The 288358-nt window shown below is 31.8% G+C and overlaps 15 protein-coding genes and 12 long non-coding RNA genes across 42 annotated transcripts; 14 read left to right on the top strand and 13 right to left on the bottom strand.

Moving 5' to 3' along the window:
• The first annotated feature begins 12960 nt into the window (after positions 1 to 12960).
• Positions 12961 to 71574, top strand: LOC121119903 (uncharacterized). Of its 2 annotated transcripts, XM_040714727.2 has the most exons (6): positions 12961 to 13270; positions 34646 to 34745; positions 39754 to 40010; positions 41102 to 41266; positions 64547 to 64846; positions 71264 to 71574. In XM_040714727.2, the coding sequence occupies exons 1-6, from the start codon at positions 13124 to 13126 to the stop codon at positions 71372 to 71374; spliced, it is 1080 nt and encodes a 359-aa protein (XP_040570661.1). In that variant the 5' UTR covers positions 12961 to 13123; the 3' UTR covers positions 71375 to 71574. The 2 variants fall into 2 exon arrangements, with proteins under 2 accessions (XP_040570661.1, XP_071745634.1); XM_071889533.1 differs by lacking the exons at positions 12961 to 13270; positions 34646 to 34745 and adding an exon at positions 34844 to 36635.
• Positions 33342 to 43733, bottom strand: LOC121119904 (uncharacterized). 3 transcript variants are annotated; one of them, XR_011780871.1, is made up of 4 exons: positions 43239 to 43733; positions 37038 to 38457; positions 34198 to 34848; positions 33342 to 34146 (listed from the first exon to the last, which is right to left on the bottom strand). It is a non-coding gene; the product is annotated as an uncharacterized lncRNA (long non-coding RNA). The 3 variants fall into 3 exon arrangements; XR_005864884.2 differs by having other exon boundaries at positions 33342 to 34128; positions 43239 to 43732; XR_011780870.1 differs by having other exon boundaries at positions 33342 to 34128; positions 34198 to 34280; positions 43239 to 43728.
• Positions 71575 to 74411: 2837 nt separating the features above from the next.
• LOC121119600 (lysophosphatidylcholine acyltransferase 1) lies at positions 74412 to 76936 on the bottom strand. Its single transcript, XM_040714306.2, has 2 exons — positions 75924 to 76936; positions 74412 to 75853 (listed from the first exon to the last, which is right to left on the bottom strand). Exons 1-2 carry the CDS (start codon positions 76475 to 76477, stop codon positions 75352 to 75354), a joined length of 1056 nt encoding a protein of 351 aa, XP_040570240.1. The 5' UTR covers positions 76478 to 76936; the 3' UTR covers positions 74412 to 75351.
• Positions 76937 to 79868: 2932 nt separating this feature from the next.
• LOC139905807 (uncharacterized) lies at positions 79869 to 82252 on the bottom strand. The gene is made up of 2 exons (XR_011780872.1): positions 81854 to 82252; positions 79869 to 80835 (listed from the first exon to the last, which is right to left on the bottom strand). It is a non-coding gene; the product is annotated as an uncharacterized lncRNA (long non-coding RNA).
• Positions 82253 to 99370: 17118 nt separating this feature from the next.
• On the top strand, positions 99371 to 102107 carry LOC121119255 (uncharacterized). Of its 2 annotated transcripts, none has more exons than XM_071889379.1 (4): positions 99371 to 99517; positions 99609 to 100014; positions 100087 to 100803; positions 100957 to 102107. In XM_071889379.1, exons 2-4 carry the CDS (start codon positions 99727 to 99729, stop codon positions 101017 to 101019), a joined length of 1068 nt encoding a protein of 355 aa, XP_071745480.1. In that variant the 5' UTR covers positions 99371 to 99517; positions 99609 to 99726; the 3' UTR covers positions 101020 to 102107. The 2 variants fall into 2 exon arrangements, with proteins under 2 accessions (XP_071745480.1, XP_040569812.1); XM_040713878.2 differs by lacking the exon at positions 99371 to 99517 and having other exon boundaries at positions 99597 to 99787; positions 99893 to 100014; positions 100957 to 101708.
• Positions 102108 to 108236: 6129 nt separating this feature from the next.
• On the top strand, positions 108237 to 108801 carry LOC139905723 (uncharacterized). Its single transcript, XR_011780740.1, has 2 exons — positions 108237 to 108364; positions 108427 to 108801. It is a non-coding gene; the product is annotated as an uncharacterized lncRNA (long non-coding RNA).
• Positions 108802 to 108961: 160 nt separating this feature from the next.
• On the bottom strand, positions 108962 to 110140 carry LOC121119256 (C-signal). Its single transcript, XM_040713879.2, has 2 exons — positions 109749 to 110140; positions 108962 to 109696 (listed from the first exon to the last, which is right to left on the bottom strand). The coding sequence occupies exons 1-2, from the start codon at positions 109987 to 109989 to the stop codon at positions 109194 to 109196; spliced, it is 744 nt and encodes a 247-aa protein (XP_040569813.1). The 5' UTR covers positions 109990 to 110140; the 3' UTR covers positions 108962 to 109193.
• Positions 110141 to 110492: 352 nt separating this feature from the next.
• Positions 110493 to 111421, bottom strand: LOC139905724 (uncharacterized). The gene is made up of 2 exons (XR_011780741.1): positions 111284 to 111421; positions 110493 to 110782 (listed from the first exon to the last, which is right to left on the bottom strand). It is a non-coding gene; the product is annotated as an uncharacterized lncRNA (long non-coding RNA).
• An 8532-nt stretch (positions 111422 to 119953) lies between these two features.
• LOC121119257 (uncharacterized) lies at positions 119954 to 122020 on the bottom strand. Its single transcript, XM_040713880.2, has 2 exons — positions 121662 to 122020; positions 119954 to 121579 (listed from the first exon to the last, which is right to left on the bottom strand). Exons 1-2 carry the CDS (start codon positions 122013 to 122015, stop codon positions 120383 to 120385), a joined length of 1551 nt encoding a protein of 516 aa, XP_040569814.2. The 5' UTR covers positions 122016 to 122020; the 3' UTR covers positions 119954 to 120382.
• Positions 122021 to 122946: 926 nt separating this feature from the next.
• Positions 122947 to 126583, bottom strand: LOC121119974 (uncharacterized). Its single transcript, XM_040714829.2, has 3 exons — positions 126361 to 126583; positions 125053 to 125507; positions 122947 to 124980 (listed from the first exon to the last, which is right to left on the bottom strand). Exons 2-3 carry the CDS (start codon positions 125338 to 125340, stop codon positions 123586 to 123588), a joined length of 1683 nt encoding a protein of 560 aa, XP_040570763.1. The 5' UTR covers positions 125341 to 125507; positions 126361 to 126583; the 3' UTR covers positions 122947 to 123585.
• Positions 125637 to 128937, bottom strand: LOC121119975 (uncharacterized). Of its 3 annotated transcripts, XR_011780743.1 has the most exons (4): positions 128650 to 128937; positions 127398 to 128577; positions 126185 to 126686; positions 125637 to 126020 (listed from the first exon to the last, which is right to left on the bottom strand). XR_011780743.1 is itself a non-coding variant. In XM_071889385.1 (3 exons), the coding sequence occupies exons 1-3, from the start codon at positions 128935 to 128937 to the stop codon at positions 126673 to 126675; spliced, it is 1482 nt and encodes a 493-aa protein (XP_071745486.1). In that variant the 3' UTR covers positions 125637 to 126672. The 3 variants fall into 3 exon arrangements, 2 of the variants coding, with proteins under 2 accessions (XP_071745486.1, XP_071745485.1); XM_071889385.1 differs by having other exon boundaries at positions 125637 to 126686; XM_071889384.1 differs by having other exon boundaries at positions 125637 to 128577.
• A 194-nt stretch (positions 128938 to 129131) lies between these two features.
• Positions 129132 to 146780, top strand: Arfrp1 (ADP-ribosylation factor related protein 1). The gene is made up of 3 exons (XM_040714835.2): positions 129132 to 129515; positions 129585 to 129793; positions 145916 to 146780. The coding sequence occupies exons 1-3, from the start codon at positions 129292 to 129294 to the stop codon at positions 146101 to 146103; spliced, it is 621 nt and encodes a 206-aa protein (XP_040570769.1). The 5' UTR covers positions 129132 to 129291; the 3' UTR covers positions 146104 to 146780.
• On the top strand, positions 129800 to 144320 carry LOC139905726 (uncharacterized). Its single transcript, XR_011780748.1, has 2 exons — positions 129800 to 142563; positions 142614 to 144320. It is a non-coding gene; the product is annotated as an uncharacterized lncRNA (long non-coding RNA).
• Positions 146781 to 162462: 15682 nt separating the features above from the next.
• On the top strand, positions 162463 to 166688 carry LOC121119980 (uncharacterized). The gene is made up of 2 exons (XR_005864896.2): positions 162463 to 165251; positions 165311 to 166688. It is a non-coding gene; the product is annotated as an uncharacterized lncRNA (long non-coding RNA).
• A 1769-nt stretch (positions 166689 to 168457) lies between these two features.
• LOC139905725 (uncharacterized) lies at positions 168458 to 169324 on the bottom strand. Its single transcript, XR_011780747.1, has 2 exons — positions 169123 to 169324; positions 168458 to 169054 (listed from the first exon to the last, which is right to left on the bottom strand). It is a non-coding gene; the product is annotated as an uncharacterized lncRNA (long non-coding RNA).
• A 1062-nt stretch (positions 169325 to 170386) lies between these two features.
• LOC121119973 (BBSome complex member BBS7) lies at positions 170387 to 173753 on the bottom strand. Its single transcript, XM_040714828.2, has 7 exons — positions 172721 to 173753; positions 172237 to 172638; positions 171982 to 172172; positions 171592 to 171910; positions 171189 to 171520; positions 171003 to 171112; positions 170387 to 170931 (listed from the first exon to the last, which is right to left on the bottom strand). The coding sequence occupies exons 1-7, from the start codon at positions 173198 to 173200 to the stop codon at positions 170570 to 170572; spliced, it is 2196 nt and encodes a 731-aa protein (XP_040570762.1). The 5' UTR covers positions 173201 to 173753; the 3' UTR covers positions 170387 to 170569.
• Positions 173754 to 174334: 581 nt separating this feature from the next.
• Positions 174335 to 177324, top strand: LOC121119976 (zinc finger protein 277). Its single transcript, XM_040714832.2, has 2 exons — positions 174335 to 174476; positions 175827 to 177324. Exons 1-2 carry the CDS (start codon positions 174447 to 174449, stop codon positions 177198 to 177200), a joined length of 1404 nt encoding a protein of 467 aa, XP_040570766.1. The 5' UTR covers positions 174335 to 174446; the 3' UTR covers positions 177201 to 177324.
• Positions 177272 to 181737, bottom strand: RhoGAP15B (RhoGAP_ARAP and RA_ARAPs domain-containing protein RhoGAP15B). 4 transcript variants are annotated; one of them, XM_071889381.1, is made up of 4 exons: positions 181694 to 181737; positions 178841 to 181631; positions 178366 to 178712; positions 177272 to 178180 (listed from the first exon to the last, which is right to left on the bottom strand). In XM_071889381.1, exons 2-4 carry the CDS (start codon positions 181063 to 181065, stop codon positions 177468 to 177470), a joined length of 3285 nt encoding a protein of 1094 aa, XP_071745482.1. In that variant the 5' UTR covers positions 181066 to 181631; positions 181694 to 181737; the 3' UTR covers positions 177272 to 177467. The 4 variants fall into 4 exon arrangements, with proteins under 4 accessions (XP_071745482.1, XP_071745481.1, XP_040570761.1 ...); XM_071889380.1 differs by having other exon boundaries at positions 178324 to 178712; XM_040714827.2 differs by having other exon boundaries at positions 178841 to 181737.
• Positions 181738 to 182517: 780 nt separating this feature from the next.
• LOC121119480 (uncharacterized) lies at positions 182518 to 186165 on the bottom strand. The gene is made up of 5 exons (XM_040714149.2): positions 186138 to 186165; positions 185572 to 185814; positions 185432 to 185499; positions 185187 to 185363; positions 182518 to 185119 (listed from the first exon to the last, which is right to left on the bottom strand). The coding sequence occupies exons 1-5, from the start codon at positions 186163 to 186165 to the stop codon at positions 184856 to 184858; spliced, it is 780 nt and encodes a 259-aa protein (XP_040570083.1). The 3' UTR covers positions 182518 to 184855.
• A 20-nt stretch (positions 186166 to 186185) lies between these two features.
• LOC121119979 (uncharacterized) lies at positions 186186 to 188481 on the top strand. 2 transcript variants are annotated; one of them, XR_011780744.1, is made up of 5 exons: positions 186186 to 186200; positions 186267 to 186375; positions 186431 to 186511; positions 187926 to 188049; positions 188236 to 188481. It is a non-coding gene; the product is annotated as an uncharacterized lncRNA (long non-coding RNA). The 2 variants fall into 2 exon arrangements; XR_005864895.2 differs by having other exon boundaries at positions 186267 to 186511.
• A 2457-nt stretch (positions 188482 to 190938) lies between these two features.
• LOC121119981 (uncharacterized) lies at positions 190939 to 193722 on the bottom strand. 2 transcript variants are annotated; one of them, XR_011780745.1, is made up of 3 exons: positions 193275 to 193722; positions 191578 to 193213; positions 190939 to 191519 (listed from the first exon to the last, which is right to left on the bottom strand). It is a non-coding gene; the product is annotated as an uncharacterized lncRNA (long non-coding RNA). The 2 variants fall into 2 exon arrangements; XR_011780746.1 differs by having other exon boundaries at positions 190939 to 191858; positions 191911 to 193213; positions 193275 to 193712.
• On the top strand, positions 193100 to 195185 carry Vps2 (vacuolar protein sorting 2). Its single transcript, XM_040714834.2, has 4 exons — positions 193100 to 193233; positions 193860 to 194225; positions 194279 to 194528; positions 194635 to 195185. The coding sequence occupies exons 2-4, from the start codon at positions 194034 to 194036 to the stop codon at positions 194859 to 194861; spliced, it is 669 nt and encodes a 222-aa protein (XP_040570768.1). The 5' UTR covers positions 193100 to 193233; positions 193860 to 194033; the 3' UTR covers positions 194862 to 195185.
• A 2517-nt stretch (positions 195186 to 197702) lies between these two features.
• LOC121119368 (RNA-binding protein 28) lies at positions 197703 to 203901 on the top strand. 2 transcript variants are annotated; one of them, XM_071889382.1, is made up of 2 exons: positions 197703 to 198687; positions 198803 to 203901. In XM_071889382.1, exon 2 carries the CDS (start codon positions 201701 to 201703, stop codon positions 203744 to 203746), a length of 2046 nt encoding a protein of 681 aa, XP_071745483.1. In that variant the 5' UTR covers positions 197703 to 198687; positions 198803 to 201700; the 3' UTR covers positions 203747 to 203901. The 2 variants fall into 2 exon arrangements, with proteins under 2 accessions (XP_071745483.1, XP_071745484.1); XM_071889383.1 differs by having other exon boundaries at positions 198110 to 198673.
• A 1413-nt stretch (positions 203902 to 205314) lies between these two features.
• LOC121120743 (uncharacterized) lies at positions 205315 to 209741 on the top strand. 2 transcript variants are annotated; one of them, XR_005865189.2, is made up of 4 exons: positions 205315 to 206190; positions 206594 to 208019; positions 208075 to 208352; positions 208425 to 209741. It is a non-coding gene; the product is annotated as an uncharacterized lncRNA (long non-coding RNA). The 2 variants fall into 2 exon arrangements; XR_005865190.2 differs by having other exon boundaries at positions 208075 to 208321.
• A 7058-nt stretch (positions 209742 to 216799) lies between these two features.
• Ars2 (arsenic resistance protein 2) lies at positions 216800 to 222378 on the top strand. 3 transcript variants are annotated; one of them, XR_005865334.2, is made up of 8 exons: positions 216816 to 217316; positions 217381 to 217683; positions 217756 to 217966; positions 218033 to 219720; positions 219776 to 219931; positions 220268 to 220306; positions 221595 to 221742; positions 222112 to 222378. XR_005865334.2 is itself a non-coding variant. In XM_040715960.2 (8 exons), exons 1-7 carry the CDS (start codon positions 217006 to 217008, stop codon positions 221668 to 221670), a joined length of 2784 nt encoding a protein of 927 aa, XP_040571894.1. In that variant the 5' UTR covers positions 216816 to 217005; the 3' UTR covers positions 221671 to 221694; positions 222112 to 222378. The 3 variants fall into 3 exon arrangements, 2 of the variants coding, with proteins under 2 accessions (XP_040571893.1, XP_040571894.1); XM_040715960.2 differs by having other exon boundaries at positions 221595 to 221694; XM_040715959.2 differs by lacking the exon at positions 221595 to 221742 and having other exon boundaries at positions 216800 to 217316.
• A 25486-nt stretch (positions 222379 to 247864) lies between these two features.
• Positions 247865 to 250751, top strand: LOC121121014 (uncharacterized). The gene is made up of 2 exons (XR_005865311.2): positions 247865 to 248024; positions 248693 to 250751. It is a non-coding gene; the product is annotated as an uncharacterized lncRNA (long non-coding RNA).
• Positions 250752 to 258973: 8222 nt separating this feature from the next.
• Positions 258974 to 261358, top strand: LOC121120628 (uncharacterized). The gene is made up of 3 exons (XR_005865125.2): positions 258974 to 259154; positions 259745 to 259837; positions 259909 to 261358. It is a non-coding gene; the product is annotated as an uncharacterized lncRNA (long non-coding RNA).
• Positions 261359 to 288358: the final 27000 nt, after the last annotated feature.

Below are 288358 nucleotides of genomic sequence, written 5' to 3' on the forward strand. Positions count from 1 at the left end.
AAAAGGATGATTATGGATTCAAATCTTACCTCAATATCTAAATCAGTTAAAAAAAACTAAAATTATATGTTAATTAAATTTTTTATTTGTGATTATATAAAAAAGTACCTAACCAAACTGCGGTAAAATCCATTATTGTACAAGCCCTATACATCATGATACACTCTGTAAATTTCTAAACAATATTTATTCGTCAACAAACTATTGCCTGGAAACATTTTTGCCGAACGGAAATTTTGTAGAAGGACCATTTCGTACATCTGGCTGAAAAATGATATTTAATATATTGATTATATACATCAATTAATTTGAAATTAAAGTATGGTAAATAGTATTATTCTTTACTTCATAAAGTAGTTTAATTAGTGCTATTTTTCAGAAAGATATTTTTTTAGGGTGTTATTACATTGCATCTCTCTCGAGACAGTTTGTACCATTTTGACTGAAAATTTGGACATGAGACGTGTTGCTGCACGGCTTGTTCCAAAAGAGCTGAATTTTCTACAGAAATAGGACCGTGAGCAAGTCTCTTCAGACATGCTTTAGTCCAAATTCCGTCCCAACCTTCATGGAACACTTCATAATTAGTGATGAGACGAGTGTCTACGAGTATAACATCCAAACAAACCACTAATCATCCCAATGGAAGGAGAGAAAAATTCATTAACTCCTTGCCAAAAACAATCTTTTTCATCTAGCAAACAAATTTGAAACCTATTCACAAAGTTACATGTATATATTACAACCTTACGTGTTGTAAACACAATTTTAACTACACGGCACTGCGTTATTATGATTATAGTTATAGTATTACTTAACACAAAAATACTTATTAATTTGCTATATGACAAAAAAAAAATATTTTGCTCCTTAATAAATACATTAAATGTCATTAAAATAGGCAAATATCTATTATTATCATTAACCCATTAACGTCAATGAATATTTTTTTAAATATTCTGAAATGGTCTTAAGATTAAAAAAAGTACTTTTTGTTAAATTTAGGGGGCTACATCCACTCCAGCCCATCCACTGTGGGAACCCCTGATACTAAATAGTTTCAGAATGTTTAAAACCAGATACTGATAACTTTTCGATTGTATGAGAGTATCCTTTCTTAGTTTATCCCCGATATATACATATTGGAATATGCTATAAACATACGGACATACAAGTTTACAGACCACGTTTGATGTTTCACCTAATTTAATATTATCGTTTTCTTGACGTGAATGAATGCATATGATACAAGAATTGTTCGTGTCATGTTCCACTTGGTCCATCGAGTGTGTTTATCAACCTGTTGCCTAATGACGCTTTTAGGAGTAGGTAGTACTCGAATATTAGCTGTAATTAATGTTGTTCAAAAAGTGGCCAAAAAGCTTCTTTTTTTATGTTTAAAGTGCTAAAATAGTGACTTTGTACAAAGAAGGGTATTCTGAGTACCAAATTGCTTTAATGAGCTGTTGTATCAAGAATACTGTTTACACTGCCATCAATGATTTTTCAAAATTTGGGATAAAACGGACAAAAGAGAACAGGTCACCAAAGGAAAAAGTCCACGAGAGATGATACCATGATGAAGTTGACTGTTTCAAGATCTCCCACTAGTTCCCGCAAAAAAAAAATCTGTCTAATAGGGTTCGAAAACGGTGCAAAGTACGTGTCACCATTGTTCACGCCGTTGGACTAAAATGGGCATATTTTGTTTCCTTTCTGAATTACATTTCTTTCTGCTAAAAATATGAAAATATCCCAGGTGTTTTTAAACTTTTGCATATGACTGTATATCTATAAGTCTGTTTTTGATATTATCTCATATGGAGTCCAAAATGATCGAAGAGATCAGTCTGAAATTGAACTAATAGATGTATTAAATAACCAATCATGTTCCTATGATATTTTGTTGGGCTCTCGAGGTCATTAAGAACCTGTTTTGAACAAAATCAAACCTCATTTTCCTTTTCTATGTCCCTTTCCTCTACTCATCTATTTCAGTTTTTTTTTTCTCCCTCTTTTTGTTTCTTTTCTTCTACCTCCATTCTTTGTTTCTATTCTCCTTTATTCAGCCCTACAACGCAGGCACCTTCTGCTATTATATACACTTGTCCTCAAAATTACTCATCCCCCTGTTAATTTTCCTGATTCAACTAATACATTTTCCTCAAGTTTGTTTATGAACAATATGTACCAACAAGTGAAAGATCCCAGCCTTTGGTCAACCGTCTTGTGGTCTGATGAGACAAAGTTAGAGCTATTTGGTCTTATGGATGTCCAATATGTCTGGAAGAAGTAAGGAAAAGCATACAAGCAGAGGAACATTGTCCCAATCATGAAGCAAAGGAGTATTGGCATAATGTTATGGGGATTGCTTCACTTCCAGTGGTACAGTGAGCCTCAACAAGGTCCAAGGAATCATGATGAAGGAGGATTACATCAAGAAACTTGAAGGAGTCTACTGAGAAACTCCAGATTTGCCACAACTGGACTTACCAGCATTGCTAAAGTAGTGAAGAAATGGTTGAAGGATAACAATGTCAACATTATAGTCCAGACTTGAAAAAAGTAATGTCTCGGAACAACCTAACCCAGCTTGATGCCTTTGGCAACTGGAATGTTCCAGTGAACACATGCAAGGAGCTTGTGGAATTGTAGAAAATTGTGGCCAATGAATCAGAAGTTTCTTGAATTTTGTATAGTTGTCATTTACTCACTTCTTGGCGCATAAAATTCATAAACAAACTTGACAAAAATACATTAGCTCCACCACGAAAATTAACAAGGGTATGAATAATTTTGAGGACATATAAGTCTATATATATATAAAATAAACCTATTTATATAAGTAATTATATAACGGTCTTGATAATTTTGACGTCTAAGCTCCCCAAATAGAAGCTTATACATTATAATTGGCATAGTGTTGGCAACAAATTAACTATAACATTAGCAAGAAACATATATTTTTCTCTAGTAATCCTACCATTCCCACCCACCCCTTATCCATTCAATATAAGTTAGTATAAAAGTCTAGTCCTTTTATTGGGGACTTTCAGTACCTACAAATTACAAGATGTGGGGACTTGGACTCGAATTCACATTTTGATGAATTGTAACTCAACTTGATCCATGATATAAGACTCCAGACTTGACTTGGATTCGTAAATCATTTAATCAGTTTTCACTAGATATGAAGTACTCTTTAAAAACTTGGGTTTGTGAGATATCTGACTTGGACTTATGGTATAGTCAGGGGCGTTTTCACGGAGGGAAAGAATTGGAAAAATTTCAAGCTTTAAAAACTGGAACAAAACCCCTAAAAACGGCCCACTCTACTCTCTAGAATAATGATATAACAATGTCATTTCGTTTTGGTGAATTAAGAACATATTTTTGTTTTTTGTATTTATTGTTTATATCGCATGTTCAACCACTGTACATAATATGTCGTAGGTATACGTTATATTATATACAAAAATAATGGAGAACTACAATAAAATATATGTTAAGTATAAGAAAATAACACAAAATTAGCTAAATATACTTATATAAACATATATACCTTAGTGTAGATTATATAAGTTTTTTTTGCAAGCTTCTGTCTGCAAAATAAACAAACACAAAACAACGAACAATTATTGAAAAATAAGAAGTGAATTGTTTCAATTCACTTGGAGTAATTTTACCAAAAGTGAAAGAAAGTCTTCATGTTGGAAGTCCAAGTCGATTATAACCAGTGATGGAAATCGGTTGTATTTTGGGCATGTAAAAAAACAAAAATCAACATGGTCACCCTAACTATTTATAAAAAAAGTCTGAAGACAAGTCAAGTCTTGAATCTTAACTTTCGGATCCAAGTCCAGTCTGGAGTCTTTGATTGTGATATTAATTCAAGTCCAAGTTGATTTACAAGTCTCGAGTCCAATTCCCTTTCTTTAATCCCTGCAAAAGTCAAATGGTACATTTTTTGGCACTGAAGAGTTTTCTATATAAAAACTGCTTTTCACTAATTTTTTATTTAATGTTTTACTCTTTTTATAGGCTTGACCCAACATGAAAGTATGACAGAAATACGTAAGCCACATTAAAACATACTTATTAAATTAAAAATATTATGCTTATTTCAAATATGGTTTTATATTTTATGAGAAATCATTCAATTCTGAGAAAAAGCAATTTAAAGTTAACATGAAGTTATCTTTGAAGGACTTTGTTTGGAAAGGAATCATGCCTCTCAGGTTTATTTGCATTAGAGGCAAAAGAGTTCCTTTACCACGACGTTACTTCATAAAGATACATAAAGATATACTGTATAATTGGTAGTCAGCTGAAGCTTTGGATACTTTATTCCACTTGTTAATGTATTGAATATTGTTCCACCGTTGCCATCGAATTTGCTCATGTGAACGATTTCCAACAATTATTTAATAAAAGTATATTTGTTGGAAAAATTTGGCTAACTACCAACTGATTTTCGGACTTTTTTCTGATTCTTTTAAGTTTGAAATGTAATTTTTGAACCTTCATTTCCCATAAAGTATTTTATTCTAAAATGTATACGGAATGGGATCTCAAAACTCGAAGTAGTATTTAATTACCCTCGTTGTTTTTAATTATGATGTTTGATTATGCAATCAAATGATAGCTTAAACACAAATAAACAAGTTTTGTTGTTATTCCTAAGTGTAAAAATGTCAGATTGACAACAAAAAAGGCATCTTGTGTGCAATAACTTTTGCACCTATGTTATTGCCGAGAAGGCCCCAGAGAGCATTGGTATCTTCATTCGGACTGCCTTGACCATTGGGAAGTCTATTATAGCCCTATGCAGCGAAAAAGAACAACAATACTGTGACTGACTTCTGGCTGGCATCCATGTGGCCTTCCTCCAGCCAGACTTCAACCTCTTGGACTTTTGTAGTTTGAGACTTCTTAGAAAAGAATGGTACTCCGCACCTCAAGTTTTTTTTTTTGTTTTTTTTTGTGAACATATTGATTTTTTCATAAGACAAGATCGATTCCCCGTGTCTCAAAGTTTTTTTTAAAGTGTAGGTTGTCTATTCGAAAATGCACCAAAAGAAATTAATAATCCAAACAACGAACTATTGCAATAACAGAAAAAGGGAGAAAGTATATTAAATACGAATTAAAAAAGGGAATTTGGAAGAGGACTAGATAGTTTGTCTTAGGATCCTACATTGTATTAAAATAATTTATTTGTGTGTGACGTATGCCCCGCTTAGACAAACAATTATAAAAACGCATTTATTTCAAAAACATAGACGACTACAGACTTTAAACATAATATAAAAGTTGTTCAGAATTTTGAGTTACGTAGATAAGGCCCTGTTTAATTCTGATCAGACTAGATTCCTGGGCATTGGAGGGCACGTTTGATTTTTCGCAAATAAGTTGATTTTTTTAATAAAACAAGATCGATTCCCGGTGTCTCAAAGTTTTTATAAGGTATGGGTTGTCGTTTCGAAATTGCACAAATAAAAAAATATAAAAAGAAAAGAATTATTGTACTAGCGTAAAAGGGGATAACGTATACAAAATTTGACATAAAAAACAGGTAGAAAAGGATTAGCGAGTTAGTCATAGCATGTATCTTCACTATGGTTGAAGAAGGAATATCTTTTATAATAATTGTATTTATTGCAAGAATCACCCTTACTTTTCGTAGTAATGAGTTTTCATTTTCATTCATAAGCAAACAGTTCCTAATTAAGTTAGCAACTGCAATGACCCTAAATAAATCACGAGGTCAAACATTTAAAAGAAATGCTTTATATTTACAAAAAGCAGTATTTTCACATGATCATACATATATTTTTTTTTTAATGTTCCTTTAATTGGTTGGATGGATTTGCAGTGATTAAGTATAAGTAAACATTATGGTATTACATTTACTCCATCTAACATAGGAATCCTTTGGTGAAATCTATATACAAAGCATATTTATTTATCTAGGAATTGCCTGGGGGCGAACACACATTGAATTCGAGAGAATAACTTCTCCCAAGCGCGTTGTCGATGAACTACGGTGATTATATGTGGATTTTCAAGAGTGTCAAAAGGGGGTGCAGGTTTGATTATATTCGCATCAAATGGACAAAAACAACAAAAAATGTTTTATATAGTGAGGTTTTACAATAGAGATTTACCTAGTATATAATTATGGTGTTTAGTATATCGTTTCAGTTTAGAATTATAACATAAATATGTAAGCTAAATATAAATAAAATATTTTTTAATATTTAATTTGCTTTAAGATAGCATGTTCGTGCTATTTTATAAATAAAATACAATAAAAAAAGAATCAAACTGATTTTAAATGAGGTTCGGCATAGCGTGTATAGCAAATGCTCCCCCAGGGAGCGCTCTAGAGACTGAAGTAATCCAGGACTTAACACGTCATATTAAAAACCAAAATAAAAGAGAAGTGCATATATTTACGGTAGTAAATACCAAGCATTATTTAGCGTGCGTATTTTTTGCTCTTGGTAAACTGAACAACTTTATGTATTTTCTGAAGCAGTCATTTTCATTCTTGAGGAGAGAACACCTAAGTATTGAGTAACTACGTGTGAGTGTGCTTGTCAAAAACGGAGAGTAACACTAATGATTTATTGCAGAGTTATCTTATATATTATACAAACAAAGTGTGCCCCTTTGTCCGATGCCTAATTCCACCGGACAAATACCGTTTACAACCGCTATTATAAATAAATTTTTAAGATATTTATGAGTTTAACTTTAACACCCAAGTTGTGGAAAATGAGTACCCCCCCCCTTATATGTACAAAGGGGCCCCAAAACTTACAGTAAGATTTCATTATGCAACCAAACGACAGCTGCAAAATAAAAAGTTTTGTTTATATCCCATGTCTCTAATTATAAAAAGGCCAGAGTAACAAAAAAAAAAAAAAAGACAATGTTTGTGCAATCTTCTCTGTGCCGGTGCCATTGCCAAGAAGGCTGCAAAGACCCTTGGCTTCTCCATCTTCTCAGACTATCTACAACACCAAAATCTAGTGGATCCCGATACAACCAAGAAAAACAAATAAAACTTCTGCAGCAACAATATGGTTTACCTCTGACATTCCTCCATGTGGCCTCCTTCCGTCCAGATCTCAAATCTCTGGACTTTGCAGTTTAGAGTATCTTGGAGAAGAATGTTTGCTAACCTTCTCATTCAAAAGTTGAATTGGTGGTACACACCCTTTATCGTTGAAAGCAGTCAATCTGTTTGCCGGAGTTGTTTGTGAAGGAGGACATATTGAGTAAAAATATAGCTAAAAATAACATAAATTTGTTTTAAGTGCCCTACTCTTGATTCCATATAAATCCTGCGTTTCGTAATTTAGCCATACTACTGCAAAGTTTTGGGTCCCCCTCTGTAGATATCATAAAGAGATATTCTATGATTAGGTATTTATCAGGTAGAGTTTCATTGATAAATATTTGTTGGTTCGATGAGATACTTCAATAATATTATATTCATTTAATATCAATGAAGGTGTTGAAAACGGCACCTTGATCATTAAGTATTAACGATCAAAGTGGAGGTCTGTGATGATTAGCGATGTTCAAATTTATGTACATAAATAAGTTTGTTTTTGTCTTTTGCCATTTTGAATTTATTTGCATTTTTAGGTAGATAATGCATGTTAGAACAATCGTTTTTACCGTTAAGAATTATACTCTGCAAATGCCTGACGACGAGGACAGAGGCATAAAGGAGTCCAGAAAGCTTTTTACGGATGCCTCTCTTGCGCAAGACCTCCCCTAATGAAGTAATCATTACCCTAATGAAGTTAACCTTCAAGGACCTGAAGGAGAACATCAACCAACTCGAGGAATAATTGACTCTTGTCCATCATTGAGAAGGTCATTAAGAGCCTGACCCTCCCCAAGTTTGCCCAAGATTCTTAAAAAGAACACACCATTTGACAATACGAGTCATATTGGTTTAGTGCTCTCTGGTGAGAATGGTTCTGGCGTGAAGGAGAATCTCAACATCATAGCGAGCTTCAACTACGCCCCATGACATCCTTGAACTATGAAAGAGCAATTAACATTTTAAAGGACCTTCTCACTAAGAGGAACAGGTTAGCGGAAGACCAAATGAGGGATCAAATGATTATTAAGTGGATAAGGGCTGACTTGAATAAATAAATCTAATTTGACGGAAATATTCAAAACCATAATTAACCCTTTTTTACTGGATTTATTTGCATTTTTGCCTTTTTTATGCTTTTTATTTGTATTTTGTGTTGTTTTTTTCTGCATTTGTGTCCATTATTTGGACATCATTGGTGATAATTATAATATTAGACCAATTATTAGCACATTAAATAAACATCTTTGCAGTAAAACCAAAAAAAAACTGAAGCCCTATTTTTTTTAAACAATTTCCTTTACCAAAGTAGTTTTTTTTCCCCCTTTCATTACAAAGATTTATTTTAAAAGAAAATGTTGTTGACTATTTTTTATTAATATACATGAAATATATTTAGCTTTTTCTTTAATCATAAAACTATCAGAGGACACCTTGACCTCCACATTCTCTATGAAAGAAAGTTCTTCTACAAATAGTAATAATATTATTATTGCTGCCTTGATATACATTATATTATATTGATTCAAGAATTAGGAAACAAACTTTTACCATGAGTTAAAAAAAGTGTTGGATTTGACTTTATTTGTTGTTTTTGATCCATAAGATTTATGAGAATTTTCTTGTACTTACTTGTGTTTTTTCAAGGTCATTCATGGTTATAGAAGGTTCAATTTGGTTGTCCATTCAAACCTGAACACTGAATTTTAAACTTCAACAAGATATAATTTATTAATTAACAATAGAATATCAACAAAATTTATACTATAAATAGATGTGTGTTTGTTTGGAGGATGGAATCTGCAGGTCTTCCCCTCTACATTCGCCGAAAAGGTGTAGTCGAAGGGTTTGGCATCAGAGCTGTAGGGGGCCAAAAGTGTCAAAAAAGAGTTCAAAAGAACTCAAAAGAATCATTTGAAAGAGTATTGGAACAGAGGAGATGGGTTTCTTTCCTTGCTGATGTCAAAAGTGACCTCTCTACCCTTGATAGTTCTCTGGAGAGTCTGGTGATCTCTTGCATGAGCCCTAATAGGGCCAGCCTGTTTTCTTTAACTCATCCATGTCCCGTTTGGCCTTTATGACAGAGCCCTTCTTCCTCTCCAATGTTTCGGACCTGCCTAGACAACCAACTGCTTGGAGTACGCGAATGGAAATTCGTTGATCACTTTCAAGTGTCATTTTCCCGACTTGTACGTAAACCAGAGAGCTCAGGTTTGTTTTGTTTTGAAACAAATTATTTATAATTTGATATATCGAAATATGAATTAATTTTTGAATTTGTAAGCGTTCAGATTTCATTGGCTACAGGGTGGGGATTTTAAATCTAAAAATTTAAGGAGAATATATATTATAAATTATTTCCAAAAATTGATTTAGGCATTCACAAATCTTTTGGATTTTACGTCATGTGGTCCATCTAACTGAAGTCAATCCCTCAAACCAACCACATCCAGCTTCAACCCCAGTCTCCAACCTGGCTCTGAACCATGAAAAGTTCTTGATGAGGAACTCATTGTCCATGTTGGCCACTGCCTCGAGAATGGAAAACCGCAAGGAGTGATCAGTTTTATATGCGTATTTATTGGACTTTCTCTTCTCTCCAAGACACCCCACACATAGTAGTTCAAGGGGTTCAGATTCATTCGTCCAAAAATATGTCAGAAAGTCTTGACAACGTTGTTTTTTTACTCTCAAAACGATCATTGTTATTCTTTGGAGGAGTTCCGGCCCATTGCTCATTGAAAGCTTTGGCAACTTCGTCAACAGTTGATTTGGATAGCTTCATCATCTATATTATCTCATTGATTATGCAACAGGCACGGTAGCGCACAATATTAGCCTCCTTGCGTTCGTTTCAAGCCACTGACGACGACAAAAATATCAATATAAGTTAGAATAGATTGTTTGATCGTAAGTTTTCTACTCACATCTGAATCAATATAAACTACTTATGACACAAAAAGAAACATTGCTGTGATCTCTTCATTCAATAAACTTCCGTCTCCGGAACTGGGTTGAAATAGTACAGAGGAGAAAATGACTAATATCTGGTGTTTGAGTTAGTAGCGCATTTCCCCATTCAGAGTAAAAATCAGGGAATTTTTAGTGACACATTTGATCGGTGACCGTTCAACTTTTTTTTTTAAATAAAAATATGAATCACCATAAATATAGAAAAGTTATATTATTATTTCGAAAGGCCTTCATTTTTTTTTTGTAAGTCATCGAATAAATAATCAGAAATTTCAACTGACAACCCAATTATTCCAACTCTAATAGTCCAAAGGAAGGTATCACACCCTTCACAACCTCTCGTAGCTCCGGCTCTGGTTTTACACCTATAGAAAATCTGGATTTAATTATTTATAATACAAGTTTCATTTAATTATATAACTTCCACCGAAAATTAGCTTAAATAAACAATAACTCCTCCGATGTCCATTCTTAACTCTACAAAAAGGACTTACAATTATAACTCCGCAACTAATCCTCAGGGTTACTCTCTGTCTTTTATGAGCAAACGGAAATATTCAAATGTTTTGTATATATAAATGATAGCTTGTATGTTGTAGAAAAAGAAGTTCCCTTCCCTGGAATTAAATGATAATGATTGTAACTTAGAAAAAGACCTACCTCTACAGGTTACTAACTCCAAGAGCTAAAAGTTACAACCGTTTAGATAAGCTAAACATGATAATATCCGGGTAAACAAGGGATTTGTCTTAAGAAATTTTTTGGTTAATCGATTACAAAAGTAACAGCGGTTGATGCATTCTTATTTTTGTTCATTATTTAATCAGTCGTGGGGTTTGTTAACATCTCCATCTGAAATAAGCATTATTACCTATCTTTGGTGTGAATTCATTTATAAATTTAAATATAATAATAATATTTTCCTTGTACAGATGCTGTCTTAAATGTAGAATGTTCTCTTTTTTATGGCAGTAATTCATTTTCGCTTACAAAATCATTATGAGCAGCTGATATTAAGACGGGCATTCATTCAGTAATACCATATCTCTTGCTCCTACCTTCTCGTTGGACTCTTGACAAATCCCACTTCTATGTGTGGCTAAGGATAGTAGGTAGTTTTACCTTAAACTATTGTGACTCAAGACATTTTCCCGTAAACTTTAACCATTTCGCATTAATGTCATTTTGCCTCAAGGTTATTTCGCCTTAAAAAAATATAAATAATGATAATCTTATGTCCAACATTTCAATACATACATACTATCAAAAGTTTACTATCTAATGAGTTCAAACTAGAGAAAAAATAGGTAATACAATTTATATAATAAGAAAATGAAAACAGGACAATTGCTAGTAACTATAGTAAACATTAACTAAGTCTATTAATGACATATTTTATTAAAAGTGTGGCTATATATTCGTAATTATGGACTATTCACATTAGAAAAGACTCATGGATTGACAAGCAAGCATAATACGAGGAAAGAGCCTATCTCCATCATTATTCCTACAGAAAGGAAACATTTAACATATTTTATAGTAATAAATATTAGATATTTTGATTTTGAAAATTCAAAGTGAGCATCAATTAGCAGCCAAAAAAAAGTAATAACGAGGTATAAGGCTAATTATGTATATGTATAACGAAATATCTATGAGGCAAAATGGTTTTAAGGCGAAATTTTCTGTGGCATATAGTTTAAGGCAAAAGTATCAGGCACTATGGGTAAGACTTCCTTAAAATGTAGAAAAAAATACTTAAATATCATAGTATTTAATATTTTTTAACTGGATCCGGTAATTTAAAAATGTAATTTTCGAGATTCCACTCAAAGGCAATGTCCCCCGGGAAAAGGGGAAAACTTATGTGTACACTTACTTAAAAAATCTCCTTTTGGAGAAAGGAACTAGGCGTTTTGGACCACCAACTCCTTCTTTCATAGCTTCGGAGTCAATAAAAAATAAACGAATAAAAACGGAACGATTAGGTTCGGGAGGAAACCTCAGCAGAATAAGCTAGAAAACAAACTGTTGGACAGACTAGGTCTCCCGACAGTTGACATCGATACAAAAAAAACTATTTAAAAACCTTTTACTTCATCAAAGCAAAAATGGCTCCGCTACAGAATTGCTACCTCATCAATTTATACGAACAAGTCGAATAACGAGGATGAGAGTATGAATTGCAGAATTGCACTTTCTGTAGCGAGAGAATAGAAACGTCAGCATATATTTTATACGCGTATAATAGGCTAAGTCCTTTGGTAAGAATGTGTGAAGTAAGATTAAAAGAAATACTAAAATACTCGACGTCAAAAACTGATTGGGAAGTGGCTACAGCTCTCAATCTTCCCAGGGCTTTTAAGGTGAAGGTCATCATCAGTTCAGTGCTGGTGGTAATATATTTTTGTAGATGTAACAAGAAAACCCATACCAACAAATTTGGAAGGCGCAATCGAGAAAGAACTCGACGTTTTAGCAAATTTCTCCGGCTATGGTCGTTAATTCGACTTTTAGATGCTTGTATAAGAATTATTATTATTTTTTTTTTAAAGCTGTGATTTTTATTCTTATTATTGTTTTTTTTTTTACCATATAAGATATTTGTAGGGATTGTGTTATATTAAGTTAGAATGTTTGTTTTTGTTTGTTATAATTATAAATAAAGGTATGCCTATTGGGCTTTTAAAAAAATAACCTAGTTGTGTGCCATAAAAAAGGTATTAAATGAATTGCTAAATAATGGTTAAATTCCACATTAATGGAATAGTTATACAACATAGATGACTCTCAAGGTTGTAAAAGTATAAGAAAGGCCTTTGATGTCTGAAAGTGTCTCTCCATGGTGTGTGAGTTCCTCCTCCAGTTATTTGGTTCCCTTCAAAGCAAAAAGGGAACAGACGGACAGAATAAAGTAGAAAGGCACATAAAAAAAAGGGGGGAGGACATTTATTATTATTTTTTTCTACTGACTTAATTTCCTATTTTTTTCAAGTAAATTATTTTCAGTCCTTCTCCGGATTAATAATGAAACGCTATTATCTTTGGTTCCTACTCTTACTCAGTGGTGATATTGAACTTAATCCCGGGCCTCCAAGACGTGCTCCGTCCACGGCAAATTCAGCTCCAAAGGGTCCTTCAAAGGAAGAACAAGTTGAGCAATTTTTGGCAAAGGTGAGTTTTGAATAATGATATATTTTTGATCTGTATTGACGGCTCATATTGATGGGCGTCTGCAGAGGGGAAGATCAAGGCGTCTTAGTTCTTCCTTCCCAAAAAATTGTTGTTCTAAACAGAGTTGTCCATTAAAATTGAACACTGAATTTTAAACTTCAACAAGATATAATTTAATATATAACACTAGAATTTCAACAAAATTAATATTATAAATAGATGTGTCTCTGATCTCTCTTACTAATTAATGGAGCTGCCCTTAGCGGCAATTATGGCTTTCAGGTGGTGTGGAAGGCCTCCTATACACTGCAGATGTATTCCTCTATCATGGCGTCCCAGTGCTGGCTGACAGTGGCTGTGAGGGTCTCGGATGACGGACACTGCAGTCCTTTCTCTCGACATTTATCCAAAAAGTGTAGTCAAAAGGGTTGGCATAAGCGTTGTAGGGGGCATAAAAGGTTCAAAAAAGAGTTCAAACGCCTCATTCATAGGAGTCTTGCAACGGAGGGGATGGGTTTATTTCTTTGCTGGTGTCAAAAGGGCCTCTCCATCCTCGCTTGGTTCTTTCCACATACTTTTTTGGTAGTTCTATGACAAGCCTCTGATTAAGGATGTGCAACTTTGGGGCTATCTTCTGAGTATTTACGCAAGTAAGAGACGCAGAGGGGTTTTTGAAATAGCATATACATCCTATGGATATATATGGAGGTGGGGTTTAATGAATTGGGAACCATTTTGGAGAAAAAATTGCGGTGATATATTCTGCCTGATCCATTTTTGGTTTGCCCTTTATTACGAAAGCCGTTGGCAAGAAATACATATAAACACAAAATCTTCAGAGATCATACCAGTGGCACAGTTGGTAGAGGGGATGTCCACTCATATTTATGTAAGCACAATATGTTCCGTTCCCCTTCAATTATTTACAACATTGTGTGTATTTATGCCCGTGAATGGTTCCCTACTGCCCATAATAAAGAAATCATATAGACGCCGCTGATTTTAGCAAAGTAGAGATATAAAAACTGCTGGAATCCTGGCAAGCATTTATATATATTGTTTTTGTTAAACCTATATCGGCGGGTCCTGTAAAACCTTTCTGATTTTATTGATTACTCCTCCTTATATTAAAAAATCGAACTTTATAAACAGGCAAGAAACACAATTGTCCAGTAATAGTTTCGTCAGCTATGACTAAACTAAATTTATTCATCAACGAATGAATTCTATAAATGTTTCGCCTGAAAATCTCAAAATATTTTCTTATCTCGACAAAATTTCGAGAAGACTATCCATATTTTTCCGTTTTGGGATTGCATCCACACGAGACCGTTGTTTCATTTAACCTAAAATGATATTTTCTTAAAACGGCTTCTAGAGTGGAAGAATCTGAAAACGCCGTTTACGCGAAAATTAACTTAACAAACTTGTAATTGTTATAAGCTAACTGTACAAATTAAAAATGGAAGTAAATTTTTAAACACCGAATATACTCATTTTCTCTTCTTCAATAATAATTAATAAGATTCAGAGGAGATTCTTTAACATTTTCAATTGGTTTGGATTAAGCAGATTTCTTCCTCCTGTGGACACAAAACTTTTCGAATCCTATAACAATAATTAAAACTTGTTTTGAAAACGATGCCGTGTGAACAAGGCCTAAAAGATTCAACGAAATGTAGTATTAAATTAACACTTCCGTAGTCATCTTTTTCATTAGATATGTCGTTTTTTATACTTTATATGATATATGATCAGGGCTATGGACTCGTTGAAATTTCAGTGATCGACCTAGTCCCAAGTCCAACTTGTACTTCAAGGCCGAGTTCAACTAAATATTCAAGATTAAGTCCTGATTCTAACGGGAATTACAAGTCCGAGTACCGAATCTGGCCATTCACACACTTGGATAGATATCTGAATACGTATATTGCAATCTGCCTGGATCAATCTTGATGCACAATACGAGAAAAAAATGACATAACACTCTCATACTTTACAAAGTGGTCCATGTAGAAAAATATGTGAGTCATAGAAACTTAATTAGGTATAATATATGGCTTTGATTTTCATAAGAAAGAAAAGTAACTATTAATTATCTTCAAAACTAGACATTTTCGTTTCGATTATTTACATAGGTATATGTATATACAAATACTATATAAGAAAAAACAATAAACAAAGTTAAAAAACTTTTATGAATAATACAAAAGAATACTCATTCTGAGTTCGATTATGCTATAAAAATGCCAAACTTACCACAAATTGCACCTGGCAACACATGGTGTGGCCTAGGCTATAAATATATATAGAAGCCAACGTACTATTTTATTTAGGTTTAAACTTCGAGTAAAATGCTTAGATAATTCGAGGCAAGTATTTGTCTATTTTTTGTTTCTGATCTGAATCAGAAAGTTTGGGTATTTACACGAGTATTTAGGTATAAATATACAAACCGACCCGTATCCAAGTAAATGAGGATTTCTGGTTTTTTATTCGGGACTTGCACTAAATTTAGAGAAATAATAGTTTTATTCCTGAGAAAACATTGGAAACCCGAAGTTCCACAGCCCTAATTTTGATCAGGGTTGCTTTTTACATTTTCTGGGATTTCAGCAGTTTTCAAATATTTATTAAGCAAATAGCTCTATAGTTTCCTTGATTAATTTATTCCATTAGTTATTGTATGGATGTTAAACAAAATAAACATTGTCTACATTCGTAACAAAGTCATAAGACATTGATTCAACGCCAATTATTACCCTTTTGCTTAATTATTAAATATCGAGGCCATTTATGACCGGAACTGTCCAATTTTATTTCAAGAGTCCACCTCAACGTTCACACGTCTTCATTAAGGTAAATAATAAGTATTTATGTACAAAGAAGGTGGTGAGTGCCGTCTCAATGGAGGCAAGACACAAACAGATACACTCAGGGAAGGAAGAAAGGAAATAGACACTCCCTTCTGAAAAACAATCAGTTCCAAGAATTGAAGCTTTATTATATATTAAGATTATACAGAAATTATGTGTTTGTCTACAATTTATTCTACTCACATGAAGTAATTTTTGTGTGAACTAAGGTCCCACGAATAGATTGGCTTATTTTAGGGAGTTTTAAATTCATTTTTGAATACTTCAATTCACGAAATTAACCAAAATTAAGGGATTAAAAGTCTTTGATTACTTATTCATCGAAAACCAGTGCTGCCATTTTGAAACTTCGTTCAAATTTAACCCTCCGTTAGTGGGATGGGATATAATACATCCCAAAATTAATATAATTACTTTTTTTTCAGTCTGTATTTTATCACCAATACATTTTAGCATACTCTTGAAACATTCGATCAGTTTATAGCACATGCCCTTCAAAGTCAAGGGCTTCACAAAGCCCTGAATGTTATTTTGTCCAAAATTGGCTATTTCTAAAGTATATTTTTTCATGGAATAGAGGCCATATAACACTTTTCAAGCCATTCCTTAGCTTGAACAATATTTTTCCCCATCAAGAAGCAGTCTAAAATTAAAAAACGAAATTGTTTTTGATCCATCGTTTTGGAAATAGCAAAAGTTACTAGAATAATTTTGAAAACTGTCTTTTTTAGTATTAACTGAAAATGAAGTAAAATCAATAATAGCGCCATCCATGTGTGAATCCCCGTACTTTTCAGCCCATGGATTATGTATTTCTTAAATTTTCATGATTATCCCCTGTTTAGGATTTATTTGTCTTTCCTTATTTGATTTCTTTGATTTTTCACTTTGCCAATGCGAGGACAGCCTCATACAACCCAAGAGAACCAAAACTTATGGGGTAACAATATGGGTGAATTCTGACCTACCTCCAGCCTTGACCTCAAGCTCTTAGACTTTGTAGTTTGGGGAGTGTTGGAGAAAAATGTTTGGTAAACCTCTCATCCCAATTTGGATTTGTTCTGAGCTGCTATAGCAGCAGTGTCCGCAAGGGTGGGCTGGATTGGCTGTAGCCCCCCTCCTAAATTAAGGAATGTTGGCTTTGTAATAGAAAATTTAATATTTGGAAAAAATAACATTTGCAATTTAACTAAATTTTTTTTACAAAAAATATTATTTTTCAAAAAATTTCAAAAAAATTTATTTTCTATGGAAAGTTAAGGATTTTTTAAATTTTTCTCCAAAAATTTATTTAATATTTGAAATTAATATTTCAGATTTTTTACCTAACAATTTTTTTTTTTTATAAACAGCTTTGGATTTTTGTATTTTTTTTTTTTTTTTTTTTGAGCAGCTACGGATTTTTGAATATTTTCATGTAAAAAATTAATATATGAAATTTAATTTTAATTTTTTTTCAAAAAATATATATGTATATATAATCCTGCGAAAGCCCCTGCATCATGACAGCATGGAACGCTATAGATACGGTCTTTATTGTCAAGAGCGGATGTTTGGCGTGTGTTAGATTTTATTCATTATGAAGGAGTTGTCTTTTCTTGATTCCACTGCAATCACGTTTTTCGTAAAGTTGCCAAGTTTTCTGACCCCCTCAGTAACAAATGTCAGAAAGAGAGCAAATGATTTATTTGGGTGTAAATTGTACAGGATACTTTATCAAAGGGTTAGCCCCAAACGACTTTTTTATGATCATTTGAGTTAATGTTGTTTTATTTTTTTTGTTTTTTCCCTTATTTTTTAACCACAACCAACACTACCTACAAAAACGCAAGGCTTATAATCAATGCAAACATTCAAATCTGAAAGTAGGTAGGTGTGCATGGGGGCTTCCCTTCACTCTTTTTAAGCTCTCCTTGTCATGCAATATTTCATGCTAATATAAAAAACCCTTGAAAATGTTGTTCCATAAAGATATCAAAATCAAATCATGTTTAATTAAATGAAACAAAAGCATATCTCTCAAAATAATACATTAGTGCCAAAGTAAAGCTTTTGTACCAATGTATGTATGTAGACATAATAAAGTGGTAAAAGGCACTAGACAATATGTCAGCCGTCAATAAAAAAGCAACCTAGAATTTTGTAGAAGGGAGAATGAGTTATGCTTGTATTATTTGACAAACAAATTATACGTCATTTTCTAGTGAAATTAAAGTGATTACTTGATGGGAGTCTCTTTAAATTGCATCACCTAAAGAATCAAAAATTCCTCGTCACAATGAAAGAGTTATAAATTAATAGTTTTGATGATTGAAAGGGATCATTTAAGCACAAAGTAAATATTATAAATCAAATGAAAGTTATAAACTATAGTCAACATTTTTGGATATATCAACCCATCCTAGAAGTTTGAATACATAGTCTTTCATTAACGGAAATAGGCTTATGAAATATTGGGAATTATATATGGTGTAAAAAATTATATGGAGTATTTCAAATATTTTTGATTTTTTGCTGTATAATTTTTTTTGTGTTTACTCACTACATACCGTAATTGGTATTTGAGTCATTCAGGCTAGATATGTATGTAGATGCTGACTTTCTTTGGGTTTTTCATGAGCTAGTTCAGTATGATATTGAACCTTTCAATTTTTTTCCATCAATGTCTTGGAGTTCTTTTATACGCATTAAGTCCAATATCTTTTTTCTTACAAGACGGTCCATTATGGTGATGCTTCTCAAATCAAACTCCGTGATAAGGTGATTGACTGTCACCTTTCTTTTTCTTTTATCGATAACCTCCTTGACTGTGGTCACTGTCTCCTGTAACCTTAATGGTTTCACCCGGACTCTTGTGGGTGACTTAGGACTCTTAAACTTAATTGTCAATTGTATAGATGTACAATTGCCTCAGAACGGCCCAAATCATAAGACGTGTCTGCAAGATTGTTTTTACACGCGAAAAGTGCGTCCATGTTGACATTGTGAGGATCGTACAGAGGAACAAAAAATAATAACTTATCAACAGCTAGCATCTAAGTCTCTTATTTTGGTGATCTTCAAGTTAGGCAATGATCAAACAAAAGAAAAAAAACCGGCAAATTCAAATATATATTTAATCAGTAATTCAGTCAGGGCTCCTCAGAGCCTCTGTATATCATTAATGGCTTAGGTGAATTATATTGAAAGTAAAAAAATAATTTAGCCAAGCATATTGTATATGCTGCGATATATGATCCAATGATATGAGGCCCCGTTTTAATCAAAAGGTTGGGAGTCACAAGAGTTGGACTCGAGACTTACATTTTGATCACTCTATCAAAGTCTTGCGTCTTTACTTGGACTCAAAAGTCATTTCGATTTGTTCCTGAATATAAACGAATCTTAAAGTATCTTTTATTTTCTCCGGACCGGACTCAATGAGTTATGAGCCAAGACTTTAAACTTCCCTTGGATTTGAAGTATAAGGACTTTTTCCTAACTCCAAGAATCAATGCATGAACAAACAGGGCTGTATATTGCATCAAAACATTAAATCATTAATCCTAAGAATTGACACCTGTCTCGTTATAACTGACAGTTTATAGTACCCATGTGCTTGAGATATCGTTGACAGAGTGTGAAAACAAACTAACTAGCTAAACATAAAAAAATAAGTTTAACAAATATTTGGGAGTAGTCATAGATTGAGATTTTTTTTTTTTTTTTTGCCAAGTCAGTATTTTTCCGTATTTCAGAAGACGACAATGTGCCTTGAATTTATTAAGTGAGAAACCATGCTATGTTGCAATCTATCTATTTGTAATGTAATACAATGTAGCATTCTTTCAGATAAATTATGAATATTTTACAGCAACTATTAGCTGCAGGAGTGCGCAATCTTGCTTTTAACAAATTTAATTATAAGAAGATTTATCTTTAATAGCTCCATGAACTAATATACACAACAGTTTCAGTAAGCAGTATTCTTAGTTTAATGAAATAGTTATATATCAGGGGCACCTGCAACATTTTTGCAAAATGCTTGGTTTTAGGATTTTTTTTTTTTTAAACCAAAAATTGAAATTTTCGAAAAAAATGTTGAAAATTAAATTTTATTTATTAATTTTTTTATTAAAAAATTTCAAATATTAAATTTTTAAAAGAAATTTTCAAAAATGCACAGCAATTCACAAAAAATTTAATTTTATGAAAAAAGTTTGGAAAATTATATTTCAAATAATAAATTTTATATTTTTTAACAGCCACTTACATATAATTAAATTTTCCGAAAATAATTTAAACTATTGAAATATTTTGGAAAAAAAACTAAAAAATCCACAGCTATTCAGCAAAAAATTTTTTGGAAAAGAAATGCAACAAGGAAAAAAAATTTTATATTTTAAATTTTTTGAAAAAAAGTGTTAAATATTAAATTTTGTAGTAAAAAGCAAGAATTATTTAATTGGGGGATGGGGCTACAGCCCCTCCAACCCTCCTCCTGCGGGCGCCCCTTAAATATATATATTATGTAAAATACTAGCTGGGATTTTGTACAAGTTATACCTTGTACAAAATTCAAAAGAAAAAAATATTTGTAGAATATAACATTTATTCTACAGTTTAAAGCAGGGATGTCCAGCTTTTAAATACAATAAGCCACATTGCCACTTTAAATATTTTAATGGTATCATAAAACAAAGCCTTTTAATACATAATTATTTCAAAACTAATTTTTCAAAGTTAAACTATTTGAAAAATTAAAATTTTTACCCCATTGCATAATCTGATTAATCGACCTTTTTTAGAAAAGATATCCTTATAAATATTTCTTTTTTTTCCTGTTTCTTCTCATTAAAATTTTCCGAAAGCGATAATTTTTCAGAAAAAAATTATTTAAAGGGAACACCACACCTGCTGTTAGAGTGTCAGAAAATAAGAAATGACGTCATATATTTTTTAAATGTCTGTACGTATGATACGCGTTCTACACATTTTGATGATATTCTAACAATTTTTGCCCAAAAATACAACTTGAAGTGAGAATGATTAGTGGGGCGCACTTGAACATTGAACAAGCGTAAAGACGTACTGAAGTGCTGGCATTAGGGACATCACAGCCTATTTTAAGCACAATCACCATTTAAGCCCGATACTGGCTGATGAAAAAGCTCATTTTACACACACTCGTGCCAGTAGACACAATGTAAGGCTAAGGCCTAATAGAAATTTGTTTCATATAAGCATCTATATCATATGATCTCTACTTTCACTGTCTCTCTTTCTGTCTGTGCAAATCTCTCTCTCTCTTTTTCTGCTTTTTTCTTCGGTTTTTTTTCTTTCTTCCTTTCCCGCCTCCCCCCTTATTTCCTTTTTGAAAATAAGATCGACGCCAGGGATGCCAAATGAGGTCTCTTACGTACCTTCCATAAGATATTTGAGTAGCCTACAATGCAGCCCGCGGGTCATGGGCTGGACATTCCTGGTTTAAACCTTAACTTAGATCCACGGTTTCAAACTGTGACCTTGACCAAGTTTTGTATCGATCCTTATTTATTCCGTCAAAAATTGGACAGGTCCAAGGTTATAGCAAAACGCTTTTCCGAGTGATGTTTGACTTCCGCCACGCTTTTTAATAGTGATGTCAAGGATAATATACTATTACTATTAATCATATAATTTTTAATATTATATGGAGTTAATATACCATTGTTATTCTCTACGACGTCAAAATCTGTATGCCTTGCCCAGCAGTCGTTACGGTACATCATATTGAAAATTCTAGCAAGCCCAATTACATTGTGGTTTAACCTTTTATTTCAATTAATCTTGGACTGGTCCTATTGCTCCTTCGGAATATCAATCCTTGGGATAGTTTCTTATCTCTCGGTTCTTGGATTAATATTTAATGTCAATGGATATTAAGGCAAATAGATAAGTGGTTTAAGAGCATTGCATATATCTCGCGAAAAATTATAGCAAATTCAATGTTTCAAACAACGACATTGATTAAAAAGATTATTTGAATGAAGAGTATCGAGAAAATGAAGAGGAATTATGAAGAAATATGCTACTTTTAGTTACAATAGCAATATTGTTGTACTAAAAACTGTAAAAAATATATCTGTATACGTGTTTTATTCTTTTCAATACTTTTTAAAAAAAATATATTAACAAAAAAAGTTTTTAAAAAATGCATATTTGTAGGCAAAAGAACACAGTACCTTCGACGAAATATCCGTTCTGCAAATTGTCCTTTGGCAAAATTTTATTTAGCAAATTGTCCTTCGGTAAAAATATTTTAGGCCAAAAGTCAACTCACAAAAAATAAATATTAGTATGATTTGGCACACTCAAGATATTACTCTATCTTCGTTTCTACTCTTTGCCATAGCTGATGTTCGTTGTTGCAGACTGAAAGTTATAATCTATTGAGTCTTAATATGCCTTACGACCAATCGAAATCCCATTGTCATTTTTTTGTATTTCTTTTTCTATGGTCCTGCGAAACTTTTTTTGTGTGATATTAGTGTTGCAACTTGATTCAAGAACGATTTTTTCCGGTTTGTTCACAAGTGATTTTTGGGGGATACTAAAAATGGAGATTGTTTTGTCGAAAGTAAATATTATTCTACATTCCAGAAACGACAATATGGTATCTTCAATGTGCTATATCTTTTTATTCAGTGCGAAACCATCATGGTATGTGGCTTTAACAATCCTAACAGCAATCCAGTGTTGCATTCCTTCAGAGACATTTGTACATTCCATTAGTTGCTGTTTTGTGCAATCCACTGTTTGTATATTTGGATTTCTGAAAAAGGAAATGTTGCCCAATTTGTGTGTGGTTTCCAATTCGGTTACCAAAAAATCGGTGTAATTCCCAATTCTGTCTATAGCGAATTTACAAATATATGGTTTATGAAGGCATATCTGTTTTCAAATGATGACCACGTTTCAATAACAACATATGAAGTTTAAACCGAGATAGCTGGGAGGATTTTTCATCTTGTCGTTCCTCTTGGAATACAGAACTCCAAATTCGAGTATTTTTTGATATGGATGATAAGATTAAAAGTATAATCCTTTGTTTCCACTGTATTTCTGTTTGGTTCTAACTCTTATAGAACACAGAAGTCCCCTTAATCTGGTCTTCATTAATTAATAATAATCATAGGCTGGAGCAATTGTTAAATTAAATGAATATATAAATTTCGAATGCATATATATTTTATTTTGATGGTCATCATTTCATTTTATTATATATTGATGGATAGGTTCTGAATTATTCTGGATGCTATTTGTATGATCTTTGTTTAATGAAAACATCAGTGAGGTTTCATCAAGAGTAAAAATAAATTTGATCTAGGTATTATAATCTATGGGAGACCGAAAAAATTGGTGAATAAAATGAGATATAAAAAAATTCGGTGTCGCATCAAGTCTCAACAATAATAATTACCCCTGATGAAAATCCAGTTTAGAAGGGGAGTGTTAAAAAAAAGAAACCAAAAATCAACATGGTAACCCTGACAATTTGAAGCATGTTTTGGAGGAAAGCAATGCACTTTTGGCCCCCTACAGCCCTGATACCAAACCACACGACTACACTTTTTGGGTACATGTCAATGGGAAGGCCTGCAGTGTCCGTCATAGTAAAACCATGGCTCTCATACCCAATGTCGACCAGCACTAGGACGCCATGCCAGAAGACTACATCCGTAGCGGGTACCAGGCCTTCTGCCACCGCCTGGATGCCATCATTGGCACTAAGGTCGGCTACATTAATGATTAAGAGAGCCCAAACACACAAGTTTTTATAGTATTAATGTCGTTAAAATTATAATGGATTTTTTGGTACATTCTGTCACACTTTAAAATAACAATAAGGTATCTTTAATAGTTTTGAGATATTTATGCTTAACCTCACTTTTTATTCTTTGCGTGGGATCAATAATAAAACATACGATTAATCTTAAGATCTGTATTTAAGTTGAAGCAGGCTATCTAGGGCAGATGCAAGTGTTTAGAAGCTTCTATATCAATGAGATGGTTCTATAACTCATTCTCTCCATAATCATATCACCTATTAGAGTATTTGTGTTTTCTCTACAGTTCTATAACAAATAAAGTATTGCTAGTATTTGAACCACTCTGTTGAAATAAAGAATTACGTTATGGAGCTTAAATTGGATGGTCTGTCATTGGGAAAGATTGCCAAGCAACTTTTGTTGATCAAAGCCTCCATAAAAACAATAGTTTCGAAGTATAATAAATTTGTAAAAGTGGAAAACATTTCTAAGTCTAAGAAAAAAAGGTTTTTTTTTTACCCAATTCCATGATAATCATATGTACAAAGGTAGCTAACCCAAAACCAAAGAGGATAAGGAAGGTCTTCATTAATAATAATTTGGAAATAGTAGATGTCTATGTTTCAAAAATAATTTGTACGTTCAATATTGCATCGCTCTGGTTTCCGTAGTAGACATCCAAGAAAGGTACCTTTTTAAAAGTAAAATCAAAATCATTTGGAGTTTGCCAGTTAACATTTGATAACAGTTACTGGTTTTGGAAGTTAATTTTATTGTCTGATGTAACAAAAATCGAACTTAATTGTGCTGATTACCAACGTAAGATTTTTAGAAGGAAAAATATGGAAAATAATCTAAAGAATACCGCTCACACCGTGAAAACTTACTGGATGAAATATCAAACTTATGGTTGCTTTTCGTCCAAAGTTTATCTTTAGTCCATATATAAGCCATCATGAAAACAAGAGATTATATTGAGATATTATATGGTAATATTATTGTATGAAATGAGACGTAAGTGGACGTCAGAGAAGTATTCATATTTTAAGAACATTTCAAACCTAGAATATCTAGATTATAGATAACTATTAGAAATAAGATTATCCAATTGTAAATCACTTCCGTGAATCCAAGTCTAGAGTCCATAACAGTCTTTCCTCTTATGAAAAGGAATTAATCGAAATTTTCAAATAGGAATGGAAAGATATTCAAGCAAATATTTGGTTAATTAATACGTTCTGAGCGTTTTTCTCTAGATCTCTTTAGTGAGCTATATTTCACGATTAATACATTGTGTTAAAAAAGTTTGAAGGTATGCTTAAAAGTTAAGGGCACACTTAAATGAAGTTCATTTCAGTTTTGTATTTGGTGAAGCCAGTTGTGAGTTACAGCGTTTCAAAGTGAAGGTAAATAATGAGAAAATTCGATAAATTCTTCAGGATCACTACAACCAAGGTGAAAAAGGTAGAGCAGGCAGCCAAAAAAAAGGGATATTTAAGGACCCAATACAGTACTCAATGCAACAGCAAAGTGGTGGGTCTTATGATTTCGTTCTGGTAATATGGATGTCGAAAATGTAGGCCAATCATCGAAAATGTTGATAAAATAATGGAAGTTTTTCAGTTGGAACGGCATGTGAGCACTTACTACATTGCCCAGGAACTAAAGATTAGCCGGAAACCCCTTTGAAACTATAATAATGGGATAATTCTAACTATGTCAAAATAAAGAGAAAAAATGGTGAGAATATTATACTTCACCTATTATGTGACAAGACTTTATAAGAGGATATATAAGACGACTTATGGTAGTTATTAAGGCCAAAGGCAATGGCAGATAGAATGAATTCCATTATAAGATTTACTGTTGTCGGTTGATTTAAAAAAAAGTTAAATATTTTGGTTAATTCATCAAATGAAATTTTTTTTTTTGCTGATCTTCAGTGTTTGATTATATTTTTTGATAATTATTAAATAAAACAATATATAATTTATTTGTCTTATAATTACAGTGTTTTGGTTTAAAGAGCTTTACGAGAACCATACGTTTGTCCCTGAACTAGATATGAGCCAGTATGTCGTAAAAAATTTATAGAATAATTATAGAGAGGGGCACATTACAATAATTACAAGGAGGGGTATTTGATTAATTATACAGGGGGTAGCTTCTTGTAAGAGGGGAACATGTCCCCCTCCGTCTCTCGGGATTTCCACCTCTGGCTCTACAATGTATGTATCTAAATATTTTTAGATATCAATATATTTTCAAATAAAATGGTATCTTCAAGTTCGATGAGGTGTATTAGAAATGTCAAAGAATAGTGGTTCTCAACCCTTTTTACACTTCTTACCACCTGAGATATTCTACACATTGAACTATTATTTAAGTTTTTAAAATTCAACAAATTGTCACACAATGATATGGAAAAATTTAAATGACATTTTTTTTAATAATATAAGTAAAGATAAGTTCGAGTAAGTAAAACACTTTTAAGAACCACTATCCTTGGAAGAGGTAAGAATTACTTCAATTCCAGTTATAAGTCTTTGTGAACCAGTCAAATTCCTTCAATATTTTCATTGTGTTCAGTTTCAGTCCTTGAATATTTTTATATATCCAGTTGGAGTCCTCAGATTTCTTTTAAACTCATTTAAAGTTCATAATTATAATAAAGGTTGGTGTTCCTAGTTTAAGGTTTTTCTTAAGTTTACTATAAAAAAAGCTTTCAAGCCCAAGTAGAATAGCCAGTCTAAAGGTGGGTTAATGTACACGCATTTTATTTCTAAGAACTTTGCATATTATAATCTTCAAACCTTAACAACTGACCCTTTCAAAAAATTAAGAGATTCTACGATTTAAAATCTTTCTTGTTTGGGAAATAGAAAATGCACGTTAGTAATTTTGATGCTTCTAAAATATAATTTATCAAAGCATATTAGCTCTTACAAACAAGGAACATTTAAAATCACAGAACTTCTTTATTTTGATAAGGATAGTTGTAGAGGTTTGAAGATGATAATATTCAAAAAAATTCGAAATATATTATATATTGGGCCACTTAAAAATTATACACATGTTCAGGGCCGGTGCAATAATTTGTATTTGGGCGGGGATAAAAAATTATTTTTTTCCAAATTTTGTAGCTGATAGCCCACTTATATGGCCTTTTAGAGGGCTCTTAATGAATCGTTTGCTAATATTTCTCCAATAACTATTTTTTAGTAAATATTGATTTATCCGATTCTTAAATTACTTTTTTCTTTTTTTGTAAATATTGATCTAATTGATTCTTAAATGACATTTTTAAAAGGTCAGGCCTTTACAAGGCTTTTTTAATAAACTTTATCCATATTTCATTTAATGATGTTTATTGACCTCTGCAAAAGAAGTTGAATTTGTATTTTTTGATTTTGTTTGTTTATCAAAAGGACTAACACAAAAGTTACAGATGGATTTTGATCCCCCTTGGTACAAAGATTATATGTGGTCTCAGTCAGAGGTCATTAAATTTTGAGATGTCCAGGTAGCACAAAACGTTCAAAATGCATAATCGACCATAACTTTCGAACCTATTGAGGTGCAGACCTCAAATTGGTGTCTTTATATATCTTTAATATAGATAATTGATGTAACCAAAAATACCATTAATGAAAAATGACCGTAGATGGAGGTCTGCACTCGACCGAGTGCCCATTCTACTTATTTATATTTTTAATAAGTGGTTTGAATACATGGTGATCAATCGAAAACTGAAAACTTACTAATTCAATAATTAATAAAGGTTGAGTGATTGAAATTAATTCATATTTCGATATATTAAAGCAAACAAACCTTCCCTACTCCAAACTGGATCCGGAGGAGTTAAAGAAACCCGCCAAGGTCAATACCCATAGCGGGTGCCAGGCCTTCCAAGGCCGCTTGGAAGCTATCATTACCACTAATGGCGGCTACATTAATGATTAAGAGATATCAGACACACATGTTTTTATAGTACTAATTATGTTGAAATTCTATTATTAATTAACAAATTTTATATTATTGACGTTTAACATTCAAAGTGTTAAATTTTAATGGACCATTTGGTATTTCAATTAATAATTATCCATGTGTTGGGAGTCGAGTCTTAAGTCTTCAAAATATGGACTCAAGTCCATGACGAGTCTTGAGTGCTCAATCTGCATAATATTATACAAAACACAGATGAAAAGACATTGTGACCCACTATAAGGGAGTTTGTGAAATTTTCCTATTTTTGAGAACCTTTCTCTCATGCAAGGTTAATTGAAATACAAGGCTAGACCATTGTGTAATCAGACTTGCTAGACAATTTCATGCATCGTGTGGACTGCTGGGTAAGAAAGACAGATTTTGACTAAACATGCAACCACTCATATACTATGACGTCAATATTAAAAAGCGTGGTGGAAGTCAACAACAGTCGTAATCGCGTTATGATATAACCTTGTATTTCTATTAACCTAGGTCTCTTGTAATGTCCAAAAATGTACATTTGGTATCTCTCATTTGTACAAAAATATAATCTTGTTCAACTTATGTGTAGAAACACATAAAACTTCATAAATTAGCAATAAAATGCAAAATATTGGAGCATAATACGTATAGTAGCAAAATGGGAAAGAAAATTGATAGGTCTATATTTTGATTTATGTTTTGTATTTTTTTTTTAAATATATAATGACTTGAATGCATTAGAAATTATTATCATAATTATTTTCAGTCATACATACATTAGGGTGAGCTAATGAGGCCTGAGCTTTATTCAAATAAGCTTAAACTTCTATGGGTACTGTGAATAGGCCCAAGAGCGTCAAAATAGTGTGGCTAAAGGAGTTATAACCCTCCTCAAATTAAGAATTTTTTTTTCTTTTCCAAGAAAAAAATATTTGAATTTTTTTTTCAAAAAATTTAGTATCTGCAATTTAGATTTTTGTAAATAAATCAAGAATTTTGAATTTTTATTTCAAAAAATTTAATATTTGGAATCTATTTCTTGATTTTTTTTCAAAAAATTTAATTTTTTGAGAATAGCTGTAGATATTTAATTATTTTTTTTCAAAAAATTTAATAAATGAAACCTAATTTTTAAATATTTCTTTGAAAAAAATTTTAATATCTCAAATTTTTTTAGCAAAATTAGATTTTTTAAATTTTTCCACAAAAAGTTTGAATTTTTTTTTTTCAGAAAAAAATAGTGTCCTCAGCCCAAAAATCCTAAAATCAAGCCCCTCCCCCAAAAAAAAAAGAAATATATATAATCCTCTGGACGCCCCTGAGGCCTAATAAACAAATGTAGGGGACATTCACAAACCCCATGGCCCCTTAGGGAGGAAGGGGATCCTGTCTAAGACCACATCTATCTAAAGATAGTACCGATCCACCGGGTTGGTTAAGGTCCTCAGACCTTAAATTTTTGGTTTAATTTTGGGTACCCAAACTTTCGGATCCAGATTCGCAACAAAAATTATACAGACACATGCTTGAATTTTATACGTATTTTACCTAACGTTTGGACCTAAAAAAAAAATAGTATTCTTATGTCAGTCCTTATTTATTCGGTCCAATCCAGTCTTAGGACCATTCCTATTCAGCCAAATAAGACATATTAGATATGTTGTAAGACCATACATGTTAAAAAATAACTATTAGATATTGTTATAATAACATTGGAATAACCATGCGATGCAACTGTTTATGTAGATGTCGCTCCAGGCACTAATCAAGAGAAATATAGGTACTACGATAATATTATTTTTCTATCAAGGATTAAGTGTTAAGCAATACTTTTTATGATCCGAAAGATTCCTCGAATCTTTTTAAGATTTGTAAAAGTTTGAGTATCCAAAACCTTTTCGGATCTAGGATACTACAAATTTACCTTAAGCATACAGGACTATTTCGGATTATAATCCAAGACCTATCCTATCTTTATTGAGCAATACTATATAAACTTTTTCAATAAACGGATAATCCCTCAAATTTTTTTAAGGTTCGTAAAAGTTCGAGATCCCAAGGCCGGTTTGGATATTTTCAGATAATATAAGCTTACTTATACCGTACTCAGATACTTCTGATTGGAGTCCAAGGGCCGTCTTATCTCTAGGGATATTCTTGTTGGGGAGGTAGGGGTGTCATTTTAAAAACCCCTAGACTGCAGTGACGGTTAACAGTTGAACCAAATAGTTTATTAAATTTAGAATGAAGGAGAGAATAAAAACCAATCAATTCCACAAAACTTTCAATTATCCAAATAAGTTTTGGTATCTCTGTTGTATTAATATTTAAATTATTTACCATGAGTAAAAAGACGATGAAAAAGTGACAAAAACTAATTTAAAATATTTTTAATATTCCTATAATTGGTTTGCCGGAGTTGAATTGATTAAATATAAATAAACATAAATATCACAATTACTTCGTCTGGCATAGGAATTGTCTTTGATGACATTAAGTATATTTCCGTCACTAGGAGTCACCGAGTATCGAACCTACGCACGTTGAGTTCAAAAGACTAATTACTTCTGGTTGTGTTTTCTATTTTAGGCTTTTGAAGAGTTTTTTTGGGCAACAGCCTTTTTATATGTTTTATGTGCTCTTCAAGGAAAAACAGCTATTTCGGTTGATCTACTTTAAATTTACATAAAATAGTTTTTTTTAAGGATGTATTCAAAAAACGAATACTAAGTAGGAGATACAATCATTGAAAATATATCTCACTCAATAACGGCCTCAATTCGGATCCCTAGCCGTATGTAGATCCTCGAAACTAGAACCCGATCTAAATTATTTCATTCCAGGGCGAAGGAGTTGTTTAGGCACTTCTTAATGATGTGAGGACCTCTGTTCATGTTTGAATCAAATTAGTTCCAAACAAAATTATCTATCAGATTTTAGATCGTGGTAGATAGAAGGCCAAATATATTTGGACACCCTGTGGTAAAAGGGATCCTGGTGGCTCATTCTGAGCTACCAGTGCCTTTCTTACCTCCGCAACTCTTCTCCTGTCGATTCATGTCATCTTTGAGACATCAGCTTTGGTAATTTCCAGATATTGGTTCATAGTGCTACCTCAGTCCTTATTTATTGAGTCCAGTCTAGTCTTAGGACGGCTCCTTGAGACCGGTCATTACGACTGTCAGTCCTATGGTCTGAAAGTACTACAACTGATTAAAAAAAAAAAAAGTTGAGGGACGTCATTAATGACTGAATTTTATAAGTTTTATGGCATATCAGAGCTGGACTAGGCTGAGACTGAATTGAACGACAATGGAGTCTTCAATCCTAAATAAGTATCGACGCAATAATAGTTGTTCACAAAAATCATAGCAACAGCACACCTGCGTGTTGCCTCTAAAAAAATATAACGGACTCTTTTGTTGTTGAATTGGCTTTGAATTCGCTCACAATCGTGGTCTTTTGGATGGTGTGTTATTGTTGTGTAAAATCCACGAGTTGTTCTTCAATATTTCTCGCCATTTTTGACTGGTTTTGTTTGTGATAACTCCGTCAAGCTGGTATGACGATTTTTCAACACCATTTTTTTCACAGCATCGATGTTAAGTTCGGTGGTAGAGGATGAAGGTCGTCCAGAACGTGACATCTCTTCCACGATCGAACAGGACTCCTTAAACGCTTTGCAACACTCATATGCACGTGTTATTGATCAAAATGATTCACCAAAAGCTTTTTCTAACATTTTTAAATCGTTAGCACATGAAATTTCCTTCGCAACACAAAATTTAAGGCAAATTCTTTGCTAATAATTTTGTTTATTGTAAAAACCGTGGAGCACTAGTGAGGTAGACTGACTTATCCAGCTTTTGCAAGAAAACTGGTATACAGATTGCGCTCAAACATGGTACCATAATGAGAGACAATGCTGCGACCTAGAAAAAAAAATTACTTCCCTTATGTACGGGTAATTAAATTAACAATTCCCGGTACTTTTTTCACATAATCTATATAAGGATTTCCCAATTTTGTCAGCGTATCTTGCAAGAAAAATCCAGGCATTTGAAGTACCGGATTTTGTTGTTACACCCTGTATAAGTATATGCTTAAAAGTATTAAAAGTTCCATATATGAGAAGTCAACATGAATTAACAAAATGCTACCTTTTAAAAAAACATTTTTCTCATTTTATTTAAGGAGAAGGCGGATTATATTCCAATTTGTCCATTATATCACCCATGACTTACTATAATGAATAGTTTATAAATATAGTCCTTGCAATAAATTATAACTAAAAGTCGATCATAAAAAACCAAAGAAAAAGAGCAAAGACTTATTTTAGAAAGGGAGGGAATAAGGCAGTTTCAAGTAGGGCGATATTACTAAGTGCAATCAATCAAAGCATTCATACTTTCATAAAAGCAATTTATAGATTATACATTCATGTTTACCTTTTAAAAAACAACTTCAAACGTTATTATGTGGGTTATTATTTTGTTAGATTCAAGTTGGAACAATTAGTCACAAGGTTTTTCCTTCCATTGTAGGACCAAAAACTATTTTGAGGGGTGTTCTATAAAATAAAGAATAAAAACTTAATAGATTGACAAACCATTCTCTCTTCCCACTAAAATGTTCTCTATTTACGTAATGTCCTTCTGAGGAATTTTTATTATATAATCATGATATATCCAAGGAGTAATTAATAGTTGAAGATTGACTTAAATTACCAAAGAAAATTGGACATAAATTGTTGGGATCGAGGATAAAATCCGTGTTCTTTTTGGGTCGCCATGGAATCAAATCTTGTCTGCATATCATTTTTTTTTAATCCTTCGTAGTATACAGACAAAAAAAACTACTCCTCACGTTTAAGGCCTTCATGATGTCCGAAAGGGTCCTCCCGGCACGGATAGAATTACCTATGATGACTCGTCTCGCCTCCATCGCGATATATACAGAATTTTAATTTACAACAAATACATGAATCAAAGGCTTAGAATTTAAGCTATTCAAAAATAATCGGAACTTTAAGATTTAATCTACAAAACCTATTTGAAACTGTTCTAGAATGTCTCATTACTTTTTTCTACACCCAGTACATAAATTATATTTTATTCTCAAGGAACGACCGGGGCATGAACCTACACACATTCTGCTCAAGAAAGTAATTTATCCCGTGAGCGTTGTCCAATAAGCTTTGTCGTTCTATTCCTGAAGTTATTTTTTTTTCAGAGGTCCTCAAGATCGGCGCAGGCATATACCTGGAGGCCATAACATTTCTCTGGTTGAATATAAAGTATACGTAAATTCTCATTGTCTGACTAGTTATACTTTTTGAGAATCTTGATAAAGTTGAGCAGGTACACGCAGTACATATTAATTCAAATACATTAACATAAATAAATATAAATACATAAAGCTGATATGGTTAAATGAGTTGTAACCTGTAAGTTTGTATAAAAGAAAATTGTATTAATTACATATTATATATCAACATACATGTTCATTACAATGATAATTAATTAATTCAAACGCTACCTTCCAGTTACTTTTTTGTCTTCATATGTGGTGCATGGACATGTCGCATATAAAATTATATAGTTCAAGGTTTGAAGGCATTCATTTTATCTTATTTTTTTACTTATATTATAGTGTACATGTAATTACTGTAAGAAAAGGTTTTATTGTTGCAGTTTATTATATAATTAATGTTCGACAATAGCGATTACATTTTCGCAATATATATGGAGTGGAGTCCCAAAACTTGCATAGCATTTAATTACGATTTTATTTCGGCTATATTTCACTACGAGGGTTCATTGTGAAACCAAACGATAGCTTAAACAAGTTTTTTTGGAGCAACAAACAAAAAAGTCAACGCGTGTGCAATTTCCTTGGCGCTAGTCTCAGGGCCGAGAAACCTACAGACACCGTTGGCATATCCATCCGGAATACCTACAACAGCAGGGAGTCCATTACAACTCCATAGAGCCAAGAGTAATAAAAAAGAAGTCAGCTAAATATAGCTGACTTCTGGCCTGCCTCTATGTGGTCTTTCTTCAGCCCTGATTGTAACACCATGAACTTTGCTATATGGAGTGTCTTGAAGAAGAATGTCAGCTGCACCTCTCATCCAAATTTGGACTCGCTCCGACCTGCCATCATGACAGTATCTGTTTGCCGGTGTGTGTAGGCCGATATTAGTTGTGAAAGAGAAGTTCTGGAATAAAAAAGTTAGCTATATCACAAATTGATTTTGATTTATTTTATCTGTATTCAATAAAAATACCGTTTTTCGTAGTTTAGTTAGTTTAGTGTTGCAAGTTTTGGGTACCCTTCTGTATGTGGCGCGTCAATACACAACCTCAATTTCTATAAACAAACGATTATACTTGCCAATCCTTTAGAAATTGCACTTAAAGTAGCCAAAATTGATCATTACAATAAAAAAGGATAGATATAATTTGAAATGAATCATATCGGGTCTTAAATCAAATAAAGGTTTGTAAACTATAATTAAAATTATTGAGTACCTTGACTCATCCTACAACTTTGAATAGGAAAACTATAATTGACTCAAATATGTATAAGAAATATTGGGGTGTTTGGATATAAAGTAAAAAAATTAATTGGGATTTTCATTTTCAATTTTTGTTCAAGTGTGTTTTATGTTGGCACACCACGCTTGTATTATGTCACAAATGAATAAATATTAATTAAAAATGTACGTATTTCAGGCCAAAGAATATGAAGAAAAATTTGAAAGGTTTGAGGGGGAACTCTCCCAATCCAGAAATGAAATTGAGCAACTTCGTAAACGCTTGGAGGAACAAACAGGTATGTATTATATGTAAATAATCTTATTCAGTAGACCATTAAATAGATGATGAGCAGTGTACATATCACATCGGTACCTTTATAGTATTTCGCAACCTTCTCTCTTAAAAGAAACAAAGAAAAAGATACCCAAAATTAGTTGGTAGCAGTTAGCCGATATATCTACAAAACTATGAAATTATTCATGACCGGTAACTTTGCATCCAAAATGTCTTCCAGTAGTAATTTTGGCACAATAATAATTTGCCGCATGAAATATTCACAGTCTTTTTTTCCATGAATGTGACCAAATTAAATTATAGCCCAGTTTTTGGATGCAAAATTATCTTCTAGGCACTCTGGAAACAAAAAAATACGACCAAAACTTTAAAATTGAAACGTCTGAATCCCTTTACAAATAGAAAATATTGTTTAAAAAAAGTCATTTTTTAATGGCTATAGAGGTCAAAAAACGGCTTTTGAGGACTGAAACTGTATAGACATATTTTTTTCATTAAAATACAACAGAAGATTGAACTAACAGGTCACCCTATAAATTGGACACCCTAGTACAAACACTAAATTAAAAATTTAGAAGTTGAGTTTTTTGTGACTTTTGACCTTTTAAATGACCTTAAAACTATACTATGTATACTTAAAAGGTTATATAACCATTGCTTTAAGCATAAAAAGCCTTTAATGATCATGACATTTGCGATTTCTTCTTTTTTACTTTGAAAATAGATTTTAAAAATACACATTCAAAGGTAAAAAAAAAGTAATTTAGGGGGTAAGTGGTTGGGTAGATTTTTTTTTTTTTCTCCCAAGGTGCTAACACAAAAGTACCCTATGTATTTTTTGTGAGCTGTCGATTGCCTCTTCTCGCTCGGTACGTCATGGCTATTTCATAATGTATTTTTTTTTGACAAATAAACATTGTATTAGGTTATTCTATACTAATGCTACGTTTCTAAAAGGACAGGAATACAATTTCTTGTTAATCCCTCGTCATTTATATAATATATATATTGGCCAGTGTATTATGTCTATGTGGCTATGATACACAAATACAAATGTATAACTAATTGTTTATTTAAATATAACTAAGCAATATTGTCAAAAAGTATCGAATAAAATATTATGTAGATTTTAATGAGATGTAATTCATTTTAAAATTGACAATTTGAAAAATGTTTGGGAAAGGAGTAGGTTAAATATCATGAGTAAAAATAATCTAGCGATGATAAAGACAGGAATTACTCCGGCGCCAATCCTCCATTCTACTCCTAGTAACATATAATCCTCCAAGAAATCCTTAGGGTTACCCATCCTCATTCATGGATTAGTCATTACTGTATACTTATAAGTTATATTTACCCTCTTCAAGAATAATTACATCAGCATTGGAAAATATGAAACACATACTCAGAAAAACAACATAAATTATCTTTCATTATAATATTATTTTCATCTAACATTGAAGTCAATTATGAAAATGTTTTATAGAATGGGCATGCTAAAAAAATTGAACCTGAAAGTCAACATGGTAACCCTGAAAATTTGAAGAATGTTTTTGAAGGAGAGAAAGAATAATGATCATGGCGTTTCATTAGATCAGCTATAATCAGATATGACAATAGAGGAAGGCAAAAGGATATAAACAATGACATTTGCTAGTATTACTCCAATGTCGAACCCCAATTCTACTCTGAGTTCAATAAGGACTTAGAATTATAAATCCGTAACAAATCATCAGGGAATTACGCTCAGTCTTTTTTGGCGTTTTTTCCCCCCATTTCTCGACCTTCAATATGCAAAACAATTAGCTCTTCTCAAGGGCCACAGTTGTATATACTAGTTCCTCCATGAGAACTTCTCCTACAAGGCCAAACTTGGGGCTTCCCCCAAAAGGTATCAATTAATACTCGTGATTAATATTCTTATAAAAGCCTTTCTTAACAAAATCTAACAAAGAATAACAGGTTTGGGTGTAGATACTTCTGTTCAAGAGATTGTGAAAGACCTGAGGAATCCTCCGCTCGATCATTTACAATTTTAAACACAATATAAAATATCTACCGACACCTTCACTCTGGGTACTGTGTATAGGAATACCAATGAATAACGAATTTGTTTCTTTTGTAAGACATCGAAGAAAACGACTAGTCATGTTATATTTGAAATTGAGCATATAAGAAATGTCTGGGATCACTTAAGGTCTGTTTTTTATTTGAATTTTAAAATATTTTTATAAAATAAGGATTTTCCATATTTATTTATTGGGGTTAATCAAAAAGAAATTATTTGAATTACCTCAGAACATCCTATACAAATTAAGATACACAAGAACGCCATTGCCGTATAATTATGTCTAAGTTATAGATGGCTGCATAAAATGTAAAGACTAGGTGATTCATATACACAGTCTTATTAATAACGGAAGATTGTATTTGTACGTATACACGCAACCTTTCTTATCATGCGGAATTTAAATACTCTTTTTCCATATTCACCCACGATTTAGAATAATATGTACATGTTTTAACGGCTTAATTGCTTTAAAATTTTTGAAGAAGTTAAATAAATAATACGCATAAAACTTTTCAAATTATTACGACATTTGTTTGTTGTTGAAATTCTACTATGTTGCTGCGTACTTTGTTTGTTTATTACAAAATGCGTGACGTTGGCATTGTTGAAGTCGGGCGTAGGCACATTTTGGGCACCTAAACAACCAAGACGTGTTATAACAATGAAACACATTTTTTCATTAATATTATATAACAGAAACTATTGAGCTATTGGAAGTCAAGATGGAATCAATTAATAAAAGGACTTAAACCTTACTGTCTATCAAATTTATATTTTCTCAATTGCCTTGTCTATATATTTGTTAGTTAATTGAATATTTATTACTGCTTGGCATAGATACATAAAATAAAACGAACACAGCCAAACAACAGAGTATTTCTGTTACTACAGCAAATTCTAAATCCTAGTGTACATTAAAATTTTGTTGGAACAATATATTTTTTATTTTTTTACATTTCATAAATTTTAAAATACGAAAGTCTTATTTTTCCTCATTCATTGCTTGATGTCTTTCGTAAGATGAGATTGTCTTCACTTTGCAGTTCTTCCATACAGACATTGCACGTTGAGTTTATGGCTTTTCACTTGCTTAGGGGGGCTAAAAAAGGGTCATGTCCAGTGTAGGCATGTACAATAAGTCACAATTTTTCTCTTCCGAGCTTGATACACTTCGACTTCGGCTTATTAAGAATAGTATGCATATGGTTCATACTTTGATCTTTTTTAATTCGGTCAAACCAATATTGATAGAAACAGTCATGAATTACCTTCTTTATGTAGCTTGGAGGTGTCCCAATAGTAAACTGGTTTTTGCTCTCAGTACTCCTACTCGCAAGATGGTCTGCAAATTCATTTCCTGTAATATCAGAATGTCCTTTGCACCATAATAGATCTATATTTTTCTCATTCATTCCTTTGATGATGATTTATTTACATTTTTAAACTTCTTTACAAGTAGTAAGTGGATTAAAGATTGCAGCAATTGCTGATTGGGAGTCCGATCTGATTATTAGATGTTCAGTGTTTTTTCGTACTTGAGAAGAGCTTCTACACCTTGTGTTATGGCAAAAATCGCTGCTTGAAACACAGAAGCCTCTTTATTCAATGAAGCCATCTTTGTTTATATATATGACCCTAATATCTATAAGGAATATATAACATCGTTAAACAATTTTCTTTCCGTATTGTAAATAGAAATTAAACGATTACAATAGAAATAATAGCATATTTTTCTCTTATTATCTTACTTTTTTAGACCCTGATCGATTAATAATGTACAAATATACCCATTTTGATGGATTTTTAGTACATATGACTTAAATTATATAAAAAATATCAGCTATGAACCCCCAATTACGATGCAATTTATGACGTCAGAGAAAATACTCTATATTTTGTATAGTGGTTTCATGGGAAGTCAGTATTGTTGTTAATGTCGGGCATTTTGAATCAGTTATAAGCAACAATGTTTATAATAGAAAAGGGGTTCTTTCATTAATATTGAAATAGTGAATTATTGGATGTCAAAATGAAACCAACAAATAGAAGGACTAAATTCTTACTGTCTATAAAATCATATTGTTCAATTACCAGGGGCGTCTACAGAATTATAATTGGGGGGAAGGGCTTAGTTTTTTGGAATTTTGTCCAAAAAAAATCAAAAAATTATAAGTTTTAAGTAAATAATTTGAAAAATTAACTTTTTTCTTAAAATTTTTTAAAAATCCAGAACTATACATAAAAAAAAGTTATTTTTGGCCATGTATATTGAGCCTTACTCGATATAGGGCATAGCCTCGATCCCTGCCTCAATACGAAGAACTGGGGGAAGGTATTAAATCTTGAGCTTTTTAACATAAAAATTTAATATTTCAGATCTTATTAATATTTTTGTGAATAACTATGGATTTTTAATTTTTTTATTCCAAAAAGTTTTATAAATGAAAAATTAAATTGTTTGTGAACAGCTGTGGATTTTTAATTGTTTTTCAAAAAACTTAATTATTTGAGAATATATATGAATTTTTGAAATTTTTTGTGAACAGCTAAGGATTTTTAAATTTTTTTTTTTTTTTTTTTTATATTTTGAAAAAAAATTCAAAAACTTTTAACTTATGGATTTCTTTTCAGAAAACATTCCAAAAATCATGCTTTCTCCCCACCAAATATAATCATGTGGACCCCCTTATCACTTAAGCTTAAAATACTTTGTGTGGTAAGGGGGTACTTAGGTTAAATAAATATTTTAAAAGTGGTACATCACTAAAAAAATGGTGGCAAATCCCTGCACTAGAGAGTATCATTGGTTACAATAAGATTCATTGAGTATGTGGCTGGGAACATAATAGTAACATACAATTTACATAAGATTGAACTCTAATGACTATTTAAATATTTCATATATCATAGCAAATATACAATTTATTATAATTTACAGGGCTTGAAAGCAAGATATCCGGGATGAAATCCCAGATGGATGCAATCACAGAGACCTACGATGAACTACATGAAAAAATGCATGAAATTGATAAAACTCGGAAGAATAATCTAATATTTTATGGAGTCAAGCCGGATTTCTACCCTGAGATACCCGGACAATTGGAGAAACAGATCCACGATATTTTTAGATTTAATTTGGGGATATCAAGGGATATTCCATTTATAAAGCTCTCTCGAATGATTACAGGACCAGAGGTGGGAGTGCACTTTTCAACTGTTGAATTTGGCAGAATTTGATTCCCTGACTCCAAATATGTTTTTCCTTATCAATCTCTGATTATTCATATAATGCCATAAACTTTGTATCTTTCGCTATTTTCAATATGCAAAGCTTATTTAAACACTTGGTGTTGATAGGGGAGTCTGCAGGATTATATTTGGGGGGGAACTGGTATTTTAGAGAAAAAAATGAAATTTTTTTAAATTTTTCACAGAAAATTACATATTTTGGAAGAAATAGTTTAAAGATTAAATTTTTTGAAAAAAAAATTGAAAAATCAAATTTCAATTTTACATTTTGAAAAATAAAACTTCCAAAATCTATAGCTATTGAAAGAAAATTAAGTTTTTGGAAAAAAAAAAATTAATTGTTAGGAAAAAGATTTCAAAAATTAAATTGTTCGGAAAAAAATTCCAAAAATTAAATTCTTTCGTGAAAAATTTCAAAAATTAAATTTAAAATATTACATTTTTTATAAAATATACAATTTTTTTGAAAAAATTACAAATTTTTTGTAAAAAAATCAATATTTTACTTTGCTGCGTAATTTGTATGAACGACGATATAAAAATTATGGAGAAAAACAAAAATTCCTTTTGGGGGGCTATACCCCCCTCAAGCCCCTCGATATATGATATTAATATGTTTCAAATCCTAATCTTGAAATATTCAAAAAACATCATGAAAATCTTTAGAACTCAATTCATCTTTGTTTAATGTTGATAAATGGCGCTTTTTCTTCTAATGTTCATAGCTCTACGATAAATCATGAAAGTAGCGGAATATCCTATTTGATAGCTGAAAGTCATAAATGTAAGTTAAAGGAAACATACTTCAAAAAAGCTTTCGATTTTAAAAATATACAGTGATAAATACCAAAAACTTTTATGTCATTTTCTGAAGAATTAGAGATTGTTAGACATAACATAAGATCACATTTGGAATCAAAAGATCCAACTCTATTAAGTTCAACGTTTTCCGATCTTAGGATACTTAGATACCTAATATTGTGACTTTGTTGGAAAGTGGTATTATGTTTACTCTAAATTAAGCTTTATTTATTTAGGTTAGAGGATGTAAACCTGTTCTTGTCAACTTCCTTCATTGGAAGGATAGGGAAGAAATTCTGCGACTATCTAAATTGCTCAAAGGGACCAATATTTATGTAACTGAGGATCTATCTCGAAAGATGAGGGAACAAAGAAATGAGCTGAACAAATATATGCGAACAGTAAGTGGAACCTTTGTTTTTAAAGGCAAGACAGGCCAGTGATTACCTCCCCTAAAATTTTGATTCTCAAATTTTAAATATTTTTTTGTATAAAAGTTTTTGTCAAAGCATGAAAAATTATGCTGTCAAAATGTTTTTGACAAAAAAGGACTTTTTTGTCACTATCATAAATTATTATTAATTGTTGTCAACAACAAAATGTAATTACGAAAAAATTGTCTAATATTTAATAAAAATTGTGAAAAAGTTTTTCTTTAACATTCGATCAAAAATTGTCAAAATTTTACCAAAAAGTTACCCCCTTTCCAAAGAAAACTAATAGTCACTACTCTGGGCATGGATGGTTGAGAACCCTTCATTTGTATTATTAAACTATATGGTTATTAAAGAAATTGAACACTATAGACGCAATTTAGCTTTTTCCAAATAAGTCATCTTTTTTACTATTTACAATAATAAGGTGTGTTAAAAAGAAATCCATTATTTTTAATGGATTTTTTCCCCGTTAGTATTTATTTCGTTAGCAACTAGAGCAGTGGTTACATAACGGACAGACCCATAATTTCATTCACATTTTTGACAATTGGCCTTGGATATTTTACATCAAAATTATAGGAACGGAATCAACAAAACCAAAATGGTGTGTAATTAGCTATTACAGTATCAGGACTATAAACACTATTCACATATTCAGCCACCTGACTTGCATTTTCGCCATGTTCAAAGAAAAAAAAATCTCTTACACTCAGTATTGTGGCTTTGATCAGTTCCCTATTTCTCTAAGAAATGGTCTGACAAATATTTTATTTACTAAATATTTATCACATTTAGTAAATAATGAGCAAAACATCTCTTTGCATCTCCTGAACAGCTTTGAACTGTTCAAAGAGTACATTTTTATTATAAATATTTATTTTCGATTGCAAATGTACGTTCCTCACTAGCCCAGCCCATGATAGTGCGACTGACTTTATTTTCTTGAAAACTTTAGAATCTTGCCTCTTGAATAAAATTACGTCCACCCTGTTACACACTAAGTGGAGATATAAGCGTTAATTTTTTTTAAATATACATGTATACAAATTCATATATTTACTCCCACTGAACCCCAAGTGTCATGATCCTGGCCGAAACTAACGTGGGGGACATTAGCGCTCTCTGTGGCTAACCATCTGTCGTTCTGGATGTTGTTGGATCTTTCGATATTCTATTGTTACTTATCCGAATAAAAGGTGATTCGGTTACCATAGGATTTCAAATCGTTCTGCAATTTTCTCCCATCGCAGCCCGTGTGGCCTTCATTTTGTCTGTAAGGATATGTCTTGTACAAGCGGTATAGCTTCAGCCTCCGGTCAGTTTTTATGACACTGGAGAATGTTGCATGGCTTAGTTGGCGCTTATTGGCAAGAACGTTAATCGGAGTCCCAGGAGATGACTTCAAAGAACTTTTTATGCCTACCATGAACATGGGAGTGCGCTTTTCTTCACGTTGGGACTTATGGGCTTTTCTCTTATATCCCCATACTCCTTCTTTCGATATTTGAGCATCTTCTTGATGTAATGTAGGCTGTATCCCACCAATTCGATGGGGATCTTTCAGGACTTCTCCATCGTAAATACTTTTTTAATTAAAAGTTGCGCAATTATCTTAACCCCATCACTCAACTTCTCACTTAAACATGACAATAGTCGAGTTAAATACTTTTCTTATTGTTCAGGATGTAGTTAAAGATAATTTGAATTTACTTGAACGACCGTATAGTTCAGAAAATTTAATCGTATGACATGACTAAACATTCTGCATCAAAATGGGAATGAAATATACTTAGATAAATTTACTGTATTCATAGAATGATTTTTAGCATTTTAATTGATATTTACAAGTAAAAATGGATTGAACAGTTCAAACAATTTTACAGAATTTATATGACGTAATTATTATAAACGTGTTATTAAAATAATGCTTAATAACGTAGGGTTAATCATGTAAAATGGTCCACTTCCACGCGGATTACGTCACTTGAATACACTCAATCACAGTTGTTCACAAAGACATATTTTGTGGATGATCATATTTTATGAGTGAAATATAGTTGGCTTGCAGATGTATGTTATATAAATACACAAGTTTTTCTCCGTATCAAATAAGGAATTTTCTTTGTAAGACTACGACGTTATTAATTTCAATTGTTATACCTTAAGTTGTTGCTAGTTCAAATAATTTATTACTTATTCATTTTTAAAGCTGTTTTTGAATATCAATAAAGTGTGACTTCCCAACGTAAAAGCAAACTACAATGATTTTTCACAAAAGGGAGTCTCGTTTATATAAGGTGTGAAAGCATCACTTCAGGGGAGTCTGCAGGATTATATTTTTAGTAAATAGAAAATTTAGTAATAGAAATAGTGTTCCATAATTTACAATTTTTCGGGGAAAAAATTCTAAAATTTAATCTCAAATCTACAATTTTTTAAAGAAAATTTTTAAATATTTAGTCTTTCGGAATTTTTTTTTAAAAATCCAAAACTATTCACAAAAAAAAAAAAAAATTGGGAAATATATGATAAAAATTACTTTTTATTTAATTCAAAAATCTCAATTTGTTCACAAAAAAATATAAATTTTTGCTTAAAAATACTAAAATCCACAGTTGTTCTCATAAATTAAATTTTTTGTAAAAAAAATTCAAAAGTTAAAGTTTGAATATAAATTTTTTGACAAATTATCGTAAATTTATCTTAATTAGTTATATGGAGGCCTTTTAATAATATGTCAAGTAAAAAGTTTGACAAAAAACGGGTTTTTTGGCTAATTTTCAGTTCCTGGACAATTGGATAAGTGCTCACTTGCCGGTCCAACTCGACGATTTCCATTTTTTTATCCACATTTTCGACGTCTATATTAACTGAACAGAATCGTTGGAGCCACTGTATTGCTGTTGCATTTTATACTGATCAGATCCCTAAACAAAACAAATTTTTTTAGCCACCTACCCCGTTTTTTTCACCTTGGTCGTAGTGATACTGAAGAATGTAGCGATTTTTTTCTTTTTTTTTCTTCCATTTTGGAACGCTAAAACACACCACTGAATTCCCAACTACGTTTTTATCACGCAACCTTCATTCAAAAAGATGCAGGAAAAGGCCCTAAATCATCCGGTAGCTAGCCAAATAAGTCAATCATACCAACAGCAATTTATGTCTTAATAACTCCCAGACAATCATTTTATAAAATGTATTACATTTATATATACCATATTTCATAATATTTAAATCCTCATAGATCCTTGATAGTAATGGCTGACAGCACCTCCCTGAATAATGAAACAAAATGATGGTGCACTTCGAGCTCATGATGTCGACGTTAGAGGCTCAACAACACGTTTAAGAAAAGAAATTGTTTAACAACAAACTCAAATGGAGGTTGTGCCAATCATATGCAACAAACAGAATTAAAATATCTCCAGTAAAAGTATTAAAAGGAAATTACTGCCCTGAGACTTATGGGTCACCTTGTATATACAGGGTGATGCCTCAAAAGTTAGACTCCTCTTTGATGCCATCTAGCCTCAGTTCTAAAAGTCTGACAGTTTTGTAATTGGTACCATTCGAAAGAACCAACAAAACCTACAATTTGAGGTTGGTTATGTTTTGTGTGATGAAAAATGTCCGAGCAATATTCAAAACGGTAGACGGGGGTCGATCCCCTCCCCCACACAAGTCAATCGCCTACAAGAAGATCTTCAGAGTTGACGCTGTTCTGAATCGGAGAAATGATCGCTATTTGGCGGAATCAAGAGCTCAGGTCGAAGGAACCTTCAGGACTAAACATCCAGCTTAGGTCAAGGCCCTCATGGTTGAAGACACGTTCCCCTTAGACAACAATGTGTTTACCCAAGACGGAGCCCCGGCATACATGTCCAAGAAGGTATAACATTTCTAAATGGAGAACATGGCTCCCTTCTGGCTGGTAAACTTATGTCCTTCGTTCTCATCCGACGTGAACCCCCTGGACTTTGCTGTTTGGTGCGTCTTAGAGAGAAAGACAAACAAGATTTCTCACTCAAATGTCGATGCCCTGAAGGCCGTGATCACTGAGGAGTGGAAGTACTTGTCTTTGGAGGTCATTAAGGCCAGCTGTGCTTCTTTTCGTCTCTGTATTGAAGCCATCATTCAGAATGGAGGGGGACATATTGAATAAAAAGTGAAGAAAATTGTTGAATTACTAACTTTTGCGTCAAAAGGTTGCCATAAAAATGGCATAAAAGAATATATGTAGAAGTGAAAACAGCTTTTAAAATTTTCTAATTTTTGAGCCCTCACCTTTTATAAGGGAGAAGGGATCAACAAGAAATTGTACTCCTGTCCTTTTGGAAACGGAACAAATGTAATCATTAATTAATAACTTTTTACTTCGTTTATTAATCAAAAAGAATACATTGTGAAATAGCCATGATGTATTAATTGAAACGGGGGAATGGACAGCTGACAGCAAAGTCAGAGAGCCTTGAGAAGTTAAAAAAAAGTTGTTACTTTTTTCTCTTAATTTCTTCTTTTTATATCCTAGTCTTTTTTCTTTTAATGTTCCTTTTTTTTGTCAGATGGATTTTCATTTGAACTAAGAATCTTCTTGTTAGTCCATTTATTATGTATGATATATATTTCCTTCTCTACAAAGGACCGAGATGCAACCCCGCACACATTGAGTTTAAGAGAATATTTTTTCCCTGAGTGGGTTTTCCATTAAGCTACGTAGTTCCATCAGGAACCATTTATCAACCTTTTGCAACAAAAGGTACAAATGTTACCTATTAAAGGAAAATAGACAAACAATATGAGCAAAACATTACTTGGTGTAATTATATGTCTCAAGAAGATATTGATTTATACACCCTAAATTGTATATTTAGAAGTTGGAAGGAAGTATACAATATGGAATTAAATATTTTTTCAATAAAAATAAGTAATTAACAATTATAGCAAATATGATTTTTTTTCAATTATAGGTCTGAATGAAGATGATTTCATTGAGATCCCAGTCTATTTTTCTTGAATACTCATGAGGTATGAATAAATTCAAGCTCTCACAAAATATTGGTGAAATCCAACTTGCTGGGGGCCATTTTTAATACTCCACAAATATGTTTTCATGGTATTTTTTGAACAAAGGTTATTTTTTTAAAAAAAGTTAAATTAAAGAACTTGCTCTTGTGGGTATTTTGAAGAAACATTTTTGAAATTATTTGAGTCTAAGGGGAGTGAGGCCCCACAGAAGTTCGAGGATCCTTCAAAAAGTGCCAAACTTTGATGTAATCCGAAACTAAGCCTCGTACTCGTATAAGTCTATAATCTCAGACACAGTGTTCTTTTGTCTAACATAAATAGATGGTAGTGAAAGGTAATAGGAATTTGATTACCCGTTTTGAAAGAGAAGGGGATTGATAGCCCTTAGTTTTGAGGCAGCTGGCATCTTATCTCATTGTGATTTTACTTTTACTTTGCTAACTAAAAAATAAAACTATCTCATACAATGTCTTCCGTAGCACACTGGTGAGACTGGTTGAGAACCCATGGTTTAATGTCTTTATTTGATTTGTTATACCTTATTTGGCCCCAATACGATCTTTCAGATATTATCTATGAATTCTTAAAGTAATGGTTCTCAACCAAGGCACACATGGGATTGTCAAAACATTTACGAGCCACACTTTCACAAATAAATGACTAAAAACCCTATATATATTTATACAACAAATAATAAACTTGACTGTTGATATGCATTGTACTTCTGTCAGCTGTCATGATCAAAATATATATTCTGCATACCGTGATTGAGACACTTGGGCTTCCCTTTGAGAAATAATTGGAGCAAGCCGTAGTTGGATCGGTGAGAATCTGGCACGTAGAATAGAATTCAAAATTGCCTTTAATTTTGTTCCTTGCCATATATTCTGTGAAATTCACGATGCGAGTCCTGACTTACATAAACAGATGAAGGTGACATGCATAAATAAAGAAAATACAATATATATTATAACATATTAGCTTTAATCAAAAAGTCAATTTTCGGAGTTTTTTTTTGGTTTTTTTGTACAGTATCAGCGTTTTCCAATGATTTTTTACGTCGGCTGGGTGATACAGTTGTATCTGAGCTGACGACTTCTTATGAATATGGAAAAGAAGTTTTAGGAACGAGACAGTTTAAATAAAAGGATCCAAGTCCACTACTAAACTTGTCGGGCCCTATAATATTTCGTAAGCCATTGTTTCCCAAACTTTACTATGCCAAGATCCCTTTACACTAATACGTGCTTAGTTGAGGACCCCTTTAAACGAAACCTTGTTTACTATTACTAATATTAAAAGTTCATTGTCCCATTAAAAAAGACAGATTATATTATAAATTAGTAATAGCTAATAGCAGGGTCAAATTAAGTTTTACAGATCAAATGAAAGCCATATATATGGATACCAAATAATCCCAGATATTTGAATACAAGGCCTAAAATTGGAGTGAATGATATGTTTATGAATTATTGGGCTGCATGTTGGTTATGTCATGTTAAAAATTAAATTGTACATTTGTGGCCTGTCAACACAAAAGCTAGAATGATTTTGCTTAAAATTGAGTGTGGATTACATCGTTATTCTTCAATGAGTTATCTTGAATTTCTATCTACAAATTATTCTTAATCTGATATTGAGTGAGTCGCAAATCGCAATTAAAGTAGCCAAAATTCATCGTTTCATTAAAAGTATGAAAAATTGATATATTTTATTTGAAAGACGATATTAGGCCGAATATAAGTCACTTAAATTAAATAAAAGTTTTAAACTATAAGTAGATGACTTTGAGTATCCAAAGTCCTCCCACAAATTTGAATAATCAGCCCATATTTGACTCAAATATGTATATAAAATATTGGGCATGTCTTCTTTTCCTCTCAATTTTAGTTCAATATTTCTTTGATGTTAACTCACCATACATATTGTACATACACCTGCACTATTTTTAAAAGAAAATCATGATAATCTTTGCACATCTGTTTAATGCAAAATACACATTTAGGGGAAAAAATGTACTGACGCTCTTGCATATTTTTTTTTTTTTTTATAAACAAAATAATCATATATATCGTGTTTATTAGTTGAATATTTTGAACACAGAATCAAGAGTAACATTTTTTTCCTATTTTGTACAACTCACATAATAAGTCTTTGTCAACATAAAAATGATCTTGACCGAAAATAGAAAATCCCAATTTATTGCTCTATTTCATATATACATGGTTTTAAAGTTAAATATCACGGGCATATATGAAGATTTATAAAGGTCGTTGACACCATTGAATTTTTGAGAATCTCGGCTTTCAAATGATATTTCACATATTTGCAATCGATGTGTAAAGATATCGATGTATACACGGGTAGTTGGCTGGATATTAGAGCAATGGTCACATAAAAGTAAAAAAACTTTGTACGGAATGCCAGGGGACATTAAAGAGTGTCTAACGATGTCCATGAGTAGAAAAAGGAAAGTTTCGATCACAAAAATTTCATAAAGACTCAATTAGTTTGGTTTGAGGTCGTATATACAGGTTTTGAGGGGGGAAATGTTTACAAAAACTCTTATGCAGAAACGACCTACATGAAGCAAGACCATTGTTCACTTTTTTTTAAATATGGACAGAAATATCTTTAGATGAGCAAAATAAAAAAATATACATTATCCGTGAGGTCGTGTTTTAAAATTTTTTAAATATAATTTCAACTTTAAAAAATACGACAATAAATAGGTGTACCCTTCATACAATATTTCATAGAAATATTTGAGTAAATTATGGGCTTTGTATTCAAATTCATGATATGAGTTAATATAGTTGATAGAGCATTTGTATTTGTACATTAATTTGTATTGTTCAGTATGCATATCTCTTCATCTGATGTTCAGCTGATAATTGTAAGAAATTTTCAAAACAGCTTATTTGTAAAAAAACACATAGAGAAATAGATTTGTAAAATACTGTTCTTATTTTTCTGACTTTTGGAGCTAAGAAATGTGAACGGCAACTCTTCTCTATATATGAATGTAAAGAACTTACTTAAGCATACAATCCGTTATAGTTGGGCACACCTACCATAGCAAACTTGACCAGGTAAAAGCCAGAATCATGCTTGCATAGAACAACTTCCCCGAGGACATCATTTGTGCGGATTACGATGCTGTCCTTAAAGCGATAAGATTAAGTAAAACAATAAGCGTCGTAAAAGGAAACTTATGGTGTGGAATAATTACGAGCACAACGTTACATCGCTAGCACAAAGTGTATTTTTTGTCAACAGTATTCTAATTCTCTGGATATCAGTCTCATGAACGGTGATGAATTTTATTTGTAAAGAAAAAAATCAACCAGATAATGCCGAATTTAGCTAAATGTAGCCGGAAATGTGATAATTTATAACACTGCTTGGAGGAAGAACAAACCAAAATAAAACAGAAGCCATATATCTTCAATACTGGTTCATATGTTGTGTTGAGATACCTAGGGAACTCTTACATTGAGTGTCATAGTAGGCAACTGTCTAAGTATTAATGATAGGACGATTAATCAGAATCCGAAACTCGGGTGTTTCTTCTGGAATCGGAATCAGGAAAATAATGATTTTTTGCAAATCTGATTCTTATTTATTACAGGAATATAACTATTTATTACTTTTCTAAGTTATGACCCCCCCTCCCCCTCAAAAAAAAAAATTAGGGAATTAATTAGACATTTAATTTAATTTTTACATTTTTTGTGAATGACTATATATTTTGAAATTTTTCTCCAAATACTTTAAATTTTGATTTTTTTGCACAAAATATCATATTGTTTTTTGTGAACGGCAATGGATTTTGGAAATTTATTGCAGAAAAGATTAATTTCTTGAAAATAACCATGTGTTTTTGAAATTTTTCAAAAAATTTAACTTTTTGTGAATAGTTGTTGATTTCTAAAAATTAAATATCAAATTGTATTTTTGAACTTTTATTTTTTTTAATTAAATATGGGAATTTTTTTTTCAAAAAAAATCCTAAAACCAACCCCCAAGCATATATATATAATCATGTGGAAGCCCCTGATAGCAAAATAGTATATTTTAACTTTTTTTTTAAATATTAAAGAATCGACATTGGGAATTTTTACTGGACTCGCATTGGGATTTTTTTGGAATCGTCCCATCACTACTAAATATGTTCTTTACCATGTTTTATAAAATCTATTAACGACCCCATGACATTGATGTCAAGGCCCACAAGTTAGGAACCCCTGCTTAAGAAAATCAAATAAATGTATCATCCATTAATTTAAGGAAAATTTTATGTCATTATGATACTGATCAATAATTATACGATCAATATATATGATCATTAAGTATGAAGATCAATAACAGAAAAATAATGCGATAAGGAGATTAAAAAACAAATGAATATTTTACATAGGTTTATGACATTTTGTATGTATTTAGTATATGTATACTGATTCCTTCACTAATGATTAGTCATCAGAGTAGATTTATGACAGTATTCAATCAGATTGAATATTGTCTAAATATCAATGTCATAAGTATATGACAAATGGACTGATCCTTAGAATTTATATGCATTACTACAGTGGAGGAAGTCATTTTAGATATATACCTAGAATTGTAAGAAATATGAACTGCCGGTATAGATGAAAAAAAGAGCACGAAAAAATGTCTGTGAAATATTGTAATTTTTAGTGTTGTTTATTTTCTAAAGGATTTACATATTCTTTAATTGGTACTTTTTTGAAAAACAATAAAAGATGGACTACTCATCTTGAAAACATTTGCCGAAAAATATAATATATTGATATCTGCAATATCATATTTAAATTTAATTTTAAATGATAGAATGGAAAGTAGGTATTGTTCTTACGATATACCGGGCTGTCAAAAAGTTTTGGAACATAACTTTAATTGTGTGTTGGTTAATTTTATTCAAAAGTTGCGATAAAGAAAAAGAACAGCTGATGGTTTACCTTTTGAACGCCTTATTTATCAAGTTTCTTGGATAAATATAAGAGAAAATGGAGCAAATAAGGCACAAAGTGGCTCGTTTAGTCCGCTCCAGATTTAGCAATTCTAATATTGTAAAGAACCTTAACGTCTGCAAATCCACCGTTTGGTGGGTCAAGATAAAGGTCGACAATCAGGGAGGCATCAGTGATCGTCATAGAAGCGGAAGGCCGATCAAATTAAAGTGGCGAACGGCAACAAAATATTTTTTGAAAAATCCGAAGATGACTTTGCGAAGAAGTGGTCGATGAGCCATTCCATAGTGTCCAATGCCGTAAAAAGCTAATGGGAAGTATCTTCGACATATTGAACGACCCTTGTTCACTCTGCAACAACAACAATTATATTTTGATTTCTGCAAAAAGCTATAAAATGACTTGAGGTATCACAGAAATCGAATTTTGTTCTTCTCGGACAAGGCATGTACATGTACATATGTTTTTGAGAAGTCAAATACAACCTCCGTAAAGTGACCACTACCAAACATCTAACCTGAGTAATAATGCTCTACATTGTTTAATCTGAAAGACACAAAATGAAGCCAAGTTGGATACAGATTGACTAGCAGGGATGAATTGATGATTTTGCAAAGAAAAGTGCTTCCCTAGGTTCTCAAAATCACAGTATAAAGGCCTTTGAGGAAAGAAATAATGCAATTTGAAGCTTTTTTTTAAAAAGAAATTAGAGTCAAAAATGGCTAAAATGACCATATTTTTTCTAATAAATCCAAATTTCGTTATTTAGCAATTAAAGATAGCCGATTATTGCTTTCAACAGGAGAGGGCTCCTGCATATACGGCAAAATTGTGTAGGATTGGATGACCAAAAAAAGGAAATTCTGGCCTAAGGACTTTTGGTCACCGCAGAGCCCCGACCTAAATCCCCTCAACTCACATCATCTGATGGTAAATTGAAAACAAAGCCTTAAGACAACGTCACAGCTGTATTGAGTCCCAAAATTTCGGTTGATATAGAGTAGCGATCAATGTCGAAGCACTTTGATCTCTTGAATCCACTTATTTCCTGTTTGCCCAAAAATATACAATTATCTGACCACATTTGAAATAGATTTAGTGAGTATGAATATATGGTTTGATTCAGGAGATGAGTTAAATACATGATCATTAGTAGATTGAAAGGGATTATTATTTTTCTTAAACCCAATATTTTTACAAAAGCTATACTAATACGTTAAAATTGTTGAGCCGTATTGCGTAACATACCATGTTTTCAATTGTTTTCTTCAACTAACTCTTTTTTTTATCGTCTGCTGTTCCATCATCAAAGAATTTCCCTTCCTATTGGGCAGTATCATCCCCAGTGATGAGAATCTGGTGTATTTTTTAGCTGTCCCGTTAATTTGTAATATAAAGAAGGAATTTTCTTTTCCTTAGCAGTTGTCTTTATTATTTAATTCATTCCTGAGTAGTGAACGTCCTTTCCTAAATAGATTCAGTTATATTCAAAGCCTGTTTGAACGTTCATTTGTGCTCATAAATGACGAAGCGTAACCCAGAGGATTTGTTACAGAGCTATAATTGACAGTCATTGATGGGCTCAAAGTAGAATTGGGATCGACAACGGACATAGTTCTAGCAAATGGCCTTATTTATATCCTTCCCTCATTCCTCCCTGACTGTAGCTGATCTAATGAAATGTCATGAATAGTATTATTTCTCTCCTCCAAAATATTATTTTCTGATTTCCAGCCTTTGTTTTCTTTGTTTCTTTTTGGATGAAAGGTTGCGTGATACAATAAAGGAAACGATGCACTCCATGTATTTTATCTTTATGCAACCAAGTCATTTTCGTGTTCTTATCTAAACTGTGACGTCATTGTACACACTATTGTTACTAATGAATAATATTTAATTGCATAGACTGCTTAGCTGCGTACAAATTAAAAAAGCTTACGTCATCACTTCTCCGACATATTACATTACAACTAATATACGTTACATTAGTTTATTAGAAATATTATATTTGATTAATTATAATCTATTTAAAATACGCTAAAGGCAATATGTGGCCGTAATTCGAAGTAGAAGTGTTGTTAATCGATAGCTGACCTTTAAAAAAGAATGATAAGTTATTTAAGCCATAACGTCGGTGAATGTATTTTAATTTTCTTTAGGCATGATCCATATATAGATGTTTCAAATTAATTGACCCATAATAATAGATACAGTTTGTAACTTGTGTTGGGGAAATAATCAGTGTTGCATTAAGTATGTCTCGGTGGGTTGGCGGGTTGTAAAAATAAAGGAGAATGAATATGATAATTAGACTTTGGATTAGGAAATGAGCACTCAAAATATCAAATTTGAGCAATTTGTTTTAAGCAAAAATACAGTTATGTTATAGCAAATGTACTTTGATGCAAGATTCAAGGGGGATTATTCAACAGTCCATTTTGGGTCCAACATTTCCTTTCTTTAATTAGTTGTTGTCAAAATCTGGCTTCCTCACACACCAAATCATTTAATAATAATGCTGATTGCATCATATACATAGTTTTACCTCCAAAAAGAGACCCTAGTCTAAAAGAAGTTTTTTTACAGGTGGATTTTCCCTCAAAATAATATAGTCAAAAGTTGTTTTGTTTTTTTAGTACAATCAAAATTTTCACTATATATTTGATAATACCCTCACTTTTATGATAATTCTGACAGGTTGAAGATAGTTTGAGAGAGGAGCAGCTAATATGTAATGACCTCATTGCTACTCTTCGTCTTTCGTCCCCACAGGCTCTAGTTACCACTGTATACTTCGATGTTCCTTTTCGAAGGATTAAATAATAATGATCAGAGCTTTAGAAAATAAAAAATCTTGTTCTGGTTGGAACTAAAAAAATTCGCTCCCACATATTTTATTCTGTCACCGGTCATTTTACCGTGAATGTATTCGCTGTCGCGTTATTGCATACATTACTGCCTCTGGGAACTTTGCTTCTTGGAGATTTTGCCGCATAACACATCGCCTTTATATTATTTATATTATAGATTCGAACTTTAGTTATAGTCTTTACTCTTATATATCAGCTGTATATTTATTTGTAGAGGAAGAAATATAGAAAATAGTCAAGAAATAAAGGAAGAATTGTGTTTATAAAAACAAATGAGCCACAAATCCAGATTTAAGAGTCTAAATTGAGATTCTTGTTGATTAAGATTTAATAATATCACTCAGTCTAACATTGTATCAACAATAAAAGAGTTATTGGAGGAGGCAGTATATCATCAAGACTTTAATTCAAAAATTTACACCAGCTTAAAATAATACACAGGAATAAATTAGCTTATCTTTTTCTTTTCTTCAACCCTTTTTCTTCTCATCTCTGATCCTTTATTTTTTTTCTTCTTATTCATAACTTCAATCCTCTGCTACATACTCATTGATTAGTGATACTTTATTCATAGTCATGGTCTTAGTTGCTGCTTGAAGGAATGTATGAAACTTCATAGATAGACTGAAAGGAATGCTTCAACAGTAAGAACTAAAGGGAAACTACTTACCTATTATACAAAAAAATAAAAAGGAGACGAATATGTCATGCGGCAAAATCTCCAAGAGGCAGAAAAGTACACGGCAAAATTACTATTAATGAAAATATTCGCAGTAAATTACCTAGAACCATTTTATTAGAACGAGGTAGCTCAATGGAATACGCACTCGGGAGAAATTATTCTCTTCAATATGCGTAGCTTCACTCCATGGCTTTTCCTAGAGAAGAAAATATACTGCATGTATATGGGCTTGAAAAAGAATTCATAGGTCATATGGAGGAAATGTAATACTATAGTTTGTTTACGTATGCTTAATCAGTGAAACTCCATCTGACTTTTAAAAGGAAGATTTAAAAAAAACAGCTTTGCTGATAACTGTACCCTTTGACTTTTACGCAGAACAAGAATTTTTAAAAAATACTCGCATATTTACACCATTATTCGGATCTTAATTGATTGTCCGGCACCCATTCTTACCCAGTTGAATAATTATTCATTCAAGATTGATTAATACAATCTATTTAAATTGTATGTTAAACAATATTTATTTACAATCTTTTAAAGCTATTATTAAATAAATATGTTTAGAGAGGGCGTTCTAATTTACGCAATATGTCTTAATTAAATAATGATGTTTACTCATTGATTTTAATTTCAAGCAGAAGATATACCAAAAAAGATTCAATTGTGTTATCATTAATATTTGATTATCATAGAAACGAGTTTTTCAAATCTTCTTTGATTTTGAAGCTTTCTTGCGGAACCCCAAATATAAATAATTTTATATGTAGTGACGAAAATTTTGTATATTCCGAGCATTTAAAAAAATGACCTCTTATGGGAAGATGGTAACCCCGAATGTTGAAGAATATTTTAGAGGAAAGCAGCTTAGCCGTCCTGACGTTTCATTAGATCAACTACAATCTGCCATGACAAGGGAGAAGAAGGAATTAAACAAGGGGATTGACAAGGTCTTAGACTAATAACTTTACAAGAAATGTTCAAGACTATCCTCCGTCTTTTATGAGTAAACACGAATCAGGTATAGAATATAATTGAATCTATTTAGAAAAATATGTTCACACTCAGGAGTTAAATAATGATGATGACAGCTGAGGAATAGATCATTCATTCTTTAGATCACCAATTCCAAAAAAGCAGGCCAGCTAAAAAATAAAAACGATAATCATCCTTACTCATACGTTTATAAGTATACATCACTTTAAAAATGATCTCTATTTATAATTAATAATAGTAAGACTTGGATATTGAGCGGAAAATGTTCACCTTTTATGCTTAGATTTGATTTTTGAGCAGTTGAGCACCTGAACAGAAAAAAAGAAGCAATTCATGGGATAGATCTTTGAGTGGTTTTCATTTTTTCCACTCCTTTTTTATTGCTCTCAAAAGACATATTTGGGTCCAGAACCGAAGGTAAAACAAAGTAGCGAAACGCTAGGCACATGATCTAATTTTTTTTCAAATATAATTGAATACAATAATACGTTTTTTCTAGAGTCCAAATTTTGAGGGCCTGTATTAACTTTAACTCGCCCTGCAAGGACTGTGGAAATATTTTTAACTCAATCATCCATGCATTTACAAGATGCCCAGCATTATCCGCTGTTCAATACTTCTTCGAGTTGAATATTGATATTTTCAATTTGAGTACTCGTTCAGTAAATTATAATGTTTTGTTAAAGTTTAAAATTTAATGTTTTCAGAGTTTTCCTGGGCCGCTTGTTATAAATATTAAATATAAGTCAACCTTTATAGGCTTTGATTAATCAAAATGAAATGATAAAATCAGATGACATGATTGTATCAATTATTCTCGTGACGCATGTAATTTAATTCAATATGCTACCTAGTCGTTGTTCAGTTTAAAAAAAAAAAACAGCATGTATGGAATTTTTTGTATAATGATTACTTGTATGGATTTTTTTTTTTTTTTTTAATGAACGGGTCTAGGCATAATATTATCTCTCCTTGTGGTTTTATGTCCCTATAAAGAATAAATGAATTACATTGCCATTAAAGGACGTATAATCAAACCTTTCAACATACGAGTATGCATTCATATAAGTCTTCAGCATTGATAAATAATAATTTAACTTTAAATAAGGCTTAAGTATGCAGTGTGTAAAGGGAAGTTGAGATAAGAATATTGAAGCTGAATGATTTATGACTTCTAAAGAAACTGAAAGTTTTTTTTATGAGAAAGTAGTACTGGAATCAGGTATTGCACGGATTAATCAGCCGTCGATAAACAAACATTTAGAGCTTTAATAATATTGAAGATAACGGCAATAAGAAATCCTCTTTATTTTTTATGATCACACGTAACTATGTAATTCAGATGACGTGTTTTGTCCTCAAGAATGAAAGAATAATAATAAGAGGTTGCTAAAAATGAATTAATATTAAGGGAGTGACTAATAAGTCATTTAGTCTGTAGAGTGTTGACTAACATAAACAAACAAACCAGCGCTCCCCATATTTTAAATACAAAATATAATAAAAATCAAGGTTAATAGAAATACAAGTTTAGACCATTATGTAGTCGGGCTCGCTAGAATTTTCAATTTGATGTACCGTACCGACTGCTGGACAAGACAGACATATTTTGACGTCATAGAGAATAACAACGGGTTAATTAAAAGCCCTAGAGACATATCTGGATAAAGATTTGGTTGAGATATGAATACAATAGAAATTATTTGATTAATAGTAATAGTATATACTCTTTGACCTCACTACTAAAAAGCGTGGTGGAAGTCAAATCTCAGGGTGAAAAGTATTATGGTATAACCTTGTATTTCTATTAACCTTGATTAACATAAATTTGCAGTATGTGTTAAGATTTGAATAAAATTTAAAAGCTTGCATGTAAAAACGAATTAACAACACTCGCAGACATTTTGTATTTAGAATATGGGGATTACTGGTTCGTTTGTTTTTGTTATTGAGCACTCTAGGGATTAAAGTATTCATCATTCATGTTATAATCGCAACATTGTCTCTTCTGGTACGGATTGCTACAAGGACACTTTGCCTTTTCCACGATTGTGGAATACCAAGTGTCCAATTGAAATCTGAAACACTTACTAATTCAATAATTAGTTCGTTTGAGTGATTGAAATTTAAAAAAAGGCCAAACTGGAGCCATACCGTTAAAGAAAACAGTCCAGGCCAATTTCCTCAAGTCCATGCGGGTCCATGCCAGAGATCTCGGATTTTCACAGCAGACTGTCCAGAGAGCGGCGATCAAAAAAGTGAGTGGAAAGAGCCCTGTGCGAGTGAAGAAGCCCTTTTTTACATCAGCAATTAAAGAACCCCATATCCACCGTTGCAAGACTCTTGTGAACGGGTTCTTTTGAACTCTTTTTTGAGTCCTTCGGCCCCTCTATAGCCCTGATGTCAACCCCCTCGACTAAAGTTTTTGCGTGCATTTTGATGAAAAGGGCTGCAGTTTCCGTCAACCAAACGCCGATCCCCTCAAAGCCACTGTCAGCCAGAACTCGGACACCATGATAGAGTACTACATCCTCAGTGGGTACCAGGCCTTCCGCCACCCATGGAAGTAATGATTGCCAATAAGGGATGCTACATAAATGATTAAGACAGCTCAGACACACATCTATTTATCGTATGTGTGTTGTCAAAATTCTAATGTTAATTAATAAATTATATCTTGTTGAATTTTAAAATTCAAAATGTTCAGATTTTAATGGACCACTTTCTAAATACTAAGTTGATCGATGCCATTTTTTAAATGAACTCAAACACTTATTGCCTGCCACCAAAATAATAAATAACGTCTTAACTGCATACACGCACATACGGCCGTACGCTCTACTAATTTCAGGATTAAAATATACTTATAAGATCGTTATTGGATTCCCCTCCCTTTCTTCCTTTCGTTATAAACCTTATACATCTTAAACCTTCAAAAATGATTTGAAGAGGTGAAAAATAAGATATATAATTCCATCTTTTTATTTTTATAAAATAAATATTGATTTATTTTTTATGCCTTGAATCGTTACTTATTTTGTTCAATTAACAATTTATATATGTAAAAGTAAGATCTATTTCTTTTTATATTAAGTTTTACAAATAACAGAAATGTTATATGGAAAATGAATGAAATCTTGAAGGTATTTAGGTAAACTCATATTTCATACTATACCAGGTGCTCCATTTAAATCTGAACACTTAGTAATTTTATAATTAATTTATAGTGAGTGATTGAAATTAATTCATATTTCAACATAATAGAACATAAGCAATTAGTTACAAAACAAAACAAAACTGGGCTCTCTAGCTTACGTCCAAGTCAAGAAAAGGAGCCTTGAACGGAATCAACGAATTTCCATTTGCATTGCGGAAGCAGTTGCGTGTCTCCATTACCACCGTCTACGGAGTCAGTTAGTTCGAAATGTTGGAGAGGAAGAAGGGCTCTATCAAGAAGGTCAAACTGTACCCGAAGGTGTTAAAGAAAACAGCTCTGGCCAATCCTTTCAAATCCATGAGGACCTAGCAAGAGATTTTGGGGTTTCATAACAAATTGTGCAGAGTTTTTAAAAAATGGCTGGAAAAATACTTTTGACACCAGCCATGAAAGAAACCTAAATTCTCCGTTGCAAAACTCTTTTGAATGAGTCTTTTAAACACATTTTGACACTTTTGGTAACCTTTCAACCTTTGTACTTTCCGTGCACTAATGTTATTTTAAATGTAGACGGATTCCCCTTTATAGCAGTATTTCATTTTGTCCCCACGGAATACTATAATTGCCAGCTTATATTTCTTAATATAAGTGTACCATATGTCTAAAGAGGGGGGATATATGTAAAGAAAAAACTAAGTATAGCAATTAGTAAAGGAAAAACAGATGATGAATATGCGTTTTGTTCTTTTGTATTTATTATTTAATTATTCGTGTGTGTGTGTTTACATCTCCGTCTGAAAGAAGTATTCTCGCCTGTCTTTCATGTAAATTGATGCAAAAATTCATAATAAAACAAATATATATGAATTTAAATATGATCGTAATATTTTTACTGACCAATGTTAAGTTTAAGGTAGAAAATTCTCCTCATTATAGCAGCAATTTATAATTCCCCCCCCCCTCTAAAAAATAATATTAATCAGAATACACGCAGTTGATATTCATAAGGATCGTAATTCAGTTATACCATATGCCTTGCTCCCGCCTTCTCCTCGCCCTCTTACAAAAAAAAAAAACATTTCCAAATCTCGCTTACTCCTCGCTCTCTTTTTTTGCACAACAAACTACCTAACTCTACTTTTAAGCTAATATCTTTTAACTTTTTTTATAAAAACATCGTATATGTCAAGTCTCTCTCTCAAAGATTAGAATAAGCTAATTAAAAATTGTGACTGATTAGACAATTACTTAAAGACAGCAGTCCCAATAAACTGGACTCAATCTAATATTTTAAAACCTACTTGCGTTTTTTTTTTCGAATTTGAAAATCGCCTCAATACGACACTATTTAAGACTATTCAAGAATACATAAAAAGTATATTTGTTTTAAATACAATGGATATATATCAATATTGACACATAAAGGACCTTATCTTCTTTATTAATAACGCAAAGTTTGTATGATTTTTTATTTAGTTCAATATTTGCTTTCTGTAAGTCATTTTTAAAAAATCGAGTGTGTGCGTCCTATTCAAAAAAAAAAGAGACCAAACCTTATAGAATGTGGTGCAGAATTATTCTAGTCGGGATTAGTGGGGGATCGGGCTAGAAAATATCGAGCTATGGTCTAAATTGGATTACAATGTGTCAGTTTTGAGCCAGTTGGCAGGCTTTCGGCCCAAAATATGAGAATCTATACAATAAAAGTATTTTACTCATGACAGATAAATATATTTTTAAAAATCAGAATGTAATAAATAATTGATTAAGTCACATAGTTTAATAATTAATATTTTTGGAATAAATTTAATATTTGAAATTTATTTTCTGAAATGTTTTTCAAAATATTTGATTTTCTAAGCATAACTATGTATTTTTGAAATATTTTTCAAAAAATGTAATGTTGTATGAATAGCTGTTTCAAAAAAATTTAATTTTTAAAATTTTAATTATTGGATTTTTTTCAAAAATATTCTATCTCAAAATATCATCCTGCGCACGCCCTTGATTTTTATGATTTATGTACTTATTAAAAAAAAAGATGCAATAGACAATTTGCCTCTTTAGCCATTTCAAAGGGTAAAAAATCCAAAATACACTTTATTCATTATCAAGGTTTGTCAAGTTTGTTTTTCAAACAAATTGCTCTCCTTTTTGAATTAGTCATATTGGTAACATTACTAAACAGCGATAAAATTGATAAAAATGAATTTCATGGCTTTAATATACTTTAATTCAAATTAATTTGTTTATCACGAATCAGACTTTCCTATCAAGTGAAGCATTAACCAACAAGCGCTATAACAAGATCGATGAACAACATTATCTTAAATTATTAGAACTCAAAAATGACCAATCAGATTCCTGAACCTTATAAAAATGTGAGGTAAGGATACGAATACATATAATCATTTAAAAAATATCGGATCGACAAATATTTGTATATCTGCCAATGTCCATAGCTAATACTGCAAAGGATTGCATTCAATATATAAAAAAAACATAAAAGTGCCTGGATTATTATTACTTTATTGATCATCAAATTATAATCTAATAACAGAGCTGTAGTTATAAAATCACTTGAGTTCAAAACCAGACTGAAGTCTTATGAAATCTAGTTTGACTCAGAATCGTAAAGACGCAAATTCAGAACAACTTATAAGCCTCTATGAAGCCCATTTGATTTTGTGTTTAAATGAGATAAAAACCCCATTTGATATCAAGTTCAAATGAGATAAAAACCCAATTTGGTTTTGAGTCTAAATCAGGTCAAAACCTAATTGTTTCCTAAATAACTACTAGAGTCTGATGTCTGACTTCCACCACATTTTTAAATATTGACGTCATAGTGTATTAGTGATTGTGACTTTTGTCAAAATCTGTTTGTCTTGCCCTGCAGTCAGTACAATACAAAAATATTGTCACCTTGGTACGATATATCAAATTTAAAATTCTAGCAAAAGTGACATCTTAGACTATGATTGCGTGTATTGTCTAATCCGTGTGTCTTGCTCAGCAAGGCGTTCTACGTCTTCCAGCAGGATGGGGCACACACCCATCCGTTTTGGACACGTGGCGGATGGCTTCAGAAGTGTCTTCAAATAAATGTTTTTCATCTGAGAAGAAGATCACACGGTTGCCATGATGCTTCAGATAGTTTAGGAGCCATTTGGCCCACTCCAAACGGACATCTTGCTACTGTCAAGTCATTATTGGTCTTTCGAAGTACCTCTTGGACTTTCCCCCCGGCGGCATTGATCCCCCTCGACACCGTGGAGGGAATCACTGACTTCTTTTTGACAAATTTGGCCATGTACATGACGGGCTTAACCTCAGTTTGGTCGACCTTCCACTACTGGGTCTGATTTTAAGGTTTTTCCCCTCTTTCATGAGCTCTCTGACCCTGTAGAAGGTGTGCCGTGCCGTTCAATCCCAACAATCTTGATAGTTTCAGCTATTCTGTGGCAGGCGCAAATCAAAGCAGCAATTTGATATCTTTTTGCTTCCGTTTTTGTTTAAAGAAATGATAGAGGCAATAGCTCATTCAAGAGCTTAAAAAGTCAGCTGTCGCGTAAAACATCGAAAATTTACGAATTAAGATCACTATACCTCGAATAATTAATCTATAGTAGTAGAATATCCCTTTCACACGACCTACTAGACTTAGAAATTATGAGGAATCACTCAATCGCTCAAAAAGTTGCTCACTTTAACTTTTTTGAGAAAAATTTCTTATTGTGCTTTTTTTTGTTTGTAAAAATTACTCATTTTCCCTAACTGGTAAGAAACAAATAGAGAAAATTTGGATTCTAGTTAGGTTACAGTACAATTTTTTGATTATTCTTTGATGGTATTTTCTAGGAAATATCAACTTACAAAAGCCTTCCCTCAAAAAGGCTCTCAAAAACGGTAATTAAGGGATCCAGATTCTGACAACAGCCAATTAGAGGAAGGGAGAAATAAAGACAAAAATTGACTGTTGAATAATCCCCCTTGAATATTGCAACAAAGGAGAAATACCTTTGCACCAAATTGCAAAGTAAGGCAATTTTCAGTGGTGGTGACGATTAAATGCCTCTATTTAACAAGATTCCTGAGTATCTCGCCAACTTAAAGCTTGCTCCAACTACTAATGAGGGAGTTGAACGGTATTTAGGTACTTTTACGAATAGATTAAGATAAATACAAAGCAACCCTAATTCCTTTCAATCATCCTTATGAAACTGTATCTCTCTTTAAATAAAAATACCTCAATTTTGATATTCTGGATGCTCATTTATCAAAATTATAGTCCACTTTTTTCTTCATTTCGGCCAAACAAATCACTCGAAAATCATTCAACATTATTCAACAATATTATACTCGCTTTTTCGGAACGTCCACAATTACATATTCTGAGATCATTTATTAGTTTTAGGCTGAGGGGTCTGCAGGACAATAACGTTAATATAATTACAGCGATAATTATATTCGGCTGTCATCAAAAATAAAGAAAGTACTCCTCTAGTTAGGTCGATAGGGAATGCTTTATCAAATGTTAAGGATTACCCAAGATTAATAGAAATACAAGATTATACCATAAGGCGTGCACGACTGATGCTAGACTTCCACCCTCCTTTAAATATTAACTTCATAGTAGATGAATGGTTGTGTGTTTTGTCAAAATCTATTTTTCTTGCCCAGCAGTCGCTACGATACACTAAATTGAGAATTCGAGTAATAGTGACGTCATATACTATGAGTGGTTGCGTGTTTTGTCAAAATCTGCCTGTTTTACCCAGCAGTCGGACCAATACATCTGATTGATTATTCTAGCAAGCTGGATTACATGATGGTCTAACCTTGTATTTCTATTAACCTTGGGGCTACATAGCAAAGAATATAACTATTGGAGAACCCGTAATTGTGGAGGATATTCATGCTATTTTAATTTCGCCGGTGGCAAGATATGGAGCGTTGGAATTGAAGATCCCTAGGGCGATCGTAGGTGCTTGGAACTTGGCCTCTGATTTCATTAGATATCATTGATCTAACGCATCAGGACATTTTTGGACTTTGCAGAATATACTCAAACTTTTTAGAAAAGCAAAAAAAACAAAAAACGAGCTAGTTGTTAGTTTTAAACCAAATTTGCTCTTAATGTTATATTTTAGTATTTTATTGATTTTATGATGCCGATGTTTGTAGTTTAGATATATAAATGTTTTATCTTTGTAGGCCTTAATCTGGTGAAGAAATAATTTTTGTAAATGTTTATTTACCAGAACCTTTTAGATAATTCTAAGTTTTATGAGTTATTTGTTGTCTATATAAAGGTTTTAAAATATATACATATATATATATTAATGACCTCTTCTTAGAAACCAATATATATTGATGATCCTTTTTTGTAAAAGTCATTTCAAATATTCCAACAAATAATTTAATCATTTATAAATCCCTTGCAGTCCCATCCTTTCTATAATTAAGTGCAGAAATCAAGACTAATGCTAATGATTATGATTTTTCAATATTTAGGTTCGAAGTCGATCCCCCCAGAAGAAATGTGTACTCCGTCAAGACAAGCTTTACATTGACAACGATGTATTTATATTCGATGATGAAAAGAACTCCGTTGTTCCTCTTATATCACAGCGCTACAGTGGTCCGAACCGTCTCTACTATAACAATATGACTCAACAAGTTCAATCTGGAATGTCAATGATACGCTCTGCATCTGTTCATTCCGTAGGATCACATGCTGATGACAAAGAACATGTATCTGCAGGACAGAGATATGCGTCGACGGAGAGTCTCGACTTTAGAACAGATAAAGTTGTAAGATTTTTTTTTTAGTAATATTATATGATTAGCAGGGAGTACCCACATTTTTTGAGATATTAGGCAACAGACGACATACAAACTTTGCTTTATTAATATATATACGAACTATATGGAAAGAGGACACCTACCCCTGTTCTTTTACCTCTAGTATTTCACTCCCTGAACCATCTACCCCCGAGTCCTTTAATTCTTATCCTTTTTTATCATTATTATTGAAAAGTACAGATTGTAAAGGATAGAGCGCCATAGTTATAGATGTATGTTATGGATGTTAGGAGCAGTTGTTACACAATGTTACTTTTGAGTTCGAATCAGAGAGTAATTAGGAGACGGGAAATAGGAAATATGCTAGTAATGGCATCCATTACTATTTATCAGCAAACATTATCATTAAATACTTCATGTAAAATCTTTCTACTCCAGATCTGAGGCAATATATGTATATAAAGAAACTTGAATCCTTGAGCGTTCTGGAAATACTTTTACACTAAGGTGAATGCAAAGATAGATAGTGGACCTTTCTACTAACTTAAGTTATCAACGGCTGAGGCTTAGGGAACCAATAAAATTGTGTGTCAAGGCCTCTTTACTGCATATTTATCAAAAATGATATATGTGAGCCTTACCGTAGTCTTTGCACTCAGGATAGCCTGCGCCCTGCTTGTAACACTTGCTTCTACAGAGCCGAGCTTTTCCATACTCCAATAGATTAAGATATATTGAAGATCATCAATGACTTGGTGGACTTGCTTTTATAAGCATTAATGGGCAATTAATACTGTAAAATGATGTCATTGGTGACTTTAAACCCGAAAAAGCTATAAAGTAATTTTTTGAGAACAGTTAAAGTATTATGGACGGTATTGAGACAGATTTCAACAATAATTGAGAAGCAGAATCTCCTCAAGGAGTTTCTCCTGTGCAGCCTACACAATTTCTGGAATTAAGACAAGCCCAATTTTTAATAAGTCTTATCTAATGAGGCCTAAAGGGAGTGTTGAGGACCAGGAACTTCTTTTTCCTCTTAGTTAAATACATATTGCTCGTAGTATGATTTGGATTGAAGGGTTTCCATATCCCAAATGAAATTGGTTTTTGGTAATTTAAAAAATTCAAAAATATATAGATATTCACAAAAAAATAAATTTTTGGAAAAAAAAAGTCAAAAATTAAATTTCATATGTTTAATTATTTTTACTTGCGTTCAATGAAATAATTTTCTTGTGTTAGGTACAATTCCATTTTATTTATTGCCTAGTCCATATCATCGACTTACAGGGGCGCTGTTTGATTTAGGTGGGAAGGGTGTCTTAAAATTGAAAAAAAAAATCCAGAGCTATTCACAAAAAAAAAAAATATTTTGGAATAAAAACTCAAAAGTTCATAGCTACTTCCCAAAAATTTAATTTTTTAGACAAAAAAAAACAAAAATTTAATTTCAAATATTAAATCTTGCAAAAACAATAATTCCAATATTATTTTTTTTGGAAAAAAAATTTATATATTAAATGTTTTGGAATAAAAGTTCAAAATGCATAAAAAAAAATTTTTTTTTGGAAAACAAATTGAAAAATTCAATTTCAAATATTAAATTTTTAGTACAAAAAGCACAAAATATAATTATTTAGAAAAAATTAAATTTTAATTTTAAAATTTTATTGAAAAAACTTTAAGAAATCCATAGCTATTCAATGAATATTTCAAATATTGTTTTTTTTTCTTTTTTTGCTTTATTCAGAATTTGACCGAATGAGGAAAATATGTGTCTGGTAAAAGACAAACATTCCTTAATTTGGGGGGCTACAGTCCCTTTAACACGCCCCTGTTTTAAGACAGGTCGAACGAGACGATCATTTTTCGAGTCGACACAACACTATTAAATTATATCTTTTAATTATTTTATTTTAACATTAAATAACAATTATATCTCCCAGGAATAAGTAATTGAGATATCTATTAATATGTTGTATTTATGACAGACAATCTCTCATGGCATCATCAAAAGCGATAAGGATAATTTTTGGTCGGGGTGTTTATTCCAACAAAAGAACACTAAAAATAAAATTTTAGACATATTTTAGGAACGAGGACCCGTTTGGGAGTCTGTCAAAGCGTGGCCCCTTTTGAATGATCCCTGAACTTCAGTAGGACATAATAAAACTCCGCTCAGAGTCATCTAATTTCAAAAATATATTGTTTTAAAATACTTATAAGAGTAAATGCTTAAGTATAACTTTGATTTTTTTTAAATGGTATTAAAATATTGCTAGGAATTATACAAAATGGTTGCAGAGCGAAGCTGCAACTTCGATTTTTCTTAGAAAAAAAAAATCATATTATCCGCTGTTTGTTTTTATTACTCTGGAACAACTCTTCCAGTTGTTCACACACTAGTGTATTTAGCCATGATATAGGGGTGATATATTTGGAGTGTCTAGTTGAGGGGGGAACCGACTTAAATATATTTTAGATGAAGGGAGGTAAGGGGTATGGGACATTTCAAAGTCCGGCTCATTGAGAACGGATCACTGTTTCACTTATAAGCAAAACCTTTTCAACATAAAGTATATGTGCAGGGGCGTCCGCAGGGTGGCTCGAGGGACTGTAGTACCTCCAAAACGAAGGAATTTGGGGCGGTAGAAAGATTTATTAGAAAATATGGCGTTTTTGGTTTTTTTTGGGGGAAATTTTTGCAAACAAATTCCAAAAACCAAGTTCCCTCCTCCCCAAATAGAATGAGTCGGACGCCCTGTTCAGTGGTTTTTAAGATAATTAACATATTCTATTTACAAATGCATACAGGGGGGAGGGGGGGACGTAGATCTAAAAATTAAGGAAAAATCTTGATCAGTCAACAAAGCTACAAAATCGACTAGGAATCAAATACTTGTCTTGTCTACTCTATTAAATATTGATAGGCAACAAACTTAATGCGCAAATCATGACACATAACTCAAATATACATATATACCACGTTTTCACTGAAATTGTATCAGAATTGAAGGAAACGCCATATTATGGGCTCAAATTTCCAATAAGTCTGGGTGAATCTTTCTCAAATGGCGATGAACATAAAAAAAGATTTTATGCCTACTACATTGAGTACTACTAAATGCCAATGACAAAGAGTCATATTTCAATTAAATCATAGTAATATCTAATATTATATAAGTATTACATATATATTTTTTTTATCAGAGACAAGATAAGTATTCTTTTCATTATAATAGTTAATTTATTGTAAATACTATGGAAATAAGATTGTAGAACGATGTAATAACATACTTTTAATGCATATTAGTGACTGATAGGTACTTTTTTTTTATAATTAAGTACAACTATACCTTGTGACGAAAACGTGTGTATATTTTAGCTAGCCCCTTTTTTGTAATTTTTAATCTGAAGAATTAATTTGTTTTTCCATAGCAGTTGTCATTATTATTTAATTCCTGAGTAGTGAACATCCTTTCCTAAATAGATTCAATTATTTTCCAACCCTGATTGAAAATACATGTATGCTCATAAAAGACGGCGAGTAACCTTAATAATTTGTGGCAGAGTTACTATTGTAAGCCATTGTTGGATTCGGAGTAGAATTGGAGACAAACATCGGAGTAATTCTTGACAATGCCCTTGTTTATTTCATTCCTCCCCCCCCCCTCATTACAGCTGCTTGTAGATGATCTATTGAAACGTCATGACACCTAAGCTTCTCTCCTCCAAAAGATTCTTCAAATTGTCAGGATTAACATATTAATTTTCTGTTTCTTTGTAGTACTTAACATCCCCAAAATACAGACGATTTTCATCACTAACCATATTTCAATGCATATAATGGATATTTCCATTTTCGATCCGGTTATATTAGCCAACGTCTTGTGTGTATCACCAAGTACCGCCATTAGGACTAAAGATAGGACTACATTTTCTCGGATCTGGGTTAGTTTGGACCTTAAGTACTAAATATTCGAATAAATTTCGGATACCCAGCTTTTCGGATACAACACGAAAATTAGACGGATACTTGTCTTGAATTTTATGAGGATTTTATACAAAGTTAGGATCTGGATAAAGGTTATATTTTTACTGATTACAGATGCCTAAGCAATGAGTCATCCAATATTACTAATGTTAGAATTATTTTTATAATAACATTGAAATCACCTCCCGATGCAACTGTTCATTTGGATGTGGCTACAAGCCCTTATCAAGATAAATAGAGATGCTACATTCGATATAGAGAATATATGTTCTTTAAACTAGGATTGAGCAATAATATAGGTTTTTTAAGATCCAAAAAAAATCCTTTGGATCTTTTTAAGATACCCAAAGCCTATTCGGATTCCAGATAATACAAATTTATGTATAATGTACCCGAGTATTTTGGATCCGGATTCAAGACCCGGCTAATCTTAATTAAGCAATACTATAATCTTTTTCAGATCCAGCAATTTCCTAGGATCTTTTTTAAGATCTATAAAAGTTTGAGTACCATAAGCCAGTTGGAGTCAAGGATATTTTCAGCTAATATAAGTATACTTATACCTAAAAGCGTCCACAGGGGGACTCTGGTGGGCTGTTGTCCCCCCCATATGAAAAATAAAAAATTACTAAAATGAAAATTCATGTTCTAAAAAAACGGGTAATTCTATCAAATTATGCAGCAGAACATTTTTTTTTTTAATTAAAAAAAATTGAATCCCTCCCTTCCCCCAAATATAATCCTGGTGAGCACACCTGATACTGTGCCCTGGTTCTTCGTTTCCGAGTCCACGATCCGTACCATCTCTAATTTGAACCAAACAGAATATATTTACATTAACGGAGTCTTAACTTAATTATAACGTTCCTCCATATACCAAAGCGTATCAAGCGTACGAAGCGTTTGAGAACCACTGCAAGACATAAAGTTTTCTCCAATACTTTTTTTTGTGGAAATTTGTATATTTTGTGTAATACTAACTAAATATTTGCAAAAATGGTGTATTGTTCGGTTTATTTTAGAATATGTGACGTCAAATATAGTTCTAAAACAAAGTTGAGAAGCGCAAGTGTTGGCTTCTGCAGATTCCTTTGTCTTACTAGTATCCATTTTCAAAGCAAAACATCACTTTATAATATTTCTGTCATTATATTACAACTAATAAGAGGAGGAGTCAAATTTTTACTCCTCAAATGCGCTCATTTTCCCCTCTTTACTCATGACATGCAAGTTTTTTGTTTTATTTTTCCTTGTGTAGAATTCACCTTGTTAATTCACTTTAAAAGGGGGAACTCATAGAAGTTTCATTGTTAATAATATAGTAAAATTCATGTATACTCGAAGCCCCTAGTGGTAAAAAAATAGATATCGATGCCCTATAAATTCGAGGCCATTAAAAACACTCTATTAATTCATGAAACAAAAAACGTAGCATCGTTCATACATTGATTAAAAAAAAACTCATTTAGCCTGTCTTATTTTATTAATGGCTGTAGTTTCTTTTCTATAATAATATAGAAGATAATTCCCCTAAAAACATAAGTGCTCACTCGCAGTTGCCCAATATTTAGATGTTCTCTCTTCAGGAATGAACGAATAATAATAGCAGGTTAATAATCATTTTTTTAATATAATGTGATGAGCCACCTGTGAGTACCTGTGTCTCTAGAGACTGAAGTACTATATATATCCAAAAGGTTGTTTGAATAGTACGTGCAATCTCGAGATATGGAACAACTGGTGCATAATGTTGAGGTTATGTTTAGTTAGTAGAATCTCTTGGGAAAACACACACCAACTTTCAGCCAGATTGGTCTATTTCTCTCTGTTTGGAATTCGTTTGAATCAAGGAATCGGCTGTAAAGATTATAGTGACTGTCTTTTGGATTCACAAAGAATAATCCTCCTCGACAATCTGGAAAAGGGTGGTAAAACTATTAGAGGTGTATATTTTGTTATCGTTATTGGATCGTTTGAAAACCATTCAGCAAGAAAAAGGCCTACGGTTGGACAACAAAAAAGTCATTTCCCATCACGACAATGTACCAGCTTACACATCAGCAGATGTGGTATCATAATTAAAGGAAAAAGATTTTCAACTCCAGATGCCAACAGCACTATAAATCTTACACACTTTCACTCCTTTGTCTTCCATCACCATATCATGGATTTCATCAATGATTTCTGGAGTAGTAACATTCAGCTTCACTTGTGAACATATAGCCACTCTAAAAAATTTGAAACGACTTATAAACTGTTATAATTGAAGGTGCAGAGTCCCCATAATGTTTATCAAGCTTCTCTTTAAAAATTATTTAAGGGCCCATCTTAGTAGTTAAAAATTATCTTAAAATATCGTTAATATATATATTACTTTATATATAAAAAAATGATTTTTTAACACTAATCAATTCAATTATTATTTTAAGGATCTCCCACGAGAGAAGCCGGATCTCAAAGTGAATGGAAGAGCCACTTCGCCAGCAGTAGAGAGTCCGAGTAAAGACAGCATGCCAACGATTGACGAAAATATAAAATAATAATCCAGACTTCAAAATACAACATTTATACATTAATTAATTTCTTGTCAAGCACAGCACTATTTCTTTCATGAATTATTTATTATCTTACAATTTTGAATGTTTACCTCTCAAACTCAGTCTATAATTATTATTATATTGTATAAAAAGCTAATTATATTCGGAATAGAAACGAGAAACTTCTTCTTACCTAACTGTTACTTCCCTGGGATTCTTACAACTCCAGAGACTAAATATCCTTATAATCTTAATCAAGGGCAGAGACTACGGGAAGGATCACATAAAGTTGATGTCAAATTTGTGGAAAATAAACCGTTTTTGTCCAAAAAAAAAATACACTTACAAACTTAAGCTATAAAATTTTTAATTTTCTATAATAAAATTTTTTTTTGTCCAAACAAATAAAATTTTGATTGAAAATAAATTTGAAAAATGAAATTTCAAATATTAAATTTTTTCGAAAAAATTTCCAAATATTTGGTAAAAAAATTTTAAGTCCACAGTTGTTTACAAAAAATTAAATTTTCTGGAAAAAAATTTCATAACTTGAATGGCAAATATATATTTTTTTTTAAACATTTCGAATATTTATTTTTTTGTAAAAAATTTCAAAAATTAAATTTTTGATCAAAAAAATTATAATATTAAATTTTTGAAAAACAAATTCAAATATTAAATTTTCTAGTAAGAAGCCAAAATCCCTTAATTTGGGGGGCTATAGCTCCTCCAACCAACCCCTTGCAGACGTCCCTGAATTTTTTAAAGCAGACATATTTTTTTTTCTAAATTTGATAAAAACAAAAAAAAAATCTAATAAAATACAATCTTTAAACATATCTCACAGTGTTAAAGAATAATAGCAAAATCTAGAAAAAACGACAATAATTTTTCCTACAAATATTTAAATGTCCGAATTAACGACCATAGTCGAAGAAATTAGCCGCTAAAACGGTCTAGTTCTTTAACGATTACAACTTTCGAATTTGTTGGGGAATGGGATTTCAAAAAGTAAAAAAATATTTTTATTTGTCTTTTTTGAAAAAAAACCGTTCTGATCTTGCCTCTTACAAAAAAAAAATAACTTTTAAAATCTTACAAAAAAGTTATTTGTCAAAAATGGGGATACGCGTATTATAAAATCAAGGATTGTTGAAACAGACATGAATTAAATAGGTTGATATCAGACCAAATATTACAGCTGTATTAAAATTTTCAAGATCCGAATATTTTTTCTATGTCTGCCTAACTAAACCAAGCTGCCAATTAAAAATCCTTGTGACGTTTATTTTAGGGTTTCTTTATTATCCCTGCCAACACTACAAATAAAGTGCAAAGACAATTTTAAGTACTTTTGCCTTCCTTCTTCATCCGGTCTTAACTCCTTTACTTTTCAATGTAAGTTATGATTTATGGTCAAGGGAGAGGCCAATGCAGTTTCCAGGCTCAGTAAGAGCTTTCTTATGTTAGCCAGGGTGGCAAAATGTTCCAGAAGATATTGTGCCCATTAGCTTTAAGTCAGTGATGAGGTGTCTTCGCCAAATTGTTCAAAACAAGAGCAAGCACATTGAATGAGATATTGGTGGACAATATTAAACCTCTAAAAAGTATTAATACATATTCTAATAAGTATCATAATATATTAGTAATTTATATTCGTGTGATGGGACTCAGATTCTAGACCAGTGTTAATTTCATCTGGTTCTGTCCCATCTTCGGAACACTTAGGCACCTTCCACATGGAAGTTTAAGTTTAAACTGCTGCTAGAGTGGAAGAATTTGAAAATGCCATTTATGTCTAAAATAACTTGTAGAAGTTGTAATATGTATAAATAAACTTTACTAATAAAGACGAAGAGTTAATTTTTACTCATTTTCCCTTCTCTAATTATTAGGACTGGGCATATTGGTGAGTACGAGGAGAGGGCAGGAGCATGACATAAACTAGTATTGAGTCAAGGTTAATAGAAATACATAACACTTTTCCAACTTATGTTTTGACTTCCAACACGCTTTTTATAGTGACGTCAAAGAGTATAACTGTTATCCAAAGTTGTATTACCTTCCTTAACTGTTGTTATTATAATAGCGCTGAATACTCTATGACGTCAAAACATGTCTGTCTTGCCCAACAGTAGGTATGGTACATCAAATTGAAAATTCTGGCAAGGCCAATTACATGATGGAATAACATTGTATAATTATATTAACCTTCTTATTGAGTAGATATTTTATTAATCAGGTGCCTATTACGCTATGATTTTGGTGGATAGAATATGACGTGTTTCTACTACAAAAATGCAAATCTTCTATATTTCGAATAGCACTGGAGGAGAGTTTATATTAAATTAGATTAGGCTATTCACTAATAAAATTAATTGTATTATTATACAAAGGTAGGCGGTAAACTATATATTTTAATAGAGGGGGATGTTATCACCACAATGATTGAGCAAAGAATGAACAAGAAAAGAAAAAAGAGCAACAATCATTTTTTCCTTTCTTTCTCAAAACAGTTATTTATCTATACTTTATTCTCAGCTTCACTAATAATAAGATTCCCATTTGCATTCTCGCCTATATTTACTGTTCATTGTTCTAAAATGTATAAATAAATAGAACAGAGTTTAACTATATTTATAATAGTTTTTCTTCTCTAATGCTAATTTAAATTTAGAAGGTTCTCCTTTTTATAACAGTAACTAATTTCTCCCTACATTCCAAAAGTATTGTCATCGCGCTCTTTTTTTTTTCAATACAAAAAGGGCATCCTTAGTCATCAACATTATTAACAGTGCAGATTTTTTCCTCTTGTGCATGCAACGAAACATTATAAATAATATTTCTTTTGGGTCTTCGTCTCGTAATCATACAAAAAAAAAAAAAAAAAAAAAAAGCATTGAACCATACTTTTTGTCTAGGATCACTGGTTAGAACCCCCAGAGAAGTACTCACGTTAGCATTTTAAGGAAAGTAATAGAGTTCGAACACATAAGCTAAAATAATTATTTAGCAAATATAATAAATCGTACAAACCAAATTTTATTAAAAAAATTATATATTCATTAACCTTACCAAAAAATATTTGACAAAATATTAAGTAAATTTCTATTCTTTTAGTAATAGAATAACATATAATTATATATGTAACAATAATTTTCTATAACTCAGATTAACATTTTTACTTTTAGATTCATTTATGTGTGTTGACAATATTAATAAAAATTCATTAATATAATATATAGTTATATAAGGTACTTCACAAATTAAGGAGCCAGAGAGTAAAATAACAGCAAAATAAAAAATAGTAAGTTAAGGCATGATGGATTGAGGAGACTACGAGGAAAGACAGCTATCTAAACTTTTTGAAAACTTCGTTAGAAGGGAAGATTTTTCATTGTCTATCACATATCTTTATTATATCATAGACAGCATTTCGTCAGTGTATATCTCATCAAAATCATTACTATTGATTAAATATATTATTTTTCCGCCTTAAGTAGTATCATAAAATTATAATTAAAAAAAACCTTATGCGTTAACTGGCTTGTGAGAGGAATTAATTAGAAATGGGAATTTCGGAAGGAAAAACAAAATATGTTATAATAATAATGACAACGGGGGAAAAAATGAACAACATTGTAAATGAAAGTCAGGGCGCAATTCCAGGGGATTTTGATAAAATAATACAGTAGTACAACTTTAAAAAAAAAAAAAAAAAAACAGAGAAAGGATAATTATAATTAATTAAATATTTATATAACTATATATAAATATATACGTAAGTATTAAAATATATGTAGAGAATATCTGAGAATTCTTATAATAATTGTATAGTTTGAATATACATTTGTTAATGGAGGCATTTCTATTCGTAACATGTATTTCCTTTTGCTTAACCAGAAGTGGAGGAGATTGAGGTTGTTGTTCTTTGACACAATAGGATGAGGAGAAGGATTATAAAGGGCATGAGGGTTATATTAGATTTCTTTTTTCATGGATGAAGAATTGTTATTCGTACTATTTTGCAGTTCATAGCCGTTAACATACTCCTCATAATATTTTGAATACGTAATATCCGTGGCCCTGATCCCAAGCTTATTAGCCATGATCTTTTGCACATTCTTGGCATAGAGCTCAGCAGAGTCTTTTTCATCCTGAGAGGGATGATAAACGGGAAGAAATTCAACTTCCACCCGATTGATGGGTCTAGCCAATAGTAACCAGACTGAATAAGCATAAGAGTGAGATTGATTATAGGTCCACGTGATTGCATCTATCCTATCATAGCCTGGATATCGTATTAGAACAGGCTGAACAGGTACACCAGGCGCAAAAGCCCCCACTTTGAATCGAATAAGAACCTTTCGATTGGTATTCGTGCCTTCTGGGCATAAGAAGAGTTGAGTGTAGTCGTTGTCGGGATCCAGAGAGCGCTTTCGAATCATTTCCATCGTTTCTTTGCGAGAATCACTTTTCCGTCTGGAAATAAGGAATGGGTTTATTAATTATGATTTATGATTAAGAAGTAGACCTATTTATTTTGACGAACCTGTCTACGAAAATAGTTTGAAAGAAGAGTTGAATGGAAGAGATGAGTATGGCATGTCTATTCTCATGCCTTGAAACTGGTGAACTTCCACACATGACGATAATAACCCCCTCTAGAAAGGAGGAGTGAGGAGCACCAACCAGGATAGGAGCCTCAGAGCGTGATGCCTGCTCTCCCTTAACACTTATCTGGAACCCGGCAGACCAAAACACCATTTTGGCAATTATCCCGTAATAGGAGAGTAGAGTTCTACGCCAACCTTTGCGGGCTCGACCTTCGATATCCTCGCCAGTGAGTCCATAAAGCCCTATTTTCGCAACAAGCCATCCTAGACCGAGAGAGGCTAAGACGAGTAGTCCTCGAATTGGCACAAGGAACAGAGTTCCCAGTGCCAGCGCGATTTTGTCCATGAGCTTCAAGTGGATTTCATTGGAGAAGGGACTTCCCTGCTCCACGCCCACACGCTCAGGACCATTGCTGAGAGTCGAGGAGCAGTGCCCTCCAATTTCATTGCTTTCCATGCTTCGCCCTTCGGAGGCGGAATTCGGAGACATTCTCCCTTCCTCACACCAACGCACAGCTTCAAGTCGATCCTTCTCAGAGATTCAAGAGCTTAAGATACATCAATCACGAATCAAAGAGTAGGGATCCACGTAACTAAGACCACCCTTCTGGGATTCAAATATACTTTTCCGAGCAACTTTCAATGTGTGTAAGTAAATACTTAATATTCAATTAGAAAATAGGGAAATAAAAAATTCGCAGCTTGTTCCTGTTCTGGTACTCCTCTTAGGTGAACATAGTGGATGACGATGTATTGGCGGTCGTTGTTACCGTCGCACTTAGGAGATTCCCTCAGTTTTTCCCACTCACTCTAAATATTTACACAACGGGGAAGAAGAAGAGAAAGAGAGAGAGAATGAGAAAAAGAAAAAGGAAGAAAGAAAGAGAAAAGTATAGAAGTACGACGACACTCACATACGTACAGGGAGCTGATGATGAAGCACCAGGAGATACTACTCAGAAAAAGAAGAAAAGAGAAAATAAGAAAAGGAAAACGAGGGATCGCATCGCATAATATCACATAATAATAGACGCACGCCTACTTTATTCGTCCTTCGTGCCAAAAGACACACTCTCACAAACACTACACCAGATACACACTCAATCTATACATACGAGCCAGGAACAAGCCAAAGTTGTATAACTACTAACAACATATTATCCTTTAAAAAAAAAAGAGTCCAAGTTTCCTACATACTGTACATATTTTAAATAAACCGGATATGTACAGGACTACTACTGTAGTAGTCCAAGTACGCTTCTGAGAAATCGTACGATTTTTTTTCTATCTTTCTAGCTCTTCTACAGGGTTCTAATAACCTTTATACATTCCTTCTGTTGTGGCGATGACTCAATCACGTCCATGAATTATTATTATAACTTATATCCACGATGCAGTTGAACGGTACTTCTGTTGCTGTAGGAGAAGATGAGCTGTGAACACGGAAATGGTTCATTTATATATTATATTGTGTCATAAGAACCAAGGTTTAAATAAGAACAATTATTTAATCAGAAAGAAGTTTTATAGTACAACTATAAAAGAAAGGGAAATGCTAGGTTGAGTGATTTGCGTTGACTAATGTTCCAAAAATATTGTTGTAATTTGAACGTCCCATAATTTAATTATACAAGTGATTGTTGCTATTATTTGATCATGGTCTACTAAATACTAATGTGACTCATTTATCACTTCCTTGCGCGTGATGGAACAGCTGTTACGTCTCTAATTACATTATATGCCACAGAATCCGTCATTAACCCCATGGATTTCAATCCTTTTATTATCACAAGCACTGTAAATCATTCATTTTAAAATCATTCATCTCGTTTTTTTTTACTTCTACAATTTACAAATATATATATATGTCGTAACTTGTACCAACAAATTGTACAAGATGCAAACAATAAATGAGATGAATTATTTTAAATGAAGAATTTACAGTTCTTAGAATGAGGATATTTCTATCATAGATGATCAATAAACTAATTTTCATAGAAAAAACTAAAATATAAGTTTTCTTTGGCACATTATAAATTTCAAATGACAACAGTTATATGACTCATAAGTACATGTTAATCCAGGGGTGTCCGCTGATTATATTTCTTTTCTTTTTTTTGTTTCCATATCTATTTACAAAAAATTTCAAATATTAATTTTTTTTCCGTATTTTGGCGTAATTTTTTGCATCTTGACCAAAAAAAACCCTGTGGACACCCCTGTAACCATATAATTTTAATAGATCAAAATAATATAAAAAAATGAATAAATGGTTCCTTATTAGATTGACCGTTGTTTAAATAAAATAATACATTGTAATAAGAATAAATTTCAACTTGAACAATTTGCTTATACAAGCTAAAATTTCTTTATATTAAATGGCATTATTTAACTACATCAATGCGCATTCTAATTTACCAACTATACATTAATGATGCAGGGTGTGGGTTGGAGGGGATGTAGCCCCCCTTCCCCCTAATTAATTAATTTTATTTTTTACTATAATATTTAAAATTTGATTTTTTTTTTTATTTAATCTTTGATGATTGTAGTCTGGTGTTGTCTTGATGGAATACAACACCCTTTCTATTGCCCAATTCTGACCACTTCAGGTCGATCGCTTGCTTCAATCTGGTCAGTTGTTGATAATATAAGTCCGAATTGAGTATTTTTCCTCCGAGTGAAACAGCTCATAGAGGATGATTTCTTTCGAATCCCACCAAACACAAAGTATAGCCTTCTACACAATCGTTTGAGCAGCTTTACCATGAATTGACCACGATCTTTTTCGGTTGTTGCTCTCGTATGTGACCTATTATTTATCACCAGTGACCATACACTTCAAAAAATGGATCGATTGCATTTCATTTCAGAAAAGAGTCGCAATTATCAATTTGATCCAAAAGGTTATTTTGTGTCAATTCGAGTTTCTTTTTAAGACTAATCTTATGCAAATTATTCCAAACGGTTTTCTTGCTAATTTTCAGTTCTTGGCAATTGAATACCAGTCCAAATCGACGATTTCCATTATTTTATCGACATTTTCGATGATTGGCCTACCAGAGCGTCCCTCATCTTCGACGTCCATATTAGCAGAACGGAATCCTTGGAACCACCGCTTTTTGTTTCATTTGACACTGTATTGAGTCCTTAAACAGCACAAAAAAAAATTGCCCGGCTGCTCCGCCTTTGCACCTTGGTCGTAGTGATACCGATTAATGTATCGAATTTTCTCTTTTTTTAGTACCATTTTGGAACCTAGTAACACACAAATGGCTTCACCAAACACAAAACTGTACATCAACTTTTTTTTTAAGTGTACACTTAACCTTTGACCATACTTTAATCTTTTTTTATGAAATATATTAAGCGTGAGATATAGCTCACTAAAGAAATCTAGATAAAAACGCTTAAAACTTTTTACTTAACCTAATATATATCTATTCTATTGTGTGCAAGTTACAAATTCTACGTCTCATAATATCCTTTTTATTTACATCATCAGTCGTATTAATTGCCAACTATTTAACAAATGATGGCATCATTTCATTTTGATCTTTTAAAACTTCGATATTATTAGGTCCTTGGGTAGTGCCTAGCATAGCCCGGAGTAATTAGGCACCGGCCAACATCCCGATTGATCTTTAATAATATAGAAGATAACTTCCCAAAAAATCCTCAGGGTTACTCTCCAGTTTTGATGAACACTCCCCCCACGTAAGTACTCAGTACAATAATACTTATATAAAGTAGTATGACGTGTTCCCCCTCAAAATGGAAGAATAATAATAATATTTTGAGACAAAAAGTCATTATGTTGGGATGACTGATGAGTACTTTAGGCCTAAGGGCGCTCACTAATAAAAACAAACAAAATTAACTTTAACATAGCATCATTCATTTTTTATTCATATGTAAACATATTCACTAATGAATTAAGACATAAATATAAGAGCAAAAACAAAGAAATACATGCACACCCCTGCCAGATGTCATTAATATGGCTACATTATTATTTCTTAGATCAGAAATATATCAGGGTGTACTATAGGTTTATAAAAATACAAGGTAATAATCAAATGTGAAAATCCAGTGAGGAATGGGCATGTAAAAAAAAAAAAAAAAAAAAAAAAAAAAAAAATCAACATGGTAACCCTAACAATTTGAAGAATGTTTTAGAGGATAGAAAGAATAATACTCATGACGTTTCATTAGATTAGCAACAATCAGCTGTGACAAGAGAGGAAGGAGAAAAGGATATAAACAATCATATTTGCTAGAATTACTCCAATGTCGATCCCCAATTCTACTCTAAGTCCAACAAGGACTTGCAATTATAACTCCCCAAAAAATCCTCAGGGTTACGCTCTGTCTTTACGAGCACACAGGAACGTTCAATCAGGTTTTGAATATATTTAGAAAAGGATGTTTACTACTCAGGAATTAAATAATAATTACAACTGTTAAGGAAAATAACATTCGTTCTTTATACTACCAATTACAAATTAATGGGCCAGCTAAAAAACCCACCGGATTTACGATGAGGTACATCATGGAACACTATCTCATTTTCCCATATTCCTACAGACAGACTTTGTTGTATTAATTTTATTATATATTTACGAGTAATAGGTTCGGGTACCGTTTTTGAAAGTATCTGTAATTTTATAAAAAAGTTATATTCTGCTGTTACATATTGGATGACCAACCTTTCTCATTTCCCCAAATATATCCTCTTTTCATATCCTGGCCAGAGTGTCAGAGGACTTTTTTTATAAGTAAATGAAATGTCCGGTTTTTATGGGCTCAGTCGATTTTCAGGGTATAACAAGAGGACGGCTAGTCTCCCTAATTTAATATACAATATGAATTTTCTAGTAATAATAAGAAGTATAAAATAAAAGTCATTTTAGAATAAAGAAAGATCCTCCCCATGGGCGTCCGAAGGATTATACTTATTGACAAAAAAAAATCCAAGAATTAACATTTTTTGAACAAAATTGATAAAATCTATAGCGATGAATGAAATTTTTTAGATAAAAATTTAATTTCATGTGTCATTTTCTCGACTTGTACATGAGCTAGAGAGCTCAAATTGGTTCTGTTTTCCAACTAATTGCTTAACCTTATATATATATTGCAATATAAATAAATTTCAATCCCTCAACCTTAATAAATTCTTGAATTAGTCATAGTTCAGATTTCAACGGACCAGCCAGTAACAGACAGACGTATGTATGTTGATTTAAATTTTAGTATGTCCAAGTTAAACCAAGTTAAGGGTAAATCAGTCAAAAGTGTTAGAACTGTCCCTGGTCTACCCTACTAATTCCTCTAATTATTTGGTTTTAAGCTGATTAAAGGTGGAGCCAGCAAAATATATAATGATAAGAACATTAATACCTTAATGACGTTGGGATTATTTACTATTTGTTTGATATGTTAGTTTAAGCTTAAAATTATGATTAATTTGAATATTCTCTTTAAAGCAATGGATCCGACCCAAGTTCATTAAAAATCTGAAGAGCAAACTATTGTGAATTTAAACATACAAGAACATATCCCTAAGGATAATTTGAATTGCTTCACTACATTTGTTCTAGAGGCTCAACACACAATAAATAAAAAAAGCTCAATCAGAATCTTTATTTGTTTAAAAAAATAAATTACATTGTAAGTGCTATTAACAGAACTTGGTAAATAACTATTTTGTTTAATATTTTACCAATCCCTAAAGACAAGTTCTATAAGTCCTATAAGAAAGTGCACCTTTTGAAAAATAACTTATAAATGATGTCAAACACCCCTTTTGTCGTCCATTACTTGACACATTTAATAGAGTTCTAAATTCTAATCATTTACTCACTCGTGAATTTTTTTGTAGTTTTGTAGTTTTCTCCAAATTAGGTTGAGAGGTACACTCAAGGTGACTATATATAAAAGTGAGGCAGCAAGGAAATTCTACGCTTGTTTTTTTCATTATCAAGAAAAGAAGGAAAATTCACTGACGTCACTGTCGAGGCAAATAGCACTTTGTCTTATATTGTAATTGTAAAGTAACAATTTTAAAATTTATTTATAGTACAAAATGGTAAACTTAGGACCATACCAAAATGTATAAAAAGCAAAAATATTTAACTTATATTGATATTAGTATCTATAAAAGTAAATCCTTTCGATTTTTATAAAACTTGACGATATCCTTGCTTGATACTTTATAGAATAATAAAATCAATTTCAGAACTAACTATTTAAAAAGACGAACATTAATTTGCATATTAATAATAATGAACTATCTGTATGTAAGCTTATATTAATATGATTTATGTATATTATCTAATTTGCCATTTTATTACATAATATAAGAGTGGTGAATAAAAGAATAGCAATAAGTAAAAATTACAGACTAAACATTTTATTACATACATATATTAATAATAAATATTGATTTATAAATTGACCAATCTGTCCTTTAAGTTTTCTCAGATAAGCACTTGTGTTCTTCAGTTTGAGCTTTTTATTAAGGTTATTTATTCTCATTCTTGTTTTCACAAAGGATATGATGACTTCTTTAGGCCAGTTAGGATATAATTCATTTAGATGATTTTGCAGCCTTTCAATACGTTTGGGTTTTTGTCAATTGCATATTCATGGTTATAATGAAAAACATTAAAAGGTTTTTTGAGACAATGACATAATTTTAAAAACTCACACGAGGGGATCGTAAGGCCTCCCTTAGAGACCAATTCAATATATATATTGGTTGCTTCCACGCATGAAAAAGCTCTCTCATCATTGCAACCTGCATTTTTTCCAAGGTCCAAATATTTCCTTAAGTTTAAAGGAAATTTCTTCCTGGCCTTTAATTCAAGAAGCTCAGCCTGGAGATTCCACTCAAAATCATTGGATGTAAAATGCCTATCACAAATCTTAGCATTCTTAATATGAATTGGATCTTTTCTCCTGCAGACCGGGATCCAAAGACGCTGGAGCATCAAATTTTTCGGAGGAAATACAAAATACTGGGCATCATCCCGTGGATTGGAACAGCAAGGCATGGTAAAAACACGCTTTGAATCTCGGGATGTGGCTTTTTTGCTTAACAGATCCAAATTAGTGCACTTCACTTCAATGAAATTATCTGAACTGCCGCAACAAGGACGTCACTATGTCATCTGAGTCAGCTAACGCCAATCAGACTTCCTTAGAAGTTCCTTGTTGCCTCTCCTTTATATATAGTCACCTTGGGCACATTGTACCAGCTTGCCCGCACGTCATTCTTTCTCCAAATTAGAGACACCGACTGACAGCGGAAAGTTGAAATTAAATTATCCCAAACTTTTCATACTTGACCATGTGAAGTAAATAATATATTATTTACTTCACTCGAGTAGTAGGAGAGGGACTATGACTTTTTCGAGATATTCGGACAGTTTGCACTTAGGTCGATAATGAAAGTAGATGGAAAGTCTCATTTCACAGAAGGAGTATTTTGGAGGAGAAAAGTAACTGGGAGTATATCCGTGAGCTGAAGGATGAGGATGGAGGAGATCCGAAATCATTATGTAAGGCACTACAACTGTTTCTTCCACTTGGCGTCATCCATCAGTCCAAAGATCGACTCCGAGTGGTTTTAATCCCTCCCCCAATACTCTCCATTAGAGACAAACTCACAATCTCTTCCACATAAATAGACCTTCTATCCAGGGCTGCAGAGTAGATACATAAACTTCTCCACATCGAATTCAGTATTTTGAATGTCACAGACTCCAACATATGAATTTTAAATAATATATTTTATAACCTATATAATTACTATTGAGTAATTTGAGTCTAGAGAAAATTAATGTTCGTCTTGGGTTTCGGTCTGGAAATCCTAGACCAGTCTGAGACCGTTACATTTTTGGTTGGACCGAATTAGTTCACCGAAGCTCAGTCTGAACCGGTCTCATAGAAAGATTCGGTTTAGTTCTGTTCTAAAAAAAATCGGTCTAGACCGATTTTAAAGATATATTGTTTATAACATGTAATATATAGATGGATGATCTTCCTTAAATTTTCTCAATCTTCCTTTGATTTTAACTCATGGAGAAAATTGCAGTTCGTTATTTTTCGACGCAAAAAAATGGATTTCCAATGAAATATTTGATTCGTAGATTTAAAAAAATTTGGAGAAATTTTACTGGAGATTTGTTAGCATATAAGTTTGCACATAAAATTTGATATTCAAATAAGAAATAATTTTAAAATGAAACATTTGTCAAAATCTGAATAATTTTTTTTCGTCGATTTTGTCGAACGTTAATTTTCAATTTTTAAGAAGAAATACTACGAAACGAGGAATTCTGTACATAAAATTTTAATCTCTAACATTATTATACAAGCTATATTTTATTTTCAGTTTCCGGAATATTTTATTACATAATTTTTGCAAATATTTGAAAAATGAACCAATTATCGAGGGTTATTTTTCAATAACATTATTTTCCATAACTTTTTTGTTTTTGCAAATAGGAAAAAAATCTTGGTAGGCTAGTAGTCATTTTAAGAATTGTAATAAATTCTATTTTTTTCCAATTTTATCTGCAAATTTCAATTTGACAGTTTTTTGAAAAAATGAAGGATGGAGTTCTCATCTACAGAAATAACTTCATGCAATTATGTTGGTATGTTTTTCGAAGTTTATCAACCAAATTTTTTTTAATTCATACTAACACATGTAATGTAATGATACCCTGCACGAAAGGTCTAAACATTCAGAATAAATAACATAGACCATTGTCAATGTGATTTCCCGCTCACTCTCTGGCCCAAGCAACACCGGATAAGCCTTTCCTAGTAAGTCTACATATAATATGAAGTATTTAGTCTTATTCACCGGATCCAGAATGTATTTGCAAGAGGGGAGGTCAAATTATATAATAGTTTGTCTGTTTGTTAACGGATGGTCCATTAAAATCTGAACATTTACTAATTAAAAAATTAATGGAGGGTGAGGGATTGAAATTAATTCATATTACGACACATTAAAGCATACTCAATTAGTTAGAAAACAAAATGAAACTTGAGCTCTCTATTTTACGTACAAGTCGAGAAAATAACAATTGAACGTGATCAACGAATTTCCATTCGTGCACTCCAAAACTGTTGGGCATATCCAGAATCACTGTCTACGCCGTCAGCCTGTTCAAAAGGTTGGAGAAGAAGAAAAGATCCGTCAAAAAGGCCAAACTGGTTAAAGAAAACACTCCATACCAATATCCTCAAGTCCATGAGGGGCCATACAAGATAGATCTGGGTTTCACATTTGACCTTCTAGCGAACTGCCAAAGAAGTGGGTGAAAAGATCCTTGTGAGGGTGGAGAGGCCATTTTTGACACCATTGTTTGAAAAATCCCAAATGCGTATTTTGAATGAGTATTTATATTTCTTTTGAACTCTTTTTGACACTTTTGGTCTCCCTACCCCCCTGATGCAAACCCCCTCGACTACATCTTTTGGGACCATGTTAAGGGAAGGGGGTGCAATATCCTTGATCCAAACACCGGGCCCTCAAAGATACTATCACCCAGCACTGGGAAGCCATGGCAGGGTACTACATTCGCAGCGGGTGCTAGGCCATCCTCCACCACCTGTAAGCCATCATTGCCACTATGGAATGCTTAATTAATGATTAAAAGAGCTCAGGGACATATTGATATCTATTTATAGTATTATTTTTATTGAAATTATAATGTTGATTAATAAATTAGAACTTGTTGAAGTTCAAAATTTAAAGCGTTCATATTTTAATGTACCACTCTGTAGAATAGTTAGGACTTGACAATAGGTAAAGTTCTCTATTCCCAATGTTCATTGTATACGCTTGATAGATGTTTGCATTTAACTTACCTTTATCATTCCTTTTCAAGAACTTTGGACTACTTTAAAAAGTTGATGCGTTACTAACAATTGAACGCTTTATAGAGTGCATAAGTATCACACATTATTATATGAGACTTTGCCATGCAACTTGATTTCAAGTATATGTGAATATAATGACTAGATACCTATGTATTATAGATAGGTATGTTAGGTAGGCCTATTAAAAAAAGTTATATGACTGTGCATGAAGCGTTGTGAGTCATTTACATTCACTTCAAATTCACAAAGTCTAGGTAAAAATCCTTTTTTCTTTAATAAAAGACTAGAAAATGACACTTTAACGTGATTGGCATATATCTATGTATTCATGCACTCCAAGCAGTTAAGCGTCTCCATGACCGCCGTCTACGCCGTCAGCAAGTCCGAAACATTGGAGAGGAAGAAAGGCTAGGCCAAAGAGGCCAAACTAGACCAGGAGGAGTAAAAAAAAACAGCCCTGGTCAATCCCCTTTAACCAGTAGGACCCATGCAATATATATCTTAGTTTCACATCAGACCGTCCAGAAAGATATAAAAAAAGTGTGAGGGTTTGACAGCAGCAATGAAAGAAACCCATCTCCTCCGTTGCAATACTCTTTTGAGTATTTTTGTACTACTTTTTGACAATTTTGGCTACCCTTAAGGCCTGATGTCAACCTTCTTGACTACATCTTTTGGGTGCATGTCGAGAGGAAGCCCTGTATTATCCTTCATCCAAACCCCAAGATCCTCAAGGTCTGTGACGCTGTGACAATGGACTACATCTGCTGAAAGTGAGGGGGCTTCTGCCACCTCCTGGAAGCCATCATTGCCACTAAAGGCGGTAATATTAATTATTAAGAGAGTTCAGATTTAAACAACTCCCAACATCATCACCGAGGCTGAGAACTTAGTCTGGTTGACCAGCGGAACCTCATTGACGACGTAGGCGAGGTAGTTGTCTTTCTTACAGTTTCTCGACAAGTCTGCTGCAAGTTTTTTCTATCTTAATCTTAATGGGCTCGAATAATATCGGGTACACTTTGTCTTTAGGCCTACATCTCAACAATGAAGCAACTGATTTTAGTCAGTTGTAGCTTGTTTGAACGCTAATATTTACCGAATTATTATATTAAAAAATCTTGAAACCTAGTTATAAAATGAGGTATCACTGACACTATCAAATTGGTAGTCACTATTTGCTATTGTATTAAATGGTACTACCTTATTATTGTGACGTGGAATAGAACAGAAATTATGGCTGAACGATGATCAAAGAAAAAAAAATTGAACGGAACGCTTACAAGCCTCCTGAATAGTATTGACGATCCTATGTAAATTCATAGCAGTAAAAATTTGTTTTATAAATCTTGAGGTGTATAATATTCCGGTTTGACAATTTTTTGGCTCAAAAATATCATAGATGATGTTGCAAATATACAACCAATAGATCATAAAACAGGTTGCAAACGTATTACATCATTGAAGAAGCCTAGAACTTTTTTTCTTTTTATAAATAACTAATCTAATTTTATGGGTGTTATATGGAGAAAATCATTATTTTATTAATAGTGATATGTCACGAGCAAAACTTGTCAATTCATACTCGAGATTAATGGATTAAGTAACGAAAACTCCGTTCGTGTACCTAAAATGAGAGTATTTACTCGTAACTCGTCAAAACTTGGGATTCCTTCTTTTTTCTATTTGAAAACATTATAGCTAAAAATCTTCTTAAACCAATTTCCTTTCTCTGTGAATGAAGGAAAGTATGTTTTCTCAAAGGCAACACTATCAGGTGCGTCTGCAGGATAATATTTTGGAAGAGGCTTGATTTTTGGATTTTTTTTATCCAAAAATTTACCGAATTTACCCTGCAGACACTCCTGACTATGTAGAAGTATATTGATTGATATAAAATGTTGTTCTTTTAGGAGCCTGTAAGGGCTAGCGGGATTCCACGCACCCAAAAAAAATCCTGCAGACGCCCCTGTGTTAGACCTTGTCCAAACGTAGCAAAAACGCTTGTAAATTTCTTTTATTCGGATTCAAAAAGTTTCGTGTCTATATGAAGAAGAAATCTACTCAATCCAAGCCAGAGGAATGCTGTATCTAATGTGAATCTTATAATAACTTATTGGAATTGCATAAGGGGAAAAAAATAAATTCTTTAAAAAATATAATTTTTTGACAGACGAGTTTGATAGCGATCAAAAAATTTAACGATCCTTCAGGTGAGTAACGAGTATTCAAACGAGTAACGAATATTCAGACAAGTAACGAGTATTGGGACTAGTAACAAATAAAGCTCGTAATTCCTCGAGAGTTTTTTTTTAAACTGGAAGATAATCGAGCAGCAAAATTAAACTCGCGGCAAATCACTAATTTTTTATAAACATAGAAAAAAAAACCCGTCCGTCAGTCACTTTGAGTAAATTAAAAAAATCATTTTCTTACAAAGAACTCGTTGGGGGGGGTATGGGGGGGATTTTCAAAACGAATCTAAATCTTTGATTTTGAGCAATGTTCACAAAAAAACACATATTTGCTATTAGAAATGGACAAGGATATTCAGAAAGTTAATGAACACGCATTCGTCCATTAAGTGTTTTAGGATTAAGGATATGAGTATCAATGCCGAAGAGGCAATATAGATATTAGAAGTGAAACTATGGGGTGCAGCTTTATACATAGTGATGAAAATCTTGTGTTTTTGGGCCTTTAAAAAAATAACAATTAAATGTTAAGCCACACAATTTTAAGAAGGTTTTGGTGGAGAACAGCTTAGCTGCCATGACTTTTAATTAAATCAGGTACAATCAGTGTGACAAATGGAGGGGGGGGGGAGATTAAATAAAGAAGGTCATTTGTAAGAATTACTCTGATGTCGATCCTCAACAAGGACTTACAATGTTAACTCCTCTACAAATCTTTTAGGCTAGTCTCCTTCTTTTATCAGGAAGCTTTAATGTTGAATCATGTTTTAATATAATTGAATGCTGGGGATAGGATGCTCACAACTCAGGAATGAAATAATAATGACAACTGATTTTACAGATCACTACAAGCCAACATTTATCTCAAAATATAACGATCAAGTCACCAAGAGTCGACTAGACTACTTGTATGTTTCAGATAAGGTACTTTCGTCAGATTTTTTTCAAATTCTCAAGAATTTCATCAAATGGGTATGTCGTATCACTTCTTTTTGCTGGGAACCATATGCTCAACAAAATCTTCATATAGGACAACAGGATGGAAACTAAATAATAAACTACTCAAGCACACAGAAGTGATGGAAGCATTGAGGGAGGGCATAGATGGGATCGAAAGGGATATAAATGGTGGTTATCAAATAAAAGAGGCAATGGATATGTTTTACCAGAGGGCCAAGAAAATACTAATTGTAGTCAGAAGACGTGAGGCGGAGAAAAGAAGGCGAAAGGAGAGGGAAATTAAGATAGAACTGGTTGTGAAAGAAGATACCGCGTTGAATAATGAGTTGGAAGAGCTCAAATAAGCACACGATGTCATTTACGTAAGTTAATCATTCAAAAAAATATAACTTACTTAGATACCTGGGGAAAAAAATAGGAATAAAGAAAATTAGATCATTGGAGGTGGATAGGAAGGAGGAATACTGCCAAAAAGAAATTGCAAAATACGTGCAGTAATATTTTTAGGAATTAGATACATCGAAGACATCATCTTTTAAAAGAAAGTAGAGAAAACCCATATTTATCTCAAAGATAGAAAAACGCTTACAAAATTCTTCAATGCGAACTAAGAAGTATGGGAGTAAGTTAAAAGTTTAAAACAAAAATTTCTTTGGAAAAGGGTTAAACGAAGCTCAAACGAGGGGAAGAATATCGTTGTATCCAAATAAAAATAAGAATATTAGGAATATTAAAAACTGGAGACCTGGAAGTAGAATACAAAATATACTTTAGGATCCTAACAGAACAACTAAGGCTAGTCCTAGATAAAATTCTTCCTGAAACATAATTTGGGTTCAGACACGGTAGGAGAACGGATGATGTCCTTATGTCCCTTAAAACCGTAATACGGGAAGCAAATGCATTAGGAAAGTCCCTGACCATTGTTTTATTGGATTTCCAAAAATCATTCAATTCTTTCCAGCATAAGGTATTGTGGAGAGAAATTAAATTTTGGGTTTTCCTCTTGTATTTATAGAGGCAATCAGGAATTCCTAACAGGAGCGAAATTAGTGATAGATTTTGATGGTGAACCGTTAATATATATTACGAAAGGCACGTGCCAAGAGGATCCTAACTGTCCATCTCTCTTCTCCAAAGCGATCAGCCCCCCATAAAAGGGAGCATATATACATTTAGTGGGGGGGAAAATTGTAGGAAAAAAGGTTACAAATCTCAAATTTGCAGTTGATGTGACTATCTTGATGAGTGAAGAGTCACTTGAGTCAGACTGGAAATACCTCAGCAGAGTTCTTGAATCATTAGTAGAAAGATTGGACTACTTGAAAATAAATGAAGAAAAGACTCAAGTCATGATGAATATGGAAGCGCCAGAGAAACTATTCGAGGAGTACTGTCTAGTAAAAGAGGCAACAATACTAGAAAATATCATCGCTATAGAAAATGACACACTAAAAAATGCTAATAAAAAACACAATAAAAAAAATGAATGATTTTATCAATTAGAAAACATAAGCTAGAAGTACTTGACATAATCAAATATTGGAATACAAGGATAGTTCTAAGCATAACCAATATTATGAGATGTCTACCAATTAACAAGGAGTGCGCAAAAAAAAGGAATAAGATTGGCATTGATTACGTGCTTGTTCCAAAATACATAGGGCATAGAAGATTACAAATAGAGAAATGGGAGGTAGTTTGTGTATGATAGATATGATGCTTCATTGGAAATTTCTTCTCTTCTCCTGGTATAAGAAAGCATTTCAGATCAATTTTCCCTACAAAAAGTCATATCTCAAGAAAAATGGCCCAGGTTGCAGTGGGTAAATTTAATTTTAAAGAAGTCCTTATCCCGGGAAAAATAATGAGTTGATTTATTAGTCACTTGTGTGATATTATAATGTTAATTTATGCAATTTATTTTTTACAAATTCTCTTTGAGATTTAATTCTTTATATAAAGTATCATTGTACTACTTTATGATAATCTTGATGAAGTTGAGCTTTGGAAAATTCTTTCACGATTTACAGGGAGACTGTAAACTTAATTTGTAAATTATCTTTTTGTAATTTTTTAAACACACTACTAAAGCCTTAATTAAAGTAGCATTGAAATGAACAGATTACCTTGAGAATCTCTCTAAAGGTTTAGATAATACAACGAAGCCGAACGACTCTAACTGAGGCCGATAATACTGAACCGAGGCTGAGACCGAAAGTTTGAAAATGAAAGAACCCAGACCAATAGAACCACTGAGCCGGGCACAACCTTAACTGGTGATGACTTCATATTTAGACTGGCGGGAGTACCTGGCATTGCTGGGAATCTTATTAGTAGTTAGAATAATTATTATGTGTCCATATTTCAAAAATTCAAGAATAAAACACAAATAAAATTTATATTAATATTTGAAATGATATTTTGAATCTTGATGATTTTTTTTCTACTTTTTGAATTATTATTATTGAACTTTCTATGTTTACTTTTAACTAGCGGTAGAATGGATGAGATCTAAATAATTATTACAAATAAAGTAAATGTCAAAATCATAAAATTACAAAATAAATATACTAATAAAAAAAATGTTAGACATAAATCCATCTTAAAGATTTAGAGCAAAAGCTAATTATGTAGTAATGTCCGGCGATATTACTCCTTATTAAGAGCATCAAAAAAGATTTTTTCCCTGTTATTTATGCTTGTATAACAACATACCATTATCATGAAGGATATCTACAATTGCGAATTATATTGCTACACCCAATGCAACTACCCCCCGTTGTTTTGACCATTTAAGCAGTTGTTTTTGCTTTTTATGAGTTTTCTGAACACCATTTCTTGGAGACTATCAACCATAGCTAATCCTCAAGTTATAAAAAAGTAATATTTATTGACTATATAATATTGGAAAACCTAATGATCATATCCAAGTCTTTAATTGAAGAAACTAGTCTCAGACAAACTAGTTGCGAACCATCCAAAGCTACTACCCCCGTTGTTGTGACCATTTAAGCAGTTGTTTTTGCCATCATAATTCTTGATAATTTTAGCTAAAATAGAATCATATTTTATGATTAGATTTTTTTTTTAAATGAATACTTACTTTTAGATGGTACAAAATTATTAAATATTTTATACTTTTTACTGATAACTTGATCGTAATTTGGTGTATATGGCTCAAGATATGCTGAAAATTATCTCAACTTCACAATTTACAATGGGGGGTATTTCTATAATTTTTTTGAACGTAGGATGATTAGCAATGGATAAGGGTTATTACATGTAATAAGCATCTTTGTGAGATCCAAGTTAAAGTCTGACTTGATGTATTCATCATTAACTTGATTTTTTAGATGAATATCCATGCTCTTGATATGGGATGAGGATAATGAGCTGCGTGGAATTCTAGACAGGGGACTAAAGGCACATTTATATCGACAAATCCGACAAGCCATCTGTTTCTCATCCGGTAGGTATTTTCCAAATTCCTGGGCCTCCATTTTCATCAATCCAGACAGAAGTCGACGTTATTTTAGGCATTTTATTCAGTTGTCTATCGACTATCAGTGAATATTATACTAATATTGAATAATATGGGCGGGAATGACAACGTTCTTGATAAAAAAAGATGTATATTATTTAATCAATGATGCCATGCTTATTTGTTCTTTTCTCCTTGCACGCTTTTCTATTCTTACCAAAATTATCACCCTTAACCATAAGACATAACTTATGACTCATACGTGACGCGTGTACGACTGATGTTTGACTTCCACCACGCTTTTTTAATATTGACGTCATAGTATATGAGTGATTGAAAGTTTGGTAAAATTTGTCTTTCTTGCCCAGGACTCGGTACGATACTTTAAATTGAAAATTCTAGCAATAGTTATATCATAGACCATTGGTTGTTTGTTTTGTCAAAATCTGTCTGTTTTGCCCAGCAGTTGATACGATACATCAAATTGAAAATTCTAGCAAGCCCGATTACATGATGGGCTAACCATGTATTTCTATTAATCTTGCATTTTATTACATAAAAATGGAAAGGTTGCATTAAATATAACAAAAATCAGTCAAGGAAAAACTATACTCAATAAAAAGCGGAGCGGCACAAACTTCTTTGCCCCCATTAGTGAACCGACATTTAGAAAATAAAAATACTGGTTCATAAAAGCATTAAAAATTATACGTTATAAATGTATAGTATTTACAAATATTTATAAATGTTGAAGATTTTACTGATGGATCAGTAATTTATATAGTTTTCATTAGATTTATAAAAAATATGATGTGCCGATAAGTAAAAAAAAACAGGAACAAAATCCGAAGAACTCAACTGGAAATAAAAACTTTCTTCCGGTGTGGTTCCATATTTTTGGTTTGAAATGCAAAAGAAACTACACTTTTGAAGACTATACCACCAAGTTGTATCTGATTTTTTCCATTTTATTAACTAAAAGTAACGAAGACAGAGAATAACAATGATGATTACTTAGGTAGTTAGTTTCAACATATTTTTAGAAAATGTTTGTCTGTCCGACGACGCCTAATAACTCCAAGTAATAACGAGTACTTCTACTAGTATTATGATAAAGTCATGAAAATATTTGATATTTCACCAATAGATTGGATTCTTTATAATTAAAAAAGGGATTTGTGTAAAGAAAAAACTAAATTTAGATATTCGAAAAGGAAAAACGGTTGTTGTGTATCCTCTTTCTTTTTGTTCGTTGTTTAATATATTGTCGAGGTGCTATCTTCTCCCTTTGAAGTAAAATTATCACCTATCTGGGTTTTAAGTTGCTTAAAAAATACATAATGAAATAAATATATATGCATTAAAATAAAATTTTAATATTTTTCCCATATGGCGGCTAAAAATAAAAAAATATTTTGAATTTCATTAATTTTTTACTATTGAAAATATATGTATCAATATAAACAAAAAAAAACAGATTATATATATAAGAATCACGAATCAGGGATTCAATTTAATGACATAACTGATATTGTGAATCACGACATATAGAAAAAAAGTATGTTTCGCTTAAACCATAGAGCTATTACCAAAACCTATAAAGCCATAAAAATTCGAATGAATTTTAATTTTCTTAGAATTTTGATTAATTTTTTAATATTGAAAATATATTTCAGTAATACAAAAACAGATTATATGTATAATAATGACGAATTTAGGATTAAAATTAAAGACATAAAGCGAATCACGACATATAGAAAAAAAATACGATTCGATTAAACACTAGAGCTATTATCAAAGCTAGATTGTATTATCTATGGATTAACCCCTTACAGATTGTTTCAATAATAAAAGTATCAGTATTTGATATTTTAGTATAGAACACACAATTTTTGCAATGCTATTTTCTCCTTAACAATTTCTTCGCAGGATCCTAACTTTTGCAATTTGTGACAAATAATGAAAGAATAATAAAAGATTATCCTTTGGCTGCAACTTGAGAGACTCTAAGTAAGGAAAAAGGTGAAAAACATATCATAGGGGAAATTAAAAATTAAACTAATGAATATTATCAATAATCATGTCGCTGTTCACATGTACAAACTTCATATAGCTACCATAAGTTTTTGTCAAATTTTTTCCTTTTCATCTAAAAACAAAATGTTGCAATTGAATAAAAAACAACTCGTCTTGAGTACGTAATTCCTGATGAAAACAAATTACATGCACAATATTATAAATACAGAGCCCATATAATAAGAATTGTGACAATAGACTTGAGCCCCACCTTATGTAACTACAATTGAAGCCTTAAACAACTTAAATTCATTACATTGAAAGTAGATAAAACCTAATAAAATCATTGTTAAATGATAACATTATTTTTTTAAAACATAATACGTTGATTTTAATTTAAACAACTAATTCAAATTACATAATATTACGAGTACGACATAAGATCAGACAACTTTTTCTATAATACACATACTCAATAAATAAGAAACCCAACATTTGCAGAAAATATTTGCTTGCAATTATAAATCCCCAAAAATATAAATTAAATGAAGGTGTTACGGCGATAAGAAATTACCTTTATTATTAAATATTTATTCATATGGACTTCCAATTTTCAATTAGATTCGACAATTATTTTATACAATATTTTTAAATTTATGTTGCTTTATAAACTTTTTGTTCTAAATTTAATTTTAGTTATTGATTTCTTCTGTCAGAGGAGCAACTAAAATTTATATTATATTCTAGTCTTAAATTTTTATTAATTTTCAGAAGAAGTTAAAGAAAATGAAGCAATTGCTTGTAGTTAAAAAAAATGACAACACATACTAATATTTTCAATCTAAAATAATCTGAATAATGCTTTAGCTTCAAGAATCCCAAAAAACTTACTTTTATAAACTTACAATGTCAAAAAAATCGATTTTTATAAGGAAACAGATTATACTAAAATATTAATTAATGTTTCTCTCATGAACATACTATGACTACTGAAACTATATATAACTTTTTCACTCTCTTTTATAAATTTGGTTTGTTCTCGTAAATGTATGTGAAGCCGAATTATAATTTAGCAAATAATAAGAAAATGAACTATGTCATTGCATTTAGAAATTTCTGTAGACAATTTTATCATTCCAATAGTCATTTAGGTAATAGATTTTTCAATTTTTGTCATCTTTTTTAAATCTTTGATCACTGATCTAAAATTATTTCCACGTTCGAAAATTGCTCCAAAAAAAATTTAGAGCCGTAAACTATTCATTTTGAAGACTTATAATTTATCTTGTCTCTCTTTGTACAATAAACTTTGCGTGGCTGAATATGGGAGGAATAGCCCCAAAACAAAGCTTTCTTATCCGTTTGGAGTGGTATAATCTTTGCAATTGGCTTCTTTCGAAGTGCTTTCAGCACAACCGATAATGAGTGGAACGCTTTCAATTAGGCCTCTTCATTCGTAGTATCAATTTCTTTAATATACTCTTATCCTTTGGAAAGTAAAAAGGCGTGGCATCTTTATCTCTAGATTTGCTCGAACATTTAACAACGCTACACAAAGGCATTTCTATCCCAATTTTGAGATTTCAGGTAGATTTATTGGAAAATTACTTTGTGTTCACAGTTAGTAAGATTTGAATAAGGCCATAAAATTTATTTCAGCTGACTGTGAGCTGACGTCAGACAGTTTGCTTGGTGTCATAACTCTTCTTATACGGTACTGATATAATAATCACAGCCATATAAGTAGAGTTACGCCACCAGTCTATCTGCGTTGACGCTGACTTTCTCATGTGTATAGTTGATAATATTGTAGAGAAAAAACGCGTGCAAGGAGGAGGGGGGAAAAAAGACATATGGTATCATTGTTTAAAATACTGATTTGATTATCATCTGCCTGCTTTATTACGATTTTTGAGGGTATAACGAATGTATTTATTAGCAAAATGTTTAATGAAGATATACTACGTATAATTGACTTCGACGTTTTTTTATCTGTTACAGTAGATTTGAAAACGTCACACTCCATGAAATTGTAATTCATTATGAACCTTATTCTCAGAATAATAACTAATGAAACGACAAAGTAGAGTATTTCGAAATATATTTGAAGTTCGAAGTTTAAAAAAGAAGGCTTTAATTAAATATAATCTACATAATAAAAAATATAGCATCATACATTTATGTTAAATATACAAAATTAAACAATTGGAATCATATAACTAGTAGCAATAAATTATATATACAGAATATTGAAATAATAGATTGATCCAGATAATTTTTTCTTGTTCTAACATCGGAATTCAGTTAAATATGTCATAACTTTAGAATGCAATACACAAGCGAGACGTGGAGTTTAATTAAAAAGATAATCACCCCTCTTCTTCATGTGGAAGTTGCTATATACAATTGTGCACAGGATAGATCATCTCTACCAATGAGATCTAACTAATTATTAATAATAAAGTAAATGTCAAAATCATAAAATTAGACAATAAATATATTAATAAAAAGTTGTTATAAATAAATTCATCGTAAAGATTTAGAGCAAAAGCTAATTATGTAGTAATGTCCGGCGATATTACTCCCTAATAAGAGCGTCAAAAAAAGATTTTCCCCCGTTATTTAGGTATGCTTATATAACAACATACTATTATCATGAAGGATATACACAATTGTTAATTATAATGCAACACCCAATGTAACTACCCTCGTTGTTGTGACCATTTAAACAGTTGTTTTTGCCTTTAATGAGTTTTCTGAACACCACTTCTTGGAGCCCATCAACCATAGCTAAGTCTTTAGTGATAAAAAAGTAATATTGATTGACTATGTAATATTGGAAAGCCTAATTATCATACCCAAGTCTTAAAGCGAAGTAAGTAGTCTCAGACAAACTAGTTGCAAACCATCCAAAGCTACTTCCCCCGTTGTTGTGACCATTTAAGCAGTTGTTTTTACCCTTTACTGAGTTGTGTATCATAATTCTTGATATGTTTAGCTAAAATAGAATCATATTTTATGGTTAGATTTTAAAAAAAAAGAATACTTACTGTGAGATAGTACAAAATTCAGAGTTACATTTCGATATTCGTAAATACTTTTTACTGATAACTTGATCGTCATTTGGTGTGGATGACTCAAAACATTTTTATATGTATTTCTATAAATGACATCAGTAACAACATCCTCCATTAATTTAATGATGATTCCTCGGGAAGGGATAGGTTTACCCGTGTATTTCTCCATTAATTTTTTGAACGTAGATAATTAGCAATGGATAAGGTTATATTACATGCAATAAGTATCGTTGTGAGATCAAAGTTGAAGTCTGACTTGATGTATTCATCGTCAAATTGATTTTATAGATGAATATCCATACTCTTATTATGAGATGAGGATAATGAGTGGCGTGTAATTCTAGACAGGGGACTAAAGGCACATTTATATCGACAAACCCAACAAACCATCTGTTTCTCATCCGGTAAGTATTTTCCAAATTCCTACGCCTCCATTTTCAGAAATCCAGACAGAAGGCGACGTTATTTTTTGCATTTTATTCAGTTCTCTATCGACTATCCCCATCTAATATTATTATATTAATATTGAATAATGAAGGCGGGAATGATAACGTTCATGATTGATAGAAGAAGATGTATATTATTTAATCAATGATGCCATAAGTATTTCTTCTCTTCTCCTCGCACGCTTTTCTATTCTTACCAAAATTATCACCCTTACTCATGAGTTTGAGTCACGGCCCAAAACATTCAAAATTTAATACTATATTTTAGGTGAAGAACTCTAGAAAGGCGATAATATTAATTTTCAATACCCCAAGTATGCACTCTTGTCGTATGCCGTGGATTGCAGAAATCGTTCGTGAGCTGAGGGGATGACACTTTTTTCATTTCCAAGAGACAAATTCCTTGGAAGACAATGGGTCCTAAAAATGAAACGAAATCGTTGGAAACCTCGATTGTGTTCTAAACATTTTGAAGAAATAAGAATTCCAACTCTCAAGCCATTCCAACATTATTTAAACATCTAAAATCTCAAGTTCCAAGGCTCACCAAAAACTCCAACAATCCCATTTTCATTCGGGAGAACAATGCTGATGCTAAAAAAATTTAATAATTAAGGAAATCTCAAGCAACTTTTTTATTTAGAATTTCAGGTAAAAAAAGATCTCCACAATTTCAGGATAATACATACTTCATTCCTTATTTGGAACCTCCTACTTCCGAAAATAGAGAAATAGACTAAGTGGACATGAATCTAATTTCATCAACAATAGAAAGATTAAACTTCTTATAATGTTATATATATATTTTTTTGTATTAGTTACTTTATCCTAAGAAAATAATAATTTTATGTATTACAGATATTTTTCCCTGAGGTAAAACATCTAAAGGAAATAAATACCAACTTACAAATCCAACTTGGAGTCTATAAAACAGAAATAAAGGATTGAAAGAAGTTGAAGGAGAAAGATGTCAAAATTTGGGACGCATAATCTAAGTTTAAGTCATTAAAAATTGGCCTCTCTTCGGTATTTAATTCAAATCATATAAGCTTTTTAAGTTGCAAGTCTTCACATTCCAAAAATTGGTCTAACAAAACCATCGATAATTCACTTCCGTTAAGATTCGTTGTAAACTGCGCCAAGAACTGTTTGGATCAATTTGCAAAAATTGGGGCTTTAATCAAAATTTATATACATCAATGCAAAAAAAGGAAAACAATTGTAAACTCAATAACTGAAGTAGCGGTTCCGCTAATTAAGTCGTCTGCTAATGTTGCAAAATGTCATAAAATTTTATTTTTTACTGTGTCTAAGTATGTTAATATAAGAATACACAAACATTTAAGAATACAAACAGCGATTATCAAAGAAATAGAATAGCTTCTTCTACTTTAGGAAGACGAAGAATGTGTATGCAAAATTAAGTAATTTAAAGAAATTATTATTAAAGTAACTATTCCATTTTTTCATAATAATTAAGCTCAATAAAATTATTTTTTTGTATTATGTTATTTTTAGGCAATTTGATATCTGTCACAAGAGGTCGCTGAAATCTCGTGACGTATTTCTTTGTATAGGGCTCTGATAATAAATGAACACCAATCAACAATAACAAACAGTGATTGTCGTATAATTCACCTCATCTGGGAGTAAGTGGAATGGGATCTTTATTGGATATTCGTGACAATCTTGTATCTCGCTACTCATCTTTAGGATCCTGTGAGTATATTCAAAAGAATGATGGGTCATCTTTCCTTCTTATACGTCCCTCTATTAACGAATTGAGCGGATATTTGCCCAAGTTATATGTTGTGGTTGAATTAGGGACTGTCAAACTTCTCTCATATCATGGAAATGTCTTGAAAGAGGAGAAATTAGATGGAGGACAGATTCTGGATTGCCTAAATGAAGGAAAATTATTTATGTGTCTTGGAATTGGGAATCAGGTGTGATCTTTAAGACTTAAGTAGTTGAGACATGAGATCCAAAAAAGTTCTTATTAATTAATCTAATTTCAGACTTTGAATGATTCTCTACTTAAGGATGTGTATTCAGAACCATCTAAAGGGGAAGGAGAGATCGCATTTAGGAGTAGACAATGTTCATTCTTTTTGGAAAACACTCCGGGACTCTGCAACGAATGTCAATCCCTACTTACAACACTTTACAGTATTGAATATAATTTTGATAATGATACGCTGGACAATGACTGGAGCTTTTCTGAACTTAAAGAGGAAGATGAGTCATTCGACGACAACACTATGACTCTCAACGAATGCTCAAAATGCCTTAAAACTTTTAATAATACTTCATCACTTAACCGTCATAAGCGAAGGTGTCTAAATGACACTGTAGATAATGAGGAGAAATCAGGGTTTAAAGAAGAAGACAAAGTTTTATTTGAAGAAAATATCAGTCTCAATGAATGTTCGAAATGCCTTAAAATATTTAATAATACTTCCTCACTTAATCGTCATGAGCGAAGTTGTTTAAAAGACCCTGACTTTGCCAAAAATAATAAAATATGTAAATCTGCGACTCGTTCCATTGAGTGCTCCATTTGTCTAAAAAAATTAACCCATAAAGGTCATCTTCGCCATTCTAACCTTCATGTTGAGCGTATGAATCTTAATGAAGGGATTCATTGTCCTCTTTGTGGACATTCTTTAGATAATCGTAGGCTTTTGAATGCACATATCCATGAATCTCATGATGCCTCAAAAGGTTGTTGCGGGGTTTGTTTTAAAATAGTTTCAAATGAACTTTTATCTAGACATTTTGAAAAGCGACATAATTGTAATTCTAAAAAAAATTTGTGCTCAGAGTGTGGCAAAAATTCAAATTGTCTAGTGATCTTCAAAATCATATTGCTTATGTTCATGATGTAGGAGTTGAAAAATCCGTTGTTTGTGAACAGTGTGGTAAAGTTCTCCCCAACCTTACAGCATTAAAAAGGCATATTAGAAGACTTCACAACAGGACTTACACATGTCACAAATGTAATAAAGTTTTTTTCGAAAATTATCGTCTCAAAAACCACCTTAAAATTCACGCAGGATTGAAACCTTATAAATGTTCTCGTTGTGAATACTGCTGTCTCAAGAAGAGTAACCTCTATATCCACTTGCGTCGTGTTCACAAAATGACACCTACCTCAAATGACGTCATTACTATTGCAGAGCAAATTAAATTAAGTGAGTCTATAATCTCTCAAAAGACAGAAAGTGCGGTCTTATAGTTACATTTTGGCATCTTTATACTTTTATATAAATATTTACTATTCATTAATTTTTGCCAATAATATCTTTGTTTTTCATTTATTGTATTTTCGAACAAATTTACTATGTAATGTAGATTATTAGTCTTGAATTTCATTCTTTAGTGCAATTAAGTCCTCATTTTTAGATATATAAATTAATATGTATGCATATTATTAATACGCAGGTTGGATTTTTTGATTCTGAAGATCCCGTATCTTTTTAAAATTTGTAACATCACCCGCATTATTTTATCTAATTTAACTACTATAAATAATCTAGTATTTTATTATACAAAATTACTCATAAACCTTTTCACCCATATTTAAATTACCTTCTAAATTATTTATTTCTCCCATAAATCCAATAAAAAGCAAGTTTTATTTTCTTTTTGTAATTTAATTCCTGAGTTATGTAGATCTTATGAGTCATTATGAGTTCTATTCCAGTATTTTTTTAAATCTTGCAGCCCCATCCTGGATGCAATGTTTTGTATAATTCTTCAGTAAATGATCCAAGGTTTTAATTAGCTAGATGTGCCAATTTATTTGTATCTGTATATTTAAAAATCTTATTTATAAGGATTTAATTTTGCCTGACCACTCTAGACGAAATTGGTTCTTCAACAAATGTTTTTTTCATAACTAAAACGAAACAATTTTATTTTTCTGTTTTGTCTAACACTAAAAAATATGTTTCCTTTTCTTGACGAAATAAACTGCTGTCATATCTTTGTCTCGTTATATGTAGAGGTGGAGGAGGCTAAAGGATCGTTTAAAATATTTTTTTAAATTTTATTAAAAGAGTTTTATATAGTTCTACTTTCTTGTAAAATTTATAGGATATTAGTATCCTGGTGCCCCAAAGTTATCTTACAGGTTACGTTCTTGAGGCTTGGACAATTTTGTCGGCCATAAACTAAAAATGTTATCCCTTCTTGAGGCAAAGTATGGACATGACGAAATGTCACTAAACGAGAAGAGACGAATTAAAAAATTGGTAAAATAAGTAACCCAACTCAAGACTGCCGAACCGAAAATAAATAGAGCTACAGTTTTTACCGAAAAAAAAACACCTGAATTAAAACTTTTTAAATTAAATCGTTATGATTTTTTTTAATTTCAAAAAGGTAAAAATTGTTCGGATCAGATAATTAGATCTGGATGATTTGACCAACACAAAAACACAAACACAACTCAAAAAATCCAAAATTAAATTCGAAAAAATTAAATCCCATATAACTCATCTAAATACTAACATTTTTCAAATTTTAAAACGTGTTCTACCGTAATTGGAACTGGTCTACAATACTTATTTTGCTAAATTACCTCTTCTGATTACTACCCCTAAATTCAAAATCTTGAAACGACATTGAACCTAAATAACTTTTGTAATTTTTAAGCTAATACAAATTAACTTGCTCAACATGTAGGTCTATACTCATGCTATCTATGACTCGAAATATATTAATCTACAAATTCAAATACAAAAGTTATACTAGTTTGAAAATTAACCAAAATTTCAATGATTAACAGAGAACTATGCATGATATGGAAAAGCTTATGAAGTTCAAAGAAGTTATGAATTGCTTTTTGTACTAAAATTGAAACCAACAACACTCTTTAAAACCTTTTTTTTAAAAAAATATTAATAATATTCGACCCCAATTTACATCTTAATTGTTGTTTTATAAGAATTTGTTATATAATAAATCGATTTCAGTAACATTAAAACAGAAGCAGTTGACTGATTTTCAAAAATAGGCCTAATTAAAACTCAACAATGATTTTGCAATTATTTTTATTATATAGATAATTCTGTGAAACCATTTTTACACCCACATTTGGGCATATAATATGTGAAAAATATATTTTTCTATTTTCCCAACCGGACCATAATCAGAGAACTAGGCATGATATGGAAAAGCTTATGAAGTTAAAAGAAGTTCTTAATTCCTTTTTGTACTAATGTCTAGATTTATTAATGATTCCCAACCCGACCATAATCAGAGAACTAGGCATGATATGGAAAAGCTTATGAAGTTAAAAGAAGTTCTTAATTCCTTTTTGTACTAATGTTAAAACCAACAATACTCTCTAGAACCTTTTTTTTTTTAAATATATTTAATTTTAGATTTTTTTTTACCAAAGTTGTGAAATTGATAATACGACAGTGCAAAAGAAATTACACAATGAAGAGACAAAGTCCCGGGAAAGATGAACGGATTACTTGAATGACCTGAAATTTTATGGTCAAGCTCAAGAAAATCTGTGGAATATTTCATTATAGCTAGCGCTAAAGCTAAGATACAAGCCAACAAAGTTATATTTAAATAACAATGAACAAAAATAATAAATGTGATAATACAATCAGTAATATAATTACGATAGTAATAATATAAAAAAAATCCCGGAAGATGTGATCCGGTCTACTGAGTCGCTTTAAAGTTTGAATGCGAGTGCAATATAATCCAGTGAGCAATTAATTATTGCTCGAATAAGTCAGAAAACAACAAACATAAAAGTTTTATTTAAAAAAAAAAACCGTCAGGCCTTAAAAGAATTTATACTTATAAGCCCCGGAGTCCAATGAAGATGATCTAGCTTTTTGCAACCACATTTGGGCATATAATATGTGAAAAAAATATTTTTCTAGATAAACCATTTATTAATGATTCCCAACCCGACTATAATCAGAGAACTAGGCATGAAGTTGAAAGAAGTTCTAAATTGCTTTTTATACTAATATTGAAAACAACAATACTCTTTAAAACCTTTTTTTTTTAAATAATAATAATATTCGACCCCAATTTACATCTTAATTGTTGTTTTATAATAAATCGATTTTTAGTACCATTAAAACAGAAGCAGTTGACTGATTTTCAAAAATAGCACCAATTAAAACTCAACAATAAATTTGCAATTATTTTTATTATGTGGATAATTCTGTGAAATCATTTTTTACAACCACATTTTGGCATATAATATGTGAAAAAATTATTTGTAAAATTGTACCATACTACAACTAATACAGTTTTGAAATTTTAAATTTCGTAATGTTAGTGCCGATTCAAAATTTTCTGAAAACTGGTTATATAATGTAAAATTACTCTAAATTACTAAAGCTATTTTTTAAAAGTTGAAGACAATCAGATTTAAGGGAATTATTGCTTTTGTGATTTGTCTCTAAAAATCATTGTTATGTTATAGAAACTGACTAATCACTCATTTATATGTGTTTTTTTAATTTTGAAATTTCCAAAAATAAGTAAATGCATATAACTCCGGCACTAGATAAGTTAGAGAGCTCAGATTGAATTCATTTGATCTCCCGTCATAGGAGCACTTCAAATTGGTGCCATTTGTGCCGATTTGGTAATTGGAACCGGAGTTATTCCGGGGGAAAAATCCTATTTTTTAACTTATACGAAAATGCATTTATAAGGCTGGAATGTCTGCACTTATAAATATAATATCTAGCCAAATAAATTTTGCATCTTTCTGTATAAAATAGTTTTATTTAAAAAGTCCCTTAAAAGAGCCTTTTTTTTAAATTTCGAAAAAAATATATAAAAAAATAACAGGCATATATATGCAAATATATTATACTTCATAGATAATATTTAATTGAAATATCAGTAGTATCGGATCCGGACTACTGACTCGAGTCCTGATTCGATTTTTTCATGGACTCAGAAGCATTTGGATGACTAGGAAAGGGTGTCTTTGACTTCGCTATTGGCTTTTACTCATAATGCAAAAATATTTTATAAGTTTCTCAAGCTCTTGAAGATCTCTTTATATAATGGGCATTATATCTTCCTCTACACTTCTGTCCACATTAATTTGGTTTATTGGAGAATGAGACCCTCCCATTAAATTTGATCAAGAGGTCTACAGTGATTCCTATTTTATAGTAGTGTCAGATACCTCATATGATAAATGTTAAGAGACAATTCTATCTTAATAAAATGGGGCATTCGTAATATAGTGATAAACATAATAAGGACTTAATTACCTCGATGAATATTTAAAGATAAATATTTGAAGTATGGAAGGGGGAGGGCGGTGCTAATGAATGAAAATGAGCAAATTTAATTTTAGTCAAACTTTTCTAATGACGTATGTTTGTTTAAAAAAAATGAAAAACGGCCACTTAAACCTACCCCCTATCCCGAAAATTACTTTTTCAACCATGAATGAGTTTTTTTAATCGATTTACCAAAAAATATACTAATAAAAAAAAACTCACGAATATCCTTATTATGAAAGTCCTTTAATGCTTAAAGCAATAGTTATATAATATTTTAAGTTAATAAAGTATAGTTTTAAGGGCAGAGGTCACAGAAAAAGTAAACTGCTTCTACAGAAATTAATTTTGAAAGGTTCAAGCGTATTATCTTGGCATATATTTTCTACAATAGCTACACTAGGGAGTAGCGATAATATCTCTATCATAGCTTTATCAGTTACCTGGATTGGATTTAAATTCTGTTGAATAAACATTATATCATACAAAAGTGGATCATTCTTCAAAACATCTTTTGTTTTATAGATTACATCATAGTTTCCATACATAACATTCATATACTCTTTGACTGAATTGAAGTGCTTGGTTTTGTAGTCAATTGTTTTAGATCACTTGAATTTAAAAAAATATATATATTCACTTCAGAGATGATAGTGTTTGTATTTTAAAAGAAATCAGGTCAGAGCGTTGCTATTCTGTTCAGCCTATGAGCAAGACAAGTGATATGCAAGAAAATTGGAAAATGTTGTTTAAGGTTTTTGGTTGCTTTAATACCATATGAAGCTCAGTTGGTAATGAAAACCTTCAGTCTTTCGCCTCTTAAATAAAAGACAAGAACGTTGCTGATACTTTTTACGGCAACACATGTAATCATCGGATACCTTCCAAATTAATGAGATAAGGACGACCCAAAAATTAACCAATAAAGGACCAACTAATACTGCAGTCATGGATCGCTGTCGAGTGTCAGTAGTTTCGTCCAATGCAAGAAATATATCCTTCCCCTCAAGTTTTTTAAAATCTTGGTCAACACGACTTTACTTTGAGACTCCATTGACTTGGTGATGGAGAAGCGAGAGGGAATTACTTTTCCAGTGTAAATTTCCATAAACTTAACAAAATTTGGATGATTAACGATGTGGAGTGGAATATTTCAGGAGACAAGCATTTTGGTTATATCTTCTTTAAAATTGGAATGTTTATTATTGGAATTAATTATATGACTTGTATACATTTTCAAATTCCTTACGTGAATTTGGATTTTACTGTGTTCTACTTTGAACATCATTTGGACTATAGTTCCATAATTACAAAGATGGCATGCCAAAAATCTAGAATCCTTGTCCATATATTTTTACATAAATTATCAGCGATCAAATAATATTTATCAATTAATTTACTCTTTAAAAACTATTATATAAACATTAAATAATTTTGAAATACAATATTGTTAATTAATTTTATATTTATCTTTATTTTAAACAAATTATACAATCTTCAATGGAACATTAACTAATATTGGACTTGTAAGTATTAGTGGCATTATATGATACCATTTTTTTTATTTTAACATATGTAAAGGCAATGTTAATATAAATACATGATTTCTATTAACCTTGGCGTAAACTATCAAATTAACATATAAGATCTATTTTTAAACTAGTACAGTATACAATTTTATTTATGTTTATATAAAACTCGAGTAAATATGTGACATGAATACAAATTTCAATAACGTTTTTATAATCTTGTTTTTCTCAACGATGACAATGGAAATTATTTATAATAATATTGAATCTGATTCTTGGCAATAACAATCAGGAACTGATTTCTTTACTTTTTACGAGTCACGTACAGGTAATTAATAGCATTATTAAAAGTCCTAAGTATCACAACAGTAATAGCATTATCGTTTGAATAACTCGCTGAAAAGGTGAGCTTCAGAGGTTGCATCATACGGACTAGGATTTGAGTTTTCCTTTTTTCTTTCCATCTCTCTCAGAACTGATCATAACTAATCTAATAAAACAGCTAAGCTGTTCTAATATACCCGTGGGACATAGAATATTCATCATCGCCTATGAGACGGTGTCAGGAAAGCTCGCCATAGGAAAATTTGCCTTGAAGAAGTTTGCTCTGGAAAAATTTGCATTAGATATAGCTCACCAGGCAGAGGAATCGCCTTCCTTCTTCTTCTTTTTAGTGTATAAGTCTAAGGGTGATAATTTTGGTAAGAATAGAAAAGCGTGCGAGGATAAGAGAAGAAATACTTATGGCATCATTGATTAAATAATATACATCTTCTTCTATCAATCAAGAACGTTATCATTCCCGCCTTCATTATTCAATATTAAAATATTATTAGATGCAGATAGTCGATAGACAACTGAATAAAATGCCTAAAATAACGTCGACTTCTGTCTGGATTGATGAAAATGGAGGCCCAGGAATTTGGAAAATACCTACCGGATGAGAAACAGATGGCTTGTCGGATTTGTCGATATAAATGTGCCTTTAGTCCCCTCTCTAGAATTCCACGCAGCTCATTATCCTCATCCCATATCAAGAGCATGGATATTCATCTAAAAAATCAAGTTAATGATGAATACATCAAGTCAGACTTTAACTTGGATCTCACAAAGATGCTTATTACATGTAATAACCCTTATCCATTGCTAATCATCCTACGTTCAAAAAAATTATAGAAATACCCCCCATTGTAAATTGTGAAGTTGAGATAATTTTCAGCATATCTTGAGCCATATACACCAAATTACGATCAAGTTATCAGTAAAAAGTATAAAATATTTAATAATTTTGTACCATCTAAAAGTAAGTATTCATTTTAAAAAAAAAATCTAATCATAAAATATGATTCTATTTTAGCTAAAATTATCAAGAATTATGATGGCAAAAACAACTGCTTAAATGGTCACAACAACGGGGGTAGTAGCTTTGGATGGTTCGCAACTAGTTTGTCTGAGACTAGTTTCTTCAATTAAAGACTTGGGTATGATCATTAGGTTTTCCAATATTATATAGTCAATAAATATTACTTTTTTATAACTTGAGGATTAGCTATGGTTGATAGTCTCCAAGAAATGGTGTTCAGAAAACTCATAAAAAGCAAAAACAACTGCTTAAATGGTCAAAACAACGGGGGGTAGTTGCATTGGGTGTAGCAATATAATTCGCAATTGTAGATATCCTTCATGATAATGGTATGTTGTTATACAAGCATAAATAACAGGGAAAAAATCTTTTTTGATGCTCTTAATAAGGAGTAATATCGCCGGACATTACTACATAATTAGCTTTGCTCTAAATCTTTAAGATGGATTTATTTCTAACAATTTTTTTTATTAGTATATTTATTTTGTAATTTTATGATTTTGACATTTACTTTATTTGTAATAATTATTTAGATCTCATCCATTGAGATATATCTATCATGTGCACAATTGTATATAGCAACTTCCACATGAAGAAAAAAGGGGGATTATATTTTGATTAAACTCCAGGTCTGGCTTGTATTTTGAAACCTAAAGTTATGTCATATTTCGCTGATTTCCGATGTAAGACCAAGAAAATATTATTTGGATCAATCTATTATTTCATTATTCTGTATTTATTATTCATTGTTACTATTAGTTATATGATTGTAATTGTACATTTTTTAGTATGTAGATTATATTTAATTAAAGCCTTCTTTTTTAAACTTTGAACTTCAAATATATTTTGAAATACTCTACTCTGTCGTTCATTGTTTAAAATAGACAATTAATTCAATAATCAGACACATATTTCTCATGGTTTTGGTTTCTAAGGATAGTGTTGAATTACCAAGCCACTGGAGTATTATTATATCGAATGAATGCTCCATGATCCTTGTCACTCAACTGACACAGGGTTCTGACCATTGCAGAAACACATTCTTCAACAGTTATTTGAGCATTTGAACCTCCCATGTCTGTTTTAACCCAACCAGGATGCAATGAAAGAACTAGAATTCCATCTTTCTTCAATTCCAAAGAGACATTCTTCATTGCCATATTCAATGCTGTTTTACTACAACGATATGGATACATACCTCCAAAGCCATTTTCAGCAATAGATGCAACTGATGTACTCATTTGGATAATTGCAGCATTGTCACAACCAAAACCTGCATCAGGCTTCGCTACTTTTTTAAGAAGTGGGAGTAAGGCTCTGGCAAGAATAGTTGGAGCAATACAATTAACTTTATAAGTTTCTATCATGGCCTCTGACGTCAAATCACCAAGGGACTGTATTTCTCCGATAATGCCGGCATTATTGATAAGTAAGTTAAGGCCATCTGAGCCTAAGGTTAGAAATAACTAATTTTATAAACATTAAAGGATCTTGTATCATACCTAACTCTTCAGAGACTTGAGCTACAAAATCCTTATAGTCATCTTCATATTTGGCTACATCTAGCTCTAGCACTTTTAAACGGGAGTTGGATTCTAAGCTTACCAATTCCTCTGCCTTTGCCTTGTTTCTGCATGTTGCAATTATTTTGTTGACTTTATCCACTTTTAGGAATTCTTTAACGAGGCCTAATCCAATTCCTCTATTGCAACCAGTAATCAAAACAGTTTTGGGAGGCCCCATAATTTATGTTACGTGTTTGAAAATGATTTTCACTCTAAATAATGTTACCTGTGTGACTAAGTATTTGTATTAAGGTATTCCTGGAATAAAAAGATAAGAAAACATTTCTATATAGACTATATAATATAGTCTATAGGCCGGCTTGAAAGGAAAAACACGTGTTGAAGATAAAAGTGTACCTTGAAGTAATGAAATAAGTTGATAATCCTGTAGAGAAAAACGCGTGCAAGGAGAAAGTGGGGGCGGGGAGAAAGACTTATAGACTATAACCTATAAGTCTCATATTTTAAAATAATGATGTAATTATCAGCTGCCTGCTTGATTATGGTGTTTGAGGTTATAACGAAAGTATTTATTAGCAAAATGTTTAATGAAGATATACTAAGTATAATTGACTTAGACCTTTTTTATCTGTTACAGTAGATTTGAAAACGTTACACTCCATGAAATTGTAATTTATTATGAACCATATTCTCAGAACAATAACTAATGAAACAACAAAATAGAGTATTTCGAAATATATTTGAAGTTCCAAGTTTAAAAAAGAAGGCTTAAATTAAATATAATCTACAAGGGTAAAAAACATCTTACATTTAAGTTAAATATACAAAATTAAACAATTAGAATCATATAACTAATAATAACAATAAATTATAAATACAGAATAATGAAATAATAGATTGATCCAAATAATATTTTCTTGGTCTGACATCGGAATTCTGTGAAATATGAAGTTTAAGAAGTTGTTTTTGCCCTTTAATGCGTTGTGTATCATAATTCTTGATATATTTAGCTAAAAAAGAATCGTATCTTATGATTAGATTTAAAATAATGAATACTTATTGTTAGATGGTACAAAATTCAGAGTTCCAATTCGAAATTAGTAAATAGTTTATACTTTTTACAGATAACTTTGATCGTAATTTGGTATGGATGACTCAAAATATGCTGAAAAATATATAAACTTCATAATTTAAAATGGGGTATTTCTATAAATGACATCATTATCAACATCCTCCATTAATTTAATGATGGTTCCTCGGGAAGGGACGGCTTTACCCGTGTATTTCTCCATAAATTTTTTGAACGTAGGATGATAAGCAATGGATAAGGATATATTAAATGCAATAAGCATCTTTGTGAGATCAAAGTTAAAGTCTGACTTGATGTATTCATCGTTAACTTGATTTTATAGATGAATATCCATACTCTTGTTATGAAATGAGGACAATGAGTGGCGTGTAATTCTAAACAGGGGACTAAAGGCACATCTATATCAAAAAATCCGACAAACCATTTGTTTCTCATCCGGTAAGTATTTTCCAAATTCTTGGGTCTCCATTTTCAGAACTCCAGACAGAAGGCGACGTTATTTTAGGCATTTTATTCAGTTCTCTATCGACTATTAGCATCTAATATTATATTAATATTGAATAATAAAGGCGGATATGATAACGTTCTTGATAGAAGAAGATGTATATAATTTATTCAATGATGCCATAAGTATTTTTTCTCTTCTACTCACACGCTTTTGTATTCTTACCAAAATTTTCAAATTTGTATACAAAAATATTGTGAATTGTGATTGCGATAGAGTCTTTAGTATGATGAATATCATCAATACGAAAAGAAGGAATCCCCAACTAAGTACTAAGAAATTGAGGGAATTATTGATCACCAAATGGAATGAATGTTTTGTTATCATTTAATTGTCAACGCGTAAATATTAACAATATTTTTTAAATAATTTGTTACTTTATTGCCTCATTTCTACTCTTTAGATTTCGTGCCAAAATTATATATTCATCCTTTTTTGGTCACTAAGAAGTTATAAGTACAATTCCTGTAATGATGGGTTTGATGTTCTCTAACTAATAATATATTTTGTCTTGCGTAAATTTACTGAATATAATATACATTTATAAAGTTATTTATAGGGATGTTATATATTAATTATATACAACAATCTCTCTTCCTTCATCTGTAAATAAATAAATAATTTATGTTAAAGATATATTCTAAACGATACTCTTTTAATTGGGTTGGTCCAAAGAGTCAATCAAAATTGCAGTCATTGACCTCCCTTGATGATCTCTCGTCTCATCTAGTGAAACGAAAATATCTTTTTCTTCCACCTCTTCTTTTATTCTTTTCAAAACTCCTTGACATACTTCCCCAACCAAGTTGTTAACGACCCATCGACCTGGAGAAGTTTTTCCAGTATATTTTCAATAAACTTGGAGAAATTGGGATGATCCAGATCATTTAAAGGGATGTTACACGACACAAATAACTGTGCTACGTCCAAATTGTATGATGACCCGTTTAATTCTCCTTTGTCTCCTTGAGTCTTTTGTTTATTGAAGACTTTTAAGTTGTTGATGTGATGGGAGGTCTTGGAGTGGCGGATTACTTGCCATAAAGAACAAGATGGGCACAAAAACTGCAAAACGGCAAGATATACTTTTATTTTCCAAATCATAACTCCACACATCAGTACTTCCGTTGTTAGAAACCCATGAAAAAAGGCAAGTTTTCTTCGGCATGATGATGTACGTGAGAGAGTAATGAGGGGCAGTTACATTGCAGATGAATAGACATACGTAAAGTTGATAATTCTGTAGAGAAAAACACAAATAGGTAAGAGTGATATAGGTACAACCTTGGGCATATTAGAATGAGAATTGAGGAAGACAAATTCTGACTCGAAAGAGCAATAATTCTGTTTCACACAAAAGAAAAAATCATATTTCTCAATTACTACAGTTATTCAGGTCTCTTCGATGAAAATAAATTCCAGCAATATTACTATTATAAAAACTAATTTTTGGGAAACTATACTGCAGCCCTCACAACACATGAGAGCAGAATTTATTATTTTTAATGACCTATTTGCTTACATTCACGATTAGCCTCGCCCCATGATTCAGAATTTTTGAACTGGTCAAGTTCTTATGTTCGAGTTAAGGTTGAGTACTATAAATTTTCATGTTAAATAAGAGGCTTCAAAAAGAGCTCCCTCAGTCCTCAGAGTTTTCAAAATATAAAGTCTGCTATAGCTAACTCACCTGTTCTCACTCATTATGACCCGTCTCTGCCGTTGTCGACCGATGCCTCGCCTATTGGTATTGGGGCCGTTCTAGCACAATTGGATAATGGTATGGAGCGCCCGGTGGTGTTTGCTTCAAGAAAGTTATCAAAGAGCGAAGCTAACTACTAGCAAATTGACAAAGAAGCAACGGCAATTATTTATGGGTTGAAGAAGTTTGAAAGATATTTGCTTGGTCGTCATTTCAAGATCAAGATGGATCACAAACCACTCCAAATATTCTCAACCCATGTAAAGACTTGCCAAGTATCTTCTCCGCCCGTGTCGTTAGATTTTCAATGTTGTTGTCGACGTTTGATTATATAATAAAACATGTGAGAGGCATCGACCATTCCCACCCGGATGTTTTTTCCTGCGTACTAGGCGACGATCCTCCGTGTCTGGATGACCCCACAGAATTACTACAATGTTGAGCTATCTCTAGCTCATGCTCTTCTTAATCTTCTCTCCTGTCCGCGTTACAGGAGGATCAAGAGCTTCACAGCGCTGTGGAGGCTGCTGGAACGGGTGTATGGGGCAGTGCCACCCTCAGGGCCTACTCCCAAAGAAAGAATGGGTTGCCCCTCAAGAATGGCTTGTTGTTTTGTGGTGTCCGCCTCATTGTCCTTCTCTTGAGAAGAAAGTTTATGGGAGAGTTGCATTTGACGCATCGAGGCGTGGTAAAGATGAAGTCTGTGGCTCGAAGTATCATTTGGTAGCCCGGCTTCCATAATGATGTTGAAGATTTTGTATCGGCGTGTTGCATAGGCCAGGAGAGTGCTCCGGCCCCGGCGTCACAATTCACTCCCTTCTGGAACTAAATCATATCAGATGATGTATTTTAGGAATCGGGCTTATGTGTTTGTGGACCATAGGACATACCCTTCCGAACTACATGATAAGTTGTACCAAATCTTAAAATGTATTGCAGATATTTATGCAGTGAAATAGTTTGAAATTAAATTTGATAATAAATTTCATAATCAGTAACTTCACATCTTCAACTCTAAAAAGAGGACAAAACTTCAGTCAAAAGAAGTTGTTTTTAATAGTCTAAAGTATAATGCTTTTGCATTGCTTCCAGAAAATATACTTTATTCAATGATGAAATCTGACTCGACAGAAATCCTACTTACTACAATGATAATTTATTTTTCGATAAGGTGTGTTTTTACTAGATTTATCTATACACACTGTAACTTTGTTTAAGATTTATTCTTACATACTGATTTTTGAATACCTGCTCTGTTATTTTATGTTTTGTTTTCATTACCGAAATAAATACAAAGGTTGAACATTGGTCAGATCTAATTGATTTCTCACAACACGGTATTTGTGAATCAGCTCTTACTGAGTTTTTATCTGATAAAGCAATTAGAGCAGCTAATTTAGAATTCTCAATACTTAAACTTTTGACATGCCCACACATTCTCGGTTGGTTGAAATGAAAAGTTAAACATCACATTCGATGTATGGGCTAGAAACTAGACATAAAAACATATTTGTCAAACAACTTAGCTGTCAGATGATAAATTATTATACTCCGAAGGACAAGTACAAAGAAAATTATAATGAAATAGAGTTATACTATTAATAAAAAATAAACACAAAATGTAAACCTTGTAGCTGTTTTACGTGAAAATTTTATTACTAAATAAATATTGTCAAAGTATTAAAACTAATTCTGAAATTATTTAAAATCTTGGTACAAGTTTTGTCAAAAAAAAAAAAAAAAAAGAAGATTTTTAATACTGTGTACTATAAATGTTTAAATAAATACATTATTTTATACACATATTCTTCAAGTTTTTACAAATAGATGGACGCGCAAATTACCTTTTGAGTTGGTGAAATAAATTTAAATTTCTCCCCTTTTTATATATTTCGGCAATACATTTGTCTTTGATTAAGCGATGAATATAGTAAATCTGTAAGTCAATTTCCTCAAAAACTATTTGAGTTACGGATTAAAAAATGACTTTTTCGTTAATATATGAACAAACCCTAACGATCAAGACCTGTTAAAAATCATAATTCGCAAAAAAATTAAAAAACAATAATAATCGACCTACCCTACTGAACAGTGAACACCAGAATCTGATGAAGATATAGAATTTCCAGAACATTTCTGAAGAATATACCAAATGTTTGAAAGAGTTTTGACTCTATAATTCTCAAGGTGTATTAGTCATTGGAGTAGAATCAAACTTAACTACACAACAAGGAGGACAAGTCCCTTCAATAACCAATACAAAAAATATTCCCCTAAGAAATCTTTCGAAATAATTAAAATCGTTTTTGGGATTGAAAACTATTTTATTGATCCTGAATCTTGTTCTGAATTCGATATATTTCTATTTTTAGGCTGAAAAATGATGAAAACCAAAACTCTTCTTTAGACCCCAATAACTTTATTCATAATAAATAGTGATGAGGAATATCATAGCTTATATTATAAAAAAATATTAAATGGGGGGTATACTAGCAAATAATCAACATTATCATAATATTTTCCCCAATTTCAATGGCAATTTTATGACGGCATGCCTCAGAAAAGAAAATTGAGGCAATTGAAAGAAGATATTTCTAACTTGATCATTCCTCTCAAGAGATATTCCAATTGGGGTTCCGAATTCCACAAGGGACGACGGGCGGAGAATTAATCAGATGAAAACTACCAGACCTGATAGAGAGTAAAGTAGACTCCTTCCTTGGTAATGAGATACCAGGATTGAAACAATAAAGCGATCAGTTCACGATGAGCAGATAATTTTAATATTTTAAAATGGGATCACTTAAAAAATACAAAATGAAACAAAAATACTTGGACATGCATATTTTTTAAATTATAAATGGAATATTTTTCTATAATAAAGGGTGATTCAAAACGAGTGATTTTTTCCAGTCTGTCAAATTCATACGTCATTTTTACTCAATATTGTTTTACAATCCTTCATGGAAAGATATATGCCACAACAACGTGTACAAATGGTTCAATTGTACTATGAAAATCAGCGTTCTGTGGAAGAAGTTTTTCGCAAATTACGCCCAACTTATGGTCCACATAATCGACCTTCAGAATCTACAATTCGCAGAATAATCAAAAATTTTGAAGGGGTAGCAACTTGCTGGGATGTCCCGTGGTCTGGTAGGCCACGTACAGCTCGCATCGTAGAAAATATTGCAGCCGTAGCCGAAGATCGTGACAAAACGTTACCGTCAACCGTTCTCTACAATATTATCAACTATACTTATGGACCATAAGTTATGGTTATAGTTGATAATATTGTAGAGAAAAACGCGTGCAAGGAGAAGGGGGGAAATACATATGGTATCATTGTTTAAAATACTGATGTGATTGTCATCTGCCTGCTTTATTATGATTTTTGAGGGTATAACGAAAGTATTTATTAGCAAAATGTTTAATGAAGATATACCACGTATAATTGACTTCGACGTTTTTTATCCGTCACAGTAGATTTTATAACGTCACACTCCACGAAATTGTAATTAATTATGAACCTTATTCTCGGAATAATAGCTAATGAAACGACAAAGTAGAGTATTTCGAAATATATTTGAAGTTCAAAGTTTAAAAAAGAAGGCTTTAATTAAATATAATCTACATAATAAAAAATATAGCATCATACATTTATGTTAAATATACAAAATTAAACAATTGGAATCATATAACTAGTAGCAATAAATTATATATACAGAATATTGAAATAATAGATTGATCCAAATAATATTTTCTTGTTCTAACATCGGAATCCAGTTAAATATGTCATAACTTTAGGTTGCAATACATAAGCGAGACGTGGAGTTTAATCAAAAAGATAATCACCCCTCTTCTTCATGTGGAAGTTGCTATATACAATTGTGCACAGGATAGATATATCTCTACCGATGAGATCTAACTAATTATTAATAATAAAGTAAATGTCAAAATCATAAAATTAGACAATAAATATACTAATCAAAAAATGTTAGAAATAAATCCATCTTAAAGATTTAGAGCAAAAGCTAATTATGTAGTAATGTCGGAGGATATTACTCTTTATTAAGAGCATCAAAAAAAGATATTTCCCCCGTTATTTATGCTTGTATAACAACATACTATTACCATGAAGGATATACACAATTGCTAATTATAATGCTACACCCAATGTAACTACCCCCGTTGTTGTGACCATTTAAGCAGTTGTTTTTGCCTTTTATGAGTTTTCTGTACACCATTTCTTGGAGCTTATTAGCCATAGCTAAGCCTTAAGTGATAAAAAAGTAATATTTATTGACTATGTAATATTGGAAAACCTAATGATCATACCCAAGTCTTTCAGTGAGGAATCTAGTCTCAGACAAACTAGTTGCGAACCATCCAAAGCTACTACCCCCGTCGTTGTAACCATTTAAGCAGTTTTTTTTTGCTATTTAATGAGTTGTGTATCATAATTCTTGATATGTTTAGATAAAATAGAATCATATTTTAGGGTTAGATTTCAAAAAAGTTAATGTTAGATTGTACAAAATTCAGAGTTCCATTTCGAAATTAGTAAATATTTTATACTTTTTACTGATAATTTGATCGTCATTTGGTGTGGAGGACTCAAAACATTTTTATATGTATTTCTATAAATGACTTCAGTACCAACATCCTCCATTAATTTAATGATGGTTCCTAGGGAAGGAATAGGCTTGCCCGTGTATTTCTCCATAAATTTTTTGAACGTAGATGATTAGCAATGGATAAGGTTATATTACATGCAATAATCATCTTTGTGAGATCAGAGTTTTAAGTTTGACTTGATGTATTCATCATTAACTTGATTTTTTAGATGAATATCCATGCTCTTGATATGAGATGAGGATAATGAGTGTCGTGTAATTCTAGACAGGGGACTTAAGGCCCATTTATATCGACAAATCCGACAAACCATCTGTTTCTCATCCGGTAAGTATTTTCCAAATTCCTGGGCCTCAATTTTCAGAAATCCAGGCAGAAGGCGAAGTTATTTTAGGCATTTTATTCAGTTCTCTATCGACTATCACCATTTAATATAATATTGATATTGAATTATAAAGGCGGAAATGATAACGTGCTTGATTGATAGAAGAAGATGTATATTATTTAATCAATGATACCATAAGTATTTCTTCTCTTCTCCTCGCACGCTTTTCTATTCTTACCGAAATTATCACCCTTAGGTATGATATTCATCATCACTATGTATTATTAATCATAAACAGATTTGACCCCACCTTACCATTATTCTTTCATTTAGAGGAGAGAACATCTATGTATTGAGTAATTACGCGTGAGTACGAATATTAAAAACAAAGAGTAACGCTGATGATTTCATGAGGATTTATCATCTATACTATCAAAGCAAAGTTTGTCTGTTTGTCGACACCCTATAGTACAATAATAATAATAACTTGTGATTTTTTTAAAAACATGATCTGATGAGCATAGACAGATATGAATATTAAATGTGCTCAAAAGCGGGAGGGGTTTTTGCAGTTGGTAATCCTTATAATACTAGAAGCTGTCATCATTATTTTCTCATTCTTGAGGAGAAAATATATCAAAATTCATGATCATTAATCATACATAATTAAGTAACCTGTAACTACGAACTACGTATTGATTATTTTTATAACTTTTAGAAATGTGTAAAGTTGCTTCGTGATGAAGTTTGAGATAAAGTATTTACTTGAGATTTGGTTTTGTAAGTAAAATAATTCATTACGTTTCTTGTGTTGTGTTGGTTGGTCCTTTAGATGGTTATTTTTTGGGTTGTCCTTATCTTATTAATTTGGAAAATGTTACCAAAGCCGACAATAAAACTATTACAAGAGTTGCCGTAAAAAGTATCAGCAACGTTCTTGGCTCAGATTACAGAAGCGAAAGACTGAAGGTATTCATTACCGGCAGAGCTTCATATTTTATTAAAGCAGCCGAAAACCTTAAACAACATTTTCCAATGATATTTCATGTCACTTGTCTAACTCATGGTCTAAACAGAATAGCAACACACTCTGTCCTAATTGTTTCGAAAATACAAACACTCTCATCTCTGAAGAAAGTATTTTTTAATTCAGGTGATAGAAAACGTAAATTTACTACTTAATGCCAAGTTCCCCTCCCAACCAGCACCTATCCTCACGCGTTAGGGATCTTGGCTTGACGCAGTGGAATACTATGCCAAGCACTTCAATTCAGTCAAACAGTATATTAATGGTATGGATGAAAATAATGATGCAATAAAAAAAGTAAAAGATGTTCTGAAGAATGAGTCCCTTTCGTCAGAAATAGTGTTTATTCAAACAATTTGAATCCAATAAAAGTAGCAATTAACGCATTGGAAAAGAGTTTGCCGCTACTCACAAGTGTAACTATCGTTGAAAATATATGCCAGAATATTAGACTTGAACCTTTTAAAACTAAATGTCTGGAGGTGATAGAGAAAGACAAAGGATACATCGAATTGAGAGAATTGGCACCTGAAACCATCAATCACGATAGCGATATTTTTAAATACAAAAACACTCCTATTGTTAACTGTGATTCTGAGAGTTTTCAGTGTGACGTCAGACATAGATATACCACAAAAGGTCCAAAGTAACAATTTTAATTATTTATTAATATTGTTATATTTAGAAATTATGTTGTTGATTCTTTGTCTGTCTGCTCTTTCCCTTGAGTTTTTTAGTACCAGCTAATTAAAAACTTGGATCAGTTGCTCTTGGTATTACTGATGAATGATGCAAAATATTTCATCCAGAATGGGGCCAGATGATTTCAAAAAATAATGAAATAGAACTCATAATAGGATCTAGAACCACATAACTCAGGAATGAAATTACAAAAACTAAATGAAACTTGCTTTTTATTGGATTTGTGGAAGAAATAAATAATTTAGAAGGTGATTAAGTCATGAGTGAATAGGTTTATGCGTAATTTTGTATAATAAAATACTAAATTATTTATGGTAGTCAAATTAGATAAAATATTGATGGTCATGTTACATATTTCAAAAGATACAGGACCCTCAGAATCAAAAAATCCAACTTGCGTATTAATAATAAGCATGCATATTAATTTATGTATCTAAAAATGAGGACCTAATAACACTAAAGAACAAAATTCAAGACTAATAATCTACATTACATAATAAATTTGTTTGAAAATATAAATTATGAAAAACTAAAATAATATCAGCAAATATGAAGGAATAGGAACTATTTATATATAAGTATGAAGATGCCAAAATGTAACTATAAGACCGCACTTTCTGACTTTTAAGAGATAATGGACTCACTTAATTTAATTTGTTCTGCAATAGTGATAACATCATTTGAGGTAGGTATTATTTTGTGAACCCGGCGTAAGTGAATAAATACGTTATCCTTCCTCACACAACAGTAGTTACAACGGGAACATTTATAAGGTTTTACCCCGGCGTGAATTTTAAGGTGTTTTTTGAGACGATAATTTTCAAAAAAAACTTTGTTACATTTGTGACATGTATAAGTTTTCTTATGAAGTCTTCTAATATGCCCTTTTAATACTGTAAGGTCGGGAAGAACTTCACCACACTGTTCACAAACAACGTATTTTTCACCTTTTACATCATGAACATAAGCAATGTGATTTTGAAGATCACTTGGCAATTTGAATTTCTTGCCACATTCGGAGCACAAATTTTTTTTAGGATTGCAATTATGATGTTTTTCAAAATGTCTAGATAAATACTCATTTGAAACTATTTCAAAACAAACTCCGCAACATCCTTTTGAGGCATCATGAGAATCATGGATATGAGCATTTAAAAGCCTACGATTATCTATAGAATGTCCACAAAGAGGACAATGAATTACTTCATTAAGATTCATACGCTTGTCATGTAGTTTAGAATGGTGAAGATGACCTTTATGTGTTAATTTTTTTAGACAAATAGAGCACTCAATGGAAGGGATCGCAGATTTACATATTATTTTATTTTTGGCAAAGTCAGGGTCTTTTAAACATCTTCGCTTATGACGATTAAGTGAGGAAGTATTATTAAATGTTTTAAGGCATTTCGAACATTCGTTGATAATCTTATTATCTTCAAAGAAAACTTCGTCTTCTTGTATAAGATCTGATTTATCCTCATTATCCCCAGAGTCATTTAGACACTTTAACTTATGACGGTTGAGTGAGGAAATATTATTAAAAGCTTTCAAGCAGTTCGAGCATTCGTTGAGAGTAATAATGTTGTCATTGAATGCTTCCTCTTCTTGTTTAAATTCAGATAAGGTCCAGTCATTGTCCAGTTTATCATTATCAAAATTATCCTTTATATTGTAAAGAGTTGTAAGTAGGGATTGACATTCACTGCAGAGTCCAGGAGTGTTTTCCAAAAAGAATGAACATTTCCGACTCCTAAATGCAATCTCTCCTTCCCCTTTGGATGGCTCTGAATATACATGTTTTACTAAAGAGTCATTCAAAGTCTGAAATGAGATTAATCAACAATAATTAATAAGAACTTTTTTGGATCTCATGTCTCAGGTACTTAAGTCTTAAAGATCACACCTGATTCCCAATTCCAAGACACATAAATAATTTTCCTTCATTTAGGCAATCCAGAATCTGTCCTCCATCTAATTTCTCCTCTTTCAAGACATTTCCATGATATGAGAGAAGTTTGACAGTCCCTAATTCAACCACAACATATAACTTGGGCAAATATCCGCTCAATTCGTTAATAGAGGGACGTATAAGAAGGAAAGATGACCCATCATTCTTTTGAATATACTCACAAGATCCCAAAGATGAGTAGCGAGATACAAGATTGTCACGAATATCCAATAAAGATCCCATTCCACTTACTCCCAGATGAGGTGAATTATACGACGATAAATGTTTGTTATTGTTAATTGTTTTCATATATAATACTGGACATGTAATTTGTTTTCATCAAAAAGTGGTGTACTCAAGACGAGTTATTTTTTATTCACTCGCAACCTTTTTTTAAATGAAAGAGAAAAAATTTGACAAAAACTTAAGGTTTAATTAGTTTGTACCTTTGAACACCTACATGATTATTGATAATATTCATTAGTTTAATTTCCCCTATGATATGTTTTTCACCTTTCGCCTTACTTAGAGTCTCTTAAGTTGCAGGCATAGGATAATCTTTTGCTATTCTTTCATTATTTGCCACAAATGGTAAAAGTTAGGATCCTACGAAAAAATCGTTAAGAAGAAAAGAGCATAGCAAAAATTGTGTGTTCCATGCAAATATCCAATTATCAAATACTGATACTTTTATTATTGAAACAATCTGTACCCATAGATAATACAGACTAGCTTTTTTTTAATAGCTCTATGGTTTAACCGAATCGTATTTTTCTTTCTATATGTTGTGATTCGCTTTATGTCTTTAATTTCAATCCTAAATTCGTCATTTTTATACATATATTATTACTGAAATATATTTTCAATATTAAAAAATTGAGTAAAATTCTAAGTAAATTAAAATTCATACGAACTTTTATGGCTTACAAAAAAATAACAGAAAATAAAAAAATCAAGAAAAATGCGAAGTCGTGGTTCATAATCACTATTTAGTCAAGTATTACTTCGCTTTTGGATTTTTTTAAACTTTTCATAAAAGATTTCGTCTTATTTTCGGATAGATAAAGACTTTATTGTTGTTGATGGATTAGCAATCCATCTCTACCACGTAAGTAACCCGATTATCTACTAACATAACACAACATAATATCAGAAATCAAAATAAAGGAGTTATTGGCAGTTCGGGATTGTAGAAGAAGCTCACACTTGAAACTAAATAAGAGTAAAGAAAGAATGACTATTAGCAGAATAAATAAAGATTTATTATTGAAGTAGTTCATATTAAAATATTTTTGACATGTTTCGTTTTATTAGCTTAATAATGTATATAAAAAATATTTAGGTATTCGTTGAATTGTGCAGAGCATAACATCTACGATAGAAACACAGGGTTTCAAACACCAAAATATAACTCATAATAGGATCTGGATCCACATTACTCAGGAATAAAATTATTTAAAAGGAAAAAAAAATTACTAACAATATTTCTGTTGAATTTGTCGAACAAAGAAATACATACTGGAGAGCCGCTTTACGTGGAATAAATATAATGGCATATCCCATATCTCAAAATAAAATAAAAAACTTTAATATAAATATTTTTTTAGCAAATGTGCAGGTTTCTAATACTGATCCATATATATGCATGCATAATAAATTACAAATCTTAAAATGAAGACTTAATTACACGGAAGGAAGAAATTTAAAACAAATCATCGACGTTAAAAAGTACATATTTTGTTCGAATATATAATTAATTAAAATTAAAATAGCCTCGAAAAATAAACAAATAGGAACTATTTATATAAAAGTATAAAGACGCTATACAAACTATCAAGACGCATTTAATATCTTTCGAGTGATAATGTAGGGAACATATTCATTTCATGGTTCCCTGGATAATCGACTCACTTGATTTTATTTGATCTGCAATAGTAACGACGTCATTTGAGGTAGGTGTAATTTTATGAACCCGGCGCAAGTGAATAAATACGTTATCCTTCCTCACACAACAATATTCACAACGGGAACATTTAAAAGGTTTAATTCCTGTGTGAATGCGAAGGTGGTTTTTGAGGCGAAAATGTTCAAAGAAGACTTTATCACATTTGTGACATGTATAAGTCTTGGTTTTGTTATGAAATCTTCTTATGTGTCTTGTTAATGATTTACGGTGAACCAAAACCTTACCACACTGATCACAAACAACAGATTTTTCACCTCCTACATCATGAGCATAGGCAATGTGATTTTGAAGATCACTAGGAAATCTGAATTTTTGACCACATTCAGAGCATAAATGTTTTTTCTGAATTAAACTGTGACGTTTATCAAAATGTCTAGATAATTGGTCGTTTGAAATTATTTCAAAACAAATTCCACAGCAGCCTTTTGAGGCGTCATGTGATTTATGGATATGTGCATTTAAAAGTTTACGATTCTCTAAAGAATGTCCACAAAGAGGACAGTTAATGACTTCATTAAGATTCATACGCTTTACATGTAGATTTGAATGGCGCATGAAAGAGCTTTTAGTGGTAAACTTTTGGAGACAAATAGGGCAATCGATTGAACGAGTTTCAGGTTGATGTTGAGATTCCGATTGAGATATTTCATCTTCTTCATCAAAGTCAGGATCCTTTAGACATCTTCGCTCATGACGATTGAATGAGGAAATATCATTGAATGTTTTGAGGCATTTCGAGCATTCGTTAAAAGTCATGTTGTCTTCATTAAAGGTTTCCTCTTCCTGTTTAAGCTCAGATTTCTGCTCATTAATACCAGGGTCATTTGGGCACCTTCGCTTATGACGATTGAGTGAGGAAGTATTTTTAAATGTTTTGAGGCATTTCGAACAGACGTTGACTGTTATAGTGTTATCATTGAAGGCTTCCTCTTTAAGCTTTGATTTCTCTTCATTAACTCCAGGCTCATTTAGACACCTTCGCTTGTGACGATTGAGTGAAGAAGCACTTTTGAATGTTTTGAGACATTTTGAGCATTCGTTGAGAGTCATAGTGTAAGTGCTGTCATTAAAGGCTTCATGATCATCATCTTCTTCCTTAAGCTCTGATAATGTCCAGTCATAGTCCATTGTATCATTTTCATAACTATCTTCCATATTGTTGAGTGTTGTAAGTAGGGTTTGACATTCATTGCAGAGTCCAGGAGTGTTTTCCAAAAAGAATGAACATTTCCGACTCCTAAATGCAATCTCTCCTTCCCCTTTGGATGGTTCTGAATACACATCCTTTAGTAGAGAATCATTTAAAGTCTGAAATGAGAATAATTAATAAGAAATGTTCAATATCTCAAGTCTCAACTACTTAAGTCTTAAATATCACACCTGATGCCCAATTCCAAGACACATAAATAATTTTCCTTCATTTAGGCAATCCAGAATCTCCCCTCCATCCAATTTCTCCTCTTTCAATATCTTTCCATGGTATGAGAGAAGTTTGACAGTCCCTAATTCTACTACAACATATAATTTGGGCAAATATCCACTCAATTCGTAAGTAGATGGACGTATAAGAAGAAAAGTGGATCCATCATTCTTTTGAATAGAGTCACAGGATCCTAAAGATGAGTAGCGAGATACAAGATTGTCACGAATATCCGATAAAGATCCCATTCTTGATTCTACTACTCTGACTCTCAGATGAGCTGAATACCACAACACAATCAATATTTGTTTATTGTTGTTTAAAAGGTGAAGTTTTCACAAAAAAACATAGAGTGATGATGCGCAGGAAGTCTCCCTGGATGATGTACACGAAGAAAAATTTGAAGCCTCAACAGCTGCCGAAAAAAAAAGAAGTAAAGGTCCAAAAAAAAAAAAAAAAGTATTTAATTTTAATTATGATATCTGAGTATTTTGGTAGTTTTTCGAAGAAGTATGGAAATAAAATAAAATATTGGACAACAATGTGCATATAGAGTGTTGTTTATTTTATTAAAATACAGAATTATTTGAATTGGGAGACGTCAATGTTTAAATTTTAAATAATTATTTTATTATGAATATATCGTTAAATTATTAGATTTATTCATACTTTAGGTTTTTCGAAATATTAATGACCATTTGGGTACCTTATTCAAATGATTGATCATTGAATTGAATAAGATTCGTGAATATATCTTTTCTGAAGAATATAATTAGCTGGAACTGTTTGTAATATAGACACATGAATTCTTGACAACCATGAGTTGAAAGGAATTTGAAACTTCTCCTTGCTTGATACAGTCAAAATGATGAAACCGCCTTTATGATGTCAACATTAATGTCGAAGGAATCAATGGGATTGATAAACACTAATGGAGAGTAGATAAGTAGGGAGTTTGAATTTTGCAGAATATGTATCTATATTTTTCTAAATGGTTTATTTTGAAGATAATTATATACTCATTAGTCAACCGCTCTTAATGAATGAGTCGATAAACCAGATGTAACAAAAATGAAATAGAAAAATATGTACCTAGCTGATGTACTCTTTCACACAAACTTGATTAAAAAAATAGAATAGCATTGACTAATGATGGGATATTAATAGAGTACGAGTAGAGTAAAAATTGTAATGACAAAAAAATAATATCCCTAATAATGATACAAGCCGAAAGATAGTTAAGTTTAGTGGAGTAAATTTTTTCAAACCTATCAGAATTCAAGGTGATAATTTTTTTCTCATTATTATGGCTGTCAACACATTCCGCCGAGTATCTTTTATTAATTAAGTGTAGACTTGGACCGTTTTCACTTTTTCCCCCATTTTAGTAAAACAAAAATCCGTGAAAAGTCGCGGATAGGTACCATAGTTGACGTTACTTCATCCAATATACTTACGAGACAAGGACAAGGTAGGTCAGTCTAATGCATTAAAAGAAAGTGGCGTATCAAAGACTATTTCGTCATGATTTTTTATTATTTGAGTGGAAACGAGATGTATTTTTTCCCACTAGGGTGCGTTCATGAAGCAACAGCTGAGTAGATAAATAATAAATAATTTTTTAATACTAATTTTTCAAATTTAAAAGTAATAGGCTAATTGAGTAATAGTAATTCTAATAAGTTAAATTTCTAAGACTGGGACTATATAATGGAGGGATTACGACTTCTTTTTTACTCGCACAACTCGCTACACTAGGAGCTACAGCTTGGAGTTATAGCGACTAAAATTTTTACATTGCAGGATGTGACCCAAAGATTTAAAAAAAAAAAAAAAAAAAAACCGAAAAAAACAACCGCGGGAATAAGATTATGGGATCAGGAATTAAATTATAAAAAAGGAATAAAACTTATTTACGATATTCCTGTTGAATCTGTGGAAGAAGAACATGCTTGCTATGGTCTATGGAACCACTTTATGTGGAATATATTGAATGGGCTTACCTAATTTCTCATGATAATAAACATATATATAATAATATAGTTGAAGCAAATTTGCAGGTTTCTAATACTGATCAATATATCTGCATGCATAATAAATTACAAATATTAAAATGAGGACTTAATTGCACTGAAGGACGGAAGTTAAGCCATTATAAAGTATGTTTGTTCGAAAATATAATTAATAAAAAACTGAAATAGCCTCGAAAATTAAAACAATAGGAACTATTTATATCAAGGTATAAGGATGCTAAATTGTAACTATCAAGCCACACTTTCTGTCTTTTGAGAGATAATAGACTCACTTGATATAATTTGATCTGTAATAATAATGACATCATTGGAGGTAGGTAATATTTTATGAACCCGGCGTAAGTGGATAAATACATTATCCTTCCTGACACAGCAGTATTCACAACGTGAACACTTAAAGGGTTTTAACCCTGTGTGAATACTAAGGTGTTTTTTGAGACGATAATTTTCAAAAAAGACTCTATCACATTTTTGACATGCATAAGTCCTGGTTTTGTCATGAGATCTTCTAATATGTTTTGTTAACGCTTTACGGTGAGGTAGAACTTTACCACACTGATCACAAACAACGGATTTTTCACCTCCTAGGTCATGAGCATAGGCAGTATGACATTGAAGCTCACCTGGAAATTTGAATTTCTGACCACATTCTGGGCACAAGTGTTTTTTAGGATTATAGTTGTGACGTTTTTCAAAATGTCTTGATAAATGCTCGTTTGAAATTATTTCAAAACAAATTCCACAACACCCTGTAGAGGCATCATGTGATTCATGGATATGCGCATTCAAAAGTCTACGATTATCTAGAGATTGCCCACAAAGAGGACAGTGAATGACTTCATTTAGATTCATACGCTCTACATGAAGATTAGAATGGCGAATAAAGGAGCCTTTACGGGTAAACTTTTGGAGACAAATGGTGCATTCGATGGAACAAGTTGCAGATAGTGATATTTCATACTTTTCTATAAACTCAGTGTCCTTTAGACAATGTTGCTCATGACTATTGAGCAAAGAAATATTATTAAATGTTTCGAGGCACTTAAAGCATTTGTTAAAAGTCATATTGTCTTTATTGAAGGGCTTCTCTTGAAGCTCTGATTTCGTCTCATTATCCTCAGTGTCATTTAGACACCTTCGCTTATGACGATTGAGTGATGAAGTATTATTAAATATTTTGAGGCAGTTTGAACATTCGTTGGGAGTCATAGAGTTGTCATTGAACGTATCCTCTTCTTCTTTAAGTTCAGATAAGCTCCAGTCGTAGTCCAGTGTGTCATTATCAAAATTATCTTCGATACTGTAAAGTGTTGTAAGAAGGGATTGACATTCGTTGCAAAGTCCCGGAGTGTTTTCCAAAAAGAATGAACATTGTCGACTCCTAAATGCGATCTCTCCTTCCCTTTTGGATGGTTCTGAATACACATCCTTAAGTAGAGAATCATTCAAAGTCTGAAATTAGATTAATTAATAAGAACTTTTTTGGATCTCATGTCTCAACTACTTAAGTCTTAAAGATCACACCTGATTCCCAATTCCAAGACACATAAATAATTTTCCTTCGTTTATGCGATCCAGAATGTGCCCTCCATCTAATTTTTCCTCTTTCAAGACCTTTCCATGATATGAAAGAAGTTTGACAGTCTCTAATTCCACTACCACATATAACTTTGGCAAATATCCGCTCAATTCGTTAATAGAGGGACGTATAAGAAGGAAAGACGACCCATCATTCTTTTGAATAGACTCACAGGATTCTAAAGATGAGTAGCGAGATACTAGACTGTCATGAATATCCGATAAAGACCCCATTCTACTATCAAAGTCAGATGAGAGGAATTATATCGAACACGGCAACCGACGATCAATATATGTTTATTGTTGTTATAATACTTTGACTTACAAGACGGAGAGAAACGTTAGTGAGGCAGCTAGTAAAGTGAACCAATGGGATTTCAAGAAATGGATATCGAATGAGAAATAAATCACGTGACTTTAATTCTCATGTTGCTGTTGTCATTCTATTTTTTAATTATTAGATATTATTTTTTGACGTCTCTGATTAAACTTCATGCCTTTTGGACAGCTAGATCGAAAGTTATCACCCATATCTGATGTGTTTGTTTCTTTGCCGTTGATTAAGGCATAAAGAGGAGAATCCTGGATATGTACTCCCTCATTAATGGAGCTTATAAATATCTCACTGAGAAGGATGAGTATTATGTATTGATTCTGGGGCTAGACAACGCGGGGAAAACAACGTTTTTGGAGTCTGCTAAGGCCAAATTCTCTCTGGATCGCAAGAAGAAATCCGTCTTCAAAATAAATCCAGCTAAAATAACGACCACTGTGGGTCTCAACATTGGAAGAATTGAAGTGAACAGCGTTAGGTAACAAATTCCCTTCTCGATAAAATATAATTGTAATTACTGTTATAACATATTTTATTTACATTGCAGATTGAATTTTTGGGATTTAGGAGGTCAGAGTGAGCTTCAGTCCCTCTGGGACAAATACTACGCTGAATGCCATGCAATCATTTATACGATAGATTCCAATGATCGAGAGAGAATTTCTGAGTCCAAAGTTTCCTTTGATAGTATGATTTCTAATGAAAATTTGAAAGGAGTTCCATTACTGGTACTTGCAAATAAACAAGACCTTCCCGGTAGGTCAATAAAACTGAGCCTATATTAGAATATTTACTTAATTTTATGAATTTTTAAATAAATGTTCTTATTTGTATATGTGGCCCCTCAAAAAAAGCAAGTTAGAATAAGTTTGTTCAAAGTTGGGTGAAGTACAATTGTATTCTTCGACAAATTATCGTCAATTTATATCAATAACTTATTCTGTTTAGTACTTTGGAAGTGCCTCAAATCACACTTTAAGTAGCCAAAATTAATCATCACAATAAAGGAATGAGAAATTGATAAATTTTATTTGAAAGGCCATAATGGGGCCAATTTACGTCTTTTAATAAATAAAAAAAAAATATGACACTGGCCTCTCAGGTGATTTGAGTTTAAAAAAAGGGGATTTTTAAGCCCTTGTACCGTCTCTCATATGACGCCGAGTAAAAAATTGTATGCATTTTATATATTCTTTAGTATTTGATATATCAGTAAAATATTGTTAAATTGTTTTTTAATAATTTAAGGGGCCTTAGATATGCATTATTCTACAATTTTTTAATCATAGCCATCATATTTGCGAGTCAACATAAGGGTTAACAACTATTTAAACTATTATATCAAACGTAAATAATTTTACTTATGAACGTACGTTCTGATTATGTAAAATACAATACCATTTGTAAATATATGTATAGTTTGCCATTCTTTTAGGAGTTGAAGTTCATTTTTAGTTACGTGTCTAATTAAAAGTCGTGTTAATTATGATTGCAAAGGATTTTTATAAAATATTTTCTATTATTATAAGAAGCTGTTTAATAATAATGTTTTTACTTGACTTCAGCATTGTAGATGCCGGTCATTTTACAGGGGCGTCAGCAGGGGGTTGGCTGGAGGTACTGTAGCACTCCCTACAAAACTAAGGAGCATTTGCTTTTTACTAGAATTTTATGGTCAGTATGAAAAAATTTTACGCGAAAATTGGTAATTTTTTTTTTGAAAAATTTCCTTTATTAAAAAAAAAAGGACATTCGGGGAAATTATGCAGCAGAGCAAAAATGTTAATTTTTGTTTTTTTTTTCGAGAAAATTTAATATTTGAAATTTCAGTTTTGAATTTTTTTTAAATAACTCTGTATTTTTGATATTTTTTCAAAAAATTTAATATTTGAAATTTCCTTTTTCAATGTTTTTTCCAAAAAAATTAATTTTCTTTGAACAGTTATGGATTTTTAAATTTAATATTTGATTTTTTTTTTTAAATTTTCTCAGAACAGCTGTAGATTTTAAATGAATTTTTTCTAAATAGCTATGAATTTTAAATTTTTTTCAGAAAAAATCCAGAAACAAAGTCCCCCTAACCTGCAAAAAAAGAATTATATTTATATATAATCCTGCGGACCCCACGGTTTTAGGAGTATAGAACATAAATATTATAAAAATAAAAACCCCTTTTCCATTAAGATTAATGCAAATGGTCAACTACATTAATTGTATTTGGATTTAAAATGGGACTGATAAAAATAAAAAAGGATTTAAATCTGTTTTGGTCATCAAAAATCTAGCTTTATTATACATCCGATCTGATTATATGATAAAAATATTAAATTATATTATTATAATTTGATATTTATATATAAAAAATAAGCTATTTACTACATTTGCAAGGATTATTTATTTTTCTCTATTAGTTATCCTACTTTTGTCATCTCTAATCGATCCAAAACAAAATTAATTGTAAAAACCTAGTTATTTCATAGGAATTTTTACCATATACTAATACTTTTTTGTTCAAATATCAATAGTTTTATTCGATGAGAAGGGTACATCACTTCCATCCCATCACCTTAAACTTAACAGTGACGATCGGAATCCATAAGCTTTAAGAATAGACAATAGTATATTTGACTACTGAAAACAATGAAATTAATTTAAAAAATAAGCCGTGTCTTTGAGTCGGGCGCATTTTTAATCATCTGCATGTAGTCCAGATAGCTAGAGATATCTATGGTTCAAGTGTACCATATTTTTCGATCTCGCTTTCTCTTCGCGTTCTTTTTTTCATTACAAACTACTCAACTCTAGGGATAACTACTACCAAAGCAACTAGATTAACAAATTTCCCTTTAGATATATATTTTCTCTCTCAAAATCTTGTTAACGGATTAAATTATCTTAAAACCAACACTACATACATCCTTACTTCATATACAATAGTTTACTCAGACAATGTACATCTTTTGAGCCTATTTTTATATGTATTTGCTATCAACAACTTTATCAACCTAAAAAAATGCTAATGTATAAAGGAAACTATTTTATTTTTTTATTCTCCTTATAGATATCCCTGACTTCTCAGGGATATAAATCCTCTATTAAATCTACTCTTTTTTTTTTTTTTTTTTTTAATAGAGTATGTAGCACATGATTGAAATTTTTAAGAGTCAATTGTTTCGAATCGTTGCCTGTATTTGATATTATCTATTTGTAGAATAAAGCCTTAAAACAAAGATGTGAAACGTGCCTGTTAGTTTGAGTAGATTACGGATATATTTAGAATGCTCACAAATTTTTCATGGTCATAAATTGAATTAACTTCATCTTATCTAGTTTTGTGAATATTTTTTTATAAGAGAGCTGATCAAAAGTTACTGTTTAGGAGTCATATACACCCATACGACCTCTTATTTTTTGGAAGGGAACCAATACTATTAGAGTAAGGTTAGGCTACAATAAATTCGTGGGACAAATACTGCAGATTTATTAATAAACTCTTTCTAATGACGTCATTGGGTACATTTGTTTGACTAAATGTAATACATACAAAGTATAAAATGGAGTAATTCAAATTTATTTCTTCTATTGATTCCTCATTTATACACGCTATATTTAGGTTATTCTCCATCGTTATTTTCTTATATTTGGAGTCCAATGATGTCATCCATTATATCCGTTAGTGATAACTGAAAATCGTTGCTGACTAACCTTGTTATAATTACATTGAGAGGAACAATCCATGTCAGTCCATATGGGAAGATGAGTAGTATTAAGTGAAGAAGAGCCACGTAGTTTAAATACATATGCCCCTTATTCAATTTTCAGAGTTGACAGGCCTTTTAAAACAAAAATAAGTACAAAATGCTCCCCCCCAAAAAAATCGCTTGCATTATATTAGCTTGCCCGCTTCCCATATTTTCTCTTTCTATATCGAAATTGGAGACAGCAAGAGCAGATAGCTGAAATTCAACTACCCAAACCATTTTATCAATAAGCAAATTATATTATAAGTAAATATGAGATGTCTGTAAAGAAAAAAGAAAATTTAGAGATTTGAGAAGGAAAGTCAGTTGATGCGTGTGCTCTTTCTTCTTTTTTTCGTTAATTATTTAATCAGTCGTGTGTGTGTTAACATCTCCCTCTAAAAGAAGGATTCTTGCCTATCTTTGGTGTCAATTGATTTAAAAATGTATAATAGAATAAATATATAAGAACTTAGATATAATTACAATATTCTCCCCGTTTATAGTAGTAATTAATTCACCCCCCCCCCTAAAAAAATGATATAAGAGGCAGCTGATATTAACAATGGTCTTAATTCAGTAATACCGCCTTCTCCTCACACTCTTACAGAAATCCTATATCCAATTATATGGAATATATTATTGGAGTAGGAAGAGAGGGACTTTTTCGAGATACTCGGAAATTAGCACTTTCGAGGATTATGAAAATAAATGTCTCATAAAGTGGAAGAAGAGGTAATTCTTATTCAATCAATCTATGTTCAGAACACTGATAAGGGGAAAATAAGTTGAAAATCGATAGCCTATGACAAAATACATTTTAAATTTTTATGTTAATGATGTAACACCTTTTTAGAAGCGTTGAATATTACTCCATAAATAACTATGTAGCCTCCATGAATTCACATTTTTCATTGTATTAGCAAGGTAAATTCTGTTAGCTATGCAAATTTCATTATAATAAAAAAATGTAATCTTGCTAAGTAAAAAAATATACCAAGTAGCTAAGAAATGTACTTAAGCTGACAAGTTTTGCAGCTTTCGGTTTAATAAGATTCGACATAATGTAACAATTACTTTTTATATAAATTTGAGCCGATATATGATTTTTTAGGAGGCTGATACTCAGACCAGGGTCATTTTTTCAACAAACAATTCCTGAAACAAAGATAAAATGCAAAGTATTTAATGGGATGTGACTAGGATTGTTCTTAGGGGATTGACTAGGTCGGATTTTTTTTTTCAAGAGAAATTATTTCTTCTTGTTTTACTAAAAAAATGGACACTTTTTGTTTTAATAAAAAATTAGACTTTTTGTTTAAATTAAAAGTTCATACTTTGTTGTTTTTACTTTTTTACAAATCTAGTCACCGAGGCCGTGACTTCTGCCTTAACAATGTTTGGTAGTTTTTGGCAGCCTTGCATATGATTTTTACCGATTTGAAGGACCAACATAATCAAAATAATATGTGCTCTACCCAATGGGACGTGAGTAAACTAGAAATGGTATATTATGCCTAAGGTGGTGTGTTGGGCGGAGCTTATTTTTTTAATTTGAGAAATGATGAGCTTTGAGAGTTTTAAATTTTTTCTTTTAGGCTAAAGACATCGTATATAAATTTTGAACGGGTTTGAAAAATATTTAGAGGTAGCTCAATGGCTCTAAAGTTTTGAAATTATATGATTTTTGTCAAAAAAAGTGTTTTGACCTGAATATCAAATAAGCCCTTCGTGATACAACAAACCTTATAAATCAAGAAATTTAGTTTAATCAATTTGCAATTGAAAATATTCAATTATTTTTTTACTAGCGGTTCGTACTAGTTGGGCAAAAATTGCAAAGACTGCCATAAATTGCATTTTTTTGACAATATGTCCATCTGTCTGATCGTAAAATAAATGATATCTATATTTACAATTTATGTGTCCCAAATTATTAGAAATGGTGAATTTATTACTTGAAGTAGATAGAACAGGTTATGTTAGGATAAATTTTACCTTTTTTATACCTTTTTACTGACCTTTTTTTTTAATAAAGATACTTTATAAGCTAAATCCATTTAATAAATCGTAGTTGAGGTATTAAGAAATACTCATTGTGAAGACATTGATCTTTTTCTGGCCTTTAAGTGATACAAAAAATCTTCATATTCAAATTTTGAACAATAAATAAAGTAATTGAACCTTATTTTATTTTAGACTGAGATAACATTTCTGAGAATTGCTTTTTAGTTCAAATTTTTGATGACGTTTGTCGATCCATTATTCGTAACAACGATTGTTTTAATGCATTTGTAGAGCTAATCTTGAAATGCTTAACCAGCTCTATCTACTTCAAGTAATAAATTCACCATTGCTACTAATTTGGGACTCATAAATTGTAAATATGGATATCATTTCTTTTACGATCAGATAGATGGACATATAGCAAAAAAACCAAGTTATGGCAGTCTTTGCACTCAGAGCTCAACATTTCTCAAATTGAAAAAATAAGCTCCACATATGTGGTGTGGTAGTATTTAGTTTGGGGGTGCAACATAAATAAATTAAAATCGTATTCATTATTAATTTATATAACTTGCGCCCATAAAACGACTTAGAAATTTGAATTTAGAAAAATTAAATTTATTAATGTATTAAGTTACTAAAGCAAAGTTTGTTTGATAAGAAGGATCATTTTTACAGAGAGTGTGTGTAGTTATAGCTCAGCAAAGAAACGGGGAATGCATATGCATTAATTATAAAGTACAGTGAATATAACTTTAGATGAGCTTTAGAAAACAAGTGTGTGTAGCTATTGATCAGCTCGTCATATTAAAAAAGAAAAAAAAAAGGGAGGGGGTACATATATTAACAGGATGAGGACTCAAAAATTAGAAAATATTGAAAGCCCTTTTCACTTCTCCATATTATTATTTTATGCAATTTTTATGGCAAACTTTTGAGGCAAATTTTCTACAATTTTCTACAATTTTTATTTGATATTTCCCCCTCCATTTTGTATGATGGTTTCAATATGGAGACGAACAGAAGCACAGTTGCCTTTATGAAGTCTGAGGACAAGTTGTGATCACATCCTTCAGGGCATCGACATTGGCTGAGAAGTTTTGACCGTCTTGCCCTCCAAAACACACCAAACAGCGAAGTCCTGGGGGTTCACGTCAGTTGAGGATGAAAACAAGAAGTCTGCCGTCCAGAAGGCAGCCATGTTCTCTTTGCAGAAATGCTGCACCTTCTTGGGTAAACACATAGTTTTTCCGGGTAACATGCTCTTCAACCATGGGAAGACATGGCACCTGAGGACCTTGTAGTAGACGTCCATGTTGCCCTTCTTGTTGGTGTTTAAGGACTAGGGAGGCATCTTGCTGTCATCGTACGCCACGGCGCCAAGGCCCATTCAAGATCCCATTGAGATCCATGAGAGGTATGAAATTCCAGTTCTGGATATGAAACTTTGAGTGCCTCCTCGAATCCTCTCAGTGCTTTGGCTCACCATATCCAACCACCTCTTCTACTGATAGATCCTGGCTCATTACGAAGAGGAAATCACTTAATTTCCCTAATCTGATGTTATGCTTGTTCGTCCCACTATGAGCCTTTTCCAATATGAATAATCCATCATCTCTATTGATAATTTACTATTAAGTGAATAGCACTTCTTCCATTCGAATTACTGTCGTGTTTGTTTATTTTTCTTTAATCATATAATTATTAATATTACTTATTTTGTCTTTGGTTCGAACACATTAGTCATTCATTAAATTACATTTGTGGGATTATTATTTACATTAAATAAAAGAAGGCGAGTCTTCCGCCGGGTGAGCTTTATCCTATACGAATTTTCCTAATGCAAGTAATCCCAGTACAAACTTTCCCTATTCAAATTTTCCGTAGGCGAACTTTCCTAGATCGAAATATTATTATAACTAAAGGAATTTTAATTTTTTTACCGCAAGATGGCCATTGTTTTGTAAACAACGCCCATGCCCCATTGGCATAATATATAAAAAAACAACTCATGATAAGTGTATTTTTTTGTAAGTATTGGAACAACTTTCTACTCATAAATCCTTGTTCAAAAATATACATAAAATATCTCAAAACAATTCATTTGGTCTCTCTAATTACCTTTTTTTATGATGGGAAAAATACTATTGACTAATTAAAAAAAGAAAGAAAAAAGAGTAGACTTTGTGGTTGTGAATAAGTTTTTCTTAACTTTAAATTTTTTTTTTACATAGAAGGAAGGTTGCAAGTGTATTTGAGTGCTTGAGATTAAAAGTATATATATATATATATTTTTTGTTATCTTTCTTGTATTTGCTATTTTTCTCTCCCTCTTTCTTTTTACAAAAAAAAATTTAAAAAAAAACTTTATGCAATGCGTTTGTAGCGAAATAGTTTTTTTGTCCTTCCACATGGATACTGCAATTGACAACCTTTCTCAAGCATTTTCTTCTTCCAATTACAAGAAAGTGATCATCTATTCCATTTTTTATTGAAGGCTGAACTCCATCCTTGAAATGCATATACTTGTAGAAATAAATATCTTCTTTCATTATGTAAACTAGTAAATAAATTAAGGCAGGGGTTTTTACCTTTTGCAACTGAACGCACATCTTTCCCAAAAATTGATTAAAATACCTAACATGTTTATAAAAAAAATAATGAACTGGGCTGTATTTATGTGTCATGCCGCTGTCAGCTGTAATTATCAAAATACATATTCTGTTTACCTTCAGGGAGACACTTGGGCTCGCTTCCGGAAAAATAATGAGAGCATGCTGTGATGAAGTGGGTGAGTAGCATACAAAGTTGCTTCCAGTTTGTTCCTTGCCTTTGATTTTGTGAGAGTCAAAATAGGAAACCTGGCTCATATAAATAGGTGTTGGGTGAAAGGATCTTAAATGATTGTCCGCTTTGAAAGAGAGGAATATTGACTAAGAACATGTATCCATAATGAAGCAAGGTGTACTTTTGTAAGCCGATGCTATAGGATGTTTTCTGCTGTTAGTTCTTTCATTTTCTAAAACAGTTGAGAGAACTATGGCATCTGAATAAGAATCCACAAAGTAAGGGTCCAAAATCCAAATATTTCCATCTTTTGCATCTTCTGCGATGTAGTCTGTAAAATTTCCTTACAACTAAGTCAAATGATGGGCTATGATACTGGATATGTTAACATGAGGAGTGGCTTTCAAAGTTTCACTTAGGAGTGAATACACGTCAAATTGCCCATCCAGATTTTACCTGTTCACTTTGCTAAATAATTTTCCCAAAATAATCTAGTACCACTGCTTCACCACAAAATTGATGGTGCACTAGTGCACACTGGTTGAGAATACCTACATTAAGGCGAAGCTAAGCTATAAACCAGTGACGAAACGAATACCACGGTATCCATATTATACTCGACTACTTTTTGTCTGTTAGGGGCGTCCAGTATAGTTGAGTATTACTCTATATAACTAACTATGCAACATTAATAAATTCACACATTTAACTGAATTAACACGGTGAATTCTGTAAAGGAAATAAAAAATTGCATCCGTCATGAGTATAAACGATAAAAAAGTAATGAGACATGGACAGTCACGTTCACACTTTTTCCGTTCATCCGTTCATTTCTAAAAAAAAATTTCGTTGAGGCACTCATTTTTTAAGTTCTTTCCGTTCATTCGTTCAACTTTTTATAAAGCAAAATAGTAGTAATTTATTTGTCTACAAAAAAGAACAAAAAAAAAAACACGGTTTCCTCCTAAGATGTCAGTTTTAAGAAGGTATACTTAATTTTTAATGTAGATCCGGGCCTATTATAATAGTTTCAGTATATATATATCCATAATTTTTTTATTAGATGGCTTTAGCAATGTGCATTTAGGTGTTGTTTAACTGCAATAGAATATGAATACCCTTCGTAGATTATTATTGTTATTTATTTTTGTCGTATAATAACTTATAATTTTTTAGAGCATAATTATAATTCAGATGCTATGAACTATCTTTTATTTAATAGTTTATATTTCTGGTTTATTATAAAGAAAAATACATAACCCTGTCTCAAAAATTTTAAACTAATAAGAATTAGAGATAAGAAGAAAACATTCTTGATTGATATACATGATGCCTCTTTCATTATAAGTTATAGTCTTTAGGTGTGACTAGCTTTATTTAAAATTGCTGTAATCTTCAACTTGAGGTCGGAAACTTTTCAAACCATCCTCATAATACAACTAGAGGGTCCATTTTTTTTATGCATGATAAGTCTTAAGTCCTTTTATTTATCGGACCGATCCCATTTTGATATTCTAATACACAGTACATGGTTCACCCTTTACCTTAATCATTCATAATGAAAAATGGTCTTTTATTCCTACAAGATTTGATTGTAACGAGGGGCGACAACAACAATCCTGACGTCACGTGAAAAATACTCTATAAACGCTCACCAAAATGAAGGGAAATGTAGGTAACCCAGATAATATGTAACACTTCGAAATGTTTTTCCTTTTTTTCCCTCTCCTTTCCCCCCTCTTCTCTTTCTCTCTCCTATCCTCCCTCTCAGGTGACTGAGTGGGAAAGACAAGGGAGTATAATTAATTAATTGAAATCGGATAATTAATAAGGAAAGTTAAACTTGTTTTCCCCAAAGAGTGTATGTGTTAGAGAATGAAAGGGGGGAAGGGATAAAGTGTACATAAAATACAGTATAATCATACCCATTATATAACCCAAAGCTGGCTCAGTAGTGTTTGTCTCGAGTCATAGGACTGATTTCCTAATCAGTCTTCCTAGCTCCCCCGTCAGTCTTTTTTTTTTGTCTGTCCCATCTTTTTTACGATTCAACGGTCCTAAGGAACGATTATTCTGCCCTTCAGTCCTATCTATCCTTTTATTTTCTTCACTTCTAGCTAGAATTGAAGAATATATAAACGAAGAAAATAATGAACGATGGGGTGAACGTATGATACTAACTAATGGACGTACAGGGCGCAACTTCAATTACACAACCAACACGATTCTTTTTTATAATAGATTTTTTCTTAAACTAACCATATGATTTTATAAAAAACAATTTTAAATAAAAGCTGAATCCCTTTTTTCAATTATTACTCAATATTCTCTCTTTAATTACGACCTCAATTTGACCTTGAGAACGGGAGCACGTCTTGATGACAGTCTTATCCACCCGGATCTCGGACATCAACTCAGGTTTTGTGCTGCAAGCATATATACCGAGGGGTTCATTAAAATCTGAGCATTTTGATTTTTTACTTCAAAAAGATATAATTTCTTTATTAACAATAGAATTTTAAGAAAAAATACTATAAATAGATGTATGTCTGAGCTCTCTTAAGCATTAATGTAGCTGCCTTAGTGGCAATGATGGTTCCAAACGGATGCAGAAGGCATGGAACCCGCTGCAGATGCAGTCCTCTGTCATGACGTCCCTGTTGGGACCGACAGTGGCTTTGAGGGCATCGGTGTTTGGATAAGGGACACTGCAGGCCCTCCCCTCGACAAGCACCCAAAAGGTGTAGTCGAGATTTTTGGCCTTTTAGACAGAGCTTTTCTTCCTCTCTGACGTTTCCGAATAGCGTACGACATACAGTTGAGCCTAAAAGTATTATTACCCTTTCAATATTTGCCATATTTATATCGGAAATCTTTAACAATTGTTTTTAATTTTCTTTTTAGTAATTTTTTTGGTAATAATTACTATTCATTATATAAAAATATCAACTTCCCATGATAAATATTTTTCATGACTTGAAAACTGTTATTGCTTGTTTCAAAAGTATTCATACACCTCCAAAAAAGTAAAAATACAAACACATTTTCTGTTTTTTTTTTAAACATGTAGAAGTTTGGAATGATAAAGAGACTTCTATAAAGTACTCGAGAGATCAATAATTTCCTTGAACTATCTTCTGCATATCTCATCTTCAATTACTTTTATGGAAATTTTTAGTGGAAAAAAATCGTTTTTCCGTGCATTTTTCAACTACTTTTTCCTTTAATTTTTTTTTATTTTCTTAACAAATAATTTTTTTATCCTTTCAATGTTTCGTAGGACATTTTATATAAAAAAACGGATTTGCATTGATGATTTTTACAGGCCTACGTGAATGAATATAAATGTATGTATATTTTACATATACTGAAGGTAAAGTTTAAGTCGATATTACGCATTTATTTCTATTTTTTCTCTCGATCCCCCCACCCCCTTCCCTAGGAAAACCATTATCCAAAATGGTCTTTTTCCATTTTGGTATACATTGTTACATATTATATCGATCTTTTATAAGGATCAATATTAATTATTCTGAGTAAAAACATACGGACTTAACGATTTTGTGGCAATTTGTGGAATACAAACTAGTGATAGGACGACGATTAATTGGAATGATAAATTGCAGAATTGGGTGTTCTTTCTAGAATCTGGATCGGTATCCGCAAAATAATGTATAATTTGCGATTCCCATTCTTATTTATTACTGTTGTTCAACTACCTATTTATTACTTTCCTAAGTTATAAAAAAAATGCCCCCCCCAAATTAAGGAATTTTTGTTTTTTTCTAGAAAATGTAATATTTCCAATTTATTGTTAAAGAATTTAATTTTCGGTGAATGACTATGTATTTTTGAAATTTTTCTCGAAAAAATTTAATATTTGAATATATTTTTTTCAAGAAATTTTGTATTAGAAATTTAATTTTTGAAACTTTTTTCCATTTTTTTTCTGTGAATAGCTGTGGATTTTTGAATTTTTTTGAGAAATATATACAAGTGTACAATGTATTTTGTTGTCAGTTGTTGATGTTTCTACTTTTTTTTTATAATCAATTTTCTATAAGTTTCTATGGGTTAAGTTATAGTTGTGGGTAGAGGTGGATTCGGCCTAGGCCCAAGCCCGAAAGCACTTTGTCCGAACCTTATTTTTTTAACCCCGAAAAGCCCGTAGCCCAAACCTTCCAGCCTGACATTTATATATAATATCTATATAAATCAAATAATTCATTTACCACTAATAGATTACGTCATTTTCGATTTAACCCAAAAATGAAGAAATTTCTCTTTTGTACTTGAATATTCTTTCGTTTGGAAGAAAAAATTGAAAGATAAATGAGTAGTAAAAAAGTTTTTCAAGGATTTCTTTTCTAAGAAAAAAAGGTAATTCCACCAAATTATGTAGCGGAGCAAGAAAATTTAACTTTAAAAAAAGCAAGCCCCCTCTCCCTAATTATAATCATGCGGAAGCTCCTGTTGTGTCATATTTTACATAATCAATGAGTAATTACATTCTCAGGTTTTAAATATATTTCGCTCCCATGAGTATATATGAGAAACCCGACACCTCGTAGCCCAACCTAGTCCTATCCACCTCTAGTGGTGGGTATTAAAATTAGGAGATGTTTAAAAATTACAACCCTAATGTATGACTGAATCTCTTCACCCTTCTTCTTCTACTTTTATGTTCTTTCTTTCTACGACCTCTGACTACATGTACTAGTTCGAGAAACATGTTAAAAAAGTTTAATTAAACTTAATAATATCCTTATCATCAACTTTCTGGTCATTTTCATGTAATGAACAAAATAAAAATGGTGATGATGGTTATATTAAAATTATTCCATGCGTATAAAGTACTGTACGTATATACAGTATTATGGTGATGAGGAAGACGATGTAATCGTGACATCAAAAAATGAATTTGATGTATCCACCAACGCCAACTAAAGATGCTGTTCTGGATGAAGCAGCTTTAAATGTCAATAATAACAAGTTGTTTATATAATTATTTCATATCTTATTTTTAAACATTTACCCCTCAGTAGGTATGCGCATGCTTTCTTGAAGGTGGAACATTAATTCTTGACGTAGTTGTCCTCCTTGGTGATGTACACCTTGGAGAAATCAGCCTTAAGATAATGAATAGTGTTGTGGACAGGCTTGGTCTCCCCGGTTTGCAAGATCGAGAAATCCAAGGAGTTCAGGTTTGACGATGATCCTATGACCAGACCCCCCAAATAAGAGTTGGCACTCAAGATATTTTTGAATGACCATGATGGTGTGAGCTGGAGCACCATCTTGGGTCAAGATGTACCCATTAGTCCTGTAAGTGGCTTCAAGAACCGGTATAACATTCCTCATGATGGCATTCTTGTATATAATGGTGTACATGGTCCCCTCGAACAAGATGGGTGGTAACACTTTACCATCTGAGCCCAGATAGCACAGGGGGGTCATCATCCTTGACAGAGGGGCTAATGTACCCTTCATTGCCTCTATTCAAGTGTTTGCCTATACAGGGGTCATCAATTTTTTTTAAACTGTTGGCCTGATATCCGAAAAAAATGACGAGCGCAGGCCGCTTAATCATTTTTATTTGTAACTTGTAACAGTGACCTACGCATTTTCAGAAAACTTTCTCGGGAAGAAGTTTCTTTGAGTTTCTAAACCACATTTCATGAACTCATTATTCTCGGTGTGTAACTTTCCAGCAAACTTTTAACTGTTGATGGATGTTTTGCTTCATAGTGAGGCTGAAGATTGTACTCTTTCAAAACTGTAATACTTTTGCTAGCTTTCTGTTGTCTACTCGGTTTCCACTTTTCTTTTTTTATTAGCCATAATGACGGGCGAAGAAAACGATATCTAAGAATGAAAGAACGGGAAAGATACGTAATTGTGTGATACCCAAATGGAGATGGTGGAAATGAATGTGGCTCCCGCTAGTGTTAGATGTGCATTGAATATATATTTTTGAAATGCATGAAACAGAACCAAAGTACTCTATAGTTAATTATAATATAAGATGGTTAAAATACACTACAACAATAATACATTTAAGGCACATAGAATTCAAAATCTTTAAGTTGTTTAAATAACATTTTCAAATTTAAATTTGATCACAAAGCTTCGAATTGCATACGTTTTATTAAGCAAATGGAATTATTGTTGGTGGGCCGGATCTGAAATAACGGAGTTCATTTTACTTCACCTTTATAAGGAATTACTCAATCAAAATGTAGAAATGAGATTTATCCAATATTTCTCGAGTTCTCTTTAACTAGTAGTATAATTATAAAATGAAGGGAGCAATGAGAAGAAAATGTAAAAAATATATCAAATAAATTTACAAGAATATAATATTTGTTTACAGACATTCAAATTGCTGTGAAAGAAAAAGGGATTTGGCATATATACATAGAAGACAGATGAGAGCAAATAATTCATCGAAGAATAGGGCCTAATGATGCCATAAATTAAAAGTGAATAATTAAAATATTAAAAAAAGTAACTATTATGAATAGTCATAAAATATTCCTTGCATTTACAACGTGGCATAGTAGTAGTATCAATGACACTAAAATATATTGATTTATAACTGTATATGTACGAACACGCAAAAATACTGGAATCAACAATTAAAACTATCAAAATGACTCTTTGAACCAGACATGGTAATATGATTAACGGTCTTTCTTCATCCGTTGCCTTTTCCCTTCCATTCTCGTTGCGTGTCCACAAGCTTACAATTTATATCTAAAAAAGTGGGAAATCCTTATGGAGAATCTTCATTCCCGTGAATTCTATGATACCCAAAAAGGGAAGAAAGAGATTACTTTATGCCGATTTTTTACTTCATGTTTCTCCTATACGAATTATTTAATATAATAAAAATTGTTATCTAAGAAAATGTTGACAATAAGGAAGGGTGAAAATCCATGGGCATGTTAAAAAAAATCAACCGAAAATCAACATGGTAACCCTGACAATTTGAAGAATGTTTAGGAGGAGGGAAAGAATAATGCTCATGACGTTTCATTAGATCAGCTACAATCAGCTGTGATAAGGAAGGAAGGAAGGAGAAAAGGATATTAACAAAGACATTTGCTAGAATTACATCGATGTCAATCCCTAATTCTACTTTGAGTCCAACAAGGACTTACAATTATAACTCCACAAAAAATCTTCAGTGTTACGCTCTTTTATGGACAAAAATCCATGTTTAATCAGGTTTGGAATCTATTTCGGAAAGGATGTTTGCTACTCAGAAATTATATAATAATGAAAAAAAAAAACTCTTCAGATACCAATTCCCCCCCACCTCAACAAAAACAACAAAATACAACGGACCAGCTGAAAAATACACGAGTTTTCGTTACTGCTGTAATTTTATTTTTCTGATATTTGGATTTGAGAAGCCTACTTTTTGGAGTACCAGGCATTAATCGGAGTTTTATTTCTTTATTTTTAAATATCATCTTTTTTGTTAATGTATTTTTCTGGATGAAGTAGTTAAGGAGTTCTAAGATAGGGTACATTGCATAAGTTTGCTCTCACGTCATAGTTTATCTGTGTATCTCAAAATTAGAGACATCGACAGGGGATAGCTCAAATTCAATTATCCCAAGCTTTTAATAATAAGAGATATCTTCGCAAAGCAAATAATGGTTTATTGGATTAGAAGGAGAGGATCTTGAATTTTTCGAGATATTCGGACATTTAGCACTGTTGAGGATCATGAAAGTTAAAAGAAAGTCTCATTATGTGAAGGAGGTTGTGAGTTTGTATTTTTAAAGTATTCCAGGGGACGGATCTTGTAGTTGATCCATGGACTGAGGCCGGAGGATATCACATCTTATTAAGTGAAGCACTGATTCTTTTTCTTGTATCTACAAAAACCCATTTGAGTATAATACCATATTGAACGTAATAAGTATCATGGGGAGGGACTTCAACCTCATCAGATACATTAACCCCTGAAACAGAAAATTACTATAAACATACATAAATAGAACTATACAGTACAAAGGATTGTCTAATCTTACGTAGAAACATATTCAAGTAATGGAGATGGATTGAGACGAGATACTTCTCCAATTAAATATTCTTCGCATTGCAAAGTTTATTTTTTAAAATGTTGTGATAATTGAATTTCAACTATCCGCTGTCGCTGTCTCCAATTTTGAGATAGAAAGCGAAAGTAATTCATTCGGACAAACTTATAGAACGTACCCATAAGATATTCAGTGCACATTCCACAATGAGTTCTCCCCAGACAAATAAACAAACATATATACAGAGAAACTTTGCTTTATTAGTATAAATACCTTTATTTTGTTTTTAGAATGTATGGGCGTTCGAGAGGTCAAACCCATTTTTCATGAGAACGATGAGTCCATAGGATCTCGAGAAACCATGGTGCTACCTACGTCAGGTCTTACAGGAGATGGTATTTCTGAAGGGATTGAATGGTTGGTTCAATGTATTGAACGAAACTCGGTGGATCGACCGCCTGATGGAAAAAGAGACTAAAGAGATCAATAGTCGAAAATTGTTTTTTGTTTGTTTTTAATGAAAAGAAAACGTTCTTTATTCCATTTTTTAAGCGTGATATTTTTTTTTCTTAAATTTATAAATAATTATTTCTAAAATTCCTGTTATTTTTTAATTATTAATATTATAATCTATGAATTGTTCCCTCATGTTCTAAATATTATGCCTTTTTTTTTTATTCGTTTTTTTTTTACTTTAAATGTTTTATATTCAATAATAGTTGTTTTCTTAGAAATAACAATGTCTTATAAGATAATACACAAAGATTTTTTAAATTAAAAAAAATATAAATTTTTTGTTACCTAAATTTTATCTACAATAAACGTAACAATTAATCACGGAAATAATTGGATAATTTTTGATATTTTGATATTTTTGATTTGTGGGCTATCAACACAAAAGCAAGCTAGAATGATTTTATCAGAATTGATTGTGGATTACATTTGTATTTTTTGATGAATTATCGTTAATTTCAATCAACAAATGATTCTGATAAATCCTTTGGGTGTGTTGCAAATTGCACTTAAATTAGCCAAAAATCTTAGTCAAAATAAAAGAATGATAAATTAACAGATTTTATTTGAAAGGCCGTATCGGGGGGCAATATAAGTCTCTTAAATCAAATTGATAGCAAATATAGTTATAAATTATTATTAGCATCTAGTATTTATTTATCTAAAAAAAAAGTTAATTATAACTTTTTTTAAATGTTACTTTACTCTTATTAACTTGTATGTTAAAAACATAAGGTATTGAGTTTCTGGAAAGTTGTTTTTGATGCAAGTAACGAATAAAAGTCGGGAATACTTGAGCTCAAAGTTTATGCTCAAGAAATATCATTAATAAAATCCCAATTTTCAGGCAGCTGTCGATGGTAGTGTACAGCGTGCGCATTTGTTTAACAACGTACTTTGAGCGATTGACACAGATGCGCATGTTTAGGTAGGAACTTGGTTGCTATTTCGGCGGCTAACCAGAAGTGTTGGAGTCAGTTTAAAAAAAATGGCATCGATCAACACAGTATTTAGTGCACAATTGAGGGAAAGGGAGTGTGCCCTCATTACAAACCGCGCCAAATGATACAATGTTGAGATGGCAAGCTTCTTAAACCTGAAAAAGTCCTTTTTCTGGAGAGTCTGGAAATGAACAAGACTTTGCTCCTTCCCACACTATAAAGAAAACGTTGACTTGATTTTTTTATGACTTTATTTATTCAGAGAAGTTGCATATAAAAAAATATATAAATAAACATTTTAGTTTAAAATTAATTCCCTAAACTAAAGTCAAACATCTTGAAAAATTGCTGTATTTAATCTTAGTAATCAATCCATTTTCAACAAAACGTTCTTTCTATAAAATTTGACAATAAATAAACATACAAAACTAAGCCTCAAAATAGCTAAAAATTCATTAAAAAAGGAGCAGTAGTTACATAGTATTTAAATAAAAGGATAAAACAATCATTATTCTGAAGATCCCGATTAGTTTTTAAGTTTCTTATAATTGTGTATTAAACGGAACAAGAATTTTAAGTTTTTATCTGACAATGGTAGTATTGTAATATGTCACCAGGATATTTCCATGAAGACTGATACGCCCTCGGAATCGTTACGGAGAAGGCACAATATTGGGCTGCGGCCGCGATCGGAATTGCTCTGATTTCTTCGGCTCTGATAAAATCCATTACTGCCAACTTATCTGCAATCATGATTTTACAGCTTGATAAGGAAAACTCTATTGATGTTGTTTTTGTAGGATCACTTTTGATTATTATGGAGAGACCAAATAAAATTAAAGGCGTTATAAATTTTTCTATAATTCCAGCTATGTTATGTGAGATGAAATTTCTCAAAATCTGAAGTGCCAGGCAAATTGCAAGTGGATGCATAACTGTGTTGAACATATTGCCGCAGTCCTTAGAGGGAGTATTTAAAAATAAACAACCGGAGGATATTTGAAGTGCTTAAATAAATCGCTTTCCATCCCTGATTTTATATATGGACCTCTTGATCCTCTTCTTCTATGTTTTAGATAAGTTCAAACAATTTAATTATACATGGCAGAATTTATCCAACTGTTCTTCAGAGTCGGACGGAAAATTCATTCTTAAGTGCCAAGGAATTAAAGTCAGATGGATGATTGTAGCTCTTTTCAGTAGGTAGAAAAATTTTCCACTATTGAAGAAAGAATTATGGTGAAGATCATGAACCGTGATTATATTCTTAGATAACGCTGTACATTCCAACTTTTTTGGCTCTATGAGGTTTTTAAAGAAATTTTTTTATTACTATTCTGGCGCACAATGTCGATAGTAGAAGAGGATAAAAAGACTGGCGCCCCTTTCCAAATTACCCTCTGAAAAACTGCCCATGAATGAGAGAATTTATCCATTTTTTCATTAATAAAATCAGAACCTTGTATTAACCGATTGTAGACATAATGGAACGAAATCGATGCACGCCACTCAGACTCCGAGTTTTTGAAATGTCAATTAGAATCTTTCGATAAATTTATTTTCTGAATATTTCTAGAGAGCAAAATGACATTTGGTTATTTTTATGGAATCTATGTAGCTTCGATGAAAAAGCTTATAGAGCCAGCAAGTTTCTTCGTCGATGACCTTTTCTGCTAACCTATGGAATAGATGTTGCCTTATAAAGAATAGCAGGAACAATTTGGTAATTAAAGAGGTCAATACTTTTTTGGAGATTAAATTTCTTCCATTTGTGAATCAAAAAATTAATAAATAAGTTTAGATCAGTCCTGTATGTATACGAGGCTCTTTTACTTTCCAACTTAATTCCTAAAATATCGACACTCTTTTTTGATAGTGGAATCAGTATTCTAAGTCCTTAAAAGGGATCCCAAGTACCCAGAGGGAGAATAACAGTCTATTTCTTGTTAATCTTCAAACCAAACCTTTTTTCCTATATCTTGAAGTAGTTCATTAAAACTTCTATCCTCCTTGTTAATTGGTTTTCTGACTTTGCCTCCTAATTTAAAGTGATATCGTCAGCAAGCATATCAACAATATGTTTTGAAGATCCAAAATAAACTTAAAAACTCCCAAACTTATTTCTAATGGTATCCCCAAGATCTTTAATCCCTGCAACGAAAAGTAGAGGAGGTGAAGGACAAAACTGGTGAGAACTTTTTTTAAAACTATTGGATCATTTTCCATATCACCTAATGCAATAGTTTACGTACCATTGAATAGTTGAAAATCTTCTAGGAAGGAGTTTCTTTATTGCTCTCAAAATATTTCCATGTAAAATGGTATCAAATGCCTTGCAGAAGTAAATAGCAATTATTGAACCAAAGTTCCCCTTATTTTGTACACTTTCAATTCCTGTTTGAATATTTCTTGACATGTCGGAAATCATCCTCCCCTTCAGGAATCCTTTCGGTTCCAGATCAAACTCTTAATTTAAAATTGGCTCAATTTTGGCTGCAAGAATACCAGAAAGGATTCAATAGCTTTCATTTAGAACAGTAATTGGTCTCCAATTATTTTCATCTGCAGGCGAACCTTTCTCGGGAATAAGGGCTATCCTGCCTTTTGTCAATGACTTTGGAAGATGTCCATATATTTCCATATATCTCAACCAGGTATGAAACAACACTATCAATGCACCGATTGAAAATTGAAAAACCACCATCTAGAGAATTTTTTTCCTTCTCATTCCTAATCGAATAAAAATTGTCAGCTGCTGTATATTTATATTTGAAAGGTCTTAGAGTAGAAATAGGACGGGTCTTGAATTTGTTTTTTTGACTGCTACTATGGCCTCTAATCGGGCCCTAAAAGCAAGCAGGACTTCTTGATAAAGACCTTGGATATGGATGCCCACTGCTTCTTGTTGGATGCCTTTAGATCATACAAATTTAGGTGAGGGGTAACATAGGCTCTCTTTTCGACTGCTCCCAAATCTCATAGTCGAGGGGGAACAGTCTAGCGAGGAGATGCAGAATTTTCGCCAATTATGCTTTAACCAAGTCAATAATTTCTGGCCTGTATTGACCCAATTGGCCTTGGTTGCTGCTGAAAGCAGTTGCGATTTCGCCATACATAAGAGACCTTCCCCAAATCCTTCAAATACCTCCTCACAGTCCAATCACTGACATTTACAATTAGGAACGAGAAGGAAAAAAAATTATCTCCTTCTACTGAGTGTCTACTCTTTCATTTGAGTCCTTGATAGTTTTTATATTTTCACTAGCTCAGAACTCTATTACTTAAGTCTATTCTAAATTTCGCTTTTAGAAATCTCCTGATTAGTTTGTCATAATAATTCATCAAATGACGTGTTAACCTCGTTTTTCCTCTCGTTAAAGTTTGTATCCCTGATTTATTCTCCTGAGAAGAGATAAAATTGGGGGAGTAAATGAAGTAAATGGCCACTCATTATATTATTTTCTAAAGATTAATCATGGTTCGTTTTTTCTTTTTCAAATATTTTATTTTGTGTATATGACCTCTTTTCATTATTGTGCAATTACCACCAAAAGGAAGTGAGGAATTTTTTTACTTATGCAATGTAATGAAAATACAAGAACATTAGGGTACCGAGTTTTTGACTTTTAAATGAAAAATATTTTTCCTTTAAATCCAATAGATCAAATTTTACTTTCAAATTACACCAATTGGCAATATTTGATTAAAATTATAAAAAAAATACGCACAAATTATTCTAAGTCTAATTGTTATCATTTTTTATCTATAACATTAATGTCGTTTTTCATATTTTTTGAACTACGAAGTTTTAATAGAAAATTTGATGTTAATTTTTTTTGTAAATTTAATATCTGAAATTAAATTCAGAATTTTTTTTTCAAAAAATTTAATTTAATTTTGAACAATTGTTGATTTCTGATATTTCTCCAAAAAAGTTAATTTTTTAAGAATAGGTATGGATTTTGACTATTTTTTTTCCAAAAAATTAATATTTCAAATTAGATTTTTTAATTCTGTGAGAATAGCTATGGAGTTTTGAAATTTTTATCTATGATTTTTTTTTTCCAAAAATGTAATATTTGAAAATTAATTTTATTATTTGTTTTTCCAAATAAGTTTAATTTTTGGATTTTTTTCAAGAAATTTCAAAAACTTACCCCCAGTACCATAAAATATATACATATATATATAATATAAATATTTTGTATTGATGTGTTTTTAAGTTTATATTATAATATCATCTGTACATTTAAACTATATATAGGTACGTCAACACAAAAGCAAGCTAGAATAATTTTTCTCAAAATGAAGTGTGGATTACATTTATATTGTTCGATGAATCCATTGACTATTTCTTTCTTCAAAAAATGCATCGACAATTAAACTTTTTTTGAAGAAATTTCGACAATTCGCAGCTGTTTACCAAAAATTAAATTGTTTGGAAAAACAGGTTAAATTATTTTTCCTAAAAATTAGGAAAAGAAAATAATTTGGGATTTTCTTTTTTTCTCTTCAATATTGTTTTTGTGTTGACAAACCACATATATACATTCACGCTAGACTTTTTCATTTTTGGGTTCATATGTGTTTCCCTTCAAATATGTATATGAAATATAGGCCAGCATGTAGACATGATGTAAAAAAACTAATTGCAATTTTCCCCTTTTCTTGATTTTTGTTCAAGATTTCTTTTATGTTGATAAACCACATGTATTAGTGAATAACATACATTAAAAACCATTGTATGCGTAACAGTTTTAGATCAAATTACATTTAAAATCAAGTTATATTTAAATGTTATATAAAAACATCCAACAATATCTCAGGCGTAAAAAAGGAATTTCCTTAATGCACATGGATGATAATGATATGCATATGGAATTAAATTATAGACATAAAACTCTCTTAAAAATATATTAAACATATCAAAATTACAGTCAATAATGTGTTTAATAAGACAGATATACATACACTCATATCTATATATGCAGAAATAATGGCATGGAATTATGACAAAACTCTCCTCTAAAATTTTATTACATAATTATATATTATTATGTAATAATTATAATTAGAAATGTGAATGTTGTCAAAATTTTGTGAGCATTTATTCAAAAATAAGTATATTTTAATAAGTAGGATTGATCTCCCCCTCCCCCTCCGTATTTTTATCATGTATAATAGGGTTTGTAAAAATAAATCAATTAATTCTCCAATAGATAGCATTACTAAAATGTATTCTGGGTCGTATATGTGCAATGGTTGTTAGTAATGTAAGATTTCCTGTAAAAAAAACTTTTTCTTGACAGTTTTGTGATTGCTTTACTCAGTATTGTTTGAGCCCGCGTCAAAGATGTGCATTATCAAAGCGGAAACACCCTATATCATGCAGTTTTTCTTAAAGAAGGCGAAAACACAAGTCAGGCGGCTGAAAATCTAAAAAGGTTTTATGGTCCTGAAACTGTAATTTCCAGTCTCGTGAAATTTTAGCAGCCGGTAATTTTGAAAAAGAATTTTTTTTTAAAAAGAATTTCTTTTTGAATTTTTTTTTCCAAATTCCATAGCCATTCACCAAATTTTCAATTTTTTGCTGTACCGCATATTTTGCCCGAATGAGGAATTTTTTTTTCTAGTAAAAAGCAAAAATTCATTAATTTGGGAGGGGCTACAGGCTTGCAACTAATTTAATGAATGAAATGTTTTGAAGACTAAGCTGCTCTTCTCCAAAAGATTCTTCAAATTGTCAGGTTTAGCATGTTGATTTTCATATTTTTTTTGCCATACCTGCCGTGTCATTTTTCTTACAACTCCAGCGATAACTCAGATCTATCTCTCCCTTTATGAAATATTTCGTAACAAAAAAGTATGGTCAATGATAATAAAAATAGTCGCTCATTAAAATTCGCAATGAATATTTATGTTCACTACTATCCAAGACTTATAATAGCTAATAAAAATGTTGATGATAAATATAGATTGCATTTATAGCTCTTTTTTTATAGCATCGGTTGGTTATATCTTCACATTTGATTAGACTAATAAATATTCATATCAAATTAATGTACATTACATTAATAAAATAGCAGGGCTTTTATCAGCTTGTTTATATGCGTACACATACATATATAGAGAAATGGGTATTGAATAAGCATATACCTGCATACATCTATCATATGTATTAGAGCAGTGGGTTTCAAACTATAGGACACAAAGTAAGGACATTTTTTTAGGGGGGATGGGGTTTGATTTTTAAAAATTCCATTAATTAATGTAAATAATATTTATAGTTATGTGCTCCGGGATGAATTTGGCTGCATGAGTATTTTTGAGTTTCTAAAAAAACAAACACTCAAGGAATTACATGCTTTACTCGTTACTCGTCGTCATGATCAAGTTATTCATTAAATATTCGTTACTCCCCTGAATAATCATCCTAATACGTTTGCTCGCTAAAAAACTTGTCAGACAAAAATCATATTTTAATGAACTATTGAAACTTGTAATTTGAAAATTGTTTTGTAAGTAATTTTCAAGATTAACTTAAAAATTAGTATAACTCATTTGAATCAGGGGTATAAGTGTAAATCTATGGTAGTAGGTCAAAACGTCGACCGACAATATGTCGAATGGGCAAAAAGTTGAATGCACAAAACGTCGAATGAACAAAACGTTGAATGTAGAATATAAAATAAGGGGCTCCTCCAAATGGTGTTGCGATATATCCTCATTTATATAGTCTACACATCAATATTTGACTATAGTCTGGTTATAATTTATAACCAATATATTTTTAGTGGTACTTTTGCTTATTAATATGAATGCATATGATAATACGTATGTAGAAAAATAAATGTTTTTAGACGGCTAATATTTGTTTTTTTCATATTCATCCTTAAAGAGGGAAAATGAATTTAAAAAAATATATATATCAAATGCATATTAAAATTTCAATAAGTAAATTGCCTTCAAGCTGCTTCTACAAAGAAAGAAGATAATGATAGTTACTAAAAGTCTGGGAGCCTACCACGGAAGATTTCACCCCATAAGGTGCAGAAGGTTTGACCCTGAAATTTCTTATGTCATCTATAACATTGATTTTTTTTCTATCAGTCTGACCCCCCTACTGGGTCTAGCCTCCAAAACCCCCTGAAAATAGCCTTTGAACGGTTTTTTTGTACCTTAAGGTACATGGAATAAAACTTGCACCAATGTAAAGTAGGGTGTCCCGTGAATGTATTTTTTTGAGTTATACAAACACAAGAGGTATCAAAATTTGCATAATTTTACACAAATTACAAAATATTAAAAAAAAAACACCCCTCGTGAATTCATTTTTTTATTATTTTAGAAATGCAGTTTAAGTTTGTGAAGATGTAAATTTTTTGCATAATTTTGAAGAGCGGTAGAGCCCTCCAAATGATGCACAATTTTATTTTATTTACTATTTTCGTAGTTTGTTTAAAATGATGCAAATTTTGATACCTCTTGTATTTACATGGTGAAATAAAATAAAATAAACAGATTAACAGGGCACCCTAATGTATAGTACTATATAAGGCATTATAAAAACCATGACTTATAGAAAAAATCAGTCGGAAACTTGAGTTCAGACACCGAAAAACCGTAAAATTCACATTTTCTCAGTCCATAAAGTTACATCGACAAAATTTGCATCAATGTATAGTACTATGTCAGAACATCATAAAAAATGAAAATTGACAAAAAATTTCTATCCTAATTTCTAATTTATTTCGTATATCTCTTGGTAGATCCGTGTCATTACTTTGCTTATCTTTATCATAGTCCGAAGTATGGTCCCTTTGCCTTTTTTGTAGATCAATGAGTTTTTCTAATCAGGATTTCAAAACCTATAACATTAATCTTAAACATAAGACCAGTAGATATTTGTTCATACTTTATTGGAAGAGAGAGATTGGATAATTTACACACTATATTTATTGGGATTTTAGCGTCAATATTGGCATGGCCAGGTCCCATTTCTGCACTAATGTTGTATAGATGGAAAGCAGGAATACCTTATTTATTGATGGCAACTTCTACCACATCATAGTCAATGAAGGCGTCTTCCTCTAGGAGACTGTCATTGCAATTAATTATTTGGATTTTGAAGAGGACCATAGGGCAGTGTTCCGCCCCATCGCTTGTAAAGGGTCGTTGGCTCCATCTTCTTTCAGATTAAAATCCTTTATGACCGAAGAGTCTGCTCTGGCCAGGTTCTTTTTGGCGATAGAGGAAAAGGTAGGAGGAGGATTCGGTGAGGCCATCAAGAGTTGGATATAGTATTTCAATGGGGATCAAGTATAAGACACAAGTGATTAAATTTGATTATTTATAAACTTGAAAAGTTCAATTAATTATAGGAACATTATTGTTTATTTTAGCCATTTATAAGGGGAATTTTGCACACTTTTTCAGTTTCTAAAACTTTCAGTTCTTTCTTGAAAATTTTTGTACCTACCAAATTTTGTTAGGCAAGCATGCAAATCTTAACTTACCTTCTGCACTACCTTCTTAGAAAAGATCTGCCTATGTATAAGCAATGTCTAATGATTTTGGGAAGAATCGCCCTCAAACTACACCAAATAAGTATTACCAACCATTTATATTCTTCCATCCATACTTCTGGGGAGATAATTATGCTTGGTTCGATCTAGTTGCAGTAAGCCACCGTCTTGCAGCTACATGAGTACGATATATCTTTTGACGTAGTGATCTTGAACATGGTGCTAAAGAAATACAATCCAACTTCTGTACACCTGTGATTTGTTCTTCAACTTTCTTTTGTTTGTCCTTGTTAAAAAACAACTGGAACCGAAATTCATTTACAGATACCATTTTCTTCTTGGCGTATATTGAACACAAACTTTCAACAGAGGCAATAGTAGATGTGTTGATTTCAGATGCAAGTCCAAACTGGCTAAAAGCTGACTGTGCTTCTTCTTTTTTCTGGAGGAGCTTTAGTGGATTTATTTTTTCCTTTCCATTGAATGGGGATGTATAGTCATAACCCGTACATGCATGATGTCCAGCTAGTGATTTTCTGAAAGTTTCACAAAGTGCTGAATGCGTCAGAGTTTGCTCATAAATTGCTGAGTATTCTTTGTTTGTAATGCAGCTTCTATCCATATCTTCAATGAAGGGTCGTTAGAGGAACAGAATCGTAGTCCAATTACAATATAATCGGTGCTGGATGTGCGTTTAAAAAAGTTTTTTTGGAGATATTATGTTTGTAATATGGTAAAGCATACGACTATCAACTTCTTCATGATCGCTACAGATATATTTTACTATTTTTTTGGTGGTTTTATCCATTTTTTATTGAATATAATCAAGATAACGCAGTAAATAAGTCATTTTTTAAATGCTGAAATGCTTTTATCAATTTATTAGTTACGTTGATTTTCATATATATCGCTTTTTCATGTCGAAATATGGCACTGAATCTTAGTTTTACCTTAAAAACTTGATTTAAAAAAAAAGAAGATTTTAAAGGCCAAACCTTCATAAATTGAAAGCTTTAATGGTCATATTCGTGTTCTACGGCTTAAATACCAATGTGGGTTTCAGCCTGCAGGCAAAATTGCTGTTGCATTGTGTAATTATTATACATTGCATTTTTAAAAGTATGTGCACCAGAGATAGGCGAGAATTCTTCTTCAGAGGGAGTGCAAGACGACAACCGAATAAATAATAATCAAAAATGAAGAAAAAACATACGCAATAACATTTTTTACCTTTTTAATTTTTACAAACATCGGCTATAGTTATAACTAAGGAACGCTAGAAACATGGAATAGTCTTAATTTTTTTACCTTTTTATGGATCTACAATTGCAGTAGCCAAAAAAGAAAGAATTTTTATTTTTATTTTTCTTAATACTTGATTCTAACCAGCGTGCATCCTCAGTTTGATTAAATTTTTCCCGAGTCCCTCTACACGTACGTATTAGTGTATTATAATTATGCCTTACGCATGTATTGCTCCTGGTTGCGTCATTGGCCAACCGGGACGGATAAAACCATCCGACGTTTCTACTCATTGGCTCCTGTCTGATCCGACTGGGTGAAGCCAATGGCTCCATGCCATTAGAAAAGTGCAAGAAAATTAGGATTTTTTTTCTTTTGGATGAAGTTTATTGTGCTTAAGAGTGAAGTTTTGAGGAGGGAAAATATCCGAGTTGAGTGATAGTGGCAAAGGGACTTAGACAGTTCTTTGTGGAATGATATGCTCTCTTGCGAGCTCCTTTTACAACACTTGTTATGTACAAGAGAGTTACAATTTGAATAGTGATAAAATAAAAGAAGTAATCGATACACTAACCCAAGAACTTGAAAAATTGTTTTTTATGCTGTGGCTTCTGGGTAACCATGTCACAAATCAAAGTTATGTAAAAAAATAATGCATCTCAGAGATAGTATATTCTAATCCTCTCAGCACCGAACGAAATTTATTTAGAGAACCAACACACCTCTTTAAGTCTATATATAACAATTGGATAATGTCTGAATCTCTTCTTTTACTTCAGTTTCGCTATCAATACATTGGATAGCCCCAATTCAGTCATATATGAGAACTTTACCACATCGAAATTAGAAAAGGAACAAAAATTGTTCACTTATTAACGGAAAAATGTCTTGCACCCAAAAGCTTAAAGAGAACATCAGTCCAAGTAGCAAATTCAGTATTTCACGAAAGTACAATCGCCGGATTGGAATAATATTCCAATCATGTGTTCCCTCATTGCAGTCTCACCATCCCTTTTCTATGTTTAATTAGGGAATGGGGAAACCGTCTAAATGCTAAAGAATTAAGCGTCGCTAAGAGACTCTGTGATACTTCAAGAGAAGCATATATCACCATGACTCCTCTACAATAACTTTTCCTTGAGATTTTTCTATATTTTTCTGGAAGAATGGGAATAAAGGGCATCGGAAAAGAATAAAAGAAAAATACTCGTATTCGTTGACACCTGAAACCTTCTCCTCTTTGAGCCATACATGCCAAGAAATTCCTGCACTTACTCTTCATCTTATCGATGTTTGGGACTTTGATTTGGTATTAAGAGGAAAGTATCAATCAGACAGCATAGAAAATAGATTTGGTCTATATCGTATGATGGCAGGTTGTAACTACTATATCTCTATGAGACAACTCATCCAGGCAGAAAAAGCTTTAAGCTTAAGAGCTTTTTTAAAATATACATAAGTCCCGATTAATGAATTATCTGGAATCTTTGACGAATCAAATGAGTTTGAATCTGAAAGGGACTTCAATTCTGGATTAAAAATGTGTGATGTACTGTGTTCTACAGAAGTTGACTTTGACAATGAAGACACTGCACTCAATACTGGTCTTCTTTACATTGGAGGCTTCATTGATCGATTTGAAAAAATTACTTGTCCTAATTGTAGAAAACTGCTAGTTGACGAGAGCTCGTTTGGTGTAAGTAAGAATCAATGCTCTAAGGATGAAGAAGGAGATAAAGTAAGGCTAATGAAAATGAGAAATAGAGGAGGAATGATTGCTCCTTCGAATCTACTTAACAATTTCATATGTCAACAACTTTTTGTTGTGCATAATGAAAAACTCTGATCTCTGGGGATAATTTTTCTTCGGTCGGCATATTTGGTACTGCTATATGTCTGAGAATCAAGTCCGATGAAAGAGCAATCTTATCCATGATGATTAATTGATCTGGTCACAAATTCAACAAATTAATATTTTTTATCGCGACTAAAGGGTTTAATGTGAATATAAATTTTTTGTTAAGTCGAAAAATGATGAAGTTCCTCTAAATTCTAGGAATAAAAATCGCAGAAGAGCGGCAAAATTATCATTTCAACCATATAATTAGTAATATATTTTTTAAATTTCTTGATAATTCTTAAATTGAAATATATAGTTGTATAAAAAACATTTTTCTCTATATTTTATGGACATATCTTGGGTGACATACGTTCATAAAGAAAAATGTTCAATAGTTCATATCAAGTAATATTCCCGTTCTCACTTTTTACTACTACAAGTCTAGGAAGGAAAAACTCATGACTATTCCATGTATCTAGCCTTCCTTGGTTATAACATGTATTGTATATACATGGGCAAAACGTAGATAAAAATAAGAGTTTTAAAATTAAAAAAAGGAACTAAGGTTCTTTTTTGTTCATTCTTGAATAGATCGTCTTGGTGTTTTCATTTCTCTCTGAATGATGAATTCCTGTCTACTTTTGGTGCAATTGAAAAAACAAGCATAATAAACTTTAAAATTCGTTTAAATATCATTTTATAATATTTTTTCTAGAATAATGCTATTTTAAGTGTTGAAGTTTCTCCTCTCTATAGTAGTAGTATATTTTATCCCTCCAAAATCATATAGCGGGTTGTCTATTCAAATACAAACACTTAACAATTCAATAATTAACAATGGTTGAGCTATTGAAATTAATTCATATTCCAATATATCAAAGCATTAGTTAAAAAGCTAAACAAACCTGAGATGTGTAGGTCACGTACAAGTCAAGAAAAATGACACTTGAACGTGATCATCGATTTCCCATTCGTGCACTTCAAGCAGTTGGTGTCTCCTAGACGACCGTCAACACCGTCCGCAAGTCCCCAACGTTAGAGAGAAGAAGGTATATGCCAAAAAGGCCAACTGGACCTGGATTAGTTAAAGAAAACAGTCCAGACCAACCCTCTTAAGTCTATGAGAGCCAATGCAAGAGATCTCGGTGTTTCACACCAGATTGTACAGAGAGCTAAGCAAAAAGTGAGTGGAAAGAGCCTTGTTAGGGTGGAGAGGCCACTTTTGACACCGGTAATGAACGATCCCCATCTCTTCTGTTGTAAGGCTCTTTTGAACGACTCTTTCGAATTCTTTTGAACTCTTCTTTGACACTTTAGGCTCGCTTACAGTTCTGATCCCAAACCCTCGACTACATCTTTTGAGTCCATGTCGATGGGAAGGCCTCTAGTGTTCTTTATCTAAACACCAGACCCTCAAAGCATCTGTCAGTCAGCACTAGGACACATTGATAGATTAATTCATTTGCAATGGGGCCAACCTTTCGCCACCGGCTGGAAGCCATCATGGCCACTACATTAATGATTAAGAGAGCTCAGACACATATGTACTTTTAGTATTAATTTTGTTGAAATTGTATTGCTAATTAAACATTATATCTCGTTGAGGTTTAAAATTCAAAGTGTTCAGATTTTAATGGACCAATTGTTACAATACATCTGATATTGTAAAGGGTCTTAATGCAATAGTACAGAAAGTCTGATTCCCATCTGCTCCTTGAGCAATACAAAATGCCCATCCGTACTCATATCTACTATTAATATTATCAAAGACTAAATCTGAATTAAAGTCTAGGAAAATTACCATTTCTTATAATAAACATAACATTGATAATTTGGAATATATATATATATATCAATTGGTGATTGAGATACAAAAATTAAATGAAAGTGCCCTTAAGGAGGAATTAAAATTATCTCAATCTAAATTAAAGCGTATCAGGAATACGCATTGTAAATGATTGTCTTATAACAGCATACAAATTTTAAAAAAAATTAATCAATATGTTTCCAAGAGTTAGTTTAAATAATGTAATGGCTGGATTGAAGAAGAAAGAAGTAGACAGATAAGGCTACAACAATAAATCCAATTTGGTATAGTGCCTTGCATGATGACTGTATATTGACTAGAGATGAATCGGCATTCAAATTTGCCACGGGGATAAGAGATACAACATCCATTTATTTTCCCCCATTAGACTTTATCATAAAGGTGATGACAGTTTTAGTGGTTTGATTGTTCTCAGTTCCCAGCAACTTGCCTCTCACAAACTCCACTCTTTGAGCAGAGTAGACCTCATCAATTATGAGATTCACATTTCGTTCTTTCTGTTCAGGTACTTAAATATTGTATGTTTGAAACTATAAACTATAAATTTGGTCCTAGAGGCAAGTACTCATATTTTGCCACAAAAGACAAACAGAAAGAAGAGTAGTGTCAACTGCTCTATTAAAAATTCCAACTTTGATGTTTGGGGTGTCTCCAAGTCTTGGGATTCTTTCAATCTATATAACAACCACATAATGACTTCACACGTGTCATATTGAGTCAGTGCTCCTTTGACCCAAGATATGCAGCAATATTGATAGCTTCAGTCACAGAATTGACCTTATTCGATTTTAATCCAAGACAGTGAGAGACTGATCCTCTGATGTCGTAGGAAAACTTTGAAGGTGAGGTTGCCCTCGATTTACAAACTTGCTTTGATTTCTAGGCCCTTGTCTTAGTAGCTTCAAGTTTTACGAGTGACAATTTGGGTGCTTTTATAAGAAGAAATCCTAATGACAATATCAGTTGACGTGTGCACTTCTTCCTCATTGAACATTTCAGACACTTGACTCTTGACGTTGGTGTTCAAGTTAAGAGTCTTTGACTACAAGTGGAAGCTCGAGTCGGCCTTGGTGGTGGACAGCATCCTTTTTCAAGCGTCTGCAGGTCATAAATTAATAAATAATACATCAATTACGAGAAATTTGAGCTGCTTTACCGACTACGAAGTTGCCTTCTATACTCCCGGCCTTTTCCATGTCACTTGTCAGCGGAATTAGTAATGAAGTCTTCCTCTTTAAAATGTAGGTAACATATCTTTGAATTTTCTGTTATTGTCTAAATGGTTGTTTTGGTTTTAAGATCCGTGATTTATCTTGGTATTGCCCTTTCCCAGCATGACTGAAAATGAGGATTAGGGGGTACATGTAAACCAGGAAATTTGTGATAACTAATGTCAGGGTTCTTGGAGGTACTATCATACCCCTGTCTACATCCTGGGGTACAGAATTTCCAATCCATTCTTTTCCAAGAAGAAGCAATTAAATAATTAAAAATCACTATATAATTTATTTAATACAATAACGTCGTCACACCAAAACTAAGTACTTCTTCTTCTAAACAGTGAATAGTTTTAATAATTCGCGGCAAAACATCCAGTCGGCGTGCGTCTCTTCTTCTGTAGAGTGCAGTCCAGAAGCTTAGAGGTGTCCATGGACATATCACTGTCTCAGAGCGTTAGATCAAGAAATCCGGAGCGCACTCCCGCTCCCGCTCAGTTACTAATTTTGTGAGCACGTTCCCGCTTCCTTTCGTTTTATAAAGTAATGAGCGCGCTCGCGCTCAATGAAAAATGAGCGACGTTCATTTTTTCGCTCGTATTTGAACTTGACAATTCTTTATGTATGTATGTTACAAAAAAAAATCCAGTTCATTATTTTCCCTTTTTAAACCTGTTTTATCTAATAGATAATGGTAAAAAATACATTTTTATACCAAAATCCTGTCTCTAGCTTCAATATTAAGGATGTTATGACCAATTTATCATCGGAATTTCAAGACATTTTTTCGTAGTGTTAAATCTGTTAATGTAACCTACAACAAAATTTGTGATATATTAGAATATTATATTTCAATACAACAACACAACTTTCTTAAACATGAAGAAAATTGAATGACATTTTCATGAATTACAGAATATAGTACTGTGCAAAAGAAGATATTTTTAAATACCTGCAATTGAATTATATAATATGAAATTCGAGTATATGAATACCACGCTCTCCATAAAATTAATGATAGTTATTGAGAAAAAAAAAGAGAGGCTAAAAATTAAGACAAATTACTTTCATATTGCGCAGTAATAAAGATTGAAGGTGCTAATGTCGTGTTAAAATTGATGTACGTCGCATAACCAAATTTTTAGGAAACTTTACCACATTCTAGAAAAATAAATTTTTTTAAATTCATTTTTAGCTTTTATTGAATCCATTACACTTTCTTTGTAATTTAGAAAGTTCTCCTGAAATGAATCATTTTATATAGAATAGTATGATTAAACGAAGGAACGGATTGAAAAAAAAAAAAAAACTGATGAAAGATTATGAATTTATCTACATTAAATATAAATGACATCAAATTAATTTCCCAAATTTGAGTAATAAACATCCAGTATTTATATAAATGAGGGAAAATTCGAGCGATTTTTTTCGCTCGTCTAAAATGGCGAGCGCACTCCCGCTCGTTATTCAAAACAATGAGCGCACTCCCGCTCTCGCTTAAGAATTTAGAGCGGCGCTTATTAATGCTTTGCACTGTGTTGCCAATAAAGTTCCGACACCAAACACTGAAGCATTACTATTTCATAATTGGGTACTGATGATGACATTAATATACCTAAAAAGAGCTGTGTAGAAACAATGGCAAGAGAGCTGGGGAACATATGAAGTCTATAATCAGCGGAATTTCTTTTTAGTAATAGTAATGTTTTATTGGGATTTGATGCCACGACCCAGGAAGATGTTCACGTAAACTCTATTCATTTTACTAGTAGGGACAAATGTTTTTCCGTTGCTGTGGATGAACTACCTGGTGGTACAGCAGATACCTAACATATTTGTTCCACTATCAATGAATTATGTGAAGTATACTGCCACTTCAATGAAGATTCAATGAATTTTAATGAAATAAGGAATACCATTATAAGCAATATTAAAAATACCTTAACGGATAGATGTCCAACAAACTTATCTACAATTCGAAAAATTAAAAGTCTTTAACTGAACTGCATTGTCAATTATTTCCCCTAGATACAATTGCTACAAGTGTCAAGGCAGCTTTAAAGAATTTAGAAGAAACGAAGGGCAAAGTTTTTGGTAATGATTGAATGGCTGGAAACTTGATTTACGACATAAACAAATTTAGGTATAAAAATGGTAAGGGAGATCCAAAGGGATTTGTAATTTTTCTCAACCAAAATGACATTCTCAAAACTTTATTGCCGAGGTATAGAGGCAACCATGTTAATATTATCTTCCATATTGCTGGAAATTTAGTAGAATATGAGCAAGAATTCAGGTCATATTTTAGTAGTGGGACTTCCTGTAGAGGATTACGAAGCGCTATATATGAAGATTTCAATAATCCTCATTGTTTAAAACAACTTTATGATGGATATATTAGGGAAGCATTTGACGGATAAATGGATGAAATTTTTTTACACTTCCTATGATAACCAGCTCAACTATATAGATGCTATCCAAGCTATCAAAGATTTAGTAGTTAGATTGAAGGGGGCTTTAGCAGATCTTCAATCCTTACTCAGATTGATTTCTTCGGAGAGTTTATATTAATGGACCCACTTTCCGTAAAATTCCCCAAACTAAAATTGATCCATCCGTTCATAAAATGATTGAGGTTTCACTGTCATCGATAATAACTGTGTTAGAGATACAGTACAAGAAATATTTTGAATTAAGTGAAATAGTCACAAATATTAATAATTATCTATCAAAAGTTATAATTTATTGGAACTATAAAAGTTACTGTAACTAAAATTGTAAAAGTTATAAATTGGATTGTTAAATTGCTCAAATACGGTGAGTCCTAGCTTCATGAAATTTTGTCAGGGGATAGATGAGAATTTCAATTGAATTGATTTAAAATGGAAAAATGGATTGAAAGTATCACTTTGGAAAAGTAAATGATTATCCGTGACTTGAATTAATATTACATAAAAATTCGGAATTTATTCCTATCTCCTTATTTGTGTGTTTGAAGCGCCCTCTACAACGTTTATAAGATACCCAAGGTATATTGTTATATATCAACTAAAGCGGTAATGCTTAAATATGAACATACTTAAAGCGTTAAAAGATCTTTTAAAACTTTAAACATACCTAAATCAAGGAAGACTATAAACACATGGAAGTGCAACTTAAAAAGTATACGCTTTTTTACTGTCATTCAGAGGTGATGTTTTAATTCAAATATGAATTAGTTTACCTTTCTAAGTTGATTAAGTTGTTAGTTGTTGATCACACTTCAGCAAATTTGCCTCCACATGGTTTATACGTGTTTTGGATGTAGTTCAAGCGCATGTAAGGATTCTAAAGTGAGCATTCATTACTTACCAATGACGGACTCGAGCATGTTGGCAAAGTGACTAATGGTCATTTTGAGAGACACAAGTTATTGCTTATTAGACGCCATCAGCTAGTTGAAGATTGTGTTTCAATCATTTTAAGTACAATGATTTCGTCGCTGTATATGTGGACACAAGACGTGAGAAAGGGAACTCAGGTAAAGAGTTTATATTATTAAAATTGGACGTGTATATTTTGAATAATTTAATCTTTCAGATGTTTGAAAGAGAATGACATTCCATCACAATGGCCTAATCTTCCTACCTACCTATAATCACCACCACCCACTCCTAGACCAACCAGAGCCTTAACTATCAACCGAAAACTCCAGTTACAAAACAAACGGTTCAAAGCAGAAGTGGATGAGAGTATCAACAAACGATCATCATCTTTAAGTCTCCCAAGGCCAGAAGATACTCTACTTCACTCCTCTCCATTCCTTGATGTGAAAAAATGCCATTCCAGCACTTATTGAGAAAATTTTTACTTCCCAACATTATTTCAGTTCTATGGGCAAGATATTTTAAGTCAATATTCAGTGTTTTGACAATTGAAACGGGGCTTCCCAGTTCTACTGTCAAGTATCTAAAAGTAAGGATCTAAAGCTCGGAAAGTCGTGATAAACACGTAACCCTCATCATTGATAAAATTCATTCGGTCCAAAGGATTGAATTTTTATGGGGATTTTTTTTTTTTTTTTTTTTTTGACAGGAAAACAACCAAGCAACTAAAAAAGTCTTCGCTTTCATGATCAAGTCTGCAGGAGGCAGTGCATATTTTAAAAATGTATATAACTGCTTTCAACTAAATGACTATTTTGTTGTTCCCAATCTTCCCAAAACCTTCTTGGATCTTATTTTCTATGTCCAAACTTTGAAAAGGCTGGAATACAAAGGTTCATTGAAATTGGAAATCGAGGAAGTGGACATGTTATTCTTCTCATGCTTTTATGCATATTCGCTTTTCAATTTTATTTACAAATATGACGTGGAGAAGTATTGCCTCTTTAACGCCCCAAATCCAAGAGTCTCTACGTTTATCGGGAGGATGCTTAATAGTTTGGAAACAGCTATTGATGTCGAAGTGTGAAGAAGAACATGAATGGACTAATATTTTACAAAAAGCTTGTGTCATTTCTCTATAATGTCATGTGCAAAAATACTTTTGCAAGTATAGTAAAAGAAGAACTTCAGGAAGACCCACCGAAACACAAAGAAAAGTAGTTAAACTGTATCGTCTTATGTGTGAAACAACATTTATTTTACATACAGTTTAACTGTATCATGCCTTTATTTAATATTTACGTAAGATAATTACGATTTTGAACTGTCTAATGGCGTCTCATAAGTTATGAGACGCATAAGTAAAGAGACACTATGTTATGAGTCATAACATAGTGTCTCTTTATAAAAATATGTATTAATTTTTGTTTAACTTATCATTTCCTAATTAGTCATTTTTATTTAAAAAACTATATACTAGTAGATTATAAATTTTCAGTATTTAGGGTAGAAGTTCTTCGCCGAGCACGCTTTTTCTTTCACCTCCATGTGTTTCTAGTCTTCTTTGCCTAAATATACCTAATTAATAGTTATCTTATTTGAATTTGTGCTAAGTGCGGTATTATGTTATGAATTATGATATTTATATTATTATTAGGGGCTTTGACGTCATTATGAGGACATTGATATCGTAAACAATATTAAGATAATTTTGTCGATTTGCCAATTGACCCCCCCTAAAAAAATGGGGTCACTCAAAAATACCAAATCGAACTTAAGTCCTTGGAGATCCTTATTTTTTAAATAAAAGATGGAACATTTTTCTATAAATTGAGCTGTGTTACTCCTTATTACTATGAATGATGAATAAGTTATAAAGATCTCAAAAACAGTGTCGTTTTTTATCCTTTTTCCGCATAAAAATGGAAATAAGTCAAGTTCAGAAGGATACAGAATGAATAAAACCACTTTAATAATCATAAAAGACCTTTTTAAATCTGTTGGATTAATTTTGCTTTAATTTCATGATTGTCTTAGTGATAAAAAATGTCAGAACGATAATAGTCTCGAATTACTATGATCTCAAATGTTTCTGGAACCTGACGACGCAGAGAAAAACTGAGATTAGTTTTGGATTATGCGGTCGAAGATAGATTATATTCTTAGCTTAATTTCATTGGTGAAAATTTATATTCCCTGAGTTATTCTAGTTTTTTGTGTACTTAGAGATGATAGTGAGGAAGAAATTGTTCCTTTACCTATTGTCGAAGTTAATCATATATGTTAATCAAAGAGACTGAGCCGTTATTCTGATATCAATAACATTTTAGTATATTTAAAAAATAAACAGAATTAACCCAAACTAGCCTCAAGCATAAAATACGCCATTGTGATATTGGAAAAAGTAGTACATCATCAAGAATTTAATTCGAAAAATCATATCAGCTTTATTATAGAACAACTTCACCTTCACTCTGTAAGTGTAATATATAAGTAATAATATAAGGACGAAGATACTTTCCTGAATTATTAGGAATTTCAATACTTTACCACTATACAAGCCTAGCTTTTTATAATCAAATTAGATAATCTGGAATTATTTACTTATCATCGAAATAACGTATAAGAAGTGTGTTCACAGTTCAAGGAGGAGTGCCAGTCTCAACAATTTAAAATCTAGAGTTAAATTATAATAATTTACGAAGTCTATTCTTCACAGAGAGTTGAGGTTAGTAGTGGCAATATTTTTGGATGTGATATGAATGGAAACTATTCTAAAACCATACTTTGTTTTGTGGTGAAGATTGTACTTGGGAAATACAGTGACATGGTACCAATCACAAACATTAAATTTTCCATTATAAAACAATATTAAATAAAAGTTTTGAAGTAGCTACCAAAGTTGGCCTAGAACCCTTTGCATCCATTACGGATGCACATGCCTCAAACAGAAAATTCTATGTGAATGAACTTGGAAATATAATTTTTCTTATATATATACTAAATCTTTTTTCTACGAAGATTTTTTACTTCTTAGCAGCACTTTCTTTAATCAAATTGCATCCAAAAATGTTTAATACGTTTGCAAAAAAATTTGTGTCTGAAGCCAACACCCATCTTCATGTAAATAAAAAAAGGAAAAGGGCTTAAAAAACTCTTGTAATACTAAAAAAATTTCAAAGCTGAAATCAGATTTAATAGTGAAATAGCTCCTTCTTTTCTTCAATGTCATTTGTATATTGTACATAATATATTTGTTTCATTATAAAATTAAGTTCAATTAAAATGATTTGTTTTCAATAAAGAAATTTAATTCTTAGTAGTTAAAAAAGATAAGTTATGACTTGTGAACTGCTAAAGATTCAATTTACTGCATTTACTTTATTCATATGATAATAATTATAAATCTATTTGCATTCTAGTAAAAAAAGTTGCGCGCCAAAAAGAAGATATCCTATAATTACTTAACTGTTCCAAATAACACTATCATCTGTAATGAGTTTATCTGTGTGAAGATCCTAGTTCTTCACTAGAGTAATATTCATATAAGGTGACACATAATTTAGTTGTTTAGAAAAGGATCCCGACTGAATACATATGAGAATTGCCAACATATTCAGATATTTTCAGGCTTTTTGATCGAAGTTTTTTCTGATCGGTGATCAATTGCGATATAATATATCACTGATCGTAGTATCGTAATTGGTCCTGATCTTTATATCGCAACAGAAATAGAAAAAAATGCGATACAAACAATTTGTATAATAGTGATGTGGTTCTCGAGACCGGTCTGTCTTGATACTGCTCTCGAGACTGTTGTTTTATGGTTTTGATCTCGTCTCGGTCTCTACACATTAAAGTCTTGGTATTGAGTCTAATACACTCCGTCTTGATTTTCGTCTCGAACTTAACAACCTCGGGCATGACTTAGTCTCGATCCTTATATACGTCGTGGGAACTGATTTCGGTCAAAATTTATAAATAGGAATTTTTGTTACTGCAAATACTGAAGAGTAATTTCTTTACCAAACGTCCTAAAAAGATGTATACGGCAAAGCAGGAAGTGAAAAGATACCTAGGTGATGTCTTTGAAGGTCTGGAAATGATGTTGGCCTACCGGAGGCCCAAAAAGGTAATTGAAAGATACAATGTCGTGCTTTTTAGTAGTGTCAGGCATCGAGCGTTTGTTCTCCAAGGACAAACAGATCCTGAGGAGGACTAAGTTGAGGTTTAGAGATAGCAACTTTGAGAAGCAGCTCCTGTTAATGTCAAATAATGAGCCAGAAGAGAAATAATTTATGTAGATATTTTATTAGACTATATTTTAGCTTTTTTCTATATATATTATATTTTATAATTATAATAAAATTTTGTAAATAAATACATTTGAAAAAGGTTTATAAATCAATAATTTAAGTTAAAAAGTTTTAGTTATAGCTTTAAAGAAATTGTATATTTGAATTTGATCACAATTAAATTGATCGGATCACTGATCGCAAATATCCCTGATCGTTATATCGCAGTGAATTTCTGATCACAATTTTTGATCGGATCCCAATATTTTTCCTGACTGGTCACAAGTCCGGATATTTTGATATAAGTCTACATAACTTAAGAGGTCTCATATTAATTTGAAACAACCACTTAACAGTTGCAAATAATTATTTATATCTAATAGCAGAAATATAATATACTTTACAGCCAAAATATCAAGAAAAGAGAAGCAAATTATCTTTATGAATCTATAATTATCTTACACTTGTTTTCTAATCAAAAAAAAAAAACTCCGTAGTAATCAAGAAATCAGGCGTGAACTTGAAGTGTCCAGGTTATACGATTATCCGTATAGACTGTATTCACTAAGTTCAACTAAAAGTGGAATTGATATAAATGTGATTATCTATATATCGTTTGGTGTATACAGTTAACATAACATACTGCATACACCAAATTCATCCCTCCAGCTTGTTTCCCAAAATATCTAACTAGCTTCGTACTCTTTGTACCGAGTGAATTATCCTGCTGAATGATATTGATATCAAATTGTATGAAATCTTTTACCCAATATTTAATATATATTTGTGTATTAATGATGTAACGAATATTCCCCTTGGCATCCGCGAATTGTATGCATTTTATAAATATTTATAGAACTCTGAAAATTTCAAATGTCAATATCTGCCATAGATAGTTTCTATATTTAGATGTCCGATACATCAATATTTTTAATATATGTACGTACGTCGTACTTCCTATATCTAAGACAATTATGGAGTAATTCAAGAATATATCCCTTATATTAAGGTTAAGACAAATCTATTTCTATTAACCTTGCCTTATATATTTTCTAAATATTATCAAACTTTAATTATTAATTATACATTATAATTTGGAGTGGAAAATTGATTATTGTTCATGTTGCTTGTCATTAATAACTTAATATTCAATTAAATAATGTTCAACATGCAATAAATTAGCTCTCCTTAAAAAATTCTATAAGGGACTCCAGGCTGTACTTATCGAGAACTTCTAGAAGGTTAGACACTTTTGACTTTACGTTATTTCCTTTAAATTTATGTTGATCAATGAACAAGTCTGTAATCATTCCATAGAGTCTCTCCAAATGAGCGGGCTGTTTCTTGAATTGGTTCCTCAGGGTTTCTGAATTTTCTAAAATAAATTTGTATTCTGGAGATAGAAAATTAGTATCTGGCTCGTTTGCTGCCAAATCTCGTAGAGGTTCGATCAATGCAACTTGTTTAGCTAGTAAGAGCTGAGCCTCAAGTTTTGGGTGAATAAGATTGAGAGTATGATACACTGACTCTTCATTTACATCTACCCAAATAATTAATATAAATATAGAAAAAATTAAATGAGTTTAATAATCATAATAAATTATATATTACCACATTCAATATCCAAGGGGGTTCGTTTTTGCGTCGCTTCCTTTGTCAGCACATCCTTCAAAATGGATATGGTTGAAATGTTGTCTGACTGAAAAACTGCAGTTCCTTTACTGCAAAAGAAATCATTACCTCGAGATCTCAATGAATATGTTTTTCATATAAAAAAATTATATTTGAATAAATTACCCATATTCAATTTTCAGAATGGTGCCTAAAAATGTAGACTCGAAGCAAAGTTGAGCCATATCCTCAGATGGAGACTTTTCAGGTACTTCTGGAAGACAGAAATGTATCCAAAAATGCATTTCTGCCAGCGTAAATGGTCCTGTAAGTCTAAGGATATTTCGTGGTCTAGCATCATTATAAAATCTTTTTCGCATATGCAATGAAAGCGGTTTTACTTTATACTCTTGGACTTGACAACACTTTGGCTGGAGCCTGGGAGTAATATAAGCTCTCAAAGTACCATATTGTCCCTCAATAGTTCGTATTTTAATTTCAAGTCTAGTTGTATTGGCCTTTTATTAAATTGCGTTATTTATGGCACATAACATACAAATATAAGAGACATGTACAATAGTAAAAATACCTGGCATCTGTATGTTGTTAATAAGACATTTCCAGACTCAGGATCGCAAGTGCTATAACTTACGACAGCCGAATTCTTCTCAACATCAAGTAAATCGAGAGGAACCTCACTTTGGAGAAGAACATTATCAATGGAGGTTTGAATTTCTAAGCTTAAGACATATGAAGCGTCAGCTTGGCTCAAAACCAAATGGTCATTTACTTTCAGTGATGGAATAGCAGATATAGCATCGTTATTTGATTGAGTTGATGCTTGTGCAAATTTTTGATATTTGTCCCGTTCAACGTTGACTTTATTTTGAAGTTGTTCTACTTCTTGTCTATGGGTTCAAAAAATGTTGTTATACTAGTTATACCTATGCCATTGTTGTACATCAAATAAAGGCAATACCGTAATTTTGTAAGCTTTTGTCTTGTTTCTGAGTCCAATTCTGCTTTTTCTGATTCAATTTTAATTTTTGAGTCCTTAGTTTCTGTAGTAAGACCAAATATCCAGCCTGAATATGTCGATATGATTATTTCGTCATAGCCACTCGTTCCAACAGTCCCTCCAACGACACTTGTTATACTCTCTCCTGTGTTCTAATGATTAAAATCTATAAGTATTATCTCTAAACTTAAATGACGGGCGTCAATTCATAATTACGTGTGTAAATTTAAGAACGGGTGGAGATTCATCATCCTCATAAGAGTACAATTCTACGTTCCCATCAGTTCTGCCAATGATAAGATCTTTAATTCCATTTCCAGTGATGTCGTAATTTTCTATACATTGTACAGATCCTCTTGCCATTCCGTCTTGATCGTCAAGGATCCATCTTTTACCATTGTCAGATCCCCTATTGATTAATTCAATCAAACCAAGTTTTCCATCAGTTGTGCCATAAAGAACTTCATTGCCATGCTCACCGCCATCATTATAAAACAAATGTAAAACACTTGGAGGTCCAGGTAAATCTGCTGTCAACCATATCTGTGAGGATGAACCATCTCTTAAAACTTTTAAAGTACGATCTCCACTGGCCAAGACAGAGGTTAAATGGGATACCTGAATAAATGTTTTTTAAATGTTGATCAAAATTTACAATAGAACGTAAACATCAATTTTGATATAATTGCTAAGCACATACTTTTTCTCCAGGAAGTATAAGAGCATCATTGATTTCATCAGGACATAAATAGTGGTTCACGTCCCGACAGTCTCTATAGTGATTATAAACGTGTTTCCCACAAACAATCAAATCACTTCCAGAAATAGACATGGAAGCAATTTTTTCTGTCAGATTAGTTTCAAAATCTAAAAACAGCTTTCCTTTCTTTGAATAGCCTTTGACTTCATTTCCAATTGCTATAAAAATTTTATCCTTAATTGTTCCGAGAGCTCCGCCGAGCTCTAGAGATGTAATAGGATGGCACTCTGGAAGAGTTTTGAACAAGAAGGATATCTCCTTTTTTTTTAGAGAAAAAAGCTGAAGAACTCCATCAGCATCACCTATGGCTACTTTTTGCTGAGATTTTCCTGATTCTGGTAATTGAGGTAAAAGTTTTAGACATTTTGGATTCGTTAAGCCCACACGAATATAGTCCACTCTATTTAGTTCTATTTCCATTTTTTTTTAAAGTACAATTGCTTGTATTTGAATTATATACTGAACTCATCTGCTAAATTCCACTGGTGTAAGGTAGGGATAGAAAGCTCCCGTTATATACCTTAGATCGTATTTTAACATTGATTGCGAATTATTACTATGATTGCTCCATTAATAGAATGAAGGGAAATTATTTTTAATTAAGTGTTTAATTAATAATTAATAAAGTACTTTGTAGCTAATATAATTATCAAATTATGTTTATGAGATGATTAGACTATATAAGTACTGATAGGAGTATTTATAATTATAATGTCCTTAATGATTTGGTGCAAGATAGCTATCTTATCCTGACAGATGGAAATTACCTTATCAGTACTCATAAGTCATAACTAAGTCCTCAGTATCACTAATGCTGCCTAATGCATAAATTATACAGCATAATACATAAAACATATCCTGCCGGTATGTAAAAATTAAAAAAACCAAAAATTAAAAAATAATTCTGACAATTTGAAGAATGTTTCGGAAGAGAGTAGCTCAGCTGTCATGACTTTTTTTTAGATCAGAATCAATCAGCTGTGAGAGAAAGGAAATAAACATTGCATAAACATGTATATATAAGTAACAAGGACATAACTTGAATTACTCCAATGTCGCTCCTAAATTCTACTCCGATTCCAACAAGGACTTACACTTATAACTTCCGAGCTCTCCGTTTTACATGAGCTCACACATTAGTTATTACATTATAATAATTAAATGTTCAGCCTGCAAGAATTAAATAATAATGATAACAGCTTTGGAAAATAAAAAAGTATGTTCAGATTGCCAACTAGAAAAAGCCCCTCCCCCTTTCCAGCACATATTTTATACACCTACGGAACCGACAGTCAATATTAAATGAAATGACTGAGAGGTGAAAAGAAGTGGAAAGCTGAGGAGGGTTCAAAAATAGCAGAGCAAGCTAGCTATGAAGGGTATTTTATCTATATTATACAGACTTTAGCATACCCTGCACTTATACACTAGGTAGGGGCTGTGTTAGCTGTTCGTTAGGTGTAGTAGGGAAGCTGCTGAAAGAAAGAAAGAAAAAGGAGACTTCAAAAAGTGACATCGGTTTTTTTAGTTTTTATTTACTTGATTTTCCTTTTGGCTCAGAGTCACCGCGCAAGGTGAAGACTGAAGGAGCAGCTCGCGTGTGTAATTCCTTGGGGTGGTGGGCGGTGCAGGAGAAGTAGGTAAAGGAAGGAAGGGAAGAGGAAGGATGGCCGTGACGTCTCATGCGAAGTTATGGGTAAGAATAATACGCACGTTACAGATCTCCCCATTGAAATTCAGGAAAGAATTCTGGCTTATCTTGATGGAGAGTCTCTTGAAAGTGCATCCAGTGTTACTTTTTTATGGAAGGAAATCTCGAAAGGACTATGGAGGCAACTCTGTATCATTCCACACAATTTTCCAGTGTCATTAGGAAGCCACTCCCACGTGGACTGGAGATCCTTTTATTTCCAGCTCCAATCCCTCCCTTCCGCCTGGGAAAAAGGATCTCCATCATTTAGACTCATAGATTGCAAACCTAATTCCAATATGGAGTCTTGGCTCACGCGACACAACTATAGCGGTATCTATGATATGGTCTTGAATGGGTCCAAGCTTGTTGTGAGTGTGTACAATACAATTCAGGTCTTGGATCTAGATGGAAATATTTTGAATGTGTTGTCTGAGGAGACTTTGAATGGGGATGGGGGAAAGACCTTTTGCTATTACTCCAATTCAGACTTTATTCTTTGTGGTACTGAAACTGGAAACGTACAGGTCTTTGATGCCTTGAGTGGAAATGTATTAGGGGTATATCGCAGAGATGGATATTCCATTTCCGATATTCGAATAAAAGATGAGCTTGTCCTTACTGTTGATACATTCGGCGCATTTAAGGAATGGATATTGATAGGATCACAATTAAAGTTTAAGAAGGAATTGAATTTTGAGGGGATTTCACCATCATACACCGAGTATAATAGAGAAAGACTACTTGATACGGACGGACGCATAGTGGCCACTTCCGTTGACTCCTCACTATACATTGCTAGGATTCAAAGTGATGACAGTGTCTTAAAAAACGTATGGGTATTTTCCAAGATGGATTCGATTTTATGTATAGTCGTATTTGGCTCCAGGAGTTCAGTGGCAGTTGGGACACGCAAGGGCTTGGTCTTTATCTACATTCCTTCTCTCGACAGTTCTCATTATTTTAAAGTGGGTTCATACCAAACACCCTTTAAAGATAGCATTACTTCAATTTGTGCATACGGAAACTCGAGACTCGTTTTCGGCGATGTTAATGCTGAGATCCATTGTTGTAAATTAAGAGAGGATAATGATGGGAATGTTGTCTTTGATCAAGACTCTAATGTCTTCACTCTGGAGTCCGGACATCTGTATGGTTCATACGTTTGGGCAGTCAAAATGGACGCAACACGAATATATTCTGGAGACTCTAATTCTAATCTCGTCATTCACGATTTTTGGAGTTGAAGTTAGAGGAATAAATATATTTAGAACTGTCCTTAAAATAAATTAAAACATTTCTATCTATTAAGTGTGTCTTAAATAAACTCTGTTTTTTTTTATCTTTTTTTTTCAGTCTAAACAGTACTTCGACGATAGTAATTTTCCAGAGTGGACTAAAAGTAATATTGGCATTACAGTTCCACTTATGTTTCCCGAGCAAAAAATATCTCCTTTTGGAGTGGATAAGAAAAGTGCATGTATTTTCTGTGAAGAAGTATGGTTGCTTCCAAAAGATCAACAGAGCTTTTTTCGTCACTTATTAGAAGTTCATAGTTTTGTTGTTGGGGATGTTAATCTCATTGCGGATATACCTGCTTATGTTGGATACTGGAAAGGCAAATTTTGTACTCCTAACGGATTAAAAGATCATGCCTTTCAAATGAAGGCACCTGTTACAGGTCCAGATGGAAAAACCAAAATTCAAAAGAATTTCTTTTTCCTTAATGATACCAACCCTGAGGATCGTGAACTACGAGTACAATTGCAAATGAAAAGATTGGAACAAGTCTTAGAAATAAGAGAAAAAGAAAGGAGAAATACGGATTTTAATCGCGGATGCCTTTTTTGTCGATTATCTTTTTCTGAAGATCCAAAAAATCTATTTGATCATATGACTTTGGATCATAATTTTTCAGTTGGGCAGACTGACAATTTGGTCTTTTTTGAAGAATTATTGGATATTTTGGAGAAAAAGCTCATTGACATGACATGCATCTATTGTGAGAAAGTGTTTAAATCACGAGAGGTTCTGAAGGAGCATATGAGAAAAAAAAGTCATAAAAAGATTAACCCAAAGAATAGTGCTTATGATAAGTACTATTTGGTCAACTATCTTGAGTTTGGAAAAACTTGGTCGGAGAATTCAAAGAGAGACATTTATGATCCATTGGATGATGATGAATTACCCACAGGCTTCGAGTCTGACAACGAAAATGAAAATGACTGGAGTGATTGGAAGGGGGATTTAAGTGGTGCAGTTTGTCTATTCTGTGACGCTTCTTACGATGAAGTGAAGGAATTGGTTAATCACATGTCACTTGTTCACGAATTTGACTTTGAGAGTGTTCGCAAAGATAGTAAACTCTCGTTTTATCAACAAGTGAAGTGTATTAATTTCATACGACGTCAAATACACCTTAAGACCTGCATTAATTGTCTCGATAAGTTCCAATCCAGAGAAGAGTTAATGCTTCATATGGAAGAAAACGGCCACTTCAAACTCCCTGACGACAAAGATGAATGGGATCAGTCTCAGTACTTTTTCCCCACCTATGAAAATGACAACTTTCTTTCTTGCCTTGAAGAAAACGAGGAGTCTACTGAGGGAAACGGAGAGATTCCACCAGTTATTGGGGAGGATTGTCCCGTTAAGGAATCAATTCTATCAGAAGAAGACTTTCGTGAATCCCTCTTGCCTAAAAGTCGTCGAAAAAAACAGGAGGCTTAGTTTAGTCTGGGCCATATTATATTACAATAGTAAATCCTTATTATGTTTAACGTGAGATTGAAATGCAAAAATTTCCTTCAGATATGATATATTTTTAGGGTAAAATAAAGAATACATTTTAATAGATCTTTGTAACATAAAAATAACTTTAGTATGCCATTATATAATAATGCTTAAGCATTAAGTCAAAACGAAAACAGTATGAATTTTTCATAATAGTTATTTCATTAGGTTCATGAAATTTGTTTAATATGACACTAGATTTGTTCAATCAATTTTTCTTTCATTGTTATTCAATACTATAAGAGAAGCGGGAACGGATACATTATTAGGATGTTCCGCAACGAGCATGGCTGCAATCCAAGAAATAAAGTCTTCAGTATGTTCAAAAGAGATTGTATGGCCAAAATAAGGATGATCCTTTGTTCGACACACGGGAACGTCCTTCTCAATGAAGGTTATATTAAGCCGGAAGGGAGCCTTCCGTTTTTCCTCAGCACCAATATACCATTTTATATCTTCAATTGGCCATGTTCCTAATTCCATTGAATCCCCTCCTGTCTTATAGTAAGTAACCTTAGCATTATTCATGGAAAATAAATGTTTCGAGAATTTTGATCGAGCCTTATTCTCTCCAAAGTAAGCTTTAGCATAAAAATTAAGAGGGGGAATGGCTCGAGGTAGAGCTTGCTCATAAAGAGTATTCCTTTTGAGTAGAAGGCAATTATTTTTTCTGTCTTCTGTACTCCAAGAACCCCAACGAAGATTTACATCTAACATAACCTCTGAATGATGAAGAGGTCTTTCTAAAGCACCCTCCATAACGACTTCATGCAAGAACAAGTTATTAACTCCTTCCCGTTGTGTTTTCTGCAAGACTCTTTGTGTCATTTCCAAAGCTTTCATTGAAGGCTGAACAACTAAACCAACACAATTTTCACTTGTTTTAGTATCAATATACACCCAAATTCGTAAATCACCTGTTATTAACAAAGGGGAAAAAATAACAATTAATTATGGAAGAAACTAAGGAAGTATTCGTTACTTAGTTGTTAACTCTGTAAATAAGGTGAAGACAGACAAAACACAAAACAAATAATCAAACCAAGCAACGAACACTTACGAAAATGGCTAGATGATTCCTCAGAATTGTCCATTGCCTCACCAGATCTCTTTAGATGTCCATGTTGTCCCGCATCATGATTGGTACTAATTTGTGTGAGAACCTCTGTAAAGAGCCTTTCTCTTTTAAGTTCTTCTGGCTTAACATCAAAGAGTTCTGAATAGTGCTCTATTAAATCTCGACAAACATCGCTCTCTCCTGACGTCCGAGCAAAGTCATTGGCTTTTTGTCCATCGACAGTTAATAGAGTTGGACCCCAAATTGAGGCAAGATTGCAGTTAGTCATTAGATTTTTATCACATTGAGATGCAATAGCACTTAAATGACTTATTAATCTACGAAGAGTATTGTAATTGATAACTGGAAGCTTCCTTAGGAGTGCTCTGTATCTAAAAAATAAAACAGTTTTCGTTTGTAAATGTGTGCATATTAATAACTACAAAAGATAGAAATAACTAGATTTATACGAAGATAATTGCTCTAATTCTAAAAAAAAAAATCCACTTGGATTGCTTACCCCTTTTTCTTATCTATAATATCTTTGGTACAAGAATTTTTCATCCAGTTACCCCTGAGACCCTCCGTCAATAAAGGTTCTTCCAGAGTTCGCATAAATCGCTTAAGTGTGTTCGCAACGTCATGTTCAGAGTAGTCATTCTTAGATATTTGAACCGTCCATGCATTTCTTTTAAATTCATTCAAAAGCCTATCAATTTTGGTTTTTACTCCTGACTGTCGATAGATCCCTTCTGACAAACATCCATGTGAAAAAATGTGTTTGGTACACTTATCCACGATCACTGGAATTTCTTCTAAAGTCATTTGCTGATCTACTAGAGTGTTTCCATTGGTAAATGCTTTACTTTGCACCTCAAGCCACCAATTATTACACTCTATTTTGCTGTTCACAGCTATATATAAAGAGCGATCCACAAAATCAATGACCAGAACTGGGTAAGAAGTGAAAGGCGGTTCTAAATATTCTGCTCCTTCTTTTAATGAAATATTTTTAGTTTTTCTAAGGTCCATTACTTCCCACATACCCTCATGTAAAGAGAAATAGCTTAAACTTCGATTAGCTAAAGATATCCAAGTAGAATTCCAGGTTCCTGCAAATCCTATTTTAAGATAGGCCCATCCTAGACGTGTTGACTGTGTCATAGAATGATTACTAAGTTTATAGTTAAGAGATTGAACTATTCTCTCTAACCAGACTTCACGTTCATGATACGTTCTAGCTCCAAAAGTTTTCGTGGAGTATTTTCCAGATAACAAGCTACAATATGACATATCAAAACAGTAAAAACCATCAGAATCGGAATCCTTTTTAATTTTGTTAAGACACAAAAGAGAGCTTAGGGTGATTAATTCCTTAGGTATCACTAAAGAATCCTCGTCATTAAAGTATTGAAAATTTCCATTACCAAGGACACACCACTTAGGTTGATAAGCCTTTTTATTTCCTGACCATAATGAAAGTACACCACTGTGCGATTTAGCACCTGTTGTGGTTGAATTTTCCGATTCTATCAAGGGACTACGACGCCATGAATCTGACTTTCGCATGAAAACTCGATCACTCATCTTACGCTTCAAATGTGAGGCCATTTTGGTGAGGTTCAAATTTGCAGCAGAAAAAGATCTCTGGGGAGGCAAATGTGATGCTGATTCACTTGATACCTTAAGAGCACTCTCATAGTCTATAGAGGAAGTGGTTGACGATGAGGTTGTAGATATTTTATCCTCACTCTTAAAGAGCCTCCTTAACTTCGACTCGACTTCTTCCTCTTCCGTTAAAATGTCAGTAGAGCTTTCTGACGTTTTAGGCTTATTTGGAGGTAAAGGAGGAGGCTCTAACTCAGGTAATGGTGGAGGAGGAATTAAGGGTGCTGGTAAGTCTAACGATTCGGATGAAGCGATTCGTCTGGGACAAGCCACATATATATTTTCAGACTCATTATGGATTATCTCTATTTCACTCTTTAAAGGGTCCTTCATAATGTCTACGAGAGAATTACTGGATAAACTATTATTAACAGACTCCACTTCCTCAAGAACAGGGTCAAAATCCCTGAGCAATGTTGGAGCAGGATTTTTTTTTGACATTCCCCTCTCCTGATCTAAAACAGAGAGATCAATAGATAAATCTCTCTCTAGTTCCTCTTCAGCTTCTTCATACCATTGTTCTACGGCATTTCTAATATCAATTGTTTTGAGCTTTGAGATATGATTGTGCTTGGGCTTAGCCCCTGAAAGATCATCTGGAATTGTTGAGTTGAATAGATGAGGTTGTTCTGGAATGAGTATAGTGTTACGAGGAGGCGGAGAAGGTGGAGATCGATGAGGAAAATCAATGTCTTCATAAATTTCTTCCCTTCTTGGAATCCTTTTACTTAAGAGTTCTTGATTTTGCAAGAGTATTTCGACATTTTCATAGATTTCATTTGACTGCTGCGTGAGCTTCGAAGGTCGGGGAGCAGGAACTGGAGGCATGATCCCCTGACGAACTGCTTCACGAGAAGCTGGAGAAAGATCCTCGATAGGTGACTGAAAAGTGACAGAATCAAAGATACAATCCGAGGTACTCTCACTCTTGGAGCCATGAATCACTGGTTTTCCAAAGTTAACTGACACCTCATCATAAGATGACTTTAAGGAGAGTCGATCGTCTTTTGAATGACCTTTAGGCTTATCTATGACAATATCCTCATATTGTCTGGATTTCATTCTTGAGATATCCATTTTTTTTCTTTATTTTTTTTTTAAAGATACGTTACTCTTTAAAAGCCTGTAACTTCGATCCTTTGAGTTGAAATCTGGTACTCCATTCCTTCCACTTAAGTTTTTCTCCTTACTAGTGATGAATTATAACACAAAGGTAAAGTAAGTAATAACTTAAAAGTTATAGTAGTTTTCCAGATTGAGTCATTCTATATTAGTATCAACTATTATCGCATAATTCGGAAATGATCCTCCTTTTCGCACTTTTGTCTTCCCTACTTGTCTACTTGGGCATATACCATGTCAATGTGCAACGACGTTTCGATCTTTAGTCCTCAAATCCAGGGTTTTTTTTTTCATTATTATTATATTGTTACTTATTAGTTATTACATGTCTTCAAACAAAAGGCGCACTCATCAGGTAGCTACAACAAGACTCGTCAGTCAGCACTGGTAAATGGTAACTAGTAGCACTACGCTCGCCGCTCGACTCCGTGGAAGTCCCTTCTTCAAACTGCCACCTCTATCCTATCCTGCCTTCTTCTCTTTCTCCTTCTTTGGTAAACGTACGCCCCTTTTTCACCAGTCTGTAAAAAAAAACAAAAAAAAACAAATAAAAAACGAAGCTGTCGTTCCATTATCTAATTACTAGAGTTTCTTATTATTCAGTCTTTAGGATAAGGAAATCGAATTACACTAAGTGTAGAGAAATATTAGACGCTGTATCATCGCGATTTTTGTTTTGTAAAGTTGCCTATTCAGATGTTATTATTTAGTTACTTCGTACCCTAGATATTCATATGAATATCTTGTTGTTATCTTGAGTAAATATTAGATCCAGTTCTCATCATCGTCATTGAAATTTAGTCACTATTTAAAAATATATATGAACATTTTTGTCATTCAAAGGTCACATTTATCACCAATCTCCATTTGTCTACATATACACACTCACATTGAAAGGGCTGAGTTCCCTTCTATAATATTATGTATTTGTATTATTTTAAATTTATAGACTTAACTTAAATACGAACAATCATGAAGGAAGTAAGACGCCGATGAATGATTCATGATATTAAACATATTTTATATATTATATTATTTATATATATGATAGTCTTTTCACATTGAATAATTAATAGAGGTAGCATTGTGAGAGATGTTATTATTACATGATGCATCAATGTCAGATAGATCTTGAATTTCCTAATCCTTAATTCCTTTAATTTCTCAAGGTTTTTTTTATATAGGTATATCATTTTATTATTATATGATGCGAAAAGTGCAATCAATAGTGGGGACTGGAATCTTTTTTAAATGCTGCAGTTTCATTCCCACTTCCTGAAGATTAATTTCTCCGAATTCTCCTTTTTCTTAGTTTTTATCAAGAAAATGTATACCTTTTCAAACACTTAATAGACCTTGCATCTATAATAATTGAATGTAAATAATCAAAGAATGAATAAGAACACGTTAGATACTATATTATCACTTGTATTTCGCATTTTAAAGTTTTATAATATGTAAAATCAGTACCAAAATATGTTTCCATTTAAAAATTATGCATCAGTTGTGGAAAATATTTAATTTAAAATATAATATTATGTATTATCATTCAGCAATGTAATGATTTACATACACATACAGGATGGTCCAGTTAAATTAGGAAAATCTTCAAGGCTTTTAACGAGCGAATAATATTTTTTTTATTAATTGAACGCTACAATTAATGAAACTCAATTATTTATAATGAAATCCCCCTCTCTTGATAACCTCGGTCACACGACACTGAAAGCATTGGCAGCCCCGGGCGACCTCGAGCGGATACAGCTTTGCCATTGTACGGGTAATGGACTTTTTCAGGACCTCCACAGAAGAATGATACTTTGTATAGGTATCATGTTGTACCCTTCTCCAGAGATAGAAATCGTATGGGTCCGGGCTGTTTGCAGGCCAAAAATTCGTGCTCCAAAAGTGAGGACATTTTGTGCCCAAGACATCTTTCACTTTTTTGACGTTGAGGTTGGAAGGTGTAATTTCTTCTATGGGCTACTCCATCCATCCAGGGAATGTAATTAAGTCCAAAACCAGAACCAGTAGAATTACAAAAGTGGATCTGCACAAGGTCGCCCGAGCCTCCCAAAACTTCTGACACCATATGGCCAAGGTTATCAAGAAAGGCGGATTTCATTATGAATAATTGAATTACATTAAATGTATCTTTCAAATAATAAAAAGAATATGGTTCTACCACATCTAGTTCGTTCATTATAAGCCTTTAAAGATTTTCCCAATTTATCTGGGCCACCCTGTACATTGGGTATTATATAATTCCAATAAGATAAAAAACCTACCCATACACTTTCTAATTAATTTGCTTATTTGAATGCAATCTTATTACAAAAATTGAATATCCTTTATATTATATATAAATAGCGCATACTAAAGCACTTTACATTTGCTTAGAAAGTTACAATGTTCATATATTATTTCACACGCGACTTTTCATTTTATTATCAAATATGCACACTTTTCAAATGACGATAGTATCTACTAAACACAATCGATGCACTTCAATACAAAAAATAATAGGGTGGTCATTTTTTACCGCATACATACAATTTGAATAGATAAAATTCATTTGTCCACATTTGCATTTTAAAACAAAGAAACACATTAAAAAAAATGTAAAATATAAAATTAATACCATTACATATAAGGATAATATTAATAGATCAAGCAAGTTTCAAGTTATGGCAAAAATCTCGTTTCGATTGAAAAACAGAATAACAATTCCTAAAAAAGATAAATGTTGTTGATAGATTTACACTATTATTTTAGGTAAACTAAAGAGTATAACCAAGCCGAGTACTTATTTCATATATAGGTAGCTAATATTATAATTAAATAGGAACAATTATTCAGCATAATCTGCTAGTCTTTGGAGAAAAAGGAAAGGCTACATTCCTATGAAAGAAACTCTGTTTGTTGAGTCAATATTTCGTCAAAATATGATGAATCTTTATGAAAAAATTTTCTTAGAAAAACGTGGGCGGAAAGGTGAAAAAATGCATGTCTCCCTTCACTAGTGGTAGTAATTTCTTTATTTCTAGAATTGGCCCCACTAGTCTTAATATATAATTAGTTACTCTGATTAGAGAGTATAAACCCACAAAAATAGATAATTGAGAAGTTCAAAAGGCATTTCAGTCGTAGAAAAATTTAATTAGTAAATCGAAGATTAAGTTAAGTTGCACAACTTGAATTTTAAGTTGGTAATGAAATTAAATTTGGAATATCATAATAATCTTACTTCAACAGTTGAACAATAAGGGAGTTAACGTTCAAAATTCGTCATTTTAATTTTCTTATTTAATAATTCAAAGTATTGAATTTCTAAAATAAGAAAAAAATACAAGTAAAAGAGGACATATTAGTTATATACCCCAATTATGAAAGCGTTGTTTTACACCTTGTAAAATAATATAATAGGTTTTTAATCATTATTAATGGCAAATGAAACTTATACAAAATGTTATTTCAAATGAGTTTTTAATGAAATTATGCATATAATAATTAAAAATTGTTCTATAAGTTTTCATAACGATAAAAACAAAAGAAGAGGCCTCTAATCTAAAACTTTGAAATGAAGAAAATGACATTAAGGGAATTAGTTATAAAGAAATAAAACATATATTTCTTAGGTCTAAAAATAAATTACAATATAAAATGACATTAAAAAAATATATAACTTTCTTGACGTGTTTCTTTATATAAAAATATTTAATGGGTATCTTCAAAAACAAAAAAATTAAGATTTGCATACTTTCAGGAGTGTATGCTTTTTCAAGTCCAAAATTCTAAAAAAGGCTCTTCGACAAGTCTGGCAAATAAAAGGTCTCTCCCCTGTATGTTGTCGTTCATGTTCTATTAAAGTGTTACGATTATTATATGACTTGGGACAGCCTCCCCAAGAACAATTGTATTTCCCTCGTTTCTTATTCTTATGGGATGATTTATTCTCATTAGATAATAAAGAAGATGATAGAATATCTTCATTTCTCTCAAGGGTATCCTAAAATTAGAAAGCGATTAATTATATCCTTGACATGTAATAATTAATTAATCTATAAGACAATTACATCAGAAGAAAAACTAGTTTGATCCTTAATTGGTTTGGGTAAAATCCTCCTTAGTTTGGAAACTCCTTCAGATTCCATGGAAACTATAGTAGTAGATGAATCAAAGACATCCATCTTACCAAAATCCTCTCCATAAATGTCATCAGGGCCCAATTCGACAACTAAAGTATCTACATCCTGTGTACAACAAGCAAGTTAGACACAAAGCTTATAATTAATTAATGAATAAATATCATTATTATTACTTCGATATCAACAGATGGAAGCTGAAAGGGAGAAAGAAGAGGAGATTCGGTGAGATAATGATCCGTACCTATAAATAATTAGCCATTTATTAATAAATAATAATAGTCATTTAATTAATAAATCCCGGTTTAATTCATACCTATACAATCATAACTGCTCTTAGGACCTTTTTTCTCAACTTTACGAATATGTGCTATGAATGCAGCAGCTTCCTTGGCTCGAAGTGAACAATCGGAACATATATGAGTGGAGCCTTTGACATTAAATGATATTTGAAATACAGAAGCATATTTTGGAATATCGACCGAGGTGCCTCCATGAGGCAAATGAACTCCACACCATCGACAATCCAGGTTGATTTCCTTAGTTTGGGGATTTATTACTTATTATTATTACAAATGATTATTTTATCATTTTTAGTAGTTACGACACGTACTGCACTGTCTAATTATTATTATTTATGATACGTAATGTTGAAATGTCCCTGTTCTCAGCTAGTGAAGCTTCACTAGCGCTATCTTGTTACCTAGAAGAGTGTTCTCGCGTGACGTCACTCGTCTTCATGATTGATATCGGACATTTTGGGGGTCTAAACAACCAAGTTTCATAACAATGATAAACCTTTTTTCCATAATATTAAGAAAAATAGTCAACTATTGCTATGTATTTGGACTTCAAAATGGAACTATCATTCAAATGACTTACGGTTCACGGTGTCGTCAAACCTTGTCATAATATTCCTCTTACTTGAAATGTGCTTGTCATTTTGTAGGTCAATGGTTATAGAACGACATTCAATATTATACAACTAATTTGTTTTTATATCAATACTAGCTAAAGATTATCCGGCGTTGCTCGGGCTAAGGAGGGAGAGGGAATTCACATTGTAAATGGCCAAATTAATTGAGAAAATTAAAAAATATTCAGAAAATAGTTCTATATAGTAATAATTATCAAAAGAAGGTTTTGTTTTTGTCATATCTCTATAATTATTATAGGGCTATGGTTGTTGTCGAAAAAGATCATGATAATTATAATTCTCTTTGATTGTTCACACTAAATCAATCCGCTTAAGTAAGGTAATCAACAAAGTAATACTCTTATTATTGCCTTTTGTATCCTTAGTATTATTATCATTTATGAATATAAAAAAATGCGTTATAAACTTGGAATAACATAACAACATACATTCATCTAAAAAATTGCCTAGAATAGAAGTACATTTTTTATTTACTTGAAAAAATTCCCAAATCGAAATTCGCGAAGATAATTTTTGAACTAATTTAGCAAAAAAACAACAACATTTATTGGAATTGTAAAAGAAACACAAACCTAGCAATATTTTTTTCGTACTTGCAAAAAATAAAAAAGTTTTGGAGGATAATGTTGTCGAAAAAATAACACACGAAACTGGTTCATTTTCGCAAATATTGCAAAAATTATGTAATAAAATGTTCTGGAAATTGTAAATACTTCATGTATGAAGTAGCGTTGGCATTTTTTACGCAAAAGGTATTGTTTTGTGTTATTTTTTCTAAAAAAAACTGAAAATTGACGTTTAATGAAAAAATAAATATATAAGAGAGAAAAAATTGAAAAAAATATTTAGAAAATGACAGATATTTCAGTTAAACATCAATTTTTATTTAGCAAATTTATATGCAAACGAATTTCCAGACAATTTTTATAAACTTTATTTAATTTACTAATCCCATATTCCATTGGAAGTTCATTTTTTTGCACCTGAAATAAACGAAGTTGTAATTTTCAGCGATTTATTTTTAGCCCATAACTTCGTTGATTTTGAATAAATTTAGAAAACGTAGGAATTTGTATAGTTGCTTTCGGAACGATAATCACTTATTGATATATAACTCAACACCCTATTTAGTCTCCTTGAGCTATAAAAAAACGTTTTTTGGGTTTTGGGTATAGCATAAGCCCCCCTTATATGACCTCCCCAAAAATCGACACCCCCGTCTTAGCTTGTCCAAGCTTAATGAGGCACCCATGCAATATTTCAGCCTCCTAGGTTCAATAGTGTGGGAATGTATACTAAAGTAATATAGGATATCTACACACGCACATTTGTAATGTTTATAAATTTGTTTTGTGATCCTATAACTATAACAATAAGGATAATTTTTTTTTAATATTACATTCGTACAGTAATAAAAATATCTATTTCTAGGATCGTAATAATTATTTCTACTGTGGAGAGTGAGGAAGGAGACATGCTACTCTGACAATAATTAAGGATTTTTATCCTCATTCTCCCCTATTAATTTATTCTAAATTTAAAAATACTTTATCCATTTTCATCATTCATATTCATGCTAGCCATAACATTTTAAATACGTAGCCCAGCTACCCATAATAGCTATAAGCTAACATATCATTTTAGATCGCGTCGTAGAATTTTTTTAAATATAATAACGTTAGATGGCGTTAATTCCTTTTTCTTTTTCCTTCCGTTCTTTTCAACTGCTGTAGGCCGCCGGCAAGCCAAATTTAACCGGACATGCTTAATTTTTCTTCTTTCTCTCTTTCTCTAATTCCTCTTCCTTTCTGATCATTCTTTCATTTGGCGTGGAGTTAGAAGCACTAATTCGCACAGGTAATTATTCTTTTTTAGATAATTTAACATTTAAAAGTATTCATACGTTCTTAGCTCTAGCATAAATCTCTTTCTATGCTTATTGAAGGAAAGTACTTTCTTGTTTACGTTTCATACGGCCCTCTGTATTAATATTTCCGTTGAACATACGATTAGTGTGATATTAATGGATTTTGTCTATTTTAGCCCTGAACCATGAGAGCGAAGTGGCGTAAGAAGAGGATGCGCAGGCTTAAGCGTAAGCGCAGGAAGATGCGTGCAAGATCGAAGTAAACTCCAAGTGGAATACCTCGTCTCTCATCCCGTTTGTTAACATCTTGAGAGTTTACCCTTTCATTGCGTTGTATACGTAGAAAGTGTATTTGGATGAAATATTAACCGATTCTAACAATTATGTTTGATTCCTGTGCGAAATAAATACGTTTAAGTTAGCATTAGCTTTTTATTCCTGAATTGGCAGAGTGGGACTTTTTTCTTTTCAGCTCTTACTTCGAAGTATGACTTTACACGGGGCTCCCTAGATATATTGATAGAAGTTTGTATCCATTACTATTGGTCTGGCCGAATGATTATAATTTACTGTACTCTACATTTATCTGTTTGGGTCATGATTGTGTTACTTTATTTGGCAAAATCTTTAGATCACTTAAATGTTTTGAAGCACATACTGTGTCATTCTACATAGTGTTGTTTTGAAACGAGACACTTATTTTATACTAGGTCGTTAAAAGAAAACCCGTAACTTGACGAATTTTTGGTTCGGGATTAGGTAAAGAAATATTGGGATTTTTTTCATATCCATTATGTTGGTACAAGTCGTTCGCATTATGGAGTATGAAGAGAAGTTCTCCTGGAAGCACACGTATCCACATAGGAGGTCGCTAAACAGCACTAGTTCCACCACAAGACTGTTAACAATGTTTAAAAGGACATAGAAGCTGGCCAGAACCGTTAGCGACGTTGTGGAAGTGGGAAAAAGCAAAAAGTGGAACAGGCAGTGTACATGAAGGCCACGAACTCCACATTCACATCCCCTGCTTAGGATATCTAGGGGGGAAGGTCGAAATCATCTCACGGGCTAAAAAAAAATCTTTGGCAAATCCCTCAGAAGAGTTGCAAGGCTCTGATTGTCGCGAAATCTAGCCGACATCGTATTTTCAAATGAATCTGGATTCGCTGTTTAACCAGCTAAATGACTGGGTACTGGCATTCCCTGACGTACCCATTGATGACTCCGCTAGGTATGTGACCACCACAAAGCATGTCGCGTACATGATTTTGATGGGCCTCGTCGCAACCAATGGTAAAAACATGAAACCAATCTGGTTCCCAACCGGATGTCACCTTAAAGCTGACGAATTCGTCGACATACTCAAGAAGGTAGTCTCGTGGCTTCGGAAATTGTCCATGGATGGGTCTGTCGTATTCCAACAGGATCTGCACACAGCCAAAGCCGTACAAAACTTCCTCGGCACGAATCTGTCCAAGAATATTGCTTACTTTTGGCCCACCCAGAATAATGACCTCAACCCACTTATCTAGGCGCTTATAGAAGCCAATGCCTCTAAAGATCGCCACTCTAACGTGAACTCCCTCATGGCCGCTGTGGACAATACCTGGGCCTCAATAGCCGCCAAGTACCTTCAGAGAACCTGTACCGCCTTCCGACCTTATTAGTAAAAATAAATAAAAATTCACGACCCGGTTGGATGGTTATAAAGGATTTAGTTTCAGTTTTAATTATTTGTTCATTAAGTCAGATGGCTGTCGTTCTTTCGTGATACAATGGTGAATCATTGCTAACTGGGTGTTGGATACACTTGGAGGGGATGAATTAAAACCTTTATTACATTGTTTTCTAAAGAATCAGCATGGATGTCTAGATCTGGTTTATTGCTCGAAAAAATTGGAGACCAACTAAACATTTAAGGGTTTACTCCATTTTAGATCGGATGATTTCACTATTAAGAGAAATTGATTGCATTTAACCCCTCTTGTATCATCTTAAAGTATTTCCTAATGCAAAAGGAGACGATGAAGAAGAGTCATTTGATATTATTTCAAACATTGAATTAATGTGTCATGAATGATCTAGCACATAAATTTTATGACGAGTACAAGTTTGATTTGAAGCAACTGAAACTATAAATGGTGATGGGATATAAATGCTATTCTCCTTACTTAATGAAAGTTGCTCTCTATAGTTGACCACCAGTCCAGATTTCTATCGCTAGATTCAGGAGAGTGGTGATCTCTACAATCTATCAGATACTAAAGTTATTTATACTTTAATAATATATGTATATAATCTAATTATTTATATTCATTTTTTAAGACACTTATGGAGATTTTCATTAAGTTTAACATTTGAAGAAGGATTTACTGATCATACAAAAGTTTATCTAAAGAAGATAATTAAGAATCTGTGTTATAAATCTCATATTCGATGGAGTATATAGTTCTCGTTACTGTGAGTATTCTGGAAAGTTTTCATGGTTACTGGAATAGCTTCTAGTAATCGGGATATAGGGTTCCCCTAATAAAGATTTCCTTATCTATTATTATGAACAAGTGGTCTTGGATTTGTATTGAAAATGTCACTCAACTTTTTTTTTTTTTTTTTTGTAACATCATTTTTTGATGGTTATGCGTCTAATAGAAAGTTTTTGGAGGAGCTATAAATGAATTAAGGAAAAAAACTTAATATAAAGGAACTAAAATGCCCAGATTGTGATGCAAAACAGTTTTAAGTAATTGAATTGTTATACAAGAAAAAATTGTCATCTTCATTTCGTTATGCTTATCAACTAAATCATAAAGTTATCAACACAAAACCCATGGAGAGATTCTGTTTTAATAAGCTTTTGAATAAATTGTTGTTGTCTCATCTTTAAAATATTTAATTTTTATTGTTAAAATATATGAGGAATAAATATTTCATTATAGTTGTTAGTTTGATGGTTTCAGTTCAATTTTAGTTCATTCGTCGAAAATATGTGTAATGATCTCACATTCGTAACTTAATCTTGTGTTATTCATTAACATAAAGACTAAATTTTGTTAAAATATACCGAGAGTGAATGATGATTCGGGGACATCTCTACTCCAGAGAGGTGAATAGCTTAGAGACGTCTATGGAGGAATGATGATCCTCTTGACTTAATACACATAAATCTTTAGGTGACCAAAGCATTTATAACAGAAACCTGCTTCTTTGAATATATTATCCTTTACTGTAGTCAATTCCACCTTGTTCCAGTTTTGTTAACGATTCCGAGTTTGCACGATGTCCCAATACCTCCGTGTCCTTCTGCTGTCTTTTCTGAGTTGAAGTCTATGATAAAATAGATCTCGTACCACAGTTGTATTAATAGAGACTATTCTATCACTTTACAAACGAAAAATACTACTCATTACATATTTACGCATATCATCAAAGGACAAATACGAATGAAATGTCTGTTATATAGCTATGAGATCATAATAATTTCTTTATTCCCTTATTAAACGTACAAAAATATTTTATACCTCATTCTTGCGATCGAAAAGAGATCTTTATATGGTCATAGCACATTTTCTGAGTCCAAGTTATGATACCTCTGAGGCCTAAGCTAAGTCGTCACCGAATTCAATATAAGTTCAAGTCCTCATGCTCCGAGATAAGTCAATGAAAATATGAATTGGGAGACGCTATCTGTCACTGAATTCACAAATATTCTATTTAACTTAGGTGATCATGACTCATGAGATATACCATGAACGGAATGATTACTCCATGCTCCTCCATCAATGAAACAAATGACATTGATCTGAAAATGGTGACTTATATCAAATAATTCTCTCTGTTTCTGAGTCACATACGGCCATTAATTACGCCTTTTTATGGAGCTCCCTTTTTTTTGTTTCATAATGAGTTCGTAGATCTGCAGGAAATGATGTATTCTTGAAGATAGAGACAATGAGTCAAGAGGTGAGATCTGACACAGATCGCAGATCTTGATGTAAAGAGCATCTGTCCACTGAAGGATCCTTCTCTACAAAAAAGTAATATCTGATCCAGGGAGTGAGGAAGGAAGAGGGAAGATCCCTTGAGTGGAACCTTAGGTTGCAGAGAGGAGATGAAGGCGTTTGACTAGGACATCCCAAGGAAACCATTGGGCGAATTTTGATCCATAGGCTATATTGAATGCTTGTCAGGAATATCCACTATTATTATATTATTCCTACATATAAATAGTTAGGCTTGTGAACGGAACACATGACTGAACGGTGTTCCATGGAACGTGCTTTCAATGAACAGAACGGATTTTTTTTTTTGAACAATGAACACTAAAAAAGAGATTTCACGTTCCATTACAATAATTCATAGTAATTTCAGAGGGGGTGTATTTGTTCACGCGATAAGTATCCTAGAAATATAACTATACAAATTCAGGGGCAATTTTTGAAATTATGGAGTGACCTAAAGCCTCCTCCCCTGCAGACACCCTGATATTAATATTCGTGTAAATGTGAATAAACCACTCTAAAAAGTACCTACTTATTATTTTCCCTTTTACGCAATAATATTTTAATTTCTCTTGTACTCAATGTGAATGAAAAACATAGTCACATTTATTTCAAAAAAACTATTTATTTTTATGAAAAATACAACAATTATATATCCAATGACAATGGTTCAATCGAAGAGAAGGGAAGAATATCATAAGGCTGAGTAAGAGAAGCCGCGAAGTGAAGCGGGAGGATCTCGACTTTTCCGAGTTTATCGGTTAATTAGCACTTCGAAGGGTCACAAGAATAGATGGAAGGTCTCAATGTGTTGAAGAAGTTGTGAACTTGGCTCTTATGGAGTATTCGGAGGAGGGGGTAAGTTCTCTCGAAGTCTATCCGTTGACTGAGAGAGGAGGCCGGTGGAGATTATATCTAATTATGTAAGGCATTACGACTTTTTCTTATATCTACCATGATCATGAGAATAGAATTAATTTCAGGAATACTTGCACGGAGTCGTAGTGTGCAAATTTGTACTGGCGTTTTTCTTCTTGAACATCGATGAACTCGGATAGGAGTGAATTCAAATCATAATTGAATTATTTATTGATAAATAATCACGGTCCTTATTGATTTTTATCGATTAATTTTGCGATGATTTTATCGATCCTAACTGTTGGAATAAGATTACAGGTAGGATTATACAATCATAGTAGTTTGTACTGTAATATTACAATAATAGTAAATAACCAATAACTAAAAAATAAACACGTCTAATATTAATAATGTAATTTAAATTAAGTAATAACTCGGAAAAGTCGAGATCCTTCCGCTTCATCTCATCCTCACCCAATTATACTTTTCACTTCCCGTACCAAATTTATTTCTATTAAAATGTTGCGAGAGTTGCATTTCAACTATCCTCTGTCTCTTTCTTCAATTTCGAGATAGAAAGAGAAAGTATGAGGTGTGGGGCAACTTATACCAGATACCCAAGATATTTACGTTCATGTGCACATATCATCACTAATTTTAATATAAGTAATTTATAAAAGTGAAGAGGAGAAAATAAATAAAATGAGTCAAGATGATTTCAATTCTGACGAAGGAAGCTAGGAACATAAGAGCGGAGTCACTGAACCTCGACTCGAGAACGTTAAAAAACTTGTTTATTTTTATAAACTCGTTGTAGTGATAGATAAGATACATGATTATTCATTATTAATTAAAAAATAATTATTATTCATAAATTACTCACATTACCCATTACTAGCAAGCTCAGCTGCAATTAATAATTATCGACTCTATTCATCACTTAGGGATTCGTATTTCAGATTTTTGTATGGGGTATCTATACACTCAATAGACTATATGGTATCCACGTAACTGACGCCCTCTTTTATTTTAAATTAATTCTTGTTACTTGTTCCTGTCAAGTTTATCCATTCACATTACATTTGTTTATTATAACAAATTAAAACAGAGCAGTGATCATGGAGTGGTTATTTGGTCGTAAAATGAGTCCGGATGAAATGCTCCGTAAGAACCAACGAGCACTTAACAAAGCCATGAGGGAATTGGATCGAGAACGTACTAAAATGGAGCAACAAGAAAAGAAAATCATTGGAGATATTAAGAAAATGGCAAAACAGGGACAAATGGACGCAGTTAGGATCATGGCTAAAGTATGTATTAATAAATAATTCCTACATTGATTTTCCAATCTCCGCTTATTCAGGATCTAGTGAGGACACGACGCTACGTTAAGAAATTCATGCTTATGAGAGCAAATATTCAAGCTGTTTCCCTTAAAATCCAAACTCTCAAGTCGCAAAATTCAATGGCTGAAGCCATGAAAGGGGTTACAAGAGCCATGCAAAATATGAATCGGCAAATGAAGCTACCTCAAATACAAAAAATTATGCAGGAATTCGAAAAGCAATCAGAGATCATGGATATGAAGGAAGAAATGATGTCAGATTGTATAGGTAATTACTAATTAATAAACTATAGTTCATATCGAATCTATTTTGTGTTTTAAATAATTGGCCTCACTTTTGAATCATTGATGTAAATGTACTTTTCTCTTTGCAGACGATGCTCTTGGGGATGATGAAGATGAGGATGAGAGTGACGCAATTGTGAGTCAAGTACTTGATGAACTAGGACTGCAATTAAACGATCAGCTGAAGGATGTTCCTGCTGGAACGTCTACTCTTGCAGCACCAGGTGCAAAGGAAAAAAAAGCTGTTGCTGCCGGTGGAGTCGAAGATGCCGATGCGGATCTTCAAGAACGATTAGATGCTTTAAGGAGAGAATAATAAAAATTAATTATTCAATTGTACTTCTTGAAAATTTCTTCTTTCATCCTGCAAGTAATCTTTAGGAAAAAAATGTATATTATATTACCAGTCAAGAAAAACACGATTGAAACGAATTTTTTTCTAAATGAAATTTTTTGCCTTTGTGATGTTCCCTTAAAGAAACAGTTTCAAATTTATTTTCAATAATAATGATGAAATAGATTTATTTGTAGAAAATTGTACTAATACTCTTTCTAAGTAATTTTTACATAATATGTATGTATTATAATAAAAGTATATTTAATTGTTGAAAATGTTACAAATTAAAATCCTTAAAAAGTTTCTTATTTCATCATCAGTAATTTTGTTTTATATTCAATTATTGTAAATGGCTTTCAAGATTTTATTACTGATAATATGGTATTGTTAATTTATAGGGATGGCTTATGAAAATATTTTTTCGTTGGAAATTCTACAACTGAGTCACTTTAATACATTTTTTATCTAAATAATTGTCCAACATTGCTTTGTCTTAGTATTATCTAAATTACATTATCATAATCAAACAAAGTAGTATAAACAGATCATTCTGGTCTACAATTATATCATATTCGTTTTTAATAACAGCAAGTCTTTTTCTTGGGTAAAATCTGATGGAAATAAACATTTTCTTTGGAACTCTTAAAAATAGATCAATATTATTTGTTATTTTTTAAACTATAATAATTTTCCAAAAAATTAGATTTTCGACACTAAATTAAAGCCATTACAATCAATGGAGGCTTCAAATTGAGAAATTTATGTCTTATATGGGGGACAATATTTACACTCCTCTCCTATGAAAGTTGATTAAGGCCGCCACTTATTACTAGTGATTTCGATAGAAAATAAATTGATTGTGAAGCACGATCACTTAATATGACGTGTACAAGCTAATTCAATTTTCAAAATGAAATTTTTTGTAGATATATAATTTCAAACTTAATTGAACACACCTACATTAGTACAATGAAATGCAAAAAACAACACCTCGGTTCCAAAGAAAATGTTACTTATATCCGAAGTGCATCTAAAACTTAATTTTTATTTTGTACAGAAAAAATAAGATAATCAATAATCTGAAGGTAGATATGCTATTAATTAATATCATATCTACATTTTAGGTACATTAAGTCTATACAATCAGAAATATTGAAGTTGGATTATAATACATTTTTTCATTCAATATCACTATTCACTAACCAGAAAATAGTCTGTCAATACAGTTAACTAAATTGAGTTCAATATTAACTGCAAGACTAATTACAATCTGGATTGATTTTTTCAGATGTGTAAATATTTTATATCACTACACCTTTGCAATTTTTCATATATATATATATATTTTTTTTAATTTGCCCTGAAATATTCAACCTAGAAGGTGGCTTGAGTCCCTAAAGGACCCTTAAGGGGAAGGACTATTATTATAACTTTATTGAATGCAGATCTTGAGACTAGTTTTTGAAGATTTTAGTCTCGTTGTCAAGGCAAAAACAATTAGATTAAAAAAAATCAACATGTCTTAGATCTGGGGTCACTCATCATACATTGTTTATTTTCTTCATTCCCACATAGAACCATGTTTTTATTTTGTTGTTTTACCCCTAAAATGTAAGTTTAATTAAAATACAAGGCCTTTTTGATCGTTGTTTTTAGAAAATTTGTTTTTTCAAGTGGCCTTTTTTATTAAATTGTTCTGCAATATTTGACGAAGTCCAACTCTAGAAATTCCGATTCTAGAAAATAATGCATTGTTTTATATTTACTAACATAAATAAATTGTTCCATATTTATTTAATTACGTTAGAAAACAATATTTATGTTTCTAAAATTACATTTTTTAGAAAAGATTAGGATGTTGCTGTATTTTAAATTGAACGAAACAAAGTTATTCGTTAAAATTTAGGTTCTTCAAAGAAATTTCAATCTATTTTTTTTTAAGTTATAAGTCTCTCCAAAAAAAAATTAATTTGGCATTTATAAAATAAGCTTTAATTTCAAAATTACCCAATAGATACTCCCCCCTCTAAATGTTTGTAATTTTTTTTTTTTTTGTAGTTTGTCTTTTTGGTCTCATTTGCATAGCTAGTCTTAGTTTTGAATGCAACACTCGCTGAGTCATAGCTCATGAGTTATGGTCTCTTTAATATTTCATCTTTTGTTTATCAGTCATTGTAAACACAATTTTGCAAATCCAATAATGTCTATGTCATTCGATCGATTTATTTTTTATGCTATTTGATCAATATATATATATAATCAGCTAGTATTTGATAGACAAAGTACTAGGGTTTACCGGATCATACCCTTATTTTACCAGATGACCGGAAGTTGACAAAAAAATTTTTTTTTTTTCAAAGACGAATTAAAAAAACAAAACTTAATTGAAATGTATTTAGGGGTTAAACTCAATTTTAGCTTTTAGTTGTAGCTGACAAATAAAATATTCGTAGCCTTAGAGAAATTAGTTATTTATGCATCTTAGCTCACTAAATTTGTGACATAGAAAACACAATTTTGAAAGTTCAATTATATCTGTCAGTTGATCGATTAAAAAAAATGTTACTTGAGAAAGAATTTACGTAATTTAAAGAACATGTTTGAAGGATGAGTTTATGGCAATATTACGATAAAATCCTTTGCTGTAGAAGCTTATGGAAATAATAAAAAAGAAGGATGAACTATTTAAGAACATTGCAGATTAGATCTAAAGTTGGACAATATGATACCAAATATATTTAGACAATCGAAAATTTTCTATTTGATTTAGGCAAAATGAAACAACACCTTGATCTTCTAAAACTTTTCATTACAGACAAAATCTGCAACATAATCGTTGAGGAGACGAAAAAAATTGCTATGCTAAATAATTTCACTTTTCTGTAGACGTAAATATGATCAGGGCTAGTCATGCCTGCGCTTTTTTGAGTGTCTATATGACTGCCTTTTGCAAAAAGAAGATACGGCCAATAAATTGGTAAAAGGATGGATCTCCAGATCCAACCATGAAAAACTTATGAAATATACCCACTTCGAGAGCGATCCAGACACTGAAATCTCTTTTGGAAAGAATAACCCTTGATGGACAGTATAAATGAAACGGCAAAAAATATTTAGAGCGATCTGAAAATATATCGGTTGATGAGTCAATGGGGAATTATTTTTGAACTAATCAAATAATTTTTTGGAGGAAAGCCTATGCGTTTTGATTTTAAAATCTGGTGTGCATGTATTCCTACCGGAGAGCTCCTCCATTGTTTGCCTTACGGACGTCTAAAAAAAAAAGTAAAAGAGATAGGACTTAGACATGGTCCAGATGTGATAACTAAAATGACTGAGCAACTTTATCTGAAAGCAGGCCACAAGATAGTTTCTGATAATCTCTTTACTTTACTGGATCTAATGGATTATTTAGGATTATTCAAGTTCCTCCAGCTGACTTGATCATAAAGGTGAGAACTGTTTTTGTGGCCTGATTGTTTTCAAGTCCAAAAAAATTGCTTTTCACGAATTCCACCCTTTGAGCCGAGTAAATTTTGTCTATGATCAAAGTCAAATATTTCTTCTGACTTTCCCGGCTGCAATTATGGTAGTCTTAGTGCTTGTAAGGACTGATGCGAGTCTTCATACATTTCCAGAGAGATCCTATGAAGATGGCCAAGTGGCTTAGGGCCATTCCAAGAGATACAAAATATTAGACATCGACATAAAGTTGAAGTTTATGAATTCAACACTTCACAGCAAATGACTTCATTACCATATCTGTTGATAGAAGACGCTACCAAAAGAAGGTACACAAGCTAAGGTAGTTCATTTTTCACTAAAATCATTACTATACTCTTGTTTAGTATGTTCTTTTTATTAAATATTTTATTTTATAATAGTATCAGTATTTTAATATATATTTTTTAATCTTTCAGACGCCCAAAAGGGATACTATACCATCTAAATGGCCAAATCTCCCAAATTATCTTTCATCAACCTCCAAATCAACGATAGCATCTACTAGCAGCCTGAGATTACAGCTTCAAAATATTAGTTATGAAGCATTGGAGAAGGAAATGTTTTATGAAGAGATTGTTATGTCCGCTAAACATGTCTATGAGGAACTCTTTTAATTTGTCAACTTAGCGAAGATAAATGAATCTCAGGCTTCCAAGTTGTCATTTATTGTACAACAAATGAATCTCTTCTCCAAATTCCCCAAACAGAGGCGATATGCTCCTATGATCCACTTTATAGCTATAATCTGGCAAAATATCAACCTTGACAATGAAATTTTTGCTTCTAACGTCTTCACACCTTCATCGCCAAGATAACTGAAGGCTACTTCCTGCGCTTTGAATATGGAAACCGGGCTACCCCATTCTGCTATTAGCTACCTCAAGTCAAGAATAAATACGAAAACCATGATGAATATTCACTTCAAAACGGAATAAAAGCTCCATTATTCAATTGCTCCAGATATTCGATTAATATTTAATACACTATTCCTTTTAATTCAAAATTTATTAATAAGAATGAAACAAATTATTATTTATTCATTCAACTCTGTTTGCCATAAAAATACTGGCCGTTTTAAAACGCACTTACAGAAATTCTAGTATTCCTGGATTCTTATCTTCATGTTTTGAAGGAGTTCGTTCGTATGAGGAGGCCCCTGAGGAAGATGAATACTATGAAGTTGAGGAAGGAGGTCTTTTGGTAGCCTCTATAGTCTATTCCTTCGAAGTCGTCTATTGTACGACCAAAAAGAAGTGGGGGAAGCTTTCCACCAGCTTAGAAGAAAATACTTTCACATCAGGTCACATCGAACTCCTTCAAAACATGAAGACAAGAATGTTCAACTAGCTCTCCGATAGTCGGCAGTAAAGCCTTACAATACTTGCAGGGGAAATGACTGTAAGAGATTGACGAAGCTTATGAGGAGTAATCGTTGCATTCAAAATGAGTCTTAGCGTGAGCAAAAGCTCGTGTACTCCCTATATGGACAGGCTGCAGACCTTAAAGATTAAACCGAAGACTCTGATAGATAAATCTTAATATCTTACATAATTAATTATTGAGTTAAACCTTGATGAGTAAATATTTTATGTTAAGTAATCCATGTATATAGTCACCTTGACCAGGGACAAAATAAGTAATATTAATAAATATAGGATTAAAGAAAAATAAACAAACACGACAACAATTCGAATGGAAAGTACTCATGGATAGACGAACAAGCATAACATCGGGTTATGCAAGAGAAGTGATTTCCTCTTCGTTACGAGCCAGGATGTCGTTTTATGGAACTCCTTAGTTTTTACATGTATAAGTTTATGATGATTCTATGGAGTATCCGGAGAAATTTATGTATAGGGCCAATGATACACGAGATCCGAAGTCACTATAACAGACCTTGACATGAAGAGGCACTTGCACAATCAACGATTGCTCCATTAAAGGAGACGAGCTCCCCCGAGTGAAGCACTTGTTCAAGGAATCTCGCCTTAAGAGTAAAGATTCCTTAAATATATTTGGCATTGAAGAGAGTATCAGAAAGTGTGTGAATTGGATATCCCTAGGCACAGGAAGGATGGATGGATGCAGATCCATATATCCCATCTCTACGTAGGAGAGATCAATCTAAATGTCTTTCAACGCAGTTCCAAACTCATCACCTCCCTCCTTGTGCTAACTGTTGAGTAATGGAATTCAATGTCGTACCTACTGGCCCAGTAGTACTGGGGTCTATAGGTTTTGAGAGTCAAAAAGAAGTAGTAAGACCCTTTTCATATTGCCCAAGTATACAGATTATCTTCGTAGTTAAGTATTTATTAATATTCTCTGCTATATTTATCGGTGTGCTAATATTCAAATGTCATTGTATCATACTAGAAAAATACACATAAAAATTCGTAGAAAGAACCTATAAATCACTTGTTATGGTACTCATAACTGGGCTTGATACATTGGAAGTAATCTTTAGGTAATTAGTTACGTAATGCAGCCTGTTTCGTTCTCTTTGGACAAGAAATAAGGTTTATGAAGAGACGAAGACCATTGCTCAATTGGAATTTCAGATTGCTCCAACTGTAATGAGCTTTACAGTTTTCCTAGCACTCTATCGACTCGCCCTTTGACTATCTGCCAGAATCCTCTCAGTAGTTCGTTGGGCCACAACCAACCACCTCTTCTTCTGACATATCCTGGATTATAACGAAGTGGAAATGACTGCTTTTGCCTAGTATTATGCAAATGCTTGTCCGTCAATCCTTATCAGTCTTGTCGAATATGAATAATCCATCATGTCCTATGATATTATAATTGATAACGTAGAAGTGATTAGCACTTTTGGGATTGGAATCGCTGTCGTTTTTGTTTATTTTTCTTTTATCATAAATCCTATAATATATTATATTGGTGATAGTAATTATATCAGTTCAAAATAACCTTATCATTTTTTTTCACTTATACACTTTTCCTTTTGCTTCTCCTGCCATTTTTTCCTAAAAATATATTATCAGTTTGAAACGAAACACGTGGGGCAAGTTAAATTGCGTCATGTCACATGTGATTTGTTTTTTTGACTAAAATGTACAGTTTGTCAGTAGTTTTTTATGACTATAAGAAATTACTAATAGTAATTATAGAGATACATTTATCCAAAATGTTTTTTTTATGTTAAGATACATAACTTGTAATTTGATTTAATGACTGTTAATAAATGATCTGAGCTATTAGCATAATAGATAGCTACTTTTTTTATAGCCAAAATAATTTCCTTTTTTTTTTTAAATAAACAATATTTATATTTCCAATGTTTATATTTTGAAATGTCGGATTCAAAGGAACACGCTTATACACTTTTTGTGTCTAAAATTCCCAATTATACTAAGGAGGAAGACTTCCAGGCCTTGTTTCCGGAGTCTTATCGATGTTTTATCACAAAGAGTTCTTTTTCCAAAAAATTTCGTGTTGGGTATGTGTATTATTCGTCGTCAGAACTCTATCAAAAGGCTCTTCAATCCAAGTACCAACTCCCAAATGGACCTGTCCTGACTGTTAAACCCGCTCATGATAAGGCTTCATCTCTTTCAAACAAGAAGGAGGCCCTCAAACGTACTTCTCAGATTCGATTCGATCGAAAGGTAGCCAAAGAAAAGCAATCTCGAATAATCCTTCGTAATTTGTCATTTAAAGCCTCTGAAGAGGACATTAAAACAGTATTTTCAAAGCATGGGGCTTTAAAACATATCAACATCCTTACTAAGCCAGATGGAAAACGGGTTGGATGTGCTTTTCTTCAGTATGAAAATAGACCACAAGCAGCAAAAGCTATCAAAGCTGCTAATGGGTCCAATTTCATGGGTCGCCCCGTGGCTCTTGATTGGGCTGTTCCAAAGAAGGATTTTCAAGCAACTAATAGTAAAACTGAGGTAGAAGTTAAAAACAAAGATGTTGATCATTTAATGTCAGCAGAAGAGGATAATGGCTTTGGAAAGGACGATAAGAACGGATCTGAAGACGATGAGGATGGATTTGATGGTGAAGACGAAAATATGTCAGTTGATGGAGAAGAAAAGTATGAGGATGATTCTGAACGGGACTCAGAGGATGATGATAAAGACTCTCGTCCTAAGTGGGAGTCTGGGCATGATGTAGATGAAGGAAGAACCGTGTTTATAAGGAATTTAAGTTTTGACTCGTTAGAAGAGGATTTAGCTAGTCTTATTGAAGAACGCTACGGAGAAGTTGTTTTCGCTAAATTTGTCATGGACAAAATCAAAGAACATCCCAAAGGAACGGCTTTCGTTAAGTTTGTCCAGACTAAATCTGCTGAGCGCGCCGTTAACGATAAGGAACCTTTAATTCTTGATGATCGAACAATTTACTTATGTATGGCTATGAAGAAGTCAGATGCAGATTCCATTAATAAGAAGAAAGAAATGGACAAGAAGCTGGGTAAAGATAAGAGAAATCTTCATTTAGCTAGGGAGGGTCTGATTCGTGAGGGTACTAGAGCCGCCGTTGATGTGTCCAAGACAGATCTTCATCTCAGAACTAAAATTCAAAAGTGGAAAACAAATATGCTGAAAGATTTGAGTTGTTTTGTATCTCCAGTCAGACTCTGTGTTCGTAATATACCAGAGGATTTTAATGATAAAAGGCTAAGAAATCTGTTTTCAAAGTATGGTGTTCTTTCTGAAGCTAAAGTAATTCGTGATGAAAAGATGAATCCTGCCAAAGGAAATGCGGAACTAGGATTTGTTACTTTCAAAGAACATGAACACGCTCTCAATGCTTTGAGGGCTGTTAACAACAATCCCACTATTTTTAGGAAGGATTGTAGGCCCATTGTTGAATTCTCTATTGAAAATTTAAAAGCAATTAAGGCTAGGGAAAAAAGATTGCAGAAGAGTAGAGAAAATAATCCTAACTTCAAGAAGATAAATACTTCTACTCAAAAAACTAAACCGGCTCAAACATTAAATAAAAAGATGGAGGACTCAGGAGAAACTGTGCATGGCTTTATGGGTAGTAAGAATGATCCCAAACAAAAGAATCTTCCGAGCCATATAGGCCCAAAAGTACGATCTGCTCGTCCTAAGATATCTCGCAAAGACTTAAAGAAAGGTGCTAAGCGAAAGGTACTTGAAAAGAAAATTCGGACTGTCCCCATTCAACACAAAAAGGACAAGACTGATCATGAGGAAAACAATCCTGAAAAGAAGAAGAAAAATAAGAAGAAAGTGAAGCCAGAAACATTAAAAGAACTAAAAGAGGAAAAAAGTTTTAATTCTTTAGTACAAAACTATAAAACAAAACTTCTAGATAATTATGAGCCTATGGCTAAAAGAAGAAAGTGGTTCGCTGAATGATGTTGGATTGAAGTTGTACCTAAAAAGTTCATTGTTCGTATTTCATATTGTTTGTTGCAGCTTTGGTTTTTTCACTATGACATGCAATTTATGATAAATTATCACGCTTGTTTTCAATTTTATAAATAAAACATTCATTCTCGTCTTTAATTGAATATTATGACTTATAGAACTGACACTTAGTACGCCTGGATAACATTCATAATTACATAGTACATATTTAATGAAAATAAAGGTTATATCATTTTGCCTAGCCGACTACTACAGAATTTGATCACATTTAGTATACGTGTATATTTTTGACCAGCAAGCTCCAATTTATTTTTATTTTTTGGCAATCAGTTGATTAGTTCTTTAGATATGTAGTCATATATTTTGCAACTATAGGTAAAACTGACGTGTAAACCAAATTTTAAATAGTCGTATCTTCTGAACTTATGATTCAATTTCTACAAACAAACCATTTCTAAAAAGTAAGAGAATATGAAAAATATTTTATTCAAATCTTTTTTTATCTCGTTTTTATAACTATTCTACTCTATAAGGAACTAGCTCGTAGGTTATGAAAAAAGATCGAACGTTCTATGACTTTGTATAGAAATGTTCCTAGATCTATCTATAAAATAATAATCTTACTGATCAGTGCTCTTGATTATTGAACTATGTATAGCCTGGAGGCCTGTTCAGTTTTTGAACCAAAAAATAGTATTTAATATTGTTTTGGAAACTGAAAACTTCGTGGTCTATATTTAACATCCCTATGCACCTCCCACTTCTTGAAAAACAATAGCTATCAAAAGTTGCGTGATTAGGGGATAATCTATATGCATGGTTTATGAAAGATAATAATATTCTTTGGGTTCTTGTCTATCACTATAAGTTAATATAAATTTGTGAGAATGCTAGATTTTTGTATTGCCCCAGGATGTAAAACCGGTCATTCGAGTTATGAAAAAAAGGAAAAAATAATATGTTCACATAAGTTTCCATCGAATTTCATGGAGAGAAAAATTAAAAAAGGCTATCAAAAAAGTAAGGGGTAATTAGATTTATCTTTCAAATACCGATACACCTCTTATGGTGAATTCCTTAAAATATGTAATAGAAGTATCTCTGCAATATTACTAATCAATCAGAAATATTATATACCTACAGTAGTAAGGAATTTCTATGAAGAAATTTGTAAAAATTATATCCTCTGAAAATTAATAACAAATTTAGACAGCAATCATCTTAATTTCCTACCGTCACTACTCAGGTAATAGAGCATAGAGATAAAAAACTTTATATCTCTATGTAATAGAGGTGGAATACTTAGTAAATATAATTAAAAAAAAGAATGCAGATTTGGCCATTTTTTCCGTAACAAAAAAACATCATTGCTGGGAAAATGCTTTCTGTATTCATGATAAATTTTGTTTCAAAAATAAGCAATAATATCTGGCAATATAATAAGTGGAACAACTTTGATAAGAAAGATTGTAATATTGATCAAAGAAACATTTAGAATGATACATTATAAATATTTTTTAGTATATTAAAGATAACTTTAATATCTATATTAATATTCCAAAATTCGCTATAGTTTTTTTTAAACTAATAAATAACTATATAGCAACGAGTGTGTTAGCGAATGCTCAGCATGTCCTATTAAAAAAACCAAGCAGTATATTAAAGTTCAGCACTTCATATCAAAAAAAGAAAAGGGGAGTACATATACATCCTATTAAAAAAAATTTAATGGACTTTTAATAACTCCGAGCAATGCTGTGTACTCCTCCTAGTTATTTAATAAATACTTTCTATTAAATCACTCAAGGGACTCCTATGATATTTTCTGATATCAATTTTGATATTTCTAATTTTACTACTTATATAACCAAGATAATAGTCTCCTGCATCGAGAGTCATCCAAATTTTGTTATTGATATTTACAGTGGAAAAGTGATTCACTCTCGCCTCTCCATTACATAATTAATGAAGTCTCAAGGTAAAGAAGTTTTATCCATTATAAATAAAGTATTTGAGGATAAAGATATGTTCATTGCATTGGAAGAAACTACAGACTCGACAGCGATCCATGATTCTAGTTTTGGTTGCTCCTTTAGATGGTCATTTTTTCGGTCGTTCTTATTTCATTAATTTGGAAAGTATACAAAGATTACAAGCGTTGCTTTAATAAGTATAAAAACTAATTAGTGTAAACTTTTCATGTGTAAATTTTCATGAATTTAGCAAAATTTGGATGATCTTGTTATATCAGTAATAAAATTGGAATAGTCAGAATTGTGACTTGTATACAATACTAAATTTATTTAATTAATTTCAGTTCTACTGTGTTGTTTACTTTGAACGTCTACAGGAATATAGTTCCATAATTACAAAAAACCTCAAATCTTCTTCGTAACCCCATACATTTTTACCACTATTATCAGCAATCTAGGGTTTAATATCAATAGTGAATAATGTATCTCAAACTTCATCATGATACTACTTTACACGTATCTAAAACTTATTTAAATAATAATTTTTAGTATTTATAGCATTTAGTATATATTTACTTATTTTTATATAATTAATTATTATTAGACTTCGGATTTTTGAGTAGTTTTTTGGCCAAAATGAGCAAAAATTTAAAATTAAAATTTTGAAAATGAGCACCGAAAATATCAAAATTGAACAATTTGAATTTAAAGAAAAATGCAGTTTTATAAGAACAATTTCAAGTGTTATTTTATATTTATTAATATCTATTAAAAAATTTTACAATATTAAATCGAAAAATCAAGATTATGTTCCATGAGATTTTTTATTCGTTCAGTATTGATAGTTTTAAACATATTTAAGACTTTAAACGTCCACATTAGTAGTTGAAGCGAATTTGAAGTTGATGAGATCTTTAGGAGTCTTGTTAGGCGGAGGTCATCACCACCACCACTGATTATGCGTCTAACCCTTTGCATAAATAGAAGATCAGGATGTCTGTGAATAAATGAAGTTATTTTATTCTAAAGTATTTCCCCCTTTTCTCCTAGAAATTGTTTTCATCTTTTTTTTGGCTTTTCAGAGAATCATAAATGTAGGAGGGTTTATGCATGAGTAAATAAATTATTTTTGTAGGGAAAAATATGTATATGATACAATCAAATTTATGACTAGATGATATGATATGTTAGGTTGTAAGACTCCAACAACAGATAATTAGTGGAAGGGGAAATTTGGCCACAAAAAAATTACAGTTCAATAATCCACCTTGAATCTTGCACCGAAAAAGAAATAGTTTGTGCCAAATTTTTCCTTACTCTGATTGGATGTTATGCCATTTATTTTGAATCTGATATGTGCCAGAGGTACTTGTACTACTCAATTGGTTCTCAAATGTGGAGGGGGGTACCCGTACTCCTTGGGGTACTTGGAGGTACTCCAGGGGGAACTTCAGATTAAAAAAAATATATAAGCATAATTTAAAAAGTAATTATAAATATAACAATAAAATATAAGTATTTATGCAAAAAAATCAGAAGGCGCCACACCTACAAAAAATAAAATTTCGCCAGTATTTAGAAGAATACATCGTAATGGGATTCACTTCCACAAGCTCTAGTCTTCCCATGGTGATTTGTTTTTTCTGTGAGGAGAAGTTGGCTAACAGTAGAATGAAACCAACTAATCTCAAGCATAATCTGCAGGTAATGCATCAATCTCATGTTGGTAGGGAATATAAGACTTTCAAAAGAAAAATGTAAGACTCTAGATCATCTCAAGACACAATCTGGAAAGCCTCCACACCATCAGTTAAAGCTAAAATTCAATTTGTATCTATTTATTTGATACAAGACAAGAAAAATGAGCAATTTGCACACAAAAAAGGACAATAGGTTTAATTTCCAGCAAAAATGTCAAAATGAGTAATTTTGTGGGCAATTGCTTTTTAATATTGTCGTCATAGTGTATGAGTGGTTACATGTTTTGTCAAATTCTGCCTTTCTTGCCCAGCAGTCGGTACGATACATCAAATTGGAAATTATAGCAATAGTAAAATCATGGACTATGATTGGTTGTGTGGTTTGTCAAAATCTGTCTATCTTAGTGAGCAATCGGTACGATACATCAAATAGAAAATTCCAGTAGGCCCTATTACATGATGGTCTAACCATGTATTACTATTAACCTTGATCAAGGACTCCTGTAAGTAGGACAGGGCACGCGCAAACATGAATTCAAATTCGTGTGCAACATGGGTCTATCGAAAAGAAACAATACAACGTGTTTGGTAAGACAAAGAGTAATAAGTTATTACTTATTAATAACTAAGTGTTGTGCTCCAGGGTGTAGAACGGGCTATGACAACAAGCCACAACAGTCTGGTGTTACGATCCCTCTGTGGCCAAACAAAGAGAGAAACTCCGGACTTCATACCACCTGGCTGAGACCCATTCCAAAAGAAACAGATCTAAAGAAGACAGATTCGGCACCATCCAAAAGTACAAAGCTGTGTTCCCTGCATTTCAACGACTCTGATTTCATCTGTGAGTCTAAAAGAAGTTCGACCCTTGGCAAGGCTCTAAAGAAGAGGTAAGACAGCTCCTCACTTTCGATGCCTTCTGTACGTATCTGTTTCTGTATTTGTATAAAATGTTGGAAAGATAGTATGCTTATAACTGTCCTTCTTTTACAGGTACCTCAAACAGATGTAGTACCATCTCTTTGGTCAAACTGCCCCAACTATCTCTCAACTCATAAAGCGTCATCAAGGCCAACTCAAGTTGCAACTACATCACGTAGGGCTCAACAGTTCAATGACTTACAACAGCATCTGGAATTTGAACTCTTGATTGAGGAGTCAGTCCTCTCTGTAGAAGAACTTGCTGACAAATTGGCCAAGGAGACACTCCCATCAGACTTCATCCTCATCACAAAACCAAGTGTTGCTCTTTTGAAGCTATCCCATGATGAGAAATTGGGCCCCAAGTAGTAGCTAGCATCCAGTTTGAGACAGATATGTCATTCAAAATGTACCACTCTGGCGTGTTGATTGACAAAAAGGCAGTGTCACACATCACCTCAGAAGGCAAGGCCAACACTGCGATTCAAGCCATTAATTTGGCTTCCTTTCTGGGAGCAAAAGAAGAATGGAATAAATAGCCTGGGAAGACATTTTCAACAAGTTAGTGAAGTTTCTCAACTCCTCAAAGATTGAACCTATAGAAGCTTCTAAGCTCTCTTTCATTCGTGAGCCAATGGCTCTCCTCTTCACCAACCCAACAGTTAGAAAATATTTACCTTGTCTTCTTTCAACCGCACTCATGTGGGAGAATTGGAGCTCAAGACTTATCTGCAGATCTGCTCATCTAATTTGGTGATCCTGCTAACCCCAAGACACCTGAAAAGAGTTGCTGCTCCAGTCAGTGTTGAGTCATCAGAGACACACCTCTGGTCTCAATAACCTTCGATAACCCAACCAATCAGCATGTAGACCTGAAATAGTTCATCGACATAATGAGCAGAGGAAGAATGTCGACTCCATCCAACCTTCTCTACCTCTCCTGTCTTTATGCTCACTCCATGTTCTCTTAAACCACAGCTACTCCTGAAGAGAAAGACAGTTTACTTGGCACCCCAAATCCTAGAGCTTCATTTGTTGCCACATTCATTGACAGGATGTAGGACAGTTTAAACTCTGACATTATCGCCGTAGTGGGAGTAAAGTACGAGGAAGGACACTCCTGGTCAGCTTTTCTTCAAAGAATTTCATTCGCTTTGTTTAATGTCATGGGTAAACATTTAAGTGCTAAACTGAATGATAACATCCGATTTTTAACAAAAAAGAGAATGTCAGCTAAGAATTCAGAAGCTAATAGAAAAAAAAAGCTAAATTTCAATCAAAAACTTCTGAATTGTAGACTTGGACCAACTTTTTGCCTTTTCTTTTTTATATGTTTTTAATGTTTATTTTGATTAAAGTACTAATAAAATACCACTTCTATTAGAAATATATAGCCTCATTTTTATAATTTTGATGATTTTCCCTAGCAAAATACTTTTAAAAACTCTTTATTTTGTAGCAAAACACTTTAAGAGAGACATTCAATATAGCAAAATGTTTAATAAAGCTATACTACGTATAATTGACTTAGACGGTTTTTATCAGTTACAGTAGATTTGAAAACGTCACACTCCATGAAATTGTAATTAATTATAAACCATATTCTCAGAATAATAACTAATAAAACGACAAAGTAAGAGTATTTCGAAATATATTTGAAGTTCCAAGTTTAAAATAGAAGGCTTAAATTAAATATAATCTACATACTAAAAAATAAACAATCATACATTTAAGTTAAATATACAAAATTAAACAATTAGAATCATATAACTAATAATAACAATGAATTATAAATATAGAATATTGAAATAATAGATTGATCCAAATAATATTTTCTTGTTCTAACATTGGAATTCGGTTCAATATGTCATAACTTAAGGTTACAAAACACAAGCCAGACGTGAAGTTTAATCAAAAATATCATTTCTGTTTTTTCCTCATGTGCAAGTTGCATATAAATTTTGCACAGGATAGATATATCTCTACCGATGAGATCCTAATAATTATTAATGATAAAGTAAATGTCAAAATCATAAAATAATGTTAGATTTAAATCCATATTTTCTTCCAATCTTACTACGAATAGCTTTTAGAATCCCACTTTCATTTATTTCATGCTTATCTAAAAAAAGAAAAGTTAATCCATGTAGTCAAATTTTAAACCTTAATTACTTATCTTAGATATAAAAATAAGACTTCTTTATAACTGATAAGACAATTCAGGCAACCATTCTTGACTTAATGTAGTTTTCTAACATGACATCGTAAAGATTTAGAGCAAAAGCTAATTATGTAGTAATGCCCGGCGATATTACTCCTTATTAAGAGCATCAAAAAAATATTTTCCCCCGGTAATTTATGCTTGTATAACAACATACTATTATCATGAAGGATACACACAATTGCTAATTTTAATGCTACACCCAATGCAACTACCCCCCCCCCCTGTTGTGACCATTTAAGCAGTTGTTTTTGCCTTTTTATGAGTTTTCTGAACACCATTTCTTGGAGCTTATGAACCATAGCTAGTCCTTGAGTGACAAAAAAAGTAATATTTATTCACTATGCAATATTGGAAAGGTCCTCTTTTAATCTCCGCATTATTTAAGCCTAATGATAATATCCAAGTCTTTAAGTGAAGAAAGTAGTGTCAGACAAACTAGTTGCGAACCATCCAAAGCTACTACCCCCGTTGTTGTGACCATTTAAGCAGTTGTTTTGCCTTATATGATTCTTTATATTTCTAGCTAAAATAGAATCATATTTTATGATTAGATTTAAAAAATGAATACTTACTGTTACATGGTACAAAATTCAGAGTTCCATTTCGAAATCAGTAAATATTTTATACTTTTTACTCATAACTTTGATCGTAATTTGGTGTGGATGACTCTAAACATGCTGAAAATTCTCTGAACTTCACAATTTACTATAAATGGAATCTTCAACACAGGTTAGGTCTCGCAATTCATTGTAAGCTGGATTTTCTGATAGGAAATTGGTTAATTTAGATCGGAATAGCTCTAGCTTAGTATCTTTTCGTTGCAGCTCAACGATGGTAATAATGACAAGTAAGGGTAATCGTCCTTCTAAAGCTGTGATGGGCCCAGAAATTTGATTGAGATTAGTATGAATAGTGGTCAACTCTTCAAATATATATTCGTCAGTAATAATCTCCTTTGCTTTAATTATAGAAGCCATTTTTTCATGGAGGCTACATAAATATTCCCTGATTACTATGAAGTGCTTGAAATAGTAAGCTGCTGCTTTAACCAAGTTCCCTAACGTGTAGTGACTGGAGCTGTGGGTAAGGGAATTTGGTAAGAAGCAGCGAATCTACGTTTTCTTAGTCCAGCGTTCAAAAATATTTTTTTGATTTCGGATATTAATTCATTTGTTCTAGGGAACACTTTACGAGTAAGTTCAGCAACGTTATGGAACCCATGAGCCACACAGGTAATATATTTCAACTGAGGGTAGTATCTTTTTAGGTCTTCGCCAGCTTTTTTGCAATAAGAAGCTCCATCCGTCATAAACACCTTCAGGCGAGTAGCATTAAAGTCGGTTCCAAGAGTAACTTGAATACTCTCGACAACAAAATTTATTATGTTCTTGGCATTAGCACGTTTAATGTCTATCACTTTGATGAGATATGGACGACCCAAGAAATAGCCGTCCAAAGGACCAATCAATAAAGCAGTGATTGATCGCTCCTGATTATCTTTTGTCTCATCGACAGCAACAAAAATATCATTCTCTTCGACTTTTTCTTTGATTTTGGAGATGACATCGTTACCAACATCCTCCATTAATTTAATGATGGTTCCTCGGGAAGGAACGACCCGTGTATTTCTCCATAAATTTTTTGAACTTCGGATGATTAGCAATGGATAAGGGTATACTACATGCAATAAACATATTTGTCAGATCAGAGTTAAAGTCTGACTTGATGTATTCATCATTAACTTGATTTTTTAGATGAATATACATGGTCTTGATATGAGATGAGGATAATGAGTGGCGTATAATTCTAGACGGGGGACTAAAATCACATTTATATCGACAAATCCGACAAGCAATCTGTTTCTAGGCCGGTAAGTATTTCCAAATTCCTGGGCCTCCATTTTCAGAAATCCAGACAGAAGGCGACGTTATTTTAGGCATTTTATTCAGTTCTCTATCGACTATCAGCATCTAATATTATATTAATATTGAATAATATAGGCGGGAATGATAACGTTCTTGATAGAAGATGTATACTATTTAAACAATGATGCCGTAAGTATTTATTCCTTCCTCCTCGCACGCTTTTTCTATTCTTACCAAAATTATAACCCTTAGACATAAAATAAAAGTTGTTCAAAATTTCGGAGTTACGTACCTATAGCTATGTTTAATTCTGATCAGACCAGATTCCTGGCCTCTGGAGGGCAAGTTTTTTTTTTTGTTAATATTTGATTTTTTTATATGTATGGGTCGTTGATTCGAAAATGCTCCAACAAAATTCAAAAAACAAATTACTTCACAAATGAAAAACTGGAGGATGTATAATGAATACAAATCTAAAAAAAATGAATTTGGAAGAGGATTAGCGAATTTGTATTAGTATGTATCTTCTCTATAGTTGAAAGAGGAACATATTATTTCTAATTATTATGTTGTTTATCGACAAGTTTTACTAGATTCTGTAATTATTATAAGCATTAATATAAGAATTAGAAATAAAATATATAATACGGGTACGTAATAGTAAATTATAATATTTTATTATTAATAATTCATAATATATGTCCTGGCGGTATGTAAAAATGCTACTCTTCTCCTTGACAATTTGAATAATGCTGGAGAGGAGAGTAGCATAGCTGTCGTAACATTTCATTAAAGTATTTGCGAGCAGTTATGAGATAAAGGAAATAAACTAAGGAATACTAAAACTTGTTTTGTTTCATCTAAACCTCTGATGAAGAATGCAAAGTGCAAGTTTTGTGGCACATCCCACGTCCTTCGATGCTTTCTCTGCCCTGCTGTTGGGAAAACATGTCGCAAATGCAGTAGCATGTTGATGACATACTACATGTCTGGTTCTAACTACTCTCTCCTGGAGAAAGTTGCTGCGCTCTCTCTCTCAAGGAACGCTGCACGTCCTTTCGGGCATATCCACGTGGGTGGTGAAACTATATATTTCCTGTTGGATTTGTGAACTTATGTTTATAATCAATGGAGTCCAAAAGTAAATTACTATTAGTATTTTAAAAGATTAAAGAATAACTTGTGGGAAAGGATATCTTGCCTTAGACTAGACTACTGGCAGATCCATACATGACTTACTCCCTCATAGACCCAGAACATGAAGACTCGGACTTGACCTGAACAATGAAAAGGTGGACTCAAATACAGTTCTGAATATTTGATGTAATGAATCTTTACTCTTTTCTTTAATTATATTTGGTATTTACTATATACAATAATTAATTAATAATTATTTACGGAATATGAAGAGGATCTATAATGAAGATGCAAAATAATTAATGAGAATTACGAATATAGGTAGATACGAGTATAATAATAAAAATATATCTTATAATTTGGTTTTTTATATTGGTTGTACTATGTAGGTTTTATGCATGATAATTGATAACCTCGACGAAAACGAGTTGTGGTCTCATTCATCAGTACACATTTAAATTGTGTGTACAAATTTCCAGGCTTGTTGAACGAAGTTTTTTCTGATCGGCGATCAATTGTGATATGGTGATATTATATCGCTGATCGCGGAATCGTAATTGGTAATAGGAAAAAATTGCGATCCAATGAATTTGTATCTTGTAATAGTGCTGTGGTTCTTAAGACCGGTCTAAGTCTTTAGACTGCTCTCGAGACTGTCTTTTTATGGTTTTGGTCTCGTCTCGATCAAAATCTTGGTCATGAGTCTAATACACTCGGTCTTGATTTTTGTTTCGAACTTTATAACCTCGGGCTTGACTTGGTCTCGATCCTTAAATATGTCGTGGGAACTGATGTCGGCCGCAATTGATAAAATTTGGCACTGCAAATACTGAGTAGTAATTTCTTCACCAAACGTCCCAAAAAGATGGATACTGCCAAGCAGGAAATAGAAAGATACCTAGCTGATGACTTTGAAGTTCTGCAAATGATCTTGGCCAACAGAAGTGCAAAAAATGTATTTCAAAGATAGAATATCGTGCTTCCCAGTAGTGCCAGGAGCGAGCGTTTGTTCTCCAAGGCCAAACAGATCCTGATGAGGACTAAGCAGAGGCTGAGAGACAGCAACTTTGAGAAACAGCTCCTGTTAATGTCAAATAAAGAGCTAGAAGAGAAATAATTTATATAGATATTTTATTATTCGCCGCCAGACTATATTTTAGCTTTTTTCTACATATATTTTAGTTTTTTTACATTTATGAGTGGCACACTCGAAAGAGTCGAATCCCTTGATTGGGATTCTCCTATTGTCACTGGCTTGTCCTCTATGCTTGCTATCGTTCAAACGGCTCAAGAAAGATTGTTAGATAGTTAACCCAATATAAAGGTCTAAGTTCAAAAACGAACATCTAGCCACACTCAAGTCTTTTTATGAACGTATACCATCTACTGGAGCTCCTTTGAAGCAAAGCAAGTATATTTTTGCAAACAAGGACCTTGTATACCTGGGCTTAAAGGTATCTCAAAACAGTCGATCACTGGATCCTGAGCTGATGCAACGCCTATTTCTGCAACTGAAGTGAAGTTGTCACTTGGTATTGTCCAATTTTACCGTCACTTCTTCATGGATCTCTATGTCGTCGCGGCTCCTCTCCATGAACTTACAAGGAAAAGTGTCGAATTCTACTGTTCTAATGAGACAAAGGTAAGCTTTAGTAACTTTAACGAAACTGTTACTAATACTCCTTGTCTTATGCACAATGACCCCGCCTAACTGTACTGTTATCATTATGCTCGTTCTTTTTTATCAGCTAATCAGTCGAATCTAGACAGGCCCTCCAACTCTCCCGATTGCAATCTGTTGGATAACTTCTTCTATGGAAAGTTGGAGAGGGAGGTCTTCTCAAAGCATCATATCAGTTTTGACAGTCTGTATGCAAATATGAAGAAGGAGTGGGCGTGGATCTCGACTGCAGATGTGAAGAATGCATGCATGAGCTGAGGGTAGTCACATTGAATAAAATAATAAATAAATGTTAAACAAATAATTGTTGTTTTATTGCTTACATCTCAATCTTGTAAAAAAAGTCTTGTCCGAATTTATCTCGGCAATCCTGTAGAAAAGAATCTTTATTGTCCCCGAAGCAAGGTATACCTTCGACTGACTAGATGATATAAAAGAATGAACATAATGATAACAGTACAGTTAAGCGGAGTTATTTTGCATAAGGCAAGGAGAATTAGTAACAGTTTGGTTAATGTTACTAAAGCTTACCTTTGTCTCATTAGAACAGCAGAATTCGACACCTGTCCTTGTAAGTTCATGGATAGGAGTCGCCACGACATAGAGATCCATGAAGAAGTGACGGTAAAATTGGACAAGACCAAGTAATATAATTTTTTTTTTTATATTTCATCTGATTTCATAAAGTAATACACGCTTTTAATTCAAACATAATTGAAAATAATAATAAAAAAATTGAAAAAAATAAAAATGTTATACATGTAAAATAATCAAAACTTTGATACTTTAGTGGAGTAGTTATTGTCTATTGACGTGTTTGAAGTTATTGAATTATTAATTATTATTAATCGAAAATATAATAGCTTTGAGAAACACAAGATCCAAATCATCACTAATGAGATGGTAGTTATCTAATAAATGCATATTGTTAGTATTAAAGGAGATGTATTCATTTTGATTGGCTTATTGAACCTGTCATATGCGAGGAACACGTTATTTATTTTTGTCAATGATATAAGTTGGAAAACCTTTGGACAAAATCATTGAGAGCTGTTCAACAAACCATAGATTTTTTTAACGAATATAATTCAAAAAGGATAGATATAATCTGAAATCGTTAAAAATGAAACTAAATAGGATAATTTTAAAACCCTTGGAGATAACATATGTTTATTTCATTTACGATCTAATAATACTTAATAATATAACAATTGTTTGAGATTGAAAAGTCAAACAATTTTATGATCTACGTAGCTACATAAATCTTTAATTAAAATAACCTAGCATAACTATAGTAACGATTTATATGACAGGGAGCTCAATTCACTTGAGATTAAATGATGGCGTAAAGTTTGAAGAACAAAGTAAAAAAATACCTAATAAGTACAACTAAGTTAATAACTTAAGAAATAACTCAGTTAAGTCTGTTATAAGCGTTATTGCTTTATGAGATGAGTTTGTAGATGTCGCTAGTGATGCTCAACATACTCGATCCTATTTATTTCTTTGCGTCTTTTGAATGCTTTTCACCTTTTATTTCAATTCAAAGCCGGGTAAAAAGAAGAAAAGATTGAGGAAAGAGAGTGAGGGAAAGGGAGGAGAAGAGAGAAAGAGAGAGTGAGAGAAGTAGAAGGTTGATCTGAGTGAGAGAAGAAGAGTGTAGAAAAAGAGGAAGAGACGCCATTTTCTGGTCCCTAGTCTTTGATCGGAAGAGATTGTTTAGAATTTCTTTGGGAGTGAGCCGTGATGGGAGATTCCGATGACGATGTAGACTACAAAAGAAGTCGAGACAAGTTCCGGACAGAGCGCCGTGGGTATGAGGGTAGTGATAGGAGCAGTCCTCCTGCGAATCTGAGAAGAAGTGCTGGTGGAGGTGGAGATTGGGCTCGAGGAGGCGGAGGAAGCAGTGGCTCTTGGGATCGACGGCGACCCTATACAGACTATCGACGCTACTCACCTACTCGAGGTGGAGGAGGAGGAGGAGGAGGAGGAGGAGGAGGTGGTGGACGCTATGAGGGAGGGAGTCCACCTCATGCCAAAAGGATGCGAACAGATTGGTAAGAAAGGAGGTTGAAGAGTCCTGAGCCTCAAGGACTTGTTGTAACTCAGCTTTTCTTTCAGGGAGGATCGAGGCGGAGGAGCATACTATGATTCGCATGAAAGGGAGGATGTGCATTACGTTCGTAGCGGCCCGGCCTCACGGAACTATGTCGGAGGAGGAGGAGGACGTCCCTCATCCACCCATCAAGCCTCGAGTGAGAATGATGTTGTACAACCTCCCATGATGAGCTTTAAGAGCTTCTTAGCTACACAGGATGACTCCATATCGGATGATGATGCAGTTAAGAAATTTGCTGAGTACAAATTAGAGTTTCGGAGACAACAGCTCAACGAATTCTTTGTCCATCACAAAGATGAGGAATGGTAAGAGAGCTTGAATAAAATTAAATGGATACACTTGTCATCTTATATTCATCTCATCTCAATATGTCTTAGGTTCAAATTGAAGTATCATCCCGAAGAATCCGTAAAGCGTAAAGATGAACAAAGAAAAAATCTGATGAAAAGAATAGAAGTGTTCAACAAGCTCTACGACGAAAAGAAATTTGAGGGAAAAAGTCTTGACGGAGACCAGTGTGATCAATTGGTTTATCTTTTAGATTCTGTTGTCATTCTATTGGAAGGAGGAACTGACAATGATCTCAAAGTAATAACTTTTGTTAAGCGTTAAACGTTGAGTTGGAATCGCTTCATTTATTTCTTTTTCTTATAGATTTTGGATAAAACTGAGGAAGAACTAAACGGAGAAAAGAATAAGGACGACGAAAAGTCAATCGAAGGAGATAAACCTGAAGAAGAAGAAGAACAAAAGGATCCTAAAGCAACAGCACAAGATGAAATAGGAAATGATAATGTAAACGGAAATGTCAATGAAGAAGCATCAGATTCGATAAAAAAACCTGAAGAGTTTTTGAATAATTCTGAAGAAACAAATAATGAAGAGAATGGTGAAGAAACTAGAAAAGGACGAAAAAGGAAAAGAAATAAAGAATTTGATGAAAGTACGGGGTCTTCTTCGTCTGAGGAAGAAGAGGAAGAACTACCTCCAGGAATGTCTAAAAAACCTGATGAAGAGAAAAAGAAAGAGGATACTCCGGAAGAAGAAATGAAAGTTGAAGAAGTTCCCCCAGAAAAACCAACTGAAGTAGAAGAAGAAGAAGAAGAAAAAACCCCCAAAGTGGAAGAAGAAGAAGGGGAGAAGAAAGTGGACGATGATGGTGACGAACCTAGAGCTCTTCATCGTACAGCTTCAATATTTTTACGTAATCTCGCTCCTACCATTACCAAACAAGAGGTTGAGGCCATGTGCAAGCGATATCCAGGTTTCTTACGTGCTGCTATCGCAGATCCACAGCCCGATCGTCGTTGGTTTCGACGTGGTTGGGTAACTTTCGAAAGAGGAGTAAAAATTAAAGAAATATGCTTTAATTTGAATAATATTCGACTTAGAGACTGTGAATTGGGTCCTATTGTCAATCGAGACCTTTCTCGACGCATTCGAACAGTAAATGGTATAACAGTTGACAAGAAGATAGTTCGCAATGACATTCGGATTGCTGCAAAAGTAATAACGAACTTGGACAAAAAATGGGGTCTTTGGACCACTGCTAAAGACAATTTCACTAATGGTGAATACGAACCTATAACTGATACTATTGAAAACAAAAATGACGATGATAATTTGGGTCTTGCATCAAATAATCCCCTTTTGAAAAATATAACCGATTACTTGATAGAAGAGGCGTCTGCTGAAGAAGAGGAGTTACTTGGTAAAAATAATGATCTTGAGGATGGGGAAGAAGGTGAAGAGGGCAATTCTATCGTCAGAGATCAAGAGCTTGTTAAAGTTTTAGACAGGCTTTTATTTTATCTCAGAATCGTCCATTCAGTTGATTATTATAATCATTCAGAATATCCGAATGAGGACGAAATGCCAAATCGATGTGGTATAATGCATGCCAGGGGAATTCCTCCGACCTCTAATGTTACTCCCGCTGAGATGGATGACTATTGCAATGTTTTTGAGAAGAAAATGGGCTCCTTTCTTGTTCCAAAAACCGACTTGGAGGCGACTGAAGCCGCCAAGTTAGGAATGAAAAGTGAAGACGATGAGGTTGAAAAGTTTGTTCAAGCAAATACTCAGGAGCTTGGTAAAGACAAATGGTTATGCCCCTTATCTGGAAAAAAATTCAAGGGTCCTGATTTCGTCAGGAAGCACATTTTTAACAAACATTCCGAAAAGGTAGAAGAAGTTAAGAAAGAAGTCAAATACTACAATAGCTATCTTAAAGACCCCAAACGACCTATGCTTCCTGAACATCCTTTTAATAAACCGAACAACAGAGGCTCTCATAGTTCCTCTTCGAATAGTACTCGGGCGAACTATCATCAGCCAGATCCGTAAGTGCATCTTATCTTTGATTTAATTTTTTGATTATTACATAATTAATTTCAGATATCACTATAGTGGGCAACCTCGTGAAGCCACAAGTTACCCAGTATATGACGACCGTCGTGATCCTCCTTATGGTAGAGAACGCTATGGAATGTCTGATCGAGGGTACCGAGGCGGTGGTGGACCACGGCCTAGACAAGATTACGGGCGCGGAAGGTAACACCTAACTTTAATTTTCATATTTTATGGCTTGTAAAATTTTAATATGACATAGATGTAATTTATACTTTTTAAAAGAGTTGTTTAAATGTACTGCTATTCAGTAATTATTAAATCATTTAAATATTTTGTTATGGGTCATTAATATAAATTCTTACATAAGAATACAAAATGATTATTGTTTCTGTGAGGAATTGAGTAAGTCATTCTTTTAGTAGATTCATTTCACTGTATCTATTAATTGTGATATGTATTTGTCTAAAATAATTTTTATGAAATCAAGTTTAATTCGAATATGTTGGAAGGATGTTGAATAACTTCATTTATTTTCAGAGTTCGAGATAGAATTGGCGTTCATCCTGGGTCAGCTAGGTGAGAAAATTTATTTTTTATTCCTAGAGGAATATTTTGTTGAAATGATATTAATGAATGATGATAGAAGTTTGTTTTTCTCGAAATAAGTAAAAAAATTAATCTGTTATTTACTTAAATTCAAATTCTTTTATTACTATGATTTCAACCTTTTTATGTTTAATGTACACTTTCTTGACAAATATATTCTTGATTTCATTTAATCACTACTTAAAATTTGAAATGATATCTTTAATTTTACTGAATAGAAATGTAGCAGCTCATTTCGTGCAAATAAAATTAAATATACACTTAAATAATGCAAAAAAAAAAAAAAAAAAAAAAAAGTGATTTTCAACTACACTGAATGAATTTAATAAATATATTTTCAATAATTGTTATTGTTTTTTGGAAATATTATTAAAAGTAATGTTTATATTTTTTCATATTTTCTTCTGATGTGTCCATTTCATTTATAATTAATTTTCATTCAAAATTATATATGTACATTTATATATTAGTGGAAAAAAAGTTCCTATACCTCTATGAAAAAATAGTGCATTTTCGGTATAAACATGGATTTATTCAAATATAATTCCATATTAGTTGGATCAAATCAATATTAGAATAAAATAATAATTAAAATAAAATTACTATTATGTATATTGATACATAAATAGGAATACGTCATCTCAAGACTTAAACTGTTTTGTTGAGAGTACTTTTACATATATAGTAGAGCTCGGTTAAGGTGAACAACATTTTTTGTCGTCCTCTTGAGATTTGGCTTATGTGGGTTTTACTATACATACTTTTTTTTCAATTTAAAAAAAAAAAAATCTCGCAAGAAAATTTTTCCTTAATATTTATCGATATTTTCCATTTTAATAATGTATTGCTGTTTGCTCCAATTGTGAATTCTTTTGAAAAAATCCGTCTGTTTACATGATAAATATACGTTTTCACCTTAGGGGTATGGGATTCTTTTCTGTTCCACTATATGTATGATATAATATGTACATTAATGTAAACATGTTATCAAAACATTGTAGTGTCTATATTGTATAAGGATGATGACAAATCTTTTTAAACGTCATGAAATCAGTAGCTATTTTTTTTTTTTTTTTTTTGTTTATTTACGATGATGAATTTAATTAGTATGCTATACTTTGATTTAGATTTAAGTTTTAAATGAGTTGTTTGTTCATTATTATTAGTACTTTTAGTAAAAAATTGAAGGGGAATCAGATTATAAAAGTTGAGAAACATATTAATTGCAACAAAACATTTTCTGCATCCTTTTTCGCAGATATTATGAGACTGATCCTCGCGGTGTAATTGATTACAGCGATGTGGACTTCAATCATGATACGGAATACTTTTAAATTTAACCTCCAGGCTAAAAAACAGTACATTGTACTTTTATGATATATAAGTTATTGATTCTCTCAAACCAGGTGTGTACTACATCCTTCGTTCTTGTGTATTCAATCATTTATATGTCTCTTTAAAAAAATATTATTAAAATATAAATCTTAATGAGTAGAAGAGGTGATGACATCAGAGACACATTTTGATAACCTATTGCTCTTTGGGTATTTTATTTTTTTAAATATTATGGAAAGGTTGTATTGTACTGATATCTCACTTCTTCTTATACCTACGTAACGGATAAATTATAATATTAATGTGATAAAGTGCTGCTGCTTCTGATTGCATCACACTTATTATTTTAAATGAATGCTCTGACTTGAGATTATATACTTACCTGGTTTGTAGAACAGTGGGAATTTAGTTAACATTATTTTATAATTTCTATTTTATAGATACGATAATTACGGACACGTGGGCGGAGCCAGCGGAGGTAGACCCATTATTACATACAGAGATTTGGACGCTCCACGAGAAGAGGATTATTTCTAATTCTAAAGAATATTTATATTTATTTTAAGTGTATTTCTTATTATTTTTTCAGTACCTTAGTAATATCACTAATTTTCTCACCTCAGTCTCCTACTATTATTCTTTGTCTTTGTTCCTTTAGAGCTAAAAGGAAATAAATGAATTTATTATTTGATAAATTATTACTCTCATTATGGTTGTTGCTTTCTTAATAGTTCATACATTGACGTACATATATTGTATGTATTATGGATTTGGTTACCATTATGGTCAGGGAGAAATAAATAAGGAAAAGTTTTCTCTCCTCCTTTTGGTCCAAGAATTTCCGTAAACGGAAATATTTTTAGCATTTTCATTTTATATACATAACATAATACATAAGACTTCACCTACACATGTAAGTTTTTATGTAAAGCGTTTATTCTCGTCCTCTCTCAAAATAATACATATAATATTCTCGAACACGTGGATTATTCACATCCCCTTTTTCATGCCCCAGGTATTCCAAGGCAAAGAGCAAGTCATTAATCATTAGTTTGGATACAATTCCATGTCTCTCAAGTTTTAATTTCCCTCTAAGAGCCATGGATTCTCTCCTAAGTCCCTCATTGTCACCATACAGTGCCTCTTTTATTTTACTAAAAGGGGGGAAAGTTTTTTATCTATTCCCACGCAGGTCGATTGTTAGTGAGGGCTCTGATACGCGTAGTAGTAGTAAGGAGAAGAAAATCCCACATACAAATCTGTCGCGAGACTATTCAATGTATGTACAATCTGGTTGTCTGTATTCATGAAAGTGTGCGTATGGAGGTGTCATGATAAGTCTTCAGTCTAATACAAATAGATAACTTCAGACCATCTGAGATAGAAAACAGATTGGACTCCTTCTTGAGTTGACACATCATTGCAGCAATTATAAATGCTAGAATTATAGATGCATATCTGGAAGTATATTAGGGATAATTTACTATCCTCAACATCAGTGTTTCTCAAATTGTGGGTTACAGAAATTAGGCAAGTGTGCCGCAAATAATCAAAAATAAAGTAAAATTTTATGATGAAGGTTTGGCTCATCTCATGAATGCGCTCTGGGATGTAGCGGTTGGAGTAGCATTGCTCCACATAGTTAAAATTCATTCATACATACGAGGTGTAGGTGTGAAAAGTCTTAACTATAATACATTCAGGATGATATTACATATGTTGATTAACTTTGTCTAAATTCTCCCATGTGGACCCCCTCAGTCTTCTTTGGTATCAGAACTTATTAATTAGAAGTACTAAGGTACCGGCATTATGGACACTTGATTTGGCGCACACGGATAAGTAATACGTATTATTATTAGTAGGTACAGGGAGTGATGCGTCATTTAAGTATTGCATCATATAATACTATATACATATGGGGAGTGTTTCAAAATGTAGATGGGGTGTTCTTTCTATTGGGATACAGTACCGGTAATATTCTGTCTTTTACATATTAAGAAGTAGGATTTGCATGATATCTGATATTGAATCATTTCAGCTCTACCTAGCTGCGCACTTGCTGATCCAACTTCAACGTTTTTTATTTTATTTCATTTTTGTGTACATCTAGTAATCATTTATGTAACTAAATTCCCTCCTAATTTATCTTCAATTCAGAGGCAAGTGTAGCTACTAAGGTAGAAGTTGTTTTACCATGAATAATATATAAAATATGGTTTGTCTATTTTATTAAATTTTTGTTTGTAAAGAGATCAATATTATTATTCAGAGAGGGATACTGCAAAATGGTTCCGTTTTGAATATACATAATACAATAAAAAGAATGTATGTACATATAAATATTTAAGAATGAATTTGAGAATTAGTTAAGAAGGAAGAATGCAAGGAGTTAAACATTATAATATTCTGCTCTCTCTAAGAAGATGAACTCTTCTTCATTAGGGGTTCTTCCTTGCGAAGCTTTTAATGGCCCTCGATATATCATCATTAGAGTCATTGGCGGTGGATCTTCCTGCATGTGACTTGAGTTTATCAGGAAATCCGTGAGTACGGATTTGGCATACCAAATGGGAGTGAAGCTTTTCAATGTATCGATTCGCCTCTTCTATCACCTCCACCTATAATTATGAATGGAAATCAAGCGTTATAATCCTTTTTAGTGCGGCATATAACAATATCATATATTGGAAAAAAAGTAAATCTTACGTGTGAAACGTCTTTTCCTGAAGTGTTCATTCCTGGAATCAACTGTTTTAATTTAGATAAATCCTTGTCAAAAGCACTTTGAAACTTTAACTCTTTACGACTCATGTTGTTTGTTTCTGTCAAATAAAGTAATAATTAATGAGTTGATGACTACAGGCCGGCTTATAGAAGGAGACTAACGCAAACTGTTAATATTTTTTCGTTTAAACTTTTTTTTTTCGGATGTTAAAAAAAAGAAAAGGAAAAATCTATGGGAGGGTACGGTACGGGCATGCGAATAGCCAGTTGAAGGTTCTACTTCTTGTTTCGAAAGGTTTCTTTTAATAACCGTCGTTTGAGGAACAAGTTCCAGATGAACTGTTAGTAGGATTTCTCACTGACTGCTTTCGAAAAAAATGCTTTTGGTAACATACAACATTGGTTGCAATGGTAACATTGATTAAGGAAAAACGTGCACTAATTGCATAATTTTGTGTACAGTGCACATATGTTGTGAATTAACCCTAAAACAATCTTTAACAAAAATTGAGAAATTCTCAATATCGTATATACATGCAGTCCAATATTTCATATACATATTTCGGTTGATTATAGTCTTTGTATGCAATATTCTGAGATGTGTTAAGATATCCAATACCTAATAGTATTAACCATAGTTTAAATATTTTCATTAATTAGATTTTTCAATAAGATATATTTCTAATAGTTTCATTGTGAAAATGAATTTTTACAACTTATTCTTAAAATAATAGTGGGAATTGTACATAGGCTAACGAGAGGTAATTCGATTTCAGCCAATTAACGTTGTTCAAAACACCAATTAGAGGCAAGAGTACTAGGAAATCGAGAGTTGACAAAAATATACAATGTACATTTTATGTCAGTGATATAAAAAAATTGACATAATAAATAAATATATAATAGAGTTTGTGTCTGTCTGTGTGTGTCCTTAATAGGTGCCCACACTGTTGGACATAGGAGGTTCAAATTTTGCATTGGTACTTCTTTCAAACATGGTCAGGCTAAGGCGCGGTTTCCCATTTTCAGGGGGGTCATATAAAAGGGGGATTATTCTATACCCGAAACACAAAAATTGTTGTTTTTTTAAGTTCAAGGAGACTAGATAGGGAGTTGAGGTATAAATCACAAAGTGACTGACGTCTTAAAAAGAAACTATACGAATAAAGACATTTTCTAAAACAAAAAAGTTATGGACAAGAAAATAAATCCCTGAAAATTATTGTTTCGTAATTTTCAGGTACAAAAAAATGGATTCTCGATGGAATCTTAGATTCGAAGATCAAATAAAGTTTGTAGTAATTTGTCTGGAGAATCTTTTGTGTATAAATATGACACATATTAAATTGTCGTTTAACTGATATAACTGTAATAATTTTTCATTTTTTGACTTTTTTCGTAAATGTCAATTTTTTATTTTTAAGAAGAAATGGCACAAAAAATGCATTTTGGACAAAAAAATTTAATTCTACCTTATTACGTTGTATTTTTAATTTCCATAACATTTTATTAAATAATTTTTGGAATATTTGCAAAAATTAACCAGTTATCGTCAGTTATTTTTCTGAAAAACATTATTCTCCTTTTTTTTTTACAAGGACAAAAAAGATATTGTTAGGCTCGTATTTCTCTTTACAATGGCAATAAATGATTTTACTTTTTTTTTGTAAAGTTAGTACAAAATTTTTTTAATTTATTCGCCAATTTTGATTTTGCAATTTTTTGACAAAAATAAAAAATGGACTTCTCATCTAGATAAATTTTTTCATACGTATATGTGGTATGTTATTTGAAGTTTATAACACAATTTTTTTTTCAAATTCATAGGAACAAATTTCATATTAAGTTATTTTAAGCCTGATCTTTATAAAACAACATATATGTATGTACATTAGGGGTTATCATGTGATCCCAAAATTGATCTATCAGGCATTGTAACCCCTCAAAAGATGCAAATGGTAAATATAAATCAGTTTTACTAAAAAAATCCCGGAGAAAAAATTTATTTTCCCCTTTTTGTCTGGAAAGGTTTATGTATGAAGTAAAGATAAAAATTACTTATGAAAAGGAGAAAATTCTGTCAATATCTTTTTTAAAAAAATTCTATATAAGTTAGTATATAACAAAATGGATAGCATAAATGCTAAATTTTTGTAAAGTAAATTTGCTTTGTACATTTGGAACAAAGAAATCAAAATTTAACATTATTATTACCTCTTTGTATTTTGAAAAATAGACTTGTTAGGATGTTTCTTTTATACAAAAACTTGCAATTGAACCATTGTTCAAGAGTACTTAATTATTAATGGAATGCAATTAATTTTTCACAAGGTAGTATTCAAACAGAAACAACAATGGTTACAAGAAGTTTAACTCTGCATTTCCTTTTTGGTCAGCCCAGTGATCTAAATCTATCAAGGCTCCCATATAATGGATATCTATAAATCCCTTTTTATTGTAAAGTAAGACTTAAATCAAACTTGTACTGGTAAATGATTTAAAAGAGAGGCTTATTTAACAACTGCTGATTTAGTTTTGTCAATATGGGAACAATTTCAGCATTCCTGCAATGAAAAAATACTTTGTTGCTGGTAAAATTAAGAAAATAGACGAAAAAGTTGATAGAATTTCTAAAAATGGGTTGAAAACTGATAATCCTTTGATCAAAAAGTTCGTTAATGAATATGAGGAGGAAATGTTTGATATAGCTTCATGTCAATCCCATGCCAATCAAATTCCAGAAATAAATGCAAATTTCAAAGGAAGATCCTCCTTCAAGAGTGGCAGGCATAAATTGATTAAAAAAATAGGGTAGGGGTGTTAGGACCTATTGACTGTGTTACTACCTGAAAGAATTTGGATACTGCCAGCAGGAGAGAATGTCAAATTGAGCGTGAAAATATCGAAGAGAAACGGCTAATGGACCAAAATTCTTATAATCAGCCCTTAACAAATTTTTCAGATGTGGAAGATTTCCCTATGCCTGAAAATGCTGATGAGAACTTGGACTTTGAAGAAGAATCTGTGAGGCAATTAAAAAAATCTGACCACAATAAGTGGAGTTACCTTAATCTTACAATAATTATGCAAAGAATTTCGGTTGTCAGATACAGCAGTAGCTGCTATATGTAATTCTCTTTTAGAATATATAGAATTAATTACACCTTTAAATATACTAGATAGGCAAAAATTTAAAAGGGAAAGACAGAAGTACAGGAAAATTCATGCAAAATCTTCAAAAGAAGAATCAATGAAAATCAAATGCATTGGTTTTGATAGCAAGATCGATCTACCAAAATGATTAAAAGTGTTGAACATCAAGAGAGAAGTGATGGCAGCTTCCTACCAAAAAATATATTTTGCAAAGAAATAGAGGAGCATATAGTAATTATTAAAGGTACTCTAACATGAAATTGTTTTAATTTTTATTCGTATAAAATATATAGGGGTGGACAATTGTAACTTTCATGATTTGTAACTAAACATTTAAATTAACAAGAATAAACTTTCTTATTCTTTTTTGAATTTTAAACAGATAGTAAAACGGATTTCTATTTACCATTCGCAACTTTTGAGGGGTCAGAATGCGTGATAGCTCAATTTTGGGCTCCCGTGATACCCCCTAATGTACATACTTTGATACCAATTTCAATGAGTAGACCTATGTATAAATCCTGTTTTATTGTGACAGGGCCCTACAGAAAAGATAACTCTGCTGGCTCCTTTCTTTTTTAAATTAGCATTTAATTTTCAAATTTGTTTGTTTTAGAAAATAAATCTCAAATCTTTTTTTTAAAAGAAAATTATAACGAATCCTTGTTTTTTTAATCCTACTTTTTATAATCAAGTGTGTGAAGGGGCAAATGACACAAATGGTCCCCCTAAAATCCCAATTGCCAATGTATCATCTAAAAATACGGCCTTTGAAATGTTTATTTGATGTGTATGTATTGTATTTGATTTGGCCTAGATGACAAACGAATAATGGGTCATTCGAGGAATACATCCTAATAATCCTCTACTCTTCCAGTATTACTCTATGACTTGCGTCGGAAATATTCCTTCCCCCTTTTTCCATACCATGCATGAATTTGCCAAAAAAAGGTAGTATTCGTTTATCGGCTTATTAACTGCCTTGCCTCTCAATTGGTCATAAACCCCCTCTCCTATTATTAGACATTTGTTTATTTATTCATAATTAGTTCGTTATTGATAAGAAGAGCTGCTTCTTTGACACATCATTAGTATGGGTATGACTTAGGTATTTTTATAAAAATCTGAGGAAGTAATTAACCTATTGTTTCATTTTTACTATTTGTTAATAATTATAGAGATATTTACAACTCTATATATGTATATTTATTTTTTAAAGTAGACACATTGAGTAGGCATGAATTTTAAATACTTATAATAGTTTTCACTTCGAGGCCTTATAAAAATATGTGTAGGGATGCAAATCCTTTCAAACCCCCATTGAGCTAAACTAAAAGGAACTTCTGTTGAACACATACGACTCCTAAAGAAGGGGGCAAATCTAATTCTTATTTCTTTACTTACATATTTAATATATATCGATTTAGTTATTATTATCAAGTATCAATGCTTTAAAAGCATGTACAATGTACATAGTAGGCGTATCAAAGCGCATATCGATAAAATACGACAAAAAAATCTTTATTAAAAATGTCTGATAAATATATATTTATAATATTATTTTAATTGTCAATAATACTTTTTGGTAGCGTGTTCTTATTTGAATATTGGTAGGACATAGTTGTACATACTTGTTAAACTTACTGTCTACTTGACTAATTTAGTTCCTTCAGTAAGGCATAAACGTATATCCATGAAATGGATCAGATCAAGGAAGAAAATAAAGATCAATAAAATGATTCTGGAATATATTTGTATTCTTCAAATGATTAACAACTAGCGCTAGTACACGACATTGCTCGGAGTTATTAGGCATCGACAAACAAATGCACTTTGCTTCAATAATATAAAAGTTAACTTCTTAACAGATCCTCAGTCTTACTCTCCATTTTTCATTAGCACACTCAGACCTAGTTACTCTATACTTCTCTCTTAAAAATAAAAGAATAATGATAAAAGCATGAGAAAAACTAGGACATCGGACGTGATGAGCCAAGGAGTACTTTAGCACATTATACAGCAATATGTATGTTTTTATGAAATTTGAATTTTTTTAATTATTTATTTTTGTTAACTTATTACATACATATTATGTGAACTGTACAATTTACATAGCGCACGCAGAATGAGACATAGAAAACGTCTTCTAGATTTCATTAATATTAGGCGGGGGAGGGGGTGATTAATTTATGAAAATGAGAAAAATAAATTTTAACCCTAACTTTTCGGATGCAAGAGCATCTTTAAACACTCAAGAAAAAAAAAATTAAATCTTTTTTCAAAGTAATAAGAAAAAACTCGTGAATGTTGTGATCATTAAAGCCTTCTTTTGCTTACAGAAATATTTATATAACATTTTTAAGTTTATAAGTATAGTTTTACAGTTATAAAAAAGGTCAAATGTCACAAAACGTTCAATTTTTTCTAAATTTTTATTTTGACGTGTGTACTAGACTGTCCTATTTTTAGGGTGATCTATTTATTCGATCTTCTGTTGTATTTAAATGAAAAAGTTATGTTTGTAAAGTTTCAGTCTTCAAAGTGCGCTTTTTGACCTCTATTGTCATTTGCAAATGACTTTTTTGAACGACATTCTCTTCTTATAAAGGGATTCAGAAGTTTGAATTTTAAAGTTTTGTTGTTGAATTTCAAAAGTTTCATTTAAGTTCCTCTTCTCAACTGATACATAAGAATATAATTTTATTTAATATTTTGAAGAAAAAAAAATTGTAAGCCAACGAAATGCTTCGGATACTCAAACGATCAGAACCACTGTACTGAGCTCCAAATCGAATCAGATAACAGCTCAGTCCTAAATTTGATTGTAAGTGGTTAAAGTAATATAAATTACTGTTATGTGGAGTGCCAAAAATAAATGTACACATAGTTGGACAACGGATAGATAGGGAAACTGTTTATGAAGAAAGAGAAGAAATAAAAAATAATTCAATATTACTGAAGGCTATCAAACTTCCATGCAAATAACATAACGAGTATTTTTAATATTCGTAATGTCTAGTTGATGAATTGATGTAGCAATATACAAATTCATTTCCCAGATTTCATCCAGATTAATTACACTGGCCAACACAATTTTTCTTGCATGGGGTTTTTAAAGTGAATCTAACTCCATTTTGACTGAGATTCCAAATCTGTCATTAGTCTTTGCCTATCACATCAAGTTTTTGAATAACGGGGGGATGAAAAAATACAACAACACATACCAAAAATCCTTAATTTACGAGAGAAAAATAATATATTATTTTTGTTTTTTGCATATTGGCTGCTGATTTCAATGTGTCACTAGCTGTTGGTTATCACATGAGGGTTTTGAACTATAGGTTGATGAAAAGGTTTTATTTTATTTTTCAATACAAGACACAAAAATCTAATTTTGTTTAAACTTACAAAACTAAAAAAATACAAAACATGAAAGTACTAACACATATTTGACAAAATTCAATATTATTACAAATGTAGAATGTTATATCAAACTAGTAGATGCAGGAACAGTGTATTTTTGTTTGTAGACAAACATATTAGTTTATTTTTGGGGTAAACTTCCTTTTCGATGACACCCTCTTATGTAGAGCATCTGAATGATCCCTCATCAAACTCCAGCAGTAATCAGTCAACATATGCGAGTCCCAACGACCTTGATATCTGTCTCCCATGACTTTAATGTCTTGGTGGAACCTCTCACCTTGTTCGTCGCTAACATCTCCAAGGTTGTCTGGAAACGTGTCCAGGTGACCGTGTAAGTAGTGCAGTTTGATGCTCATTCTCCACCCGAGCTCTCGTAGACTAAGGAGAAGTTCATCCACAATCTCTTGGTAATTGTTGTTTTCTTGTTCCCAAGAAAACCTTGCACCACATTAGTAAATGCAGTCCACTCTCGAGATTCGACAGCGGGCATCCTCTCAATGAAATGTATGTCCCTGAGTAATATTCTGATCTGGGGTCCGTCGAATATCCCTGCCTTTTTCTTCGCATCACTAAGACTCAGAAAGGTTGAACAAATGTATTGAAAACAATCACCATTGTGATTAAGAGCTTTTACAAACTGCTTCATAATACCGAGTTTGATGTGCAATAGTGGAAGGATGATATTTTTTCGATCAACTAGGGGTTCATTAATGACATTCTTCTCTCCAACGTATGCCTTGATGGCCATTCCGTTCTAACCCAGTGATCCTTGTCAGCTTTACTGTCCCAGTAGCAAATGAAACAAGGGTATTTTGTGTAACCTCCTTGTTGATCCAAAAGGAAGTTCACCATTTTTAAATCCACACAGATTAACCACTGGTGATCGAGGCATTGCAATCGTTCAAGTACTATTTTGATGTTTCCATACTCCTCCTTCATGGAGACTGAGTGTCCAATAGGGATACATCCATATACGTTACCATTGTGAAGTAAAACACACTTTAAACTTCTTTTTGAGCCATCAATAATGAGTCTCTACTCACTTGAATGATACGCGGATAATCCCATAGCCACAAGAAGCCCTTCAATGTCACTGCAGTATACAAAGTGATTGTCGGAATCAAAGAACTTCCTCAGTTCTGCATCTCTGTTACGGTAAAATGTGACAATTGTGCCCTGAGCAAGCATGTTTTGCTCTTGTAGTCTGGAAACCAACAACTCAGCAGATTGTTTAGGTAAATTCAAATCTCGAATGAGGTCATTGAATTCAGGTTGACTATACAGAAAAGGTTGACCAAACAATGAACCCAATGGTGTGTAATTTGCATCTGTATCTTCTTCATCATCATCATCGACTGAAATATGTGCTTCATCATCAATATCTGCTAACTTGGTGAAAACAGGTATAGTTATTTCGTCCGAATGAGGAACTGACCGTATTGCAGAGGAGATGCTAGGGTATGTCATGGATCGCTTGCTCTTTTTATTGAATCCTTTAACAGTTACAAGGCAGAAGTAGCAATCATCTAGGTGGTTTGTTGGTTCTCTCCAAATCATTGGCACACCAAATTTGAGCTTAACATTTTTTTCTTGCGCCCAAGATCTCAGAGTTTCGAGACAAGTCGTGTACACTATGTGAGGTGCTCATTTTTTGTTTTGGTCTCCAAGCGGTACTTTAAAATAAGCAAGGTACACAGTCTTAACGAAGTGAGTTATGTTCCGTCTTTGAGGTGATAAAGTGAAGCATCCACAGATATAGCAGAATATATGTATGACAACCACCATCATCGACCTTTGAAATTGTTTTATTGTTCCTCTCATTACCTTGTCTAAGAAATCATTTAATAGATTTTTTTTTGATCAAATCAAAATCTTCAAATCCAAAGACCTCTGTCTAGGGAATCATTCGGTTAGTATGAGAAGAGTAATTACTTATACAATTAGGTTTGAATTAATTGAAAGGCTGCCTTTGAAATATCTAGAATATCTCAAAGATTTATTTTATTCAAATCAAGATAAAGTTTCTTCATTTTAAGTACTAATTCAAACATTTGTTGATGTTGATAATAGGAGGAAAGTACAGTGGTTCTGATGGGTTGAGTATCAGAAGTATTTCGTCAGGCTGCAATTTTTTTTTTTCAAAATGAAAAATAAGGATTATATTCGTATGTATCACTTGAGAAAATGAAATTTTCGGGGTAGGGGGGAGGTAATTTTGGCCACTTAATTTGGCCAGAATTATTGTCTGGATCGCTTTGAGTTTTTGAAATTAAAGCCAGTTCTTTTACAACTTTATATTTATTTTACCTCTTAATGATCCTACTTATTTTCTTGAATCAAAGTTTTCTTCAGATAATTATAATTATTTTCTGACATTCATTTTATTGACAAGATAAAAAGATAAATTAAGAATCAATAAATTTCTGGAAAAACCTCTGAAAATATATTGTTTAAATGTTCCTTTAATTGGTTCGATGGTGTTGCATGGATTAAGTATAAGTATCCAAAATTATTACAATTATTCCATCTGGCCTAAGAATGGCCATTAAATTCCATATAAAAAATATATATTTTCTTTTTTATGTACTAATGTGAATCGAACCTACGCACATTGAGTTCAAAATAATAATTTCCCTCGATCGCATGTGTCCACTGAGCAACTAAATTTTGTTGTAGTTTTGAAAGTACAACAAAATAATATAATATACAAAATTATAGTATTCACAAAGTAATTGTAAATTATGTCCAATTTATACATGGAATTAAATCAGTTTTGTGTATGGGTATTTTACACCTTTCCGTGCCCAAAATACGTAGAGTTTTACAACACAAAAAGTTCATTCATGAGTTTGTCTGCTTCTTCCTTGATTTCTTAGCAAAACATTGATATTATATTGTAGGAGTAGAGTTTGACATCCTCAGGGGTAGTGCTATTATTCTGAAGCTGAGAAAATTCCCTATTATTAAATGAGGAATACTCCAAAAATTGGAACGAAGTAACGAAAATAACAAGGTGTTTTCTCCCTATACAAAAATTGACTCTACGTATCTTTCGATTTTTTGGCTTCTTTTCCCCTTATCAGTGTTTTAAACCTTGATTGACCAAATCAGGATTAGCTTTTGTTCAGCTGTTTACAATTCTAAAAAAATATTGAATAAAATCAGTAAATAAACTTTTACCCTTCCTTAGATTAAGAAGGTGTGTTCCGGATTGTTTTTACCTCGTTGAACATGAAAATTACCTACATAATCCAAAATTTCTGATCTAGTGGCCTACAAATAGTAAAATGGATAGTTGTGATATGTTAATAGTAAGAGGACGTAACATTTGAGATGTCAGGGGCAAGGTCATCCAAAACGTGTTCTATTAAAAAGTAGGATTACGGAAAAAGTTACAAATCGATTTTGGTGAAACTTTGTACTAAGGATGCATATTATGTTAAGAGTAAGAAGTGATTAGATTTTGAGATGTCAAGGTCACACAAAAAGTTAAAACGCAAAATCGACCATAAGGTTTGAAAAATTGTGATACATCTCACAAATTAAACTATGAGATGTCAAGTTCATAGGTCACAAAATGTTAAGAAATCATAACCAACCATGATTTTTGAACAAAATGAGATAAATACCTAGCCCAAATTAATGTTAATTTTTATGGAAAAATATTTATGCGCGTAGATTTGCGCTTTACCGAGTGTCCATTTTAGTTACAATATATTTGGACGAAAAATAAAATACAATTTATCAACCATTTATTCTAAATTCAATACTACTAAAAACGACTCAAGAAGGTAGATTTCTTCCAAATAGGTACATAATATACTACAATTATAAAACAAGAGCCGAAAAAAAATGTAATGATATATCCTAACAATTAGATACATAGATGAACTCCTACATCGATTGATGTATTCAAGTATTTGGAGTTTTTTTGACATGTTTTCTTCTCCTTCAAGCTTTTTGAATGGTGGTATCTGGATTTACTAATATCTTATGTTATGTATTTCTTTTTCTTTCTTCTCCTTTTTCTCTCCCTCTTTTTTATTCTTCTTAAATTCTTAACAGATGTTTAAAATTATTTATTTATATTTCTTGTTAAAAAAATTTAAATCAGGTTGGTGGATGAAATACATAGATATATATATATATAGCTATAGAAATGCATGTAACATGTGTGTTGATTATGTGAATTAATTCTCCTTAGAAAAGATATTTTTACGTGGTTATAAAAACATGACTGATTGATTTAAAACAAATGTCCAAAATATATTTTTTTTGATGGAGCTGCAGGAGGTGTGAAAGAGATAGATCCACACGTTTTTCATCATCAAAGAGACGCCCCTCAATGTTCCTCTTCTTACGCCTTCTTTTTTTAGTAATGTTATTGCTATCATACTTAGTAGGAATCAACATCATCAACCCTTGCCGCTTTATCATCCTTATTGACAATACCTATCATACAGGTTTCATTGCAAATATTTAACATCAAATGTTCCGAAATTATTTTATTAACAATACACAAGTGATATCGATAAATATTTAATAGTAGCAAATCACAGTGTTTATCAGTACATGGTCGTTCAGGTAAATCCTGACCACATTTAATTATATCCTGATCAAAAAGGGAATCAAGTAAAGGTTTGAAATTTTATTTACAAGTTCTAATAATACAAAAGAAAAAAAAATCATTCAATATGTCCGCCATCTTCGCCAATCATTCGCTCTATACGAGGAACAAAGAATTGGATGTCCTTCACCACGCCCACGGGGAAGACTTTGTCCCAGTACTTGATGATGGAGGCCTTCAAGGAGTTGATGCTGTTGTGTGAATTGGCAGAATCCTTCTTTTCTAACTCCCCTAAAATAAGTAATCCATATAATTCATATCGGAGGAGCTAAAGGGCTAGGTATGGGTGTCCCAAAATGGTACCTTCTCTTCTTTCAACAAGTTTTGGGTCTTGCGGGCTTTAGTAGAGGGGTTGAGTCTTGTTGAAACAGGAACCCTGCACGATTGGCCTCAGTCTTCATCCAAGGTATCACTTGGTGAGACAGGAGTTCACAGTACCTGTCGATACCAACCCTCTATTTTGGCTCAAAGAAGATGGAGATCATGACACTGCCGTTGCTCTCGATGAATTCAAGGGTCACGATGCCGGCTGGAAACTTATTTTTAAAGACTTGGGGGACATTAGCTTTCTCTGTGGACAACCATCTGTTGTTCAGAACGTTGCAGGATCTGTCGACAGTCCATTTTTTCTCATCCTAATACAAGATACAGTTACCACAGAACTTCCAATTTTTCAGCAATTTTCTTCCATGGGTAGCCCGGGTGGCCTTCATTTAATCTGTAAGAATATGTCTTTTGTAGAGGCGGTATGACTTCATCCTGAGGTCAGTGTTTATGGGACTGGAGACTATTGCACGGCTTACTTTTCGCTTTTTGGCAAAAACGTTAATTGGAGTCCAGAAGATGCCTTTAAAGTCCGTTTCAGGCCTACAAGGAATATGGGAGTGGTTTATTTTTTTATCATTCCAGGACTTGTTGGCTTTTCTCTTATATACCCCCTCCTCCTTCCAGTGGTTATAGAAGTTGTAGACTGTCCTCTTTGGATACCCGATCATCTGCTTGATGTAGACTGGGCTGTGTTCGATAATTGGTGTTCCTCTGAGTCTTCTTCATCGTAAATACATGTTTTGAATTAAAAGTTGTGCAACTAGCTTATAGGTAATGCTCAACCTCTCACTTTAAAATTGAAATAAGCGAGTTAAATGCTTTCCTTATTGTTTGGGATGTTGTTGAAGATTTTTTTGTGGACCTTTTGACAAAACCTCTCCTTTTCAAAGAAATCAAGTATAATCTTATGATTTTTTTCTTGTAAATCCAAATATTTCATCATGATTTCTTCTCCTTCAAAAAAAAAAAAAAAAAAAAAAGAAGAAAAATGAAAGGAAATTAGATAAAAGAGAAGATACGGATGAAATTGGAACGGTTTCATTGATTTAATGTTCGAATGACTGCGATTTACTCACAAGTTCGAAGGATACCATTATAAGGATATTGCTACTGTTACTTCATAGAAAAACAAATACATTACTGATTACTCCGATCGATGGAAATTTAATTATGATTCTTCGCCGGAACTTAAAGGAAGCTTTTCGTCGCTCTTCGTTACATCCATCCAGCGAGCACTATATAGAAGAGTTCATGTATTTTCTGGAAACACTTAGGTTGACGGAATGATATCCAGATGCTCCTTTTAAATTTTTTTTTATATTCTTGAAATTTATTTATTTAACATATAATTGTTTTTATTCAGTTATGATTAGAATTGCAATTCTTTATTTTATTTGTGGTTGTGGCTAATTTTGAATTACATCAGTTAAGTTTGTTCGATTACTTGTTGTAATATTATTTTAATATCAAAGATTTACGATAATTGTAGTTACATTTAATTTCCAAACTATTCGTACAATTGCATAATTAAGAAAGATGAAGTACATCAGGAAAGTGATGATGAGGATTAAAACAGTTCTTCAAACAAGGGATTGGCAAAATCAAATGGTAAATATTGAACGATTTACTTCCAATGATAAATATGGCTTCTTTTAAAATAAAAATATCGACTATATAGGTCACAATTTATTGTATTGTACTATGGAAGGGAGTTTCCGCATATCTATGTCCATTGTACACCTTTAATCATAATTAATCTGGATGCCATCTATGAAGGGATTTTAGATATACTTACACACTAATCCAAAAATATACATTACGAATATTAAACAATATTCGTTATAGTATTTGCATGGAAGTTAAATGATATTTAGTAATATTTAATTATTTTTCTATGAAATTTATTTTTTATTTCTTCTTTTACTTCATAACCTTGTCCAACTATGTGTACATTTGATTTTGATACTCCACATAAAACGCTCTTTGAAACTTTACAAACATTACTTATTCATCAAAATACAACAGGAAATCGAATTAACAGGTCACTCTAAAAATAAGACACCCTAGTACACACGTTAAAATAAAACATTAGAAGAAGTTTACTTTTTCTGTGACCTTTGACCTTAAAACTATACTCTATTAACTTAAAATATTATCACTATTACTTTAAGTATTAAAGGACTTTCATGATATTGCCATTTGCAAGTATCTTTTTAATATATTACTTTGAAAATTGATTTTAAAAAACGTATTCATGGTTGAAAAATTAATTTTTGGGGTAGGGAGTAGGTTATAGTGGCCGTTTTTTTTAAACACACGTAGTCATTAGAAAAGTGTGACTAAAATTAAATTTGCTCATTGTCATTAATTAACAACCCCCTTCCCATACTTTAAATATTTGATTATAAATAAAAGATAATAATCTTTAAATATTAACCAATATCAAAATTAAAACTTATTGTCAATTCTTATTGGATATTCAACAGTCACAATTTCTTAAACAATCAAATATAAACTCTATAAAAATCGTTTTGACTACATAATTGTAAGTAAAGAACTTAATATGAGAAACCAAATAGAAAAGTATTGAATATTTATTGAGCTCTTTATAAGTGAGAATATAAGAATAGTCTAGTAAAATATTAAATAATTGCAAATTTGCAATTATTTAAGTATGTTTTAAAATTGCCCATTATTCAGACATACACGTCATAATTCAATTTATGGTAAGTAATATTGTAATACTTCATTTAACAATAATTAACACAAAATCCAAAAAAGTATAAGATGTATAATTGCCATTCTTTCGAACTCTCCTTATGTTAATCATTCATCACTGCGTATCAATGATTAACTTTATACTCATTCACTTGAAAAATCATCCAAAACGATAAAATCTCTTCACGTTCTTTATTAATCGTTCCTTAGTCACTAAGGAAACATATTCCGAGGTTTACATTTTTTTACATTAGCATCTAAGTGAAGATGATGAGAGTCACTAGAAACCCACCTTGGAACTCTTTTCAAAGAAATAGGAAAACTGAGACTAGAAGACAAATACAGGGATTTTTCTTGGCAAACGAACGTTTCTCATGAATATATGAGATATATTCCGAAATATGATGTCGTTTGGCCGAATAATTAATCAAATCACTACCCATGGACATAATCTGATAAAATCAAAGAGTTTTTTTTAGCACGTACAAATATTAAAGATTCAAGAGTCAACCTAAGTGTTTCCAGAAAATGCGTGAACTCTATAGTGCTTGCTGGATGAATGTAACGAAGATCGACGTAAAACTTCCTTTAAGTCTCGGAGAAGAATCATAATCCATTGATTGGTGTAATCAGTAATGTATTTGTTTTTCTATGACGTTACGGTAGTAATAAAACTTGTGAGTAAATCACATTTATTCGAATATTAAACCAATGAAACCATTCCAATTTCATCCATATCTTCTCTCTTATCTAATTTTCTTACGTTTTTTTTCTTGAAGAAGAAGAAAATACTTGAAACTATTCAAAAAGGAGAGGTTTTGTCAAAAGGTCCTTAAAATATAGAAGGAACTATTGCAGTAGACTTCATACCGCCTGGCTGAGACCCATTCCAAGAGAAACAGATCTGAAGAAGACAGATTAGGCAGCATCCAAAAGTACAAAGCTGTATTCCCTGCATTTCAACGACTCTGATTTCATCTGTGAGTCTAAAAGAAGTTCGACCCTTGACAAGGCTCTAAAGAAGAGGTAAGACAGCTGCTCACTTTTGATGTGTTCTGTACGTATCTGTTTCTGTATTTGTATAAAATTTTGGAAAGATAGTATGCTGTCCTTCTTTTACAGGTACCTCAAACCAGATGTAGTACCATGCCCATAACCAAACTGCCCCAACTACCTCTCAACTCATAAAGCACCATCAAGGCCAACTCAAGTTGCAACTACCAGACGCAGGGCTCAACAGTTGAATGACCTACAACAGCATCTGGAATTTGAACTCTTGATTGAGGAGTCAGTCCTCTCCGTAGAAGAACTTGCTGACAAATTGGCCAAGGAGACACTCCCATCAGACTTCATCCTCATCACAAAACCAAGTGTTGCTCTTTTGAAGCTATCCCATAATGAGAAATTGGGCCCCAAGTAGTAGCTAGCATCCAGTTTGAGATAGATATGTCATTCAAAATGTACCACTCTGGCGTGTTGATTGACAAAAAGGCAGTGTCACACATCACCTCAGAAGGCAAGGTCAACACTGCGATTCAAGCCATTAATTTGGCTTCCTTTCTGGGAGCAAAAGAAGAATTGAATAAACAGAGACCTGGGAAGACATTTTCAACAAGTTAGTGAAGTTTCTCAACTCCTCAAAGATTGAACCTATAGAAGCTTCTAAGCTCTCTTTCATTCGTGAGCCAATGGCTCTCCTCTTCACTAACCCAACAGTTAGAAAATATTTACCTTGTCTTCTTTCAACCGCACTCATGTGGGAGAATTGGAGCTTAGGATTTTATCTGCAGATCTGCTCATCTAATTTGGTGATCCTGCTAACCCCAAGACACTTGAAAAGAGTTGCTGCTCCAGTCAGTGTTGAGACATACCTCTAGACTCAATAACCTTCGATAACCCAACCAATCAGCATGTAAACCTGAAAGAGTTCATCAACATAATGAGCAGAGGGAGGATGTCGACTCCATCCAACCTTCTCTACCTCTCCTGTCTTTATGCTCACTCCATGTTCTCTTAAACCACAGCTACTCCTGAAGATAAAGACAGTTTACTTGGCACCCCAAATCCTAAAGCTTCATTTGTTGCCACATTCATTAACAGGATGCAGGACAGTTTAAACTCTGACATTATCGCCGTAGTGGGAGTAAAGTGTGAGGAAGGACACTCCTGGTCAGTTTTTCTTCAAAGAATTTCATTCGCTTTGTTTAATGTCATGGGTAAAAATTTAAGTGCTAAACTGAATGATGACATCCGATTTATAATAAAAAAGATAATGTCAGCTAAGAATTCAGATGCTAATAGAAAAAAAGCTAAATTTCAATCAAAAACTTCTGAATTGTAGACTTGGACCAACTTTTTGCTTTTTGATAGTGCCTTTTCTTTTTTATATGTTTTTAATGTTTATTTTGATTAAAGTACTAATAAAATACCACTTCCATTTAAAATATATAGCCTCATTTTTATTATTTGGATGATTTTCCCTAGCAAAATAATTTTAAAAACTCTTTATTTTGTAACAAAACACATAAAGGGAGAAATTCCATATAGAATATACATAGACCCCATATTGGAAACGCGTGATCGCAGTGTCCTGTCCTGCTTACAGGAGTCCTTGGTTTGAATAAGTAGAAACACGTATATAATTTATTCTGGTCTTAAATATTTTATATTTACATATTATTATAAAGCAAATTTGAAACAAATTACTCCGATATAATGGCTCATTGTAGCGTCCGAGGATGCAAAAATAGAACTGAGTCAGCTTTGGAGTCCAAGTGGAGTCACAAGACTTAGCTAAGGAGTCCTAGTCAAGTCTCGAGTCTTTGATTGTGAAATTGTCTTCAAAATATGGACTCAAGTCCAACTCGAGTCGCAAGTCTCGAGTACAAGTTCCCGCCTCTGGCAATAATTGACCATTGTATCTTAAATTACACATTTATTATTATAATAAATAATAACAACTATAAAATCATATATCAATATGTATAATTAAAAATACTTCTTCTCCTTTGGTTATTTGAAAAAAAAAGGAAAAATAAATGGACAAAATAATTTCTTCATTCCCCACAGCAAAAGAGTGTGAGCCGTGAGTACAATAAATAAATGAGTGACGTAATAGAAAAGCGACATCTTGCGAAAATACTATGACAAATATTGACCATACTATTTTCTCAGGCTAACGTTGCTCGATGCGCTACTTAGTTTAATGCCTTAGTCTACACTTATGTATCAAATTGAGTATCAACTTTCTATTTGACTTGGAAAGCTAATATCACACTGAATACTTAATCATTTAACTCCATTTAATTCTTAATCAACCAAAAATCTTGATCTTAAATTCACAAAATGAAAGAACCCTTAAAAAGCTGTAACTAATACAGCAAAATAAGGTGGATATTCGACAAAAGTCCTAAAATACATGCACCTTGGATAAATTTGGTAGAAGAATTCAATGTATCAACTCACCCACGGGTGAATTAGGGCCTCACATTCACGGCAAGCTTTTTTATCCACTCTAAACCTCGACTGACAGAAGAGAAAGGAAAAATTAAATTTAAAAAAAAAAAATATATATATATGTATTTTTCTTGTTGCTAACTCTTAATTATTATTAAAAGAATAGTTATTAATTATTATATACATTGAATTGATATTCTTATATAATCCCTTTTTCGATTTCATAGAACGTAGAGTCAGCTGCTTTAAATCAACTTATGAAAATTAATGAAAACACATGTGGTGAAAGTTCAACACATTGTTGTTTATTTAAAAAGCGAGCCATGATTTAATATCAGTCATCACTAGTGTTGCATCGTTCCTTGGACTGATTTCCTAATGAGTTTTTCCCACTGACTTTCAGTCTTTTTTTCCCGGTCCAATCTCTTTTACTATTCCGAGTAGTCGGTTATTTGGTGCTAGCTATCTTTTTATTTTCTTCACCTTTAGCTAGGATTGAATAATATAAAAACAAAGAAGCTATAACCTATACTAATAAGTTCTAGCCTCACACTTCACTTACATTAAACTTCAGGTATTTTGTCGTTTTAAAGGAGGTTATATTGAACAACTGAAATAACATAGTAACTACGTCATTTCAACCCTTCTGGTTACCATAAAATAATAAAAAGGACAAGTTCTAGGGCTGATAAATTTTATTAGGACTTAACTGCAGTCTTTTAAGTTTTTTTAGACTGATCCAATACAGCTCATCACATATTTCACGTATTTCCAATATTCAACAACTCATATATATATTTTTTTGTCAGCTGTCGACTTTTTAATACAATTGTCCTTTATAAATAGTGTTAAGAACAATGCCAATTGGTTGAAATCGAATTTGCTATGTTTGTTTATCAAATAATTTATTGAAGAACTGCCCTCTAGTTGAAATGAATTGGGTAATTTGAGGTCATTTTTTCATGATCATGGATATGGTATTGAAAAAACTCTTCGACTCAGGCAACCCCTTTCTAAATGGTTAGTTAAATGACATTTTTGTACTTTTGAAACTAAGTGGGAGACATAAATTTTGATGTCAAGGATCTTGAAAGATACCAGCATATTCTATCATATATTATTTAAATAAATTTAATCCTTTCTTAAAAACCCCTAATTTCAACTTCCATTAATCAAGGATTTACAAACTATAAGTCCTCTCACGATTAATCATTCAATATAAAAACGATGCCCATCAAAAAGATAAAATGCAATACGTAGTTGATTAGCTACCTATATTATTTAATTATGACTTTTACTGAAAACATAATGGGGAACCAGTTTGATTTAATTAAACTTTATAATAATAATATATTTGCAAATGAAAATGTTAAATTAAATCTAATACATACCTACATATTAAATATCAAATTTGGTTAATCTAAGCAATACAAAAAGAGTTATAATTATAATATTAAATATTTAAATAATTTCTTGGATAATGACTTTGGATAAGACCGATAATAATAGGGAATAAATAAATTAGAAGAATAGTAGTCCTTGACTGATTGGATAAATGATCAAAATTAGATATAAATATCCACCAAATTCAAAGGAGAGTCATGCACGTTTTGAACAAGGGCCATCACGATGTGATCTGTATTATATCTCTCAACCTTTCCTTCTACAAAAAGAGAAAGAAAAAAAATATCCAAAATCAGTTAGTAGTAAGTCAATCCTTCCCGACTTTATTACACCCCTTACATAATATTGTGTAATCAATGATACCTAAATAACGATCATTATTAGTGATGAAAATAATATGATCCGGCTTTATTATAAAAAAGGAACGGAAAATTAACGTTATCATTTTAATGTTGATCCTCAATTCTTCTCCGAGTCCAACAAAGAACTTAAACATATAACTCTACAACAAATTCTCAGTGTTACTCTTCGTATTTTACGTACTAGTGATTATTTCATACTTATTGTTCCCTCTTTAAGAATAAAATAATCATGATAACAGCATTGGAGAGAATAAATATTTTCCTATTACAACTACAGAAAGACTCTTCCATTATAATATTGATTTTAAACAATGATAATTAAATTGTATAATCGTCACCAAAATTATCGATGGGTCAGGAGCATGGGAATCACCATGATTAACTTAAACTGAGGAGGGAACAAGAAGCAAGGTATGGAAGGAAATAAAGATATTAAGATGAACGCAGTTATGAGGTGAAGATATTTTACGTTTATACAAACAAAATTTAAAAAGCTTTGATTAGTAACGTTTATAAATGACAATATTCGGAAGTAAAAGTCTTTCAAATCGAGTTGTTTTGTATCATTTATTTTTTTTACAATAAATATATCCTTCGTCATTGGAAAGAAATTGACTGAATCCCTGGAATGGTGAACAGATGTGTAGATTCTAATATATTATTGTATGTGGAACCCTATAGAGTTGAAATTCCTGCCTTGAGGGACGTTAAATAATAAATTAAAATAAATATTTGTCAACTCATCAGTAAAATCCTAGTTGAACATATTTACCGGGTGATTAATTGAAAACTGAATACTTGCTAATTTAATAATTAATTGAGGTTGAGTTTTATAACTCAAAATTAATTTATATTTCGATATATTAAAGTACAAACAATTAGTTACAAAATAAAACAAATTTGAGCTCTCTAGCTTACGTACAAGTCAAGAAAATTACACTTAAATGATATTGACAAATTTACATTAACTAATCCCAGCAGTTGGGTGTCCCCAGGACCACCGTCTACCCTCTCAGCATTTCCGAAACGTTAAAGAGGGAGAATTGAAATTTGTAAAATAGCCAAACTGGACCAGGAGGAGTTAGAAAAAACATCCCAGGCCAATCTCCTCAAGTCTATGAGGCCCTGTGCATGAGATCTCGGAGTTTCACACTAGACTGTCCAGAAAGCTGTCAAAAAAGTGGCTGGAAAGCTCTTTGCGATGGTGGATAGACAACTTTTGACGCTAGTAATGAAACAAGCCCATCTCCTCTTTTGCAATACTTTTTTGAATGAGTCATTTGAGTTCTTTTGAACTCTTTTTTGACATTTTTGGGCCCCCTACAGCCCTGATGTCAACCCCTTGATGTTTGTCGAGGAGAAGGCCAGCAGTGTCCTTCATTCACGCACTGAGGCCCTCAAAGCCACTGGGAGGCCATGACAGTGGACTACATCTATGCCAGTTCCCAGGCCTTCTGCCGCGCCTGGAAGATATCATTGCCGTTAAAGGCGACCACATTAATGATTAAGAGAGCTCAGACACACATTTATTTATGGTATTAATTTTGTTGATTTTGTATTTTATTAATTAATAAATTATATCTTATTGAATTTTAACATTCAAAGTGTTAAAAAGAAACAGCAATTTGCAACTATCTTAATTAAAATCAACTGGGAAGACACAAATACAGATGATGGACATTGTATGTAGTAAAATGTAAATATATATCATATATGTAGTTATGTACTTACTTACATGGGAGAATATAAACATGGCTTGTGACAGAGATATTTTACTTACTTATTATTTTTTTTTTTTTTGCATTTTTGCAAATATATAAATTATCTAAAATTTTCATTCAACGTTACTATATCAGTATTGTATGATTATGATGTAACTTTAAGATCACTTTTATATGCCCACTGACAAAAGTAGCGTGTGAAAAAGGCACTTAAATCTCCCATAAGAATTCCCTTACTTAGTTTTGTATGTATATCATTCATAATAAGGATAGTATTAATTTGGAAGTAGTTGAATTGACATAATTCTCCTATTTTTTCTTCTTTTTTTGCATTCACATTCGTCATTTTATTATTATTACTTAAATTAAGCCTCCCAACCAAAAAAGGACAACGAAAGATAATATGGGCTAGACCGATAATAATAACATTACAATACATGTGAGTACGTGCACATTAAGTAGAAATTGATAAATAATGACGTAATGAGTAGAAAGGTTTTGTAAAATGCAAAACGATAATGTAGTCTTTCCACATGGATTACACAAGTTAGTGTCTTTCATGAGATACACTATCAAGGGATAGGAACTGGCAAAATAAACAACAACATTAGCCGTCATAACAAACATAGCTAAGCACACTTAATAAATCATATGAATTTTTTGAAATTTCGATTTTTTAAAACTTTTTCGAGAATTTAGATGAATAATAAGGCAGATAATGATTTTATAACATAAAAAATGTGCTAACAAATATTGAGTTTTGATATTTTTCTTTGACCACTAGAACAATCTTTCTTATATACATTTTTTCGGTTACAACTTTGGTGAATATGATACCTCTTTTATGTAACAAAATGTAATGTGAATACAGATAACATTTTCTCAGCGATGATCCTTGGTTTTTAAGTAAACTAATATTTTTTTTTTTTGAAAACTATATTTATTAAGTCGTAAAAATCAATTTGCTGAGTAATGACAGCTGGAAATAAAGATTGATTAATTTTTGAGTTTACACATAATCAATTTTTGTATGTGGATATTGTTTTTCCAAATTTCTTCATAGAACTAAATAAAAAAACTACTAGATATAACATTCCTGATGGTTATGAGAGGCCACCTACGTCTATTATATATTTTATGGAATTCAGACTTGGTATTTAAAGGATAAGTCTAATTGTAAATAAACTTTTGATGACCTTCATCTATTTCTCTCTCCTTGAGATTCGATCGGAACTACTTATGTAAACATTGTATTCTAGGTTTTGCTATAACCCAAATGACCTACTTTACATACCGGGGTAATATAACGTTCTGACATCTTCACAAAGATCAAAGTTTCATAAATTTTAAGAATGAACAGCTCTTAAATGGAATATATGTATATTAACTTATACCCGGCTTTGCTCGGGCTAAGGAGGGAGAGGGAAATTACAATGAAACTGGTCAAATTAATTGAGAAAATAAAAAAATAATTCTGAAAATACTCCTCTATATTACATAATATACTAATAATTATAATATGAATGTTTCGTTGTTGTTGAAAAAGATATTAATAATTTTAATTCTCATGGATTCTTTACTCGATATCAATCCAGTTAAGTAAGGTAATCCAGAAAGTCTCATCAAAAAAAAAAAAAAAAAAAAAAGAAAAACCGTCTTATTATTGTTCTTGTAACATAATCAGTATTTTTTTTGTTAAAACTTTAAATAACATAATCAGTATTTTTTTTGTTAAAACTTTAAATAACATACCCACATATATGCATAAAAAAAAGGAATGTCTAAAGGATAAGTCCATTTTTTATTTACTTCAAAAAACTCACAAATCAAAATTTGGTAAGAAAGTTGGAAAATTCTTTTTGTACAAATTTTGAAAAAAAGTTGTAAATATCATTTATTGAAATTGTACTTTGAAAAACAAAAAAGTTATGAAGAATAATGTTGTCGAAAAAATTGAACTTTATAATCTGATTTTTGAAAATGTATATTTTAATATTTGAATGTTTTTTCAATAGTTATTTGAATTTTTTGACATAAATTCTGTCTGGGTGTTTATGAAGTCATAGTAAAGAAGGAGGACATTTTAAGACATAAAGCACGCAGAAAAACATTTCCTCCTGTTCCTATCCTCTTCTTGTATAATCCAAGTTCGCGATGTTATCTTTATTGTATCCCTTAACATTTCCTTCTCTAAAAAAGAAAGAAAAAAGGTCCAAAATTAGTTGGTAGCTAATTCTTTCTAATTGCTTGACTTTTCTTTAATTAATAATAGGGCTTAGTAATAAGGAGCAAGAATACTAGAAAAATTGACAATGTTCATTTTTATGTTGGTGGCTAACAACGTACAATGAAGATGTCAAACAAATTATATCCCTAATGCATAATTTACATGCTTGATCAATCTACTTAGGAGGAAACAGAAAAACTCAGATGTAAGTATTGTGTTTGTAATTTATGATATTTTTCTTTTTTTTTGGCTTAGATGGGCTTAAAATGCCCATACACAAAACTAAATTGTTTTCATAAATAGATTATACATAATTTACAATTACTTTGAGTATAATTTAGAATAAGTAAGTTTAATATGTGGTGCGTCAAAGCTTAAAGAATCTTAAACTAAAGTCAAGAAAATAAAGACAATTTTGTGAACAAATTTTCAATAAATTGCTAGGAAATTGTTAACAACTTAATGAAAACTAATTAATGTTCCACCAATGAACATTTAGGACACTCATAATGGAGATAAATATTTAAAAAAACTGGACAGATGAAAAGACGAGTTTTTAAATTTTTATGCCAGTCAAATCAAAGAAATAGTGATTAAAAAATTTTAACACTGTATTTTAGTTTCAGCTATCGATTTTCTACTATTGTTCCCCCAAATTAGTGTTTTAAACAATGATTAGTTGATCTCGAATTAGCTATGTTTAAGCTGTGAACAATTCCCTATAATGAATAAAGACTATTCCACGTGATTTTGGGTATTTTTTCATTTCCTTTATAGAAGAGAAAAAACTGTTTGTAATTTAATTCAAAATCAATAAATTAGCGAGGGCGATCATTGAAACTTTTTTATTATAATTTTTGGTTTTCTTTAAAGATGAGGCAAAGTTCCTATGGACATGAATTATCCCTTAATTTATGGTACTCAAATATGTATACACATTACACAGAGTGAAGAATACAAGAAGATGTAGTGTGAAAAGTCTTTAGTGACAAATATAGACACCATTTATTATTCCAGATGTTAGATTTTGAGTTTTCCAAGGACTTAAATGGCATTAAATATTACAAGAAAGAAGAAAATTTGTACGTATAATGTGTGGAGGCGGAGGACAATTTTATATATTGTATTTCTTCGGTCTATGATGACGGATAATTAATTAATCGTTCAAATACTGGTATATACGTACATAATATAATATGTACGGCAGAAGAGTTCCCTTCCATTATTTTTCTGGCTTTTTCCACATTTTGACAATTTTATAAATGTATTTTTATTACATACACATTTATTATGAGTGTATAGAGATGGCATATTTGTTAGTAACATCCCTCGTATCAAATTGCCTTCCATATTTCGATACTTTTACAACCAATATATATATTTTATATAAGAAAATTTCCATGATATTGTAAGTATACCGTGCTGTGTAGAATTATTTACCGATTTTTGTTCAGAACATATCGCAGACAATAATGACATTTGAATGACTTGAGAAACAATTTATTCATACATTTTTAGAATAATAAAATAGTTTGTGATCAAATTTAATCAATGTAGCCACCATTTGACTCAATGACGCTGGTCAGGCGACATCTGAAGCTGCCACAGACTTGCTGGATGTAATCGGCGTCCATGGAGGCCCAGGCCTTGTTGACAGCAGCCTTTAAGGCGTTTCTGTTCTTGTGTCGTTTTTTGCAGGCATTGGTCTCCACGTGCGCCTAGGTAGGGAAGTCTAGTGGGTTCAGATCTGGGCTCTGAGGGGGCCAGTAGTCCTTGGCCAAAAGTTCATGTTGTCCTTGAGCCACTCCTGAGCTTTCTTGGAAGCGTGGGCGGGTACTCCATCTTGTTGAAAAACCCAAGGAGTGTTGCCGACTATGGATTTGATCCACGGAAGGACCTTGGACGCCAGAATCTTCACATAATTCTCCGCTATTAATCTGAGCCAGTGGGGAACCATACCGGCTTCATGGCCTTCCCGTTGGATCTCCAAAGCTCACAACACGGTCATTTTGCCTGTTGAAAACAGGATCGACCGTAAAAGTTTTCTCATCTGAAAAAATGATAATGCGCCCAGATGAGCTCTTGATATCATTCAAGATTTTCTTGGCACGCTCAAGTTTGACTTCTCGCTGACGTTCAGTTAGCAGAGGGCGTTCAGTACGCCTCAGGGACTTTCCTCCAGCCCTTTTCAATGCCCTTGAAACAGTTGATGTCGACGTTCCCATCTTTCTGGCCATGTCGGCAATGGACCTGTTGGGAGTCCTCTTGAACACTGCCTTTACTTGCCTTGTTGAGAGAGTGGGTTTCCTGCCAGTCCCAGGGGAATGCTTGAGATTACCCCCAGCCTCCAAGCGCTTGGAAACGTTGTAAATTGTCTTCAACGAGGCCCCAACCTGTTCCTTAATGTTGTTATGAGGCAATCCCGCTCGGAGGAGGGCTGCAATTTCGATCTTCTTTGTTTCCTGATTGGTCATGGTCTCACGTGTGGAAGTTGTTACACTCTCACAAGAAGGATTTTTGTTTATTTTAACAGTAAAAATACGAAACAATCAGATTGGTTGCCACAAAACCTCTTAAAAAGTATATTTACATCATCGGTAAATAATTTTGCACGGCCCGGTACCAGTTCTTATACCAATATAGTATAATACCGTTTTAAATGAGTCAGTAACCTGGTACCATTAAAGTAGCTGTATAACGTACAACACTAGTCGATAGGAAAGAAGATGCATTAGAAGAACATACAATGATTAAATAACATTACATGTACTTTATTACATGTACTTTATACTACGGGGTTCATGCAATAAAACATTGTGTTTGAACACTAATTGATATATATAATATACAGCTCTGTAAACTCTCATAATACCCCTCAATTTTAATTTTATGTCTTGTAAATAACGAACAATATTGACATTTATTTTGTTTTTCATGTTTGATTTCTTTTCGTTTTTCCCCCCTCATGTGGTAAATTCTTCGGATTTATACTTATGTTTATAACCTATTATAATCCTAATATAACTAGATATTAGGTTCGTAAACTGTCACATAGATGGTCCCACTAGAATTATATCATATGATATAACCTTATATATAGTATACATATAGTATCGACCTTCAAACGACAAGGGTATAAGTTTATACGCTGTCAGACGATTTGTTCGTGAGATTTAGTATTTTGAGTGAAGTAACTTTTGTTATTGTTAAAAAAGGGATAAAAATAATTTTGTGTGTTAATTAAACATTGCTTTTTTGTTGTAAAAATTTAGTTCAAGTCAATACTTCGCTTGATAAACATTTCTTGGACTCTTCACCGGTGAAATCAGCCGTTGAAAAATTGTATGTCTAATTTGAATGAGGAAAAATGAGCATCGAAGATGATGCACTCAGAGGACGCCCAAAAGATATAATTATGAACAAAAATATCAAAAGTTAACAAAATAATTTTGAATGATCGTAAAGTAAGTTGATCAACATAGCTGAGATTTGTTGATTTGACATGAATGTATGACCATGGGGAAGCTGTGTGGAAAGTTGGTGCTCCGTGAGCTTACAATCATTCAAAAAGCAACAAATTTTTCATGATTTGGACCAATTTTTCTCGGAATTCGATAAAAATGGATATCTTATGTCGAATTTTCCATTTTTTTATTGGGTCTTAAAGAAATTAAAAAAAAGTTTGAATTTCAATAAGTTCTTGACAATTCAAATTTAGAGAAATTAAAAGTGTAGTACAGAATAATTACTAACAGATTGTAAAATTTAAATAAAAATATTAAAATGTAAATTTAATTAAGGTTTTTGTATGTATTTTCTAAGTGAAATTAGTTAATTTTATTGAGAAATAATTTCATTTTACAAAGTACAAGGAAGTCAAATGAACTTTATGAAAGATTAAGTTTTATAGAAGTATACATAATTTGCCATTAATATATTATATGTTATTCCTCAAAAATGGCTCCTTCCTATGAATGGAATCGATTTCAAATTAAATATTTGTAAGAAAAAATATGTTAAATTTTTCATTATAATAAAAAAATATTTCTTAAATTTATTATTATAATTATAAAATATTTCTTAAATATGCATTGGGATAACTTCCTTCCTTCTAGAATAAAAATTCTTAAATTAAAAGAAAAGATGTTTGATACAAAATGCCATCAATTGAAATGACTTTTAATTTAAAGATCAGTTTTAAACGGAACTATAGAAAAAAATTACTTTGAAATCGATCGGTCCTTTCTCAAGAATGGAGTAAAAATTAAGAAATTGTTTTCAAAATTAATAATAATGAAGTTAAAATTATTAATAAGGTGTTTTTAAACATAGGAGGAGGACCAAGTGGTTTGAAGGTTTAAAAAAAAAAAAGGTGAGTTTAATTTTTCTTTAATCTAATTTTGATTATTAGAAGGGTGAAAGCCCCATTTCCCTTTCTCCTCTAGCGCGTCGATGTATTTGGAAAAATATTTGTCTGAAGACGGCAAATTAATGTACGTACATTTATGTAAGACATCAACATATTACAATATTTATATTTTTCCATAGCAAAATATTTTGTTCCATCAGTTTGTTGATCTATTTCAAGTACTTTAAATATGTGGATATATTATACGTCAGTAGAAATGAATATTTTACATATATATTTTTTGTTTAAAGCAAACAGTTTTGGCAATGAGTCTGTCATCGAATACATATGTAGAAGTTCCTTCTGTCCTTTTTTCAGTAATCATATGCAAATATCTGTAGCAAGAGTTCTCAAACTTTTTTCATTGCGTAGCTCCTGAGAAAATATCAAATCTCCAAATACCATCATTAATTAAAACTTTTTAAATCTGACAATTTTAGACAGAATCGTCATGCCAAATTTTTACATTATAAAAGTATGAATTTTGTGGATGATCTTCTTTAATAAAAGACAAATTTGTTGACATTTTTATAATAATAACTAAATTTTTGGATGAAAAAAATAATCCCCCCTTCCTACTAAATCATCCGCATACCACTTATGGGGAATTCGTGTTCCAGCAGTAGTATGAGTACGACAGTTTATAGGACTTTTATAAATGCGAAGATGAGAAGTGGTGTAAAGAAGCGTCAATAAGGGGTGTAATGCTATGTGCCCGAACGATCACGTAATTAATATATTTTTTTTTTTTTGGGGATCCCTTATGAAGCTTTCGTTAGACTTCCATAATTATCATTTATGTCATTGGAAGGAAGTACTGGGGATCTAATACAATTTGACTGTCTTATATAATATTTTAATATTTACATATAGCGGCTAGAAAACTTGGTATGTCGAATGGAAGAAATTTCAATCTACTTCTATTAATGTAAATAGGATCTATCCAATATAGGGTATTGAATACACGTAGAGTATTCAATGATGGTAATAATAATAGGAAGAACAAAAATAAAACGAGTTATTACACATGTATCAATTTAAAATGCATTGAGCTAAAGGATGTTAAGATAATGTCATTATCGACTTCCTTTCCCAAGTGATGACATATAGGAATTCAGTTGATAAAGATAAGGAAATTTTGGAAATTTCTTATATTTGAGTTGGTATTGATGTTGTTCGGTATACTAGGATACGGACTCATTTAAACGATAATGTACTACATTTGCATTGCAATCGTACTTGCTGCGCCATTACATCATAAAAGTATTGATAAAGAAACAAAAAGTCTGAGAATCAGACAGACAAAGTAAGTAGTTTTGGTTAGTTGTTTAAATTCATAATATTGATTAGAAGTTGACAAATTTTTTAAAATAAGATGATAATTTTATAATAGATTACTTATCGAAAAATTATGAACAGTAATAAATAAATAAATAGGTTTATTTATAAATAGATATATGAGGGGGTAGAGGAGAGACTTAGAAATACTTGGGGCGCTTTAAACCCTTAAAAGGAACGAAAATGAAATAAACAGATAAGTATCATACCACTAGTTTTGGGGTAAATTAATTTATATACAAGTTCTTTTGGGGTAACACTAAAAAAAGTTACCCGACCCAAGAACTAGAGTATCAGATTGCTTGCAATGAATTTCTATCATAATAATCAATTCCTTAATGATCAAATTGTTAAGCAATTAATTGTTTAATAATTAAATTGCCCACAATCATTTCACCTGACAATATAAATGAAGTTAAAATGACCATTGACCACCCTATTTGAAATTTTATAGATTGCCCGGGCATTTTGTACATTGCCCGTAACGCATATTTATTATTAAATAAAATATATATATTGACTTAATTAAATGCGGGATTTACTGGTAGAAAACCCTATTCTAAATACATATGTTTATATTATACCGGAATGATCGGTTTTTAAAGTGAAATAAATACGCATATTTAGTGAGGATCTTACTCGATAACAAGACTTGGAGTGATCGAGACAAAGAAAAAAAATGATATTTTCATTTTTTTTTAATAAAATGAAAGTTTAAATATATATATTGAGAATCCCATCACTAATTAATTTAGATGCTTGTTCATTCAGCCAATTTTGGTACATTTACAGATCTACAACTTTCATTATTTTAATCTATGTGCATCAAAATACAAGACTTCCCTAATAAATCCGTGATTAGAGATGGCCTCATATTTCGTGCACCACAGTACCTTGTCACTGCACACTCTATGCTTGCGTGTCAAAGATCATATTATTCACGTCCAAACGATAAAAAGTGAGACATTTTAAGGTATGGCTAAGTCAAGTCTCATCAATTGTATGTTTATGTACATATATATATATATAGGAAGTTTTGTGTTTTTTTTTTGGACAGGCATCATCATCCTACACTTATTACTTTGAGTTTAAGAGGATATCGTATTTTTTAAATTGGTACATACTTTTGGAAACTCAAAAGAACCACACAAAAAAAGACACAGAGTTGATCAGTCTTTGATTAAATATTTTACATCAAAATAAATAAAGGAAGAAACAAAATCTGATTCCTTGGTCTTTGACGATAATAATAAAATAATGGGTCTTTAAAAGAAATGTATTTATTATTTAAAATCAACCTACGCACTGCAAGTCTTATGACTCACTTGTAATAAATATTGAAATATAGTTAAAATATCTATATGTATTCCTTAAACGGTCCAAATATTTTTATTTTTCCCTTTCCCCCTTGCTTCTTTTTCATATTTTTAATTAAAAATTCATTTTATGTAATAACATTACTACAAAATTATCCATCTTTATGAAGAAAGAGCCTTTACCTATAGAAGAGGTTTAGAGATTAAACATAAATATGGATGATGCTGTGAGTTAGCATAAAATAATCTTTACCAAATATTAATTAAAGGAGAAAATGTGCAATTTATTCATTTAAGTCAATATTTCATAGAGATATTTTACTAAACATATGCTCTATTTGCAAATTTTTGGGCATAAGGTAAGATAAACAAGCTATAGCGTAAAAACTTTATTTGGTTCCAAGATGGCATTTCAACTAATATCACTAAATTTTTGTTTATTTTATTTTGACAATAAATTTTTGCTACTATAAACAACCAATTTGGGTCATTTGACATCTCTAAAGGATGAATAAGAATAATTTATCGATATAAATTTATAACAATTCGTCCAACAATACAAAAGTAATCCAGATTCAATTTGAACAAGAACCATTCTATGTTGCCTACTTTTGGGCTAATTTTTCAGGATGTTATCTTGATTATATCTTTCCTTCTCCACAAAGAAAATATAAAATTGGTCTTCAATGATGGTAGGGAACTCTTCACAGCTTAACAAACTCCAATTCGAGAACAACTTATCAACTTTGTTTTGAAGACTATTAATTAGTGTTGTGTCAGTCCTTATTTTTTTGGTCCAGTACAGTCTTACGAACGACCCTATCAATTATTGGGATCGGTCCTTAAGACCGTCGGTCATTCGGATTGTCAATGCTGGATCGAATTAAAAAAAGAAAAAAATATAGTTGATTGACGTCATCAAAGACCGAAGTTTATAATTTTTAGGACTGGTGTTCAGGTCTAAACTGGATGGGACTGCAGTCTTCAATCCGAAATAAGGGCTGAAGCAACACTACTTATTAATAAGGTACTAAAGTAGTAGAAAATTGAAAACTTACTGGAATATGCAGTTTAAATTTTTATTTTTTTGGGAATATGATTCTTCAGTGCTTTACGGAAGAAAAATATCATAAAATAAAATCATAGTTTTGTCAAATGACAAGAATAGTTTTGTTATTATTAATGCAGAAAAAAAGCAGAATTTTCACAAATTATAATTACCATTCAAGTCTTTATTCGCTGAAATTAAATGCAAGGTACTACTCATAATTATATATTATGTACATAGACTTGAGTGTATATATGGAGATTTTTCATAATAAGCATATGTATATAGGCGGATCCTTGGGATTTGATGTAAGTAATTACTCCATAAATTGTATCACAATAGCTATAAAGATGTGTCTTTTTCTTCTTTTCAAATTATCCGTGCTGGTTACAGACGGTTGCAGATAATTATGATGTCAAATTTTGTTCGTAAATTACAGGGTTACTGAAGGAGTTGTTTGCTACTTGCTTTTGAGCAGAAAGCACCACAGAGGAAGGAATTAAGTGCTAGGTTGCGATCGTGCAATCAGAACAATTGAATAAAGTGATTCTTAGCTATGTGATTCTCAAGATCGATCTTAAGAACGAGGCCAATTTTGGAATAACTCGTTTGAATGTATGTTTTTCGTTGTCAAGATCAAGACTAGTCACAAGATTGACATTTTCTGTGTAAAAAAAGTACCTATTGATCTATACTTGATCTTGGATAAGGTATTTTTGACCTCATGACTATTGACTCTTTTTTTCTCACGGCTCCACGATATATTATTTGCAAGAGTTTTGAAAGTATACAATAAGAGTGATACATGCTTTAACAGAGGAAATAGGATCAACATACATTGCTGCCCAAATCTCATAAATTATAATGGCTTAATAATAACTTATGAAATAATTTAATAATCAACTGTCGTCAAAAATACATGTATTTAAACTTTCATAATGAATGAACTGCAACCACAAAAAGATAGGTGAACTACCTTCTTTGAATAACCCTCATTGTCATTGATGATATTTACTCATACGAGTTTTTATTACATCCATACAAATAATATATAGGTAGGTGCCTATAACATACATCTGGGAAACGAATATGTAGAAAATTCCAATACATTTTGGTAAAGAGAGAAATCCCTTTTTATATAATTTTTTTTTTAAATAGAAAGAAGTATTTTTAATATTTATGAGGAAAATTTGTAAAAAAAATAGAATGTATCTACGACTACACAGAAAAACAAATAACAGAGGGAGAACGTGCCTTCATGAGTACTTTTTGAATACCATATTTTGTTGTCGTTGGTGGTGGTTGATCGTATGAAGATGATGGGTAACTACCATAGGAAGAACAAAACGGTTTTTTAATAAATGTTCCTTTTTTTACTGGATAGAATCAAGATTCTACCATTTCATTTTCCATGTTTGGATCCATTAAATAACTCCTACGCAACATTTTTTTCTTTGACAAAAAATAATCTTACATATATATTTTTCATAAAAAAATATTTTTTTCTCCGACAGGGTCAGGCAATATACCTATTTTTGTAATTCATTGAACTACAAACGTAATATTCAGTTAAAAAGTGAATGTGCTATAATAATAACCAATACTTTATTAATAACATAACATACTTCTATTTAATAAATATTGTTGATTTCTGAAATTCACATTTGTTTTTAATGTATGGCAATTAATTAATTAAATATTTTCAGTATGCTTCATGGTTTTTTTATGACGATAAAAATAATTTTTTAGTGCTCTGCCTTCCAAATAGTTGTAGTATTATCACATTTAATTAATCACCTCTTTTTTGTTTCTTCTTTTTAGTAAAATTTTTAGATATTAATAGGCGAGGGAAAAAAATCATATTTAAATGGAATCCAGTCTAATCATGGGACTTAATTGAGAGTTTTATATGGTATATTGAATGACAGTAATTTGAGTGGTAATTGAGTATGCTTACACAAATAAATAGTCATTTTAGGAACATGCATAAATTATAATATAAAACTGGATACTCTCATTAATTGAATCTTATTATTTAAAGCCTTAATCTATGTATATAGATATCCAGAATAACCATTGGCACGAGGATTGCAATCAGGACCGATTTTGCACCCTCCCTTATCTTTCTTTCGAAATTATCAAATGACATTTTTTTCTTTTTTTTAGAAAAAAGTATTTATTGATTTTTGAAAGGATTTTTTTTATAAAACCTAACTTGTGCAGGATCCCTTTTTTTTGTATAATCAAATGCCTTCTTAAAACTAAACTTATTTGAAATACCCTAAACATTCTATTATAAATTGATTTATAAATTTTTTTTATTGAAGGCCCCTATTTTATCTTACTCACGCGCCCCCGATCTTAAGTCTTTACTCGAAGGACAATTTTTCATAATAATTCACTCAAAAATCAAAGAAAATTAGACAATAGTTCATTAGTGCCGAAGAATGACGACATTAGCAACTGCTTTCGTGTTCCTTTTTTTCTTTTTGGAGAAATGGTTTGAGAGATGCAACAGAGATGTGTTTATTCCTTTTCTATGAGAAATTTAAAAAAATTAAATATAACTGTTGGTAAGCACCGAAGGCTCCAAAATCACGATATATGGCAAACAACATATTTCGTAATGTATATTTGATTTGAAAAGCTATCATTATTCTTGACGTGTTTCAACCTATTTTAAGCGTCAAGTTGAAATTTTTATATTCAGGACTCTCAATATCCTGATATACAAAATAAGACATTCCTACCTCTAAAAAAATGGATGGTTTTGCGTGAACAAAAGTTAGTTGTTTACGGAAGGGATATACATAAAACAAATTATGTACAGTCACTGAAGTTTTTTACAAAATAAAAATCCATTATTCCTTCCTTTTTTACAACTGATATTCCGGGTCTAAGTGTCATAGGAGGGATTTTCAACTGTTTGAGAATGGCTTTTCTTTTTATATCTCTACTCTTAGTATCTTGAACGTTGATTTGTTACCTTTAATATAGATAGCTATGTTTTATGTATTTTTATTTCAGTTGTTAGTACTCTCTTATTAGTGTTCTGTGTGATAATCTACAGAGCTTGGATTAAATGTGGCTGTTAATATCCCTACACAACTAAGAATATGTAATAGTTTGTAAGGATAAGGATGGAGATACTGGCAAGCTACCTATAATAAGTTTCTGCCCTGTTTCTATTCGAAGAAAAAGTTAAGAAATACAATGAATATTGCTGTAAGTATGGAGTGATTTTACAAAAGTCGAAATCTTCTTTCTTTTACTCCACAGATTGGAATGACGTCAAGTATTTATTTTTATGTAGAGACTTTTCTTTCCCTCCATATCTATACTCATTTTTCATAGTACAACGATTAACTATAAAGCATATTTTGACATATTTACTTTAAAAAAGTACTTTGTGGCTTTATTTTGTGCCCTTAGACATGGGAGATGGGCTTTAGAGTTAAAAATGTATCTCATATGTTGTTTCCTAGTTTAAAATGATAAATAAAATGAATAAAATAATAATATTACTCTTTGTTTCTCTTTCCTTTGTTGTAACAAAAATAAAAGAAAAATGAATGCACTCTGAGAAGTGAAATCACTAAATTTGAGTCTCACACAACCTTACAGTAGTAATAACGATAATAATAAGAATATATTTATACCTATATATATAGGTATAAATATATTATAATATGTTCATACATCTGTGTATATAGCTATAGGAGAAAAAAATCAACATTTGTGAACAAAAACCTCTCAAATGGAGGGAAAGATCCCTCCAATTAGAAGAAGGCCCTAATATTAAACCCTTATTTCAGTTTGAAAGAGAGGAAGGCCTCTTCTTGGAAGAAGGGTGTGGACAGGAAGGGCCCTTAAACTCAATTTTCGTCCACATTACAGTCAATAAGTTGGTAAACCCCATTTATGTATTTATTAGTTGTGGGCAATTTTTATAGAATTCTTTTTACCAAATTCTTTCAAGGAAATCAAGAATGAACTAACTCAAAGAAGAAAAAGAAAAAAAAACACATAAATGAAATGAAAATTGGGCCTAAATGAAGTCGATGATTGTTTTGAAGAAAAAAGGAGGAAAAGAATAATAAGGGAAAATAGGTTGTAGATATAATAATATAGTCATTATAATCAAAAACCTTTTCTCCTAATTATCATTATGTACCTACCTATTGTTTTAATTGCCCAATGAAAAAGTTGGAATCGTTTTTTGAAAGACTAATGAACCACATAAATTGTGAATCAAAGTGAAACGTTCGGAATCAACAACATGCGGGGGTGGCTATTTATTCCGTCATCAAAAGGGACTCACAATCTATTAGTATACTTAAATAGATAGGTAAGTAGTATACAAAACGAACTCTCATGAATTTTAAATAGGGATCCAATTTCCACTAAAGTCCATGATGCACATACCTATGAATCTGAAAATGAAGGAATACCAACGGAATTTCAAAGTTGTATTTCAAATTAATACGAGTAAAATATGGTTTTTGTAAATAAATATTCTATTACTGCTATTCATAATATATATATGTGTTTTTATTCGTATTGAAATTTTTGATGGCTCAATGTTGCTATAAAACGAAATCTTTTCTGTATATATTATGTTTGGCTCTTTTTTTTTTGGACATTGAAGTCTATTTGTAAAGCTTCATTTGGTCAAAATATTTGTTTACTCATTTGAAATACGTGTATTTAGATATATCTTGTCTTGTATGCTTGGTATTTCAGTCTGCTTTCATTAAATTCAACACACAAATATATTTGTACACACGCTTCGTACAATTCGTTTAGTACAATTTGTACCAAAATAAACTTGTGTTGCTTGAATAGATTTTGACAATTCATGTGTATCGCTTATGTATGTCGAAATGATGGTCTCAATCTAGGTTCAAAACTGATGAAGTATCTAGAAATATAGAAGATACATTCATCGCCAACTGCTAATGACTTTCAGCTAATGACCTAAATCAATTATTAATCTGCAAAAAAAAACAAAAAAAACTCACAAAAGTCTGGATCATTAGCGAGATACTTTGAATAATTGAACGAGTATTCAACTCAATCTCAAATCCTAGTCTTTTTTTAATCGGAGCTGTTAGATGAACTCGAGTCCTTCCCAGATTCGCTTCAGAATGGCTGTTATTTTGGCACGACTTTTTTTTAAGGGTTATTAATTAATAAGTATTCCGTGGACTACTATAAAACTCAAATGCCCAAGTTTACATCACACGTAAATATATCTACATATATTAATAAAATAAAGTTTGTTTAGATATTTCCTGATACCTCATTTTTGAGTATTAGTACTTGATTTAAGAACTGAAAAGGTAGATTGAGTGTGTGTAGCTAAAGTTCAGGGGGTCATATTAAAAAAAATGTCTTATACATTGGATATTAAAAATTTGATGGTAAAAAGGGATTATATATCTTAGTGTAAGACGAATTAAAAAAAATTGTTTAAAAAGAAGTCCATTAGTCTCTGTGTTTGCAATCTTTAACAATATTTTAGAATTTTATTTCAAATATTTTTTTAATTTCATATAAGATAATGCTAAAATTAAAACTTTGTCACATTTATATTAATAAAACAAAGTTTTGTATGTCTCCAGATACCTCACTTCTGAGTATTCGCTTAATATGTTAGAATTGAGTGGCTACTTGATTTAAGAAATAACAACGTAGTAATGATAATGTTTAAATTTATAAAAAGTACCCAGAGATAATATAAAAAGAGGACATTCTTGGGGAAAAAGATAACAGTAGGTCATTCTATCATTAATATTTATTTATTTATGAATTTATTATTGGGATTGACAAAGCTGAAGTCGATTTGGATTACATTAGGGTTAATAACATGTAGACTTTAATATATTTCTATATATTCACCCATTTGGTGTTGATGATATAATAAAATTTTGTATCCAATACTCGCTATGAATGTCTAAATATTTCAGGACTTTATTTCATGATAAACATCCATAAAAACAAGAGAATTAAAAACTTTTAACGGAACCCTAGAAGATTAAAAATTCTCAAATCTTAACATGAAAATGGAATAATTCATTTAATGACATATTTTATTGAATGGAACGAAGAAAGAAAATTCCTATTATCATTTCAAATTGTGTGTTTTATCATTTCTACAAATAACGAATGCATTTACGTGCAAAAAATGTAAATATATAGCAAAACTACCACTTACTTTGTTTAATGTTACCTATTCCCTTAATAAACTAAAACCTTAAAAATATTTAAATGATAGTAGTTGATCTTTTTGATAACTTACATGTCATGTATTTTATACGTAAGCACTGAAAGGCAAGTTTTTCTCTATTTCACAAGATACAACATGATTAAATCATAGGCGGCTATGTGAGCTATTCCTTGACGCCATCAGAGGGGCTATAGTGATTACTTTGTACTTAAAGAGTATAATAATAACAGATTTTAGGGTACATGTTTTTTTTGTTGGCAATCTGAACAATATTTCTAATTTTCATAAAGGAGCTGAATCTACGTATCATGAACTCATAAAAGGTATGACATAACACATGGGAGGAAAAGTCCCTTGTTTAAGAAAGATATCAAGATTTTTCTGTTCAAAATTTGCTTAATTCATCAGTATAATCTCGAGCAAGAGCAAGAAAATAACTCCAGCGCCGCTTTAACATTTCAATGCCACTTTTATAAAATGATTTATCATTTACCTCAAAATATTCCTCAGTTTCAGCGATAACATCTTCATTGGAGCAAAATTTTCTTTCGGCAAGCATTTTTTTAGGTTTGTGAACCGCCAGTAGTCGCTGGGAGCCAAACATGGAGAGTAAGATGGACGTGGAAGTAATTTGAAGTTCAATTATTGTAGTTTTGCATCTATTTTATTGACTTATGACACGGTGTATTATCCTGGTGAAACAACAATTTCTTCTTCTTCAAATGGGGCCATTTTCACGTGATTTCTTCCTTCAAACGTTCTAACAACGCTATATAATATTAACTGTTGATTTTATTTTCCTTCTCAAAGTAGTCTATAAATATTATGACATGTACATCCCAAAATAGGGAGGTCATAACCGTTCTGACTGATTCTTATGCTTTCGGGCGTTTTGGACGAGGTTCAACAGTTCATGTCCACTCAGATGATGATTGTTTTGATTCTGGAGTAAAGTGAAGGATCCATGTTTCATCCATTGTCACATAGGGATGTAAGAATTCTGGGAGTTATGTTTAAACATGGCCAAACACTGCTCAGAATCAACAGCACGTTTTTCTTTTTGTTCAATAGTGAGCAAACGCGGTACCCACTTTGAACAGAGCTTTCTCACATACAAATGATCATGAAAATTAAATATATTTGATATCTTTACGATGTCAGATAACTTACTTTTTGATATTTTTTGTTGTTACCGCCTCATTTGGTGATATAAATAACAATTAATAACTATTTTCTAAATAATAATTATCAATTGACGACATGATATCATAGTGTTGTATGTTGCATTGGATGTTTGGTTTGACCTGAGATATCAATTCCAGGATATCCTAAGTTTGGGGCGTAGGGCAAAAAATCCTTTGGAATTTTGTTCCAGTTTATGAAAGCGATACTACGATTGACGTGATTAAAAAAATCTTCGGAAAAAGTTTTTCCTTCGAAAATTAGCAAACTTAAAAGATCTAGAAGATAGTGCTACCAAGGAAAAAGTTTTTACCTTACACAATTTAAAACAACATGTACATTTTCTTGATTGTAGATTCAGATACTCTATATTAAGATCTCTGAAAGAGCACAAGTTGCCAAAGCTGTCGCATCTAAAAATATACAGGTCCTACAACAGTTTCGAAGTTGATAGGATATGGAAAAAATAAATAGCATTACTTAGTCACCCTCAAAACTGAAAAAAAAGGATCGTTAGGTCCTTAGCAAAAATCAATGACGGAAAGAAGGGCCCAACTCCAGATCTCTGCACACTGTATCAGATTTGCAAGACTGTGTAAAGACTGTGGCAAAATCTTCAATTCGACAGTGTATGCGGTGTTGGAATGCCAAGCAGTCAGACTTTTAAAGCGTTTTATAACGTATAATCTGAAAGACCTCTCAAAATGCAAATCGAATGCTTGGATGGGAAGAATCCTTTCTGAATTCGGAGGCTTGAGGACCACCTCAGATGCTAAGCAATAAAATTCACCATTCTCAATGCAAATGTTCTTATTACACTGAAGATGACAAACGTTCGAACCACTACAGCCATACGAATTGAGAAGTATTTTACTGGCAGCTACAGCAAGATATGCAGCTTTATCCCTGAAAATACCTTCTCTGAGAAATTACAATTCTTGCACTATGGCTGGGAGAGAGATAAAATACTTTCCAACTCTCTTTTTGTAAAACAATAAGTTTAAATACTTAAAAAAATTAACAAACCTATTTAGTCCATTTTATGTTTTTGATTGGTCGGCTATTTTTTTTTTTTTTTAATGTGTCGCTGAAATTTTAATTTTACATTGTGATATGAATTTTATTTCATTTTTACAAACTAATTGACTTTTGTATTTTTATCCATATTTTACTTCTAAATATGTATTAACATATTAATTAAATGTGAGTAATAATAATAAATAAAAAAAAGTGGCTACTATAAGTTTTTTATTCAAATTTTCATTTTCCACAGTTAAGGTCGAGGGTGGATATAAAAGCTAGCCATGTCTCTAACGTTTTTCAAATTGTCAGGGTTACCATACTAATTTTCAGTTATTTTGTTTTAATACCAAAATGCTTACGATTTACAGCCCTGAGTATACATATGTTTATACCTTGTGGATTACTATAAATACAATTGAGGGTCATGCTGTGAATACAATCATAGTCTTTGAGATATTGAGGCCAAAGGACATTCTTCCACCAAATGCACTTTTTCAAGAATAATAACATTGAGAAAGATGTGTGATTATGGAGTCATTAATATGTAATGTTATTTATATGTATATTTTTTTCTAATAATGACTTGATTCCAAGACCCTTGAATGCAACGAAAATCAAATTTTTATCGTTTGAAAAATCAGTCTTATAATTTGAAGGAGTTACATAAATTTATCCCGTAACCAAATGCATATCGAATGGGGGAACTTCCAATTTCGAGACCATGACTTGATATATTTTTTCCGGTTGAAAAGCTCAAAATTACATTTGGATTTATTTATTTTTGAATTTTCTTATATGAGCACAAAATTTGGAATTATTCTCCTTAATTTTTTTTTTAAATTTATAGTATTATTACACCCCTCAGTAGTCACACGCCTGGAGGCGACATTTGAAAATAAACAACTGTTAAACACAATAGCATATAATGTAGTCAAAATTATTTATTTTTTGTAGAAGGAAGTTAAAAATATGGATTTATGCTTCAGTTAATAGAGTACAAACATAGTTTCGGATAGTAACAGCTCCCTAAAACCTTCCTGTAATTATAGCACCGGACACAATCATCTATGGCCTTCCCTTTAGTAGATCAAGCTTCCTCTTTAGGGCTCTAATTTCAAATGAGCAAAAGAATAGGAACATAATTTTATTTATATTTATTAAATATAACTACAATTTCATTAATTTATGTATGTTTCTTACTTAACAGCGTTGATTGGTTGAACTTGAACGCGTTGCTGTTCAACTGTGAACAATGTTCTATTCCTTCAGTTTGGAGAATAGTACCACAGCTGGAAATAATTGACTAACTACAAACATATTTTGATCCTTTTAGTTTTGAGGTATAAGGTGTCATAGTATCTGAATTCTATATATAGATAATGATTTAGTCATTTTCTGAAAATTTAAATACTTCACTTAAACCTATCCCAACAGACGAAAAAAATGCGATATCAGTCGGTAAATTTGAATTTAGGTAAGCAAAGCTTGTCATATTTTGTAAAAAAGATAACTGTTGTTGGTTAAAATTTAGTAACAGAAAAAAATTAATTTCTTTTTTGAAAAAAAGGTCATTCAATAGTCATCCAAATCCATTCGAAGAAGAATCCTTGGAAGAGCCTTGACACCACTGCACCCCCTGCTCTTCAAGGTATCTCTAAAAAATACACAGAATGATATAATCTTGAATTGAAAAGCAAAGCAAAACTAGAGTACATACATAATGTATAAAATCTTAATTCCATCTTTTGATTTCAAATGACTGTATGTTTATTACTTAATTCCATTGTTCTGTCAACCCCTTGATAGTCATACTATTCTGCTTTTCATCCAATTTAGATGAATATGCAGATACTGAGATAATCGAAGTACGTAGGTATCAAATTCGATTCAATTGAATTCAATCTATGTTTAACATTGATACAGGACATTCCTTTGACTGGATGGTGCCTTTGTTTTCACATACATAATTGAAGAAAATACCTTCTGCTCCTCTAATTTCTAACCTCATTTAACAAAATGTTATTATTATTAAGACAATATTTTTTTGCATTCGACCCAAAGCAAGTCTTAAATTGAAAAACAAAAACAAAAATAATAACATTAAAAAAAGATCGTTAACATTTGGTCAATGGTAATTAAAATTGGTATTTTTTCTTCTTATTTGTTCAGAATAGAGTAAATAAAAGTAAAAGGAACAGACATCTGATGTCTTCCCCCTCAAGATAAATGCATATATATATTGTGTATAACTACACTCAAACTAAGTAGTAGCTATGAGTATTTAGATACTCTTGTCTTTTTAGCAAAAAATAAATATATAGTTGATGCCTCAAGGAGGAAGCCGTGATTAATGGGCCTAATCACTGCTTATATTACGTACATTCACAAGTGTTTTGTATATAGTGATAATACTCATCTGGGTAAAAAAATAAATAATGAGGATGAAGAATGTCAATTAAAATATCCATGTACATAGTTATAAAAACTGAATACATACTTAAATGTTTCTTTCTTTCTTGAAACTGGATGCAGTTAACGCATAGTTTCTTCATATATCATTCATCTTCACAAGAGTGCTAATTGTATATTATATGTATACCGAAAAATGTATTTAAACAATCAGATTAATTTTTTCTTAGGCTATTTTTTTTTTAATGTTCCATCGTACTCGTTATTGATTGATTATTTATGAGGAATAAAATGCTGAAATAGTATAATTGTAATTAATATAAAAAAAGGGATATGTCCAAGGATGCTAATTTTTTAATCATTTTTTCCCTTTATATAATTTGTATTATTTTAGAAATTATTTTGAAATATGATTTTAATATAAGTAGTGAAGTGTCATTCCATGGTAATTTAGCTCTCCGAAACTCAGCCCAGTCATGTGCACTTGACTGAATGTCCCATAAATACCAAAAATGGTTTTGAATCACAACATGAATAGCTTTTCCACTTCTTCAGAATAAAATAAAAATATTATTGTTTAACTGTTACTACACAACAGACTCTTACTTGGGATTCGAGTTGCATTTAAGCCTAATTAAACTGTGACTACAGACTCGAATCGGACTCATAGTAAAAAGCTTTAGATTTTAATTTGACTTGAGTTCAAGACTTGATTCGGATACGTAAAAAAATAAACTGTGACGTCTCGAACTCGAGTCGTACTTAATTCTAATTAAACTTCGATTTCAAACTTGACTCTATTAAAACTCTTAAAAAATACTCTTGAGCAGTTCTACTACGAATTGTTTAACTGCTGCTTGAGTTTAAATAAAATTTACCATCACCCATATCTTATATTATATATTATTTTGCTTCTAAAAGTCATGAAATAAATCGAATACGTGTTTATTTTTTAATCCCCTTATCCGTTTTTAAATATAAAAAATATCTTCCGTTGTATTTGAAATCAAAGATATTGGAGATACAGAATTATAAAGTTTAGTTCAATACATAAAAATACATTTAGTATTTAACTCTATGGTCTTGATTAAAATGAATGAAATGACTTTTAACTTAGATTTACCGGAGCCCTATAAGAAGAGTTACGACACCAAGCAAACTACCTAATGTCAACTAATAATCAGCTGTAATAAATTTGTAGCCATATTCAAATCTTATTAACTGTGAACAAAAAGTAATTTTTACAATAAATCGACCTAAAATCCCAAAGTTAGGATAGAAATGCCTTTGTGTAGTTCGGCTAAATGCTCGAGAAAATCTGGAGACAAAGATGGCACGCTTTTTTCCATAAGATTATCTCATATAAATAGATACTACGAATGAACCAGCCTGATATCCTTACGAAATCATTCGTCTTTACGGCTCTAATTTTCTTTTTTGAATTTTCGAAAGTGGAAACCATTTTTAGACGCAATATTTGCATTCAGCTGCATATACATTTAAAAGAACAAACCAAAATCAAAAAAGAGGGTAAAAAAATTACATATAGTTTCCTGATATAGTCTGATTATTATTTTAATATCATCTTCTCCTAATAAAATCAATTTTTTTGACATTATAAGTTTATAAAATCTAGTTGTTTTTTTTTTTTTGGTGGGGGGGATTCTTAAAGCTAAAGCATTGTTCAGTTCATTTTTGATTTAAAATATTGGTATGTGTTGTCATTTTTTTAATTACAAGCCATTGCTTCATTATCTATAACTTCCATTGAAAATTAATGAAAATTTAAGACTAGAATATAATTATAATTCCAGTTGCTTATTTGACAGAAGAAATCAATAATTAAAATTAAATTTAGTATAAAAAATTTGTAAAGCTACATAAATTTAAAAATATTGTATAAAATAGTTGTTGAATCTAATGGAAAATTGGAAGTCCATAAGATTTAATATTTAGTGAAAAAATTGGCATAAAAGTTTTATTCAAATTATATTTTTGTTCATTTATTATTGCAAGCAAACATCTTTTGTAAATGTTAGTTTTCATATTTATTGAGTATATGTTTAATAGAAAAAGTCGTCTAATTTTATGTCGTACTCGTAATGTTATTTAATTTGAATTAGTTGTTTAAACCTTCAATTTTAGTTACATAAGATTGACGCAAGGTGGGGCTCAAGTCTATTGTCGTAACTCTTATTATAGAGCTCTGACCTATACCATCTAAAGTGGGGTTTAAATCAAAAGTCAATCAACACTTGACCGAGATAATAATTTTAAAGAATCAACTGTCAGTTCTTATAACTAGTCTTAACGACCTATAAAACTGATCTTTCTTATTGGTGTTTGGATCAAAAAGTTTTAGAGAAAGGCAATAATTATAACTAAGTATAAACATAATTAACATTTTGTATTATTATTGGTAATACTTTCATAAGTAATGGATTTTTAATTAACTTGAGAGGTAATTACGTGGGTCATGAAGGTAATTTTCCTTTTTCATTCTGAAGTATGGGCTACTTCTTTGAGAAATGATTTGAAGAAAAAAAACATCGCCGACCATCCAATTTGAATAACAATTACATTTAATTAAGAATAGAAAAGAGATAGAAGAGATCAGGTTTAATAAGGGGAGAGGAGGGATTACCCTCCTAAAAATAAATATATAAAGTGGAGGCGAGATGATTGATAATCTATCCACGTTTTGTTCAAGTTTTTTCTTCTTAAAGAAAGATACTTGTACTTACATAAAGAGATGATTCTACATACATAGACTTATTTGTCCATAAATATACCACTAATCTGTCTATTTATTATAGCCAATTCAAAAAAGGTTCTATTTTTGGGCACTAATTAATGTTATGCATATTTAGGATGACGTCAATCCCACGCAGAATTCATATAGCTTTAAAACATATTGAAGTACATAATACATACAAAAGTACTTAAATAATTATAAAGGATTCAACGAAAACGCTTTCAGGATCATTTCAAATTAGTTACGAAAAGTTATTCATTTTACATGGCTCATTTGAAGTAGCCAGAAAATTCTGGGGAATAATGATGAAAAAATATACAATGATACTTCAGATTATGAGACCCTTTTTTGTGAGTGGCTTTGGTTTTAACTAAGATGATGTCTTGGATTGGTAAATAGTGTTCTTACTTAGGATACTCTTGTAAGAAGACCAACCAATCTGTTCTTAGTCTATGAAATAGATGCAATAATCATTCAGCTTCTTGCGAATAGATATGCTGATACACATGATATATACATATATACCCATGGAATAGTAAGAAATTTATGATTACTTAGCAATGCTATGATCAGCTTTGATATACGAACAATTTGTCCGCACAAATAACGTTTTGAAATTAATAAATAAATATGTTTCGAAAGACGTTGAAATTTTACCTTATATGGACTGTTAACGTCCGGCACGTCTTGTCAGGTGATGCAAGGTGCTAGTAATGCTGCAAACCCTCAAATGATTTGAAACGATAATTATGATTGAAAAAATTATTAAATATGAATAATCCAAGCTCCAAGCAAAGTTTACAATGGAATCGATGTAGCTCATGGACAATGAGCTCGGGAGAAGTTTATCTCTTGAGCAGAATGTTATATAGAGAAATAAATATATTATTATATTTTATGTGTATGTTCTTCACACAAGATTCCAGGTTACATTGAGTAAATGTAATACTATAATGTTTACTTATGCTTAATCAGAGCAACTCCATCTAACCAATTAAAAGAACGTTAAAAAAAAAAGGTTTATGTCACAAGAAAATGATACAGCGGAGTAATTTGAATTTTAAGACAGAAGTTCCAACTTTACAATTTGAGATCCTGTCAAGTTTTGATTGGATAGACCATTCTTATAAATCAAACAGTCATTATTGATGACGAGTTTTTTAAAGACAAGTTCAATTTTGGGGGAAAATGTTTAAATTCTTATATTTCTAGAAAATTTAAACACTAATCTTGGTAAATGAGGGGCCTCTTTTTCTCCTCTGGTTCTTACTTTTACGGTAATAATTTAGGGCTAGTGTTATCATCGTTTTATCATATTTGATTTGGATAACTTAATTTTGGAAAGATTTGTATTAGTACATTTATGTTTGAGTCATTTTAGAAAAAAATATATAGAATGTACAGGGTTCCTATTTTTTACACCCATACGCGACGCCTAAGGCAAGTCCCTCAAATGGTCACCTCCCGTAAAACCGACAAGAGACAATATGCATACATAAAAAGTTTTTTAGCAAGACGAATGTTATATGACAATTTTTAATCAGTACTTCAGCATTATGCTTTCTAAAAATCCTATAAAAAGTTTTTTCTATAAGAATGATGGAAAACTTTGGACGTTGGATGACGAAAAGGAATTTCAATTAATTTCTAAAGACAAATTGAATTCTCTTAATTTAGATTAACTTAAACATTAAAACAGCTTATTTAGAATATGGTTCGATTGCTTTGTTCCTTTTTTATACCTTATGAACGAATAAATGAGTGTTACCACATCTATCATGCGTATAAGGTAGAATTTATTTTTTAATTATTCAAAATATTAGATTTTTAGTGTCTCAAAATGTTTCTCTTAGTCTATAGGTATCTATAACTAACTTTGAACTTATTTGAAAGATATTTTGTGGTAACTTGACGTCCTAAAGTTTTGAAATTTTACTCTTTTTTTTAATAAATAAATGTGTTTTTGCTTTAATATTATCTATATAGTACACATTACAGCTTTTTTTTGAGATATAACAATTTTAGATATACAAAATTTCTATCAACAATATTCTATAAATTTTTATTTGAATAAAATAACGATTAGTGTATTTACATGAATTTTGGTTTTCCACCTATCTGTCTATTCTCTAGCGTATCACAGCCAAACAATTCAACTGATACATACCAAAATTTGGAAGTACACATATTGTTTACTTAGACAAACAAAAATGTTCAATGTTGGTGTTGTTGTCCTTGGTGAAATTTTTATGACCTTTATTTGACGAAAATATTTATACAACTAAATTATTATAAGATAAGTAAGAAATGTTATTGAATAAAAAAGTCAGTGTAGGCCAAGAGCAACGACTAGTTAAACAAAACATATCATTTTACTAGTAATGACTACTAAAATACAGGAGGGATATATACAAAAAATATAATGTAATTCTTACAACTTACTTCCTTGAATGTCACTTGTGCACTTGTAATTTTTCTATGTATTAGTTGAATTGTTTGACTGTGATACGCTAGAGATCAGAAAAATAGGTGTAAAGCTACAATTCATATCACTACACTTATTGTTTTTATGGAAACGTAGATACTGAAATCAAATAAAAATTTATAGAATATTGTTGATAGAAATTTTATATCTCCTAATTTGTTATTTGTACAAAAATCTTTATAGATAGTATTAAAACAAAAACAAATTTAAAATAAATATACATTAAAATTCAAAACTTTACGTCATTTAGCTACCTCTAAATATTTTTCAAAAAGTTAAATGACATTAAGCCAATGACATTTATAGACTAAAATAAAACATTTTGAGATCCTAAGGACCACATGTTTCGAACATTTAAAAAATAAACTCAACCCCAGTGTACATGTATCATATACTTGTTTAACTAATTTATTACTAAAAACATTGCATATCATAATCTTCAAACCTTAACAATTCTCCCTCTCAAAATTTAAAGGTATTGTGGTTTAAAATATGGCTTGTTTGTGGGAGCGAAGATTCCATGATAAATTACATATATGAAGCACGAAAACTACTAATGGGGCATTTTCTCTCCTCCAAACAAAAAAACATTTTAAATTACGGAACCTCTTTATTTCGACAGGGAGAGTTGTTGAGGTTTCAAGATTATAATATGCTAAATTCTTAGATATAAATTGCATGATAGATATTGTATCCCGCTATTATATCTAAATAGAAAGTACAATTTTTATGATGTGCTAAAACTAGCTAATCAGTAATGCTTATAATTATATAATATAAATAGTGATTAACATTTCATGATTAATTTGCAATGAAAGTGTCAGTCAAGAAATGGAAACATTCTTTAAAATCAATGGTACATGGATATTGGAGAATGGACATATTATTATGTAGAGGTGAAATGGAGAGTCGAGGAATTCCATATTCAGGCAATCCAAAGTCTTGACTTTAGGTTGATTATCGACAAAAAAAATATATATAGTCTTGGAAATAGGAATGCTTTGATCAAAAAAATAAAAAAATCTACACTATGTTAGGAATCTTATTTAAAAAAAAAAATGCTAAAAAGAATTAGTCAAGGAGAAACTTTCAAAATGTATGTGATAAAAAATTTGGATATCAAAGATATTATCTTCGAAGGTACTCAAAAATCTACAAATTTTGTCATTATGCTAATTTTAGAAGGACCAGATAATGAGTTTTTTTAGGCCTACAAGAATTAGAACCACACATGCTTGATATTTTACACAAATGGATTAACAGTAATATTTGGTATTATATGAACATACATTTTCTCTATATTTGTATATATAGCATAGAACAAAGAACTTTATGTAACTAATGAGTATTGACATATGGTCTTGAAATTCACTTTTGTTAACCTTTTGTTAAGTTAAAAATAATGATATATCTATAATTAAATAGGTGAAGAAAGAAAGAGAAATGGCCGGAAATTAACCGGTTAGTCTATTATACACCACCTGAGTTCTTTGAACATCTTGCTCCTTCTTTAAAGAAATGCTTGTCGTCAATTGAATTAATTAAAAGATAAAAGAAAGAAAATAAAATTAACCCTTTCGCATCGACAGGACAATTTATTCTTCAATGCATTATTTTTCATGATATTTAAGATATTTTTCAAATATTACAAAGAACAATAGTAGATACTTAAAATTTATAAAAAATATTTTTTCATAGTACTTTATGTTAGTGCTATATATAAATTCAAACTATGTCATTATTTGAAAATCGATATCACATGTTTTTTTAATGTATGAATAGTTTATTTTTATGTTTTTATAGCTTTTTTAAATTTTTAATTGTTTGTTTAATATTTTTCTAGACTAAGGAATGTTTGTTGAAAATTTTGCACAGTTTCGATGAAGAATGCAAAATTTATGCCAGTTTAAAATTATTGGGTTTGAAAGGTAATTTTTTTCTCTTTTTATCAGATTTACAAAATTGTGAAGGATTACATTTAGACACTATCTTTTGTATTTTGCTTTATTAGAGTATTCATATCAACTTACAGTTAATTAACGGACAGATTAGCAATTAAAACATGTACAAATATATATTTTTACAAATACTTACAAATTTTACAAATATTTAACGTAGAATTGTTCATAAACTAGATAATGGAAAGAAAACAAAGAACAAGATATTTTAATATTTTTAGCACCATTATTAGTGACCAAATTTAAAGCATTTGAGACGAAGTAGACAGTGGTGATAAAGAGGACATTGGCAATTTATTTAATTGCTTTGATACTTAATTTATAGCTGATGAAGAGGCTTCTACAGAAACGAATGCTTCATTAATTCCTGAAGCTAACATTCACGTCGTTATATATGATATTTCGAAATCTTCACTTTGAGGATAATCTCAAATATAATAAAAGTAATAAAGCATATAAAATAAGACATCTGATAGTTGATATTAATGATTCACAAATTTTTTGTCCTACAATTGTAAAGCTCTACAACAAAGGCAGGGAGTCGATCTTATGGATCAAAGAACTGTTTCATACCAATTAGATCGCAAGTCATCAACAAGAGTTTATTTAACAATCTTCTTTGATTTTATAACATACGTAAATATCTATGCTGTTTATAAAATTAAATATCAAAAAAAATTATTGCTTCTTGACTACAAAGTTGTAATGGCCAAGAGGCTGATTAAATATTATGAAGGGCGTCAAACGGCAATGCAATCGTCTAGATTTAAGAAAAGAAAAAATGTATCTGTTATAATGGAAAAAGGCAAATATATAGAAAATTGAACTTTGGTCATTTGTATTGCTAATAATCTCGCTTTATGCTTGGTAAGAGATAGGAATTGCTTCTTTATGTAAATAATTTATTATATTAACATTAATCAATTATTACTTGCTTGAATTAGAGATAAACAGTATTTTAAAAGAATTAAAAAATACAAAGAATTCAACTCTATAGTGTAACTTTAGTATTTTATTTATTAGGCCTGATACGATACGGGGTTGTACCGCAGTTCGGTTCGATACGATCCTTACAACTTTGTTCATTTTTACCCTTGGTTCGGTAAGTATATATAAAATCACAAATAAAATATTTTGATTTTATAAAATTTTTTGCTTATTCATTTTGAAATTAATAGACTTTGATAGTGAGGCATCCTTTTATACGAGAAATATTTTTGTACATATTAAAAAAATAGCATTCACACCCAGAGGGATACGAGTGTCCCATCAAATTCTGGCGAACCTAATCAAGTTATTGAAAAAATATTTCTAATTAGTTCTAATATGATCAAAAATTGACTAAAATTATATTCGATTTTCTTATCAATTCATTGTGGGTCTGAGAGGGTTAATAACTCACTATTCCATCCAGTCCTGTAAACAGACTTACAGGCTATATCTAGAGATGTCAAAATGTGCGCATTTTTAAGCGTACAAGAATAAAAGTTATTATATCCCAGTTGCACGCATTTTTACTTCTCTATATTATTTCTTTATTTCATATGAGGGTCATATTTAAAGAAATAAACAACTAAAAGTAATAATAATATGGGATGGGGTCAAAATTATTTGAATACTATAATAATTGTGCAATCTGAAGTTTAGTTGAATATATTTTCTACTACAGTTAAGTATACTTAATCTTCTATTTAGTTAAAATAATTGTGTTTATTTTTTGACTCCCAAATACACAGCTTCCTCACCTAGTTACGAGTCTTGTTGTGTAGGTACTTATTTATTCAGTCAAACCCAGTCTAGCCTTAGGACTTTCAGTGTTTGGGACTGTTCTTTAAGATTGTCGGTCCTTGGGACCGGACCTTAACTGTTGGTGCTTGGAATTTTTTCTAAATATGTCGATGGTTTATTAAGCCAAATAAGATACATGAGATATGTATTAAGATCATTCCACATATCTTGCAAAAAATATTCACATTTCGATTATAAATATACAATATAATACGAACTTATTCTATTGCTACTTAGTTCTATAATATATTATATTAAATAACGGAATTTTTAACAAAAGGAAGAATACCCACATGAGGGATCAATTTTACCTATTTTAAGTTCCTACAATTGGGACTGGACTGGACCATGGTCTTACGTCCTGATTAAGGACCGACACAACAACAATAGTTACGACAACCATTCAATCAATTTGACGAATAGTACTACGTAGAATTTCATCAATAGGGACATCAATTTTAGTCTAAAATTATACTGACCAGACATTTTATTTTAATTTTCAATTTGTATCTCCTATATCAAGGTTTACTTTTTTTCTCCCTCATGTCATTACCATTATTGTATCTCCCATCTTCCCTCATAAAAAAAATAGTAAAAAAAGTCCAAAATTAGTTAATAATTAGTTTACTATGAATTATTATTTAATCATTGTTACTCATTGTTCATAGCTTAACAAGAGTTAATTCGAGTTCAAATAATTAATGTTAAAAAACTGATAAGAAAAATGAGTAGAACAACATAAGCATAATTTTCAAATTCCGCTTATGCTCACATATATATTTATAAATGGAATATTGTCGTGCCCTTCACCTCTAACTAAAAGTAACTTCCAAAACTAGATTTTTAATCAGAGAACACAACTTTAATTCATATATATTTTACAAAACAACATAATTGATGATTACAAAAATTATTTGATTAATTACAAGTATCTTTGGGTGACTGAGACATATACTTATTAGACTCAATTATGCATGACGTACGTGGTACATAATCAACTGTGGTCCAAATCATAATTATTTACTTACTTCGACTAGCTATGTAATTACATATATTTGCGTGGGAGATGTGTCCTTGGTAGAGGTCACAACCGGGAAATAAAAATAATTGTTTGGAAATCTAAGGAAATAAATTGCAAAGAAATATATAAACACTGTCTTTCTGTACATAGATAGATATAAGTTATAATAATATAACATACATATGATATCTTTTGTATGTACATATGATTTCATGTACATACAATGTATTGACCCACAAAAAAATATTATCATTTTTATTTTATTTTCGTTTCCTTCTGATTCTGTTAGTAGACGAAGAGACTCCTTATATGTATAAAAAGCTTTTGGATTTGACATTGATATTATCAATGCCTTCATACTAATTTGGAAATATATGTATATATTTAGATATATATATACAAGTACATAATATAAAATATATGGGAGAGGGGGGAGGAGTTCCACTAGACTTTGTCTTTCTTTTACGGTTGGTCGAATGCCCAATTGGAGTCAAAGAATGACAAATGATATTTCAACATAGGTTGCGTTGTTTTTGTGAGTCTTTATATATATATTATGGGACACACAATAAGGGATGAAACAGCAAAAATGAACAACAAACATAACATTGATAATTTTTCAAATTTATATACATATTTTGAACAATTTTCCGCAAATGAGATCAATAATAAGGTCGATAATTATTTGTAACAGATATAGAAACATAAAGGGATGAAAAAAAACAAAAAAAAAAACAGGGAAAACAACACTATTCTAAATGTTTTATTAAATAATTTGAAACTTATTACTAACATTCTAATTATTCACAATGCACCACTCAAATTTAATATTACTCTTTGATCTTCAAAGGGAGAATTCAACACAACAACGACATATTGAGTAATAATATAAAAAAAGAGCACGTGCAACAATCGTTTTTCCTTTTCTAATTTTTAAAGATGTATTTCTCGAGGTTGGTCTAGATCTATATATCCTAAAAATTTTGATCTCGTTGTGAAGATCAAAATCAAAGCAACTAGATTAAAAAATTTTGTTTTTCTAAAAATATATATTTTTTTAAATCTTAGTCTAGATCATTTAAAGCGGGAGTTGGCAACCTATGGCACGCGTATCACTGCTGGCACGTGGAGGCATATTCACTGGCACGTGCGAATTAGAACATATTCCTGTAGTTTGTGTATTCCTTTTTACCATTATTGTTGATAGTGGCACACTCATTGATAAGAAATGTTGAAGTTGGTACTCCATGCCTCAAAGGTTGCCTTCCCCTGCTTTAAAGTATGGTCTCACTTCCCACTTCTTGTTGCTGTCTTCATCTGTGGTAAGATGGTCTAGATTAGTGGTCAGCAACTGGTGATCTAAGAACAACTTGAGGCACGTATAAAAGTTTAGGCAATATTATCATATGTGTGGATGTCTAAAGGTTGCCAACTGCTGGTTCATGCCACAACACTTGTAAGGAAATTATACAAGTTGCAACGAAAAATGGGAAAATTCTAATTTGTTGAGTTTTTTTTTGTTGATAAAATAAACATTCATTTATTATTTCTATGAGGGCTTCAGTTATTCGCAGTAGGGTTGGTTCACATGCCTATTTATAATCAAATAACGGGGATTCAATAAAAAAAAATGATTATATCAATGTAAATTTTGTGATAAAAAGCTAATGTCATAATTAAATAAGACAAATTGCAAATTGTACAGTTTACACGACATCTGAACGTAAAAGACACCGGGTAACAACTCGTATTTTTTGAACAAAATTCAATTTCGTTGAATAATTTCTATGTGAAGTTCGACTTCATTTGGATTCATGTCTTGAACAGGATATTAACATACAGATATTTCCTACATTTTTCTTCTTTTTCCTGGAACAACTAAAAGATTGCCTTTTTTTTTGGAAATATGCCCAGAAGGCCTTTTTTATAATTACATAAATGATAAGTTATGTGAGAATACAAGTAAACTTATTATGTCCGAATGTAAATTTTAAATTTTATTAGTATGTACGTATATATACTCGTATATCTACTAATGAAAGGGTTAGTTTCCATTGAGAATGGGATATGAAGAACTGAAAGAAAAAACGAGCATGTCGAACTACTATATGTAAGAGTAACAAAATTAATTTTCATTGAAAAAAATAATAAAATGAATGGAAAGCTATTTATTGATTGTTGTTCGAGATTTTGTTGAATACATGTTTTTTTGAATCAATAGTTTGGGTAAATTAAGCGGCACAGATAAGACTTTTAAACTGGAGACAACCATTCTAGTAATAACAATTATTGTGTTTAAATCTTGAAATCCTGAGACAGTTACAACTAGTGAAGTCCAAATTATGCAAATACGATTTATTTGCATTTTTAAGTAAATAATTTGTATCAGTGCAATCGTTTCATAGTGACATCCCTGATTATACACTCGCTAAGTTTTTCCCTCCAAAACAAGATATCTCTGTCTTTTAGGTTCTCCACCCCTATTTATCCTATCCATCTTGCCATAAATGCTATTGAGGTGTATACAATCTATTTTTCCTGTATAAATATTGAGAACATAATTTTTCTTTTCATTATCGATATGTAACTCAACCAGAAAACAATTATCTTTTATATTGTGTTTTTTTAAATATTGAGTATTACAGTCCACCATATTTTACTATCCAAAAGATTGCTGAACCCTCAATCAATATTAAGGAGTTTGGTGGTACCAAGATATGGACTTATATGCCATAGACAAAATTTAATGTTCTTCACCCTCCAGAGCCAGTTATTACAAGGTAGTGAACATGCCTGAGGCAGCTTTCTACTACTGAGAATACTTCCTCACCGTTAAGGAGTTTATTGAGCAAATGCCTGACGACGAGAGAAGGACCATCAAGGATTCCAAGAAGCTTTTTGAGGATGCCTCTCCTGCCCAAGACCTTGCATTAGTAAAGTCAAACTTCAAAGGTCCTAAAGGAGATTATCCCTCAACCCAAGGAAAGATTGTATCTTGTCCAGTATCTTCATTAAGAAGGTCCGTGAGAGCCTCAGCATCCCCAAGTTTGTCCACAAGCAGGAATTTGGAAGAAGAGACTAGCATTTGAAAATATGAGTAATATTGGCTTAGTGCTCTCTGGTGAGAATGTGTCTGGCGTGAAGGAGAATCCCAGCATCATAGAGAGCTTCAACTGCGCTGCAATGACATCCGTGACTGTGAAAGAGCATTTCATATTTTCAAGGACCTTCTAACCAGTAAGAACAACAATCTAACAGAGAACTACTACCTGAGGGATCAGATGATTATTCAGTGGATTAAGGGCATGCTGGAATAAAAAAAGTATAATTTGATTGAAATATTTAAACCAAAATAATCTCTTTTATACTGGATTTATTTGCATCTTTGGTCTTTTTCTTTTTTTCATTTGGATTTTCGGTTCATTTTCTGCATTTTGATTTGGATATTTAGCTCCATTTTTATGCATTATTGGGACATCACTATTTGTAATTTTTGTAACTTTATAAAAGTTTGGTCATACAAAAATTCGGTCAAGTTTGATTCTTCGGTCTTAATAGGTCCTACAAAAAAAATAGGTTTCATTTTAAATTAAGTCCAGAGCAATTTGTCGATGATATCGTTTATGTTTCCATACAAGTAATCCATATAAGATTTAAAGTGTTTCATGTGTGTCCATACTCGTACAATTGGGATCGGGAGAAAATTGGACATTAGATTGTATCGAGAAAAAAAAATCTCTTAACTTAGTCATTTTATTATTTATTTTAAGAAATTTTGCCTATTTCTTCATAAAAATAATATATAAAACTAATCATGACTACTCTATTAATCAAATATTACAAAGCAATAATATAATAAAGTATCGAATAAAATACTATGTAGATTTTAATAATAGGTAATTTATTTTAAAAATGGTGAAGAAATAATATGACAGTGATGGTATGCGAGTTTATAAGATATAAATAGCTGTTGATAGGATTGACTTCTTTTGCGAACTATAAGATGATTTCAGCCCTTTTTTATGCTTATTTTTGGAGAAAAGTTTGCATGATACAATGAAGATAATGACATGTCTATGATTTAAATATATCGAGTGACGATAGGAAGAAAAAAGTCTTAGTTGACCAAAACATTCATGGTGTAGTAGTCATAAATAGGTATATTAATAATATAGAGGGCGCTTCAAATATTTTTATGTTCGATTCTCAATGTATTTTACACTATACTATATTTTTCTTTATGGAACTCTTCAGTTTTTATAGAAATATAGGGTGATTCACATTGTTTTGGTCACGTAACTTTCTGTTTCAAAACATTTCCCTTGATTTTTCTCAGCGTAAAGACTCTATGTATAAGTCCTATACGAAGAATTGGGTAACAATCAACTGATTTTGCAACTTATTTCTTTTTCTCTCCTTGAAGGAAAGATTTAGTGATCACATCAATTTATACTTCTTTCGAGACTTCCCATAAATGATGACGTCCAGTGAAGATGATATATATCCATTACACTATTATTATTTCATTAACATAACCAAACAAATTTTTATTTAGTTTTTTACTATGAAATATTGTCGAGGATACATACGACTACATATTTATAATACATTGTACATAATACGTATTTTCAACTTTTAGGTTCTGATGCCATGATGTTTGACCCAAAAATGGATATTCTTTCTTTTTTGAACATATTTTCATGTAACTACATACATATATCCATCGAAATGAGTAAATATAAAATGAGTTCTTAACATGTTTATGTATATTTCACTTAATATGGTTGTAATTCAAAAGTAAAAAAATCAAAAAAAAAAAAATCTTCAATCTTATGATTAGTATTTGGTCCTAACCTAAATATGGTAGGAAATCAATTCATCTTATATGGGGGTGCTTTGAGTTTTTCACCCAAAAAGGAAGAAGGAATGAAGACAGATACAGAGAACAAAAAGGAAAAAAAATATTTGTATTGTATGTTTAAAAAAAAGGCATTGTGTTTTGGGTTGTTGTGTTTTGAGGAGGGTTCTTGTGAGGCCAAAAGACCCTTTCGTACGTAGTTCATACAACATACACAAATGAAAAAAACAATAACTGTGTTGGAAAAACCTTTTAAGGAGAGGAAAGGACTCAAAAAATTTGTTTCCCAAAATACAAACACATTTTACTCGTAATTGTAAGTTGTGTATTTGTGATAGATTGGGACAAACCAGAGTCTGATCAAAAAATCAAAATGAATTACCTTTATGAACTTTTGAAGAAAAACTAGCCAAATGATGAGCAATTTTAATGAAAACAAAATAAGAACTAAAGTATTTTAATTAATGATTACTTCAAACACAGATAGGGCCGGAGTATCTATTATTTAAAGTCCTCTCTCTCATTCGGAATTAATCTTTTTGATCCTGATAATGTAATTCAATACTCGTTTAGTCACATTAAGAGGTTATAATTTTACTAATTTTTTGCAAACTATTTGATTTATTATCAAATAAAATCCCAGTAAAGGCATGTGTGGCTTGTAATTAAATAAAGAACATTTGTGCTCTCTTTTGAATTGGATTCGAACCCAAAACCTCGAATTTGGTCAGGTTCGAATTTTGCGTCGCCTTGAGTTAATTAAACAAGCTTATTTACAAACTCTTTCACTTTCATGGTTTCTTCATCTAAAAAAATTGGCTAATTGCAAGAGAAAAAATACTGGATGAAATAATTCTACCTATATTTTTTCTCATTTAAGCCCATCTTCTGTTTTGCAAAAAAAGTAGCATTGATAATAATTACACTATAATTACGAATGAAATTATATTTTTATATTTGTATATACATAATTATGTATGATTGGACGAATCCTCACGAATTCAGGGAGGGAGAGAGAAAATCAAGTTTAAACACGTACAACTTTATATATTTTATACTTTTTTTATAATTTCCTTACAATAAATAAGGCATGAAACCGTATCCGAATATATAAAGTGGCATTTATACTATTGATGTATCAAAAAATTCGCATTTGCATAAGCAAATTATCCTTGTTTAAGTTATTTTTACATCTTCATCTGCATATTTCAATGTTTTGATATTTGTATCCACATCTGTTGATTTTAAAAAACGATATTTGTTCCAATTTTCGAATTTTTAGATATTTGAATGTACATACGTATATTTTTAAATTTGGATTTACCAACACCCACAAATTTGAATGTTAATATTCCCTGAATGATTTGGATCTACAAATTTCCAATATTGAAATCCGCTTCTTAATTCACATATGAATGTTTAAATGTTTGATACATCTCTAAATATATGGGGGATTTTTTTAAAGTACCGAAAAGTATATTTCCAAAAACACCTGAATTTTAAATTTTTTATTTTTATTCCTTTAATGTATGTGGGCATATATTATGTACGTTGTTTAATTTGTAAATTTAGTGGACTACAATAATATACATAGATATCTATGTATGTTTTAGCTCATAGCTAAGGAATGAGTTGTCAAGAATGTCCATTTCATCATTGCAGAGAACGACTCAAGCATAAAAAATATATTAATACCTTTTTGGGGAATTGAAGGATTTTTTTGGTTTGGTTTGTTGGAGTTGAATAAGGTATATGAAGGTATGGTCCTACAACCATACAAAAAAACGACAAAAATGATGAAAACCAATTAAAAACTAACCCAGATGACTTAAGGAAGTCCCCCCTCCCTTCTTTTTATAATTCATTTGAGTGGGTTGAATTTATAGAAAAGTAAACTAAGTAAGGCAAAGTCTCCTTACAAAGTTCTTGGATATTTGAGTTATCTATTCTTCATCACTGGGCTTAAAATTGGTCCTACATATATTAATATCATCGTCATAGACATGTGGGTATAAATGTAGTCTGTCATGCAGAAAAAGTCGGTTTATTCTGTTTAAAATTTTATAAAGTGTTAACCATGTGTTTTAATTTTTATATACCTACATATAAATTAAGGGACACAGAATCTAGTTTGGAAATAACTCATAAGAAACATTAATAACTAATAATGTTCAACTTAAATGCCCCTTTTATTATATACTAATTTTAAATATAGACAGTTGTACGCAGTTGTCTTATAGATTATAAATTTGTTGCAACTGGCCCATGCTACGGGAATAATCCGAACATTTAATAGCTCAAAAGAAGCAGAAAAGACCCATTATGTGATGGTAGTTAGTCAATTCTTCCCAACCCTAAAATTATTATTCAATAACTGTTGGGAATTGTTCACAGGTGAACATCAACTAATTTTAACTCAACCAATGAGTAGAAAAGAAAACAATCCACAGCTGACAGCACCATCTATATTTTTGTGCTAGCGAAGTACCGCCGTGATCACATTGTTACCTTTTTATAGCACGCAACCTTTCACCCAAATAGAAACTGTGAAAGACCAATATACTCTGATAGTTCGCAAAATGAGTTAATCATACCATCTGCTATTTATCGCTTAAGTACCCCCAGACTATCATATTTTTCTCCAAAAATTTTAAAATGTATCTATATTTCATAGTATTTTATTCGATACTGTATTAAATATTATTTAGTAATATTTTATTAAAAGTGTAGCTATACATTTGTATTTATATAAGATGGCCCAAATTTCTTCTGATAATGAGATTTTGAATCGAAAAATGGTTTATGAAAAAGAAAGAATTCGTTTTGGGTATCAGTTAATAATATGTAGAAACATACACACAAACATACACAGTTGTCATACATATCAACAGTGAGATTATTGACAGCCCACAATTTATATATTATTATGTACATACAAATGTACAAATGATTTAGCAATATGTAAGACTTCAAATATCCTATAATTTGGCAAATCAGCCCGGGATTAAAATACAATATACTACACATGTGGTGTAGTTGCCTAATAAACACTGAAAAAGTATTTTATTTAATAATGATTACGACCCATAACCAAATCTTAAGGAGTTCCAATTCCTAGACAAATGACTACATAAAGTGTTAAAATTAAATAAAAGTTGCTAGGTAATCATTTTGATTCTTTTTACGAAAGGACATTTATTCTATTCAGAAGTAGAGACAAGACTAAAAGTTCTCAGATATACAGAGAAGGGATACAAAAAAGCTTATTAATAAAGAATATGAATTACTAAGAGATGGCGAATAATCCAGAAAATGCGAGTATACATACATCAGTGTTTTTTCAAGTGGTGGGTCACGAGCCAAATGTCTGTCACAGAGAACTTATAAGAAATACAAAAAAATAACTATCTTCAATTTTCATTTCCAGTACAATACTAAAAAAACTTTTTGTTTTTAGACTCTCTATCAAGAGAATAAAACATGTTAAAGACACTCACTATATACAATCTCACCAAATACATTTTTATTTATTAAAGGTGATTCTGATAGATAAATATATTTCAGCTGTAAGGATTAATGGCTGTCGGTCAATTGCAACTCAAATATACTTCCTGATATCTACCAACAAAACATTTCAATGCACAAAAAAGGCCGTGTAAACATAATAGGGGATAAGTCCTATTTCACTGCTCTCTACTTGGATATCATGGAACTCGCTATATGTCCACGAAATGTTGAATGGATATGCTGATGTAATTAAGCAAAAAATTTTACGTGGATCCGCGTTTGTATCCGATTAGAACGTGCACTTAAGATTTAGGAGGAGACGTCAGAATTTAGGAATTGATATATCCCTAAAAATTACATAAGGTATCAAAAGAAAAAAATAGTAAAATGACGTCATCTGTGTTAGTTACGTACCAACCTAAATATACCTATGTATGTTCTTTCAAATCGACATCTTGTGGAAATAAAGTTGTCTGGTTAAGAAGCTAAGAAGATGTTATCATTTCTTTAATAGCTTTGAATCAATCCTTTATTTCATCAGCAAACACTATGCAACAATGACCTCATTTTGTACCTACATTGACCTATATATTATATATGTTTTTAGAAACTCACATTTCCTCATTCTCATTTGTATATATATATATATATATAGTGTACCTTAATATAGTGTATATTCATAATGCTGATTAAGATATCAATAAACACAATTGAATGCTCCATACATACATACATACAAATAACAACATTCAAGTGCTTCAACCACCGCCATAACCACTAACTATTAATATGCAAGCATATAAAAATAAGTATGAAGCCACTCTTTCCATATTAGAATAAATAAAAACGGTCCATATATGTGGGTATAGTTTAACTCTTTTCCTATTTATGGATCATGCATTTCAATTTGGTACATTTATGTATACATATATATTGATAGATGACGACAGAGTTACAATAACAACAACAATAACAGGAAAAGTAACCAGTGCCAATTTGCAAATATGTAAAATAATCGCAAATATAAGTACATATATTTATGTATTATTATCAAATAAAAATATCGATATACAACACCAATCGTACGTATGTATATTGAGTGTAAGAGGATGTCAAATACAGAAAAACGAAAAAGGATAAAATCAAAACTAACCAAATTTGAGTCCCTATCAAAAGTACAGTTCTTCACTACAGCTCACATAATAAGATGGTTGTTAAACATGGCTTTACGCTTTAACAAAAAACTACTTACCCAACAAATTTATTAATCTCTGTCTGTTTGAATATTTACGTTAGGCATAACATAGGTTTAATTACTTCATATCTATATTCATAGAAAGAAACACCCCTATTTACCGGTCTATCTGTTAAGCGTTTTTGGAGAAGCTCATTTTTTTAAAGTTAAAGTTCTTACTTCTAGCTATCAAATGCAATACTTTTAAGCATTTTGAATCTACTATTCTTGAAACTATGTGCCTCTGAATGAAAAGCACCTATTTTCCACTTTAAACAAAGATAATTATCGTTAAAAGTATGATGCAGACATCTTAAAAATGGTTTTAGATTTTTTTAATATTCAGCTTTAAAATATATTAAAATAACTTATCCCTATCTTCAACACTGAGGGGTTAAAACAGCTTTGAACCTTAAAAATAACAAAACATATATAGCCTTTTTCTGAAGGCCACGAGGCTATGAGAAAAAAAATAAGACCATATTTGGAATCAAGGGATCAAACAGTACTAAGTTGAGCATATGCTGTTCTTATGCATTAAAAAAATGTGATTTTGTTTGATAGTGTTATTATTAATATTTCTTTTTTTTATGTCTTTTGTAAAAAAAAGATCATCAAAAATCCTTCTGTCAAAAATTGTCTTTGGAAATGAAATTAAGGACTCAATATTTGACAAGTAGGTATATAAATGAAGGAATAAGGAAATAAAAGTAATTTATTAACAAATAAGAAAAAAGGAAAATGAGTTTTTCTTATTATTGCATATTACATTTAGCCATAAATTTAGATTCTAATGCATTAGTTTTTAATTTTTTTAATTTTATATGTACAGGGTCAAACTTTTACAATTATTGATAAATACGGGAGAATTTTTCTAGTAGGCAATATTTTTAGTACTCGGGAAAACAATAACAATTGATTTTTATATACTCTTATTCCTTATTAATTTTCTCCTGAACACTATTTTTGTTGAAATGGAATGTTATAATGTATTATGAATGATATATATGTATTTAATTATGCTTTGATATTCTTACTATACAATAAAGAATAGTCCAAAATTAATAGAGAATGGTGATATTAGCTAAATACCACTTAAATTTAGGTTCCTTTTTGTTCCTCTTTTTTGGAGGAAAGATAGGATATGCAGAAATAGGTTGAAATTATTTTCGTTTTACAACCATGGTTTGCCAGCACTCAATATTTTAAAGATTTATAGAAAAATTAATGATTAAAAACGTTGAGAATAGATGGGAGATAGGTATAATATAATTAATGTTTCTCAAAATATTTCAGATGTCGACATATGAATGTTAGAAAACAATGGTTATTGAAAGGTTAGAATTTCAGCCAATTTACATACAGTTAGAATGTATCAGTCAGTCTATTATGACGCCCCGCTTGATCCAGTCTTTGATCCTGACTTTAGGATGCGTCCAAATCGGATGCAAAAGCTGCCATATAGAGCAATCTTTGCTCAATGACATTATTGAGCATGTATACTAGTGATGTTATCATCAATCAATCCTGTACTATTTTTTAGATATTAATATCCTCTGTGAAATACTTTAATTAATCCTCAATTACGAAACTATTCATGTGTATGACAGATACTTTAAGTTTGACTGAACACATTCAATTCGTAAATGTAAATCATAATGATGTCATACTTTAAAATTTGGAAACATTTTTTTATAGAGCAAGTACAGGAACGGGGAAGAATCTTTAGATATGGGACAACATATATTTAATGAGATTATTTATTTTGTTTTAATTTCCCATAATGGTGATATAATCAATGTACAGATTAATATGTGATAAATTATTGGGTATGACCTTTGCTGAACCCTAATTTCACCGCGCTTGCATATTAAGGACCAATTAAATCCTACTTAACGTTTACGAACACCTATTTGTATATTAAATTTGACCCGGGGATTACTTTACCCTTTTCATTGACCAAGTGTCTCGCAACAAGAA

This window comes from Lepeophtheirus salmonis, chromosome 6 (genome assembly GCF_016086655.4).
Source record: "Lepeophtheirus salmonis chromosome 6, UVic_Lsal_1.4, whole genome shotgun sequence".
NCBI classification, from domain to species: domain Eukaryota; kingdom Metazoa; phylum Arthropoda; class Copepoda; order Siphonostomatoida; family Caligidae; genus Lepeophtheirus; species Lepeophtheirus salmonis.

Bases quoted from the DNA above. Each gene is read 5' to 3' on its own strand.
- LOC121119903 (XM_040714727.2), top strand. From the start codon at position 13,124: ATGAAACGCTATTATCTTTGGTTCCTACTCTTACTCAGTGGTGATATT. The intron at 34,746-39,753 runs GTATGTATTATA...TATAATTTACAG, and splicing joins ACGCTTGGAGGAACAAACAG to GGCTTGAAAGCAAGATATCC. The intron at 40,011-41,101 runs GTGGGAGTGCAC...TTATTTATTTAG, and splicing joins GAATGATTACAGGACCAGAG to GTTAGAGGATGTAAACCTGT.
- LOC121119600 (XM_040714306.2), bottom strand. From the start codon at position 76,477: ATGTCTCCGAATTCCGCCTCCGAAGGGCGAAGCATGGAAAGCAATGAA. The intron at 75,854-75,923 runs GTTCGTCAAAAT...CCTTATTTCCAG, and splicing joins CAAACTATTTTCGTAGACAG to ACGGAAAAGTGATTCTCGCA.
- LOC121119255 (XM_071889379.1), top strand. From the start codon at position 99,727: ATGGGATCTTTATTGGATATTCGTGACAATCTTGTATCTCGCTACTCA. The intron at 100,015-100,086 runs GTGTGATCTTTA...ATCTAATTTCAG, and splicing joins GTCTTGGAATTGGGAATCAG to ACTTTGAATGATTCTCTACT. The intron at 100,804-100,956 runs GTTTGTTTTAAA...TTCATGATGTAG, and splicing joins CCTCAAAAGGTTGTTGCGGG to GAGTTGAAAAATCCGTTGTT.
- LOC121119256 (XM_040713879.2), bottom strand. From the start codon at position 109,989: ATGGGGCCTCCCAAAACTGTTTTGATTACTGGTTGCAATAGAGGAATT. The intron at 109,697-109,748 runs GTATGATACAAG...TTCTAACCTTAG, and splicing joins TCAAGTCTCTGAAGAGTTAG to GCTCAGATGGCCTTAACTTA.
- LOC121119257 (XM_040713880.2), bottom strand. From the start codon at position 122,015: ATGAAAACAATTAACAATAACAAACATTTATCGTCGTATAATTCACCT. The intron at 121,580-121,661 runs GTGTGATCTTTA...ATCTCATTTCAG, and splicing joins GTCTTGGAATTGGGAATCAG to ACTTTGAATGACTCTTTAGT.
- LOC121119974 (XM_040714829.2), bottom strand. From the start codon at position 125,340: ATGGGATCTTTATCGGATATTCGTGACAATCTTGTATCTCGCTACTCA. The intron at 124,981-125,052 runs GTGTGATATTTA...TTCTCATTTCAG, and splicing joins GTCTTGGAATTGGGCATCAG to ACTTTAAATGATTCTCTACT.
- LOC121119975 (XM_071889384.1), bottom strand. From the start codon at position 128,937: ATGGGGTCTTTATCGGATATTCATGACAGTCTAGTATCTCGCTACTCA. The intron at 128,578-128,649 runs GTGTGATCTTTA...ATCTAATTTCAG, and splicing joins GTCTTGGAATTGGGAATCAG to ACTTTGAATGATTCTCTACT.
- Arfrp1 (XM_040714835.2), top strand. From the start codon at position 129,292: ATGTACTCCCTCATTAATGGAGCTTATAAATATCTCACTGAGAAGGAT. The intron at 129,516-129,584 runs GTAACAAATTCC...TTTACATTGCAG, and splicing joins ATTGAAGTGAACAGCGTTAG to ATTGAATTTTTGGGATTTAG. The intron at 129,794-145,915 runs GTAGGTCAATAA...TTTTGTTTTTAG, and splicing joins AAATAAACAAGACCTTCCCG to AATGTATGGGCGTTCGAGAG.
- LOC121119973 (XM_040714828.2), bottom strand. From the start codon at position 173,200: ATGGAAATAGAACTAAATAGAGTGGACTATATTCGTGTGGGCTTAACG. The intron at 171,521-171,591 runs GTATTTTTACTA...ATTTAATAAAAG, and splicing joins TAACAACATACAGATGCCAG to GCCAATACAACTAGACTTGA. The intron at 170,932-171,002 runs GTAATATATAAT...TTATTTGGGTAG, and splicing joins CCCCTTGGATATTGAATGTG to ATGTAAATGAAGAGTCAGTG.
- LOC121119976 (XM_040714832.2), top strand. From the start codon at position 174,447: ATGGCCGTGACGTCTCATGCGAAGTTATGG. The intron at 174,477-175,826 runs GTAAGAATAATA...TTTTTTTTTCAG, and splicing joins CGTCTCATGCGAAGTTATGG to TCTAAACAGTACTTCGACGA.
- RhoGAP15B (XM_071889380.1), bottom strand. From the start codon at position 181,065: ATGGATATCTCAAGAATGAAATCCAGACAATATGAGGATATTGTCATA. The intron at 178,713-178,840 runs GTAAGCAATCCA...TTTATTTTTTAG, and splicing joins ATTATAGATAAGAAAAAGGG to ATACAGAGCACTCCTAAGGA. The intron at 178,181-178,323 runs GTAAGTGTTCGT...TGTTAATAACAG, and splicing joins GGAATCATCTAGCCATTTTC to GTGATTTACGAATTTGGGTG.
- LOC121119480 (XM_040714149.2), bottom strand. From the start codon at position 186,165: ATGACAAGGTTTGACGACACCGTGAACC. The intron at 185,815-186,137 runs GTAAGTCATTTG...AATAATAATAAG, and splicing joins GTTTGACGACACCGTGAACC to TAATAAATCCCCAAACTAAG. The intron at 185,500-185,571 runs GTATGAATTAAA...AATTATTTATAG, and splicing joins GAGCAGTTATGATTGTATAG to GTACGGATCATTATCTCACC.
- Vps2 (XM_040714834.2), top strand. From the start codon at position 194,034: ATGGAGTGGTTATTTGGTCGTAAAATGAGTCCGGATGAAATGCTCCGT. The intron at 194,226-194,278 runs GTATGTATTAAT...CCGCTTATTCAG, and splicing joins CAGTTAGGATCATGGCTAAA to GATCTAGTGAGGACACGACG. The intron at 194,529-194,634 runs GTAATTACTAAT...TTCTCTTTGCAG, and splicing joins AATGATGTCAGATTGTATAG to ACGATGCTCTTGGGGATGAT.
- LOC121119368 (XM_071889382.1), top strand. From the start codon at position 201,701: ATGTCGGATTCAAAGGAACACGCTTATACACTTTTTGTGTCTAAAATT.
- Ars2 (XM_040715959.2), top strand. From the start codon at position 217,006: ATGGGAGATTCCGATGACGATGTAGACTACAAAAGAAGTCGAGACAAG. The intron at 217,684-217,755 runs GTAAGAGAGCTT...AATATGTCTTAG, and splicing joins CATCACAAAGATGAGGAATG to GTTCAAATTGAAGTATCATC. The intron at 219,721-219,775 runs GTAAGTGCATCT...AATTAATTTCAG, and splicing joins AACTATCATCAGCCAGATCC to ATATCACTATAGTGGGCAAC.